Source organism: Dama dama, chromosome X, assembly GCF_033118175.1.
Source record: "Dama dama isolate Ldn47 chromosome X, ASM3311817v1, whole genome shotgun sequence".
NCBI lineage: Eukaryota > Metazoa > Chordata > Mammalia > Artiodactyla > Cervidae > Dama > Dama dama.
In genome coordinates, this window is record NC_083714.1 from 86,318,935 (window position 1) to 86,559,629 (window position 240,695).

The window sequence follows — 240,695 nt, forward strand, 5'->3', positions numbered from 1 at the left end:
CAACCCACTCCAGTATTCTTTCCTGGAGAATCCCATGGACAGATGAACCTTGCAGACTACAGTCCATGGGGTTGCAAGAGTTGGACATGACTTAGTGACTAAAGAGAGACAGCAGGCCCTACACACTAGAGCAAGACCCAGTTTCCCCACAGCCAGTTTCTCCCATAAGGAAGCTTGCACAAACCTCTTATCATCATCCATCAGAGGGCAGACAGACGAAGCAGGAACTTCAATCCCATGGCCCCAAGAATGAAAACCATAACCACAGAAAACTAACCAAAATAATCACATGGATCACAACTTTGTGTAACTCAATGAAAGTGTGAGCTATGCCATGCAGGACTACCCAAGACTTGACGGGTAATGGCGGAGAGTTCTGGCAAAACGTTGAGAAGGGAATGGCAGACCACTTCAGCATTCTTCCCTTGAGAACCCCATGAACAGCATGAAATGGCAAAAAGACATGAAGCTGAAAGATGAGCCTCACAGGTCAGTAGGTATCCAGTATGCTAACGAGGAAGACTGGAGAAATACATCCTGAAAGAATGAAGAGGCTGAGCCAAAGCAGACCATGACCAGTTGTGGATGTATCTGATAGTGAAAGTAAAGTCCAGTGCTGTAAAGAACAATATTGCATAGGAAACCATGAATCAAGGTAAACTGGCTGTGGTCAAACAGGAGATGGCAAAAGTGAACATTGACATTTTAGGAATCAGTGAACTAAAATAGACAAGAAAGTGTGGATTTAACTCAGATGATGACTATTATACCTACTACTGTGGGCAAGAATCCCTTAGAAGAAATGGAATAGCCCTCATAGTCAACAAAAGTCTGAAATGTAGTGCAATCTTGGGTGTAATCTCAAAAACGACAGAATGATCTCATTTGTTTCCAAGGTAAACTACTCAACATCATAGTAATCCAAGTCTAGGTCCCAACCAGCAATGCTGAAGAAGCTGAGGTTGAGCAGTTCTATGAAGACCTATAACACCTTCAAGAACTAACACCAAAAAAAAAAAAGGTCCTTTTCATCATAGGGGATTGGAAGTTAAAAGTAGGAAGTCAAGAGATACCTTGAAAAACAGGCAAGTTCGGCCTTAAGTACAAAATGAAGCAGGGCAAAGGCTAGCAGGGTTTTGCCAAGAGAATGCACTGGTCATAACAAACATCCTCTTCCAACAATGCAAGAGACGACTCTACAAATGGACATCACCAGATGGTCAATACCAAAATCCGACTGATTATATTCTTTGCAGTTGAAGATGGAGAAGTTCTACACAGTCAGTAAAAACAATGCTGGGAGCTGACTGTGGCTCAGATCAGGTCAGTCCAGTTCAGTCACTCAGTCGTGTCCGACTCTTTGCTACCCCATGAACCACAGCACACCAGGCCTCCCTGTCCATGACCAACTCCCGAAGTCCACCAAAACCCATGTCCATTGAGTTCATGATACCATCCAACCATCTCATTCTCTGTCGTCCCCTTCTCCTCGTGCCCTCAATCCCTCCCAGCATCAGGGTCTTTTCAAATGAGTCACCTCTTTGCATCAGGTGGCCAAAGTATTGGAGTTCAGCTTCAACATCAGTCCATCCAATGAACATCCAGGACTGATCTCCTTTAGGATGGACTGGGTGGATCTCCTTGCAGTCCAAGGGACTCTCAAGAGTCTTCTCCAACACCACATTTCAAAACCATCAGTTCTTCAGTGCTCAGCTTTCTTTATAGTCCAACTCTCACATCCATACATGACCACTGGAAAAACCACAGCCTTGACTAGACGGACCTTTGTTGGCAAAGTAATGTCTCTGCTTTTTAATATGCTGTCTAGGTTGGTCATAACTTTCCTTCCAAGGACTAAACGTCTTTTAATCTCATGGCTGCAATCACCATCTGCAGTGATTTTGGAGCCCAGAAAAATAAAGTCAGCCACTGTTACAACTGTTTCCCCATCTATTTGCCACGAAGGGATGGGACCGGATGCTATGATCTTAGTTTTCTGAATGTTGAGCTTTAAGCCAACATTTTCACTCTCCTCTTGCACTTTCATCAAGAGGCTCTTTAGTTCCTCTTCATTTTCTGCCATAAGGATGGTGTCATCTGCATATCTGAGGTTATTGATATTTCTCCCAGCAATCTTGATTCCAGCTTGTGCTTCCTACAGCCCAGCGTTTCTCATGATGTACTCTGCATATAAGTGAAATAAGCAGGGTGACAATTTACAACCTTGACGTGCTCCTTTTCCTATTTGAATCAGTCTGTTGTTCCATGCCCAGTTCTAACTGTTGCTTCCTGACCTGCATACAGATTTCTCAAGAGGCAGGTCAGGTGGTCTGGTATTCCCATCTCTTTCAGAAATTTCCACAGTTTATTGTGATCCACACAGTCGAAGGCTTTGGCATAGTCAATAAAGCAGAAATAGATGTTTTTCTGGAACTCTCTTGCTCTTTCAATGATTCAACAGATGTTGGCAATTTGATCTCTGGTTCCTCTGTCTTTTCTAAAACCAGCTTGAACATCTGGAAGTTCACGGTTCACGTATTGCTGAAGCCTGTCGTGGAGAATTTTAAGCATTACTACACTAGCATGTGAGATGAGCGCAATTTTGCAGTAGTTTGAGCATTCTTTGGCATTGCCTTTCTTTGGGATTGGAATGAAAACTGACCTTTTCCAGTCCTGTGGCCACTGCTGGGTTTTCCAAATTTGCTGACATATTGAGTGCAGCCCTTTCACAGCATCATCTTTTAGGATTTGAAATAGCTCAACTGAAATTCCATCACCTCCACTAGCTTTGGTCATAGTGATGCTTCCTAAGGCCCACTTGACTTCACATTCCAGGATGTCTGGCTGTAGGTGAATGATCACACCATCGTGATTATCTGGGTCATGAAGATCTTTTTAGTACAGTTCTTCTCTTGCCACCTCTTCTTAATATCTTCTGCTTCTGTTAGGTCCCTACCATTTCTGTCCTTTATTGAGCTCATCTTTGCATAAAATGTTCCCTTTGTGTCTCTAATTTTCGTGAAGACATCTCTAGTCTTTCCCATTCTGTTGTTTTCCTCTATTTCTTTGCATTGATTGCTGAGGAAGGCTTTCTTATCTCTCCTTGCTATTCTTTGGAACTCTGCATTCAAATGGGTATATCTTTCCTTTTCTCCTTTGATTTTCACTTCCCTTCTTTTCACAGCTATTTTTAAGGCCTCCTCCGACAGCCATTTTGCTTCTTTGCATTTCTTTTTCTTGGGGATGGTCTTGATTCCTGTCTCCTGTACAATGTCATGAACCTCTGTCCATAGTTCCTCAGGCACTCTATCAGATCTAGTCCCTTAAATCTATTTTTCAGTTCCACTATATAGTCATAAGAGATTTGATTTAAGTCATACCTGAATAGTCTAGTGGTTTTCTCCACTTTCTTCAATTTCAGTGTGAATTTGGCAATAAGGAGTTCATGATCTGAGTCACAGTCTGATCCCGGTCTTGTTTTTGCTGACTGTATAGAGCGTCTCCATCTTTGACTACAAGAATATAATCAATCTGATTTTGGTGTCGACAATCTGTTGATATCCATGTGTAGGATCTTCTCTTGTATTGTTGAAAGAGGGTGTTTGCTATGACCAGTGTGTTCTCTTAGCAGAACTCTATTAGCCTTTGCCCTGCTTCATTCTGTACTCCAAGGCCAAATTTGCCTGTTACTGCAGGTGTTTCTTGACTTCCTAATTTTACATTCCAGTCCCCTATAATGAAAAGGACACCTTTTTTGGGTGTTAGTTCTAAAAGGTCTTGTAGGTCTTCATAGAACTGTTCAACTTCAGCTTCTTCAGCATTACTGCTCGGGGCATAAACTTGGATTACCTTGATATCTAATGGTTTGCCTTGGAAACCCACAGAGATCATTTTGTCGTTTTTGAGATTGCACCCAAGATTGCACTACATTTCAGACTTTTGTTGACTGTGATGGCTACTCCATTTCTTCTATGGGATTCCTGCCCACAGTAGTGACCTCCTTATTGTAAAATTTAGACTTAAATGGAAGAAAGTAGGAAAACCACTAGGCCATTCAGGTATGACCTAAATCAAACCCCTTATGATTATACAGTGGAAGTGACAAATAGATCCAAGGGATTAGATCTGATAGACAGCATGCCTGAAGAACTACGGATGGAGCTTCATAACATTATACAGGAGGAGGTGACCAAAACCATCCTATGGAAAAAGAAATGCAAGAAGGCAAAATGGTTGTCTGAGGAGGGCTTAAAAATTGATGAGAAAAGAAGAAGTGAAAGGCAAAGGAGAAAGACTCAGATATACCCAACTGAATGCAGAGTTTCAAAGACTAACAAGGAGAGATAAGAAAGTCTTTGTAAGTGAACAATGCAAAGAAATAGAGGAAAACAAGAGAATAGGAAAGAATAGAGATGTCTCCAAAAAATTAGAGATACCAAGAGAATATTGCATGCAAAGATGGAAAAAAATAGAGGATGAAAACGTAAGGACCTAACAGAAGCAGAAGAGATTAACAAGTGGTGGCAAGAATACACAGAAGAACTATACAAAAAAAAAATAGTCTTAATGACCTGGATAAATGCAATGCTGTGATCACTCACCTAGAGCCAGACATCTTGGAGTGTGAAGTCAAGTGGGCCTTAGGAAGCATTGTCATGAACAGAGCTAGTGGAGGTGATGGAATTCCAGCTGAACCATTTCAAATCCTCAATGATGATGCTGTTAAAGTGCTGCAAAAGCAAGTGGATGCCAAAGAATGTTCAAGCTACCACTGAATTGCTGCCACTTCATATGCTAGCAAAGTAATGTTCAAAATACTTCAAGCTAGGCTTCAGCAGTACATGAATCAAGAACTTCCAGATGTACAAGCTGGATTTAGAAAAGGGACAGAAACCAGAGATCAAATTGTCAGCATCTGTTGGATCATTGAGAAAGCAAGGGAATTCCAGAAAAAAATCTACTTCTGTTTCATTGACTATGCTAAAGCCTTTGACTATGTGGGTCACAACAAACTGTGAAACATTCTTAAAGAGATGGGAATACCAGACCACCTTATCTGCCTCTTGAGAAACCTGAATGCAAATCAGGAAAAAAAGTGTTAAAACCAGACATGGAACAACGGATTGGTTCAATATTGGGAAAGGAGTATGTCAAGGCTGTATATCGTACCATGCTTATTTAACTTACATGCAGAGTACACCATACAAATTGCTGGGTTGGATATCAATAAGCTCAGATATGCAGGTGACACTACCCTTATGGCAGAAAGTGAAGATGAACTAAAGAACTTCTTGATGAAGGTGAAAGAGGAGAGTGAAAGAGCTGGCTTAAAATGCAACATTCAAAAAGCTAAAATCATGGCATCTAGACCCATCACTTCATGGCAAATAGATGGGTAAAAAAGGAAACAGTGACAGATTTTATGTTCTTGGGCTCCAAAATCTCTGCAGATGGTGACTGCAGTCATGAAATTAAAAGATGCTTCCTCCTTGGAAGAAATGCTATGAAAAACCTAGACAGAGACATCAATTTGCTGACAAAGGTCTGATTAGTCAAAGCTATTGTTTTTCCAGTAGTCATGAATGGATATGAGAGTTGGACCATAAAGAAGACTGAGGGCTGAAGAATTGATGCTTTTGAACTGTGGTGTTGGAGAGACTCTTGAGAGTCCCTTGGACAGAAAGATCAAACCATTCAATCCTAAAGGAAATCAACCCTGACTATTCATTGGAAGTACTGGTGCTGAAGCTGAAGCTCTAATACTTTGGCTACCTGATGCAAAGAGCTGACTCATCAGAAAAGACTCTCATACTGGGAAAGATTGAAGGCAGGAGGAGAAAGAGGTGACAGAGGATGAGATTGATAGATGGCATCACCAACTCAATGGACATGAGTTTGAAAAAATTCTGGCAGATGGTAAAGGACCAGGAAGCCTGGAGTGCTGCAGTTCATGGGGTCTCAGAGAGTCAAATATGACTGAACAACTGAACAGCAACATTAGACAAGGATATTGATTTTCCTGAAAATCAATTTGATGGCATCATTATTTTGAATTTTTATTTATTTCTTTATAGTCTGTGATTTCCATTTTGACTTCCTCTCAAACTCAAAATTTTAGAAGAGGTCAGTGTGCTTTTGTTGTCAATCTCTAATTAATTGAATTTTATTTATTGACTTATTTATTGGCTATCTTTTGTTGCCACTACATTTATAATTTCATTACCTTTTGTAATAAAATATCTTTTAATAGTCTTTCTAGCCTTAGTGTGGATAACTTTAGAACTATTCCATTGATATGGAATAAAAAGGCCATAAAAAGGAACACATTTGAGTCAGTGTTAATGAGATGATGAACCTAGAGCCAATTCACAGTGAAGAAGGTCAGAAAGAGAAAAACAAATATATGTTAACTCATATATATGGAATCTAGAAAGATGGCATTAGTGAATCTATTTGCAGGGCGGCCATGGAGATGCAGACATAGAGAACAGATTCATGGACTGGTGACCGGGGGAACGTGAGGTTGTGACAAATGGAGAGAGTAGCATGGTAAAACTTACACTACTATATGTAAAATAGGTAGAGAGCGGGAATTTGCTGTATGACTCAGGGAACTCAAACTGGGCTCTGTGACAACCTTGAGGGATGGGATGGGGTGGCAGGTGGGAGGGAGGCTCAAGAGGGACAGGACATATGTATATCTATGGCTAATTCATGTTGATAAATGGCAGAAACCAACACAATATTGAAAGCAATTATCTTTTAACTAAAAAGAAATAATTTTAATTAAAAAAACTATTCCATATGATTTTAAAACCAATTATATTTTCTCATTATTGAGTAAAATGAAATTAAATCAACTTAATGTATGGTTTCTCCATGTTCTCTGTAACTTTACATTTATTTGATGCATGTCAATGTATGGCAAAAACCACTACAATATTGTAAAAGTAATTAGCCTCCAACTAATAAAAATAAATGGAAAAAAAAGTAATTTATTGGTTTCTGAGACAGGATGGTCTTTTTCATTGCTTCTATTTCTAATTCCTTTTTCTATATACATTATACACGTGTCTATCTTCTTCTATCACTTATATTCCTCATATGTATTCTTATAAGTAAGCATAAATACTTACAATATATTGTAATTTTTACCTATAGAAATCATTATGTTTTTCAGTATGATATTTTTCACTTTGGATTCTATTTTGTCACATATGTCACCATTCTTTTTGTTAACATTTTCACAAAATATCAGTCATGTATTTTACTTTTTATCATTTTATTTTTCTTTTGCATATGTGTCTCATACAGAGAATATAACTGAATTTGATGGATTTATTTACTTAACACAAAAATCTTGAATTCATCAATTTTATCTTCTATCTTGTATACTACTCAGCAAACCTATTAAGTTTTTATTTCATCATTTATGTTTTTAATTATAAAGACTGACTATTCCTGTTGCAGGAATCCATTTTTGTTGATTTTTAAGAATGGGTTACTCTCTCAAATATTTACACAATAAATATTTATACCTCTTTTTATATTTCCTTTTGCTTTCTATGCTAAATCTGTTTCCTTTTAAATTTTTAATTAGCAGAAAATTACTTTACAATATTGTAATGATTTCTGCCATACATCAAATGAATCGGACATAGGTCCCCTCCCTACAATCCCACCCCTCTAGGTTATCACAAAGCACTGGCTTTGGGCTCCCTGTGTCATATAGAGAATTCCCACGGGCTATATATTTTACATATAGCAATGTGTACATTCCAATGCTACTTTCTCAAAGCATCCCACCCTCTCCTACACCACTGTGTCCAAAATTCTTTGTGTCTCCTTTGTTGCCCTACAAGTAGGATCATCAGTACTATCTTTTAAATCCCATATATATACCTTAATATATAAGGTATATAATATATAACCTTAATGAACCTTAATATATAATGTTCACTTTCTGACTTACTTCTGTCTAATAGGCTCTAGGTTCATCCACCTCATTAGAACTGACTTAAATGCATTCCTTTTAATGGCTGAGTAACATTTCATTGTGTATATGTACAACAACTTTATCTACTCATCTGTCAATGGACATCTAGGTTGCTTTCATGTGCTAGCTATTGTGAATAGTTCTGCAGTGAACATTGGGGTACATGTGTCTTTTTCAATTATGATTTTCTCAAGGTATATGCCCAGTAGTGGGATTGCTTAGTCAAATGATAGCTTTATTCCTAGTTTATTAAGGAATATCCATACTGTTCTCCATAGTGGCTGTATCAATTTGCATTCCCACCAACAGTGCAAGAGGTTTCCCTTTTCTCTACACCCTCTCCAGCATTTACTGTTTTGTTAACTTTTTGATGATGGCCATTCTGACCAGTGTTAGATGATACCTTATTCTGGTTTTGATTTGCAGTTCTCTAATAGTGAGGGTTGTTGAGTATTTTCTCATATGTTTATTATCCATCTGTATGTCTTCTTTGGAGAAGACCTTTGTCTTGAGGACATCCCCCTCTCCTTTTGCCCTTTATGGTCTGAACTTCCTGCTCTGAGAAGATATTTTGAGGAAGGATAAAGCTGGTTTTAGAAAAGGCAGAGGAACCAGAGATCAAATTGCCAACACCTGCTGGATCATCTAAAAAGTAAGAGAGATCCAGAAAAATATCTATTTCTACTTTATTGACTATTCCAAAGCCTTTGACTATGTGGATCACAATAAATTGTGGAAAATTCTGAAAGAGATGGGAATACCAGACCACCTGACCTGCCTCTTGAGAAACCTGTATGCAGTTCAGGAAGCAACAGTTAGAACTGGCCATGGAACAACAGACTGGTTCCAAATAGGAAAAGGAGTACGTCAAGGCTGGATATTGTCACCCTGCTTATTTACCTTATATGCAGAGTACATCATGAGAAACGCTGGGCTGGAGGAAGCACAAGCTGGATTGAAGCTTGCCGGAAGAAATATCAATAACCTCAGATATGCAAATGACACCACCTTTATGGCAGGAAGTGAAGAAGAACTAAAAAGCCTCTTGATGAAAGTGCAAGAGGAGAGTGAAAAAGTTAGCTTAAAGCTCAACATTCAGAAAACTAAGATCATGACATCCGGTCCCATCACTTCGTGGTAAATAGATGGGGAAACAGTGGTAACAGTGGCTGACTATTTTTCTGGGCTCCAAAAGCACTGCAGATGGTGATTGCAGCCATGAAGTTAAAAGACACTTACTCCTTGGAAGGAAAGTTATGACCAACCTAGATAGCATATTAAAAAGCAGAGACATTACTTTGCCAACAAAGGTCCGTCTAGTCAAGGCTGTGGTTTTTCCAGTGGTCATGTATGGATGTGAGAGTTGGACTATAAAGAAAGCTGAGTGCTGAAGAATTGATGGTTTTGAACTGTGGTGTTGGAGAAGACTCTTGAGAGTCCCTTGGACTGCAAGGAGATCCAACCGGTCCATCCTAAAGGAGATCAGTCCTGGGTGTTCATTGGAAGGACTGATGTTGAAGCTGAACTCCAATACCTTGGCCACCTGATGCGAAGAGGTGACTCATTTGAAAAGACCCTGATGCTGGGCAAGATTGAGGGCAGGAGGAGAAGGGGATGACAGAGGATGAGATGGTTGGATGGCATCACCGATTCGATGGACATGGGTTTGGGTGAACTCTCGGAGTTGGTGATGGACAGGGAAGCCTGGGGTGCTGCGGTCTCAAAGAGTCAGACACGACTGAGCGACTGAACTGAACTGAACTGAACTAAAAGGTAGTGTTTGGGATGTCATGACATCTCTGCCAGCACTTCCATAAGTCTCCCTCAGCCTATATTCTGAGATACCTTCACCTTATCTGTTTGGAGCACCTTATGCTTCCTTTTGGGGACGTTTTAGATTCCATTTGTAAGGACTTGGACTAAGGCCATGCATTGGCTTAGCAGGACTTGGATTCCAAGTTGAGCCTTGGGCTATTTAGGTTTTCTGTTTGTTTTGTTTGTTTGTGGATTTACATCAGGCTGGTGAGAATTTGGTTTGCCTTTGGTTTTGCCAGCAAATGCTTAATTTGACTCAACATTGGAGGCGCTTCTTCTTTAATTCCATCTGACAGACCTCTAGAGAAAATGTTGGCAGACTGGGAAACCTATAATTATAAACCTATAAATAAGGAAAATTTAGTTTAACATCACATGGTCACAATATTCTTTAGATTCTGGAGAAAACTGGTTGAGATGAAACTTTTGAAATTTCAAAACTGATTTATTTTGCATATGCAATTAGAGAAAGTACTTGATAAAATATGTTTTCAGAACACTGACCCTGAGAGAACAAAAATAGTCTTAGGAGAAAACCTGAAGTTAGTTCTTATCATGTCTTTGAAGTACAAACAGAGCCCACTTTGCCTGGGACTTCAGTCTTGGGTTAATTAGTAGAACTTCAAGCCAAGTGGGTAAAAGGAGGAAAGAAAAATAAGGCTTTTAAAATCAAATGTGCATATATTGAAGAATCTGCAAACACAATTCTGTAATTATCTGTCAACTAAAAAATAAATAAATTTAAAAAAATCAAATATGTACCTGCCTCAGCTCTGCCCCAGTGTGGGTATTATCACATGTGATGTCTCTAGCCTACATTAAGAAATACTTCAAGAATTTTAAAGTGTTTATGGAGTCCTTGAAGGGAAGTGGCTGGAAACAGTGCTCCCTTGAGACTATGAAGAAATAGGCATCCCTATACATTGATTGTAGGAAGGCAAATTGTTACAATTCTTCTAGTGATAAGTCTGAAAATTCTAACGAATCTATTGTATTTAACAGCATCCTTACTTTAAAGAAACAGTTACATACCATACATTTCATCCATTTAAAATGTACAATTCAATGTTTTTTATTAGAAAATCCAGAACATTTTTATCACGTCCAAAAGAAACTCCAACATATTAGCAGTCAATCATGTCTGTAATAAACTAAACGGGAAAAGAAGTTGAAAAAGAGTGGATATATGTATATGTATAACTGAATCACTTTAATATACATCAGAAACTAACACAACATTATTAATCAGCTATATTCCAATTAAAATAAAAAGTTTAAAAATTAACAGAAATAGATGCTTTTCTGGAACTCTCTTGCTTTTTCGATGATCCAGCAGGTGTTGGCAATTTGATCTCTGGTTCCTCTGCCTTTTCTAAAACCAGCTTGAATATCTGGAAGTTCACGGTTCATGTATTGCTAAAGTCTGGCTTGAAGAATTTTGAGCATTACTTTACTAGCGTGTGAGATGAGTGCAATTGTGCAGTAGTTTGAGCATTCTTTGGGATTGCCTTTCTTGGGGATTGGAATGAAAACTGACCTTTTCCAGTCCTGTGGCCACTGCTGGGTTTTCCAAATTTGCTGGCATATTGAGTGCAGCACTTTCACAACATCATCTTTCAGGATTTAGTCAACTCCTAAAACCATGCTGTAGACATTAATAGGCATTCTAGCAATCATCTCAGACCTTCCCCAATACCTCTTAAAACACACTTTCCTTCTGACATTTCTTCTGACTACCCCAACCATTTGCCCACCCAACTCACTGCTACTATTGATCCTAACTCACTTGCATTTGGTTTTGCTCTCATATTTTACTTTCCTCAGCTCTTGGTATTTGGCTCTGTGTCTCAGCTTCAAGTTCCTACCTGTAGCATTCTTTGACTTGTAATAGTTCCAGTAAATCCTCCCTACTTCTGAGCCCTCATCTTTCCAGATTATTTTCAGCTTAGCTTGTTGTCTGGTTTGGGCATCCCAAGATGCCTTGGCTGAAAACTCCCTTTTCTCATGTTGGGCCCCAGGATGAAACCCCCACCTTGGCCAGTCTCTACTTCCTTCTTTATAGAGGCTGGGTAAGATTTTGATCCTCTAGTTGATATCTGTAGTTGGTCTCGTGTTAGAATCTTATCTTTCTCTTAGACCATGAGATGGCAAACTTTCCCCAAAAAAAGCCAAATAGTATAAAATTGTCAGACTTTGAATGTCATATGATCTCTGTCACAACTACTCAACTGTACTGTTATAGTGGAAAAACAGCCATAAACTATAAGAAAACAAATGGACATGAATGTGTTTCAATAACACTTTATAAAACAAACAGCTTCTGTAACTCCTTCATATTGGTCTGGCTATGAGCTATTCCTATCATAAATTCCTGTCCCAGGCTATTTGATCAATGTCTAGACTACCACGTGAGAGAAGGACTTAGACAAATTCATCTTGTCTAAAAAGTAAAGTTATTATCTTCTCCCACCAAAGCCACTATTCTCATCACAGCCTCTATCATGATGACTTACATCACTGTTCATCTAGGCAATGAGGTTAAAATATGATTGTTAACTGTGACTTATTCCACATCTCACCTGACAATTGCTCAACAAGTTCTGTTGACTCTTTCTCCCAAACACTCTTACATTTGCCCTATCTTCTGCCTCCTTACTGTTCCTGTCTCCTCTTGATTAGACTATTATATCTTCCAGCAAGATCAGATTACTTGCAGTCCTCCAAATATGCTGAGATGTTTCACAAATGCACTACATATTTCTTTTTTCCTGGAATCTCCTTCCCTTTAACTCCTACTCTCACCTTTTATCTTGTTCTTAAACTCCTATTCACTACTCAAAACTCTGCTCAGACTTTCCCTTTCACATTTAATCTTTGCCTCTTCAAGGCTACTTTGTTTAAATAGTATATCCTTGACCTTTGCAAGTGATACATTCCAACAGCACAAAATTCATGAATAATGACAAATTTAGAGCAAGATGGTAGACTAGGAAGACTTCAGCATATATCCCTCCACAGCAACAATAATTTGGCAGCAGTCCACAAACAAAAGTGCCTTTGGGAGATGGTAAGAGATTAAAAAATCTCAGTAGAGTCCAACATCAAGGAGGGTAATTTTGAGAAACTAGGCATGCACCCCAATAATGGTGAGAGGTTGAACAAGTGTTATTGTGGCTACCAACACAAAGACAGATCTTGTCCCCTGAGTCAGTTATAGTCCCAGTTGGACTTGGTCCTGACATCAGCACCATCTGCCAAGAGAAACAAAGGAGACACACCCATCTATGCCTTGAGTGACATACTCACAAACTTTGGTCTGACTATAGATCCTGAAGTAGGATTTGCCTTGTGATTCAGCTCTAGCTCCTCTCAGCCATGGTCTGAGTGTGGTCCTGCTCATCTAGAGATCTGGCAGAATACATACATATTCATACCTAGATACCTATTCATTCTGGCAGAATACATATCTATATTCATCCCTCAGAGGCAGGCCTGAAGACCTCAAATGTTGCTATGGATGATGAAGCACCCTGTGACTTTGTTCCTATCCTTCTCAGATGCAGTCTGGAGCTACTCCTGGCTCACCCAGGGAACCATTTAGTGACCCAGTAGGAGTTACACTTGTCCATATACCTGATAATAGGCCCACCATCTGCAGACCCTGAAGTAAAATGTCCCAGTGTTAGTCCTACAACCAAGGTTTGGGACGCAGTGCCACCAGTGCAGTGACTACACGATCAACACCTGCTGAAGCCCCTGGTAACAAGTCTGACAACTGTGGACCCCACTGTGAACTCAGAAAGATCCATGTGACACACTCCAACTCAACTCACTTGATATTCCAAAAGCAATACTCAGCCCAGAGACCAAATAGGAGAAAATCTTTGCCCACCAAAACCAGTCTGTAGAGAGTGTAAAAGGTGTTTGCTCCTTTAAATGCAGAGATACCAACACAAGGCCACATGGATCATGACAAATCAGGCAAATATAACATAATAAAAGGAAACCAGAAAAGCTCCAGAAGTGAAGTGAAAGTCACTCAGTTGTGTCCAACTCTTTGCCACCCCATGGATTATACAGACTATGGAATTCTCCAGGCCAGAATACTGGAGTGGATAGCCTTTCCCTTCTCCAGGGGATCTTCCCAATCCAGAGATCAAACCTAGGTCTCCCACATTAGAGGCAGACTCTTTACCAGCTGAGGCACAAGGGAAGCCCAAGAATACTGGAGTGCATAGCCTAGCTCTTTTCCAGCGGATCTTTCCGACCCAGGAATCAAACCAGGGTCTCCTGCATTGCAGATGGGTTCTTTAGCAACTGGGCTATCAGAGAAGCCCAGAAACTGATCCCAAACAAATGCAGATCTATAAATTGCCTGGCAAAGAATCTAAAATAATCATCCTAAAGAAGTGAAAGGAGATGAAAGAGAACACAGACAATTAAAATCAGAAGAAAAAAAAATGTGTGACTAATAAAGACCTAGAAACCATAAAAATGAACCAAATAAGAGATCAAATGGCACAGTAGGAAGACATGGAGCTCATCTTGCCCCACAAACACATCAAAATGCTTCTACATTTGGAGCAATTCTCACTGAAAATGAATTGGAGACTGGCAGAAAGACACTTATACAATCAAGGATATAAGAAAGATCCACATGGAATTGGGCAGGAAGGTGGGGAAAAGTGATCAGGTTAAGCCCTGCATCCTTAGGAAGAAACACAGAGAAGGAGGGGGATTCCATGGACCCAGAGATCTTCCCTAGGGAGTGAGCCATTCAAACTATATATTGAGTTCTTCAGACCTGGGAGGATGAGTCCTCTTAATTGGAAAACCAGTGGCACTGATAGCAAGGCTGTGAGAAACCTGGATTGCACTCATGAAGCGTGCACACACACTTGCCAACTCTTAAAACAAGGTGGAGGAAGCAACTTGAAATTTCATGGGACTCTAACCGGCTTCCTATGACTGCCCCAGAGCACACCCCAACCCAAGGTGAGCAGCTGTACCAGCCCCTTTTGCTGTCCGGCACTGCTCAACACTAGAGTGAGGTCGGCTGTGGCTGAGGAAAGGGCACAGTTGTGGAAGACAGAGCGGGCTCAGACCCAGCATAGCATCCTAACAGAGCAAGGGCAGCCATTACTGGCATTCACGGGGGCAGCAGATCAGGAACAGTCTGGAACTCTGGTGTGCCAGAATCACAACAGTATGCCCCTAGCCTACACTGGATGCCCACTTAAGCCCCTCTTGCTCCAGTACTGCTCCTCTTTGCAATGGAGGTGCCAATGCTGGGAAGGCAGAAAACAAACACTGAAAAGGAACAGAACTAGCTCAGACGTGAACCTCAGGGCTTCTGCTCCAATAACTTGAGAACCATCCCACCCCTGATAGGGTGGTATTGACCACTGAGGAGACAAGCTCTGGCTCACACTTGACTCTGGCTCAAGCTACTCCATCTCCAGCTCCACCACCTACCAAGGTAACAGTAGCCAACACACCCTAGGGGAAGATGTGACTTCTGTCCCCTTCAGATACAGCTCTCCCAAAGACACCAGGCACATACAGACCATATAGGGATACTCCCATATAAGCACACCACTTTAAGACCAGGATAGGTAACAATTTCACTTAACTTCGCAGTGATAAAGAAAAAAAAAAAGTTAAGCCAAATGATAAGATAGAGGAATTTGGTTCAAATGAAAGAAAAAGGGAAAACATGAAAAAAAAAAAAAAACTTATGAAACAGATTTACCAGATAAAAAGTTCAAAGCATTAGTAATAAGAATGGTAACTGAATTAGCAAAAATATAGTGAGAATTTTATCAAGGAACTAAAAAATAAAAACAGCTAGAACTGAAAATACAACAATTGAAAAACATATCAGAAGGAATTAATAGCAGACTAGGTAACACAGAAGAATGCCTAAGTGATCTGGAAAATAGAATAACAGAAATAAAAACAGCAAAAACAAAAAAAATTAATTAGAACATAGTAAAGGACCTCTGAGACAATATCAAGTGTACCAACATTCATTATATAGGTTACACAGGGTGACCATTATATAAAGCAAATAGGGTACCAAGAAAAGATGAAGCCAAACAGACCCACACCAAGATACATCATAGTTAAAATGGCAAAAGTTTAAAGATAAGAGTATCCTAAAGGGAGCAAATAAAAAATGGAGTCACATACGGGGGAGGTCCATAAGGTTATCAGTGGAGTTTCCTGCAAAAATATTGCAGCCCAGAAGTGAGTGGCACGATATACTTTAAGTGCTGAAAGAGAAGAACCAAAAACCGAATATATTCTACCAAGCAAGACTATCATTCAGAATTAAAGAAGAGAAAAAGAACTTCTCAGACAAGTAAATACTAAAAGAGTTCACTGATACTAAACTGATCCTAAAAATAGTTAAAGAGTTTTCTCTAAGGTGAAAAGAAAAGGATACAAGAAGTAAGAACTTGTGGGAAAGTAAAAACTCCCTAGGAAAGGAAATATATAGTAAAGGCCTTCATTGAACCATTTAACAAACCAGTACAAAGATTAAAAGACAAAAAATTGTGAAATCAAAAGTAACCACAATAAACTATAAAGGGATACACATGAAGATGCAAAGTATGACATCAAGCACGCAAAGTGTGGGGGAAGGGAGTAAAAAGTGTAGTTCTTTTAGAATGGGTTTGTAGAGCCAACATTTTATAATAACTAAAATGGAAAGTAATCTTTAAAAACTATATAATAAATTAAATAATATTTTAAAAGAACAGAAAGAATAAAATTTACAAATTGTAGAACATGGGGAATATAGACAATATTTTGTAATGACTGTAAATGAAAACTCACCTTTAAAAGTAACCTTCAGTTCAGTTCAGTCTCTCAGTCGTGTCCCATGGACTGCAGCATGCCAGTCTTCCCTGACAATCACCAACTGCCAGAGCTTGCTCAAACTCATGTCAGTTGAGTCAGTGATGCCATCCAACCATCTCATCCTCTGTCTTCCACTTCTCCTCCTGCCTTCAATTGTTCCCAGCATCAGGGTCTTTCCCAGTGAGTCAGTTCTTTGCATCAGGTGGCCAAAGTACTGGAGCTTTAGCCTTAGCATCAGTCCTTCCAATGAATATTCAGGACTGATTTCCTTTAGGATGGACTGGTTGGATCTCCTTGCTGCCCAAGGGATTCTCAGGAGTCTTCTCCAACACCACAGTTCAAAGCTATCAATTCTTCGGCACTCAGCTTTCTTTATAGCTCAACTCTCACATCCATACATGACTACGGGAAAACCATAGCTTTGACTAGACAGATCTTTGTCAGCCAAGTAATGTCTCTGGATTTTAATACACTGTCTAGGTCTGTAACAGCTTTTCTTCCAAGGAGCAAGCGACTTTTAATTTCATGGCTGCAGTCACCATCTGCAGTGATTCTGGAGCCCAAGAAAAGGAAGTCTATCACTGTTTCCATTGTTTCCCCATCTATTTGCCATGAAGTGATGGGACCAGATACCATAATCTTCGTTTTGTGAATGTTGAGATTTAAGCCAGCTTTTGCACTCTCCTCTTTCACCTTTAAGAGGCTCTTTAGTTCCTCTTCAGCTTCTGCCATAAGGGTGGTGTCATCTGCATATCTGAGGATATTGATGTTTCTCCAGGCAGTCTTGACTCCAGCTTGTTCTTCATTCAGCCTGGCATTTCATACGATGCACTCTGCATATAACTTAAATAAGCAGGGAGACAGTATACAGCCTTGACGTTCTCGTTTCCTGATTGGAACCAGTCTGTTGTTCCATGCCCGGTTCTAACTGTTGCTTCTTGACCTGCATATAGATTTCTCAGAAGGCAGGTAAGGTGGGCTGGTATTCCCATCTCTTGAAGAATTTTCCACAGTTTGTTGTGCTCCACATAGTCAAAGGCTTTGAAATAGTCAATATAACAGAAGTAGATGTTTTTCTGGAACCCTCTTGCTTTTTCTATGATCCAATGGATGTTGGCAATTTGATTTTTGGTTCCTCTGTCCCATCACTTCATGGCAAATAGATGTGGAAACAGTGACTGACTTTATTTTTGGGCTCCAAAATCACTGCAGATGGTGACTGCAGCCATGAAATTAAAAGATGCTTACTCATTGGAAGGAAAGTTATGACCAACCTAGACAGCATATTAAAAAGCAGAGACATTACTTTGACAACAAAGGTCCATCTAGTCAAGGCTATGGTTTTTCCAGTAGTCATGTATGGATGTGAGAGTTGGACTAGAAAGAAAGCTGAGCGCAAAAGAACTGATGATTTTAAACTGTAGTGTTAGGGAAGGCTCTTGAGAGTCCCTTGGACTGCAAGGAGATCCAACCAGTCCATCCTAAAGGAGATCAGTCCTGGGTGTTCATTGGAAGGACTGATGCTGAAGCTGAAACTCAAATACTTTGGCCACCTGATGTGAAGAGCTGACTCATTTGAAAAGACCCTGATGTTGGGAAAGACTGAGGGCAGGAGGAGAAGGGGACGACAGATGATGAGACAGTTGGATGGCATCACCGACTCAATGGACATGAGTTTGGGTAAACTCCGGGAGTTGGTGATGGACAGGGAGGCCTGGCACACTGTAGTCCATGGGGTTTCAAAGAGTTGGACATGACTGAGCGATTGAACTGAACTGAACTGTCTTTTCTAAATCCAGCTTGAACATCTGGAAGTTCTCGGTTCACATACTATTGAAGCCTGACGGGGAATTTTGAGCACTACTTTTCTAGCATGTAAGATGGGTGCAATTATGTGGTAGTTTGAACATTCTTTGGCATTGCCTTTCTTTAGGATTGGAATGAAACCTGACTTTTTCAAGTCCTGTGGCCACTGCTAAGTTTTACAAATTTGCTAGCCTATTGAGTGCAGCACTGTAACAGTGTCATCTTTTAGGTTTTGAAATAGCTCAACTGGAATTCCATCACCTCCACTAGCTTTGTTCATAGTGATGCTTCTTAAGGCCCACTACTTCACATTCCAGGATGTCTGGCTCTAGCTGAGTGTTCACATCACTGTTGTTATCTGGGTCATGAAGATCTTTTTTGTACGGTTCTTCTGTGTATCCTTGCCACCTCTTCTTAATACCTTGTGCTTCTTTTAGTTTCATACCATTTCTGTCCTTTATTGTGCCCATTTTTGCATGAAATGTTCCCTTTGTATCTCTAATTTCCTTGAAGACATCTCTAGTTTTTCCCATTCTATTATTTTCCTCTATTTCTTTGCACTGATCACTGAGGAGGGCTTTCTTGTCTCTCCTTGCTATTCTTTGGAACTCTGCATTGAAATGGGTATAGCTTTCCTTTTCTCCTTTGCATTTAGCTTCTCTTCTTTTCTCAGCTATTTATAAGGCCTCCTCAGACAACCATTTTGCCTTTTTGCATTTCTTTTCTTTCCCAAGGAAAAAAATGCAAAAAGAGATGCAAAAATTAACCTTAAAAAGAAGAATAGAATATGTTTCAACCTAAATGGCGATCAATTTAAAACAAGTAGACATAGGTGAACGTTTATAAACCCTATAGTAACCACAAATCAAATCCCTAAAATAGATATACAAAATACTAGAAAGAACACAAGGATACCACTAAAGAAAATAAAAACCACAAGGTAAGAGAAAATCTGACTCCAGGATTCAATTCAGTACTGGTGGTATAGCAGCCAAATTTCAGCTACAAATTTAGGGGCTCATCCAGAATCTTACTCAGAAGCAAGTGTCCCTGCGGGGGTCTCCTGGTTTGATTGGATGTGCTGAGGTCTTCCTCCATGCCAGCCTCATTCAGGCAAGTGGAAGGTTGGAAGATTCCTTAGGAGAACACATTGTTTGGGACACCTGTTGAAAGGTCAGAGCTCTACTCATCACAGTTTGCCAATCCAGCATTCAGAACTCTGAGGCAGGAGTGGAGGACAGAAGAGGGGCCATCATAGCAGCTGCTGAGGTGACCTTTGCCTTAGGGACATACCTTTCATCCTCCTGTATACACCAAACTAAAATTATTTTAGGGAAGGAGAAAAGTAGTTACTGGGAGGTCATAACACCTCCATAAGCATCTGCTTCTGGAGGTCAGAAGCCTAAAATCAAGGTGTAAACTGGATTGTTTTCCTTCTGGAGTCTCTGGGTGAAGAAAGAAGACTTGTGTTGTCATACTTGGCAGTCTTCAACATGCATCAGGGCAGGAGGAGGAGACAAGATATTGGAGTAGAAGGATTTGATCTCACCTCTTCTCACAAAAATAACAAAATCACAACTAACTGCTGAACAACCATCATCAAAAAAGACTGGAGCTGACTAAAAAGATATTCTACATCCAAAGACAAAGAAGAAGCTACAACAAGATGGTAGGAGGGGTGCTTTTGCCATACAATCAAATCCCATACTCACCAGGTGGGCAACTCACAAACTAGAAAATAATTATATCACAGAGGTTCTCCCAAAGGAGTGAGACTTCTGAGCCCCATGTCAGGCCCCCTAACCTGGGTATCTGGCATCATGAGGAGGCTTCTTCAAAGTATTTAGCTTTGAAGTAGGGTTTGAGTGCAGAAACCCCACAGGATTGGCAGAAATAGAGACTCCACTCTTGGAGTGTGCACACAAGATTTCACATTTACTGGGACCCAGGGAAAAGCAGTAACTCCATAGAAGCCTAGGTCAGAACTATCTGTGGGTCTTGGGGGCTCTCCTATGGAGGCCATGGTCACCTGTGCCTCATTGTGGAGGCAAAGACACTGGTGGCAGAGGCCTCAAGGAATATTCATTGGCACGACTCTCCCAGAGGTTGCCACTTTGGCACTGAGAACTGGCCCCACATATCAGTCTGCAGGATCCAGTGCTGGGATGCCTCAGGCCAAACAACCAACAGGGTGGGATACAGCCTTGCCCATCAGCCAACAGGCTGCCTAAAGATGTCCTGAAACCACGGCCACCAGTAAACATGCATGTTGACACAGCTCTGCCCACAAGAGGGACAAGATCTAGGTCTACCCACCAGAGGGCAAGCACCAGTCTCTCCTAACAGGAAGCCTGCACAAGCTCCTGGGCAAACATCACTCACCAGAGGGCCAAGGGGCAAAGACTAGAAGCAAGAGGAACTATGATCCAGCAGCCTGCAGAATGCAGACTACAAATACAGAAAACTAAATAAAATGAGACAGCATAGAAATATGTTCCAGAAGAAGGAACAATGTAAAACCACAGAAGAACAACTAAGTGAACTGAAGTAAGCAATCTACCTGAAAAAGAATTGAGAGTAATGATAGTGAACATGATCCAATCTCAGGAAAATAATGAAGGCACAGATGGAGAAGATACAAGAAATCTTTAACAAAGACCTAGAAGATTTAAAGAAAAAGCAACAGAGATAAACAATACAATAACTAAAATGAAAAATACACTAGAAGGAATCAATAGCAAAATAAATGAGGCAGAAGAATAAGTGAGCTGGAAGACAGATTGGTAGAAATCACTGCCACAGAACAAAATATAGAAAGAAAGAATGAAAGGAAATGAGGACAATCTCATACATCATGGAAACAACATTAAATGCAGCAATACTGACATTATAGGAGTTCCAGAAGGCAAAGAGAGAGAGAAAGAGCTTGAGAAAATAATTGAAGAGATAAAACTGAAAACTTCCCTACAATGGGAAAGGAAACACTCATTCAAATCCATGAAGCACAGAGTCCCATATAGGATAAACCCTAGGAGGAACATGTCAAGACACATATTAATCAAACTGACAAAAATTAAAGACAAACTGTTAAAAGCAACAAGGGAAAAGCAACAAATAACATACAAAGGAATCCCTATAAGGTTATTAGCTGATTTTTCAGCAGAAATTCTGCAGGCTAGAAGGGAGTGTCACGATACATTTAAAGTGATGAAAGGGAAAAACCTACAACCAAGAATAACCTACCCAGTCAGGTTCTCATTCAGACTCAACAGAGAAATCAAAAGCTTTACAGACAAGCAAAATCTCTCAGCGTCACCAAAGCAGCTTTACAACAAATGCTGAAGGAACTTCTGTAGGCAGAAAAAAAACATCAAAACTAAAAACAAGAAAATTAGGAACAAAAAAGTCCATCATTAATGGCAGACACACAGAAACAATAGGAAATCATCTACTCACAAAGATGACATCAAAACCGGCAATAATGAGAAGAGGAGAGTATAAATGCAAACACTGCAAATGCATTTGAAATTAAGAGACTAGCAACTTAAAACAATCTTATATAGACAGACACTTCCATATCAAAACATCATGGAAACCACACATCAAAAATCTACAATACAAACACACAAAAATTGAAAAAGCAATCCAAACACAACACTAAAGATTCAGTTCAGTTGCTCAGTCGTGTTCGACTGTTTGCGACCCCATAAACCACAGGACACCAGACCTCCCTGCCCATCACCAACTCTGAGAGTCCACCCAAATCCATGTGCATTGTGTCGGACATGCCATCCAACCATCTCATCCTCTGTCGTCCCCTTCTCCTCCTGCCCTCAATCTTTCCCAGCATCAGGGTCTTTTCAAATAAGTCAGCTTTCTGCATCAGGTGGCCAAAGTATTGGAGTTTCAGCTTCAGCATCAGTCCTTCCAATGAACACCCAGGACTGATCTCCTTTAGGATGGACCAGTTGGATCTCCTTGCAGTCCAAGGGACTCTCAAGAGTCTTCTCCAACACCACAGTTCAAAACCATCAATGCTTCTGCGCTCAGCTTTCTTTATAGTCCAACTCTCACATCCCTACTTGACTACTGGAAAAACCATAGCCTTGACTAGATGGACCTTTGTTCACAAAGTAATGTCTCTGTTTTTTAATGTGCTGTCTAGGTTGGTCATAACTTTCCTTCCAAGGAGTAAGCGTCTTTTAATTTCATGCCTGCAATCACCAGCTGCAGTGATTTTGGGGCCCAGAAAAATAAAGTCAGCTACTGCTTCCACTGTTTCCCCATTTATTTCCCATGAAGTGATGGGACCGGATGCCAAGATCTTAGTTTTAAGCCAAGATCAAAGCTTTAAGCCAACTTTTTCACTCTCCTCTTTCACTTTCATTAAGAAGCTCTTTAGTTCCTCTTCACTTTCTGCCATAAGGGTGGTGTCATCTGCATACCTGAGGTTATTGGTATTTCTCCCGGCAATCTTCATTCCAGCTTGTGCTTCTTCCAGACCAGCGTTTCTCATGATGTACTCTGCATATAAGTGAAATAAGCAGGGTGACAATATACAGCCTTGACGTACTCCTTTTCCTATTTGGAACCAGTCTGTTGTTCCATGGTCAGTTCTAAGTGTTGCCTCTTGACCTGCATACAGGTTTCTCAAGAGGAAGGTCAGGTGGCCTGCTATTCCCATCTCTTTCAGAATTTTCCACAGTTTATTGTGAACCACACAGTCAAAGGCTTTGGCATAGTCAATAAAGCAGAAATAGATGTTTTTCTGGAACTCTTTGCTTTTTCGATGATCCAGAGGATGTTGGCAATTTGATCTCTGGTTCCTTTGCCTTTTCTAAAACCAGCTAGAACATCTGGAACTTCACAGTTCACGTATTGCTGAAGCCTGGCTTGGAGAATTTTGAGCATTAGTTTACTAGCGTGTGAGATGAGTGCAATTGTGTGGTAGTTTGAACATTCTTCAGCATTGACTTTCTTTGGTATTGGAATGAAAACTGACCTTTTCTAGTCCTGTGGCCACTGCTGAGTTCTCCAAATTTGCTGGCATATTGAGTGCAGCACTTTCACCACATCATCTGTTAGGATTTGAAATAGCTCAACTGCAATTCCAGCACCTCCACTAGCTTTGTTCGTAGTGATGCTTCCTAAGTCCCACCTGACTTCACATTCCAGTATGTCCAGCTCTAGGTGAGTGTGAGTCATCAGACCTTTGTGATTATCTGGGTCATGAAAATCTTTCTTGTACAGTTCTTCTGTGTATTCTTGCCACCTCTTCTTAATATCTTCTTCTGTTTGGTCCATACCATTTCTGTCCTTAATTGTGTCCATCTTTGCATGAAATGTTCCCTTGGTATCTCTAATTTTCTTGAAGAGATCTCTAGTCTTTCCCATTCTGTTGTTTTCCTCTATTTCTTTGCATTGATCTCTGAGGAAGGCTTTCTTATCTCTCCTTGCTATTCTTTGGAACTCTGCATTCAAATGGGAATGTCTTTCCTTTTCTACTTTGCTTTCTGCTTCTCTTGTTTTCACAGCTATTTGTAAGGCCTCCTCAGACAGCCATTTTGTTTTTTTGCATTTCATTTTCTTGGGGATGGTCATGCTCCCTGTCTCCTGTACAATGTCATGAACCTCCATCCATAGTTCATCAGGGACTCTGTCTATCAGATCTAGTCCCTTAAATCTATTTCTCACTTCCACTGTATAGTCATATGGGATTTGATTTAGGTCATATCTGAATTGTTGTGGTTTTCCCTACTTTCTTCAATTTAAGCCTGAATTTGGCAATAAGGAGTTCATGATCTGAGCCACAGTCTGCACCCGGTCTTGTTTTGCTGACTGTGTAGAGCTTGTCCATCTTTGGCTGCAAAAGATATATCAATATCAGATATATCAATCTGATTTTGGTGTTGACCATCTGGTGATGTCCATGTGTAGAGTCTTCTCTCGTGTTATTGGAAGAGGGTGTTTTCTATGACCAATGCGTTCTCTTGGCAGAACTCTGTTAGCCTTTGCCCTGCTTCATTCTGTACTCCAAGGCCAAATTTGCCTGTTACTCCAGGTGTTTCTTGACTTCCTACTTTTGCATCCCAGTTCCCTCTACTGAAAAGGACATCTTTTTTTTGGTGTTAGACTTGGGGAATAGACTTGGATTACCTTGGTATTGAATGGTTTGCCTTGGAAACGAACAGAGGTCATTCTGTCATTTTTGAGATTGCATCCAAGTACTGCATTGTGGACTCCTTCGCTGATGGCCACTCCATTTCTTCTAAGGAGTTCCTGCCCACAGTAGTAGATATAATGGTCATCTGAGTTAAATTGACCCATTCCAGTCCATCTTAGTTCGCTGATTCCTAGAATGTCAATGTTCACTCTTGCCATCTCCTATTTGACCACTTCCAATTTGGCTTGATTCATGGACCTAACATTCCAGGTTTCTATGTAAGATTTCTCTTTATAGCATCGAATCTTGCTTCTATCACCAGTCCCATTCACAACGGGGTGTTGTTTTTGCTTTGGCTCCATCCTTTCATTCTTTCTGGAGTTATTTCTCCACTGATCTCCAGTAGCATATTGGGCACCTACTGAAGATAGTCATCATCAAATCACAAAAGGAAAGAACAAAAGAGGAAAGGAAGAAAAAAAGACATACAAAAAAGTCCAAAACAATTAAAAAATGGCGATAGGAACATATATATCAATTATTACCTTAAATGTATATGTATTAAATGCTCCAACCAAAAGACGTAGACTGGCTGAATGGATATAAAAACAAGACCCAGATATATTCTGTCTACAAGAGACCCACTTCAGATCTAAGGACACATACAGGCTGAAAGATAGGGGATGGGAAGTTATTCCGCACAAATGGAGAACAAAAGAAAGCTGGAGTAGCAATACTCATATAAGACAAAATAGAATTTAAGATAAAGACTGTTAAAAGAAAAAAGTAGCACATTAAATAATAATAAAGGGATCAATCGAAGAAGAAAATATAATAATTATAAATATATATGCACCCAACGTAGGTGCACTTCAATATATAAGACAGATAGTAACAGCCACTAAAAGAAAAATGCACAGTAACACAATAATAGTGTTTAACTATTTGGGGACTTTAACATCCCAATTAAATCAATGGACAGGTTATCCAGATAGAAAATCAGTAACAAAACATAAGCCTTAAAGGACACATTAGAAAATATGGACTTGATATTTATACACAACTCCATTCAAAAGCAGCAGAATACACATTTTTCTCAAGTGCAAATGGGACAATCTCCAGGATAGATCACATGCTGGGCCATAAATCAAGCCTCATTAAATTTAAGAAAATTGAAATCATATCAAGCATCTTTCTGACCACAAAACTATGAGATTAAAAATAAACTACAAGAAAAAAAACAATAAAAACATACACACATAAAGGCTAAACAACATGCTACTGAATAATCAATGGATCACTGAGGAAATCAAATAGGAAATATGGGAAAACACAAATACCCCAAACCTATGGGACACAGCAAAAGCAATTCCAAGAAAGAAGTTTATACCAATACAGTCTCACATCAGGGAACAAGAAAAATCTTAAATAAGCAACCTAAACCTACACCAATGCTACTAGAAAAAGAACAAAACTAAAAATTAGTAGAAGGAAAGAAATCATAAAGATCAGAGCAGAAATAAATTAAATAGAGAAAAGAGTAGAAAATATCAATGAAACTGAACACTGCTTATTTGAAAAGATAAACAAAATTGGTAAAGATTTAGCCAGACTCAATTAAAAGGGGGAGGGGTGCTTCCCAGATGGTGCTAATGGTAAAGAATCCAACTGCCAATGCAGGAGACATAAAGATGTGGGTTCGATCCCTGGGTTGGGAACCTCCCCTGGAGGAGGGCATTACAATCCACTCCAGTATTCTTGCCTGGAAAACCCCATGGACAGAGGAGCCTGGTGGACTCTCTGACCTCTCCAAGCATCGGACACGACTGAAGTGACTTAGCATGTGATAAGAAAAAAAGAAGAAGGTTCAAATCAATAAAATTAGAAATGAAAAAGGAAATGTTACAAGGACACCACAGAAACAGAAAGGATAATAAGAGACTACTACAAGCAACTATATGCCAATAAAAATGGACAAATGTGGATAAACAGACAAATTCTTAGAAATGTATGATTTTCCAAGACTTAACCAAGAAGAAAGAACAAATATGAACACACCAATCACAAGTACTATAGTTGAAACTGTGATTTAAACTTCCAACAAACAAAAGTCCAGAAATACATGGCTTCAAAGGTGAACTCTATCAAACATTTAAGAAGCATTAACACCTATCCTTCTGAAACTATTCCAAAAAATGGCAGAGAGAGGGACATACCCAAATGCATTCTATGAGGCCACCATCACTCTGACATCAAAGCCAGACAAAGATATCACATCACTGATGAACATAGATGCAAAAATCCTCAACAAAATACTGCCAAACCAAATTCAACAACACATTAAAAGAATCATACACCATGATCAAGTGGGATTTATTCCATAGATGCAAGGAATTTTCATATTTGTAAATCAATCACTGTGAAACTCCACATCAACAAATAGAAGAATAGAAACCATATGATCATCTCAACAGATACAGAAAAATCTTGACCAACTTCAACACCAATTTATGATTTTAAAAACTCCAGAAATTGGGCATATAGAAAGCTAACTCAACATAATAAAGGGCATATATGACAAACCCACAGAAAATATCATTCTCAATGGTGAAAACATGATATCATTTCCTCTAAAATCAGGAACAAGACAAGGATGTCCATTGTTGCCACCTTTAAACAATATAGCATTGGAAGTCCCAGCTACAGCAATCCAAGAAGGAAAAGAAATAAAAGAAATCTAAATTGGAAAAGATGAAGTAAAACTGTCACTATTTACAGATAACATAATATAAATAGAAAATCCTAAATGTACCACCAGAGAAATACTAGAGCTCATTAATGAATTCAGTAAATTTGCAGGATACATAATTAATACATAGAAATCTGTTGCATTTCTATCTATACACCAACAGTGAAAGATCAGAAAGAGAAATTAAAGAAAAAGTTCAATTTACCATTTAAAATATATATCAAAATTTAAAATACATATCAAAAAGAATAAAATACTAGGAATAAGCCTACATAATCAGGCAAATACATGTACTCTGAAAACTATGACAGTGATGAAAGAAATTAATGATAACACAGAAGGAAAGATATACCATGTTCTTGGATTGTAAGAATCAATATTGTCAATGTGACCACATTACCCAACACAATCTGTGGATACAATGCAATCCCTATGAAGTTACCAATGTCATTTTTCACTGAACTGGAACAAAAATAATTTTTAATTTGCATGGAAACATAAAAGGCGCTGAATAGCCAAAGCAGTCCTGAGAAAGAAAAACAGAGATGGAGGAAACAGACCCCCTGACTTCAGACTATAGTACTGTATGGTGCTGGCACAAAAATGGAAATGTAGAACAATGGAATAGGAGAGAAAGCCCAGAAATAAATCCACATGCACATGGTTGATTAATCTATGACAAGGAAGGCAAGGATATACAATGAAGAAATGACATATTTTATAAGTGATGCTGCTGCAGAAACTGGACAGGTACATTTAAAAGAATGAAATTAGATCATTCCAACACCATATACACAAACTAAAAGTGGATTTTAGACCTAAATATAAGACCAGACACTACAAAACTGGAAGACTGGATACTATAAAACTCTTAGAAGAAAATATAGGCAGAACACTCTTTGACATAAATTGCTGCAATATCTTTCTGAATGCACCTTCTAGAGTAGGGGAACCAGGCCACACAGCAGGAGGTGAGCTGCAGGCCAGCAAGTGAAGCTTCACCTGTATTTACAGATGCTCTGCTTGCAGGAAAACAATCTCAGGGTTCACAATGAGTCTGAATTATGGTGAGTTGCATAATTATTTCATTATATATCACATTTTAATAACAATAGAAAAAAGTGCACAAGAAATGTAATGCGCTTGAATCATCCTGAAAGCGTTCCCACCCCCAACCCCTGGTCTGTGGAAAAATCATCTTCCACGAAGCCAGTCCTTGGTGCCAAAAATGTTGGGACCGATGTCCTAGAGTAATACAAATAAAAACAAAAACAAGCAAATGGGACCTAATTAAACTTGAAAAGCTTTTGCACAGCAAAGGAAACCATAAGCAAAACACAAAGACAACCCACACAGTGGGGTTTTCATGTGTTTATTTCATGCCTTCTGTATGTCTTCTTTGGAGAAATGTATGTTTGTATCTTCTTCCCATTTTCTGATTGAGCTATGTTTTTCTGATATTCAGCTGCATGAGCTGCTTGTATATTTTGGAAAATAATCCTTTGTCAGTTGCTTCATATACAATTATATTCTCCCCATTCTGAGGGTTGTCTTTTCACCTTGTTTATAGTTTCCTTTAGCTGTGCAAAAGCTTTCATTAGGTCTCATTTGTTTCTTTTTGTTTTTATTTTCATTACTCTACTAGGTGGGTCATAGAGGATCTTGCCCTGATTTATGTCAAGGTGTATACTGCCTATGTTTTCCTCTAAGAGCTTTATAGTTTCTGGCCTTACATTTAAGTCTTTAATACATTTAGAGTTTATTTTTGCATATGGTGTTAGGAAGTGTTCTAGTTTCACTCTTTTACATGTAGCTGTCCAGTTTTTCCAGCACCACTTGTTGAAGAGGCCGTCTAGGGTTGTTGTTTTTTCATATTGGTTTATGAGCTGTTTATTTATTTTGGATATTAACCCCTTACCAGAAATATCATTTGAAAACATTTTGTCCCACTCAGTAAGGTGTCTTTTTGATTTGCTGATGGATATCCTTGCTGTGCAAAAGCTTTTAAGTTTAGTTAGGTCACATTTGTTTATCATTGCCTTTATTTCCCTTGCTTTAGGAGACAGATCCAAAAATATTGCTATACTTTATGTTAAAGAGTATTCCACCTATGTTTTTTATTTAACATTTTTTTAAAAATTATGAATGTATGATAACAGCTTTACAGGAGAATTGGAAAATACAGAACAAGGTTACATACAGTTCTACTATATGTTTCAATTACTTTTTAAGTAGATAAATTTCTATAATGTTAGTTGGAGTTTCGATATTGAACTCTCAAAAATTAACAGAATGAATATAAAGAGAAGTAGAAGGAAGTAGAAGTAGCTTTTCAGTATACCTGAAAAGTTCTGTGAACCAATTCAACATAACGAAGATTTATACAACTTTCCCACAACAGCAGGATACAAATTATATTCAAGTTTTCATAGACTATAATAAACTAGGAGACACAGGAACATAACCAGGGACATAAAACCAAAGTGCAAGAATATCATAGTATAAATGTATTGAGATCATAGTCTGTTCTCTTATCACTGTGGAATTATGTTAGAAATCAATATCAAGATATTTGAAAATAACCCACATATTTTCAAGTGCAATATGCATTTACCAAGAGAGATCTTCAACTTAGGCATTTAAAGCCCCAATAATGTTAGTCTGAAAAAAAAACAGGGTGATTGCAGAGAAGAAAGCATTTACTTGAGAAATTAGTATAAAAATGAGAATTTTTTTTTATTTTTAATTTTTTTATTAGTTGGAGGCTAATTACTTACACACTGAGGAAACCAGATCTGAAAGAGACACGTGCAGCCTAATGTTCATCGCAGCACTGTTTATAATAGCCAGGACATGGAAGCAACCTAGATGCCCATCAGCAGATGAATGGATAAGGAAGCTGTGGTACATAAAAATGAAAATTTAATGTTAAAGATACTTTAAACAAAACCCCATTTATTTGGAAAATAAATGTCCACTTTTAATTGATGAGTGTATCTAAGAAGCCATAACATTGAAAATTAGAAAATATTTGTAATAGAATAAAAATGAAAAGAGAATTTACCGGAATCTGTTGCATGCAGCTGAAACTCCTCAGTGTAGTTGAATACAACGTAGAAGCTTGAATAAGGTATGAAAACAAATATGGACTCTAGCATAAAATTTTGTGAAATTTAAACAAAATCTCTAGTTAATAATACTGGATCACTTGTTAATTTCCTTTTTTTTTTTTTTTTAAACAACATAGTATTTCTGAGATCCTGGATCACCTTAACTATCATTATTCTGAATTCTTTTCCTGAAAGGTTGCCTAACTTAGTTATTTTTGTGGGGTTTTATCTTGTCCCTTCATCTAGGACATAACCCTCTGCTTTTTCATCCTGATTAACTTTCTATAATGTGGTTTTCCTGATTAACTTTCTATAATATGGTTTTCATTCTAGCCACTGTGGGAGTGTGGTTCTTCTCGCTTCTTCTGTCTGCACACTGGTGGATGAGACTAAGAGGCTTGTGAGGCTTCCTGATGGGAAGGACTGGTGGTTGGAAAAACTGGGTCTTGGCTCTTGTGGACAGGGCCTTGGTCAGTAAAGATATAATCCAATTATCTGCTGATGGGTGGGGTTGCCTGTTAGTTGTTTGGCCTGAGGCCACCCAGTCCTGGGGTCTATGGGCTCTATGGTAGGGTTAATGGTGACTCCAACAGGACTTTATGCCAAGGGGCCCCTTCCAGAACTGCTGCTGCCAGTGACCTATTCCCTGTGGCGAGGCACTGCTGATTTACACCTCCACAGAATACCCTCCAACACAAGCAGGTAGGTCTGGTTCAGTCTCCTGGGGGGTCACTGCTCCTTTTCCGTGAGTACTGATGCATGTAAGATTTTTTTTGTGCTCTCCATGGGTGGAGTCTCTGTTATCCCCAGTCCTGTGGAAGTCCTGTAATCAAATCCCACTGGCCTTCAAAGTGGGAGTGGCCAAAATCCCCAAAGTGGCCCTGGGGATTCTCAGTCCCTTTGCCAGATTCCCAGGCTGGGAAGCCTGACATGTGGCTCAGAACTTTCACAACAGTGAGAGAGCTTCTTTGGTATTACTATTCTTCAGTTTGTGGGTCACTTACCCAGTGGGTACGGAATTTGATTTCATCATGTTTGTGCCTCTTCTACCATCTTGTTGCAGCTTCTCCTTTGTCTTTGTGGGGTATCTTTTTTGGTAGATACCACCATCCTCTCATGATGGTTGTTCAATAGCTAGTTGCAATTTTGGTGCTCTTTCTGAAGAAGATGAGTGCACGTCCTTGTACTCCACCATCTTGAACCAGAACTCCACCTAAACTAAATCCACAAAACCAAACTCCACCTAAACCTTGTGTGGTATGCTCATTTTAACAATATCAATCCTTCCAATCCAAGAACACAGTATTCTTTCCATCTCTTTTTGCCATCTTTAATTTTTTCATCAGTGTCTTATAATTTTCTGAGTATGGACCTTTTACCTCCTTAGGTTGGTTTATTCCTAGGTATCTTATTATTTTTTATGTGATTGTAAAAGTATAACTACCATATCACCTGGAAATTCCACTACTTGGTACATATCTGAAAAAAACAAAAACACTAATCTCAGATATGTCCATAGCAACATTATTTACAATTACCAAGATATGTAAGCAACTTAAATGTTCATCCACAGATGAACTGATAAAGAAGATGTGGTATATATACAAAATGGAATATTACTCAGCCACAGAAAGAACAAAATAATGCCATTTGCAGAAACACGGATGTATATGGAGATTGTTATACTGAGTGAAGTTAAGCCAGATGTTGTTGTGCAGTCATTCAGTCATGTCCGACTCTTTGTGACCCCATGGACTGAAGCACACCAGGCTTCCCTGTCCTTCATCATCTCCCGGAGCTTGTTCAAACTCATGTCCACTGAGTCAGTGATGCTATTCAACCATTTCATCCTCGGTCATCCCCTTCTCCTCCTGCCTTTAATCTTTCCCAGCATCAGGGTCTTTTCCAATGAGTAAGCTCTTCGCATCAGATGGCGAAAATATTGGAGCTTCAGCTTCATCATCTGTCCTTCCAATGAATATTCAGGATTGATTTCCTTTAGGATTGACTGGTTTGATCTCCTTGCTGTCTAAGGGACTCTCAAGAGTCTTCTCCAGCATCGCAGTTTGAAGGCATCAATCCTTTGTTGCTCAGCCTTTTTTTTTTTTAATTGTCCAGCTCTAACATCTGTACATGGCTACCGGAAAAACCAGAGCTTTGATTATACAGACCTTTGTGGGCAAAGTGGTGGCTCAGATAGTAAAGACTCTGCCTGCAATGCACTAAACCTGGGTTCAATCCCTGGGTCAGGAAGATCACCTGAAGAAGGAAATGGCAGCCCACTGTAGTCTTCCTTCTGGGAGAATTCCACGGACAGAGGCACTTCACAGGCTACAGTCCATGGGGTCACAAAGAGGAAGACATGACTGAGCAACTAAGTCAGATAGAGAAAAACAAATATATGATATTGCTTATATGTGGAATGTAAAAAGGGTAGAAATGAACTTATCTACAAATCAGATATAGATTTACAGATACAGAAAACAAACGTATGGTTATCAGAGTGTCGGTGAGGGAGGAATAAATTAGGAGATTGGAACTGACATATACACATTACTATTAATATATATAAAATAGATAACTAATGAGGATCTGCTATACAGCACAGGGAACTCTACTCAGTACTCGGTATTGTCCTATATGGGAAAATATCTAAAAACAAGTAGATATACATATATGTATAACTGATTCACTTTTCTACACCCCTGAAACACATTATAAATCAACTGTACTCCAATAAAAATGCTTAAAAGAGAAACTGTGGTATGTATGTGCACACAATGGAATTCTACTCAGCCATGAAAAAATGAAACTTTGCCATTTGCAACAATATGGATAGACTTGGAGGGTAGAATGCTAAGTGAATAAGTCCGACAGAGACAAATACTATATGTTGTAACTTATATGTGTAACCTTAAAAATAAGTGAATAATTATAACCACAGAGAAGCAGACTTACAGGTATAGAGAACAAACTAGTGGTTATCAGAGGGCAATGGAAGAAGTGTGGCAGGATATAGGTAGGGGATTAAGAGGTACAAACTACTATGTATATGATAAATAAACTACAAGAATAGATTGTATGGCACAGGGAATATAGTCAATATTTTATTTAAAAAACAAATGAACCAAGCAGAAATCCTGATGCTGAGGAATGCAATGACAAAATCTGGAAAATTCAATACACAGCTTCAACAACAAGTTCAATTATGCAGAAGTAATAACCAGGAGGGGATTTCTAGGTGGCCCAGTGGTAATGGAACTGCCTGTATATATGTAATTTGGAAAGATGGTAACAATGATCCTATATGCAAAGCAGCAAAAGAGACACAGATGTAAAGAACAGACTATTGGACTATGCAGGAGAAGGCGAGGGTGGGATGATTTGAGAGAATAGCATTGAAACATGTATATTACCATATGAAAAATAGAAGACCAGTGCAAGTTCGATGCATGAAGAAGGTCACTCAAAGCCAGTGCTCTGAGACAACCCAGAGGGATGGGGTGGGGAGGGAAGTGGGAGTGGGGTTCAGCATGGGGGGACATACATGCACCCATGGCTGATTCATGTCAATATATGGCTAAAACCATCACAATATTATAAAGTAATTATCCTCCAATTAAAATAAACTAATTAATTAAAAATGTTACTGCCAATTTATATGCCATTTATGATAACATTATAGTCAGCATTCATACATATATTAAAAATGAGAAAGGTAGGCCTCATTTCTATCCCATTCTAGTGTCTGAAATGTAAGGCTACTTTCTAAATCTCAAATTTATACTATACCACTGTGCAGAAAAGGAAATGTTCATCAATTATTTATGTAAAGGCCAGATGTGGAGCTTTCCTGAATGCTTTAGACACAATATAAACATCCTTTTATAAAATAACTGAGAGTCAGTCTTGCTTGGCTTGAAAATTCTTTTTTAAAATGGTAAATCATAAACGGCATATAAAAAAGCAGTGATATTTTATTTTAAGCTAAATACAAAAGGCGATTTGACCATCATTTAATACAAGGCTTATTTGCTACTGTCTTTTTTTCTAAATTGTCATCTACACTACTTTTTCAAGGCACTGTGTACAATTTTTAGTTTCAGTTTTCTCTGTGAGCCATAGGTATGTAAAGTACTAGATATTACATCTCCAGCCATCCACATTCTGACTTTGGCCATAGCTCCATGGTTAATAGGAAAATGTTGTTGTTGTCTTTGTCATTCTTTACGAAACTACTTGCCTCATTCATCAGCTCCCAAGTGGACACATTTTTCTTTTTCATAAAAGCAATAAAAGTGAGCATTCAATGTAAAACAAAAGAAAGAAACTGCCTGACAGTGCAGGAGATGCTGGATATGCCAGTTTGATCCCTGGGTCAGGAATATTCCCTGCAGGAGGAAAAGGCAATCCATTCCATTATTCTTGCCTGAAACATCCCATGGACAAAGAGGAGCCTGGTGGACTTCAGGCCACCACTGAGCACACACCCATGCACACTAATCAGAAAACCTGAAGAGAAAAGAACTGAAATTAGGCAATTAGAGGAACAATGAAAAAGTGTAAAAAACACACAGGAGCTATGCAACAACATCAAGCATGCACATATATGCCTTATAGGCTTCAAAGAAGGAGAGAATGAGAAAGGGACAGATAACTCAGTCAAGGAAATAATGGCTGAATATTTCCCAAATTTTGGGATGGTTATGGACATCTAGACTCATGTGATCAAATATTCCCAAGCAACATCCAACTAAAGATTTCCCAAAGGCACATGTTCATAAAAATCTAAGACAAAGAGTATTTTGAAGCAGCAAGAGAAATACAATGTGTGACATACAAGGCAACCCCCATAAAACTATCAGTGGATTTCTCTGCAAAAATCTTGCAGGACAGGAAGAAGTCAAATGGTGTTTTCAAAATGCTAAAAGGAAAATATGCTAACTAGAAATACTATTCCATGAAAAGCTTTCATTCAAAAATGAAGTGAAGATAACTGCACTCCCATAAAAACTAGAGCTGAGGAAGACTTATTACTATTAGATTTCACTCATGAGAAATGCTGAAGGGAGTTCTTCAACTTGAAAGGAACCTAAGAAACAATATGAAAACATATGAAAATACAAAACAGTGGTAAAGGTAAATACATAGTCAGTTCAGAACACTCTAATATAATAATGGTGGTATATAAATCATTGAACTCTAGAATAAAATTTAAAAGGCAAAAGTAATAAAAATAACTGCAGCTATAATAATTTGTTAATGGATACACAATATAAGAAGTGAAAGGTCATATCAGTAGCATAAAATATGGGAGAAGTGTAAATATATCATATTTTTTCAAATGACTGACATTAAGTTCTTATTAGTTTAAAGCAGAAAGTTCAACTATGTTTTTTGTAAGCTTCACAGTAAAAAAATAAAAACCTCTACTGCATGCACAAATAATAAAGAAATCAATGCATACAATGGGAATAGTTAATGAATAAAAATGGAAGATAATAAGTGAGGAAAAAAGAACAAACTAAAAAACATTCAGACAATAATAAACAAATTGGCAATAATAAATACTTACCTGTCAATAATTACTTTAAATGCAATGTATTAAGTTCTTCAATCAGAAGTCATAGAAGGGCTGAATGGATTAAAAAAAACAAACAAACAAAATCAAACCACATCCGTTGGATCATTGAAAAAGCAAGAGAGTTCAAAAAGACATCTACTTCTGCTTTATTGAGTACGCCAAAGCCTTTGACTGTGTAGATCACAACAAACTGGAAAATTTTTCAAGAGATGGGGATACCAGACCACCTGACCTGCCTCCTCGGAAAACTGAATGCAGGTCAAGAAGCAACAGCTAGAACTGGACATGGAACAGTAGACTGATTACAAATCAGGAAAGGAGTACGTCAAGGATGTATATTGTTACCCTGCTTATTTAACTTATATGCAGAGTACATCATGTGAAATGCCAGGCTGGATAAAGCACAAACTGGAGTCGATTGCCAATCAATAACCTCAGATAGGCAGATGACACCACCCTTATGGCAGAAAGTGAAGAGGAACTAAAAAGCCTCTTGATGAAAGTGAAAGAGGAGAGTGAAAAAGTTGGCTTAAAACTCATCATTCAAAAAAAAAAAAAAAAAACTCATCATTCAGAAAACTAAGATCATGGCCTCTGGTCCCATCAGTTCAGTTCAGTTCAGTTCAGTCGCTCAGTCGTGTCCGACTCTTTGCGACCCCATTAATCGCAGCGTGCCAGACCTCCCTGTCCATCACAAACTCCTGGAGTTTACTCAAACTCATGCCCATCGAGGCAGTGATGCCATCCAGCCATCTCATCCTCTGTCGTCTCCTTCTCCTCCTGCCCCTAATCCCTCCCAGCATCAGGGTCTTTACCAATGAGTCAGGTCTTCGCATCAGGTGGCCAAAGTATTGGAGTTTCAGCTTCAGCATCAGTCCTTCCAATGAACACCCAGGACTGATCTCTGCCATTATTTCCCCATCTATTTGCCATGAAGTGATGAACTAAAAAGCCTCTTGATGAAAGTGAAAGAAGAGAGTGAAAAAGTTGGCTTAAAGTTCAACATTCAGAAAACTAAGATCATGGGTCCCATCACTTCATTGGAAATATATGGGGAGACAGTGGAAACAGTGTCAGACTTTATTTTTGGGGGCTCCAAAATCACTGCAGATGGTGACTGCAGCCATGAAATTAAAAGACACTTGCTTCTTGGAAGAAAACCTATGACCAACCCAGACAGTATATTAAAAAGCAGAGACATTACTTTGCCAACAAAGGTCTGTGTAGTCAAAGCTATGGTTTTTCCAGTAGTCAGGTATGGATGTGAGAGTTGGACTATAAAGAAAGCTGAGTGCCGAAGAATTGATGCTTTTGAACTGTGGTGTTGGAGAAGACTCTTGAGAGTCCCTTAGACTGCAAGGATATCAAGCCTGTCAATCCTAAAGGAAATCAGTCCTGAATATTCATTGGAAGTACTGATAATGAAGCTTAAACTCAAATACTTTGGCCACTTGATGCAAAGAACTGATTCACTGGAAAAGACCTTGATGCTGGGAAAGATTGAAAGCATGAGGAGAAGGGGATGACAGAGGATGAGATGGTTTGATGGCATCACCGACTCAATGGACATGAGTTTGAGCAAGCTCTGGGAGTTGGTGATGGACAGGGAAGCCTGGTGTGCTGCAGTCCATAGGGTTGCAAAGAGTTGGACACAATTGAGTGACTGAACTGAACTGAACAGAATTGAACAATATAGAGCCTATAAAAAGTTCACATAAGATTTAAGGGCACCCACTGACTGCAAGTGAAGGGATAGAAAAAGATATTTTGTGTAAATAGTAACCAAAAGGGAGTAGTAATGGCTATCCTTACAAGAGAGAAAATAGACTTTCATTCAACATCTGTCATAATAGACAAAGAAGGTCACTATATAATGATAATGTAGTCCATTCATCAAGAGGATATAGCAATTGTAAATATAAATACAGTCAACATTTGAGCACTTAATATATATAGGAATTATTAACCAAACTGGATGAGAAATAGAAAATAATATAATAACGGCAAAGACTTCAATAATCCACCTCAGGAAATTTGAACAAACTAAGACCACAATTAGCAAAAGGAAGAAATTAATGAAAATTAGAACAGAAATAGAGGCATCCCTGATGGCTCAGTGGTAAAGAAATCTGCCTGCAATGCAGGAGACACAGGGGATGTGGGTTTGATCCCTGGGTGAGGAAGATCCCCTAGAGGAGGAAATGGCAATCCACTTCAGTATTCTTCCCTGAAAAACCCCACAGAGGAGCCTGGTGGGCTACAGTCTAAAGAGTTGCAAAGAGTTGGACATGACTGAGCTAGCCTGTAATGCCAATGCAGAACAGAAATAGAGACCCAGAACACAAAAATCACAATTAGCTCTTGACTAACCATGAGCATAGGATGCTGGAACCCATCAAAAAAAAAAAAAAAAAGGATACCCTATGTCCAAAGACAAAGAAGATGCTGCAATGAGATGGTAGGAGGCCCATTATCAATAAAATCAATAAAATCAAATTTCATACCCACTGGGTGGGCAACCCACAAATTGGAGAACAATAATACCAAAGGAGTTCTCCCATTGTTGTGAAGGTTTTGAGCCGCATGTCAGGCTTCACAGCCTGGGGATCTGCCAAAAGGACTGGGACTCCCGAGGGAATCTGACTTTGAAGGCCAGTGGTATTTAATAACAGGACTTCCACAGGACTGGGGAAACAGAGACTATACCTGTGGAGGGCACAAACAAAATCTTGTATGTGCCAAGCCCAGGGGAAAGGAGCAGTGACCCCATAGGAGACTGAATGAGACCTACCTGCTAGTGTTGGAGGGTCTCCAATGGAGGTGTGGGTCAGTAGAGGCTCGACATGGGAAAGGGGGCACTGGCAGTAGCAGTCCTGGAAGGTGCTCCTTGGCTTAAGTCCTGTTGGGGTCGCCATTAACTCTACCATAGAGCCCGTAGACCACAGGACTGGGTGGCCTCAGGTCAAACAACTATCAGGGAGGGAGTGCAACCCCAACCATCAGCAGATAATTGAATTATATCTTTACTTACCAAGGCCCTGTCCATAAGAGCAAGACCCAGTTTTTCCCACCACCAGTCCTTCCTATCAGGAAGCTTACACAAGCCTCTTAGTCTCATCCACCAGTGTGCAGACAGAAGAAGCAAGAAAAACCAGAATTTCACAGTGGCTAAAAGAAAACCACATTATAGAAAGTTAATCAGGATGAAAAAGAGAGGGTTATGTCCTAGATGAAGGGACAAGATAAAACCCCAAGAAAACAACTAAATGAAGTAGAGATACGCACCCTTCCAGAAAAAGAATTCAGAATAATTAGTGAAGATGATCCAGGATCTGGGAAACAGAATGAAGATGCAAGAGATGTTTACCAAAGATGTAGAGGAATTAAAGAATAAACAGAGATGAACAGTACACTAGAAGGATTCAATAGCAGGATAACTGAGGGAGAACACATAAATGACCTGGAGGACAGAACAGTGGGAAACACTGCTGCAGAAAAGAATATAGAAAGAAGAATGAAAAAAGTGAAGACAGCCTAAGAGACTTCTGGGAAAATATTAAACACACCAACATTCACATTACAGGGGTCCCAGAAGGAGAAGAGAAAGAGAAAGGACCCAAGAAAATATTTGAAGAGATAATAGCTGAAACTTCCCTAACATGGGAAAGGAAATAGTCAACCAAGTTCAGGAAGTGCAGAGAGTCCCCAGCAGATGAACCCAAGGAGGAACACACTGAGACATATAGTAATCAAAATGATGAAAATTAAAAACAAAGATGAAATATTAAAAGCAACAAGAGAAAAATGACAAATAACATACAAGGGAACTCCCATCAGGTTATCAACTGATTTCTCAAACAGAAGTTCTACAAGTCAGAAGGGAATGCACCATATATTTAAAGTGATGAAAGGGAAGAAACTACAACCAGGAATACTCTACCCAGCAAGATTCTCATTCAGATTTGATGGAGAAATCAAAAGCTTTCTAGACAAGCAAAAGTTAAGAGAATTCATCATCACCAAACCAGTTTTACAACAAATGCTAACAGAACTTTTCTAGGCAGGAAACAGAAGACAAGGAAAAGACCTACACAAAATAAACCCAAAACAATTAGAAAATGGTTAATAGGATCATACATATTGCTAAGTACCTTAAATGTAAATGAATCGAGAGCATCAACCAAAAGACAGACTGGCTGGGCAGATGAAAACTTGTGCATGTATGCACTTCCAGTTACCATATCACTCTATTTAACCCCTTCAGATTGTATGCAATTCTTTTATATTGTTAGATTAATCATGCTTCCGTTTACTTTTTGTCTGGCTATTGACTGTGAAAACTGATAAATATATTTTATTACTGTGATTATGTAACTATTTCTCACTTAATACCATTGCCTCATGATTGGTCAACAGAAAAGTAATAGAATTCTGTATTGCCAAAACATTTAAGAGAAAAACCTATAATTATTTTTTATAATCCAGATGCATATCAGAATTATCATTGAATATTTTGAAAAATACAAACACCCAGGTATTGCTTTTTTTCTCCAAAGCTCCAGATGTATTTATAATGAACAGTGATGTATAAAAACAGCTGGACTATATGATGATCACTTATTTATATCTAGTTTATTTCACATTTACTGTTTCATATTCAGTGCTCCCATTTCATTTAATGGTTTCCAATTTCTCTCTTTTTCTTCTGATGTTCTTTCTCAAACTTTTATCAAGTGTCAGTCAGTTCAGTTCAGTTGCTCAGTCGTGTCTGACTCTTTGCGACCCCATGAACCGCAGTACACCAGGCCTCCCTGTCCATCACCAACTCCCGGAGTCCACCCAAACCCATGTCCATTGTGTCGGTGATGCCATCCAACCATCTCATCCTCTGTTGTCCCCTTCTCCTCCTGCCCTCAATCTTTCCCAGCATCAGGGTCTTTTCCAGTGAGTCATCTCTTCACATTAGGTGGCCAAAGTATTGGAGTTTCAGCTTCAGCATTAGTCCCTCTGATGAACACCCAGGACTGATCCCCTTTAGGATGGACTGGTTGGATCTCCTTGAGAGAGGGACTCTCAAGAGTCCTCTCGAACACCACAGCTCAAAAGCATCAATTTTTTGGCACTCAGCTTTCTTTATAGTCCAACTCTCACATCCACACATGACTATTGGAAAAACTACAGCCTTGACTAGACGGACCTTTGTTGGCAAAGTAATGTCTCTGCTTTTTAAAGTGTTGTCTAGGTTGGTCATAACTTTCCTTCCAAGGAGCAAGCGTCTTTTAATTTCATGGCTGCAGTCACCGTCTGCAGTGATTTTGGAGCCCAGAAAAATGAAGTCAGCCACTGCTTCCACTGTTTCCCCATCTATTTCCCATGAAGTGATGGGACCGGATGCCATATTCTTAGTTTTCTGAATGTTGAGCTTTAAGCCAACTTTTTCACTCTCCTCTTTCACTTTCATCAAGAGGCTCTTTAGTTCTTCTTCACTTTCTGCCATAAGGGTGGTGTCATCTGCGTATCTGAGGTGTTGATATTTCTCCCAGAAATCTGGATTCCAGCTTGTGCTTCCTCCAACCCAGTGTTTCTCATGATGTACTCTGCATATAAGTTAAATAAGCAGGGTGACAATATACAGCCTCGACGTACTCCTTTTCCTATTTGGAACCAGTCTGTTGTTCCATGGCCAGTTCTAACTGTTGCTTCCTGACCTGTAGACAGGTTTCTCAAGAGGCAGGTCAGGCGGTCTGGTGGTTCCCATCTCTGTCAGAATTTTCCACTGTGTAGCAGAAAACTTTTGTATATGTATATAGAGTGTATATAAAATAGCATATATTTTAGAAAACTTATGACTTCTTGCCTAGCTAAAAAGTTTATGACATTTTGAATCCATTTGTTTGACTTAGTATGAATAGAATGCTAGATTTCTAATTTATATTCACTCAAAATTTTGATACAGTTCCATGCATTTTGGCATCTAGTATTACTGTTGAGAGTCTAGAAAGTTTATTAAATCAGTGTTTTAAAAAATTTTGAATGAGACTTAAAAACTTCTAATCCAATTCTAAGACTTAAAAACTTCTAATCCAACTCTAATCCTATAAATACTATGCTTTTTTAAAAAAATCAAGAAATTAACACATGATACAATATTATTAAAAATGACAGAATGATTTCGGTTGGTTTCCACGGCAAGCCACACAATATCACAGTAATCCAAGTCTATGCTGCAACCAGTGATGCCAAACAAGCTAAAAATTACTGGTTCTATGAAGACCTACAAGACATTCTAGAACTAACACCAAAAACGTTGTGTTTTTCATCAAAGAGGATTGGGATGCAAAAGTAGGAAATCAAGAGATATTTGGAGTAACAAGTTTGGCCTTGGAGAAAAAACGAAGCAGAGTAAAAGCTAACAGTTTTGTCAAGAGAACACACTGCTCATAGCAAACACCCTCTTCCAACAACCCAAGAGACAACTCTACATATGGACATCACCAGATGGTCAATACCAAAATCAGACTGATTATAATCTTTGCAGCCGCATAGGGAGAGTCAGCAAAAACAAGATCTGGAGCTGACTGTGGCTCACATCATGAGCTCCTTATTTCAAAATTCTGACTTAAATTGTAGAAAGAAGGGAAAACCATTTAAGTATGACCTAAATCAAATCCCTTTTGATTATACAGTGGAGGTAATGAATGTTAAAAGATTCAAGGGATAGATCTGGTAGACAGAGAGCATGGAGAACTATGGGTGGAAGTTCATAACATTGTATAGGAGGCAGTGAACAAAATCATCCCAAAGAAAAATAAATGCAAGAAGGCAATGTAGTTTTCTGAAGAGGTTTTACAAACAGCTGAGGAAAGAAGATAAGTGAAAAGCAAGGGAGAAAGGGAAAGATATATCCAACTGAATGCAGAGTTCCAGAGAATAGCAAGGAGAGATAAGAAGGCCTTGTTAAATGAACAATGTAAAGAAACAGAGGAAAACAACAAATGGGAAAGACAGGAGATCTCTTCAAGAAAACTGGAGAGATCAAGGGACCATGTCATGCAAAGATGGGCATGATAAAGTACAAAAATTGTAAGGACCTAACAAAAGCAGAAAAGGTTAACAAGAGGTGGCAAGAATACACAGAAGAAGTATACAAAAAGGTCTTAATGATCCGAACAACCATGATGGTGTGGTCAATCACCTAGAGCCAGACATCCTGGAGTCTGAAGTCAAGTGGGCCTTAGGAAGCATTACTATGAACAAAGCTAGTGAAAGTGATCAGATTCTAGCTGAGCTATTTCAAAGCCTAAAAGATGATGCTGTTAAAGTGCTGCACTCAGTATGTCAGAAAATTTGGAAAATTCAGCACTGGTCACAGGACTGGAAAAGGTCAGTTTTCATTCCAATCTCAAAGAAGGGCAATGCCAAAGAATGTTCAAACTACTATTAAATTGCACTCATTTCATATACTATTTATAGTAAGGTTATGCTCAAAATTCTTCAAGCTAGGCTTCAGACAGTATACGAGGCTGTATACTGTCACCCTGCTTATTTAATTTATATGCAGAGTGTATCATGTAAAATGCCTGACTGGATGAAGCACAAGCAGGAATCAAAATTTCTGGAAGAAAAATCAACAACCTCAGATATGCAGATAATACTACTCTAATGGCAGAAAGTGAAGAGGAACGAAAGAGCCTCTTGATGAGTGCAAAGAGGAAAATGAAAAGGCTGATTTGAAACTCAACATTCAAAAAACTAAGGTCATGGCATCTGGTCCCACAAATTCATGGCAAACAGAATGGGAGAAAAGTAGAAGTGACAGATTTTATTTTCTTAGGCTCCAAAATCACTGCAGATGGTGACTGTAGTCCTGAAATTAAATGACACTTGCTCCTTGGAAGGAAAGCAATGACAAACCTAGACAGCATACTAAAAAACAGAGACATCACTTTACTGTCAAAGGTCCGTATAGTCAAAGCTACTGTTTTTCCCATAGTCGTGTTCAGATGTGACAGTTGGACTATAAAGAAAGTTGAGCATTGAAGAAATGATGCTTTCAAATTGCGGTGCTGGAGAAGACTCTTGAGAGTCCCTTGGATTGCAAGGAGATCATACCAGTCATTCCTAAAGGAAATCAACCCCAAATATTCATTGGAAGGACTGATGCTGAAGATGAAGCTCCAACACTTTGGCCACATGATGGGAAGAGCCAACTCATTGGAAAAAACCCTGATTTTGGAAAGATTGAGGGCAGGAGGTGAAAGGGGTGACAGAGAATGAGATGGCTGGATGGCATCACCGACTCAGTGGACATGAATTTGAAAACTCTGGGGGATGGTGCAGGACAGGGAAGCCTAACATGCTGCAGTCCATGGATTGCAGAGTCGGACATGACTTAGCAGCTGAACAACAGTATTATTAACTAAAATACAGGTTTCATTCAAATTTAACAACATTTCATGCTAGTGTCCATTATTTGTTTTCATACCTTATTCAAGACTCCACATTGTATTTAATTTAATTGCACTGAGCAGCTTCAGCTACATGCAAGAAATTCTGGTAAATTCTCTTTTCATTTTTCTTCTGTTACAAATATTTTCTAATGTTCTTTGTTGTGGCTTCTTTGATAAATCCATCATTTAAAAATGGACATTTAATTTCCACATACATAGGATTTTTAAAGTAAAAGAAAAGTCACAGCCCAAATCAGTGTTTTAAAGAAAAGAAATAAATAGAGACTGGAAAGACAATAGAAAAGATCAAGGAAACTAAGTGTTGTGTTTTTGAAATGACAAAGAAAATTGAAAACCTTAGCTATACTGACTATGAAATAAATACAAATAAAATTTTAAATAGAAGACATTTCAACTGAATTGTTGTTCAGTTACTAAGTTGTGTCTGACTCTTTGTGATACCAAGAAATAAAAAGTTCATAAGATACTTTAATAAACAATGAAATGCCAACAAATTGAATTATCTAGAAAAATAGACAAATTCCTAGAAATATATAACTGACTCAGACTGAATCATGAAGAAATAGACAATCTGACCTGACCAATAATGAGTTAGAATTTTGAATCAGTAATCAAAAATCTCCCAATAGATAAAAGTCCAGGGCCAGGTGGTTTCACTAGTGAATTCCAACAGACATTTTAAAAAGAATTACTTCTAATCCTTCTCAAACTGTTTCAAAAAGTTGAACAGAAGGAAACACCTCCAACCCATTTTACAAAACCAACATTACTCTGAAACCAAAGCCAAACAAGGACACTTAAATAAGGAAAACAACATGATGAACAAAAGTCCTTAACAGATTACTAGCAAACCAAATTCAATAGCACATGAAAAAGATCTTATACCATGATCAAATGAAATTTATCCCTGGGATGCAAGAATGGTTCAACATATGCAGTTAATAAATGTTACACATCATATTAACAGAATGAAGAATACAAATCAAAAAAAAAGAATAAAAAGAATAAAAATCATATGACCATCTCAATATAAACAGAAAAAGTATTTGACAAAATTCACCATACTTTCATTATTAAAAACTCAACAAATTAGGTATAGAAAAATGTCCCTCAACTTAATAAAGGTCATCATATATGACAAGCCCACATCTAACATCATATTCAATGGTGAAAATCTGAAAGCATTTTCTTTAAGATAAGAAACAAGACAATCATGCCCACTCTCACCACTTCTACTCAACATAGACCAAAGTCCTATCTAGAGAGAGTAAAATAAATAAAGAATAAATGAATAAATAAAAGCATCCAAACCAGAAAGTAAGAAATAAAGTTGTCTGTTGGCAGATGACAAGTTGATCTTATATTTAGAAAACCCTAAAGACTCCACCAAAAACCTGCCAGATCTAATAAATGATTTTGGTGAAACTTCAGGAAGCAAACTTATAAAAAATCAGTTCTATCTTTATATTCATATAGCAAACTACCTGAGAGGGAATCTAAGAAAACAACCCCTTTTACATCAGCATGAAAAAAAATACCTAGGAATTAATTTAACTGAAGAGATGAAAAAAAAAGTCTGCATACAAAACTATAGGACATTGGTGAAAGAAACTAAAGAAGATACAAATAAATAGAAAGATATCCTATGGTCATGGATTGGAAAAATTAATATTGTTAAAATGTGCATACTACCCAATGTGATCAACAGAGTCAATGCAATCTCTGTCAAAATATGAGTGATATTTTTCATAAAAATAGAAAAAACTACTGCAAAATATATGCTGGTGGTGGTGGTTTAGTCACATCCAACTCTTTGCAACCCCATGGACTATAGCTGCCAGGCTCCTCTGTCCATGGGATTTCCCAGGCAAGAATACTGGAGGGGATTGCCATTTCCTTCTCCAGGGGATCTTGGCGACCCAGGAATTGAACCTGAGTCTCCTGATTGGCAGGCAGACTTTTTACCACTGAATCACCTGGGAAGCCCTGCAAAATGTATACAGAACCACAAAGGACTGAATAGCCAAAGCAATCCTGAGCAAGAAGAACAAAGCTGGAGGCATCATGTTTCCTGATTTTATTTATTTATTTTTTTTAATTTATTTTTATTATTATTATTTTTTTTTTCCAGTGGGTTTTGTCATACATTAACATGAATCAGCCATGGATTTACACGCATTCCCAATCCCGATCCCCCCTCCCACCTCCCTCCCCACCCGATTCCTCTGGTTCTTCCCAGTGCACCAGGCCGGAGCACTTGTCTCGTGCATCCCACCTGGGCTGGTGATCTGTTTCACCATAGACAGTATACATGCTGTTCTTTTGAAATATCCCACCCTCACATTCTCCCACAAAGTTCAAAAGTCTGTTCTGTATTTCTGTGTCTCCTCTTCTGTTCTGCATATAGGGTCAAAACTATTGTAGTCAAAACAGTGTGGTACTGGCATAAGAACAGACACATAGTCCAATGGAACTGATGAGAGTCTAGAAATAAAGCCACATATAAGCAGTCTATTAATTTTTGACAAAAGTGAATACACAATGGGAAAATGATAGTCTCTTTAATCAATAGTTCTGGAAAATTTGGACATCCACATGCAAAAGAAAGAAACTGGACAATTATCTTACATCATACACAAAAATCAACTCAAAATGCATTGAAGACTTAAACCCAAAACTGTAAAACTCCTAGAAGAAAACAGAGGGAAAACACTCCTTGACATTATTCTTTGCAATTATTTTCTGGATATAACACCAAAAGCAAATACAACAAAAGCAAAAATAAATGTGTGGAATTATATCAGACTAAAAAGCTTTTGCATAGCACACAACCCACAGAACGAAACAGCAACCCACAGAATGGGGAAATATTTGCAAATCATATTTCTGATAAGAAATTCTCCATAATATATAAGGAACTTATACAGTTAATTAAATAGCATAAAATAAACAATTTGATATGAAAATGGACAAAGCACTACCTGAATAGTCATTTTTCTGAGGATGACATACAGATTGCCAACAGGTATGTGAAAGGTGCTCAATATAACTAATTATCGGGGAAATACAAATCAAAACCACAACGACATGTCACCTGTGAAATGATTACCATCAAAGAGATAAGAGGTAACAACTGTTTGTGAAGTTGTGGAGAGAAATGGAATCTTGTGCACTGTTGGTGGAACTGTAAACTGGTTCAGCCACTATGGAGAACCCTATGGATGTTCCTCAAAAAATTAAACATAGAACAACCACATGTTCCAGCAATCCCACTTCTGGGTGTATATCCACAGGAAATGAAAAAGGTTACTGAGAAAACATATATTCTCCCATGTTTATTTCAGCATTATTCACAATTGCTAGTATACATATAAAATATTACTGAGTCATGAGAAAAAAGGAAATTCTGCCATTTGCAAAAAATATGGATGCACTTTGAGGACATTATGCTAAATGAGATGTCAGAAAGAGAAAGACATATACTGTATGTATGATATCTCTTACATGTGAAATTTAAAAAAAAAACATATTGTTACCAGGAGCTGCTGGGGTTGGGGTGGGAAAATGAGACAGAGGTTGTTTAAATGTACATATTTGCATTATGTGATGTGTACATAATATACAGATGTTAGCTTAGGGTACAATAGCAATAGTACTGACAATCAACATGATGTACACCTTAAATTACACAATGTTTAATTGTGTATGTAATTGTTTAATTGAGTATGTCAAATATACTCAATAAAAAATAATTGCCAAAAATTGTAACTGTGTGAGGTGATAGATGTGTTAATTAGCTTGATTATGGCAATCATTTCACAATGTATATGTATATCAAATCATCAAGTATATATATATATATATGTGCAGTCAACATATGCAATCTTAGTTCCCCAACCAGGATCAAACCTGCAGTGGAAGCACCGTGTCTTAAACACTGGACCACCAGGGAAGTTCCTATACTTTTATTTGTCAGTTATATCTCAAAAAGATGGAAAAATATTTTAAAATCTATGTCAGAACCTTAGGGCACAAGTCTAATCAGGCTCTTAAAAAATAAATAGTGTAATTGAAATGAGCTGCATTTCATTACATCATTTATTTAGTAGTATCAACCATGAATGTAACAATCTAAAAAGAAACAACAAAGTTCTTATCAGTTCAGGAAATTTACTGCATATGTAACTATGAATAAGAATAGAGAGCAACATGAGTCTTAGCAAAATCACAAATTTCTTCATGTCACAGATCTTCATAAATCTTTGAACCTGCCAGGGTGCTCAGTTGTGTCCAACTTTGCGAGCCCACGGACTGCAGTCCACCAGGTTCCTCTGTTCATGGGATTTTTTAGGCAAGAAAACTGGATTGGGTTGCCATTTCTTCCTCTAGGGGATCTTCCCAACCCAGGGATGGAACCGGGGTCTCCTATGTCTCCTGCATTGGCAGGTGGGTTCTATACCATTGAGTTACTTGGGAATCTTTGAACAGCAGGTATTTATCGAATCTATAAATGTACAAAAGCTTGCTATACTTATATTATTGTACTTATGTCATTGAACACCTATTGCTCTGATGAGAACATGAGCTTCTTGGAGACAGGCCCCCTTTTGTCATTCTTTTTATACCAAAGTTAACCTAACACAAAGCAACCACTCTGGAAACACTTGTTGAAATAATTGCCTTCTAATTGATGTCTATTTCTAGACTATTCCCCTCTATAAAATCCTGCCAGTTCTTTTACAAAAATACAGTTCTGATAATGTCATTTTCATTGTCCCCAAACCTTTAATGATTGTTCATTTCATTGTCCTAAGACCTTTAATGGTTGTTCATAATCTGCTTTACAGGATTATGTCCACATACCCTGGCAGGGTGTACTCTACTCACAACTTGTATTCCCAGTCTCATTCCTGGCCTCTCCTCTTCACATACTCTTTCCTCAAGCTGTGCTGACTGTTCCTTGAACACTTTTGTATTTTCATTGCTCTCCAGTGTCCAGTGTCTAGTGTTAATCGCTCAGTCCTGTTCAACTCTTTGTGACCCCAGGGACTGTGGCCTCCCAAGGCTTCTCTGTCCATGGAATTCTCCAGGCAAGAATACTGGATTGGGTTGCCATTTTTTTCTCCAGGTGATCTTCCCCACCCAGGGATCGAACCCGTGTCTCCTGCATTGCAGGCAGAGGCTTTAAGATCTGAGCTACCAGAGAAGCCTGGTACTCTCTGCCTTTGCAAATGCTGTTTCCTCTGTCTGAAAAGTCCTTACCCTCCCTTTTGTCAGGCAAACTCTTATTTATTACTGAAGCTCAGCTTAAATATCACTACCTTGTAGTTTTCTCTCACCTCTCACAGAATTGATATCTCTCCCATTTTTTTTCTGTACCAATATGTTTATTTATTCTTAAAATAAATGGACTAAGTTGACTCAGGGGGAAGGGAACTAGAGAAAGAAGGAGGGAGCTTCCTGTCAATGGACTTACCCAAGCAGCAACTGCGGCGCTACGTGTTAAGCATATTGTTCAAGCAGCAGTGGGAGTATGGGGCTGGATGATCTTTAAGTCATTAGATGCTACCGTTCGTATCTTTACCACTGCGTGTCTTTGTGCTCGTGTGTGTCAGACAATTGTGTGTGTGTGTGTGTGTGTGTGGCGTTGGGAGGGAGGAGACAAAGAAACAGAAAGAGATCAGAGCGGAGATGAGGGGGACGCAGTGCAGTAAGAGCAGATGGGCGGACCTAAATTTCTTCTGCTTAAGAGTTTTGCAGAGGTCTAGCCCTGCATCAAGTGCTGTGGCAAGGGGTGGGAGAGGAGGAAAGAGGAGGGATTGCACTCTCCACTCCCTCTGAGCGTGCCCAGCCTCGCCAGCCTGACGGATCATCTTCCGCTCCAACACCGCCTGTTCCTCCTCGCCGTGACTCATGCCTATTGTGTGTGGTGCACTCTGGCCTGCAGCCCCACAGGTGGTATCGACTAGGGGAGACTGTTCCCGCCAGGCTAGGCAGTGGAGCGCCGCACAGCGCGTCTTCCCGCCTCTCAGCCGCTGCCCAGCAATTCCGACCCAGCGCCAGCAGGCCTGCTCGGTCGATCTTCGAGCCTAAGATGCGGCGGGGCTGGAAGATGGCTCTGTCCGGGGGGCTACGGTGCTGCCGCCGTGTACTTTCCTGGGTGCCAGTGCTCGTTATCGTCCTCGTCGTGCTCTGGTCCTACTATGCCTACGTCTTTGAACTCTGCCTGGGTAAGTCGAGCTGGCACCTAAGGTGGGGAAATTATGCTCCAGCATAACCGTCTGCCCTACCCTTCACACTGGTGTCCCCTGTGTTCTTAGCCCTCACACTGCGGTTTTCCTTAAGCTCCCTGGAGATCTCTTGATCTCCAACCTATGGCTTCCCATAGTATTTCTTGCACCCTCCCACGAGTGTCCCACCATGTCGCTATCGTCTCCTAGCCAGGTTTCTTATATTACTTCCTGGCCCTACCCACAAGAATTTCCTTTTCTTTCCCCCACTGGGATCCCCTTTTCTCAAACAGGACAACCACTTGTGCCTTGTGCTCTGGTTCTGGGGGCTGTCATCCTACCGAGTTGAGTAAACAACGTACCCTGTATACTTAAACTGGCCACTTACACCATGAATCCCGCCAATTCACCCAACTAAAAGCCCCACATTTTCCAATTTCTTCCTACTAGAACCCCTAAATATTTCCTGTACTCTCTTGCTAGCTCTCCCTTATCTAACACTGGGATTCCTCCTTTTCCAGTGATCCTCTCAAGCCAGCTGAAGTGCATTTTCTGCCACTTGGGACCCCACGGTACACCTTGTTCTATCCCACTGTAGTCTCCCCTTTTCACAAAGTAATGTGCCTTCCATTCCTCTTTCCCTGTGGGACTAAACTAAAAGTTCAGTTAGTTTCCCTTCCATTCCCCATTTTCTCATCTTCTCTAATGGAATGGGAATCCTACAATACATCCCATACTGTCTGCTCATACAGGGAGCCCTGATTTTGTCACACTGGAGCCCCCCTTAGTCTCCTGCCTGCCTGCTTTGAGATGCATTCACTCCTTCCCATTCATGGCCCCACATAAATTTCTGACACCTCATACTAGTCACCCTGATTTTTTTTTATCACATTATGGTACTGCTTTGTCCACTGTCTTCTCACACTAGGGTATCCTGTTTACCCTCCCACAAGGGCTTCCCTGGTGGCTCAGATGGTAAAGAATATGCCTGCAATGCAGGAGACTAGGGTTCGATCCCTGGGTGGGAAAGATCCCCTAGAGAAGGGAATAGCTACTCACTCCAGTATATTTGCCTGGAGGATCCTATGTACAGAGGAGCCTGGTGGGCTACAGTCCATGGGGTTGCAAAAAGTCAGACACAACTGAGCGACTAACATTTTCACTTTCAAGGGTTCCCACAATACCCCCTATACACCTTCCAAAGGCCATTAGTTTTCTAATGATGATCTCCCCTTGCTATCTTTTCTGAAATATACTCCCCACCTCCTGCAGTCCTCTTCCACTGTTAGCTCCACATTTTGTCATCCTCTTCCTCTAGGGTTTCTTATTATTTTCACTTACTTCCCTCTAGGATTGCACTTGTCCCTTGTCTTCTCAAACTAGGGAAACACCATACTTTCCTTCAGGGGTTTCTAATATTTCCTCTCCTTACAATTGGAGGCTCATTTCTTGTCCCCTCTCATTAGACCATACTTTTATAAATCTAGGGTCTCCTCTTGTACCCAGTCCTATAATACCAGGGAGCATTTCAGCCCCTCCAATCTATAAAATGGTTCCCACAGTATATCTCATGCTCTCAAACTCAGAATTTCACAGTATTTACAGATGCAAATCCCAAGATTCTATCCCACTTAGATTACCCCCAGTCCCCTATAGTGTTATCAATTCACAATGGAGTCTCCATAGTATATCCTGTCTCCTCACAAAAGAACCTCTGCTTTTCTCATAGTGAGATCTCCCTTTGCCTCTCATATTGAAGAATCCCCATCTCTTCTCAAAGGAAGTTCCACTAATCTTGTCACTTCAGTATAGAATCCCACTTCTAACATTCTTAAAATTTTGTCCTATAATGTTCCCTATTCATTCAATGTGAGGTCCCAGTATATTTCCAGTCCCCTCACATTAGGACTCCTATTTGTCTATTTGGACATCCCCTCACTTTCAAATCCTTCCAAGACTCCTATATTTCTTTATATCAGATTCTCTTCCTCTTAAAAATTATGGTTGAGGTCCTGCTTTTTCTAACCCTAGGACCTGACTCCACTTATAATTTCTGTTTCTTACGTATTTGACAAAGCAATAGTCTACTCCAGGTAGACTGGGATTAACTAGGGAGACAGAAGATAGCCATCTTTTCTAATACAGAACTTTCTTATAGATTCTGTGCATCAGAGTTTGAATTTTCCGGGTCCATTTCTTAGATTTACTAAGGAAAATACAGAAAGGTTATTACAAATTCAATTAGTTGCCTTCATAGATACAAATTTAGGCTGTATTTCTTTTTTTATCACATTCTGATGTGCAGTTGCATGGGGATGTACAATGACTGGGAAGTTTTTCTATTCCCAGAGCTCACCACTTTGCTCTTTTGAATGATTGATTGAAGGGTTAAAAGTTCAGCTCTGTTATTGTTGCTCTTAGGATCAATGCCATATTGTAAATATATCAGACATATTTTGGAGTTTTTCAGTACTGACCTACATGAGCTTTGCCAAGCAATTATTTTAAAAATTAATAATGGCTAACACTTATATAGTGCTTGATCTGTGCCAGACAATGTTCTAAGTACTGTAGATATATGAACATTTTAATATATTAACTTATTTAATACTAACACTAACCATACAAAATAGATATCATTATTATCCCCATTGTGCAGATGTGCAAAAAGATGTAAAGACCAAATTAATGTAAATAATTAGCTTTCTACAAGTTCTTATTAAGTTATATAATATTAAAAGCTGAAAAGAAGCTTATTTATTTTGTTTATTTAACATATTTGCAGGGCATTTACTACATTCTAGGCACTGTTTTAAGTGACTACATACACACAAACATACACAGACACACAAACTTAATCCTTATAACAACCTTATGAGGCACACATTATCATTATAACCATTTTGAAGATAAGAAAATTGAGGCACAGACACATTGTGAAACTTGTCTAAGGTCATGGAGCTAGTAAATGTCCAAGCTTGGATGGCAACCCAGGTAGTATAGCTCCTCAGTCCATGCTTTAACCTCCACAGTATCTTACTTAACTCCATCTACTTTCAACCAATACAGAGGTCTAAACTTGTGACTCATAGGCCACATGTAGCCTACAGATGTGTTTCATTTGGCCTGCACAGTGTTTTCTTAACATTTTGCATCAGATACCATTATTTAAAAACTAGGAGGGTAAGATAGCTTTTATTTCCAATTCTGGCTCCACCAATCCATCCTGTCATCTCCCCCACCCCGTTTAATAAGTCTTTTATTTTTTTTATTTAATTTTTAATTGGAGGAAAATTGCTTTATAAGGTTGTGATGGTTTCTGCTGTGCAAAAATGCAAATCATCCATAATTATACATATATCATCTCCCTCTTGAGTCTCCCTTCCTTACCCCATCCTACCTGTCTAGATTACTACAGAGCACCAGGCTGGGCTCCCTGTGTTATGTAGAAACTTCCTACTTGCTGTCTATTTTACACATTATAGTGTGTGTATATCAGTGCTACTTTCTCCATTCTTCCCACTCTCTCCTTCCCCCACTGTGTCCACAAGTTCATTCTCTATGTCTGTGTCTCCGTTCCTTCCCTGCAAGTAGGTTCATCAATACCATTTTTCTAGATTGCATATATATGCTTTAATATATGATACTTATTTTTCTCTTTCTGACTTCACTCTGTATAACAGGCTCTAGTTTCATCCACCTCACTAGGACTGACTCAAATCCATTCTTATTTATGGCTGAGTAACATTCCACATCCTCACCAAAACTTATTTACCTTTTTAAATTATAGCCATCAGAGTAGCTATGAAGTAGTATCTTATTGTGATTTTGATTCGCATATCCCTGATTACTAGTGAAATAGATTTATCTTTTTGTACATTTGTTGGCCATTTGTATATCTTCTTTAAAGAAATATCTATTTAAGTTCTTTGCACATTTTTAACTGGGTTATTTATCTTTTTGTTTTTGAATTGTAAAATTTCCTTATGTATTTTGAATATTCAACCCTTATCAGATAAATGATTTGCAGATACTTTCTCCCATTCTGTGTGTTATCTTTTCACTTCTTTGATAGTATAATTTGATATCTGCTTGGTTGCTCAGTTGTATCTGACTCTGCGACCTCACGGACTGTAGCCCACCAGGCTCCTCTGTCCATGGCGTTGTCCCAGCAAGAATACTGGGGTGGGTTGCCATTTCCTCCTCCAGGGGGTCTTCCCGACCCAGGGATCAAACCCGCGTCTTCAGCATCTCCTACATTGGGAGGTGGACTCTTTACCACTGAGCTACCTGGGAAGCCTGTCATTTGATGCATAAAATCTTTAATTTTGATAAAGTTCAACTTACCTATATTTTTACTTGTTGCCTGCTCTTTGGTATCATATCTAAGCATCCATTGCTAAATGCAAGGCCATAAAGATTTAGCCCTGTATTTTCTTCTAAAAGATTTTTATAGTTTTTACTTTTTATTAAATATGATTAGATCTTTGATCCATTTTGAGTGAATTTTTATACATGGATTGAGGGAGGAATCCAGATTCATTCTTTTGCATGTGGCTATGAAGTTTTCCCAACATCATTTATAGAAGAGACTATTCTTATGCCATAGAATAGCCTTGACATGATTGTCAAAAACCAATTAACCATAGAGGTATGAATTTATTTCTGTACTCTTAATTCTGCCCCACTGATTTGTTTGTCTGTTCTTCTGCCAGTACCACACTTGCTTTGATGACCATATCTTTGTTTTAAATTTTGATGTCAAGAGTGTGAGTCCTCCAAATTTATTTTTCTTTGTTTTTTTTTTTGCATTTTATTTTTTTTTAATTTATTTCTTTTAATTGGAGGCTAATTACTTTACAGTATTGTAGTGATTCTGCCATACATTGACATGAATTAGCCATGGGTGTACATGTGTTCCCCATCCTGAACCTCCCTCCCCATCCCATCCCTCTGGGTCATCACAGTGCACCAGCCCAGTGCACCTTGTCTCATCCATCGAACATGGACTGGCGATATGTTTCACATATGATAATATACATGTTTCAGTGCTATTTTCTCAAATCATCCCACACTCGCCTTCTCTCACAGAGTCCAAAAGACTGTTCTATATATCTGTGTCTCTTTTGCTGTGTCACATACAGGGTTATCATTATCATCTTTCTAAATTCCATATATATGCATTAGTATACTGTACTGGTGTTTTTCTTTCTGGCACATTGTGGTTTTGATTTGCATTTCTCTGATAATGAGTGATGTTGAGCATCTTTTCATGTGTTTGTTAGCCATCTGTATGTCTTCTTTGGAGAAATGTCTATTTAGTTCTTTGGCCCATTTTTTGATTGGGTCGTCTATTTTTCTGGAATTGAGCTATAGGAGTTGCTTGTATATTTTTGAGAATAATTCTTTGTCAGTTGCTTCATTTGCTATTGGTTTCTCCCATTCTGAAGGCTGTCCTTTCACCTTGCTTATAGTTTCCTTCATTGTGCAAAAGCTTTTAAATTTAATTAGGTCCCATTTGTTTATTTTTGCTTTTATTTCCATTACTCTAGGAGGTGGGTCATAGAGGATCCTGCTGTGATTTATGTCAGAGAGTGTTTTGCCTATGTTTTCTTCTACGAGTTCTATAGTTTCTGGTCTTATGTTTTGATCTTTAATCCATTTTGAGTTTATTTTGTGTATGGTGTTAGAAAGTGTTCTAGTTTCATTCTTTTACAAGTGGTTGACCAGTTTTCCCAGCACTACTTGTTAAAGAGATTGTCTTTTCTCCATTGTATATTCTTGCCTCTTTTGTCAAAGATAAGGTGTCCTGAACAATACACTTCTGAATAACCAACAAATCACAGAAGAAATAAAAAAATAAATCAAAATATGCATAGAAATGAATGAAAATGAAAACACAACAACCCAAAACCTGTGGGACAATTGTAAAAGCAGTGTGAAGGGGAAGGTTCATAGCAATAGAGGCTTACCTCAAGAAACAAGAAAAAAGTCAAATAAATAACCTAACTCTACACCTAAAGCAACTAGAAAAGGAAGAAATGAAGAACCCCTGGGTTAGTAGAAGGAAAGAAATCTTAAAAATTAGGGCAGAAATAAATGCTAAAACCAACAAAAGAGACCATAGCAAAAATCAACAAAGCTAAAAGCTGGTTCTTTGAGAAGATAAATAAAATTGACAAACCATTAGCCAGACTCATCAAGAAACAAAGGGAGAAGAATCAAATCAACAAAATTAGAAATGAAAATTGAGAGATCACAACAGACAACACATAAATACAAAGGATCATAAAGACTACTATCAGCAATTATATGCCAATAAAATGAACAACTTGGAAGAAATGGGCAAATTCTTAGAAAAGTGTAACTTTCTAAGAAATTTATTTTTCTAAGACTGTTTCAGTTAGGGTCTCTTGGAATTCCATGTGAGTTGTAGGATGAACTTTTCCACCACTGCAAAATGACCATTGGAATTTTGATAATGATCATACTGAATCTGTATATTGTTATGAGAAGAGTGCCATCTTAAAATCAAATTTTCCAATCCATCATGTGGGATATCTTTTCATTTATTGAGGCCTTCAGTTACTTTCAGCAATATTTTGAAATTTTCACTGTGTGAGTCCTGAGCTTTCTTGGTTATATTTATTCCTAAGTATTTTTTTTTTCTTTTTGATGCTTTTATAAATGAAATAACTTTCTTAAATTGCTTCCCTGATTGTTTACTGCTGGTGTATGTATTTTTAAAATCTTTTTTAAAATTTTCATTGGAGTATAGTTGCTTTGCAGTGTTGTGTTACTTTTTGCTGTACAGCAAAGTGAATCAGTTATACACACACACACACACACACACACACACACATATGCCCTCTTTAGATTTCCTTATCAATTTAGTCATTACAGAGCACTGAGTAGAGTTCCCTGTGCTGTATATTAGATCCTCATTAACTACCTATTTTATACATAGTAGTGTATATATGTCAATCCCAATCTCCCAATTCATCTGATCTGCTCTTTCTCTCTTTGTATCTATAAGGTTGTTCTCTATATCTGTGTTTCTGTTTTTGCTTTGCAAACAAGTTCATCTGTGCCATTTTTCTAGATTCCATATATAAGCACTAATATATATTTTTTCTCTTTCTGACTTAGTTGACTCTGTATGACAGTCTCTAGGTCCATCTACATCTCTCGAAATGACACGATTTTGTTTTTTTTATAGCTGAGTAATATTCCTTTATACATATGTACCATATCTTCTTTATCCATTCATCTGTTGATGGACATGTAGATTGCTTTCATAACCTGGCTATTGTAAATAGTGCTGTAATGAATATTAGGATGCATGTATCATTTTGAATTCTGGTTTTCTTCTGGTATATGCCCAGGAGTGAGATTACCAAGTCATATGATAGTTATATTTTTAGTTTTTTGAGGAACCTCCAAGACTGTTCTCCATAGTGGCTATACCAATTTACATTCATACCAACAAAATGGGAGGGTTCCCCTTTCTCCACATCATCTCCAGCATTTACTATTTGTAGACTTTTTGATGATGGCCATCCTTACCTGTGTGAGGTGATACTTCATTGTAGTTTTAATTTGCATTTCTCTAATAGTGATGTTGACCATCTTTTCATGTGCCTCTTGACCATCTGTATGTCAAAATGTCTGTTTAGGTCTTCTGCCCATTTTTATTGGGTTGTTTGGTATTTTCTTGACAAAATAATGGCTCTGCTTTTCAATATGCTGTCTAGGTTGGTCATAACGTTCCTTCCAAAGAGTAAGTGTCTTTTAATTTCATGGCTGCACTCATCATCTGCAGTGATTTTGGAGCCAAGAAAAATAAAGTCAGCCACTGTTTCCACTATTTGCCCATCTATTTGTCATGAAATGATGGGACCAGAGTCCATGATATTAGTTTTCTGAATGTTGAGCTTTAAGCCAACTTTTTCACTCTCCTCTTTCACTTTCATCAAGAGGCTCTTTAGTTCCTCTTCACTTTCTGCCATAAGGGTGGTGTCATCTGCATATCTGAGGTTATTGTTATTTTTCCTGGCAATCTTCATTCCAGCTTGTGCTTCCTCCAGTCCAGCGTTTCTCATGATGTACCCTGCATATAAGTTAAATAAGCAGGGTGACAATATACAGCCTTGACATACTCATTTTCCTATTTGGAACCAGTCTGTTGTTCAATGGCCAGTTCTAACTGTTGCTTCCTGACCTGCATACAGGTTTCTCAAGAGGCAGGTCAGGTGGTCTTGTATGCCCATTTCTTTCAGAATTTTCCACAGTTTATTGTGATCCACACAGTCAAAATCTTTGGCATAGTCAATAAAGCAGAAATAGATGTTTTTCTGGAACTTTCTTGCTTTTTTGATGATCCAGAGGATGTTGGCAATTTGATCTCTGGTTCCTCTGCCTTTTCTAAAACCATCTCGAACATCTGGAAGTTCACAGTTCACATATTGCTGAAGCCTGGCTTGGAGAATTTTAAGCATTATTTTACTTGCATAAAGTGCAATTGTGTGGTAGTTTGAGAATTCTTCGGCATTGCCTTTCTTTGAGATTGGAATGGAAACTGACCTTTTCCAGTCCTGTGGCCAATACTAAGTTTTCCAAATTTGCTGACATATTGAGTGCAGCACTTTCACAACATCATCTTTCAAGATTTGAAATAGCTCAACTGTAATTCCATCACCTCCACTAGCTTTGTTTGTAGTGATGCTTCCTAAGGCCCACTTGACTTCACATTCCAGGATGTCTGGCTCTAGGTGAGTGATCACACCATCATGATTATCTGGGTCATGAAGATCTTTTTTGTACAGTTCTTCTATATATTCTTTCCACCACTTCTTAATATCTTCTGCTTCTGTTGAGTCCATACCATTTTTGTCCTTTATCAAGCCCATCTTTGCATGAAATGTTCCCTTGGTATCTCTAATTTTCTTGACGAGATCTCTAGTCTTTCCCATTCTGTTGTTTTCCTCTATTTCTTTGCATTGATCACTGAGGAAGGCTTTCTTATCTCTCCTTGCTATTCTTTGGAACTCTGCACTGAATTGAGTGTATCTTTCCTTTTCTCCTTCTCTTTTCACTTCTCTTCTATTCACAGCTATCTATAAGGCCTCTTCAGACAGCCATTTTGCTTTTTTGCATTTCTTTTTCTTAGGGATGATCTTGATTCCTTTTTCCTGTACAATGTCACAAACCTCCATCCATAGTTCATCAGGGACTCTGTCTATCAGATCTAGTCCATTAAATCTATTTCTCACTTCCACTGTATAGTCATAAGGGATTGATTTAGATCATACCTGAATGGTCTAATGGTTTTCTCCACTTTGTTCAATTTCAGTTTGAATTTGGCAATGAGGAGTTCATGATCTGAGCCACAGTCTGCTCCCGGTCTTGTTTTTGCTGACTGTATAGAGCTTTCCCATCTTTGGCTGCAGTGAATATAATCAGTCTGATTTTGGTGTCAACCACCTGATGATGTCCATGTGTCTTCTCTTGTGTTGTTGGAAGAGGGTGTTTGCTATGACCAGTGCATTCTCTTGGCAGAACTCTATTAGCCTTTGCCCTTCTTCATGCTGTACTCCAAGGCCAAATTTGCCTGCAAATCAGAGACATTACTTTGTCAACAAAGGTCCATCTTGTCAAGGTTATGGTTTTTCTCCAGTATTCATGTATGGATGTGAGAGTTGGACTATAAAGAAAGCTGAGCACTGAAGACTTGATGCTTTTGAACTGTGGTGTTGGAGAAGACTCTTGAGAGTCCCTTGGACTGCAAGGAGATCCAACCAGTCCATCTTAAAGGAGATCAGTCCTGGGTGTTCATTGGATGGACTGATGTTGAAGCTGAAACTCCAGTACTTTGGCCACCTGATGCGAAGAGCTGACTCATTGGAAAAGACCTTGATGCTGGGAAAGATTGAGGGCAGAAGGAGAAGGGCATGACAGAGGATGAGATGGTTGGATGGCATCACCAACTCAATGGGCATAGGTTTGGGTGAACTCTGGGGATTGGTGATGGACAGGGAGGCCTGGCATGCTGTGGTTCATGGGGTCACAAAGAGTCAGACAGGACTGAGTGACTGAACTGACTGACTGACTTGGTATTTTGATATTGGACTACATGAGCTCTTTCTATATTTTAGAGATTAAGCCCTTATTGGTTGCTTCATTTGCAAATATTTTCTTACATTCTGAGGGTTGCCTTTTTGTCTTGATTATGATTTCCTTTACTATGCAATAGCTTTTAACTTTAATTAACTCTCATTTGTTTATTTTTGTCTTTATTTTCATTACTCGAGGAGTTGGCCAAAAAAGATCTTGCTGCAATTAAAGTCTGCCTGTTTTGCTTTAAGAGATTTTATAGAATCCACCCTTACATTTAAGTCTTTAATCCATTTTGATTTTATTTTTGTGTATGGTTTTAAGGAGCGTTATGCTTTCATTCTTTTACATTTAGCTGTCTAGTTTTCCCAGCACCACTTAGTGAAAGGACTGGCTTTCTTGATTGAATATTCTTACCTCCTTTGTCATACGTTAGGTTACCATCCATGCTTGGGTTTCTCTCTGGGAGTTCTATCCTGCTCCATTGATCTATGTTTCTGTTTTGGTGCCAGTACCATATTGTCTTGATGACTATAGCTTTGTAGTGTAGTCTGAAGTCAGGGAGCTTGATTCCTCCAACTGTTTTTCTTTCTAAGGATTGCTTTCACTACTCAGGATCTTTTGTGTTTCGATACAAATTGTAAATCTTTTTGTTGTAATTCTGTGAAGAATGCCATTGTAATTTGATATGGATTGCATTGAATCTGTAGATTGCCTTGGGTAGTGCAGTCTTTTTCACATTGATTCTTCCAATCCAAGAACATGGTATGGCTCTTCACCTGTTTGTGTCATCTTTTATTTCTTTCATCACTATCTTACAGTTTTATGGGTACAGGTCTTTTTCCTCCTTAGGTAGGTTTATTCCTATGTATTTTATTTTGCTCATTGTGATGGTAAATGGGATTTTTTCCTTAATTTCTCTTTCTAATCTTTTGTTGTTAGTGTATGGGAATGCAAGAGATTTCTGTGTATTTTGTATCCTGCAAGTTTACCAAACTCATTGATAAACTCTAGTAGTTTTCTGGTGGACTCTTTAGGATTTTGTGTGTATAGTATCATGTCATCGGCAGTGACAGTTTTACTTCTTTTTCATTTTGGATTCCTGTTTTTCTATTCTCTTATTGCCATGGCTAGGCTTCCAAAAATATGTTGAATACAAGTGTTGAGAGTGGACATCTTTGTCTTTTTCCTGATCTTAGAGGAAATGCTTTCAGTTTTTCACCATTGAGAATGATGTTTGCTGTGGGTTTGTTATGTATAGGCTTTATTTTGTTGAGATAGGTTTTCTCTTTGCACAGTTTCTGGAGAGTTTTTATTATAAATGGTTGTTGAATTTTGTCAGAAGTTTTTTTACATCTATTGTGATGATCATATGGTTTTTATTTTTCAGTTTGTTAATATAGTGTATAACATTGACTGATTTGTCTATATTGAAGAATTCTTGCATCCCTGGGATAAATACCACTTGATCATGGTGTATGATTTTTTTAATGTTTTGTTGGATTCTATTTTCTAGTATTTTGTTGAGGATTTTTGCAACTATGTTAATCAGTGATATTTGCCTATAATTTTCTTTTTTATGGTATCTTTGTCTGGTTTTGGTATCAAGGCAATGGTTGGCTTCATAGCATGAGCTTTGGAGTGTTCCTTTGTCTGAAATTTTTGGGAAAAGTTTGAGAAGAATGGGTGTTAGTTCTTCTCTAAATGCTTGATAGAATTTGCCTTTGAAGCCATCTGGTCCTGGACTTTTGTTTCTTGGAAGGTTTTTAATCACATTTCAATTTCATTATTTGTGATTGGTCTGTTCATATTTTGTATTTCTTCCTGGTTCAGTCCTGGAAGTTTATACTTTTCTCAGAATTTGTCCATTTCTTCCAGGCTGTCCATTTTATTGGCATATAGTTGCTCATAGTAGTCTCTTATGACCCTTTGTATTTCCGTGTTGTCTATTGTAACTTCTCCTTTTTCCTTTTTAATTTTATTGATCTGAGCCCTCTCCCTTTTCTCCTGCTATATTTTGTATATCTTCTCAAAGAACCAGCTTTTAGTTTATTGATGTTTCCTATTGTTAGTTTTCATTTGTATTTCATTCGGTTTTGCTCTGATAGTCATAATTTCTTTCCTTCTTCTAACTTTGGTTTTTGTTTGTTCTTCTTTCTCTAGTTGCCTTAGGTGTAGGGTCAGGTTGTTTATTTGATTTTTTCTTGTTTTGTAAGGTGGAATTGTATTGCTATAAACTCCCTCTTAGGACTGTTTTTTGCTGCATCCCACACATTTTGGGTCATCATGTTTTGGTTGTCATTTGTTTCTAGTATTTTTAACTTTTCTCTTTGATTTCTTCAGTGATCTTCTGAAGATCTTCTGATCTTCTGAAAAATGATTTCTTCATTTCTTCAGTGGTTATTTAGTAGCATATTGTTTAACCTCCATGTCTTTATGTTTTTTACAATTTTTTCCCTGAAATTGATTTCTAATGTCATATTGGGTCATTATGGTTAGAAAAGATGCTTAATGTGATTTCAGTTTTCTTAAATTTACTGAGGTTTGACTTGGGACCAAGATATGATCTTTCCTGGAGAATGTTCCATATGCACTTGAGAAGAAAGTACATTCTGCTGCTTTCAGATGGAATGTCCTATAAATGTCAATTAAGTCTACTATTCTAGTATTTCATTTAATGCTTGTGTTTCCTTATTAATTTTCAGTCTGAATGATCTGTCTTTTGGTGTAACTGGGATATTAACATCCCCTGCTATTGTTGTGTTACTGTCAATTTCCCCTTTTATGGCTGTTAGCATTTGCCCTACATATTGAGGTGCTCATACATTGGGTGCATATATATTTACAATTGTTATGTCTTCTTCTTGGATTGATTCCTTGATCATTGTGTAGTGTCCTTCCTTGTCTCTTGTAACAGCCTTTGTTTTAAAGTCAAATTTTGTATGATATGAGTATTGCTATTCCAGCTTTCTTTTGATTTCCATTAGCTTGGAATATATTTTTCCATCCCCTCACTTTCAGTCTGTATGTGTCCCTAGGTCTGAAGTGATTCTCTTGTAGACAGCATATATATATCTTGTTTCTATATTCCTTCAGCCAGTCAGTGTCTTTTAGTTGGAGTATTTAATCCATCTACATTTAATGAAATTATTGATATGTATGTTCCTATTGCCATTTTCTTAACTGTTTTGGGTTTGTTTTTGTAGGTCTTTCTTCTTCCCTTCCTCTTTTATTCTTTTCTCTTGTGTTTTTGCTTAGAGAAGTTCCATTAGCAAGTGTTCTAAATCTGGTTTGTGGGTCCTGAATTCTCTTAGCTTTTGCTTGTCTGTAAATCTTTTGATTTTTTCCATCAAATCTGAATAAGAGCCTTGCTGGGTAGAGTATTCTTGGTTATAGGTTTTTCCCATTCATCACTTTAAATGTATCCTGCCAATCCCTTCTGGCCTGCAGAATTTCTGCTGAAAAATCAGCTGATGATAACCTTACAAGGTTTCCCTTGTATGTTCTTTGTTGCTTTTCCCTTAATGCTTTTAATATTTTTTCTTTGTATTTAAGTTTTGTTAGTTTGATTAGTATGTGTCTTTGCACGTTTCTCCTTGAGTTTATCCTATATGGGACTCTGTGCTTCCTGAACTTGGGTGACTATTTCTTTTCCCATGTTAAGGATGTTTTTGACTATGATCTCTTAAAAATATTTTCTCAGGCCCTTTCCCTTTTTCTTCTTCTTCTGCAACTCCTAAAGTGCCAATCAACATTACTATTTGTTTTTCCAGAGGTCTCTGACACTCTTCTCATTTCTTTTCATTCTTTTTACTTTCTTCTGTTCTGCAGCAGAGATTTCCACCATTTTATCTTCCAGGTTTCAGTTCCATTCTTCTGCCTCAGTTATTCTGCTTTTGATTCCTTCTAATATATTTTTTATTTGAGTTATTGTATCATTCATCTCTGTTTGCTTGTTCTTTAGTTCTTCTAGGTCTTTTTTATGCTTTTCTTGTATCTTCTCGATCAATGCCTTCATTTTGTTTCCAAGATCTTGGATCATCTTTACTATCGTTACTCTGAATTCTTTTTCAGATAGACTGCTTATCTCCTCTTCATTTAGTTGTTCTTGTAGGTTTTTATCTTGCTTCTTCATCTGTGTCATATTTCTTTGTCATCTCATTTCATCAAATTTATTCTGTTTGTGATGTCCTTTCCATTGGCTACATGATTGCCTATTACTTCTGGTTGGTGAGATTGGTTCAGAGGCTTGTGCCATTATCCCCTTTATAGTGGGCTTGATTGGTGTTGTGTTCATCAGAGCTTGCCCTAGATATTGGTGGGGCCTCCCCTTTGCTCTAGTTATGGCTGCCTTGTCAGGGGTGGGGTCTGTTTCTTGGTTGTTGGATTAGAGGCCCCCAGATCTATTTATTAGCTATGATTTTTTATCTGTGGTGTGAGGTAGGCAGGATTGGAGCACTTCCACTGGGAGAGTAGCCACTGAGTTTTCCTCCACTGGAGCTGTTCACCTGTGATTATGCTCCACTGTGTCCCCTTTCACCTGTTGTGTGGACTCACAAAGTATACTCTTGTTGGAACTGCTCTTGGTCCAGCCTTAACTGTGGATATGCCAATAATTGAATCTGGTTACTCTCAGGCATTGTTATCACCCAGCCATTGACACAGGTCCACTGAGGTTAGGTCCCAGTAATGCAGTAATCATGTACCTAGAACTGCTGTGGGAGCTGTGTAGGCAGCTCAAACTCTGTTCTTGTCCTACCTCCACATGAATGTGCCCACAGAGTCCACAGCTACTAAAGCCAGGCCCATAATAGGAGGTTTGATTGGTGTTTTGGTGACCAGAGCCTGCCCTAGATATTGAATAGGGCCTCCCCTTTGCTCTGTGATTGTCACTACCCTGTCAGAGGTGGGGTCTGTTTGCTAGTTGTTGGAGTAGAGGCCCCTTGACCTGTTATCTGTTTCTTAGCTGTGTTTCAAATCTGTGATGAGAGGTAGGTGGGGTTAGAGCAGTCCTCCTGGGACAGAAGCTACTGAGTATTCCTCTTCTTGATCTGTTCACCTGTGAGTGTACTCTGTTGTGTCACCTTTCACCTTTTGTGCAAGCTCTCAGATTACCTTGATGTTGGCACTGCTCTTTCCACCCCTGCCCCTTAACTATGAGCATGCTGGCAATTGGCCCTTGTTTTTCAGATGTTGCTTTCAGCAGGCCGCAAGAGTAGATCCAGTGAAGTCAGGTCCTAGGATTGCAGTAATCATGGATCTGGATCTTTTGTGGGTATTATTGAGGCAGCATAGACTTTAGCCTGGCCCAACCCCTGTATGATGGGCTCATAAAGTCTACAGCTGCTAAAGATATGTCCATCTTGGCTGTGAGAGCACTCATCCATTCAGATGTTTTATAGGCATTGAATTTTTACCAAGCTGGTTATGGGGATATCAATTCACAGTTTGCATAGCTGTGAGGAGAGATTTCAGCTTTTCTTTCTTAACAGCACAGTCCCTAAGTCTCAGCTGTGGTTTTAGCTCCACCTCTGCATGTGGGCCACCCACAGAGATCTGCTTCCAAGACTGCCCTGGAACATTTGGGTCTGCATCAGTGAGGACGAGGCATGGAGGTGGCATACATGCTGGGGTCGCAGGAGTCCTGGTGGCAACAGGTGCACAGAGGAGTCAGCAGTCAAAAGAAATCCAGCCCCACTGGTGTCAATGCTTGGAGTGAAGCCAGTGGCAATGGGTGCGGGAGATTCAACCCCAACAGGGACCTTTGCTAGTACCCAGCAGCAAGTGCACGTGGGCCAGCCCCATGGGAGCCTTTCCTAGTGTTTGCCTGAAGCCCTGGCAGGGGCTTTCCTTGTATCTGGTAGCAGTCACAGGAGGGTCAGCCCCAGTGGGGGCCTTTCCTAACACCTGCGAGTGGAGGCAGGGGCCTATGACAGTTCATGTTTCCTCCACAAGCATTCTCAGTTGTGAATTTCCTCATTCTAGTCCCCTCAGGCTGTCTCCTCACAGCCAACAGCAGTCCTCTCCCTGGGGTTTCTCTCCAATCTTCACATTATAGCACTCAGCTCCTGTGCATACCAGCGGACATGCATCCTCAGCCAGGGCTGTGCAGGGCTGTGGCACAGACCACCTGTGTAGGAAACACTCTATTCTGCTTCCTTTTGTTTTTCTTTTGTTGGGAGATTTTGATTATTGATTCAATCTTTTACTTGTTAAAAATCTGCTTAGATTTTCTCTTTCTTCTTTGGTCAGTTTTGGTGGTTTCTGTGTTTCTAGGAATTTATCCATTTCATCTAGGTTATCTAATTTGTTAACATAAAATTTTCCCAGTATTCTATTGTAATCCTTTCCACTTATGAAAGTTCTCTATTAATATCTCCACTTTCATTTATTATATTAATAATTTGAATCTTTCTTTTTTCTTGTCCAGTCTAGTTAAAGGTTTGTAAATTTTGATTCTTTTCAGGGTCCCAACTTTCGGTTTCCAGAGTTTTGCAAAAGTTGATTCTGACAGTTTTTGCCACTTCATTGATGGCTTTTGGAGAATGACAAAGTCTTGGAATTTTCTACTTTGCTATTTTTGGTGATTAACAGTATCAATTTTGAGATTAAAATTAAAAGGTCTGGGAAGTAATTCTACTGAGAAGCTAGAAATTCTTCAAAGAGAGTCAAAAGAAATGAAAACTGATAAGGCAAAAAACCAGAAGGCACAGTATCTGGAACCAAATTTCTATACAAGTAAAAGCTATCCATTCAAGCCTATATGAATCATGATATTCTCATATCTAAAATAGTTTTATAATTTATCCATGTATGAAATAGTCAAATGCATCACACTTGAGTAGTAAAATACCATATGAAACATCCAAAATAATTCCAATGATTCTTAAACCTGACTGATAATCATAATCACCTGCTGAGTTTTTATAATACAAAGTCCTACACCTCCACCCAGAGATGTGTTATACAAAGGGGACCCTAGAATCTATATTTTTATCAGTTTCCTAGGTGGGTATTAAAATCATCTAGATTTGGGGATGGTTGCCAAAAAGTAAATGAATGGCTAGTATGAGTAACTTTTTTAGAGGAGTAAATGAACACTGGCATGATTAGTTTGCTTTCAACAAGCAGAACGTAACGAGAAATGTATCTAGGTTCTCCATTTCAAATTCTATTCTTTCTCCTAACCTAAAGTCTGAAACATCTATTGGAAAAAGTGAGTATCAAATATATTCATTTTGACATTGAATATGTTATTTTAAAACCATCCTATATTCCCTGGTGGCTCAGATGGTAAAGAATCTGCCTGCAATGCAGGAGACCCAGCTTCTATTCCTGGGTCAGGAAGATCCCCTGGAGTAAGGGAATGGCTACCCACTCCAGTAGGTCTCTTGCCTGGAGAATTCCATGGACAGTGGAGCCTGGTGAGCTATAGTCCAGGGGGTTGCAGATTCAGACACGACTGAGCATCTAATACTTTCATGTTCTTTTAAAACCATCCTATATAACTTTGGGATCAATATAATAATTTTTAAGGACTTGTTTTGTTCCAATCTATTGTAAAACATAATCTTACAGAGCAGTTCAACTTTCTAAGAAAAATAATAAATACGTAATAATAAAGTGCGTATTATGTACTAGGCACCCAAGTACTTTACATATATTTTATAATTTAATTCCTATAGCAACTTTATAACAAATTAATTTATCCTCATTTTACAGATGGAAAAACTGAGGCACAAAGACATTAAATAATCACAGAACAAGTAAGTGACAGAGCCAGGATATGAATACATATCAAATTACATGCTAAACATTACTACTATAAACTGCCTCCCCAATGAGTCATTAATTAAAAGAGAACTTCATGCTGTAATTGAGCACTAATCTTACTGGACTCATGTTTTCAGTCTCCCCACTCTTTCCAAAAGTCCTTTTGAGCTTCACTGTCTAATTTGCTAGCTACTAGCCACATGTGACTATTAAACATGTGAAAGGTAGCATCTGAGTTGAGACATGCTGGAAAACCTAAAATATGCACCAGATTTCAAAATTTTAATTAAAAAAGAAGTATGAAAAATATATAGTTAATTAATTATGTAGATAACATGTTGAAATTATTTTTTGATATATCAGATTAAATTATTAAATATCATTAAAGTTAGCTTCACTTGGTATATTTTTAACTTTTAAAAATGTTCCTACTTAAAAAAAATGTTCCTACTAGAACATTTAAATTACACAGTTCACATTTATTTTCTTATAGACAGCACTGTTGTAGAGCCATCCACATAAGTCCCAAATCAGGCTTATTCAACCAATACCCTTCTGCGAATCCTAAAATGTGTCTACTTAAAGGAAGTCATAAGATATGCTTTGGTTTGAACTACTTGTCTATGATGAAAAGCTATTCCATATACTCTACCCTTCCATACCTCTTCTCCATACTTTGTTGCAAAAAATCAGAAATAGGTAAGAGAAAAGAGGAGAGAGAAAAAAGAGCTGTTTGATGATAACCCCAGCCCCTTGGTGAGCTATTTGCTGGTAATGAGCTGATATTTGAAGGCACAGAGGAAATGTGTAATTACACATATGTGTAATCACACATCACTCCATGATCAGGCATGACAATTTACTATGGTATAGCTAAGTGTACACTTATCTAAGAGATTCATGAAAAAGGATTCATTTTGGAAAGTTTCAGATCAGTTCAGTCGCTCAGTCATGTCCGACTCTGTGACCCCATGAATCGGAGCACACCAGGCCTGCCTGTCCATCACCAACTCCTGGAATTTACTCAAACTCATGTCCATCGAGTTGCTGATGCCATCCAACCATCTTATCCTCTGCTGTCGTCTTCTCCTCCTGCCTCCAATCCTTCCCAGCATCAGGGTCTTTTCCAGTGAGTCAGCTTTTCTCATGAGGTGGCCAAAGTATTGGAGTTTCAGCCTCAGCATCAGTCCTTCCAATGAACATCCAGGACTGATCTCCTTCAGGACGGACTGGTTGGATCTCCTTGCAGTCCAAGGGACTCTCAAGAGTCTTCCCCAACACCACAACTCAAAAACATCAGTTCTTCAGTGCTCAGCTTTCTTTATAGTCCAACTCTCACATCCATGCATGACCACTGGAAAAACCAAAGACTTGACTAGATGGACCTTTGTTGGCAAAGTAATGTCTCTGTTTTTTAATATGCTATCTAGGTTGGTCATAACTTCCCTTCCAAGGAGGAAGTGTCTTTCAATTTCATGGCTGCAATCACCATCTGCAGTGATTTTGAAGCACCCAAAAATAAAGTCTGACACTGTTTCCACTGTTTCCCCATCTATTTCCCATGAAGTGATGGGACCAGATGCCATGATCTTAGTTTTCTGAATGTTGAGCTTTAAGCCAACTTTTTCACTCTCCTCTTTCACTTTCATCAAGAGGCTTTTTAGTTCCTCTTCACATTCTGCCATAAAGGTGGTGTCATCTGCATATCTGAAGTTATTGATATTTCTCCCAGCAATCTTCATTCCAGCTTGTGCTTCCTCCAGCCCAGCGTTTCTCAAGATGTACTATGCATATAAGGTAAATAAGCAGGGTGACAATACACAGCCTTGACGTACTCCTTTTCCTATTTGGAGCCAGTCTGTTGTCTCATGGCCAGTTCTAACTGTTGCTTCCTGACCTGCATACAGGTTTCTCAAGAGGCAGGTCAGGTGGTTTGGTATGCCCATCACTTTCAGAATTTTCCACAGTTTCTTGTGATCCACACAGTCAAAGGCTTTGGCATAGTCAATAAAGCAGAAGTAGATGTTTTACTGGAACTCTCTTGCTGTTTCAATGATCCAGCGGATGTTGGCAATTTGATCTCTGTTCCTCTGCCTTTTCTAAAACCATCTCGAACATCTGGAAGTTCTCGGTTCACGTACTGCTGAAGCCTGACTTGGAGAATTTTTTAATTATTATTATTTTTTTTTCCAGTGGGTTTTGTCATACATTGATATGAATCAGCCATGGATTTACATGTATTCCCAATCCCAATCCCCCCTCCCACCTCCCTCTCCACCCGATTCCTCTGGGTCTTCCCAGTGCACCAGGCCGGAGCACTTGTCTCGTGCATCCCACCTGGGCTGGTGATCTGTTTCACCATAGATAGTATACATGCTGTTCTTTTGAAATATCCCACCCTCACATTCTCCCACAAAGTTCAAAAGTCTGTTCTGTATTTCTGTGTCTCTTTTTCTGTTCTGCATATAGGGTTATCGTTATCACCTTTGGAGAATTTTGAGCATTACTTTACTAGCGTGTGAGATGAGTGCTATTGCGCGGTAGTTTGAGCATTCTTTGGGATTGCCTTTCTTTGGGATTGGAATGAAAGCTGACCTTTTCCAATCCTGTGGCCAATGCTGAGTTTTCCAAATTTGCTAGCATATTGAATGCAGTACTTTCACAGCATCGTCTTTCAGGATTTGAAATAGCTCAACTGGAATTCCATCACCTCCACTAGCTTTGCTTATAGTGATGCTTTCTAAGGCCCACTTAACTTCACATTCCAGGATGTCTGGCTCTAGGTGAGTGATCACACCATCGTGATTATCTGGGTCATGAAGATATTTTTTGTACAGTTCTTCTATATATTCTTGCCACCTCTTCTTAATATCTTCTGCTTCTGTTGGATCCATACCATTTCTGTCCTCTATCGAGCCCATCTTTGCATGAAATGTTCCCTTGGTATCTAATTTTCTTGAAAAGATCTCTAGTTTTTCTGATACTGTTGTTTTCCCCTATTTCTTTGCATTGATTGCTGAGGAAAGCTTTCTTATCTCTCCTTGGTATTCTTTGGAACTCTGCATTCAAATGGGAATATCTTTCCTTTTCTCCTTTGCTTTTCACTTCTCTTCTTTTTACAGCTATTTGTAAGGCCTCCTCAGACAGCCATTTTGCTTTTCCTGCAATTCTTTTCCATGGGGATGGTCTTGATCCCTGTCTCCTGTACAGTGTCATGAACCTCCATCCATAGTTCATCAGGCACTCTGTCTATCCGATCTAGTTCCTTAAATCTATTTCTCACTTCCACTGTATAATCATAAGGGATTTGATTTTGGTTATACATGAATTGTCTAGTGGTTTTCCCCACTTTCTTCAATTTCAGTCTGAATTTGGCAATAAGGAGTTCAGGATCTGAGCCACAGTCTGCTCCTGGTCTTGTTTTTGCTGACTGTATAGAGCTTCTCCATCTTTGGCTGCAAAGAATATAATCAATCTGATTTCGGTGTCAACCATCTGGTGATGTCCATGTGTAGAGTCTTCTCATGTTGTTGGAAGAGGGTGTTTGCTATGACTAGTGTGTTCTCTTGGCAAAACTCTATTAGCCTTTGCCCTGCTTCATTCCATACTCCAAGGCCAAATTTGCCTGTTACTACAGGTGTTTATTGACTTCCTACTTTTGCATTCTAATCCCCTATAATGAAAAGGACATCTTTTTGGGGTGTTAGTTCTAAAAGGTCTTGTAGGTCGTCATAGAAGCATTCAACTTCAGTTTCTTCCCAGCGTTACTGGTTGGGACATAGCCTTGGATTACTGTGATATTGAATGGTTTGCCTTGGAAATGAACAGAGATCATTCTGTCGTTTCTGATATTGCATCCAAGTAATGCATTCCAGACTCTTTTGTTGACCATGATGGCTACTCCATTTCTTCTAAGGGATTCCTGCCCACAGTAGTAGATATAATTGTCATCTGAGTTAAATTCACCCATTCCAGTCCATTTTAGTTCACTGATTCCTAGAATGTCGACATTCACTCTTGCCATTTCTTGTTTGACCATTTTCACTTTGCCTTGATTCATGGACCTAACATTCCAGGTTCCTATGCAATATTGCTCTTACAGCATCGGACCTTGCTTCTATCACCAGTCCCATCCACAACTGGGTATTGTTTTTGCTTTGGCTCCATCCCTTCATTCTTTCTGGAGTTATTTCTCCACTGATCTCCAGTAGCATATTGGGCACCTACCAACCTGGGGAGTTCCTCTTTCAGTATCCTATCACTTTTCCTTTTCATACTGTTCATGGGGGTTCTCAAGGCAAGAATACTGAAGTGGTTTGCCATTCCCTTCTCCAGTGGACCACATTCGGTCTGACCTCTCCACCATAACTCGTCCGTCTTGGGTGGCCCCACATGGCATGGCTTAGTTTCATTGAGTTAGACAAGGCTATCTGGCTGCGACAGACTGCGCAGAAGCGTGGCGGCTTGGAAAGTTGAGTCATTTTAATTTTAAATGTGACTGAAGTATGTTAGTCTCTTCCTTTAATAATGCAATATTAGAAAAATAAAAGAAAGGCAGAACTGCCAAGATAAGTGCCACAGTGTTTTAGAATAAAGACCACCCTTTTTTTTTCCCTCAGAAATATGTAATTTCTTTTTTTTTTAAATTTATTTATTTATTTATTTTTTCAGTGGGTTTTGTCATACATTGACATGAATCAGCAATAGATTTACACGTATTCCCCATCCCGATCCCCCCTCCCACCTCCCTCTCCACCCGATTCCTCTGGGTCTTCCCAGTGCACCAGGCTCGAGCACTTGTCTCATGCATCCCACCTGGGCTGGTGACCTGTTTCACCATAGATAATATACATGCTGTTCTTTCGCAACATCCCACCCTCACCTTCTCCCACAGAGTTCAAAAGTCTGTTCTGTACTTCTGTGTCTCTTTTTCTGTTTTGCATATAGGGTTGTCGTTACCATCTTTCTAAATTCCATATATATGTGTTAGTATGCTGTAGTATTCTTTATCTTTCTGGCTTACTTCACTCTGTATAATGGGCTCCAGTTTCATCCATCTCATTAGAACTGATTCAAATGAATTCTTTTTAATGGCTGAGTAATATTCCATGGTGTATATGTACCACAGCTTCCTTATCCATTCATCTGCTGATGGGCATCTAGGTTGCTTCCATGTCCTGGCTATTATAAACAGTGCTGCGATGAACATTGGGGTGCACGTGTCTCTTTCAGATCTGGTTTCCTCAGTGTGTATGCCCAGAAGTGGTATTGCTGGGTCATATGGCAGAAAAGTATGTAATTTCTAACAGGGAATATTATAAGAAAATATTTTTTCCCTTAGACTTATTGACTCCATACAGATTTTAGGAGTGAAAGTACTTTAAAAGTCAAGTCTATTATCTAACTAATGTCTGAATGTCCTATAGGACATTTGCAAGTGTTTATTATGGAAAACTTACTCCTTCCCAGTGCTGCCAATCTGGCTGCTCATTGTTCTCATCATCATTATCATCACTATTTTCTTCTTTATTGAACTGCAATGTGTTAACCTGCAGCTTTTCGTCATTGATTCTATTTCTGCCCTCTCTTCTTGGATCATATAAACCAATCCCACTTGCACATGATGGTTCTAAAATTACTTAGATTTATCCCCCACTTGGAGACTTCACTGGTTCCCACTCATTTTTCTGTATATACATTGTCTCATTCCAATATGTATGAAGCACTGGGTGATCTCCTTCCCTCACCCACAAATGCTGTAGCAAGTAGCCAAGCAAATGGGAGTTAGGACCTCCACTTTTTATTTAGCAGTAATTGCTCAGCTATAGAGGTAGAAAGAGATATACCAAACAGCAATTTGTCAGCTACTCTTTATTAATATTAGCCTCCAAGAAACTGTGCTCTCTCTGATTCCATTGTAAAGAGATGTTATTAACCCAATTCAGGGCCTAGTGGAACTGATGTAGTCATATACCATCTATGTACAAAATCATGAAGTCCCAGGTTGAACCATCATGACTTCTTATTTCCACTTTCATTTGTCAAAGAAGAGGATGTGCTTCTTTCAATCATTTCTAACCAGGATTCTTTAACAGGGAAGAAATAAAAGAAGTTAGGATCAATCTCCAGGCCAGTGTATAAGAAAAAAGAGGAAATTATTTGGTAAGACTTTTAGCAAAGACAAAATGGAACAGTTTTAACAAAGTCCATTCAGATGATCATTACAAGGGGCATTTTTTAAGACTCAGCAGAACTAGACCCACAACTAAAGAGAAGTTATGACTAATGACACACCTGAGAAAATAAGCCTTAAAATATAATCTCATTCTGTTTGGGTTTTTTCCCTTTTCTGAGCCTTAATAGTTTGCCATTGTGTATGAAAACCACTTTAATAGCTTCTCAAGATTGAGAGCCATGCTTTATAATTTCACTTTACCCTAGCAACTAGTGCATATGCACACAGATGTTGGTGGTGAGTAAAGACAGGTAGGCCCCACTTTGTATAAGTGACATTCTGAACAGAAGTTACATATATATCACAGTAAGCCAGCAAGGAATGATTGAAGAGTACACATAGTACATTGGAAAAGCCCTGGAGACTGAAATATAGTCCAGCTCTACCACTAACCTGGTCTATGACCTTGATTGTAGTATCATTTGATATTACTTTGGTCCATTTTTCCCACCTGTAAAATGAGACAGATATACCAGATAATTGCTAAATTCCCTTCTAGTTTTAATGTTCTATGAAATCTTTATTCAAATAAAATAGTAATTAGTATTCATTAAGTACTTGTACTAGATACTATCCTAGACAGCATTTACATACATTAAGTCATCCAATTCTCAAGTAACCTTGTGAGGCAGATAATGTTATGGAAGTTAAGGAACTTGCCCAGGGTCACAAAAGAATGCAACTGAGCTTCTAACCCAGAAAATCTGACTCCAGAGCTGGTACAACCTCTACACCTTATTACCTCTAAATATTCAAGAGAAACTTGATTTTTAAAGATATTCTATAGTGAATACTTTAGGAAAATGAATAAGCATCTCCTAATTTATCATTTTTTAAGTTCTTCCTACCATATTATATAGATTGTTTCCCATTTGTTGACTTTTTTAAAGTCAAATTATACTTTTATTTGCTAAATGAATATATATTGTTGTTGCTGCTGTTGTCTAGTTGTTGCCCTGTCTGACTCAAGTTTATTATTTTTAATTGGAAGATAATGACTTTACAATATTGTGATGATTTCTGCCATACATCAAGATGAATCAGCAATAGGAATACATATGCCCTCTCCCTCTAAAACCTCCCTCCCACCTCTCTCCCCATCCCACCCTCTCTAGGATGTCACAAAGGACCAGCTTTGGGTTCCCTGTGTCATACAGCAAATTCCCACTGGCTATCTACTTTATGTATGGTAATGTATATGTTTCAATGCTGCTCTCTCAAATAAACCCACCTTCTCTCTCCTCTACTGTGTCCAAAAGTCTATGGCTGTGTTTCCATTGCTGCCCTGTCCATCTTTCTAGATTCCATATATATATTTTAATGTATGACATTTGTCTTTCTCTCTCTGACTTACTTCACTTTGTATAATAGCCTCTAGGTTCGTCCGCCTCATTAGAACTGACTTAAATGCATTCCTATTTATGGCTGAGTAATATTCCATTATATGTATGCACCACAACTTCCTTATCCATTCATCTGTCAATGGACATCTAGGTTGTTTCCATGCTCTAGATACTGTAAATAGTGATTCAGTGAACACTGGGATACATGTGTCTTTTTCAATTTTGGTTTCCTCAGGGTGTATGCCTAGGAGTGGGATTGCTGGGTCATATGGTGGTTTGATTCCTAGTTTTTTTTAAGGAATCTCCATACCGTCTTCCATAGTGGCTGTATCAATTTATATTCCCACCAACAGTGCCAGGAGATTCCCTTTTCTCCACACCCTCTCCAGCATTTATTGTTTTTAGACTTTTTGATGATGGCCACTCTGACCAGTGTGAGTTGATATCTCATTGTAGTTTTGATTTGCATTTCTCTAATAATGAAAAATAATGAGCATCTTTTCATGTGTTTATTAGCCATCTGTATGTCTTCTTTAGAGAAGTGTCTGTTTAGGTCTTTTCCCCACTTTTTAATTAGGCTGTTTGTTTTTCTGGTACTGACTTATATGAGCTGTTTGTATATTTTGGAAATTATTCATTTGTCAGTTGTTTCATTTGCTATTATTTTCTCCCATTCTGAGGGTTGTCTTTTCATGTTGTTTATAGTTTCCTTTCCTGTGCAAAAGTTTTTAAGTTTAATTAGGTCCCACTTCTTTATTTTTGTTTTTATTTCCATTATCCTAGGAGGTGGATCATAGAGGATCTTGCTGTGATTTATGTCAAAGAGTGTTCAGCCTGTTTTCTTCTAAGAGTTTTATAGTTTCTGGTCTTACATTTAGGTATTTAATCCATTTTGAGTTTATCTTTGTGTATGGTATTAGGAAGTGTTCTTTTTGAAAAATTAATTTATTTTAATCAGAGGATAATTACTTTACAATATTGTGGTGGTTTTAATTCTTTTACATGTAGCTGTCCAGTTTTCCCCGCACCACTTATTGAAGAGCCTGCCTTTGCCCCATTGTATATTCTAACCTCCTTTGTAAAAAATAAGGTATCCATAGGTGCATGGGTTTATCTCTGGGCTCTCTATCTTGTTCCATTGGTCTATATTTCTGTTTTTGTGCCAGTACCATACTATCTTGATGACTGTAGCTTTGTAGTATAATCTGAAGTCAGGAAGCTGGATTCCTCCATTTCCATTCTTCTTCTCAAGGCTGCTTTGGCTATTCGAGATCTTTGAGTTTCCATACAAATTGTGAAATTTTAGTTCTAGTTCTGTGAAAAATGCCATTGTCAATTTGATAGGGATTGCATTAAATCTGTAAATTGCATTTGGCATTATAGTCATTTTCACATTATTGATTCTTCCAACCCAGGAACATGAAATATCTCTCCATCTGTTTATGTTGTCTTTGATTTCTTTCATCAGTGTCTCATAATTTTCTGCATACAGATCTTTTGTCTCTTTAGGTAGATTTATTCCTAGATATTTTATCATTTTTGTTGCACTGGTGTATGGGATTGGTTCCTTTATTTCTCTTTCTGATTTTTCACTGTTCATATATAGGAATGCAAATGATTTCTGTGTATTGATTTTGTATCTCATGACTTTGCTAAATTCACTCATTATCTCTAGTAATTTTCTTATAGTATCTTTAAGATTTTCTGGGTATAGTATCATGTCATCTGTAAACAGTGAGAGCTATACTTCTTTTCTGTTCTAGATTCCTTTTATTTCTCTCATTGCTGTAGCTAGGACTTTCAAAATCATGTTGAATAATAGTGGTGAAAGTGGACACACTTGTCTTTCTTGTCCCTGATCTTAGAGGAATGCTTTCAGTTTTTAACCATTGAGAAGAATGTTTGCTGTGGGCTTATCATATATGGACTTAACACTATGTTAAAAAGGTTCCTTCTATGCCCATTTTTTGAAGAATTTTAATCATGAATGGATGCTGAATTTTGTCAAAAGCTTTTTCTGCATCTATTGAGATTATCATATGGTTTTTACCTTTCAGTTTTTTAATATGGTATATCACATCGATTGATTTGCAAATATTGAAGAATCCTTGCATCCCTGGAATAAACCCAACTTGATCATGGTGTACGAGCTTTTTGATGTGTTGCTGGATTCTGTTTGCTAGAATTTTGTTGAGGATTTTTGCATCTATGTTCATCAGTGATTTTGGCCTGTATCAGGGTGATGGTGGCCTCGTAGAATGAGTTTGGAAGTGTTCCTTCCTCTGCTGCTTTGTGAAAGTTTTAGAAGGATAGGCATTACTTCTTCTCTAAATATTTGATAGAATTCTCCTATGAAGCCATCTGGTCCTGGGCTTTTGTTTTTGGGGAAACTTTTTATCATAGCTTCAATTTCAGTGCTTGTAATTGGGTCGTTTATAATTTCTATTTCTTCCTGGTTCAGTCTTGGAAGATTGACCTTTCCTAACAATCTGTCCATTTCTTCCAGGTTATCCATTTTATTGCCATAAAGTTGTTCATAATAGTCTCTTATAATCCTTTGTATTTCTGCATTGTTTGTTGTAACATCTCCTTTTTCATTTCTAATTTTGGTGACTTGATTCTTCTCTTTTTTCTTGATGAGTCTGGCTAAAGGCTTGTCAATTTTGTTTATCTTCTCAAAGAACCAGCTTTTAGTTTTATTAATCTTTACTATTGTTTCTTTCATTTCTTTTTCATTTATTTCTGCTTGAATCTTTATTATTTCTTTCCTTCTACTAATTTTTTTTTTGGCTCTTCTTTTTCCAGTTGTTTTAGGAGTAAAGTTAGTTGTCTATTTGGTGTTTTTCTTGTTTCTTGAGGTAGGATTGTATTACTATATACTTCCCTCTTAGAACTACTTTTGCTGCATCCCATAGGTTTTGAATTGTTGTGTTTTCATTGTCATTTGTTTCTAGAAATTTTTTGATTTCCCTTTTGATTTCTTCAGTAAGCTGTTGGTTGTTTAAAAATGTGTTGTAGAATCTCCATGTGTTTGTGTTTTTTACAGTTTGTTTCTTGTAATTGATATCTAACCTCATAATGTTGTGGTTTGAGAAGATGCTTGATATGATTTCAATTTTCTTAAATTTACTGAGGTTTGATTTGTGACCCAAGATGTGGTCTATCCTGGAAGATGTTCCATGTGCACTTGAGAAGGTGTATTCTTCTGCATTTGGATGGAGTGTCCTAAAGCTATCAATGAGAGCCATCTCATCTAACGTATCATTTAAGACTTGTGTTTCCTTATTAATTTTCTGTTTTGATGATCTGTCCATTGGTGTGAGTGGGATGTTAAAGTCTCCTACTTTTATTGTGTTACTGTCAATTTCTCCTTTTATGTTTGTTAGTGTTTTTCTTATGTATTGAGGTGCTCCTATGTTGGATGCATAGATATTTACAATTGTTATGTCTTCCTCTTGGATTGATCCCTTGATCATTATGTAGCATCCTTCCTTATCTCATGTTTTCTTTATTTTAAGGTCTGTTTTGTCTGATATGAGGATTCCTACTTCAGCTCTCTTTTGATTTCCGTTTGCCTGGAATATATTTTTCCATACTCTCATTTTCATTCTTTATGTGTCTTTAGGTCTGAAGTGGATTTCTTGTAGACAGCATAGATATGGGCCTTGTTTCTGTATCTATTCAGCCAGTCTGTGTCTTTTAGTTGGAGCATTTAATCCCTTTCCATTTAAAGTAATTATATATATATTATATATATATTATATATATATAATTATATATATATATTATATATTATATATTATATTATATATATTATATATATTATATATATTATATATATATTATATATTATATATATATAATTATATAATTATATAATTATATATATATATATATATATATATTCCTGTTGCAATTTTCTTAATTGTTTGGGGTTTGTTTTTGTAGATCTTTTTCTTCTCTTGTATTTCCTGACTATATAAGTCCCTTTAACATTTGTTGTAAAGCTAGCTTGGTGGTACTAAATTTCTCTTAACTTTTGCTGTCTGTAAAGCTTTTGATTTCTTCGTCAGTTTTGAATGAGATCCTTGGCAGGTAGAGTAGTCCTGGTTGTAGATTTTTTTTTTCCCTTTCAGTACTTTAATTATATTCTGCCATTCCCCTCTGGCCTGCAGAATTTCTGCTGAAAGATAAGCTGGTAAACGCATGGGGTTTCCCTTTTATGTTACTTGTTGCTTTTCCCTTGCTACTTTTAACATTCTTTCTTTGTGTTTCGTCTGTTAGCTTGATTAGTATGTTTCTTGGAGTGTTTCTCCTTGGATTTATGCTGCATGGGTCTCTTTGTGCCTCTTGGACTTGATTGACTATTTCCTTTTTCATGTTGGGGAAATTTTCAACTATAAGTTCTTCAAAAATTTTCTCATACCCTTTCTTTTTCTCTTCTTCTTCTGGGACTGCTATAATTTGAATGTTGGTGTGCATTTAATATTGTCTGAGAAGTCTCTGAAACTATCCTCAGTTCTTTTCATTCTTTTTACTTTATTCTGCTCTTCAGCAGTTACTTCCAACATTCTATCTTCCAGCTCACTGATCCATCCTCCTACTTCAGATATTCTGCTAGTGATTTCTACTAGAGTGTTTTTAATTTCAATAATTGTGTTGTCTCTCTATGTTTATTCTTTAATTCTTTTAGGTCTTTTTCAGTTGATTCTTGCATTTTCTCCATTCTGTTTTCAAGGTTTTGGATCATCTTTACTATCATTATTCTGAATTCTTTTTCAGGTAGTTTGCCTATTTGATCTTCATTTATTTGGACTTGTCTATTTCTGAATTGTTCCTTCATTTATGCAGTATTTCTCTGCCTTTTCATGATTTTTTTTAGTTCATTATCTTTGATGTTTCCTTTTACTAGGCCTCAAGATTGAATTCTTTCTTCCTTTTGCTTTCTGCCCTAGTAAGGTTGGTTCAGTGGTTTTTGCAATTTTCATGTAATGTGTGACTTGTGCTTGTGTTCTGGTGGGAGGAGGTGGGTTTTTTTCTTCTGATGGGCAGGGTTGAGTGAGGTGATAATCTTGTCTGCTGCTGACTGGGTTTGTATTTTTGTCTTGTTTCTTTTTTGGATGAGGTGTCCTGCACAGTACTACTGGCAGTTGGGTGATGCCGGGTCTTGTATACAAGTGGTTGCCTTTGTGGGAGTTCTCACTATTTGATACTCCCTAGGGTTATGAGCCCTCTGGTAGATGTTGTTTGGCATGTCAGGCACTTAATGGGGCACCCTGGCTGGAGTTCTACTCTTGTTCCTTGCCTCAGGTGCTTGAAGGGCCAGCCTCTCTATTGTTCAGCTGCTGGTGCTGGTGTGTGGGGAAAGAGAGGCTATGGTGATGGCTCCACCCCCTGTGCATGACTCAGCAGTATCAGCGTGCTTCCAGGGCTGCCTGATTTTCCTCCAGGCATTTTCCACCATAGTCTCTTCCCTCACGTCCCTTAGGGCTCTCTCCCTTTGGTCAACAGCAGACCTCACCGTGGGATTGCTTCACAATCCCTTTGCTTCAGCTCCCAGCCCCTGTGCCTTCTAGGGGACCCATGTCCCTGTCCGGGGTATGTACCACTGCTGCAAGGATTGTCTGTGTGATTCTCGTTTCATTTAGGCTGTCACAGATCAGATGTTTTACTCTCAGCCTCAAATGTTTCTCCTCTGACCCAAACAGTTGCTCTGATGTGGGGGTCAGACCCCTGCTTCAGTTCCCCCACCTGCCAAGGGCAGGTCCAGTCCTACTAACTCTCCTGTTTTTCCCCCTAGTTCCTTTGTCAAACCAAGTTTTGTGTGGTTCTATATATTCTTTTCTGGTGGTCAGGTACTCCTGCCCACTATCAGCTGTTGTTCTGCAAGCACTTTTGTGTCTTAAGGTATATTCCTGATGTATCCATGGAGAGAGATGTAGTCCATGTCCACCTACTCCTCTGCCATCTTGTTCTCATATTCCTAGTTTTTAAATGAATCTCCATACTGTTCTCCACAGTGGCTGTATCAGTTTGCATTCCCACCAACAGTGCAACCCTTTTCTCTACACCCTCTCCAGCATTTATTGTTCTAGATTTTTAATGATGGCCATTCTGACTGGAAAGATTGAAGGCAGGAGGAGAAGGGGACGACGGAGGATGAGATGGTTGGATGGCATCATCGACTCGATGGACATGAGTTTGAGCAAGCTCCAGGAATTGGTGATGGACAGGGGAACCTGGTGTGCTTCAGTCCATGGGGTCACAAAGAGTTGGACACGACTGAGTGACTGAAGTGATTCTGACTGGTGTGAGGTGATATCTCATTGTGATTTTGACTTGCATTTCTCTAATAATGAGCATGGTGAAGCATCTTTTGGTGCGTTTATTAGTCATCTGTATGTCATATTTGGAGAAATGTCTGTTTAGGTCTTTTTCCCACTTTTTGATTGGCTTGTTTCTTTTTCTGGTATTGAGTTTCATAAGCTGTTTGTATATTTTGAAGATTAGTTCTTTGTCAGTTGCTTCATTTGCTATTATTCTTGCCATTCTGAGGGTTGTCTCTTTACCTTGTTTATCATTTCCTTCGTTGTGTAAAAGATTTTAAAATTAATTAACTCTCATTTGTTTTTGTTTTTATATCCATTACTTAAAGAGATGTGTCATAGAGGATCTTGCTGTGATTTATGTCATGGAGTGTTCTGCTTATGTTTTCCTCTAAGTGATTTATAGTTTCTGGTCTCACCTTTAGGTCTTTAGTCCATTTTGAGTTTATTTTTGTGTATGGTATTAGGAAGTGTTCTTTTTTTTAAAATATAAATTTGTTTATTTTAATTGGAGGCTGACTACTTCACAATCGGAGAAGGCAATGGCACCCCACTCCAGTACTCTTGCCTGGAAAATCCCATGGACGGAGGAGCCTGTTAGACTGCAGTCCATGGGGTCGCGAAGAGTCAGACATGACTGAGCGACTTCACTTTCACTTTTCACTTTTATGCATTGGAGAAGGAAATGGCAACCCACTCCAATGTTCTTGCCTGGAGAATCCCAGGGATGGGGTCGCACAGAGTCAGACATGACTGAAGTGACTTAGCAGCAGCAGTACTTCACAATATTGTAGTGGTTTTGCCATACATTGACATGAATACACCACGGGTGTACATATGTTCCCCATCCTGAACCCCCCTCCCACCTTCCTCCCCATCCCATCCCTCAGGGTCATCCCAGTGCACCAGCCCTGAGCACCCTGTCTCATGCATCAAACCTGGACTGGCAATTCGTTTCACATATGATAATATACATGTTTCAATGCCATTCTCCTAAATCATCCCACCTTTGCCCTCTCCCACAGAGTCCAAAATACTGTTCTATACATCTGTGTCTCTTTTGCTGCCTCACATATAGGGTTATCGTTACCATCTTTCTAAATTCCATATATATGCGTTAGTATCCTGTATTGATTTTTCTTTCTGGCTTCCTTTACTCAGTATAATAGGCTCCAGTTTCATCCACCTCATTAGAACTGATTCAAATGCATTCTTTTTAATGGCTGAGTAATATTCCATTGTGTATATGTACCACAGCTTTCTTATCCATTCGTCTGCTGATGGACATCTAGGTTGCTTCCATATCCTGGCTATTATAAACAGTGCTGCGATGAACATTGGGGTACACGTGTCTCTTTCAGATCTGGTTTCCTCAGTGTATATGCCCAGTAATGGGATTCCTGGGTCATATGGTGGTTCTATTTTAATTCTTTTACACATAGTTGACAAAACACTAATTGAAAAGACTGTCTTCTCCGTTGTATATTTTTGCCTCCTTTGTCAAAGATAAGGTGTCCATAGGTGTGTGAATTTATTTCCAGGATTTCTATCTTATTCCATTGGTCTATATTTCTTTTTTCTGCCCATATCATACTGTCTTTTCTTATTTTAAATTTATTTTTTAATTGAAGGATAATCACTGTACAGAATTGTGTTGGTTTCTGCCAAACATCAACATGAATCAGCCATAGGTATACATATGTCCCCTCCATCTCGAACTTGCCTCCCATCTCCCTCCCCATCCCACCCCTAGGCTGTTACAGAGCCCTGGTTTGAGTTTCCTGAGTCATACAGCAAATTCCCATTTGCTATCTATTTTACATATGGTAATGTAAGTTTCCATGTTACTCTCTCCATACATCCCACCCTCTTCTTCCTCCCCCCGCCCCCACCATGCCCATAAGTCTGTTGTCTATGTCTGGTTCTCCATTGATGCCCTGTAAATAATTTCATCAGTATCTTCTTTCTAGATTCCATATATATGCGTTAGTATACGACATTTGTTTTTCTCTATCTGACGTACTTCACTCTGTGTAATAGGCTCTAGGTTAATCCACCTCAAGAACTGACTCAAATATGTTCCTTCTTATGGCTGAATAACATTCCATTGTATATAAGTACCTGAACTTCTTTATCCATTCATCTGTCAATGGGCATCTAGGTTGCTTCCATGTTCTAGCTATTGTAAATAGTGCTGCAAGGAACATTGGGGTACATGTGTCTATTTCCATTTTGATTTCCTCAGGGTATATGCCTAGTAGTGGGACTGCTGGGTCTTATGGTGGTTTTATTCCTAGTTTTTTAAGGAGTCTCCATACTGTCTTCCATAGTGGCTGTATCAATTTACATTCCCACCAACAGTGCAAGAGGGTTCCCTTTTCTCCACATCCTCTCCAGCATTTATTGATTGTAGACTTTTTGATGATGGTCATTTTGACCAATGTGAGGTGATATTTCATTGTATTTTTGATTTGCATTTCTCTAATAATGAACAATATTGAGTATCTTTTCATGTGTTTGTTAGCCACCTGTACATCTTCTTTACAGAAGTGTCTGTTTAGGTCTTTTACCCACTTTTTGATTAAGTGGTTTGTTTTTCTTGAATTGACTTGTATAGCTGCTTGTATATTTTGGAAATTAATCCTTTGTCAGTTGTTTCATTTGCTATTATTTTCTTTGATTGTGAAGGTTGTCTTTTCATGTTGTTTATAGTTTTTTTTTTTCCCCTGTGCAAAAGCTTTTAAGTGTAATTAGGTCCTACTTGCTTATTTTTGTTTTTATTTCCATTACTCTAGGGGGTGAATCATAGAGGATCTTGCTGTGATTTATGTCTTATTTTGTTCTGTCTATGTTTTCCTCTAAGAGTTTTATAGTTTCTGGTCTTACATTTAGGTCTTTAATCCATTTTGAGTTTATCATTGTGTGTGGTGTTAGGAAGTGTTCTAATTTTCATCTTTTACATGTAGCTGTCCAGTTTTGCCAACACCACTTATTAAATAGACTATTTTTGCCCCATTGTATATTCTAACCTCCTTTGTCAAAAATAAGGTACCCATAAGTACATGGGTTTATCTTTGGTCTCTCTACCTTGTTCCATTGGTCTATATTTCTGTTTTGTATTAGTACCATAATGTCTTGATGACTGTAGCTTTGTAGTATAGTCTGAAGTCAGGAAGGGTGATTTCTCCATTTCCATTCTTCTTTCTCAAAATTGCTTTTGCTATTCAAATTTTTTTGTGTTTCCATACAAATTTTGAAATTATTTATTCTAGATATGTGAAGAACACCATTGGTAGTTTGATAGGAAATGCATTGAGTCTATATATTGCTTTGAGTAGTATAATCATTTTCATAATATTGATTCTTCCAATCAATTCCATCTATTGGTGTTGTCCTTAATTTCTTTCATCAATATCTTACAGTTTTGTGCATAGAGGTCTTTTGTCTATTTCGGTAAAATTATTCCTGAGTATTTTCTTGTTTTTGTTGCAATGGTGAATGGGATTGTTTCTTTAATTTCTCTTTCTGATTTTTCTTTTTTAGTGTATATGAATGCAAAGGATTTCTGTATATTAATTTTATATCCTGTGACTTTACTATATTCATTGATTAGCACTAGTAATTTTCTGGTGGCATCTTTAGGGGTTTCTATGTAAAGAATCATGTAATCTGCAAAGAGTGAGAGTTTTATTTCTTCTTTTGCAATGTGGATTCCTTTTATTTCCTTTTCTTTTCTGGTTGTCGTGGCTAGGACTTCCAAAACTATGGTCAATAATAGTGGTGAGAGTGGGCTCCCTTATTTTGTTCCTGATTTTTAGAGGAAATGCTTTTTTTTTTTCCACCATTATGAATAATGTTTACTGTGGGTTTATCGTATATGGCCTTTATTATGTTGAGGTATGTTCCTTCTATGCTTACTTTCTGGAGAGGTTTTTTTTTTTTTTTTTTAATCATAAATGGGTGTTGAATTTTGTCAAAAGCTTCCTCTGCATCTATTGAGTTGATCATATCTTTCAGTTTGTTAATCTGGTATATCACATTGATTATTTGTGTATAATGAAGAATGCTTGCATCCCTGGGATAAAACCCATTTGATCATGATGTATGATCTTTTTAATGTGTTACTAGATTGTATTTGCTAAGATTTTGTTGAGGATTTTTATGTCTGTGTTCATTAGTGATTGTCTTTGCTCAGTCATGTCCGACTCTTTGTGACCCCATGGGCTGCAGCATGCCAGGCATCCCTGGCCTTCAGTGTCTTGCAGGGCTTGCTCAAACTCATGTCCATTGAGATGGTGATGCCATCCAACCATCGCATCCTCTGTCATCCCCTTCTCCTGCCTTCAATCTCTCCCAGCATCCGGGTCTTTTCCAATGAGTCAGGTCTTTGCATCAGGAGGCCAGGTCCTGGAGCTTCAGCTTTAGCATCAGTCCTTGCAATGAATATTCAGAACTGATTTCCTTTAGGACTGACTGGTTTGATCTTGAAGTCCAGGAACTCTCAAGAGTCTTCTCTAACACCACACTTCAAAAGCATCAGTTCTTCAGCACTCAGCCTTCTTTATGGTCCAAATCTCAGATCCATACATGACTAATGAAAAAACCATAGCTTTGAATATGTGGACCTTTGTTAACCAAGTAATGTCTCTTTTTAAATATGCTATCTATGTTTGTCATACTTTTCCATGGAGCAAGTGTCTTTTAATTTCATGGCTGCTGTCAACATCTGCACTGATTTTGGAGCCCAAGAAAACAAAGTCTATAACTGTTTCCATTGTTTCCCCTCTATTTGCCATGAAGTGATGGGATTGGATGCCATGATCTTCATTTTTTTGCATGTTGAGTTTTAAGCCAGCTTTTTTACTCTCCTCTTTCACTTTCATCAAGAGGCTCTTTAGTTCCTCTTCAGTTTCTGCCATAAAGGTGGTGTCCTCCTTATATCTGTTGTTGTTTATATTTCGCCTAGCAATCTTGATTCCAGCTTGTGCTTCATCCAGCCTGGCATTTCACATGATGTACTCTGCATATAAGTTAAATAAGCAGGGTGACAATATACAGCCTTGATGTACTCCTTTTCAAATTTGGAACCAGTCCTTTGTTCTATGTTCGGTTTTGACTGTTGCTTCTTGACTTGCATACGGGTTTTTCAGGAGGTAGGTAAGATGCTCTGGTATTCCCATCTCTTTAAGATTTTTCCACAGTTTATTTTTATCCACACGGTCAGAGTCTGTCAACGAAGCAGAAGTAGGTGTTTTGTTCTGGAATTCTCTTGCTTTTTCTGTGATCCAACGGATATTGGCAATTTGATCTCTGGTTCCTCTGCCTTTTCTAAATCCAGCTTGAACATTTGGAAGTTCTTGGTTCACATACTATTGAAGCCTAACTGAGAATTTTGAGCATTACTTTGTTAGCGTGTGAAATGAGTGCAACTGTGTCGTAGTTTGAACATTCTTTGGCATTGGTTTTCTTTGAGATTGGAATGAAAACTGATCTTTTCCAGTTCTGTACCACTGCTGAGTTTTCCAAGTTTGCTGGCACATTGAGTGCAGCACTTTAACAGCATCATTTTTAAGAATTTGAAATAGGAATTCCATCACCTCCACTAGCTTTCGTCATAATGATACTTCCTAAAGTCCACTTGACTTCACACTCTAGGATGTCTGGCTGTTGATGAATGATCATACCATCATTTTATATGGGTCATTAACATCTTTTTTTTATATAGTTCTTCTTTTTATTCTTTGGGCTTCCCTTGTGGGTCAGCCAGTAAAGAATCCACCTGCAATGCTGGAGACCTGGGTTTGATTCCTGGGTTGGGAAGATACCGTGGAGAAGGGGAAGGCTACCCACTAGAGTTTCTGGCCTGGAGAATTCCATGGACTGTCTAGTTCATGGGATTGCAAAGAGTCAGACACAACTGAGTGACTTTCACTTTTTTCTTTGTATTCTTGCCACATCTTCTTAATATCTTTTGCTTCTGTTAGGTCCATACCATTTGTATCCTTTATTGTGCCCATCTTTGCATGAAATGTTCCCTTGGTGTCTCTAATTTTCTTGAAGTGATCTCTAGTCTTTCCCATTCTATTGTTTTCCTATATTTCTTTGCATTTTTCACTTAGGAAGGCCTTCTCATCTCTCCCTGCCGTTCTTTGGTACTCTCCATTCAGATGGGCATATCTTTCCTTATCTCCTTTGCCTTTCACTTCTTTTCTCAGCTATTTGTAAGGCCTCCTCAGACAACCATTTTGCCTTTTTGCATTTCTTTTTCTTGGAAATGGTTTTGATCACTGTCTCCTGTACAGTGTTTGAACCTCTATCCATATTTCTTCAGAAGCTCTATCAGTTCTAGTCCCTTGAATCTAGCTGTCCCTTTATTGTATGTGTGTGTGTGTGTGTGTGTGTGTGTGTGTGTTAGTCACTTATTTGTGTCTGACTCTTTGCGACCCCATGGACTGTAGCCTTCTAGCCTCCTCTGTCCATGGGATTCTCCAGGCAATAATACTGGAGTGGGTTGCCATTTCCTTCTCCAGGTGATCTTCCTGACTCAGGGAACAAACCCAGATCTCCTGAATTGCAGGCAGATTCTTTACCATCTGAGCTATAGGGAAGTCCCCTTTACTGTATATCATAAGGAATTTGATTTAGGTGATATCTGAATGGCCTAGTGGTTTTCCCTATTTTTTTTCAATTCAAGTCTGAATTTTGCAATAAGAAGTTCATGATCTGAGCCATAGTCAGCTCTCAATCTTGCTTTTGCTGACTGTATCGAACTACTCTGTCTCTTGCTGCAAAGAATATAATCAGTCTGATTTTGGTATTGACCATCTGATGATGCCCATGTGTAGAGTCTTTTCTTGTGTTGTTGGAAGAGGGTGTTTGCTATGACCAGTGCATTCTTTTGGCAAAACTCTACTAGCCTTTTCCTTCCTTCACTTTGTACTCAAAGGCCAAAGTTGCCTGTTGCTCCAGTTATTTCTTGACTTCCCACTTTTGCATTCCAGTTCCCTATGATGAAAATGACAGTCTTTTGGGTGTTAATTCTAGAAGGTCTTGTAGGTCTTCATAGAACCGTTCAACTTCAGCTTCTTTGGCATTAGTGGTTGGGGCATAGACTTGGATTACTGTGATATTGAATGGTTTGCCTTGGAAACAAACTGAGATCATTCTGCTGTTTTTGAGATTGCACCCAGGTTGTGCATTTTGGACTCCTGTTGACTATGAGAGCTACTCCATTTCTTCTAAGGCATTCTTTCCCCACAGTAGTAGGTAAAATGGTCATGAATTAAGTTTGCTCATTCCAGTCCATTTTAGTTCACTGATTCTTAAAATGTCGATGTTCACTCTTGCCATCTGTTTGACCACTCTCAATTTACTTTGATTCATGGACCTAACATTCCAGATTTCTATGCAGTATTGTTCTTACAGCATCAGATGTTACTTTCACCACCAGACACATCCACACCTGGGCATTGTTACCACTTTGGCTTAGCCTCTTCATTCCTTTTCATTTATTTTTTTCTCAGATTTTTATGATTTCTTTCCATTTACTGACTTTGGGATGATTTTTTCTTCTTTTTGTAGTTGCTTTAGGTGTAAAGTTAGGGTTTTGTTTTTGGTTTTTTTTTTTTTTTTTTTTGATGCCTCTTGTTTCTTGAGGTAGGCTTACATAGCTATAAGCGTCCATCTTAGCATTGATTTACTACATTCCATTGGTCTTGAGTTGTCATGTTTTCATTGTCATTTGTTTCTAGGGATATTTTCTTCAGTGATCTGTTGGTTATTCAGAAGCTTGTTGTTTAGCCTCCATGTGTTTGTGTTTCTATAGTTATTTTCTCAGTGGTTGATGTCTAATCTTACAGTACTGTGGTCAGAGAAGATACTTGAAGTGATTTCAATTTTTAAAAATTTAACAAGGCTTGGTTTTTGGCCCAAGATATAATATATCCTGGAGAATATTCCATATCCACTTGAGAAAAAAGTGAAGTCCACTGTTTTCAGATGAAATGCCATGTAGGTATCAATTAGGTCCAACTGGTCCAATGTATCATTTAAAGTCCATGTTTCCTTATTAATTAGTTGTCTGGATGATCTGTCCATTGGTGTGAGTGAAGTATTAAAGTCCTGCAATATTATTGTGTTACTGTAGTATCCCCTTTAATAGATATTAGTATTTGCCTTATGTATTGAGGTGCTCCTATTTGGGGTTTTTATTCAGTCGCTCAGTTGTGTCCGACTCTTTGCGACACCGTGGACTGTGGCAAATTTGCCATGAAGTGATAGGACTGGATGCCATGATCTTAGTTTTCTGAATGTTGAGTTTTAAGCCAGCTTTTTTACTCTCCTCTTTCACCTTCATCAAGAGGCTCTTTAGTTCCTCTTCACTTTCTGCCATAAGGGTAGTGTCATCTGCATATCTGGAGTTACTGATATTTCTCCTGGCAGTCTTGATTCCAGCTTATGCCTCATCCAGCCTGGCGTTTCACTTGATGTACCTTCCATATAAGTTAAATAAGCAGGGTGAGAATATACAGCCTTGATGTACTCCTTTCCCAATTTGGAACCAGTCGTTGTTCCATGTCCAGTTTGGAATGTTGCTTCTTGACCTGCATATAGGTTTCACAGGAGGCAATACAAGTATTTATAGTTGTTATATCTTCTTGAACTGATCCTTTGATCATTATGCAGTGTCCTTCTTTGTGTCTTACAACTATCTTTATTTTAAGTCTATATTATTTAAGATGAGTACTGCTATTCCTGCTTTCTTTTGATTTCTACTTGTAGCAATTTCTTTTTCCAGGCTCTCACTTTTGGTCTGCATTTTTTTTTTTTCATTTTCAAAACCCTTTATTTAAAGAAAAGTTCTTTTTTTTCCCCTTTTTTAAAAATTTTTTATTTTTTTTTCTTTTTTCATTTATTTTTATTAGTTGAAAGCTAATTACTTTACATTATTGTAGTGGTTTTTGCCATACATTGACATGAATCAGCCATGGATTTACATGTGCTCCCCATCCCAATCCCCCCTCCCGCCTGCCTCCCCATCCCATCCCTCTGGGTCTTCCCAGTGCACCAGCCCTGAGCACTGTCTCATGCATCCAACCTGGGCTGGTGATCTGTTTCACCCTTGATAGTATACTTGTTTCAATGCTATTCTCTCAGAACAGCCCACCCTCGCCTTCTCCCACAGAGTCCCAAAGTCTGTTCTGTACATCTGTGTCTCTTTTTTTGTTTTGCATATAGGGTTATCATTACCATCTTTTTAAATTCTATATATATGCATTAGTATACTGTATTGGTCTTTATCTTTCTGGCTTACTTCACTCTGTATAATGGGCTCCAGTTTCATCCATCTCATTAGAACTGATTCAAATGAATTCTTTTTAATGGCTGAGTAATATTCCATTGTGTATATGTACCACAGCTTCCTTATCCATTCATCAGCTGATGGGCATCTAGGTTGCTTCCATGTCCTGGCAATTATAAACAGTGCTGTGATGAACATTAGGGTGCGCATGTCTCTTTCAGATCTAGTTTCCTCAGTGTGTATGCTCAGGAGTGGGATTGCTGGGTCATATGGCAGTTCTATTTCCAGTCAAAGCCACAGTCATCAAGACAGTATGGTACTGGCACAAAGACAGAAATATAGATCAATGGAACAGTATAGAAAGCCCAGAGATAAATCCACAAACCTATGGACACCTTATCTTTGCCAAAGGAGGCAAAGATATACAATGGAAAAAAGACAACCTCTTTAACAAGTGGTGCTGGAAAACTGGTCAACCACTTGTAAAAGAATGAAACTAGAACACCTTCTAACACCATACACAAAAATAAAATAAAAATGGATTAAAAATCTAAATGTAAGACCAGAAACTATAAAACTCCTAGAGGAGAATATAGGCAAAACACTCTCTGACATAAATCACAGCAAGATCTTCTATGACCCACCTCCCAGAATATTGGAAATAAAAGCAAAAATTAAAAAATGGGTCCTAATTAAACTTAAAAGCTTTTGCACAACAAAGGAAACTATAAGCAAGGTGAAAAGACAGCCCTCAGAATGGGAGTAAATAATAGCAAACGAAGCAACAGACAAAGGATTAATCTCAAAAGTATACAAGCAACTCACCTCCCAGAATATTGGAAATAAAAGCAAAAATAAAAAAATGGGACCTAATGAAACTTAAAAGCTTTTGCACAACAAAGGAAACTATAAGCAAGGTGAAAAGACAGCCCTCAGAATAGGAGTAAATAATAGCAAATGAAGCAACAGACAAAGGATTAATCTCAAAAATATACAAGCAACTCCTGCAGCTCAATTCCAGAAAAGTAAATGACCCAATCAAAAAATGGGCCAAGTATTTTATTCTTTTTGTTGCAATGGTGAATGGTATTGTTTCCTTAATTTCTCTGTCTGTTTTTTCATTGTTAGTATATAGGAATGCAAGGGATTTCTGTGTGTTAATTTTATATCCTGCAACTTTACTATATTCATTGATTAGCTCTAGTAATTTTCTGGTCTACCTAAAGAAACAAAGGACCTATACATAGAAAACTATAAAATACTGATGAAAGAAATCAAAGAGGACACAAACAGATGGAGAAACATACCGTGTTCATGGATTGGAAGAATTAATATTGTCAAAATGGCTATTCTACCCAAAGCAGTCTATAGATTCAATGCAATCCCTATCAAGCTACCAACGGTATTTTTCACAGAACTCGACCAAAGAATTTCACAATTTGTATGGAAATACAAAAAACCTCGAATAGCCAAAGTAATCTTGAGAAAGAAGAATGGAGCTGGAGGAATCAACCTGCCTGACTTCAGACTCTACTACAAAGCCACAGTCATCAAGACAGTATGGTACTGGCACAAAGACAGAAATATAGATCAATGGAACAGAATAGAAAGCCCAGAGATAAATCCACGAACCTATGGACACCTTATCTTTGACAAAGGAGGCAAGGATATACAATGGAAAAAAGACAACCTCTTTAACAAGTGGTGCTGGGAAAAGTGGTCAACCACTTGCAAAAGAATGAAACTAGAACACTTTCTAACACCATACACAAAAATAAACTCAAAATGGATTAAAGATCTAAATGTAAGACCAGAAACTATAAAACTCCTAGAGGAGAACATAGGCAAAACACTCTCCGACATAAATCAAAGCAAGATCCTCTATGACCCACCTCCCAGAATATTGGAAATAAAAGCAAAAATAAACAAATGGGACCTAATGAAACTTAAAAGCTTTTGCACTACAAAGGAAACTATAAGTAAGGTGAAAAGACAGCCCTCAGATTGGGAGAAAATAATAGCAAATGAAGAAACAGACAAAGGATTAATCTCAAAAATATACAAGCAACTCCTGCAGCTCAATTCCAGAAAAATAAATGACCCAATCAAAAAATGGGCCAAAGAACTAAACAGACATTTCTCCAAAGAAGACATACAGATGGCTAACAAACACATGAAAAGATGCTCAACATCACTCATTATTAGAGAAATGCAAATCAAAACCACAATGAGGTACCATTACACGCCAGTCAGGATGGCTGCTATCCAAAAGTCTACAAGCAATAAATGCTGGAGAGGGTGTGGAGAAAAGGGAACCCTCTTACACTGTTGGTGGGAATGCAAACTAGTACAGCCGCTATGGAAAACAGTGTGGAGATTTCTTAAAAAACTGGAAATAGAACTGCCATATGACCCAGCAATCCCACTTCTGGGCATACACACTCAGGAAACCAGATCTGAAAGAGACACGTGCACCCCAATGTTCATCGCAGCACTGTTTATAATAGCCAGGACATGGAAGCAACCTAGATGCCCATCAGCAGATGAATGGATAAGGAAGCTGTGGTACATATACACCATGGACTATTACTCAGCCATTAAAAAGAATTCATTTGAACCAGTCCTAATGAGATGGATGAAGCTGGAGCCCCTTATACAGAGTGAAGTAAGCCAGAAAGATAAAGAACATTACAGCATACTGACACATGTATATGGAATTTAGAAAGGTGATAACAATAACCCTATATGCAGAACAGAAAAAGAGACACAGAAATACAGAACAGACTTTTGAACTTTGTGGGAGAATGTGAGGGTGGGATATTTCAAAAGAACAGCATGTATACTATCTATGGTGAAACAGGTCACCAGCCCAGGTGGGATGCACGAGACAAGTGCTCCAGCCTGGTGCACTGGGAAGACCCAGAGGAATCGGGTGGAGAGGGAGGTGGGAGGGGGGATCGGGATTGGGAATACATGTAAATCCATGGCTGATTCATATCAATGTATGACAAAACCCACTGGAAAAAAAAAGATAATAAAAAAAAAAATGGGCCAAAGATCTAAACAGACATTTCTCCAAAGAAGACATACAGATGACTAACAAACACATGAAAAGATGCTCGACATCACTCATTATCAGAGAAATGCAAATCAAAACCACAACGAGGTACCATTACATGCCAGTCAGGATGGCTGCCATCTAAAAGTCTACAAGCAATAAATGCTGGAGAGGGTGTGGAGAACAGGGAACCCTCTTACACTGCTGTTGGGAATGCAAGTTGGTCTGCATTTATCCCTAGGTCTGAGGTGGGTTTCTTGTAGACAGTATGTATGGGGGGGTGTCTTCTTTTTGTATCCATCCATTCAATCTGTGTCTTTTGGTTGGAGCATTTATTCCATTTATGTTTAAGATCCTGTTACCATTTACTTTACTGTTTTGGGTTTGTTTTGTAGGCCTTTTCTTTTTGTTTCCTGTCTAGAGAAGTTCCTTTAGCATTTGTTGAGGAGCTGGTTTGGTGGTGCTGAATTCAGTTAACTTTTGCTTGTCTGTAAAACTTTTAATTTCTCCTTCAAATCTGAATGAAATCCCTGTTGGATAGAGTAATCTTGGTTGTAGCTTTTCCTTTTCATTACTTTAAGTATGTCCTACCATTCCCTTCTGGCCTGTAGGGTTTCTGTTGAAAGATTTGCTATTTGCCTTATGGATATCTCCTTGTATGTTATTTGTTGCTTTTACTTTGTTACTTTTAATGTTTGTTCTTTCTGTTTGATTTTTGTTGGTTTGATTAATATGTGTTGTATTTCTCTGTGAGTTTTTCCTTTTGGGGAGGCTCTGGGCTTCCTTGACTTGGGTGGCTATTTCTTTTCCCATTTTAGGGAAATTTTCAACTATAATCTCCTCAAATATTTTCTCATGGACTTTATTTTGTCTTCTTCTAGGAACCCTATGATTTGAATGTAATATTTAATGTTGTCCCATAGGTCTTTGAGACTGTCCTCATTACTTTTTATTCTTTTTTCATTATTCAAATTTTCACATTCATGTTCTGTTACAGTTATTTCAGTCATTCTCTCTTCCAGCTCATTTATCTGTTTTTCTGCCTCAGTTACTCTGCTGTTGGTTCCTTCCAGTGTACTTAGTTATTGCACTGTTCGTTGTTGATTGTTTATTCTTTAATTCTTCAATGTCTTTGATAAACATTTCTTACATCTTCCCAATCCATGCCTATAGTCTATTTATCCATACCTCCTTTTTGTTTTCAAGATTTTGAATCATCTTTATTATCAGTACTCTGAATTCTTTTTCAGGTAGATTGCCTATTTCATCTTCATTTGTTCCATCTTGTAGGTTTTTACCATGTTCCTTCTGCTGGATATTTCTCTGTCTTTTCATTTTTTGTAAATTTACTGGGTTTAGAATCTCCTTTCTTCAAGCTAGAAGGTTGTAGCTCCTCTTAATTGTGGATTCTGACTCCTCTGGGTGGGGATGGACCAGTGCCTTGTGACGGTTTCCTGGTTGGGGGGATTTGTGCCTGTTTTCTGCTGGATGGAGCCAGACCTTGTCCCTCTGAAGGGCAGTGCCAGGTCAAGTAGTGAGTTTTGGGGTGTCTATGTGTTTGGTGATGGACAGGGAGGCCTGGTGTGCTGCAATTCATGGGGTCGCAAAGAGTCGGGCACAACTGAACGACTTAACTGAACTGATGTGTTTGGTATGGCTTTGGTCAGCCTATCTACTAATGTGCTGGTTGTGCATCTATGTAGCTGAAGGACTGGCATGTGGCATTTGGCACTGGATCTTGCTGACTTTTTGGTGGGGCTTGGCCTTAGTGTTGAGATGGAGGCCTTTGGGAGGGCTCTCACCTATTAATCTTCTATGGAGTTAGTAGTTTCTGGTGGTCCACAGTTTTGAATTTGAGTCTCCTGCCTCTGGGGTTCAGGCCTGAACCCTGACTGTAGCATCAAGATTTCACAGGCCACACAGCACAGAAGACAAAAAACCCCTAGAATAATGGTGAAATAACTCTCAAAAGCCAAGATCACCCAGAGAGTTTCACACAGTTATATAGAGAAGGAAAGAAAAATAAAGGAAAAAGAAAAGTTAAAAAGAAGAGTCAAAAAAGAGAACAATCAAGCCAATAATCAAACCCCAAATGAAAATAGATATTAAAAATTATTAACAGACTTTCAAAGACACAAAATCAAAAACAAAAGATAAAAAAACTAAAAATCAAAAGCATGGGAAAAATTAGACTCTCAAAAAATACAATATCAAACAGAAATATCTAAAACAAAAATTGGAAATTTGGAATTTGTTTTAAAAATAAGATATTTTAATAAAAATAAAAAGTAGGTTATAAGCAATAAAAATTAAAGGAGTAATAAAGAACCACATTAGGACAGTATGAGAAAAGAAGAGAAAAGAAAAAACAAGTAAAAGGGGAAAAGAGGAGGGGAAATATAGAGAGAGTTGTAGTCATGGAAAATAAAATAGGGGGCGGGAGTGGAAACAATGAAAGGTTTTGTTTTCTTGGCTCCAAAACCACTGCAGGCGATTACTGCAGCCATGAAATTAAAAGACTCTTGCTCCTTGAAAGAAAAGCTATACAAACCTACACAGCATATTTAAAAAAGAAAGACATCACTTTGCCGACAAAGTTGCATCTAGTCAAAGCTATGGTTTTTCCAGTGGTTATATACAGATGTGAGAGTTGGACCATAAAGAAGGCTGAGTGCCAAATAATTGTGGTGCTGGAGTAGACTCTTCAGAATCCCTTGGACTACAAGATCAAACCAGTCAATGCTAAAGGAAATCAACCCTGAATATCCATTGGAAGGACTGATGCTGAAGCTGAAGCTCCAATACTTTGACCACCTGATACGAGGAACCTTTTCAGTGGCAAAGACCCTGATACTGGAAAAGATTGAAGGCAAAAGGGGAAGAGATCGGCAGAGGATGAGATGATTAGATAGCATCAGTGACTCAGTGGACATGAATTTGATCAAACTCCAGGAGACGATGAAGGACTGGGGAACCTGGTGTGCTGCAGTCCACAGGGTGGCGGAGAATCGGACACGACTTAGCGACAGAATGACAACAAAAGTGAGGGGAATGTCCAAGTAGTTTCTCCATTTTCCAGCTCCAGTTGATTTGCCTACTCAGAAAGTTCTCCAGTATATCAAGGAAGTATCTCTCTGGACATGTTGTGGGCAGTGCAGGGTCTGCTCAGACTCAGGTCTTATCTTGCTCCAGTTTGTACTTACTCTCAAAGCAGACAATTGACCCTAAAGTCCAGTCTCAGGCTAAATGCTGGAATTTAAACTGCTGCAGCTGTAACTTCTGAAATGGTTTCGCCTTCTTTCCTTTGCTCATGGAGCCCCTGATGTTCTGCTTTGGTTTTGGTCCCACCTTTGTTTTTAAGTCTTTCTCCCATGTTTGTTCACTTCCCAGATGTGAGGGTGTGAAAGTAGCTCCTTATTCAGGGTCACTTGCTCAATTGTGCTGGGGAGAGGGGTGTGTGGGGAGTGCTCATTGTGGCTGAGCAATGTGGAGGGTTGAGATAGTCTGAGGTGGGCCATGCTTTTCCCCAAGGGAGTTAGTCCAGGTCTGTGGGACACTTGGCAGAGCTGAGTCACTCAGGCTTCCAGGAAGACATGGGTGGCAACCTGCAGCTGCTCATTGCTTGGCGGTAGTTGTGCTCTCTTGGACTGAGATTATAGCGGTCCCTTGCCTTCCACCTCTGGCACCATGCCTGCCTCTCTGCCTCTGGGGCCACAGACCACAGCTGGATCACACCTCTTCAGAATTCACTTTCATGGGGTCCCTTGTTCTGTGAGCACGTGGAATCACAGGGCGGTGTTAGAGTCTTCCTGTGGAATGATCCTTTTTTTCTCTGGCAGACCCCAAGTTTTTCTGGTCTATCTCTATTGTGTTGCCTCAGCCCCCTCAGAGTATCTTCCTGGCAGTCAGCCCTGGCCCTCTCTCTGAGGCCTCATCCCCAAAGCCTAGGCCTCTGCACCTAGCCCCCACTCACAGCAAGTGGACACAAGTGTGTGAGACACTTCTCAGTTGGGAAATGCTGTTGGGCTTAATCTCTGTGGTGAATTTTCTCTGTTTTCGCCTCAGAGCACCTGTCTTCCTGTGCTGCACTCTCCTCTGAGTTCTGAAGCTTCCCCTTGACCCCACATGTGAGGGGATTTCCTAGTGCGTGGAAACCTCCCCTCCTCTAGGACTCTCCCGGGATGCAGGTCCCTGTCCTGACATCGTCTGTCTCTCTTTTAGTCTCTATCTTTTGCCCTACCTCACTCCAGTGAGATGTGTTTGCCTTTCTGGATGTCTGGGATCCTCTGCCAGCATTCAGAAGATGTTCTGTGGGAGTTGTTCTACATGCAAGTGATTTTTTTATGTATTTGTGGGAGAGAAGGTGTTCTCCCTGTCCTATTCCTCTGCCATCTTGAAGGTCCCCTCTGTGTCTGACTCTTTTGTGACCCCATGGACTCTAGCCCACCATGCTCCTCTGTCCATGGGATTTTCCAGGCAAGAATACTGGAGTGGATTGCCATTTCCTTCTCCAGGGGATCTTCCTAACCCAAAGATTGAACCCATGTCTCCTGCATTGGCAGGCAGATTCTTTAACCCTGAGTCACCAGGGAAGCCCATAGAAATTCTCACTCAAGGTTTAAGATGAAGGAAGATAGCAAAGGATAGAATTTAATCACCCTTGCCTTCCTTTATTTTAGCAGGCTGATGGTTTCCTAAAGTATCATTGACTAAATTACTAAAATTGATGCTATGGAAAAACAGATAAGAAAGATAATGTTTCTAAATATCACTAATCTTGATCTTTCTCTCTCTTTTCACAGTGACTATTTTGAGCCCAGCAGAAAAAGGTAAGTGGGTATTATAAGTTGTTTTTGTCAGGACTATATCCCTTTTTCTGTCTAAAAGTGAATTACATTAAGCCTATAAATTGAGCAACTTTCCCAGGAATACACTGAAGTTAGTGGAAAGTTTAAGATGATATCTTTTAGGAAGATTACCCAGAGATAAAGCAGAACATATTTTCAGTAGCTCCTCTGGAAAAAAAATATGGAGCTTGTTTAAATAAGGTTCTTTTTTAGAAAGGTAATAATATACTATAAAAATAAAAGTTAAAAGAGTAATAAAGGACTAAATTTTTTTTAATTTAAAAATAATAATAATAAAAATATGTCTAGGTATTTCTCTGGAGCTTTTGTGTACAGTGTTGGTGGGGTCAGTTCACTGTCAGATAGTCCTCTGTTTCAACTTATACTTGCTCTTGAAGTCTACAGTTGCCCCTCAAATGCACAGTCTCAGCTTAACTGCAGAGTTTTAATTGTTGCACCTGTTACTTCTGGGGCAGTTTCCCCTTCTTTCCTTTGCTTCATTTGGTCTCCTCTGTTTGCAAGTCTCTTCAGTGTCTAATTTCCACCCTGACATGAGGAGGCGGAAGTGGCCACTTATTCGAGTTCGCTTGCTCAGCTGTGCTGTGGAGAGGGAAGGACACTGCAAAAAAATACTGCTGGCATGTGTGGGGAGTGCTCACAGTGGATAGATCACACTGGGTTGCCACAGCCCAAGGTGGCATGTACTTCCCAACTCCAAGCCTCTCAGGCTCTCAGGTGTGCCGTGAGGACACAGTCCCAGGTGAGCCGTGCGTCTCATGCACTTCCCAGATCCAAGCCTCTCAGGCTCCAGGTGCACCACGAGGGCACAGTCTCAGGTATGCCGTGTGTCTTGTGCACCTCCCAGGTCCAAGCAGCTCAGGCTCTTGGGTATGCTGTGAGCACACAGTCACAGGTGGGCCATGCATCTCATCAGGGGAGCTAGTTCCAAGCTCTAACATTTCTAGCCAATATGAACCATCCAGGATTCCAGGAAGATGTGATTAGTGACTGGCAGCCAACTCACAGCTTGGTGGAAGATGCAGTCTCTGGGGCCGAGATTGCAGCAGCCCATTGCCTTCTGCCTCTCTGCCTTCAAGGAGAGAGGGCATAAATGGCAGCCAACTTGCTCACTAGAGCATGATCCTTTGTTCTGTGAGCACGCCAGGGGTCACAGTGCTGTGTTACAGCCTTCCCATGGGAAAAGGTCCTTTTTTTTTTTTTCTTTGTTTCTCTGGCATTCCCATGGTTTAGGTTGCTATGTCACATTAGTCTCCTCAGAGTGTTCTCAGGGCATTCACCCCAGTCTTTACCCTAAGGGCTGACAATGTAGCTCATGCCTCCGCACCAGCCCCCACTGACTTTGGTCAAAGGCAAGCATGTGAGCCACTTCTTGGCTAATAATTGCTGTTCATTGTGAATTCTGTAGTGATTTTCTTTTCAGTTATGCTGCCCTCTAAGATTCCAAAGCTCCCCACTGACCCCACCTCTGAGAGGGTTTTATATTGTGTGGAAACTTCTTCTCCTTCATGACTCCCTCCCCAGGATGGGTCTCCATCCCTAAATCTTTCGTGTCTCTCTTTTCATCTTTATCTTTTGTCCTACCTCATTTTGAAGAGATTATTTTGTCTTTCTGGGGTATCTGCGTTCAGAAGTTGTTTTGTGGAAGTTGCTCCACAGGCAGATGATCTTTTGATGTATTTGTGGGGAAGAGAGTGGTCTCCCCATCCTATTCCTCCGCCATCTTGGGACTACCCATGAATGGTTCTTAAGGTCAAAGATTTTCTATATACATGTATGAAATATTTATAAATAAATGTCATTTTCCACAATAGCCTTTCAAGAGAAGTGGATGGGGGCTTAGTTGATGCTCCACCGTAATAGTAATAATGACAGTAATATTGTTATTATAATTGGAAACTACAATTTATTGTGCAGGGTACCTCACTAAGTATTGTATGTGTGTATAATCTTTCAATATTTACATCAACACAATGATGTAGACATTCTTATGACATTTTATTGAGAAGAAGTTTAAAGAAGTTAAGCAACTTATCCCAGGTCATCTAGCTAGTAAGTGGTAAGACTCAAACCCAAAACTGCCTGACATTAAAGTCCATGCTATTAAGCAAATGTATACCTGTTCTTTTACTTCTCAATCTACAACTTTCTGATTTGCTTAGTTGACCTCCTTACTCAGAAACTTGATGCTCAAATGCTCATTTTTCTAGTGTCCAAAGTAGTATATTTTCATTTTTTGTATGTTATCAATGAACTCAACTACACATGTGTAGAGTCATTTGTAAGCCCAATTCAGTTCAAAACCTTTCTGGTATCATCAATCCAGTTGCCAGAATTTTTTTGTATGTTATCAATGAACTCAACTACACATGTGTAGAGCCATTTGTAAGCCCAATTCAGTTCAAAACCTTTCTGGTATCATCAATCCAGTTGCCAGAATTTGAATTCTTTAGGAAACTGTTACCACAATTTATGATTGTTAATGTCCATTTTACTCTAGAATTCTGTAATTCTCAAGCACTTCTCCCCTGGTAGCTCTTATATTCATCAATACACCGAAGAATAACATTAGATTTTGCTTCTTTGTTCTGCAGTGGGGCATAATGGGACAAAGAACAGGATTTAGGGAAAAATGATCTGGGTTGAAGTTCCAGTTCTATCATTTACTAGCTCTATGACTTTCTAAGTAACTCAACTTCTCTGACCACAATTTCTTTAAAATAAGTCTAGTTTAATAACATCTTACAGATTTATTATTTTAAGCTAGCAAGAGTAAAAGTATACAGGCATAAAATATGAAGCATTAAACTGCTTTGTAAATGTGAAGTTTTAATAATTTGAGTTGTAACATTTTTTATATGTCAGGATTCTCAAGACAGTAGAATCCATAAACTAAAATTAGATTCAATTGTAACCAGAAGTTTGAAAGTTAGACTTGAAGATAACTTTCTGAACACTAGGGCAGTTTACTAGGAGATGCCATAAAACCTATTCAGAAAGTATTAGACACCCGACTGTCTGGCATGAATCAGTGAACCTTCTCTAGAAGCAAACCAATAGGTCTAATAACTATCTGAGGTTATTTCTAACCCTGTAACTCTGTGACTTGTTTAGTGCAAAAATAGAGGGGAACAATAGAGTCGGAAAGACTAGAGATCTCTTCAAGAAAATTAGAGATACCAAGGGAACATTTCATTCAAAGATGGGCTCAATAAAGGACAGATAGCATATGGACATAACAGAAGCAGAAGATATTAAGAAGAAGTGGCAAGAATACACAGAAGAACTATGCAAAAAGTATCTTCATGACCCAGATAATCATGATGGTGTGATCATTCACCTAGAGCCAGACATCCTGGAATGTGAAGTCAAGTGGGCCTCAGGAAGTATCACTACGAACAAAGCTAGTGGAGGTGATGGAATTACAGTTGAGCTATTTCAAATCCTAAATGATGATGCTGTGAAAGTGCTACACTCAATATGCCAGGAAACTTGGAAAACTCAGCAGTGGTCACAGGACTGGAAAAGGTCAGTTTTCATTTCAATCTCAAAGAAAGGCAATGCCAAAGAATGCTCACACTACCGCACAATTGCACTCATCTCACGTGCTAGTAAAGTAATGCTTAAAATTCTCCAAGTCAGGCTTCAACAGTTCGTGAACTGTGAATTTTCAGATGTTCAAGCTGGATTTAGAAAAGGCAGAGGAACCATAGATCAAATTGCCAATATTTGCTGGATCATCAAAAAGGCAAGAGAGTTCCCAGAAAAACATCTATTTCTGCTTTATTGACTATGCCAAAGCCTTTGACTGTGTGGATCACAAGAAACTGAGGAAAATTCTTCAAGAGATGGGAATAGCAGACCACCTGACCTGCTTCTTGAGAAACCTGTATGCAGGTCAGGAAGCAACAGTTAGAACTGGCCATGGAACAACAGACTGGTTCCAAATAGGAAAAGGAGTACGTCAAGGCTGTACATTGTCACCCTGCTTATTTAACTTATGTGCAGAGTACATCATGAGAAATGCAAGGCTGGAGGAAGCACAAGCTGGAATCAAGATCACTGGGAGAAATATAAATAACCTCAGATATGCAGATGACACCACCCTTATGGCAGAAAGTGAAGAAGAACTAAAGAGCCTCTTGATGAAAGTGAAAGAGGAGAGTGAAAAAGTTGGCTTAAAGCTCAACATTCAGAAAACTAAGATCGTGGCATCCAATCCTATCACTTCATGGGAAATAGATGCGGAAACAGTGGAAACAGTGTCAGACTTTATTGTGGGGGGCTCCAAAGTCACTGCAGATGGTGACTACAGCCATGAAATTAAAAGACACTTACTCCTTGGAAGGAAATCTATGACCAACCTAGACAGCATGTTAAAAGCAGAGACATTACTTTGCTGACAAAGGTCCATCTAGTCAAGGCTATGGTTTTTCCAGTAGTCATGTATGGATGTAAGAGTTGGACTATAAAGAAAGCTGAGTGCCAAAGAATTGATGCTTTTGAACCGTGGTGTTGGAGGACTCTTGAGAGTCCCTTGGGCTGCAAGGAGATCTAACCAGTCCATCCTAAAGGAAATCAGTCCTGAATATTCATTGGAAGGACTGATATTGAAGCTGAAACTTCAATACTTTGGCCACCTGATGCGAAGAAGTGACTCATTTGAAAAGACCCTGATGCTGGGAAAGTTTGAAGGCGGGAGGAGAAGGGGATGTCAGAAGATGAGATGGTTGGATGGTATCAATGGACATGAGTTTGAGTAGACTCCAGGAGTTGGTGATGGACAGGGAGGCCTGGCGTGCTGCATTCCATGGGGTCTCAAAGAGTCAGACACGATTGACTGACTAAACTGAACTGATTAAATTAGAATACAGAATAGCATACGACTGTCTGTAGGAACATTATTTGGCATAAACAAAACATATATAAGCAGCAAAGATATGAAAGCCTCAAATCACATAACCTTTTATTCATTATTCAGAGCTTAAGAAAACCTAGTCAGACATAGTACAAGTTTTTCTATTTCTTATCTGCTTAATGGTGCCCCTACTGGGTGAAGAGTGTCCCTCCAGCATTCATGTCCACCCAAAGCCTGTGAATGTGAATTTATTTAAAAATAGTGTCTTTGCAGGTGAATTCAAGATGAGGTCACACTGGATTAGCATGGACCCTATGGCTGGTGTCTTTATAAGAAGAGAAAATTTTGAATACACAGACACGGAAGGAAGATGGCCATGTGAAAACAGAAGCAGAGATTAGAGTTGTGTCACCACAAAGGAACACCAAGGACTGCCAGGAGTGGCCAGAAGCTGGGAAGAGGCAAGGAAGGATCCTCCCCAGGAGCCTTCAGAGGGAACTGGACCTTAATGTCAGACTTCTTGTCTCCAGAACTATTAGAAAATAAATTTATGTTTTTTTCAGGTCACCCAGTTTGTGATAATTTGTTGTGATAGCCCTAGGAAACTAATATAGTTTCTGATAAAATTTCAATCTCTAACGCACTATTAAGTAGCAAATTAGCAGACTTTGGTGTCACATGTACCAGGGATCAAATCTTGACTTTGCCACTTACTATATATATGACCTTGGGGAACTTAACCTAAGTTTCACTTTCTTCTTCCATAAAACAAGAATAACAATACCTACCTTTCATGGTTATTTGGAGCACTAAATGAGATGTTGTATATAAGTCTCTTGGCATAGAGCATGGCATATGTTAAGTACAAAATAAGTAACAGTAGATACTATTGTTATTAACATTGGAAAAGACTTAAAAGATCTTTGTTCTGAGAAAGATAATATATTTCAATACTATTATTCCTATTACTGCCCTTATAAGTATTTTGTCAAATGATTCTATTGCACAGAAAGGACTAAAGTTCAGATCATCTGAACCACAGTCCAGATACTATAGATTATGTCATCCTTGATTATACAAAACTCCAAAATTCTTTTAAGACATGATTCCATATGCTCTTTCATAGATGATGTACTAGAAAGCAGAATAATAATGTATTTTGCTTTCATAAGAGTATTTTGCATGGATAATCTCATTCAGCATCATGCTATCTATATTTTGAAAATCTAGAGTAGAAAGTCTTGCTCCTCTATCTCTGAAGTGAGGCTATGGGATAAGCTACAGGCTAAAAATTTGGTAGACTCCAAGGATTAGTGAGGCTAAGGGATGAATTTAGGAATGAGATTAGGCACAATCTATCAGGCAATCCACATGTAATCAAGAGTAATGTATTGACCACAGTGGTGCATATCCAAAAAGGGCCATCAATCATTTTAAGCAAACATATAACTCATTATGTAAGAATTAATTTGTATTTTGAATGGTTTGCATGCTAAATTCTCTAGTTTCTCATTTAAAGTTAAAAATGATTATAATTATTTACCTTTTTAGAAATAGATGTAATTCTAAATAATAGAACTGTTATGGGCTTAATTGTGTTCCTTCAAAATTCATATGCTGAAATCCTAACTCCGAGTAACTTAGAATGTGACTATATTTGGAGATAGAATCTTTAAAGAAGTAATTAAGTAAAAATGAGGTAGCTAGGGTGGGTTTTAACCAATATGACTGGTGTCCTTATAAAAACAAAGGAAATTAGGAGAAAGACACATACAACGGGAAGACCATGTGAAGAGACAGGAAGATCACCATTTACTAACCAGGAGAAGAGGCCTCAGAAGAAACCAACCTTGTTTCCTTTTTTTAAAAAAAATTACATTGTAGTTGATTTATAATATTATATTAGTATCAGGTACAACAGTGATTCAAAATTTTTATAAATTATACTCAATCTCTGTCTTATACAATATATCCTTATTGCTTATTTATTTCATACATAGTAGTTTGTACCTCTTTATCCCCTACCCCTCCTTTCTCCTCCCCACTTCTCTCTCCCACTGGTAATCACTAGACTGTTCTCTACACCTGTGAGTTTGTTTCTTTTTTTACTATAATCACTAGTTTGTTTTGTTTCCTAGATTCTATGTATAAGTGGTAACATACAGTATTTGTCTTCCTCTGTCTGACTTACTTCACTAAGCATGATACCCTCCAAGCCCATCCCTGTCATTGCAAAAGGCAAAATTTCATTCTTTTTATGGCTGAGTAGTATTCCATTGTGTGTGTGTGTGTGTATGTATGTGTATATATATATATATATATATATATATGTATATGTATATTGTGTATATATATATATGTATATATGTATACCATATCTATATCTGTTCTTCTGTTGATGGATACTTAGGTTGCTCCCATATGAACATTGGAGTGCATGTATCTTTTCAAATTAGTGATTTTGTTTTCTATGAATATATACCCAGGAAGTAAAATTGCTAGATCATATGAGGTGATGGGACCAGATGCCATGGTCTTAGTTTTCTGAATGTTGAGGTTTAAGCCAACTTTTTCACTCTCCTCTTTCACTTTCATCAAGAGGCTTTTTAGTTCCTCTTCACTTTCTGCCATAAGGGTAGTGTCATCTGCATATCTGAGGTTATTTATATTTCTCCCGGCAATCTTAATTCCAGCTTGTGCTTCTTCCAGCCCAGCGTTTCTCATGATGTACTCTGCACATAAGTTAAATAAGCAGGGTGACAATATACAGCCTTGACATACTCCTTTTCCTATTTGGAACCAGCCTGTTGTTCCATGGCCAGTTCTAACTGTTGCTTCCTGACCTGCATACAGGTTTCTCAAGAGGCAGGTCATGGGAAATAGATGGGGAGACAGTGGAAACAGTGTCAGACTTTATTTTTGAGGGGCTCCAAAATCACTGCAGATGGTGACTACAGCCATGAAGTTAAAAGGCGCTTACTCCTTGGAAGGAAAGTTATGACCAACCTAGATAGCATATTAAAAAGCAGAGACATTACTTTACCAACAAAGGTCCGTCTGGTCAAGGCTATGGTTTTTCCAGTGGTCATGTATGGATGTGAGAGTTGGATTGTGAAGAAAGCTGAGCGCCGAAAAATTGATGCTTTTGAACTGTGGTGTTGGAGAAGACTCTTGAGAGTCCCTTGGACTGCAAGGTGATCCAACCGGTCCATCCTGAAGGAGAAAAGTCCTGGGTGTTCATTGGAAGGACTGATGCTGAATCTGAAACTCCAATACTTTGGCCACCTGATGCGAAGAGTTGACTCTTTGGAAAAGACCCTGATGCTGGGAGGGATTGGGGGCAGGAGGAGAAGGGGACGACAGAGGATGAGATGGCTGGATGGCACCACCTACTCGATGGGCATGAGTTTGAGTAAACTCCGGGAGTTTGTGATGGACAGGGAGGCCTGGCGTGCTGCGATTCATGCGGTCGCAAAGAGTTGGACACGACTGAGTGACTGAACTGACTGACTGATGATAAAAGTTTTAGTTTCTTTGAGAAACCTCCATTCTGTTTTCCACAGTAGATGCACCAATTCACATTCCTACAAACAGTGTATGAAGGTTCCCTTTTTTCCACATCCTTGCCAACATTTATTATTTGTGTTCGTTTTGATGATAGCCATTCTGGTAGTTGTGAGGTGACATCTCATTGTGGTTTTGATTTTCATTTCTCTAATGATTAGCAATGTTGAACAGCTTTTCATGTACCTATTGACCACCTGTATGTCTTCTTTGGAAAAATGAATATTGAAGTCTTCTGCCCATTTTTTTAGTTGGCTGTTTTTTCTGTATGTTGAATTGTATTAGCTATTTACATATTTTGAATATTAACCCTTTATCATTTGCAAATATGTTCTCCCATTTGGTAGGTTGTTTTTTCATTTAGTTAGTGATTCATTTGCTCTGCAGAAGCTTATAATTTAAATTAGTTCCCATTTGTTTGTTTTTGCTTTTGTTTTCTTTGCCTTAGGAGACAGATCTAAAAAATATTACTATGATTTATGTCAGAGTGTTCTGTCTACATTCTCTTCTAGGATTTTTATGGTTTCTATTCTTACATTTAGTTCTTTAATCCATTTTGAGTTTATTTTTGTATATGATGTGAGAAAATGTTTTAATTTCATTATTTTACATGTTTTTGCCTCCTTTGTTGTAAACTGATTGATTGTAACTGCATGGGTATAGCACACTGTTTTATATTTATTATTGTAAAATTACTTTATAAGGAGGATTTGAGGACCAGACCAAAGCTCTCTTTATACACTAACCCACTTCTAAAAGAATATTATGTTGATTTTAATATTAATGTAATTATTATAATTACATATAATAATGACACACTGACTTACATTAATATAGTTTTGTTACAAAAATAATGTTTATTGAAAATTCAAGCTATAAAAAATATATAAGAAAAAAGTCTTCCTCACATTGACTCCACCCCTATCAATGTCTATTCACAGTTAACTAGTATATTTGGTTGGATTTATATCTTCTAGATCTTTCTCTGTGTATTTACATACAAACAAATGATTATGGATTTCTATAATTTATATAGGATTGGTTTTTTTTTTTAATCTGGATTATACTGTGCATATTGTCCTATGATTTAGTTTTTTTCACTTAATATATCAGGTGTCCTTCAATATTAGTATATACAAACATATTTAATTTTTTTGTTATCCATAAAAGGCAAAAGTATCTTTATTACTTTCTTGACTTTTTGTTTAAATTGGTGTATAGTGTTTTAAAATACTGTGTTGGTTTCTGCTGTCTAATGAAGTCAATCACTTATATATATTTCATATATCCCCTCCCTCTAGGATCTTCCTACCTCCCTGCTCTATTCCACCCATCTAAGTTACCACAGAGCACAGAGCTGAGCTCCCTGCCCTATACTGCAGGTTCGCAGTAGCTATTTTACATATGGGAGTGGGTATATGTCAGTCCCAATCTCCCAAGTCTTTTCATCCTCCCTCCCTCCTGTCCCATGTCTACATGTCTGTTCTCTGCTTCTGTGTCTCTATTCCTACTGTTACTTATTTGCTGGGTTTTTTTTTTTTTTTTTTTTTTTTTTGCTGTTTTTGTTGTTCAGTCCCTAGGTCATGTCAACTCTTTGTGACCCCCTGTCCTTCACAATCTCCCAGAGGTTGCTCAAATTCATGTCCGTTGAGTCAGTGATTCCATCCAACCATCTCATCCTCTGCCTCTCTCTTCTTTTGCCTTCAACCTTTCCAAGAATCAAGATCTTTTCCAATGAGTCAGTTCTTTGCATCAGCTGGCCAAAGTATTAGAGCTTCAGCTACAGCATCATTCCTTCCAGTGAATATTCAGGACTGATTTCCTTTAGGATGGACTGGTTGGATCTCCTTGCAGCCCAAGGGACTCTCAAGAGTCCTCCAACACCATGGTTCAAAAGCATCAATTCTGTGGTGCTCAGCTTTCTTTATAGTTCAACTCTCACATCCATACATGACTACTGGAAAATTTTTAATTTAATTCCTACTGGAAATATTTAATTTTTTAATGACCTCAAGGTATTCCATGGTGTTGATATGCTATAATTCATTTAATAATTTCTCAAGGATGAACTTAACAAAACTTTATCTTCTCAATTATAAAAGTAATAGAACCTCATAAAATGAAAACAGTGTAGAAGGGGATAAAGAAGAAAGTAGAAGTCTTTTAGTCACTGCAGAGGTTAAGGATGAAACAAGATCTGATAAATTTTTTTAATTAACTTGTTTTTTATTGAAGGATAATTGCTTTATAGAATTTTGTTGTTTTCTATCAAACATCAACATGAATCAGCCATAGGTATACATATAGCCCCTCCCTTCTGAACCTCCCTCCCATCTCCCTCCCCATTCCACCCCTCCAAGCTGACACAGAGCCACTGTTTCAGTTTCCTGAGCCATACAGCACATTCTCGTTGGCTATCTATTTTACGTATGGTAATGTAAGTTTCCATGTTACTCTTTCCATACATTTCACCCTCTCCTCATGCCCATAAGTCTATTCTCTATGTGTATTTCTCCATTGTTTTCCTGTAAATAAATTCTTCAGTACCATTTTTCTAGATTCCATATATATGCATTAGAATACGATATTTATCTTTGTCTTTCTGACTCACTTCACTCTGTATAACAGGTTCTAGGTTCACCCACCTCATTAGAACTGGCTCAACTGTGTTCCTTTTTATGGCTGAGTAATATTCCATTGTGTATATGTACCACAACTTCTTTATCCATTCATCTGTCAATGGACATCTAGGTTGCTTCCATCTTCTAGCTACTGTAAATAGTGCTGCAGTGAACAATGGGATACATGTGTGTTTTTCAATTTTGGTTTCCTCAGGGTATATGCCTAGGAGTGGGATTCTTGGGTCATATGGTGGTTTTTCTTCCGAGTTTTTTATGGAATCTCCATACCATCTTCCATAGTGGCTGTATCAATTTACATTCCCACCAACAGTGCAAGAGTGTTCCCTTTTCTCCACACTCCCTCCAGCATTTATTGTTTGTAGACTTTTTGATGATGGCCATTCTGACTGGTGTGAGGTGATATCTCATTGTAGCTTTGATTTGCATTTCTTGAATAATGAGTGATGTTGAGCATCTTTTCATGTGTTTGTTAGCCATATGTTTGTTTTCTTTGGACAAATGTCTGTTTAGGTCTTTTCCCCATGTTTTGATTAGGTTGTCTGTTTTTCTGGTATTGAGTTGTATGAGCTCCTTGTATATTTTGGAAATTAATCCTTTGTCAGTTGTTTCATTTGCTATCATTTTCTCGCATTCTGAGGGTTGTCTTTTCACCTTGCTTATATTTTCCTTTGCTGTGCAAAAGCTTTTAAGTTTAATCAGGTCCCAGTTGTTAACTTTTGTTTTTATTTCCATTACTCTAGGAGGTGGGTCATAGAGGATCTTGCTTTGATTTATGTTATAGAGTATTCTGCCTATGTTTTCCTCCAAGAGTTTTATAGTTTCTTGTCTTACATTTAGATCTTTAATCCATTTTGAGTTTATCTCTGTGTTTGGTGATAGGAAATCTTCTAATTTCGTTCTCTTACATGTAGCTGTCCAGTTTTCCCAGCACTATTTATTGAAGAGACTGTCTTTGCCCCATTGTATAGTCTTGCCTCCTTTGTCAAAACTAAGGTACCCATAGGTGCATGGGTTTATTTCTTGGTTTTCTATCTTATTCCATTGGTCTATATTTCTGTTTTTGTGCCCGTACCATACTGTCTTGATGGCCATAGCTTTGCAGTATAATCTGAAGTCAGGAATGTTGATTCCTCCAGCTCCATTCTTCTTTATCAAGACTGCTTTGGCTATTCAGGGTCTTTTGTGTTTCCATATGAGTTGTGAAAGTTTTTGTTCTAGTTCTGTGAAAAATGCCATTGGTAATTTGATGGGGATCACATTGAATCTGTAGATTGCATTTGGTAGTATAGTTATTTTTACAATATTAATTCTTCCTACCCAGGAACATGGAATATCTCTCCATGTGTTTATGACATCCTTGATTTCTTTCATTAGTGTCTTGTACTTTTCTGTGTACAGTTCTTCTGTCCCTTAGGTAGGACCCTTGTCTTTTCCCTGATCTTAGGAGGAATGCTTTCAGTTTTTCACCATTGAGAATAATGTTTGCTGTAGACTTATCATATATGACATTTACTATGTTAAGGTAGGTTCCTTCCTTGCACATTTTCTCAAGAGTTTTCATCATGAATGGGTGCTGAATTTTGTCAAAGGATTTTTCAGCATCTGTTGAGATTATCATATGGTATTTATCTTTCAGTTTGTTGATGCAGTGTATCACATTGATTGATTTTCATATATGGAAGAATCTTTGCATCCCTGGAATAAATCCAACTTGATCATGGTGTATGAGCTTTTTGATGTGTTGCTGGATTCTGTTTGCTAAAATTTTGTTGAGGATTTTTTGCATCTGTGTTCATCAGTGATATTGACCTGTAGTTTTCTTTTTTGTGTTGTCTTTGTCTGGTTTTGGTATCAGGGTGATGGTGGCCTCGTAGAATGAGTTTGGAAATGTTCCTTCCTCTGCAATTTTTTGAAAGAGTTTTAGAAGAATAGGCATTAGCTCTTCTCTAAATGCTTGATAGAATTCTCCTTTGAAGCCATTTGGTCCTGGGCTTTTGGTTTTTGGAAGATTTTTTATCACAGCTTCAATTTCAGTGCTTGTAATTGGGTCATTCATAATTTCTATTTCTTCCTGTTTCAGTCTTGAAAGATTGAACTTTTCTAAGAATCTGTCCATTTTATTGCCATATAGGTGTTCATAATAGTCTCATAATCCTTTGTAGTTCTGCATTGTCTGTAGTAACTTATCATTTCTAATTTTGTTGATTTGATTTTTCTCTCTTTTCTTGATGAGTCTGGCTAAAGGCTTGTCAATTTTGTTTATCTTCTCAAAGAACCAGTTTTAGTTTTATTAATCTTTACTATTGTTTCTTTCATTTCTTTTTCATTTATTTCTACTTGGATCTTTATGATTTCTTTCCGTCTACTAATTTTTGTGGGTTTTTTGTTCTTCTTTTTCCAGTTGTTTTAGGAGTAAAGTTAGGTTGTCTATTCAGTGTTTTTTGTTTTTTTTGTTTCTTGAGGTAGGATTGTATTGCTATAAACTTCCCTCTTAGAACTGCTTTCGTTGCATCCCATGGGTTTTGAGTTGTTGCGTTTTCATTGTCATTTGTTCCTAGAATTTTTTTGATTTTCGTTTTGCTTTCTTCAGTAACCTGTTGGTTCTTTACAAATGTGTCGTATAATCTCCATATGTTTGTGTTTCTTACAGTTTTTTTCTTGCAATTGATATCTAGTCTCATAGCATTGTTGTCAGAGAAGATGCTTGATACAATTTCAATTTTCTTCTATTTACTGAGGTTTGATTTGTGACCCAAGATGTGGTCTATCCTGGAGAATGTTCCATGTGCACTTGAGGAGAAAGTGTATTCTTCTGCATTTGGATGGAATGTCCTGAAGATATCAATGAGATCCATTTCATCTAATGTACCATTTAAGACTTGTGATTCCTTATTAATTTTCTGTTTTGATAATCTGTCCTTTGATGTGAGCAGGGTGTTAAAGTCTCCTAGTATTATTGTGTTACTGTCAGTTTCTCCTTTTATGTCTGTTAGTGTTTGTCTTATGTATTAAGTTGCTCCTATATAGGGTGCATAGATATTTACAATTGTTATGTTTTCCTCTTGGATTGAACCCTTGATCATTATGTAGTGTCCTTCCTTATCTCTTATAATCTTCTTTATTTTAAGGTCTATTTTGTCTGATATGAGGATTGCTATTCCAGCTTTCTTTTGCTTCCCATTTGAATGGAATATATTTACATCCTCACTTTCAGTCTATATGTGTCTTTAGGTCTGAAGTGTGTTTCTTATAAACAGCATATTTATGGGTCTTGTTTTTGTATCCATTCAGCCAATTTGTGTCTTTTGGTTGGAGCATTTAATCCATTTCCATTTAAAGTAGTTATTGATATATATGTTCCTATTGCCATTTTCTTAATTGTTTGGGGTTGATTTTGTAGATCTTTTTTTTCCCCTTTGTATTTCTGGACTATAAAAGTCCCTTTAACATTTGTTGTAAAGCTGGTTTGGTGGTTCTGAGCCCTCTTAACTTTTGCTTGTCTGAAAAGCTTTTTATTTCTCCATCAATGTTGAATGAAATCCTTGCCAGGTACAATAATCTTGGTTGTAGATTTTTTCCCTTTCAGTACTTTAAATATACCCTGCCATTCCCCTATGGCCTACAGAGTTTCTGCTGAAAGATCAGCTGTTAAACATATCGGGTTTCCCTTGTATGTCATTTGTTTCTCCCTTGCTGCTTTTAATATTCTTTCTTTGTGTTTAGTCTTTCGTCATTTGATTAGTATGTGTCTTGTCATGTTTCTCTTTGGATTTATCCTGTATGGGGCTCTTTGTGCCTCTTGGACTTGATTATTTCCTTTTCCATGTTGGGGAAATTATCAAGATTATACAAAATTATCAAAAATTTTCTCATACCCTTTCTTTTTCTCTTCTTTTTCTGGGACCCCTTTTATTCAAATGTTGGTGCGTTTGATATTGTCCCAGAGGTCTCTGAGACTGTCCTCAATTATTTTCATTCTTTTTACTTTCTTCTGCTCTTCAGTAGTTATTTCCACCATTTTTTCTTCCAGCTCACTGATTCTTTCTTTTGCTTTAGGTATTCTGCTATTGATTCCTTCTAGAGTATTTTTAATTTCAGTAATTGTGTTGTTTGTCTCTGAATGTTTATTCTTTAATTCTTCTAGGTCTTTGTTAATCAATTCTTGCATTTTTTCCATTTCGTTTTCAAGATTTTTTTATCATCTTTGCTATCATTATTCTGAATTGTTTTTCAGGGAGTTTGCCTATTTCCCCTTCATTTATTTGGACTTCTATGTTTCTAGTTTGTTCCTTCATCTGTGTAGTGTTTCTCCTTTAATTTTTTTTTAGCATATTGTGTTTGAGGTCTCCTTTTCCCAGGTTTCAAGGTTGAATTCTTTCTTTCTTTTGGTTTCTGCCCTCCTAAGTTTGGTCCAGTGGTTTGTGTAAGCTTCAATTAGGGTGAGATTTGTGCTGAGCTTTTGTTTGTTTGTTTTTCCTCTGATGGGCAAACTGAGTGAGGTGGTTATCCTGTCTGCTGATGATTGCATTTGTTTTTTTTGTTTGTTTGTTTGTTTTGTTTGTTGTTTAGATGAGGCGTCCTGCACAGGGTGCTACTGGTGGTTGGGTGATGCCAGGTCTTGTATTCAGTGGTTTCTTTTGTGTGAGTTCTCACTATTTGACATTCCCTAGGGTTAGTTCATGGGGTCACAAAGAGTCGGACATGACTGAGCGATTAAACTGAACTGAACTGAACTGAGGGTTAGTTCTCTGGTTGTCTATAGTCTAGGAGTCAGTGCTCCCACTCCAAAGACTCAGGGCTTGATCTCTCTCCAAAGACCAGCCTAGGTCCAATCTACCAGGAGGAATTTTACCAGAAATGAAAGATCCTTAACTTGAGTTTCAAATGCCAGTGCACAAGAACACAATGGAAGTCTCTGACTCAGTGGAAACTGTTTCTTGAGGGATTCCCTCCTTTTCTGTTTGGTGGCTTTTCTTTGCAAAGAGGTGTCTTTCAGGGAGGTTCTGATAAATCTTAATCCATGCCATTTTTTAAAAGGAAAATAAGGAAGCTCACTCTCTCCAAGTTGTACTAAGTGGAATGCTCTCCAACTCAAAGCAAGTGAAATAGAAGTAGGATGCAAAACAATGCTATTTGTTTGAAAAAACCCATTGTTTTGGTGCCTTTATGTGCATAAAACCTGATAGGATGCAGAATAAAGTCATGATAGTATGACATCTGTTGCTTCCAGGGAGGGAATCTGGATGTCTGAAGGACAAGGATAGAAGGGAGACTTCACTGTGTACTATTTTCAACCTTTTCAATGTATTACCTTTCAAAATACAATGAAAAAAAATTATTATAACAAAAATTACATATGTGTATTGTGTTTGTACATTGATATTTATATAGACATATGAAAATAGAGGATCTGGAAAGATACATATCAAACACAAAATAAGTATTTTGCTTTAGAAGGGAGAGGGAGGAGGTTGTATATGTGTGTGTGGTGGACATTTGCTTTCTATTGCTTGAATTTGAAATGAGATTTCACAATTACACAAAACAAGCCATTAAAAAGATCTTGTACCATAGGACTGAGAGCACTGTGCCAGCTTTTTTCCATTCTATTATAAATATGTGAGAGAATCGGCCCTATTACCTTGCATTCCCTTGAGTCTTCCTCATAGACTGAAGTAATAAAACTTTATCATACAAGGATTCACAATGAAACAGTAAAATGACATTTAGTCTCAAAATGGCTCTGGAGAATACTGAACTTTCCTGTATCAGAAGAGCTATCTAGGAGGCAAAGAGTATAAAAAGAGATGGGGAGCCACAAATGTCTCAAAAGTACATCTAACATTTCAAAAATGTGTAGTCGCTGGGGCAACTGAAAAGAAAAACTTGTGATTTAGAGTCAGAAGCCCTGTGTTTAAGACCTGGCTACTCTGTATAGTGGAGGCTTCCCAGGTGGCACTCCTGGTAAGAATCCACCTGCCAATCCAAGAGATGTAAGAGACGCTGGTTCAATCCCTGGATCTGGAAGATCCCCTGGAGGAAGGCATGGGAACCCACTCCAGTATTATTGCCTGGAGAATCCCATGGACAGAGGAGCCTGGAGGGCTACAGTCCATAGGGTCGCAAAGAGTCAGACATGACAAATGACTTAGCACACACGCACATTGTATAGTAGCTGTGTGACTTCGGATAATCAACTACCCTGATAGTTGATCAACCATCCTTATTGCTTATCTATTACTTATTACTTATCTCACAAATGTGTTGAAAAAATAAAATTAGATAACATTATGAAAGCACATTGTAAACTCTATAGCACTGTGCAAATACTATCATTATCTTTCAGTATGCATAGTGGCAGAGAGAATGACAATTGGCAACAGGAGCTCCCCCTCACATTATCATAAGGGACATTTCCCCTTTACTCCCAGGATCATGTGGCAACTTTTAAAATATACAACTCCCAGAAAGTCTCTGATTCCAAATTTGGCATTATAAATTGTTTCTGTCACTGTATAGGGAAAAGGTAAAAATTAACCTTTCCTAATAATACTAGAAAATACTTGGTAATAGGAAAACAAAATAGAGATTTTTTGTTGAGCTTTACATCTTTCTGAACTCTTAGAAATGGGTGAAAATATAACATATATGCTGATTTTTTCCCTTAAATTTCAGTTATCTACCTCATATTCTACCATGCCATCTTTGTGTTCTTTACCTGGACCTACTGGAAGTCTATTTTTACACTCCCACAACAGCCAAACCAGAAGGTAAGAATACTGGTTACTTCATAAAGACTAAAGACAGAGGAAAGTAGAAATGCCAATAAGGCAAGAAGAGGGCAAAAAGAGGAGCAAATAACCTTCCATTACAAAAGAGAGATTCAAGGTAATCTTTAAAAAGGACTTGGAGTGATAAATGTAAATTAAAATTAACATAGTCTATTGAAGGAGTTTGTGAAATCACCAGCTATTGATATCTTTAAGACTAGGAAACTACTACCTGCATTGTTGAGATAATGAGCGAAACAAGGAATCACTTGGATTCTGAGGACTCATCTAGTAGAATTCTATGAAACTGTAATAATTTAGAACTCAGTGAGACAATGAGAAAAATTACAATAGTTAAATTGATCATTTTCAAATTGTATTCCCTTGAATGAAAGTGTTTCATGCAATATTTGGGAGGGTACATGAAAAATTTCTAATCATATCAGGTACTTATAACATGTGATTACTGTAACACAGATTAGTTTCTAAAGTAGGAAATAAAACAATGGAAGAAATTTCAACAGCCTCCCAAAATTAGGAAAAGTACTGATTTTAGTTTTCCCACTTATGGAATAAAAATTGTACACATACAAAATAAAATTAAACACAGAGAAAGACAAATATCATATGATATCTCATATGTGGAATCTAAGTTTTTTAAATGATGCCAAAGAACTTATTTACAAAACAGAAGCAAGCTTACAGATATCAAAAACAAACTTATGGTTGCCAAAGGGGAAACATTGTGGGGATGGATAAATCAGGAGCTTGGGATGAACATACACACATGACTACATACAAGGTAGATAACCAGCAAGGACCTACTGTATAGCACAGGGAACTGTATTCAATATTCTATGATAACCTGTATGCCTGTATAAGAAAAGAATCTAAAAAAGAGTATATATATACATATATATATATATATGTATATATATATATACATAACTGAATCACATTGCTGTATGCCAGAAATTAATACAACATTGTAGATGAATTCCGTTCCAATAAATTTTTATAAAACACAAAGTAAGGTAGCAATGCAAGAATTGAGAAACATGAGAAATTACATGTATAGAAAGTAGAAAATGGCAAAAAGTTCTTATGAGTAATGATTTGAAATATTTAATTAAAAGGCAGATATTTGCATAATAGATAAACATTATTATCTATCTTTATGCTGTCTATAAGTGGCTCACTTTAGAACCAAAGATGTAAATAGGTTGAAAGTGAAAGGAAGAAAAAAGGAGAAAGATTTGACTGAGTGATGTCAGAAAGATGGCAGAGTAGAAGATACCAGCCTCTATCCACCCCCCACAAAAAACAACTGACAGCTATACATAAATGAAAATATCCCTTGGAGGGCTCGTGTCTAATTTAAGAACCTGAAGCAACACAGTGGAACAAAAATGGAGAATAACCACACAGAAAAGATTGCTGGGGAAATCAGCATGGATGATGATAATCAGCATGAATTGAGCTAATCACTGCAAATGTCTAACATTTAAGGCCACATGTTCATCATTTTTAATTGGTAAAAAGAAAAAGTGAATATTTTGGCATATGTTTAGCTCAGGTAGATAATGCCAAGGTTTCCCAAAGTGGTTGCATAAATCTACACTCCCATATAAAAAAGGTGAATCATTTGGGCCTATTTGATAGCCATAATATTAATTTCTCTAAAACCAAATACGTCCTGATTTATCACCAATTGTCCTACTTAAAACACATTTTCTGGCTCACTGCATTCTAATCATTAAAAACACTTGGTTAGTGCCAGAAATAGGACATCCAGGCATGACATCTTACTCCAAACCAAAGCCCACTTGTATAACCACAAGGTTTCATCACATACAAGCTGTAACAATATTGTCTCTGCTTTTCAAGCTGGAACAGTATAAGACAACAAAGTCACAGTCCCAGGAACATCCCTGAACTTAAAGAGCTTCCCCAAGGTGCTACTTTTAATTATCCACATTAGCAAGAATTGTTTAAAACTTTATACTTTTAAATCAACTATACTTCAATAAAAAGGTAAAAATAACTTAAAAAATAAAGCTTTACACTTTCCAATTATATTTTTCTTATAAGAAAACAATTGCCACTTGTTTTTATATTAAATTTGCATTATTTAGTTAACATTTTATAATATTGATCTATAGACTTCTGGCTGCAAAATTTCTTAGTGTGTGTGTCTGTACAGTTTATCACAGAATCCTTGGCTACCTGGGCCTCCACCTGTTAAATGCCTATAGTGCACTATATTTATTGTGATAGCCAAAAATTCCCCTACACATTTCCACATACTTGTAGGCAGTCAGTCTACTTTAGAATAACATGATACCATAAGGATGCACCACAGGTATGGTTCTTAAAATGGTGTTTGACTTTATACATTTCTAGTTTTTAAAGTTAGATACATTAAATTATCTTAAATATTTTATTAATTTATTTGTTTTACTATTTCATTGATGTATAAATACATACTCGTTTCCAAGAACTAAGCTGTAAAGTGTATGATTTCATAAATTTTACCTATAATTACACCCATATAATCACTATCCATGTTAAGATTTTGAATATTTCTAACACCTCAGAAATCTCCTTCATACCCTTTCCAAATCAATTTCCTCTCAGAGGTAACCACCATGGATTAATTTTGCCTATTCTTGAACCTCACACAAAAAAAGAATCATAGTATATACTGTTGTGTGTAAGCCTTTCACTCAGTGTAATGTTTTCCAGATTCATTCATACTGATGCATGTTTCAGTTGTTCATTCCCTTTTACTGCTATTAGTTAATCTCTTTTATCACAATTGATTTATCAATTCACCAATTAAGGGACACTTGTTACCATTTTTTCTGTTATGAATAAAGTTGCTATGAATAATCTTATACCTGTCTTTTGGAATACACACAAACATGTAAACACACACACACACTCATTTCTCTTAGGTATATAACTGGGAATGGAATTGCTGAGTTATAGAGCTGGCATATATTTAGCCTACATAGATAATGTTAAACAGTTTTCCAAAGTGGTTGCATAACTCTACAGTCCCACCAAGATTTTCTGTTCCTCAAAATGCACCATAAAGGAAGTAAAGGGGAAAGCCACAGACTTTTAGAAAATATTCAACAAAGGACTAGGATCCAAAATATATAAATTACTCAAATCATTACAATACAAATCAATAATTAAAAAAGACACGTAACCCAATTGCTTTTAATGGACAAAAGGTTTGAATAGGCATTTCACAGGTAGATACCCAAATGGGCAATAAATTCAAAACGGTGCTGAATGTCATTAGTAGTCAAAAGAGTGCAGAATAAGATCACAGTAACATAACTACTACATGCTATCTAGAATAGTTAAAAGTTTAGATATTGGCAATATCAAATATTTGAATAATTTAAGAAATTTTACTTGTAAAAGAGACATTTAGTTACTTGTTATTTATTACCTAGCACTCTTACACCATTCATGTGAAGTATTATTTCATCTATTTTACAGATGAAGAAACTTAGGTTGAGAGTGTCTGATTTTCCAAAGTGATTTTTGAACTATTAAATGGCAGAGATGAAGTTGAAACCCAGAAAATCTGATTACAGGTCTTTTTCTTTTTCACCTCTGCTATCGTTTGGCCCAAACAGAAGAAAACTTACGGGTCTGTATTACTTTGGAAAATCATTGCCCCCTGCTTTTTTGGCAAGATTAGCAAAGTGTGGCACAAACGTGGCAACAAGCTCCATACCAGACTAAAAACTTCTGAAATAGTGAAAATATCCGATTATCTATTCATTTGCAAAATTAGAATACACAAAGTTGCAAGTAGTCTCATCCAACTTCTCCAAGAGGACACCTATGAAGAATACTCACAACTTAATAAAAAGCATAGCTTATCATCAACAGGATCCTGGCAGCAAGGTATCACTTATTAACATGCAGCATCATATTATGGTATAGTGGAGTGGAAATGGCATAAGTCTTGGTGAATTGGTTTGGGTCTTAGTTTTGCTGCTTTTACTAGTTGAGTTGAGTATAACCATAGACAAGGTACTTAGATTTTATTTTCTTAGGTTATAAAACAATATTACCTATCACATAGAGTTATGAATATTGAGATAAAAGCCAGATAAGATAAATGAGATAATTACCCAGAGAAAGTTATAAGCCAAATTGGTACCTGAATATCAAAGGGTAGGTAACAATTATTTTCATCTAAATAGATGTTGTTGTTGTCTTTAATCTTTTCTGTGAACCTTGGAAAGTAAAGTCTTGCCTCTCACTTTTCCTTGCAGTTCCACTTGTCCTATACAGACAAGGAGCGCTATGAAAATGAAGAGAGACCTGAGGTCCAGAAGCAGATGCTTGTTGATATGGCCAAGAAGCTACCAGTTTACACAAGAACTGGGAGTGGAGGTCAGTTCATCCAAAGTCATTTAGGGAGGCAGATCTACAAGGATCTCAGAAAGACTGAGTCATAAATATCCTCAGTCTAGCCCACTTTTCCCTCCTTTCTTCTGAGAAACACCATGGAGTTTTTTCTCAACGTAGTATAAAAAATGTCAAACATTTATGGAATAATTACCTTATAAACATCTGTATACCCACCACTTGAGTCCACCACTAACATTTAACTATATTGCTTTATCATGAATCTGTCTACAAATCCATTCCTCTATCCATCATCCATCAGGCCGTCTTTTTAATTTTTTTTTTATTGAAGTATAGTTGATTTACAATTTTGTGTTAGTTTCTGATGTATAGCAAAGTGATTCAGTTAAACATACATAAATGTATATATATTCTTTTTCATATTCTTTTCCATTACAGTTTATTACAGGATACTAAATACAGTTCCCTGTGCTATACAGTAGGTCCTTATTGTTTATTTTATATATAGTAGTTTGTATCTGCTAATCCCAAACCCCTAATTTATCTATCCCCCACAACCTTTCCCTTTGGTAGTCATAAATTTGTTTCCTATGACTGTGAGTCTGTTTCTGTTTTGTAAATAAATTCATTTGTATTGTATTGCAGATTCTACACGTGTGATATCATATGATATTTGTCTTTGTCTGACTTCATTTAGTATGATCATCTCTAGGTCCATCCATGTTGCTGCAAATGGCATTATTTCATTCCTTTTTATGTCTGAGTAGTATTCCATTGTGTGCCACAAGTTCTTTGTTCATTCGTCTATTGATGGACATTTAGGTTGCTTCCATGTCTTGGCTATTGTAAATAGTACTGCAATGAACGTTGGGGTATATGTATCGTTTTGAGGTACGATTTTCTCCAGATATGTGCCCAGGAGTGGGATTGATGGGTCATATGGTAGTTCTATTTTTAGTTTCTTAAGAAACCTCCATACTGCTCTCCATAGTGGCCATACCAATTTACATTCTCACCAACAGAGTAGGTGGGCTCCCTTTTCTTCATATGCATCCTCTCCAGCATTTGTTATTTGTAGACTTTTAAATGATGGCAAGCCATCTTATTTTTTTAATATTTACTTATGGCTATTCTGGGTCTTCATTCCTGCATGCAGGCTTTCTCTAGTTGCAGTGAGTGGGAGCCCCTCTTTCTTGCAATGCATGGGCTTCTTATTGCAGTGCCTTCTCTTGTTGAGGAGTGCAAGCTTCAGTAGTAGTGGCGCATGGGCTTAGTTGCTCTTCATCATGTGGGATCTTCCTGGACCAAACCCATGTCCCCTGCATTGGCAGGTGTATTCTTAACCACTGGACCACCACAAAAGTCCCATCTTATTTTTTGATGCATTCCAAAGTACCCAAGATCCACCTAAATATTTTATTATTCTTTTTTGGATGAAATTTACATACAACAAACATGCACAGATCTTAAGTGTACCATTTAGTGTTTTGACAAATGTATACACCTGTGTAACCAAAACCTCTGTAAACATTACCACACCACAGAAAGTTCTCTCATGCTCCTTCCCAATCAGTCCCACCACCACCACCAAAGACAACCACTATTCTAAGAGTTTTCTACCATTGATTAGTTCTACCTTCTCTAGAATTTCGTATAAATGGAATTATACAGTATGTACTGTTGTATCTGGCTTCTTTTATTCAGCATAATGTTCTTGAGATTCATTCACATTCTTGTGTATTTCATTCCTTTTATTGCTGAGTAGTATTTCATTGTATGAATATCATAATTTGTTTATCCATTTACCAGTTGATGCTTTTTTGGATTGTTTCCAGTACTCAGCTATTATGAGTAAATCTGCTATGAAAATTCTTGTACAAGTGTTTGTGCAGAGATATGTCTTCATTTTTCCTTGGTGATATTCACTATGGAGTCTTATTGTTAGTTTTCTTCTGCATGAGTGGAACAATACTAGCTGAATAATTCACCTTTTAAAATTTGAAAACTAAGGCTTTTTGCTCTATGTCTGTATTGCTATTTCTGCTTTACAAATAAGATCATCTATACTATTTTTCAAGATTCCAAATATATAAAATAGCTAGTGAGAACATTAAAAAGTCTTACTTATTTCTCCCTATGTGACATTCAGCAATTGACCTTTCTGAGTCCCCAGTTTCTTCCCCTATTAAATGAGGTTAATACTTCCTGTATCCAAAAGTTACTTTGATGATTAAATGACAAGAATAAATAAATAAATAAAGGTCCTAAAAAGGGAAAAGAAAACCAAGGTGTTTTTTTGGCAAGTAATTCTAATGTTTTAGAATTAATAAGGAAGATCATGTTTCAGGATTTGAGAAGTATACTGTTAGATGTTTATGTTCATCTATTTATCATTTACTTGTTCAACAAATATTTATTAAGATCCCATATGACAATTGGGGATGTTTCAATATAATCTAGATATTAGATGATATTAAAGATTTATTGTTTATTTTGTTAGAGGATTAGTGCATGCTGGTTTTTAAAAAGTCTTCATGCATACTGAAATATGGTGAAAAGGAAACAGCCAGGAAATTATCTATATAATTCCAAACAGTAGTAAGCAGAATGGTGTAGTAGAGAATAGATTAAAAACTAGAGTTACATGGGATGAATTGGACCCAGAGATGTCTTCTTTCTGATCTCATATGTCTTTTAAAACTTTGTATTTTTTACTAATTTTTAACAATTTGAATATTTCTTCATGAAAATCCACATTTCTGACTTCTTTTGAAAACTCAGACACTGGCAACATTCGATCTGTATTTCCCAATGGCAAAAATTAGCTAGAGCCAAGTGGTAGTGCCTCTTTAGACAAGGCATGAATTCTCAGGTTCTTCACTAATCACTGTTCCCTCAACTGTTGAAGCATTTGTTCACATCCCTGATACACAGTAATAGAGAGGGCTTCTCTTAGGCAATGTCATATGATCTGGGACTCAAATAAGAAAAAATTACTTGCAGAAATTCCCTGGTGGTCCAGAGTTAGGACTCAGTGCTTTTACTTGCTGGGGCCAGGCTGAGTCCCTGGTTTGGGAACTAAGAGCCTGCAAGCCACACAGTGTGGCCAAAAAACAGGGGGACTTGCCATGCTAAGAGTGTTGGAAATCCACTGAAGGTTTTTAGTGGTGAGTGATAAGATCTGATTTAGATTTTGACAAATCATGTGGCTATTCTGTAAAGAATGTATTGTGAAGGGGCAAGAATGAAAGCAAAGTGAATAATTAGGAATTATTTCAGTCTTCTAAATTAGAAGTGATAGTGGCTTAAACTGGATAGTGGCATTTGACCATATTTTTTAAAACATGCTGAAGGACCTAAACATGCATGTCCCTTGTAGAATGAACACAGAAACTCTACTGAATTAATAGTCCATTATGTTGAATCAGTTATGTGTGCTTAAGGTACACTTTAGATGGAATTTTTATATTAGCTCAAATTATTCATAATTTTGTTAAACTTAATAGTCATATTAAACAGGCATACTCTATCAATGAACACAGAGAAAGTTAGAAGGAAAGGAAAATGTCTTTTATCTAAGGAAATAAAGAAAAGAAGGAAGAAGGTAGAGAGGGAAGGAGAAATATTATTTATATCATATTTACAAAGTGAAGAGAATCCTGAACTAAAGGGTCATAAAAACTCTACAAGTCATAGCCCTGCCATTGCTACTTGCTTACTATGTGACTTTGTGTAAGTCACTTGATATGGCTCAGGTCTTTATTTTCTTTATCTGCAGAATGGTCAATTGAACTAACTGTTCTAGAATGTCTCTTCTATTATTCAAATTCTTATTCTAAGAACCACCCTCTTTACTATACCTTAGGAGTTTTATCCTCCTCATACAGTGCAACCTCTGGAGACAGGAGATAAATGATGAATTCTGTTTTCAGATAGGAAACTTGGAGTAAACAGAGGGTAAATGATTTCCCCAAAATAACTCAAGTAATTGACAGTATAGTTTGTTTCATAATACAGGATTTTATGATCAGATATCCAGATATGAAAACTTTTCCCCTTACACTCATCCTCCAAAAGGTGCTTTTACGATTTATCCAACAGGGAAAAAATACATACCACAATTCTCTTATGTGATCTTTTGCTTGTTTACTTGAAGTGAGGTGAGTTTGGGTACCTGTAATCAGTGTATAACAAGTCATCTAGATAGGTTAGTAAGATATTCGGTGTCTTATTGATCCCTAACCAATGCTAACTACCTTATTTTTCCTATAGCTGTAAGATTCTGTGACCGGTGCCATTTGATCAAGCCAGATCGCTGCCACCACTGTTCTGTCTGTGCCATGTAAGTGACAGCCATAATTCCCCTGGGCTGAGCTTGGCCACTGATGGTTGCCTTGACAACCAAGTGACTTATTCGAATGTGTTGATCCTAAAGAGCATTTCCTTTCAATCATGATGAGTACATGCCAAATACCCTAATAGAGATGATGATGATTCAAACTATTCTAAAGATAAGAAAGAGAACTCAAACCACATTTTTATTTTTAATTTTTTTAATTTTTTTATTAGTTGGAGGCTAATTACTTCACAACATTTCAGTGGGTTTTGTCATACATTGATATAAAAATAAACATTTTATTTGAGAACAGTTTTAGATTTATAGAATTATTGTAAACATAGTTTTCATATATCCTGCACCATTTTCCCTATTATTATCTTGTGTTAATATGGTACATTTGTGAAAATTAATGAACCAACATTAGTTTTTTTTAATTTTTAACCAAAGTCCATACACTATTTAGATTTACTCAGTTTTTCTCTAACATCCTTCTTCTGTTCTAGGATACCATTTAATTGTCATGTCTTCATAGGCTCCTCTTAGCTGTGACAGTTTCTCAGACTTTACTTATTTTTGATAACCTTGACAGTTTTTAGAATTGTCAGATATTTTGTAGAATACTCTAAGGATTTGTCTGATATTTTTCTCATGATTAGATTTGAGTAATGTCTTTTGGGAAAGGAAGACGAGAGGTTAAGAGTTATTTTCATTGAATCATATCAAGGGTAAATACTATAGACATAACTTATCACTGCAGTGCTAATCATCTGACTGAAGAATGTTTGTCAGATTTCTCCACTGTAAAGCTACTCTTCCTCCACCCTGTCTTCCATACTGTACTCTGTAGAAGGAAGTTTTGGTGTGCAGCCAACACTAAAGGAATGTTATTGTCCCCCCACTCCCCGCCCTGAAGGCCCAATATCTACAAAAATTATTTGGAATTCCTCTACATGGGAGATTTGTCTCTTCTCCCTCATTTATTTATTCAATCATTTACTTATATGTGAAAGTTCCTGAGTCGTGTTCAACTCTTTGTGACCCCATGGACTGTACAATTCATGGAATTCTCCAGGCCAGAATACTGGAGTGGGTAGCCTTTCCCTTCTCCAGGGGATCTTCCCAACCCAGGGATCGAAGCCAGGTCTCCCGCATTGCAGGCAGATTTTTTACCAGTTGAGCTACAAGGGAAGCCAAGAATATTGGAGTGGGTAGCCTATCCTTTCTCCAGCAGATCTTCCCAACCCAGAAATCGAATCGGGGTCTCCTGCATTGCAGGTGGATTCTTTACCATCTGAGCCATCAGGGAAGCCCATGTGGACATGGATAATAATTTTATCTTTGGGGTTATAAGTCAATGCTACTTAATTTTATTACTCAAATTCCTCCAGCTTTGTAAAATCCCAGTTTTATGCTGATAAATATAATCTTCATGTCCTTCTTAAGTGCTTGTTTCATCCATGTTTCTCTTAACCTTGATTCAAGCATAGGCTGTGGTCATGTTTTATTTTTTACTTTTATTCAACTAAGTAAGTAAAGTGAGGGGAGATATTTTGGACCTATTCTTTGTGTCAATATCCTAGAGTTCCCAATGGCTTTTAAAGGTTGAATTGTAGGCATGTAACTTGCTGCCAACAAGATCCTAAATTTTAGTGATTGGCTTATCCTAGGAACAACTGAGGACACAATAGTTTTGGAGAAGCTATAGTGTAAATCTAGGAATGAGTGTACTGGTACCATGTAAAAATACTGCTGGATAACTTGAATTCAATTCTGAAATTTATCACACTGTATTTTGTTCCTTTTGTAGGTGTGTTTTAAAAATGGACCATCATTGCCCATGGTATGTCCTTTTGATTCATTTCTCTCATCTAATAGGGTCAAAGTTGCTCAATATGCCTACTTTCCTAAGCATAGTTGTAAAATGCCTGTTTCTGCTACCATAATTCATTGGGCTTTGTATTTATGTAGGTAACAGGGAAGGCATAACATTTTAAAGCAAGAATAAATATACCACCAATGGTGTGACAATGAATTCCTGATGTCACAGAACTAATGGTCTCTTGTCCATTAGCTATAATAATGAAAGAGAGCACAAATAGTTCTCTTTGACATTACACAGTTCAGTTCTGTTTTTAGCATTTTGATGTTTGAAATACTCTAGATTGTTAATGTAAGCAATTCTTTTCTAAATTTTGTATGTCTGACCCAAAGAACCAGTATGAAACCATGATAAAGAGAATATACCATACTATAATAAGTATAGTTGCTGAGATTCTAATAGGTTTTCAGAATCCAAGATCAAGGTTTGCTTGGATGTGTCAGAAACCTATTATATAGGCCAGGTGTTTCTGTGTCTATAAATAAAAGGAAAAACAAGTGAGACATGAACTTATTTTTCCAATCTGTTCCTATTAAGGGACTTCAATTCCTGTTTTTGTACAGCAGAAAATGAAGCAGCAGGGGTAACATATTTCACTGTCTCTCAGTGTGTTCTAAATCAGTGGATCCTGATTTCAAATGTTTTTCTTTTTTTCCCTTTTTTTAGGGTTAATAACTGCATTGGATTTTCCAACTATAAATTCTTCCTTCAATTCTTAGCTTATTCTGTGCTCTATTGCCTGTACATTGCTACAACGGTCTTCAGCTATTTCATCAAATACTGGAGAGTAAGTTAAATAATCCAGAAGGGTCCCCCTTTCTGGTCCCCCCCCCCCATCCCTTGTTCAAATTACTTTTTTTTTTTACATTTTTAGTAGTTAATACTGAATTAATCAGAAAGGAAGAAACAGTAAACGAGTCTCCCATGTTAAATATTCTGAGATTTAGGAGGCTATTATTTAGATGTCAGTTAAACAGTTTACTATTACATATGAGAACCTTGTTGGGCCTCCAGGAACCTAATCTCTTTACTCTTACTGAGTCTTTACAATGTATTTATCTAATCAAGTTTTAAAAATCCACTTCTTACAATTTTAGGTTTGAAAAATGTTGAAACTAATTCTAAATCCCTAGTTTCCTGAGACAAAGGCTGACGAAGTACTCCCTCATTGCCAGAAAATACTTTCTAATTCCCTGTTCAAAGAAGATTTAATTCCTGTTGGATTCCTACTCCTATTGGAAAGATTCATTAACTCATCTTCACAAAAGACCAAATGAAAAGGAAGAAACACATGAGACATGAACTTGTTTTTCCAGTCTCTCCTTATTAAGTAACTTATTTGAACGTTGACAAACTCTGGGTTGGCTTTTAGAATAACTGAGTCCTCATACTGGCTCTGCTACCTGCTTCACTGGCTCTTTGCCAAGATCAAATGAAACAGATGTTGAAAGTACTTTACCTTTCAAAACATGATTCCAATAATTATAATGAAATATTTTTTTAAAAAATCCTTTCACGTTTCTTCTGCTTGAAGATATCAGTTATATTCTACCTATTCCCAAAAGAATTGAAGGCAGATTTTCAGTTTGTATATGTTTACAGGATCTGGCAGCAGTATAGTAAAATATATATATTTTAAATTTCATGCCAAAGAACTCCAGAATATGTCTTTCCCACAACTACAATTATTAAGACATAACCTTACATGATGAGGGCTTTCCAAAGTGAACTGGTATAGCAAAAAACAGTTGTGGGCAGAGCTACTAGTTATTACTTTAGGAATTGAACAAGAGCCTGTATAACAGGAATATCTCACCTCAAGGGGAGAGGTAAAGCAAGTGACTAGAATCTAGGTTATAAAAAAACTGGAGGAAAAGGGAGAAAGACAAGGCAGTAGGAACCTAAATAGCTGAGAATATATAAATTATTAATTAGTACTTTCTTCTGTACTAGTGTAGAAAATTACAGAGGTATGGACTTTCCATTCTCACCTCAACTTGCTTAATCAACTCCCATATCTAATAACTTTAAGAATCAGTCATTATATAATGCATATCAAAATCTTCAACTCAGGGATATAAAAGTATAAGCAGAAGTGAAGTTTTCTCACAAATTTTCCCCAAATACAAAATGCTTCATCATCCTTATGTCTCTTTGGCTGCTTTCCACATCACAGGATCTCTTATCTATTGCCCAGGTTTCCATTGCCTGTTTGGCATTCTCTTCACATACTGAACTACCACCTTGACCATAAAGAAAATCTCTTGCATTCAATTCAGCAGGGAAAGTATCAGCCTTGGTCTTCACTACAGACTTTACTTGGTCCTTGATACAGTAAGCTACTGTTAAAGAACTAGTTGTATTTCATACATTTGCCTTGGGTCCTCCTACCAAGCAAGTAATCAAATACCATAATGCTAGCCCAGTGCAGTATGCTTCTTTTACTCTTAAAAGATAATATCTGGATATGAATTAATCTCCAGAAATGTGCCAGTATTCACAAGCCCTATCAGAGGTAAACATAGCCTTCTCCTTTTCCTATTCCTTCATTTTTTCTCTCTGCAATAGACTAGCTCATACCTGACAGATGAGAGGCAAGAGGAAACATGCCCTGGCTTGCCCTCATCATGAAAAGGGCATTGACAGTTCAGAGAAATGCTTCTTTGCAGCCTCTCTAGCCAGAGAGCACTTTGGTGTGGTTTAAAGATGGCTTTCTCAGTTTAAATTGAGTCTTCCCCTAAAATGAAAAGTAAACGGTGCCATGTATTTTAAAAGCCATGTATCAAGGAGATTAGCTGTGTTCCTAAGAACAGCAACCTCCATTTGTATGGTACTTTACCATTTTCAAAGCACTTTCATATCTATTATCTCATCTTATCCTCACCACAACCTTGTGAACTAGGTAGAGAAGGAAGTATTAGTCTCATTTAAATATTATAAACTGAGGGTCATAGTAGCTAAGTGACTTGTTCAGGATCACCCAGCTTCTAAGTTTCAAAGAGAGAACTTGAACTGACTCTCAGCCCAGTAATCTTAAACACTGTACCATGTCTTATTGCCCATTGTGGTCCTGCTATAAAGTTCTACCTCCTTTGGAATACATAATTCAGAAGACCATCAGATTGTGGTTCTCCTCTCAATGTTAACTTAAAAAATAGCTCCTTTGATAGCAAATTGATATTTGCTTTATGAAAAAGTAATAATACACACCTCTCACAAGGGGCCAAGAATCTCCTCATAGAGACTAAGAATTCTTTTAGAACTGAGATGATAGTATTATTCTACCTGTATTCCCCTGAACTGCTTCTGGTGGTTATTGCTTTGAGTAATTTAGCTTGGTTATCTCCTGAGAAGGTAATTTTGAACATAGGGTCACTTTCTTCTAACAAAAAAGCTAAATATCTAAGGAGTTTATCAAAGGACAACACAGTAGATATGCTTTGGCAGACAGAAGAGATTTCTGTAGGAGCAATTCAGGGAGGAAAGACTTTCAGCTCGGCTACTCAGAGTGTAAACTGACTTTATATCAGTCCCTGCTACCCAGCCATTTGCTATTGTCCATTTAAACATGAAAGATAAGTAAAATAAATGTGAGCTTTAAAACATAAAAAAGTAGACATTTTGAAAACAAAAGTCCAGCTAGTCAAAAACCACCACAAATTCTTTCCTACAAATTCGAAATGAATGAAAGAAAAATCGATTAAATTCAATTTGAATGGTTAAGCCAAGATTTTGTAGAGGGATCATTTCAAAAGGGAGCTTCACATAAAAGTTCCTGAAGGTCAAAGTTCTTGCTGTTGCAATATCCTGGACTACTCTTCCCCCAGGCAAATTTCACCTAGACCACCCCTCAGCTGTAAGCATCTGCCTAGTTTACTTCCTTTTATCTTCATCCTTCAAACACATACTCTCTAGAAGACTCCTAATATTTCCTTAAACCAAAATAAATATATATATATATCTCTTCAAAGAGAAGAAAAAAACTGTACTATCTGAATTTACCAACTGCTTCTAAGTCTTAATTTTCTCTTTCCAAACTGTAGTAGAACTAGATCCTAATATCAAGGTCCACTTTAACCACCTTTATTACTTAAGAGCATTTGGAAATATTTCAAAGCAATCCATCATACCAAAACAATGATCAGCACAGGAAAGGGGGAAATAAAGAAAAGTCATTCTCCCAACTGCTTACTCCAAAATTGAAAATGTTTTCTAAGAGTCTCTTCAGAAGACAAAATGTTACATTCTTTGCATGCTATAGAACTTTAGAACATTCATTCTAATAGGGCTACATTAAAAAAAAAAAAAACTGTTGCCATATGGAAAATAAGATGTCTCAACTAACTATGAAAATCTTTAGCTACCTACTTCTACAATTGCCTGTCAAATCTTGCTTGATTTTACTATCTAAACAGCTGTTTCATAGGATGTAACATACCAGCACATTCAGCTATTTAAAAAACACATAAAATTTGCAGTAGTTTTAAGATCAGTTCATGACTTACAGGTAAAACATTTAAAAATACTACCTATGTATTTTAACTTCATACATATATCACTGTGACATTGTCAACATACATACATCCAAAGAAACATGACATATAAAGTATTCCAGAGTAAGCCACCTTGAGGGAAGAGGATGAACCATATGATATGACCTCAAGATCACCTCTAGCTAATCACTCATAATTTACAAACTAAATGGAGTACAAGCTTTAAGAAATTGCATACTAATTATGTCCTGAGCATACTCTTTTAACATTACTCTTTTCTAACTGACACATTATATACTCTATTTTACACTGAACTGTGCTTAAGCAAAGATCCATTTAGGCTGTGTAGGACAAAAGCATATCCATAATGTGGAATGGTCAACCACAGAAAGAACTGTTTTGTAAAAATTATACAAAATCTATTTTTAATTATAGCAGTCATTTTATATATATGAAAAAAGTACTAACCAATACAGAAAAACTACCCAAACCTTACAACTTTAATCCTTTGTTTCTGTTTGTTTATTATTTCTTTTCTAGGGGGAATTGCCTGGTGTTCGCTCTAAGTTCCATGTCCTTTTTCTCCTCTTTGTGGCCTGCATGTTTTTTGTCAGCCTTGTGATTCTCTTTGGTTACCATTGTTGGCTTGTCAGCAGAAACAAAACTACCTTAGGTAAGATTGGATATTAAGACTAGGGAAAAAAACATATGAATATATATCCCTGTGACTAGTGGATTGTTCCCAAGGAAGAGAAAAACTTCGAATGAAGCATTTCAGCTGCAATGACATTTCTTTGCCTCCAAACAGGGACAGATGTAAACACGTTTTACCAAACTGGAAAGCCATAGTAAATGAAACTTACAGACTAAAAAGAACATTAGTGAATAAAACCTCACATAAAAAGCGACCATTGCTTTTTATAGTTCATACTGGGTAATAGCTGGAGAAGGAAATGGCAACCTACTCCAGTATTCTTGCGCTGAGAATCCTATGAACAGAGGAACCTGGTGGGCTACAGTCCATGGGGTCACAAAGGGTCAGACATGACTGAGCGACTAACACACACACACTGGCTAATAAAGTATAGTCACTCAGTCCTGTCGGACTCTTTGCGACCCCATGGACTGTAGCCTACCAGGCTCCTCTGTCCATGGGATTTTCCAGGCAAGAGTACTGGAGTAAGTTGCCATTTCCTTCTCCAGGTAGCTCCCTAGATTTGCAGCTTAAAAATTTCTGAAAGGTGTTCACATAAGGGAGTGCAGGAAAGAATCAGCACAGAAAAGAACATCAGAAGGCAGAGGTCAAGGTCAACAAAGGTAGAAAAATCTCATTGAGCACTTCTAAAAACGTTCTGAGAGAGAATCCAAACCAACAAATCATTGAATATCTACAGTTATCAAGGAGCTGTGTAGGAACTGTGGGAATGAGATAAACACGTTGAACAAGTGAGTCTATAGAAAATGAGCACAAGAAATGAAAAATTTTCCATTACTCTATACTCTGGGCTGTTATTTGTAGAACTATATTTCTGATGGATCCGATACAACAGTTGTTTTCATGGTGAAACAAATATTTATACCGTATACAAATCAATGCATGAGGGTTAAGGAGAAAGTGTCTAAATGTTGAATGTTTAGCTAAGGTAAATTTGAGGAAAGTATAGTGTGAAAGCCACTATGTTTTTGGAATTTATTTGCTAATAATGACGACAGCTAAAAAGTATTTGCACTTATTTTCTAAACCAAATATATATATAGCACTTAGTTGCTAGGGTGGTAGATTAGCACATTTGGTTTGAAGATTAGCCACAATATAGAAAAGTACTAAAAGCTTCGTGATAACAGAATCTGAAAAAAGAACAAAAGGGAAATGTCTAGGTGCAGCCAGAGTCCAACAATGAAAATGTTTGCTTAATGGGATAAATGTGTATCTAAAAATAATGTGCACTAACATGGTCCAATTTCTATAGTCATTGAGGTGATTATAGTTCACTCATTGACATTTTTTCTGGAGTAAAACTCAGTTTCTTACATTGCAGGCTTCAGTGTGAACATCTTCATTTCTGAAATGTTTCACAACCAAATCAATGCCATTACTATCTCTTTATGTGTCATTATTTTGGCACCAGCTCTAAATATAGAGACCATTTGGCTGTTATTACAATTTAGATTCAAATAAAGCACTCAGATTTGGTTTTTCAGTCCTTACATGCAATACAAAATACATACTATTCCATTACTATTCATTGATTTCTTTCATCCTGTGTTTCTTCTGCCTTAAAAAAAGAGTGCCAATTCTCTGCACTTGATAAAAACTTGCTTTGTAGTAAAGTGATTATGCTAGTTTTTACTAAATAATTTAGCAAAAACTAAGAATGAGGGGCCTACGGTCCCACAGCAGAAAGACACCATAGAAACAAGTCACATTCATGGAGAACTGTAAAATTATAATAGTCCTGATTATTGCTCTCTTCTTTTCTTCAATTTCCCTGCCCTTCCCTAGAGGCCTTCTGTACTCCAGTGTTTATGAGTGGCCCAGAGAAAAATGGGTTCAACCTTGGCTTCATCAAAAATATCCAGCAAGTGTTTGGCGATAACAAGAAGTTCTGGTTAATACCTATTGGGTCTAGGTAGGTAATTATTACCAGTGAAAGAAGTTGATGTGGGACCATGACTTGAAGTGGCAATCTAATTTTGACTGTATTATGCAGCAGATATCTGTTCAATGTAAAACTCTATTTCCTGAGTTTTTCATTACTAGGTTAGTGAAAGTGAAAGTTGCTCAGTCATGTCTGACTCTTTGCGAGAGTCAATCCATGGAATTCTCCAGGCCAGAATACTGGAGTGGGTAGCCGTTCCCTTCTCCAGGGGATCTTCCCAACCCAGGAATCGAACCCAGGTCTCCCACATTGCAGGTAGATTCTTTACCAGCTGAGCCACCAGAGAAGATAAATCAGGAGGTGAGGGTGTGATGAAGTAAGCATTCTTATTCTTTGTTTGTGTGCAGTGTAAACTGGTACAAGTCATTTATAAGTGAATTTGGTAAACAACCGATTTTTTCTATATGTATTTGTATGTATTTTTAATCACAGTATACATACTATTTTGAATTTTATATTTTTCACTTAAAATACAGTGAACATTTCTCCTTATTGTGACATAGTCTTTATAACCATTACCTTTGACTATGTCATATTCCATCCAGTGGGAAAACTATATATGTGTATATAAATATATATATATATATATATATATATATATATATATATATATATCCCATGGACAGAGGAGCCTGGTGGGCTGCAGTCAATGGGGTCGCAAAAAGTTGGACATGACTGAGTGACTAAAGACACCAAACAACATATATATATATATATGTGTGTGTGTGTGTGTATATATATAAAAGGGATATATATATATATATATATATCCCATATTGTTAGATGTTTAGGTTGTGACCTAATTATTGGCTGGAAGTAATAGCATAATGGACATTTTTGTGTCTATCTCTAGCTTTAGCAAAATTCCCAGAAATGGAATTAGTAGAACAATAGACATGGAAATTCTTATGTTTTTTGATATATACAAATATAAAGAGAAAGGAAACAACAGAGGGAAAATATACCCCCAAATGCTTTTAGTGCTATGTGTAATATAGTCTTAGAAATTATTTCTCTTTTCTTCACTTTTCATAGTTTTGGATTAAAGTTTTTAATTTAAGTAAGAACAAACAAAGATTGATTTAGAGACTGTAGGTAATTCTTATAATTTCAGCAAGGATGAAGGGAAACCAATAAAGGAGAGGTGAGCTTGTGTCCTCTGAGTGACTTCAAGTACCAGATTAAACTACCATCAACAAACTAGCTCTGGCGCAAAGCTTATAGCCTTCTTTCAGTCCTCCTTTAGATCCATTCTTCAGACATCCATTTGTTCACTTATTTGAGGAAACTTTGCTGGTGATTGAGAAAAAATTCTCATGAAGAGAATTGTCCTAATAGTTCCACTGTACCAGTTAATATTTTACAGGTTCATTTATTTAAAAGCTGTGGTATATCCTACTGCCCTGGCTATAAATCACAAGATAAAAGTGTGTTAGTGCATTATGTTGATTGATAACTATTACCAGCAGTTATTTACACCCCACTCACACACATACATACACAAACACACACACAATCACTCCACCAAAGGGAAGTTTCAATGAGTCTTCTTTGAAATAAGGAACAAGAGCAAAAATCAAAGCCCACTCACTTATAATCAGTGTAGTTATATCCTCTGTCAAGAACTATCAATTCTGAGGTAGGATAATAGCCCCCCAGAATCTGCACTCTAAGAAATGCCTCACTCTGCTGCTTTCCCCCCAGCCCTTAATAACTTTTCTGTCATACAAGCCAAATAACAGGGCATTCAGGCATCATTATTATTTATCACCAATTAACAGCAGCTTATCTCCAGTGAATTCAGTGACTCTGAATCTGCTAATTTTTCTTGCAAATTTAGAGCCAAAGCAATAATATAATGGGGTATAAATTGGAATCATCATTAAATTATATTTATGAAACTTGCTATATGTGCATTTTGCTATACTGGGCATTGTGGGAAGCAAGTTAAACAGCTGCTTAAAAACAAAAAACAGTCAACACTGATTCAGACAAACGAGATATAGAAATTGAGAGCAATAGAGTAACTATATGATGCTATTATAAGAGCCCATTCCAGTTTGACTTTAGCCAATAAGCTAAAGGGTTTAAATATTTCTAAGAACCTTCCTCCTGCATCTAATAGGGTTATTACCTTCATAAAAAGTCTAGGCTGCAAGATCTCACTGCCTTCATTTTCCCACCAGCCCTGGTGATGGACACTCCTTCCCTATGAGGTCTATGAATGAATCACAGAACCCATTGCTAGCAAATGAAGAGCCCTGGGAAGAAAATGAGGATGACAACCGAGGTAAGTAGGTTGAGAAGGAAGTCTTTTCTCCACTCAGCAGACTAATAAAGACTATGTTAACACAACTAATGTAGTGTAGAGGGAAAATAGTGTACAGAAAGATTATGCAAGCATGTCAACCTCATAAGTGCCATTTGGATGGAGAAAGGCAAGTATAGCCAGATTTGTTTAGCAAATATAGGTGGTTTAGGTAGGATTAGATGACAGCTTGAAAGGTTTCTTGCCAGTTTGTGATATTATAACTTATAACCAATCAGATAGATCAGGAAACATAATAAACAGTGTTAAACATGTTTGTGAACAGTTCTGCCAGTGTAACTTGTAGTGCTTTTCTTGAACTGATGCAATCATTGGGCAACAACTCTACCCTGGTTCATGCACATTGGTTAAATTTTCTTTAAAATCTCATTCCCATTCTGCTTTAGAATTGTCTAATGCGTGAAAAAATAAATGATAGTATATATGAGCAAGGCTACACATCCATGTAGTATACTCTTCTAAAAGGCAGCCCTCAAAGGAAAAATAAACAGAACTTTACCCTCCACGTTTCTTCCATCAGATTATTGAGTCATCTTGAGATATTTTGGTGAAGAGCTAAAAGTTAAGTTCTCATGTCATGTATTCCGTTGCCACCTATTCTTTGTCTCTATGTGATATTATGCTTACTTCTGTGCCTCAACATTTCTTTTTGTTGTTAGTACCAGGCTGGTCCCAATAATGCAGTAACTGACAGAGATTTTGAGTGGGAACTTGTAGTAGTTATCACAAACTGTACCTGGAATGAATACAGCTGAATAAGGACCTGGAAAGGCATTGAGGTGGGGAGAAGAGGTGGGAAATAAGCCTTTCTAAATGTTTCCCCAGTTAGATATCTAGTTGTTTCTCTACCAGGAAGTCCAGTTTTAGAATAAGGCATTGTCACTAGGACAAAGTAAGACAAACGGTGCCAAATCTATAGATATAAAAGGAAGGAGCTCTTACCCAATTCAAAGAACTTATTAACACAAGCAACTCCTTTTACCTCCCCCTGCTGACTCTGATTCTTTTCCCTTGTAGGTTATTACAAAATACTGAGTATAGTACCCTGTGCTATACAGTAGGTAGATGCCAGCCTTATTTTAGTACAGAAGCATATGAGGTAAAGAAACACCTTTATGAAGTCAAGAGATTAAAGAGATTTCTCTGATGAGATTAATGTATATACTTGCATAGAAAAAAATCTGCAAATGAAAAGTGACAGATTGATGTATTGTTCTGAGAAGATTTTCTGTGGTGCTTATGACTTTTTATTAATTTTAACAATATAAATAATTCATGAACATATGAATGATTGAAGTAATAAAACATATATAGAATAAATCCCATTTGACTACTGCAGAAAATTCTGACTACTTCATCACTTATGACCCTAATTTTTCATCTTTTTTTAATTTAATTTTTATTTTATATTGGAGTATAGCTAATTTATGACTTCCCTCATAGCTCAGTCGGTAAAGAATCTGCCTGCAATGCGGGAGACCCGGGTTCGATTCCTGGGTCAGGAAGATCCCCTGGAGAAGGAAATGGCAACCCACTCCAGTATTCTTGCCTGGAAAATCCCATAGACAGAGGAGCCTGGTGGGCTACAGTCCATGGGGTTGCAAGAGTCAGACATGACTTAGCAACTAAACCACCACCACCATAGCTAATTTGCAGTGTTGTGTTACTTTCAGGTAACAGCAAAGTGATTCAGTTATACAAATAACATATATCAATTCTTTTTCAGATACTTTTCCCATATGGGTTATTACAGAATATTGAGTAGAGTTCCCTGTGCTATATAGTAGTTCCTCACTACTTATCTATTTTATATATGGTAGTTCAGTTCAGTTCAGTTCAGTCGCTCAGTCGTGTCCTACTCTTTGCAACCCCATGGACTGCAGCATGCCAGGCCTCGCTGTCCATCACCAACTCCCAGAGTTTACTCAAGCTCACGTCCATTGGGTTGGTGATCCCATCCAACCATCTCATCCTCTGTCATCACCTTCTCCTCCTGCCTTCAATCTTTCCCAGCATCAGGGTCTTTTCAAATGAGTCAGCTCTTGGCATCAGGAGGCCAAAGTATTGGAGTTTCAGCTTCAGCATCAGTTCTTCCAGTGAACATTCAGGACTGATTTCCTTTAGGATGGACTGGTTGGATCTCCTTGCAGTCCAAGGAACTCTCAAGAGTCTTCTCTAACACCACAGTAGTATGTGTATGTTAATCCCAAACTCCTAATTTAAACCTCCCTTCACCTTTCCCCTTTGGTAACCATCAGCTTGTTTTTTAAGTCTGTGAGTCTGTTGTGTAAATAAGTTGATTTTTATTATTTTTTAGATTGCACAAATAAATGATATCACTTGGTATTTGTCATTGTCTGACCTACTGCACTTAATATGATCATCTCTAGGTGCCATCTACGTCTCTGCAAATGGCATTATTTCATTCCTTTTATGTCTGAGTAATATTCCATTATATATATATCCCCTTATATATATATATATATATATATATATATATACACACACCACATCTTCTCTATTCATTCCTCTGTTAATGAATATTTAGGTTGCTTCCATGTCCTGGCTATTCTAAATATTAACAGTGCTGCTATGAACTTTGGGGTGGATGTATCTTTTCAAATTGTGATTTTCTCCAGATATATGCCCAGGAGTGGAATCGCTAGATCTTATGGTAACTCTACTTTTAGTTTATTTTTTTTTTAATTAGTTGGAGGCTAATTACTTTACAATATTGTAGTGGTTTTTGTCATACATTGACATGAATCATCCATGGATTTACATGTATTCCCCATCCCGATCCCCCCTCCCACCTCCCTCTCTACCCGATCCCTCTGGGTCTTCCCAGTGCACCAGGCCCGAGCACTTGTCTCATGCATCCAACCTGGGCTGGTGATCTGTTTCACCCTAGATAATATACATGTTTCGATGCTGTTCTCTCAAAACATCCCGTACTGTTCTCCACAGTGGCTGCACCAATTTACATTCCCACCAACAGTGTAGTTCCCTTTTCTTCACATCCTCTCTCCAGCATTTATTGTTTGTTGACTTTTTGATGATGACCATTCTGACTAGCGTGAGATGATACCTTATTGTAGTTTTGATCTACATTTGCCTAATAATTAGCAAGATTGAGCATTTTTTTCATGTACTTTTTGGCCATTTGTATGTCTTATTGGGAGAAATGTATATTTAGATCTTCTGACTATTTTCTGATTGGATTGTTTGTTTGTTTGGTATTGAGCTACACATGGTGTTTTTATACTTTTTAGATTAATCTGTTGTTGGTCGCTTCATATGCAAATATTTTCTCCTATTCTGTAGGTTGTCTTTTCATTTTCTTTATGGTTTCCTTTGCTGTGCAAAAGCTTTTAAGTTTAGTTAGGTCCAATTTGCTTATTTTTTGCTTTTATTTTTTTATTTTATTAATTTTTATTCAAGTATAGTATTGAACATTGCTTTACAATGTTGTGTTAGTTTCTACTGTACAACAAAGTGGATTTCCTTCCCATTTAGATCACCACACAGCACTGAGTAGAGTTCCCTGAGGTATATAGTATGTTCTCATTAGTTCTCTATTTTATACATAGTATCAATAGTGTCTATATGTCAATCTCAATTTCCCAATTCATCCCATCCCATCTCCCTCTTGGTGTCCATACCTTTATTCTCTACAACTGTGTCTCTACTTTTTGCAAATAAGGTCATCTGTACCATTTTTCTAGATTCCACATAATGCATTAATATATGATAAAGATGTGGTATGTATATACAATTAAATATTACTTGGCCATTTGTTTATTTTTGTTTTAATTTGAATATTCTAGGAGGTATATACAAAAAGATATTACTGAGATTTATGTCAAAGGGTGTTCTGCCTATGTTTTCTTCTGAGAATTTTATTGTATCTAGTCTTACATTTAGGTCTTTAATCCATTTTTAGTTTATTTTTGTGAATGGTGTTAGAGAATGCTTTAACTTCATTCTTTTATATGTAGCTGTTCAGTTTTTCCAGCACCACTTATTGACAAGAATTTCATTTCTCCATTGTATATTCTTTCCTCTTTGTCAGAGATTAATTGACTATAGGTGTGTGGGTTTATTTCTAGGCTTTCTATCCTGTTCCATTGATCTATATTACTATTTTCATGTCAGTATCATACTGTTTTGGTGACTGTAGCTTTATAATATAGTTTGAAATCAGGGAGCATGACTCTTCCAGTTCTGCTTTCCTTTTTCAAAATTTCTTTGTCTATTTGGGGTTTTTTGTGTTTCCATACAAATTGTGAACATTTTTGTTCTAGTTCTGTGAAAAATGCCATTGTTAATTTGATAGGGATTGCATTGAATCTGTAGATGGCTGGGGTATTGTAGTCATTTTGCCAATATTGATTCTTTCAGTCCAAGAACATGGTAAATCTTTCCATCTGTTTGTGTCTTCTTTTATTTATTTCATTAGTATCTTATAGTTTTCTAAATACAGGTCTTTTCCTTCCTTAGGTAAGTTTATTCCTAGGTATTTTATTCTTCTTGATGTGATGGTAAATGGGATTGTTTCCCTAATTTTTCTTTGTGATCTTTCCTTCTCAGTGTATAGAAATGCAGCATATTTCTGCCTATTAATTTTGTATCCTGCAAACTTTACAGAACTCATTGATGAGTTCTAGTAGTTTTCTGGTGGTGCATTTAGGATGTTATATTCATATTATCATGTCGTCTGCAAACAGTGGCAGTTTTACTTCTTCCTTTCTAATTTGGATTCCTTTTCTTTCTTTTCTTCTCTGATTGTTGTGGCTGGAACTTCCAAAATTATGTTGAATAAAAGTGGCAAGAATGAGTATCTTTTCTTATTTCTCATCTTTAGAGGAAATGCTTTCAGCTTTTCACCACTGAGTATGTAAGCTGTGGTTTTGTCATATATGACCTTTATTAGACTGAGGTAGGTACCCTCTAGAGTTTTTGTCATAACTGGGTGTTCACTTTTGTCAGAAGCTTTTTCTGCATCTATTGAGATGATCATATCGTTTTTATTCTTCAATTTGTTCATGTAGTATATCACACCGATTTACAAATGTTGAAAAATCCTTGCACCCCTGGGACAAGTCCCTTTTGATCATGGTGTATGATCATTATATTTTATTGTTGGATTCAGTTTGCCAGTGTTTTGTTGAGAATTTTTGCCTCTATATTCATCAGTGATTTTGGCCTATAATTTTTGTGTGTGATATCTTTATCTAGTTTTAGTGTCAGAGTGATGGTGGCCTCATAGAGTGTGTTTGGGACTGTTCCTTCTGCTGTTGTTTTTTGAAATAGTTTCAGAAGGATAGGTAGTAACTCTTCTGACTGTTTGATAGTATGTGTCTGTGAAGCCATCTGGTCCTGGGTTCTTGTTTATTGGAAGTTTTTTAATCAGTTTCAATTTCAGTACTTGTGATTGGTCTGTTCATATTTTCTGTTTTTTTCCCCTGATTCAGTCTTGAGGGGTTGTACATTTCTAAGAATTTGTCCCTCTCTTATAGGTTGTCCATTTTATTGGCATATAGTTGCTTGTAATAGTCTCCTATGATCCGTTCTATTTCTCTGGCACTGGATGTAACTTCTTTTTCATTTCTCATTTTATTGATTTGTGTCCTCTTCCTTTTTTCTTTTAATTGTTTAGCTAAAGGTTTATCAATTTTGTTTATCTTTCCAAAGAACCAGCTTTTTGTTTCATTCACATTTGCTATTTTTTCCATTAGTATTTTGTTTATTTTTGACCTTTATCATGTCTTTCCTTCTACTAATTTTGGGGTTTTTTGTTCTTCTTTTCTCTCATTGCTTTATGTATAAGTTTAGGTTGCTTATTTGAGATTTCTTTTTTCCCGAGGTAAGATTATATTGCTATAAGCTTTCCTCTTAGAACTGCTTTTGCTGTGTCCCATAGGTTTTGGGTTTTTTGTCCGTTTATTCATTTCTTGACTGTGTCATGTGGCATGCAGGATCTTAGTTTCCCATCCAGGGATCAAACCTATGCCCTCTGCAATGTAAATATGGAGTCTTAACCACTAGACTACCAGGGAAGTCCCTGTGTCCCATAGGTTTTGGACCATCATGTTTATGTTTTGATTTGTCTCTAGATATTTTTTGATGTCCTCTTTGATTTCTTCAGTGATCAATTGACTGTTTAGTAACATATTGTTTAGCCTCCACATGTTTGTGTTTTTTACATTTTTTTCTTGTAGTTTATTTCTAATCTCAGAGTGTTATTCTCAGAAAAGATATTTGATGTGATTTCAGTTTTATCAAATTTACCACTGCTTGCTTTGTGCGCCAGCACATGATCTATCCTGGAGAATATTCCATGTGCACTTGAGAAGAATGTGTATTCTGCTGCTTTGAATGAATTTGATATTTAAAGAACATTTCATTCAAAGCAGCAGAATGAAACCATCCAGTTTAACATGTCATTTAAGGCACATTAAATGACCTCTGTTTCCTTATTGATTTTCTGTCTGGATGATCTGTCTATTGATGTAAACGGGGTATTAAAGTCCCCCACTATTATTGTCTTACTGTAGATTTCTCCTTTTATGGCTGTTAGCATTTGCCTTATATATTGAGGTGTTCCTGTGTGGAGTACATATATATTTACAATTGCTATACCTTCTTCATGGATTGAACCCTTGATCATTATGTAGTGTCCTTCTTTGTCTCACATAACAGTGTATTTTAAAGTCTATTTTGTCTGATATGAGTATTACTACTCCAGCTTTCTTCTGATTTTCATTTGCATGGAGTACCTTTTTCTATCCCCTTACTTTCAGTCTGTATGTGTCCCTGGATCTGAAGTGGGTCTCTTGTAGATACAGCATATATGTGGGTCTTGCTTTTGTATCCATTTAGTCAGTCTATGTCCTTTGGTTGAAGCATTTAATCCATTTACATTTAAGGTAATGATCTATATTTTCATTCTTATTGCCATTTTCTTAATTATTTTGGATTTGTCTTATATGTATTTTTCTTCCTGTCCTCTTTTGTTCTCTTCTCTTGTGATTTGATGACTATCCATCAACTATTTCATTAACTATCCATGAGTATCCATCAACCTGGTTTGAAAATTCAGTAGGTCAGGATCAAGACTTAGGGTACATAATAATTATGTACAACTGATTCCAGTTATTCTATATCAATGTATTGGCTGTGACAAGAATGACATTTTAAAAGAATCCAGCAGAAAAGAACCAAGCTTTCCTTAACTCACCAAAATTGCTTTCTAAGTCCAGCTAAAGAGAGTGAAAATCATCTCTTTAATTTTTATAATTTAATATTCTAGGTGTGATATTTTTATCAAGTAAAAATCTTCATATGAAAAACAAAATTTGCTTGAATTTGCTAATACAGCTTTCCAGTGGTAATGATAACCAGAGCTCAGAAGTATTATATTCCTTGTCAAATGCTGGACACAGGAAAATATTGACTTCATACTCTAGCATATTATATATAGCCTTATTTCCAACTCCTTTGAGTAAAAATTTTTGTATGAGATCATTAGTTACTGCTCAAGTTAGAAGAAGTTTCTGATTTATTTTCAGTCTGGTAGTTTATGCTGCTGTGATAAAAACACATTTGTGAAAAGAGCAGAATAAATAAGCTAGTATTATTTGAGAGCATATTAAGTGTGAGACATTGAACCCTTAAGGGTGATAATGCATTTTTGTCTCTGAACTCAATCGTCTTGAATTTATTTGGGGGAGATGAGATACATACAATGGAGAAGCTGTCCGAGTCACAAAAACAAGACCTGTTTTTGTCACAGTCAGCAAAAACAAGACCTGGAGCTGACTGTGGCTCAGATTATCAACTTCTCATAGCAAAATTCAGGATTAAACTAAAGAAAACCAGGAAGAACACTAGGCCAGCCAGGTATGACCTAAATCAAATCCCATATGAATTTGCAGTAGAGGTAACAAATAGATTCAAGGGACTATATCTAGTTAACAGTGTGCCTGAAGAACTAGGGACAGAGGTCCGTACTACTGTACAGAAGGCAGCAAACAAAATCATCCCAAAGGGAAAGGAAAGCAAGAAGGTAAAATGGTTATCTGAGGAGGCTTTACAAATAGCTGAATGAAGAGAAGTGAAAAGCAAGGGAGAGAGGGAAGATACATCCAGTTAAATGCAGAGTTTCAAAGAATAGCTGGAAGAGACAAGAAGGTCTTCTTCAATGAACAGGATAAAAGGATAACAGGTTTAAAGAATAAAAATAGTAGAGACCTAGTAGAGAAGAGATCAAGATGAGATGAAAAGAATACATGAAAGAACTGTATAAAAAACTATCTTAATGAACCGGATTACTATGGTGGTGTGGTTAGTCACACAGAGCCAGACATTGTGGAGTGCAAAGTGAAGAGGGTCTTAAGAAGGCCTGCAGTTAATAAAGCTACTGGATGCAATGAAGTTCCAGCAGAACTATTCAAATCCCTAAAGGAGGATGCCATCAAGATTTGCATTCATTGTGTCAGCAAATCTAGAAGACCCATCAGTGGCTACAGGACTGGAAAGGGTCAATCCTCATCCCAATTCCCAAGAAGGGTAGTACCAAAGAATATGCCAACCATTGGACAACCATACTCATCTCCCATGCTACTGAGATCATGCTTAAAATCTTTCATGCTAAGCTTCAGCATTATGCAAGCTAAGAACTTCCAGATGTCCAAGCTGGGTTTAGAAAAGGAAGAGGACCTAGAGATCAACTTGCCAACATTCACTGGATTATAGAGAAAGCAAGGGAATTTCAGAAAAAAACATCTATCTCTGTTTCATCAACTATGCTAAAATCTTTGACTATGTGGATCATGACAAATTGTGGAAAGCTCTTAGAGAGATGGAAATACCAGACCATCTTACCTGTCTCCTGAGAAACCTGTATGTGGGTCAAGGAGCAACAGTTAGAACCCTGTATTGAACAACTGACTGGTTCAAGATTGAGAAAGGAGTACGACAGGGCTGTCTGCTATCACCCTGTTTGTTTAACCTATACACTGAGCACATCATGAGAAATGCTGGGCTGGATGAGTTACAAGTTGGAATCAAGACAGGCAGGAGAAACATCAACAACCTCAGATATGCAGATGATACCACTCTAATGGGGGAAAGTGAAGAGGAACTAAAAGAGCCTCTTTATGAGGGTGAAGGAGGAGAGTGAAAGAGCTGACTTAAGACTAAATATTAAAAAAAAATCACGACATCCAGCCCCATTACTACATGGCAAATAGAAGGGGAAAAGGTGGAAGCAGTGACAGATTTCCTCTTCTTGGGCTCCAAAATCACTGTGGATGGTGGCTGCAGCCCTGAAATCAGATGATTGCTTCTTGGCAGGAAAGCAATGACAAACCTAGACAGTGTGTTGAAAAGCAGAAACATTACACTGCCGACAAAGGTTCATATAGTCAAAGCTATGGTGTTCCCAGTGGTCACATACAGTTATGAGAGCTGGACCATAAAGAAGGCAGAACACCAAAGAATTGATGCCTTCAAACTGTGGTGCTGGAGAAGATTCCCGAAAGTCCCTTGGACAGCAAGAACAAACCAGTCAATCTTAAGGAAGATCAACCCTGAATATTCACTGGAAGGAAGTATGCTGAAGTGTGAGAACTTCTTTGATATAATTGTTCTCCAGTTTGTGGGTCGTCTGCTCCGTGGTTCTATGGTCGGACTAAGGGTGACCTCCTCCAAGAGGATTTATGCCACACACAGTGCCTCCCAGGTCTGGTGTGGCCAGAGCCCGTGCCTTGCAGAAGGCCACTGCTGACCCATGCCTCCAGAGGAGACACTCAAACATTCAAAGGCAGGTCCAGCTCAGTTTCTTGTGGGGTCTCTGGGTCATGATGTGCACAAGGTTTTGAGCCCGCCGAGCATCTCTGGCAGAGATGGGGCTTGATTCTAAATGTGATTTTGCCCCTCCTAGTGTCTTGTTGGAGCTTCTCCTTTGCTCTTGGATGTGGAGTATCTCTTTTTGGTGGGGTCCAACATTCTCCTGTTGATGGTTGTTCAGCAGCGAGTTGCAGTTTTGGAGTTCTCACAGGAGAAGATAAGCGCACATCCTACTCTGCCATCTTTTTGAGCCATGCCAGGTAGAGCCACCCAAGATGGACAGGTCATTGTGGAGAGTTCTAACTTAACGTGGTCCACTGGAGAAGGGAATGGCAAACCACTTCAGTATTCTTGCCTTGAGAACACCATGAACAGTATAAAAAGACAAAATGATATGACACTGAAAAACGAACTCCCCAGATTGGTAGGTTCCCAATAAGTTACTGGAAAACCGGGAAGAAATAGCTCCAAAAAGGATGAAGAGGCAGAGCCAAAGCAAAAAACAGCGCCCAGATGTCGAGGGGACTGCTGATGGAAGTAAATTCCGATGCTGTATAGAATAATATTTCATAGGAACCTGAAATGATAGGTCCACGAATCAAGGTAAATTGGAAGTGGTCAAACAGGAGATGGCAAGAGTGAATATTGACATTTTAAAATCAGTGAACTGAAATGGAACAGAATGGGTGAATGTTTTTATAAATATATTTATTTTTTAATTGAAGGATAATTGCTTTACACAATTTTGTTATTTTCTGTCAAACATCAACATGTATCAGCCATAGGTATACATATGTCCCTTCCCTCCTGAACCTCCCTCCCATCTCCCTCGCCATCCAACCCTTCTAGGTTGATACAGAGCCCCTGTTTAATTCCCTGAGTTCAGTTCAGTTCAGTTCAGTCACTCAGTTGTGTCTAACTCTTTGTGACCCCATCGACCGCAGCATGCTAAGTTTACTTGTCCATCACCAACTCCTGGAGTTTACCCAAATTCATGTCAATCGAGTCGGTGATGCCATCCAACCATCTCATCCTCTGTCGTCCCCTTCTCCTCCCACCTTCAATCTTTCCCAGCATCAGGGTCTTTTCAAAATGAGTCACTTCTTTGCATTAGGTGGCCAAAGTATTGCAGTTTACCTTCAGCATCAGTCCTTCCAATGAATATCCAGGACTTATTTCCTTTAGAATGGGCTGGTTGGATCTCCTTGCAGTCCAAGGGACTCCCAAGAGTCCTCCAACACCGCAGTTCAAAAGCAGCAATTCTTTGACACTCAGCTTTCTTTATAGTCGAACTCTCACATCCATACATGACCACTGGAAAAACCATAACCTTGACTAGATGGAGCTTTGTTGGCAAAGTAATGTCTCTGATTTTTAATATGCTATCTAGGTTGGTCATAACTTTCCTTCCAATGAGTAAGTGTCTTTTAATTTCATGGCTGCAGTCACCATCTTCAGTGATTTTGGAGCCTCGCCAAACATAAAGTCTACCACTCTTTCCACTGTTTCCCCATCTATCTGCCATGAAGTGATGGGACCAGATGCCATGATCTTAGTTTTCAGAGTGTTGAGCTTTAAGCCAACTTTTCAACTCTCCTCTTTCACCTTCATCAAGAGGCTCTTCAGTTCCTCTTCACTTTCTGCCATAAAGGGTGGTGTCATCTGCATATCTGAGGTTATTGATATGTCTCCCAGCAATCTTGATTCCAGCTTGTGCTTCCTCCAGTCCAGCATTTCTCATGATGTACTCTGCATAGAAGTTAAATAAGCAGGGTGACAGTATACAGCTTTGATGTACTCCTTTCCCAATTTGGAACCAGTCTGTTGTTCCATGTCCAGTTCTAACTGTTGCTTCCTGACCTGCATACAGGCTTCTCAAGAGGCAGGTCAGGTGATCTGGTATGCCCATTTCTTTCAGAATGTTCCACAGTTTCTTGTGATCCACACAGTCAAAGGCTTTGGCATAGTCAATAAAGCAGAAATAGATGTTTTTCTGGAACTCTCTTGCTTTTTCAATGATCCATCAGATGTTGGCAATTTGATCTCTGGTTCCTATGCCTTTTCTAACACCAGCTTGAACATTTGGAAGTTCACGGTTCACATATTGCTGAAGCCTGGCATATTGAGTGCAGCACTTTCACAGCGTCAACTTTCAGGATTTGAAATAGCTCAACTGGAATTCCATCACCTCCACTAGAAAATTTGGAAAACTCAGCAGTGGCCATAGGAGTGGAAAAGGTCCATTTTCATTCCAATCCCAAAGAAAGGCAATCTCAAAGAATGCTCAAACTACCACACAATTGCACTCATCTCACAGGCTAGTAAAGTAATGCTTAAAATTCTCCAAGCCAGGCTTCAGCAATACGTGAACCGAGAACTTCCAGATGTTCAAGCTGGTTTTAGAAAAGGCAGAGGAACCAGAGATCAAATTGCCAATATCCGCTGGATCATCAAAAAAGCAAGAGAGTTCCAGAGAAACATCTATTTCTGCTTTACTGACCATGCCAAAGCCTTCGACTGTATGGATCACAATAAACTGTGGAAAATTCTGAAAGAGATGGGAATAGCAGACCACCTGACCTGCCTCTTGAGAAACCTGTATGCAGGTCAGGAAGCAACAGTTAGAACTGGACATTGAACAACAGACTAGTTCCAAATAGGAAAAGGAGTATGTCAAGGCTGTATATTGTCACCCTGCTTATTTAACTTCTATGCAGAGTACATCATGAGAAACTCTGGGCTGGAAGAAGCACAAGCTGGAATTAAGATTCCTGGGAGACATATCAATAACCTCAGATATGCAGATGACACCACCCTTATGGCAGAAAGTGAAGAGGAGCTAAAAAGCTTCTTGATGAAAGTGAAAGAGGAGAGTGAAAAAGTTGGCTTAAAGCTCAACATGCAGAAAATTAAGATCATGGCATCTGGTCCCAGCACCTCATGTGAAATAGATGGGGAGACAGTGGAAACAGTGTTGGACTTTATTTTTGCGGGCTCCAAAATCACTGCAGATGGTGATTTCAGCCATGAAATTAAAAGATGCTTGCTCCTTGGAAGGAAAGTTATGACCAACCTAGATAGCATATTAAAAATCAGAGACATTACTTTGCCAACAAAGGTCCGTCTGGTCAAGGCTATGGTTTTTCCAGTGGTCATGTATGGATGTGAGAGTTCGACTGTGAAGAAAGCTGAGTGCTGAAAAATTGATGGTTTTGAACTGTAGTGTTGGAGAAGAATCTTGAGAGTCCCTTGGACTGCAAGGAAATCCAACCAGTCCATCCTGATGGAGATAAGTCCTGGGTGTTCATTGGAAGGACTGATGCTGAATCTGAAACTCCAATACTTTGGCCACCTGATGATGCAAAGAGCTGACTCATTGGAAAAGACCCTGATGCTGGGAGGGATTGGGGGCAGGAGGAGAAGGGGACAACAGAGGATGAGATGGCTGGATGACATCACCGACTCAATGGGCATGAGTTTGAGTAAACTCCAGGAGTTGGTGATGGACAAGGAGACCTGGCGTGCTGCGATTCATGGGGTCGCAGAGATTCAGACATGACTGAGCGACTGAGCTGAACTGAACTAAAGGTGGCACTTGGAGAAGGGAATGGCAACCCAATCCAGTACTCTTGCCTGGAAAATCCCACGGACGGAGGAGCCTGGTAAGCTGCTGTGCATGGGGTTGCTAAGAGTCAGACATGACTGAGCGGCTTCACTTTCACTTTTCACTTTCATGCATTGGAGAAGGAAATGGCAACCCACTCCAGTGTTATTGCCTGGAAAATTCCAGGGATGGGGGAGCCTTGTGGGCTGCCGTCTATGGGGTCGCACAGAGTCGGACACAACTGAAGCGACTTAACAGCAGTAGCAGCAAGGTGGCACTAGAGGTAAAGAACACACCTACCAATGCAGGAGACATAAGAGACATGGGTTTGATCCCTAGCTTGGGAAGATTCCCTGGAGGAGGGCATGGAAACCCACTCCAGTATTCTTGCCTTGGGAATTCCATGGACAGAAGAGCCTGGTGGTCTACAGTCCATAGAGTCACACAGAGTTGGACATGACTGAAGCAACTAAACACGCACACAAACGCAACATTCAAATGAATTCAGGTGGACAAGGAAATGAATGGAAAAGAGATATTCAGAGGGTAAATAATAAAACCTTTGAGGACACTCATAATTCAGAGAAGAACCTTACAAAAATACAGTGAATGAGAGAGTATTGCCCTATTTTACAGATGAAAAAGTTGAAGCTAGGGAGGTAAAGTCACTTATGTAAGGCAATTAAGCGGTCATAACTCAACCTATGTTCTTGGAGACGCCACATTATGTTCATTTCCCTACTCTGCCCAATCTCTCAAAATCAATGGGTATGAAAAAGAATACATATTCTCTTGTGGTCACTTCCCATAGTAACAAAGGTTTATGTGGGAACATAGGGTTTTAAAGGAAGGGAGGAGATCTAGGATGAGGCAGGAAGAGAAACAGCTGGGCCAGCATACACTAAGACAAAAATGACATCATTCTTGGTTCAAGTAAACATTTATTGAATAACGGTAAAATCACTACAGCATAGGCAGCAAGAGCAGGTAGGGGTAGTAAAAGCAGTATATGTGTAGATGGGAGAAGAAGAAAGTAAATTCTTTTCCTACATTCTGCATTTGTCTTCTATTATGCAGAGCCTGATTTTTTGAAGTATCTGCATTCTTTCAATTTAGTCCTCACCTGGCAATGACCCTTTGCAGCCTTAACTTAATCTCCTATGGGAATGAAACTATGGAGGAAGATGATATTTGAGTTTCCTAGCTCAAGTTTCAATGTCTGCAAGCCTGATTTTAATTCAAATGATTGTAGGAAGGAATTGCTCTGGCCAAATCAAGTGTGGATTGCAATGGTAAATAGTAAAAGAAACACATCTAGCAGAATACTAAAAGCCAGTGTCTGAAAAGGTACACTGCCAATTGATACCTAAAAAGTTCTGAGACAGTCAACCATCAGAAAGAAACCTCAAGGCAAATAGTGCATTGAAGTTCCAGAATTGCCTTTTACATTGATCAATTGCTTTCTTGATAGAACTGTATAGGTAAGATGAGATGTATGCTCAAGCACTTGCTGCCTCTTTTTCTCTTTGGAGCTGTTTGACAAACATGAGTAATTCTCTGTATATCCTTCACTGAAGAGGTGGGTCAATACAACTGCTTTCTGTTCAGACTTACAGGCAAGAATACCCTAGGTCTGGGATTCCAAATAAGACAGAATGCTGTGCCCACCATAGACACATGATTCCAAAGACAGACATTAGCAGAGCCACTTTTTATTGTTCCACTCTTCCTGGAAGAAAGCAGATTTGTCTTTGGAATCTGCCTGGTTAATTTAGTGGAATGAGAAGTTGCCATCCTACTGTTCAGTAGGATGTCCTCTATTTTCTGGGACCCAGACCTTACACTTATGAGAGCACTATGAAGGCACATTAAGTTCATAAAAGAGAGCTGTAAGGGAATGTAAGGGACAACCACTGTCAACTTTTTTTTAATCTCAAAGTGCCAAGTACATTATTATGTAGGGAATGTAAAGAAAGTGATTATCTGTACATTAAGCAAGCTGATTCAGAGTATACTTTGCTCCTTAAATGATCAAACAGATGTTGGCAATTTGATCTCTGGTTATTCTGCCTTTTCTAAACCCAGCTTGAACATCTGGAAGTTCTCAGTACACATACTATTTAAGCCTGGCTTGGAGAATTTTGAGCATTACTTTGCTAGAGTGTGAGATGAGTGCAATTGTGCAGTAGTTGGAACATTCCTTAACATTGCATTTCTTTGGGATTGGAGTGAAAACTGATCTTTCCCAGTCCTGTGGTCACTGCAGAGTTTTCCAAATTTGCTGGCATATTGAGTGCAGCACTGTAACACCATCATCTTTTAGGATTTGAAATAACTCAACTGGAATTCCATCACCTCCACTAGCTTTGTTCTTAGTGATGCTTCCTAAGGCCCACTACTTCGCATTCCAGGATATCTGGCTCTAGGTGAGTGATCACACCATCATGGTTATCTGGATCACGAAGATCTTTTTTATACAGTTCTTCTGTGTATTTTTCCCACTTCTTCTTAATATCTTCTGCTTCTGTTAGGTCCATACCATTTCTGTCCTTTATTGAGCCCACCTTTGCATGAAATGTTCCCTTGGTATCTCTAATTTTCTAGAAGAGATCTCTAGTCTTTACCATTCTATTGTTTTCCTCTATTTCTTTGCATTAATCACTTAGGAAGGTTTTCTTATCTCTCCTTGCTATTCTTTAGAATTCTGCATTCAAATGGGTATATCTTTCCTTTTCTGCTTTGCCTTTCACTTCTCTTCTTTTCTCAGCTATTTGTAAGACCTTCTCAGACAACCATTTTGCCTCTTATTGTTTCTTTTTCCTGAGGATGGTCTTGATCACTGCCTCCTATACAATGTCATGAATCTCTGTCCAAAGTTCTTCAGGCATTCTGTCTATCAGATCAAATCCCTTGAATCTATTTGTCACTTCCACTGTATAATCATAAGGGACTTTATTTAGGTCATAACTGAATGGTCTAGTGGTTTTCCCTACTTTCTTTGATTTAAGTCTGAATTTTGCAATAAGGACTTCATGATCTGAGCCACAGTCAGCTCCCAGTCTTGTTTTTGCTGACTGTATAGAACTTTTCCATCTTTGCCTGCAAAGAATGAAATCAATATGATTTTGCTATTGACCATCTGATGATGGCCATGTGTAGAGTCTTCTCTTGTGTTGTTGGAAGAGGGTGTTTGCTATGACCAGTGCATTCTCTTGGCAAAACTCTGTTAAATTTTGCTCTGCTTCATTTTGTACTCCAAGGCCAAACTTGCCTGTTACTCCAAGTATCTCTTTACTCCATATTTTTGCATTCCAGTCCCCTTTGATGAAAAGGACATCTTCTTTGGTGTTAATTCTAGAAGGTGTTGTAGGTCTTCATAGAACTGTTCAACTTCAGCTTTTTCAGCATTAGTGGTTGGGGCATAGACTTGGATTACCATGATGTTGAATGGTTTGCCTTGGAAATAAACACAGATCATTCAGTCATTTTTGAGACTGCATCCAAGTATTGCATTTCAGACTCTTTTGTTGACTATGAGGTTTACTCCATTACTTCTAAGGGATTCTTGCCCACAGTAGTAGATATAATGGTCATCTGAATTAAACTCACTCATTCCAGTACATTTTAGTTCACTGATTCCTAAAATTTCGATGTTCACTCTTGCCATCTGCCATTTGACCACTTCCAATTTACCTTGATTCATAGACCTAACATTTCAGGTTCCTATGCAATATTTCTTTTTACAGCATCAAACTTTACTTCCATCACCAGTCACACCCACAGCTGGGCATTGTTTTCACTTTGGCTCTGTCTCTTCATTATTTCTGGAGTTATTTCTCTACTCTTCTCCAGTAGCATATTGGGCATCTACTGACCTGGGGAGTTCATCTTTCAGTGTCATGTCTTTTTGCCTTTTCATACTGTTCATGGGCTTCTCAAGGCAAGAATACCGAAGTGGCTTGCCATTCTCTTCTCCAGTGGGCCACATTTTGTCAGAACTCTCCACTATGACCCATCCATCTTGAGTAGCCCTACACGGCATGGCTCATAGTTTCTTTGAGTTAGACAAGGCTGTGGTGCATGTGATCAGTTTGATTAGTTTTCTGTGATTGTGATTTTCATCCTGTCTTCCGTCTGATAAGGATAAGAGTCTCATGGAAGCTTCCTGTTGAGAGAGACTGACAGTGGGGGAAACTGGGGTTTGTTCATGGGTGGATCCATTCTCAGTAAATCTTTAATCAAATTTTCTGTTGAAGGGTGGGACTGTCTTCCCTCCCTGTTGTTTGACCTGAGACAAAACTATTAGGGGTAATGAAGATAATGGCAACCTCCTTTAAAAGGTCTTGTTCATGCACTGTTTTAGTCAGTGCCCCTGACCCTGCATCAGGCCACTGTCGACCCACATGTCTACAGAGACTCCTGGACACTCACAGGCAAGTCTGGGCCAGTCTCTTGTGGGACCATTGCTCCTTTCTCCTGGGTCCTGATATGCACAAGGTTTTGTTTATGCCCTCCAAGAGTCTATTTCCCCAGTCCTGTGTAAGTTCTGTAATCAAATCCCACTGGCCTACAAAGTCAAATTCCTGGGGGTTCTCAGTCCCTTTGCCAGATCCCCAGGTTGGGAAATCTGTTGTGGATCCTAGAACTTTCTTAACAATATGAGAATTTCTTTATTGTTCTGCAGTTTGTGGGTTGTCTGCTCAGTGTCTCTATGGCGGGGTTAATGGCGACCTCCTCCAAGAGAGCTTATGCCACATGCTGTGTGACCCAGGTCTATTGCACCCAGAGCCCATGCTGCTGCAGCAGGTCACTGCTGACCCATGCCTCCACAGGAGACAGTCAAACACTCAAAAGCAGGTCTGGCTCAGTCTCTGTGGGGTCTCTGGGTCCTGGTGCACACAAGGTTTTGTTTGAGCCCTCTGAGCATCTCTGGCAGGTATTGAGTTTGATTCTAAACACGATTTCACCCCTCCTACAGTCTTGCTTGGGTTTCTCCTTTGCCCTTGGACATGGGGTATCATTTTTTGGTGAGATCCAACATTCTCCTGTCAATGGTTGTTCAGCAGCGAGTTGAAACATTGGAATTCTCACAGGAGAAGATGAGTGCATGTCCTTCTGCTCCACCATCTTGCTCCACAAGTTGGCTCCAGAGATCAAATTGCCAACATCATTTGGATCATAGAAAAAGTAAGAGAGTTCCAGAAAAACGTCTACGTCTGCTTTATTGACTATGCCAAAGCCTTTGACTGTGTGTATCACAATGAACTGTGTACAATTCTTAAAGAGATGGTGATACCAGACCACCTTACCTGCCTCCTGAGACATCTGTATGAAGGTCAAGAAGCAACAGTTAGAACTGGACGTGGAACAACAGACTGGTTCCAAATTGGGAAAGGAGTACATCAGGGCTGTATATCGTCACCCTGCTTATTTAACTTATATGCAGAGTGTATCATGCGAAATGCTGGGCTGGATGAAGCACAAGTTAGAATCAAGATTGCCAGGAGAAATATCAGTAACCTCTGATATGCAGATGATACCACCCATATGGCAGAGAGCAAAGAGGAACTAAAGAGATCTTGATGAAAATGAAAGAGGAGAGTGAAAAAGTTGACTTAAAATTCAACATTCAGAAAACTAAGATCATGGCATCTGGTCCCATCACTTCATGTCAAATAGATGGGGAAACAATGGAAACACTTACAGACTTTATTTTCTTGGGTTCCAAAATCACAGCAGATGGTGACTCCAGCCATGAAATTTAAAGATGCTTGCTCCTCTGAAGTAAAGCTATGACCAATCTAGATAGCATATTAAAAAGCAGAGACATTACTTTGCTGACAAAGGTCCGTTTATCAAAGCTATAGTTTTCTCAGTAGTCATGTATGGATGTGAGAGTTGGACTATAAAGAAAGCTGAGTGCTGAAGAATCGCTGCTTTTGAACTGTGGTGTTGGAGAAGACTCTTGAGAGTCCCTTGGACTGCAAGGAAATCCAACCAGTCAATCCTAAAGGAAATCAGTCCTGAATATTCATTGGAAGTATTGATGCTGAAGCGAAGCTCCAATACTTTGGCCACCTGACGCAAAGAACTGACTCACTGGAAAAGACCCTGATGCTGGGGAAGATTGAGGGCAGGAGGAGAAGGGGACGACAGAGGATGAAATGGTTGGATGGCATCACCAACTCGATAGACATGAGTTTGAGCAAGCTCCGGGAGTTGGTGATGGACAGGGAGGCCTGGCGTCCATGGGGTGGCAAAGAGTTGGACACAACTGAGTGACTGAACTGAACTTGCTCCTCAATAGGCTGGGGATTGGAAACAAGACATCTCTACTGTAAATGATGTTGTTTATTGATTCCAAAGTCTCTTATTTTCTAGATATATCACTCCTTTTTAAAAACACACCAACACCTAAAGTGCTGTAACAGCTATCTCAATTTATGTCCAGTGGAATAACAAAACAGAGTAATTTTGTTAGTAGCAAGACTGAAATATTCCCTTAAAGCCTAATTATGTTTAGCTGTCATCACAGCTAGTTAAGTCAAATACTAGCCACTATTATAGATCAGATAATGCTGACAAATAAAATAATCTTAGTGCATAGTACAGCAGGCTGACTACTCTTTAAATGTGGATGCTTGGACTGGTTGCAAGTGCTTCAGTAGATAGCACATCAGTCTTTAGATATTTGCAGATGTCTGCTGCCTCCAGAGATTGCCTGAGAAGGAAGTATGCCAATGAATGAATACCCAGCCATACAAGAGAAAGGACATTTGTTTACCTTCACTTTTCAACCTTACAGATTATCCAGAAGGATCATCATCTCTTGCCGTGGAAACAGAAACATAGCAGCTTTTACATCTCCTGCATCTCTCAAACAGGTCAGTGTTCTGAGGGAGGCACACAGAGAAATACCTGGACTGCTAAGAAGCAGTCTGGGGAGCTGAACTAGAAAAGGAGTAAGTTCTTACCAGGTAAACAAGATGTTAAATTCTTTTGTCTTTTATTATGCACATAAGCAGAAGTTCTATACATATTTTCCCTGTGTAGTGTACTGAAAAAGATGCTCTTAACTCCCTGCAAACTCACACTATTCACTTTGCCTAGAAGACCCCAAGGTATTCAGAAACAGTCAAACATCTCGTTTGGATTTTTTCCTTCTTGTCCTGCTGCATTTCAGGTCTCTGAAATGAAAAAGATTACAAATAGGTTTTTTTTTTTTTTGCCTGACTCCATTATGTCAGTTAACAACCTACTCTTACCCATAAACAAGCAAAAAGCACAATCCCTACACTCCCACTCTCCCAAAATGCTATTAATTTGTTCATCAGTGGTAGGCAGCCTTACACATGGGATTCTCTTTGACCTAATGAAAAGCTAAACAGCCTTCCCTTTGCAACATTCACAGGTAAATAAACTCAGTGCAATTTAGTATCAAAAGAAAATTTTTAGTAAAAAAATACCGTGGAGCTTGAAACTGATCTGATAACCCTCTAATTCTATTCCCATGAAAAATCTGGCAATTATTCAGAGGCCATCAATCTGTTGGCTCTCAGGTCTTCACTTCTTTACCTTAAAGAACCCTGCTGTGAACCAGTATAGGTGCTATATAAGATTTTCTATATGCCAGTCACTTTGCTATGTACCTGACATATGTTATCTCATTTAATGCTCACATCAACTCTTTGAGGTGAATGTTATTATCCCCATTTTAATGAGAAACCTGAAGTCCAAAGAAGTTAAACCACCTATCTAGCTACTATGTAAATAACCTAACATTGCAACTGAGGTCTGTTTGACTTCAGATTATGCCCTTTCTACTATAGTACTAAATTTAAACACCTGATTTGCTATATTTACTGTGCACCCTCACTTATAATTAAAGGTTTAAAAGAGGAAAGAATTAAATCTATTTTCTTATCCAAAGTCCTAATGAAATGTTTGACACTTGTATGATACTAGTACTTAGATTTCAGTTATCCATGGTGTTTATCTCCCTCATTTTCTTATTTTAGCTTTTTACTATGGGTATTCTTTGACATACTAATAGATGTTAACAGGAAAAAGTTATTTGGTGAAATAAATTTAGGAAACCATTCATCCATATTAGAGAGTTATCTTTACCATAGGACTTATGCAAATAAGTTTTGTCACTCTCCAAGAGGGGATTGTAGTAGCCCCCTGAAGTTACTTGACTGAACTTTATTTTCTTATATGCACATCATGGAACTATGTCTTTAGTGCAGTACTTGTCAAGACTAATAATATGCTAAGGAATTTTGTGAATCCCCAAAAGTGGAATGAGTTTTTTCAAAATTTATATGACCATGCCCTTTTTTTTGTAATATCTCGGGTAAATATGAAGCCATAAAATACATTTTTGATATGATTCTCTAGGTAAGCAATGCTTTTCCCATTGCACCCTGTTCAAATAAATTAACTGCTCAATTTTGTGGGAACAACAGAGTCATGTTCTAATAATAATAGAAAAGTGTTTGGGAACACGAGAAGGCAGAATGGTACAATCATTTCAAAGTTTATCAAGATATTAAGAATTACACATAATCACTACAGTGATGTTTGTGAAAGCTCCAAATGGAAAACAACTTGAATGTCTATCAATAGGAGAATGGTTGAATAAGTTATGTATTTCTAAATTATTAGATATTTTATACGTTTTTCTTGTTTTTCTTTTGAAAAGTTTTAAAAATTAAAGTATAAAGGTTAAAGTGAGTACCTCTCTATTTACAACTTATGATTAACAAATGCTAGCATATTTTTTCATTTTTCTCAAATTTTTATACATAAAAAAGAAATTATTGCCATAATTTTTTACACACAAAAACACTGATTCTCAGTGATATTTTCTTTGAAATGAAAAGTCAAATTTGGAGAAACATTTGCAAAATATGTAACACAGAAATTTTTTTGTAACACACACAATTTATCATCCTCAATTTACAAAGATCTTACAAATCAGTAAGAGAAGGAACAACACAACAGTTAGAAATTCTGCAAAGGTTGAAAACAATCAACAAAATAAAAGTTAAAAAAACATGAAAATTACTCAACTTGAGTAGAAAGAAATGCAAATTAAAATAGCCCTAGATATTAATTTTTGTCTACTAAAGAAGCCAATTTTTTTTTAAGAAGCCTATTTTTTATAATGTTGGTAAGAATAGGTGCTGATGATGTAAGTTTAAATTCACAGATAATTTTTTGAGGGCAAAATATATAGCATATGTAAGAACCTTAAATATTTCATGTAATTTTATCTGATAACTACATTTTAGAAATGTATTTTAATTTTAATGAAGTCGTCAGAGATATGCATGTCTATTCATCATCAATTTATTATAATACCAGAAAATTGAAAACAAAATTAAATATCTAACAATAGAGGAATGGTGAAATAAATTACCAAATCATTATGGTGAACTATTATGTACTGTTAAAAGTAATTATTTTGAAGAATAATTCATAAGATTATGTGGAAAAGCTGTATGAGTGCAGTTTAATTCTGAAAAGTTTACTGAGATATAGTTCACATACCATGTAATTTGACCACATACAGTGTACAATTCAGTGGTTTTTTGGATATTCATAGTCATATAACCATCTCCACAATCAATTTTAGAACATTTTCATTGCCTACAAAAGAAACCCCATACTCATTACCAGTGATTCCCCATGCCTCCACTCCCACTTCTAGGAAACCACTAATCTATTTTCTATCTCTATAGATTTGCCTACTCTGGACATTCCATATAGTCCATGATTCCATGGAATCATACAATATGTGATCTTTTGGAAGAAAACGTGTAAATCAAATATTTGATAGGAGATTTGTGTGCAGAATACATCAATATAAAGAGCTCTTACAATTCTATGGTAAAAAGATGATACATATTTTAATGAGCAAGGGATTTGAATAGACATTTCTCCACATACAAGTGACCAATAAGCACATGAAAAGATGCTTAACATCATTAAGGAATTATTCCTATTAAGGAATGCAAGTCAAAACAACAGGATACCATTTAATAGTCACTAGAATGGCTATTGTCATTGTTGTTCAGTCGCTAAGTCATATCTGACGCTTTTGCAACTCCATGGACCGTACCCCACCAGGCTTCTCCATCCATGGGATTTCCTGGTAGTAAAGAATCCACTTGCCAATGCATTAGATACAGGTTCAACTTCTGGGTCAGGAAGCTCACCTGGAGAAGGAAATGGCAACCTAGTCCAGTATTCTTGCCTCGGCAATCCCATGGACAGAGAAGCCTGGTAGGCCACAGTCCATGGGGTTGCAAAAGACTTAGTGACTAAACAACAACAGAGGATGGCTATAATCCAGAAGACAGATAATAGCAAGTGTTGGTGAGGATTCGGAGAAACTGGAACCTTCATACACTTCTGGTGGCAGTACAGAATGATACAGTCACTTTGGAAAACAGCTTGGAAGTCCTTTAGTATGTTAAGCATAAAATTGCCATTATTGTTGTTCAGTTTCCAAATCATGTCCAACTCTTTGTGACCCCATGGACCACAGCACACCAGGCCTTTCTGTCCCTCACCATCTCCCAGAGTTTGCCCAAGTTCATGTCCATTGTTCCTGTCTAAAATTACCATATGCCCTAGCAATTCCACTTCTTTGTATATAACCAACAAAAGTGAAAATCATATGTCCAAAAAAAACTCCTGCATGAATGCTCACAGCAGCACTATTCATAATACCCCAAAAATGGAAACAACACTAATATCCATCTACTGATGAATAGATAAACAAGATGCAGCATATCTGTACAATGGAATGCCATTTGGCAACCAAAGAAATGCATGCTACAACATGGGATGGACCTTGAAAATATTATAGAATAGTATTTTTAATTTAAAATTTTTAAGTATTAAAATATATCTATATATATAGGGAAACACTGAAAGGAATTATACCAAAATATAAGTAAAAACAAACTTTTTACATGGGTTACTTCCTTCTCTGTCAAGTCTTAACACTTCAACCTCTCTCTCGGCAATATTCTTTTCACCCTAACATCATTGCTTTAGCCAGCAAAAATCTAAACTCCAGATCCAATCCAGCCATCTGCCTTCTCCATTTCTATATTCAGGCTGCTGAGAACTACTACAAAAATAATACAACTGGTTATAAATACTCACTGCAACTGATTAGAAATGACACAACTGAGACTACACATTTGTGACCTTCAACCTAAACTGATATGGTAAATTTTCACTGTTTACCAGTAGTTCTTTCCTTTGTTAACCACAACTTCATATAGTCTCTCTTATCACTGTCATTCCACATCATAGGAAAGTCCCAACACATGAAATAGGGCTAAGAAAGGAAATAAAAGTCACTCTAATTGGAAAAGAAGAAGTAAAATTATCTCTATTTGCAGATGTCATGATTATGTACATAAAGAATCTACAGAAACTCCTAGAACTAATGAGTAAGTTTATCAAGTTCACAGCACACAAGATTAATGGACAAACATCTATTATATTCCTATATACTAGCATTGCACAATTGGGAAACCAAAATCAAAAGCACAATACCATTCACAATAACTCCAAAAAAAGTAAATAACTAGATATATATCTAACAAATCATACATAATATCTATATGCTGAAACTTATAAAACATTGATGAAGAAGCCATGGAAGACCTAAATAAATAGAGACACATACTATGCTTATGGGTCAGAAGATTCAGCATAATTAAGATGTCAATACCCCTAAAACTGATAGACATTTAATATAATCCTAATTAAGATTTTAATTTTAATTAAAGTTTTTTGTATAGATAGACAAGCTAACATTAAAATTTATATGTAAAGTAAGGGAACTAGAATAGCCAAAACAATTCGGAAAAAAGTACAAAATTGAAAGACTCAAACTTCCAATTTTAAGACATACTATGATGCTATAGTAGTCAAGACAGTGTGATATTAACCAAAGGAACAGACCTATGAACCAATGGAATAGAATAAAAAACAAACTACATAGACAGACACATAAAGATGCTCAACTGATTTTTACACAAAGAAGCAATGGTGATTCAGTGGAGAACATACAGTCTTCAACAAACAGTGATAGACTAATTGGACATACCTACACCTACAGCTCACAACATGTACAAAATTTAATTCAAAATGATCATAGACCTAAATGCAAAACTGTAAAAATCTCAGAAGAAAATGTAGGAGAAAATATTTATTACTTTGAGTTAAGCAAATAGTTCTTAGATATGACATCAAAAGTACTATACATGAAAGAAAAAAATTACAAGTTGGACTTCAACAAAATTAAAAATGTATTCTCTGAGAAAATCATTGTTAAGAGAATAAAAAGACAGGCCACTGACTGAGAGAAAATATTGCAAAACACATGTCTGATAAAGGATTTGTATCTAGATTACATTAAATGATCTAAAATCTCAAAAGTAAGAAAACAAACACAATAAAATAATGAGAAAAAGGTTTGAATGGATATTTAACCAAAAGTAGAAATAAGCATAAGAAAAAATGCTTAAAGGGGTAGCAAAAATGACAGAGTAGGAACACCCTGATCTCATCTCTGATGGACACAGCAAAATTACAACTACTTATAGAGCAGCTATCTCTGAGAATGAGCTGAAGATTAATAGAAAAGTTTTCCCACAGCTAAAGACATAAAGAAGGAACCACAATGAGACGGGTGGGAGGGGCAGAGGCAGTATAGTCAGGACCTACACCTTCAGGTGAGTGACCCACAAAGGGGAGGAATATAACAATCATAGAAATTTGCCCCAAGGAGCAAGGGATCTGATTCCCAAGTCAGTCTCCCCAGCCTGGGGATGCTATACTGGCAAGATGAGCTCACAGAACATCTAACATTGAAAACTACGAGGACTTAAGGTGAAAGAGCTGGAAAGCTATAGGAAATAGACCTTGCTCTTAAAAGGCACACAAAAAATCCCACATACCCAAAGTCCCAGGATAGAAGCAGTAGTTTGAAAGGAGCCTGGGTCAGACCCACTTGCTGATCTTGGAGAGACTCCTGGAGAGACAGAGGGCAACTGCTACTCACCCTGGGGAATGGAGACAGTGGTGGCAGCAATTTGGAATACCTCATTCTGATAACACCAGCACTGGGAAGCATTATTTTGGAACTCTTCTACCAGCCTGTTTGCACGGGGGACTCAGCCTCACCCAACAACAGGTTGGCACCAGCACCAAGTACCCTCAAGTCACACAAACAATCACAGGGATATCTAACTTCACCTACCAGTAGGCTAGCAGCAGCTCCAACCCCCCCCCCCCGGGCCACAGAGCCAACTATGTGGGGAGCCTACCCCACATTTCAGTATGCCCACAGCCACTACACAAGGCATGGCCTCATAGCTAACCATACCAGGATCAAGACCTACCCATGAGCATACCCACAGTATTTAGCCCTGACACAAGAGAAGGGCACATGCAGCCCACATAGGAGGCACCCCTAGAACATAAAGCACTGGTGACCTAAGGGGAGCACGCTGCTGGGCTCCATAGGACGTCTCCTATATAAGGTCACTTCTCCAAGATTAAGAAACATAACCAGCCTACCAAATACATAGAAATAAAAACAGCAAATTAGGCAAAATGAAGTGACAGAAGGATTTGTTCCAAAGGAACAAGATAAAACCCAAGAAGAAGAGCTAAATGAAATGAAGATAAGCAAACTACCTGATAAAGAGTTCAAAGTAATCATCATAAAGATGTTCCACAAATTCATGAGATGAATGGGTTAACACAGTGAAAATTTCAACAAAGGGTTAGAAAATATAAAGGAGAATCCAATACATTCGAAGAATATAATAACTTGAATTAAAAAAAAAAAAACACTAGAAGGAGCCAATGATATATTAGATGACACAGTGGAATGGATCAGCAATCTGGATGACACATAGTAGAAATCACACAAGCTGAAGGGGAAAAAGAAAAAAGAACTTTAAAAAAGGAGAGAAATTGTTTAAGAGACTTCTGAGACAACATCAACATACTACATTTTCATTATGTGGGTCACAGAAAGAAGAGATAAAGGGTTAGAGAACATATGTGAAGAAATAATTCTTGAAAACTTCCCTAACTTGGGAAAGGAAACAGACAACCAGATCCAGAAAGCACAGAGCATCCCAAATGAAATGAATACAAAGAGGTTCATACCAAGACACATTATATTTAAAGGGAAAAATTAAAACAAGAATCTTAAAAGCAGCAAGGGAAAAGCAATGTGCTATAATACAAGGGAACTCACATAAAGCTATCGTCTGACTTTTCAGAAGAAACTCTGCAGGCCAAAAGGGATTGGCACAATATATTCAAAGTGATGAAAGGAAAAAAGCTACAACCAAGACTGCTCTACCCTTCAGAGTTCTCATTCAGATTTAAACAAGTGATAATTTTGCAGACAAGCAGAAGTAGAAAGAGTTCAGCACCACCAAACCAGGTTAGGAAGAAATGTTAAAGGCATTCCTCTAAGCAAAAAAAGGAGTGAGGGGACACATGCATGTCTATAACCAATTCATGTTGATGTATGGTAAAAACGATCACAATATTCCACAATATGTAAGGCAAATGCTAACAAGTATGAAAGGGGAAATTAACACTAACACAATAATAGTGGGAGACTTTAATACCCCACTCACACCTATGGATAGATCAACTAAACAGAAAATTAGCAAGGAAACACAAACTTTAAAAGATACAGTGGACCAGTTACACCTGATTGATATCTATATGACTTTCACCCCAAAACAATGAATTTCACCTTTTTCTCAAGAGCACACGGAAGCTTCTCCAGAATAGATCACACCCTGGGCCATAAATCTCGCCTTGGTAAATTAAAAAAAAAAAAATGAAATAATTCCAAGCATCTTTTCTGATCACAATGTGGTAAGATTAGATGTCAACTACAGGGAAAAAAACTGTTAAAAATACAAACATATAGAGGCTAAACAATATGCTTCTGAGTAGTCAACAATTCACAGAAGAAATCAAAAAAGAAATCAAAATATGCATAGAAACAAATGAAAATGAGAGCACAACAACCCAAAACCTATGGAATCAGTAAAAGCAGTGCTAAGGGGAAGGTTCATAGCAATACAAGCTTACCTCAAGAAACAAGAGAAAAATCAAATAAATAACCTAACTCTACACCTAAAGCAACTAGGAAAAAAAGAAATGAAGCACCCCAGGGTTAGTAGAAGGAAAGAAATCTTAAAAATTAGGGCAGAAATAAATGCAAAAGAAACAAAGGAGACCATAGCAAAAATCAACAAAGCTAAAGGCTGCTTTTTGAGAAGATAAATAAAATAGACAAACCATTAGCCAGACTCAACAAGAAAAAAAGGAGTAGAATCAAATCAAAAAATTAGAAATGAAAATGGAGAAATCACAACAGACAACACACAAATACAAAGGATCATAAGAGAATACTATCAGCAACTATATGCTATTAAAATGGACAACTTGGAAGAAATAGACAAATTCTTAGAAAAGTATAACTTTCCAAAACTGAACCAGGAAGAAATAGAAAATCTTAACAGATGCAGCACAAGCACAGAAATAGAAACTGTAATCAGAAATATTACAACAAACAAAAGCCCAGGACCAGACGGCTTCACAGCTGAATTCTACCAAAAATTTAGAGAAGAGCTAACACCTATCCTACTCAAACTCTTCCAGAAAATTGCAGAGAAAGGTGAACTTCCAAACTCATTCTATGAGGCCACCATCACCATAATACCAAAACCAGAAAGATGCCACAAAAAAAGGGAACTACAGGCCAATATCACTGATGAACATAGATGCAAAAATCCTTAACAAAATTCTAGCAAACAGAATCCAACCACATATTAAAAAGATCATACATCATGACCAAGTGGGCTTTATCCCAGGGATGCAAGGATTCTTCAATATTCACAAATCAATCAATGTGATACACCACATTAACAAACTGAAAGATAAAAACCATATGATTATCTCAATGCTGCTGCTGCTGCTAAGTCACTTCAGTCATGTCCGACTCATGTGTGACCCCATACACGGCAGCCCACCAGGCTCCTCTGCCCCTGGAATTCTCCAGGCAAGAACACTGGAGTGGGTTGCCATTTCCTTCTCCAATGCATGATTGCATGCTGAGTTGCTTCAGTCGTGTCCAACTCTGTGCCACACTGTGGACAGCAGCCCACCAGGCTCCTCTGTCCACAGGACTCTCCAGGCAAGAATACTGGAGTTGGTTGCCATTTCCTTCTCCAGATTATCTCAATAGATTCAGAGAATGCCTTTGACAAAATTCAACATCCATTTATGATAAAAACCCCCAGAAAGGAGGAATAAAGGGAACATGCCTCAACATAATAAAAGCCAGATATGATAAACCCACAGGAGACATCATCCTCAGTGGTGAAAAATTGAAAGCATTTCCCCTAAAGTCAGCAACAAGACAAGGGTGCCCACTCTCACCACTACTATTTAACATAGTTTTGGAAGTTTTAGCCACAGCAATCAGAGAAGAAAAAGAAATAAAAGGAATCCAGATAGGAAAAGAAGAGGTAAAACTCTCACTGTTTGCAGATGACATGATCCTCTACATAGAAAACCCTAAAGACGCCACCAGAAAATTACTAGAGCTAATCAGTGAATATAGTAAACTTGCAGGATATAAAATCAACACACAGAAATCCCTTGCATTCCTATACACTAACAATGAGAAAACAGAAAGAGAAATTAAGGAAACAATTCCATTCACCATTGCAATGAAAAGAATAAAATACTTAGAAATAATTCTACCTAAAGAAACAAAAGACCTATATATAGAAAACTATAAAACACTGATGAAAGAAATCAACGATGACACAAATAGATGGAGAAATATACCATGTTCATGGATTGGAAGAATCAACATTGTAAAAATGAGTATACTACCCCAAAGGAATCTATAGATTTAATGCAAGCCCTATCAAGCTACCAACGGTATTCTTCACAGAACTAGAACAAATAATTTCACAATTTGTATGGAAATACAAAAAAACTTGAATAGCCAAAACAATATTGAGAAAGAAGAAGGGAACTGGAGGAATCAACCTGCCTGACTTCAGGCTCTACTAAAAGCCACAGTCATCAAAACAGTATGGTACTGGCACAAAGACAGAAACACAGATCAATGGAACAAAATAGAAAGCCCAGAGATAAATCCATGCACCTATGGACACCTTATCTTTGACAAAGGAGGCAAGAATATACAGTGGAAAAAAGACAACCTCTTTAACAAGTGGTGCTGGGAAAAGTGGTCAACCACTTGTAAAAGAATGAAACAAGAACACTTTCTAACACCATACACAAAAATAAACTCAAAATGAATTAAAGATCTAAATGTAAGACCAGAAACTATAAAACTCCTAGAGGAGAACATAGGCAAAACACACTCCGACATAAATCACAGCAAGATCCTCTATGACCCACCTCCCAGAATAATGGAAATAAAAGCAAAAATAAACAAATGGGACCTAATGAAACTTAAAAGCTTTTGCACAACAAGGGAAACTATAAGCAAGGTGAAAAGATAGCCTTCAGAATGGGAGAAAATAATAGCAAATGAAGAAACAGACAAAGGATTAATCTCAAAAATATACAAGCAACTCCTGCAGCTCAATTCCAGAAAATTAAATGACCCAATCAAAAAATGGGCCAAAGAACTAAACAGACATTTCTCCAAAGAGAACATACAGATGGCTAACAAACACATGAAAAGATGCTCAACATCACTCAGTATCAGAGAAATGCAAATCAAAACCATAATGAGGTACTATATCATGACCGTCAGGATGGCTGCTATCCAAAAGTCTACAGACAATAAATGCTGGAGAGGGTGTGGAGCAAAGGGAACCCTCTTACACTGTTGGTGGGAACGCAAACTAGTACAGCCACTATGGAGAACAGTGTGGAGATTCCTTAAACAACTGGAAATAGAACTGCCATATGACCCAGCAATCCCTCTGCTGGGCATACATACCAAGGAAACCAGAATTGAAAGAGACGTGTACCCCAATGTTCATCGCAGCACTGTTTATAATAGCCAGGACATGGAAGCAACCTAGATGTCCATCAGCAGATGAATGGATAAAAAAGCAGTGGTACATATACACAATGGAATATTACTCAGCCATTAAAAAGAATGCATTTGAATCAGTTCTAATGAGGTGGATGAAACTGGAGCCTATTATATAGTGTGAAGTAAGCCAGAAAGAAAAACACCAATACAGTATACTAATGCATATATATGGAATTTGGAAAGATGGTAACAATGACCCTATATACGAGACTGCAAAAGAGACACAGATGTAAAGAACAGACTTTTGGACTCTATGGGAGAAGGCGAGGGTGGGATGGTCTGAGAGAAGAGTATCGAAACATGTATATTATCAAGTGTGATACAGATCGCCAGTCCAGGTTGGATGCAAGAGACAAATTCTCGGGGCTGGTGCACTGGGATGACCCAGAGGAATGGGATGGGGAGGGAGGTGGGGAGGCGGTTCAGGATGGGGAACACATGTAAATCCATGGCTGATTCATGTCAATGTATGGCAAAAACCACTACAATATTGTAAAGTAATTAGCCTCCAGCTAATAAAAATAAATGGGAAAAAAATAAAAAGAGGAAGAACAACAACAACAAAAAAGATTGCTGGGAGAAATATCAACAACCTCAGATATGCAGATGACACCACTCTAATGGCAGAAAGTAAAGAGGCACTAAAGAGCCCCTTGATGAGGATAAAAGAGGAGAGTGAAAAGACTGGCTTAAAACTCAACATTTAAAAAACTAAGATCATGGCATTTGGTCCCATCATTTAATGGTAAATAGATGGGGGGAAAGTGGAAACAGTGACAGATTTTATTTTCTTGGGCTCCAAGATCACTATGGATGGTGACTGCAGCTATTAAATAAAAAGATGCTTGCTCCTTGGAAGAAGAGCTATGACAAACCTAGACAGCATATTAAAAAGCAGAGACATCAATTTGCCAACAAAGGTCCTAATAGCCAAAGCTATGGTTTTCCCAGTAGTTACATACAGATGAGAGAGTTGAACCATAAAGAAGGCTGAGCACTGAAGAATTGATGCTTTTGAACTGTGGTGCTGGAGAAGACGCTTGAGAGTCCCTTGGACTGCAAGGAGATCCAACCAGTCCATCCTGAAGGAGATCAGTCCTGGGTGTTCATTGGAAGGACTGATGCTGAAGCTGAAACTCCAGTACTTTGGCCACCTTATGTAAAGAGTCAACTCATTGGAAAGACCCTGATGCTGGGGAAGATTGAAGGCGGGTGGAGAACGAGGTGGCAGAGGATGAGATAGTTAGATAGCATCACCAAATCAATGGACATGAATATGGGCAAACTCCAGGAGATAACGAAGGAAAGGCAAGCCTGGTATGCTGCAGTCCATGGAGTTGCAGAGGGCCGGACAGGACTTAGCAACTGAACAACAACAGAAATAATGCTATTACTGTTTAGTTGCTAAGTCGTGTCCAACTCTTTGTGACTCAATGGATTGTTGCCAGCCAGGCCCCTCTGTTTATGGGATTTTCCAAGCAAGAATACTGGAGAGGGTTGCCATTTCCTTCTCCAGGAGATCTTCCTGACCTAAGGACCAAACCTGTGTCTCCTGCTTGGCTGGCAGATTCTTTACCTATCAAACTCATGTCTCCTGCTTAGTAGGAGGATTCTTTACCTCTGAGCCACCATTTATGAACCTAAAAATGCATTATTCTAAGGGGAAAACCCCAGTTCATAGCACAGGGAATGTAGTCAATAATATTGTAGTATCCTTTGTATCATGTATAACCTATAAAAATTTCAAATTGCTATGTTGTATACCTGAAACTAAGAAGTCAACTATGCTTCAATTTTAAAAACAAAAATATTTCTGAAGTCTATGTGTTGTATGAGTCCATTTGTATGAAATTTTGGAAAAGGCAAAAAATACATAGAAAACAGATTAGTGGTTCCCAGGTTTAAGCATCAGAGGAAGTTCTGCATTCTATCTGAGATTGTGGTTACAAGATTCTACACATGTATAAAAGTTCACAGAACTGTAAACCCACAAAAGTTAATTTGACTCTATTTAAATTTAAAAGTTAAAAACAATCCTTCTTTCATGCTCCTCCACATCTTTCTACACCCTTCCCCCCATCCATACCATCAGACATCTTCTTAAGATGATGTCTTCCCAAACTTTGCTAGGTTATCTCCCGTGCATCACATAAATCTACTCATTCCTTAGGGAATCTGTCCATTTCTTGGCTAAATAACTACTGCATATGTATCTCCAGCCTAGAACTCTTTCCTGAGTTCCAGACCTGAATAACAAAGTGCCTTTCAACTTCACCCACCTCAAAACTCATTTCCTGTTTTGTTCCCTCTCTTTCATCTGTCATTCACATCTAATTATCCACTTAAGTATATTAAGTTTACTTCTTAAAGTAAAGCTCTGGAAGCTATATATTTTTTCTAGTTAGATTACCATGACTCCAGACCATGTGTTTGTCACCTGTATTACTGCAATAGCTTTTTAACTGATTTTCCTACTTCCAGTTTTGCCCTTTCCAGTCCATTCTCCACATTGCAACTAGAATGATGAAAAGCTTAAGTCTGTATAATGGCTGTTTCATTGGCTTCAGCAGAGTCTGAAATCCTTAACATGATTTAAAGCCCTTTTATGACCCGGCCCCTGCTCATCTCTCCAGATTCTCAACTCTGAAGCTTCCTCTCCACTAGTTTTATCCCCAACTCTGCACTTGAACCACATCTCAACTTCCTTCAGCCCTTCAAACATGTCTCTGCTGCTTCTCATGATTGGGATACTTCTATAGCAAGCTCCACCTCCTCCGTTCCAGTCTACTTCAGCTGGATATACAGTACTTATTCTCTAGATTTCAGCTTCCACATCATATATATGGGTTTATCACTGACTAATGTCCCTTTTAGGAGAATTCCACGGACAGAGGAGCCTGTCAGGCTACAGTTCATGGGGTCACAAAGAGTTGAACGTGACTGAGTAACTAAAGAGAGAGAGATGATGACTTTATGAGAGCCCTTTTATCCCATTCTATAATAGCCTACTTACGTTTTTGTCTCTCAAACTAAATTATAAGTTCCTTGAGGGCAGTCACAATGTCTTGTTCACATTTTAGTGCACAATGCCTGGCACATGGTAAGTCTTCAATAAATATGTGTCAAATGAGTGAAGGAGAAGGACGGGGTGTAGAAAACAGTTTCTGAAATTATAGGTCATTTTTTTTCTTTTCTTTTTCTTATTTTTATTTATATATTTATTTATTATTTATTTTATTATTTTATTATTTATTTATTATTTATTTTATTATTTTATTATTTATTTATTATTTCTTTATTTATTTTCTTATTTTTTTCATTTATTTTTATTAGTTGGAGGCTAATTACTTTACAATATTGTAGTGGTTTTTGCCATACATTGACATGAATCAGCCATGGATTTACATGTGTTCCCCATCCTGAACTGCCTCCCCACCTCCCTCCCCATCCCATTCCTCTGGGTCATCCCAGTGCACCAGCCCCGAGAATTTGTCTCTTGCATCCAACCTGGACTGGCGATCTGTATCACACTTGATAATATACATGTTTCGATACTCTTCTCTCAGACCATCCCACCCTCGCCTTTTCCCATAGAGTCCAAGAGTCTGTTCTATACATCTGTGTCTCTCTTTCTGTCTTACATATAGGCTTATCATTACCATGTTTCTAAATTCCATATATATGCATTAGTATACTGTATTGGTGTTTATCTTTCTGGCTTACTTCATTCTGTATAATGAGCTCCAGTTTCATCTATCTCATTAGAACTGATTCAAATATATTCTTTTTAATGGCTGAGTAATATTCCATTGTGTATATGTGCCACAGCTTTCTTATACATTTGTCTGCTGATGGGCATCTAGGTTGCTTCCATGCCCTGGCTATTATAAACAGTGCTGTGATGAACATTGGGGTACACGTGTCTCTTTCAGATCTGGTTTCCTCGGTGTGTATGCCCAGGAGTGGGATTGCTGGGTCATATGGCAGTTCTATTTCCAGTTGCTAAGGAATCTCCACACTGTTCTCCATAGTGGCTGTACTAGTTTGCATTCCCACCAACAGTGTAAGAGGGTTCCCCTTTCTCCACACCCTCTCCAGCATTTATTGCTTGTAGACTTTTGGATAGCAGCCATTCTGACTGGCGTCTAATGGTACCTTATTGTGGTTTTGATTTGAATTTCTCTGACAATGAGTAATGTTGAGCATCTTTTCATGTGTTTGTTAGCCATCTGTATGTTCTCTTTGGAGAAAGGTCTGTTTAGTTCTTTGGCCCATTTTTTGTTTTGTTTTTTTTTTTCATTTTCTTTTTTTTTTTTTATTAGTTGGAAGCTAATTACTTCACAACATTTCAGTGGGTTTTGTCATACATTGATATGAATCATCCATGGATTTACACGTATTCCCCATCCCGATCCTCGCTCCCACCTCCCTCTCCACCCGATTCCTCTGGGTCTTCCCAGTGCACCAGCCCTGAGCACTTGTCTCATGCATCCCACCTGGGCTGGTGATCTGTTTCACCATAGATAGTATACATGCTGTTCTTTTGAAATACCCCACCCTCACCTTCTCCCACAGAGTTCAAAAGTCTGTTCTGTATTTCTGTGTCTCTTTTTCTATTTTGCATATAGGGTTATCGTTACCACCTTTCTAAATTCCATATATATGTGTTAGTATGCTGTAATGTTCTTTATCTTTCTGGCTTACTTCACTCTGTATAAGGGGCTCCAGCTTCATCCATCTCATTAGGACTGGTTCAAATGAATTCTTTTTAACGGCTGAGTAATATTCCATGGTGTATATGTACCACAGCTTCCTTATCCATTCATCTGCTGATGGGCATCTAGGTTGCTTCCATGTCCTGGCTATTATAAACAGTGCTGCGATGAACATTGGGGTGCACGTGTCTCTTTCAGATCTGGTTTCCTCAGTGTGTATGCCCAGAAGTGGGATTGCTGGGTCATATGGCAGTTCTATTTCCAGTTTTTTAAGAAATCTCCACACTGTTTTCCATAGCGGCTGTACTAGTTTGCATTCCCACCAACAGTGTAAGAGGGTTCCCTTTTCTCCACACCCTCTCCAGCATTTATTGTCTGTAGACTTTTGGATAGCAGCCATCCTGACTGGCGTGTAATGGTACCTCATTGTGGTTTTGATTTGCATTTCTCTAATAATGAGTGATGTTGAGCAGCTTTTCATGTGTTTGTTAGCCATCTGTATGTCTTCTTTGGAGAAATGTCTGTTTAGTTCTTTGGCCCATTTTTTGATTGGGTCATTTAATTTTCTGGAATTGAGCTGCAGGAGTTGCTTGTATATTTTTGAGATTAATCCTTTGTCTGTTTCTTCATTTGCTATTATTTTCTCCCATTCTGAAGGCTGTCTTTTCACCTTGCTTATAGTTTCCCTTGTTGTGCAAAAGCTTTTAAGTTTCATTAGGTCCCATTTGTTCATTTTTGCTTTTATTTCCATTATTCTGGGAGGTGGGTCATAGAGGATCTTGCTGTGATTTATGTCGGAGTGTGTTTTGCCTATGTTCTCCTCTAGGAGTTTTATAGTTTTTGGTCTTACATTTAGATCTTTAATTCATTTTGAGTTTATTTTTGTGTATGGTGTTAGAAAGTGTTCTTGTTTCATTCTTTTACAAGTGGTTGACCACTTTTCCCAGCACCACTTGTTAAAGAGGTTGTCTTTTTTCCACTGTATATTCTTGCCTCCTTTGTCAAAGATAAGGTGTCCATAGGTGCATGGATTTATCTCTGGGCTTTCTATTTTGTTCCATTGATCTGTGTTTCTGTCTTTGTGCCAGTACCATACTGTTTTGATGACTGTGGCTTTTAGTAGAGCCTGAAGTCAGGCAGGTTGATTCTTCCAGTTCCATTCTTCTTTCTCAAGATTGTTTTGGCTATTCAAGTTTTTTTGTATTTCCATACAAATTGTGAAATTATTTGTTCTAGTTCTGTGAAGAATACCGTTGGTAGCTTGATAGGGCTTGCATTAAATCTATAGATTCCTTTGGGTAGTATACTCATTTTTACAATGTTGATTCTTCCAATCCATGAACATGGTATATTTCTCCATCTGTTTGTGTCATCCTTGATTTCTTTTATCAGTGTTTTATAGTTTTCTATGTATAGGTCTTTTAAGTAGATATACATCTAAGTATTTTATTCTTTTCATTGCAATGGTGAATGGAATTGTTTCCTTAATTTCTCTTTCTGTTTTCTCATTGTTAGTGTATAGGAATGCAAGGGATTTCTGTGTGTTAATTTTATATCCTGCAACTTTACTATATCACTGATTAGCTCTAGTAATTTTCTGGTAGAGTCTTTAGGGTTTTCTATGTAGAAGATCGTGTCATCTGCAAAACAGTGAGAGTTTCACTTCTTCTTTTCCTATCTGGATTCCTTTTATTTCTTTTTCTGCTCTGATTGTTGTGGCCAAAACTTCCAAAACTATGTTGAATAATAGTGGTGAGAGTGGGCACCCTTGTCTTGTTGCTGACTTTAGGGTAAATGCTTTCAATATTTCACCATTGAGGGTAATGCTTGCTGTGGGTTTGTCATATATAGCTTTTATTATGTTGAGGTATGTTCCTTCTATTCCTGCTTTCTGGAGAGTTTTTATCATAACTGGATGTTGAATTTTGTCAAAGGCTTTTTCTGCATCTATTGAGATAATCATATGGATTTTATCTTTTGATTTATTAATGTGGTGTATTACATTGATTGATTTGCGGATATTAAAGAATCCTTGCATTCCTGGGATAAAGCCCACTTGGTCATGGTGTATGATCTTTTTAATATGTTGTTGGATTCTGTTTGCTAGAATTTTGTTAAGGATTTTTGCATCTATGTTCATCAGTGATATTGGCCTGTAGTTTTCTTTTTTTGTGGCATCTCTTTCTGGTTTTGGTATTATGGTGATGGTGGCCTCATAGAATGAGTTTGGAAGTTTGCCTTCTTCTGCAATTTTCTGGAAGAGTTTGAGTAAGATAGGTGTTAGCTCTTCTCTAAATTTTTGGTAGAATTCAGCTGTGAAGCCATCTGGTCCTGGGCTTTTGTTTGCTGGAAGATTTCTGATTACAGTTTCGATTTCTGTGCTTGTGATGGGTCTGTTAAGATTTTCTATTTCTTCCTGGTTCAGTTTTGGAAAGTTATACTTTTCTAAGAATTTGTCCATTTCTTCCAAGTTGTCCATTTTATTGGCATAGAGCTGCTGGTGTTTGTCTCTTATGATCCTTTGTATTTCAGTGTTGTCTGTTGTGATCTCTCCATTTTCATTTCTAATTTTGTTGATTTGGTTTTTCTCCCTTTGTTTCTTAATGAGTCTTGCTAACGGTTTGTCAATTTTGTTTATCTTCTCAAAAAACCAGCTTTTAGCTTTGCTGATTTTTGCTATGGTCTCTTTTGTTTATTTGCATTTATTTCTGCCCTAATTTTTAGGATTTCTTTCCTTCTACTAACCTTGAGGTTCTTCATTTCTTCCTTCTCTAGTTGCTTTAGGTGTAGAGTTAGGTTATTTATTTGACTTTTTTCTTGTTTCTTGAGGTAAGCCTGTATTGCTATGAACCTTCCCCTTAGCACTGCTTTTATAGTGTCCCATAGGTTTTGGGTTGTTGTGTTTTTATTTTCATTTGTTTCTATGCATATTTTGATTTCTTATTTTTTAATTTCTTCTATGATTTGTTGGTTATTCACAAGCGTGTTATTTAGCCTCCATATGTTTGGATTTTTAATAGTTTTTTTTCCCTGTAATTGAGATATAATCTTACTGCATTGTGGTCAGAAAAGATGACTGCAATGACTTAAATTTTTTTGAATTTACCAAGGCTAGATTTATGGCCCAGGATGTGATCTATTCTGGAGAAGGTTCCATGTGCATCTGAGAAAAAGGCGAAATTGATTGTTTTGGGGTGAAATGTCCTATAGATATCAGTTAGGTCTAGCAGGTCCATTGTGTCATTTAAAGTTTGTGTTTCCTTGTTAATTTTCTGTTTAGTTGATCTATCCATAGGTGTGAGTGGGGTATTAAAGTCTCCCACTATTATTGTGTTATTGTTAATTTCCCCTTTCATACTCGTTACCATTTGCCTTGCATATTGCAGTGCTCCTATGTTGGGTGCATATATATTTATAATTGTTATATTTTCTTCTTGGATTAATCCTTTGATCATTATATAATGTCCTTGTTTGTCTCTTTTCACACCCTTTATTTTAAAGTCTATTTTATCTGATATGAACATTGCGACTCCTGCTTTCTTTCGGTCTCCGTTTGTGTGAAATATTTTTTCCAACCCTTCATTTTCAGTCTGTATGTGTCCCTTGCTTTGAGGTGGGTCTCTTGTAGACAGCATATATAGGGGTCTTGTTTTTTTTATCCAATCAGCCAGTCTTTGTCTTTTGGTTGTGGCATTCAACCCATTTACATTTAAGGTAATTATTGATAGGTATGGTCCCGTTGCCATTTACTTTATTGTTTTGGATTCGTGTTTGTATAACCTTTCTGTGTTTCCTGTCTAGAGAAGATCCTTTAGCATTTGTTGAAGAGCTGGTTTGGTGGTGCTGAATTCTCTCAGCTTTTGCTTGTCTGTAAAGCTTTTAAATTCTCCTTCATATCTGAATGAGATCCTTGCTGGGTACAGTAATCTGGGTTGTAGGTTGTTCTCTTTCATTACTCTAAGTATGTTCTGCCATTCCCTTCTGACCTGAAGAGTGTCTATTAATAGATCAGCTGTTATCCTTATGGGATTCCCTTTGTGTGTTATTTGTTGTTTCTCCCTTGCTGCTTTTAATATTTGTTCTTTGTGTTTGATCTTTGTTAATTTGATTAATATGTGTCTTGGGGTGTTTGGCCTTGGGTTTATCCTGTTTGGGACTCTCAGTTTCTTGGACCTGTGTGACTATTTCCTTCCCCATTTTAGGGAAGTTTTCAGCTATTATCTCCTCGAGTATTATCTCATGGCCTTCCTTTTTGTCTTCTTCTTCTGGGACTCCTTTGATTCGAATGTTGGGACGTTTCACATTGTCCCAGAGGTCCTTGAGGTTGTCCTCATTTCTTTTGATTCTTTTTTCTTTTTTCCTCTCTGCTTCATTTATTTCCACCATTTTATCTTCTACCTCACTTATCCTATCTTCTGCCTCCGTTATTCTACTGTTGGTTCCCTCCAGAGTGTTTTTGATCTCATTTATTGCATTATTCATTTTTAATTGACTCTTTTTTATTTCTTCTAGGTCCTTGTTAAACAATTCTTGCATCTTCTCAATCCTTGTCTCCAGGCTATTTATCTGTAACTCCATTTTGTTTTCAAGATTTTGGATCATTTTTGTTATCATTATTCTAAATTCTTTTCCAGGTAGATTCCCTATCTCCTCCTCTTTTGTTTGGCTTGGTGAGCATTTTTCGTGTTCCTTTACCTGCTGGATATTTCTCTGCCTTTTCATCTTGTTTAGATTGCTGTGTTTTGGTGGCCTTTCTGTATTCTGGCGGTCTGTGGTTCCTTTTTATTGTGGAGGTTTCTCCCAGTGGGTGGGGTTGGACGAATGGCTTGTCAAGGTTTCCTGGTTAGGGAAGCTTGTGTTGATGTTCCAGTGTATCGAGCTGGATTTCTTCTCTCTGGCATGCAGTGGAGTGTCTAGTAGTGAGTTTTGAGATGGGTCTATGTGTTTCGTGTGACTTTGGGCAGCCTGTATGTTGACGCTCACGGCTATGTTCCTGCGTTGTTGGAGAATTTGTGTGGTATGTCTTGCTCTGGAACTTATTGGCTCTTGGATGGTGGTTGATTTCAGTGTAGGTATGGAGGCTTTTGAATGATCTCTTATTACTTAATGTTCCCTGTAGTCAGGAGTTCTCTGGTGTTCTCAGGTTTTGAGCTTAAGTCTCCTGCCTCTGGATTTCAGTCTTATTTTCCAGTAGCCTCGAGACTTCTCCAACTATACAGTGCTGCTAATAAAACTTCTAGGTTAATGGTGAAAAGATTCTCCACAGTGAGGGACAGCCAGAGAGGTTCACAGAGTTACATGAGGAAGAGGAGAGGGAGGAAGGAGATAGAGATGAGCAGAAGGAGAAAAAGGGGGACTCAAGAGGAGAGAGACAGATCTACACAGTACTCTGTTCCCTAAGTGTTCTCCATAGCCCAGAACATCCACAGAGATTCACAGAATTGGATTGAGAAGAGAGGGGGGAGGGAGGAAATATAGGTGATTTGGGGGAGAAAAAAGGAGAGTCAAAAGGGGGAAGGAGTAAACATCACACTCCTGAGTAAAAATGCATACTGAATATTGGATTCTTATATGTCCAAAATTGATATCAAATACTGAAAAACAAAGAATAAAAATCTAGAATAGAGGTTAGACTCCTAAAAATACAATATTAAAAACAAAAACACAAAAAATATAAGAAATATATATGAAGTTCACTTTAAAAATAGGGTCTTTTTTTTTGCAAGGTTATAGTGTGTTATGAAAATGAATATTAAGGAGTAATAGAGGACTTTAAAAAAAATAAAAGAAAAAAAATTTTAATTAAAAAAAATTTTAATAAAAAAATAGTAAAAATATATATCTAGGAATTTCTCTGGAGCTGTTGTGGGCAGTGTGGGTTCGGTTCAGTTTCAGATAGCTCCTTGTTCCAGCTTACACTGGAAGTTTTGAATTCTCCTTTTTTCACTAATGCTGCAAGTAATTTTCCATTATATCAAGGTACTTTTGTTTATTTAACCAATTCTCTGCTGTCCAACCTTAAGATTTTATTCAAATTTTCACTATTATGAGTAAGGTTGCCAATAATATCTTTGAACATAAATCTTTTCCTTCATTTATAATCATTTTCTTTTTGCATGTTGGTTATACATTTTTATATTTTAAATTAAGTTCTTTATTTTAATTGAAGGCTAATTACTTTACAGTATTGTGGTGGTATGATAGGATCCTAGAAGCAAAACTACTGGTGTGAACTTTTTAAAAGACTGTTAATATATGTGACCAGATTGTTTTCCAGAGGGCTTATACTAATAATAGCTGCTTGAGTATGCCAGACATTGTTTTGGTAGATTTTGTTATGCTTGTTTTACAGATGAAGAAATTAATTTGTCCAGAATTATAGAGATAGTAAATGGCAAAGTTAAAATTCAAATATCAGATTGTGCAATTTCAAAGCTTATGTTATTTCTTGAGAATTTCAAAAATAAATATTTTTACATTATCAAATTATGTATATGTACTAGAGAAAATGTGGAAAATATTAGAGAAAATGAAAATAAATTACTCATGAATTCACCACTTTCAATAGCTTTTAGTGTATTTCATCTGTCTTTTGTTCCAGATAAAAATTCTGGATTAAAATAGCATTGTATATATAATTTTACATCCTGCTTTTTTCACTTAACATTTTTCAATGCTGACTCATACTCTTCAACAACATAATTTTAACGGTTGTATATTATTGTCAATGGATGTTACCATGTGAATATTTACACTAGTTCAGCTCACTTGTGAACTTTTTTTTTTTTTTCATTCCCAGGACCTTCCATCTCCAATGAAGTTTACAGAGTTCAGTGTTGGAAACCATTCTGATCTTCAAAATAAGTCACCACGGCAGATTGAAACTTCTCAATTTGAAAGCATCCCATCAAATACTTGCTGTACAGATAGATGTTTCAGAACTTATAAGTTATTTAATTTAGTAGCTGAACTCATCAATCTGGTAGCAATTAATTCAAGACAGTCTTCCTCTACTTCTTCCTGCATTTCCTCTCCTCCCCTCAGTGAAAGCCTAAATGTATGTATTTATCTTTCCAGAGGCTCTTTTCATTCCTCTTGTCAGGTAAAGGGGAACTCAAAAGACTCCCTTGGAGTCTTTAACTCTCCTAGAAAGACCGCTAATCATATCTATAGGTCTTTGTTTTGTTGAGGGGAATCAGACAAGTTTGATGCTTGTGCACATATGCATTTATAAGCATACATGTGCAACAATTTATACAAAATTCTGCTGCTGTGTTGTGAAAATTGAGGTTTAAAATAATCTGAAGCTTTTCATTCAATCATATCTTTTTCCTAAATAGCAATCTAAATATTTGCTGACCTGTGAACACCTTTTCCTATATCAAGTACCTAAAATTTAAGAGGGTGATTCAACACTGTGATCAAGGTCTGTGAATTGGGAATTGAACAATGTAAAACCTGATCTCTGTCATAGATGTGTGGTGTTCCTGAAAGCGCCACAGCTAATAGAGATCAGATCAGATTTCCATGTTATTTAACATAATGATTAGAGTTTTAAAGACTTTTAATGCCAGAGTGTGGGAAAATTCTCCAATAACTTTTATTCTTTTCTTTGCTACCTAGCTTTATTTTAACCTTCACGAATTACTCTTATGATGAAAGAAAAACTATAAGCTCAAGTTATGGACCATTGGTTTTGTTAAGGGGTTTAAGGATGATTTTCAGGTTTAATTACAATACTGTTAACAAGGGCAAAATTTCATATTTGAAATTAGCTTAAGGATTAGCACTGAAGATTTTCTTTTTCACAACAGGAATTAGTGCACAAATAGAGAAAAATCCACTAGTAATATATCCTTTCTCTTTTTTCTTTCCTTCTTTTTTTTTGTTTAGTTTCAATAGTAGTGCAGCCATTAAGATAGTTTACAGCCATTTCCCAGTTTATTTATAACAAGCCTTTCTTTTAGTTCTAGTTCCTGAATCAATAAGTATGGACAGTAACGCTGCTTCTCTATCATAATAATAATATCTAAGAGTATTGACGGTTTTCATTTCTCAGTCAGTGCCATAGTGCACAGCTGCTAACAATAGAAGTTCCAACTCTTACAGAGATCAGTAAGTTAGAAGCACAGTACTGATAACAAGTTGTTGAAATCCTAGAGGGGTTAGGTTTGCTAAAGTATTCTCTGAAACCTTTTTGAGTAAAAAAGAGTTGCCTGCCACAAACAATTCAGTGTTCAGGCTCCAGTGGAGCTGTGAATGTGCACAGTCCAGCTACTTAAAGCAATGAAAAACCCATTCATTTGAATTCTCTAGGTAATTCTGGTCAAAAGACTTTCAGCATTAATTAAATGGATTGTGGCCATCATTTCACCTGAGAGAATACTATACATGACTAAATCTATTAGTGACAGGGACTGTTATTCAAACTCCAATGGCAAGAACCAGCCTAGAAGACTCTACACACTGAGTTTCATGATAAAATCATATATGTTCAGATGAGATTTTCCCCCTTCCTCTTTCCCTTCAAAACACTCTCTTGTTTGGGTGTATCTTGAAAACTTATTGATCATCCACATGATATTGTGTTTGACAAGCCTTGCCTTATATTCATGTAGAAATGCACCTTTCCTAAAAGTAGGACTGTTGCTTACTCCAAAGCCAGTAGGCCTCAAAGCAATCTATCCAGTCCATCATCTTCTGCCAAGAGTTTAGGCAGAACAGCTGCTAACTGATTCAAAGCCAGGAAGGAATCAATAACTTATTTAATGAATAGAGTGTATCAGCACTCATAGAAATCAGGTCATAAAAGACAATGTCAGGGAACTATGAGAAAGCACTGGAAGGGTAAAGCTCAGGAAAACTGTAATGCAAAGATGATTGTTTAATGTCTTACAGACTTACACTGTCTTCGAAAGGCCAAATAAAGCAGGGTTTTACCTGGGGACTTAGGGAAATAAAGAAACCCTATTCCTATCTCTGAACCTTTGTTCCATTAGTTTATAGACTCTGATACTGTCTTCATTATAGGTCATTGTGTATTGATTTCTGTACCTAAACACCCCCCCCACAGTTGGTTGATTATTTATAAAGAAAACAGAGGGGTTTGTTTGATAATTAGCATACCCTGATCTGGCTCCTTTGCTTGCCTTTCCTTGGGGCAATTTCCAATAACCTCTGTGGGAATCTCATCCCCCAGTCTTTAGTAGCCATCTTCCCCATTTTCAAAACAAAGATGCTCATTGTTAGGCATACAGGTGAAAGGTGCTATGTAATTCCCCAGTGCTCTTATATATCTTTCATTGCAGGGGTAGAATTAAATGTTTAACCAGAACAGTATTTCTAAACAAATCAGTGTGCTTGATTCTTTCTTCCTTACTCTCATTGATGATTTGTTCTTGCAGAGCTTAGAGTACTTTATTAATGTTATTCTATTCATTCTAACAATGTCCTTGGAAAGAGGCAGAATAGAAATTATTTTCCTCGTGGTACAAACCTGAAAAATTAAGGGCAAAAGAAATGAAGCACCCTCCAAAACACATAGCTGTCTGGGACAGAACTCACAGTTGCCATGTCCAGTGCACTGTTAAAGTGACTTGGCTTCCCAGTACTGGAATAAACATGGAGCAGCTTAGAACATTGAGAGCAACTAGGGCAGGACCACATTTCTGAAGAGTCTTTTCCCAAAATCTAAAAGTATGCAGTTTGTACAATTCTTATTTTCTATATGATATAAATGTATTTTGTGCCTCTTTCCCCTTCTGGCACCATATGACACATTTATTTCACACTATGTGGCATCAGCCCAGGTCATTTTGCCCTCTTGCACCCATAGAGCCAATTTTCAGGCCCGTCTTTTCCAGAGAGAAGAAAGTGCTATGTGCTTCCTCATGTTTATGCCAAATTACACAAAGTGTAGATATTGAGATTAATGAAGATTTAAGCATAATCCAAGTAAGTATAAGAATATTGACTATACATTATTTAAATGTGCATCTGGAATTTAATGTGGCCCAAATTCATAAGAATTAATAAGTCATGCAAAGCCTATCCCTTTCACATATCATCATATACATATATATCTATACATATTTACACACTCGCAGTGCCCCCAAAGCAGGCTGCCTGGTCATTAGGAGCAGATTCTTTAAAGGAATGAGTCTCTGTCCTCTTCCTTTACAAAAAAGTCCAATAGTCACAGCAAGTGAAGAATATTCCATTCATACATTCTAGAACTTCTGCTCCTGGAGTAATTAAGGTACTCAGTTGGCACCAAAGACCTGTTCTTTGCCTCTATAAATCACCAAAGGCACATGACAAGATTGTTAGACCTTTCCACAAGTCTCATGTTCTTAGAAAATTCATGAGTTCCATCCAATCAGTAGAAAATTGTTTATGAGGTATAGTACATCTGCATTTTTTTAACCAAAGCTGTAATGTACCATATTAAATTGTAGTCTTTTGCATGCAGGTATTATGTAATATAATAATGAACGGATGGCTCCTAATAGCATGCAACCCATGACTGTTTACTTCCCTAGAAGGGCTAGGGCTGTGTACCACACAGTGTCCAAAACTATTAAATGCATTCTTTGTAACAGCCTGATATACGAGCCATCAGCAGATTGAGTTAGACATGAATGTAATGTATTAGGAAATAGATTCTTAGTAGGGTATGGTGTTAAAGGGAAAAAAAAACAGTAAGATAAGATGCATTTAAGAAATAATGACTGTCATCCTGCTGGCTAAACCAACAAAGGGACACAACAGGAAAGCTGGTCCTGGGTATTGGTGATATATGAAATGGATTGGACAGCCAGAAAAAGAAAAGCACTGGAGACTTCAGCAGTTAAGCTCAAGTTGCCAATTTGCTACAAATCCTTTTTTCCACCAATCTGCTCTAAGTAATTATATATAATCTTTAAACTATGTGTCTTGCTATAGAAATACCCACAAATACTGACCAGCTTTATCTTCCTAAGTCCTTTATTAAAAGCATATACATAAAATTATCACTTCTTTTGTATATTATGGTGTTGTTAAAGTGGCGGTAAAACTGAAAATTTCAGACCACTTTGATGTACTTCTCATTTCATGAATGTAATAGTAGAGTTTATTCACTCCCAAGTTGATTGGTATGTGTGTGTCAACTTAAAAAAATGCACAATGTGAGAGTCATGAGTTAAGTTTTATTTGGGGTAAAATGAGGATTGCATCCCAGGAGACAGTACCTCAGATAGCTCTGAGAAACTGCCCCAGAGGCAGCAGGGAGGTCAGTATGTGTGTGATTTTGGTAATGGGGGAATATATGCAATCAAGCACATATTTTTCCAAAAGGTTTCTGCTAGTCTGGTGAAGTTTTCTACTAGTCACGAGAAACAGTCATCATCATGCAGGATTTTAGTGCTTTTCTAGATATGAGGAAATAAAAGAAATGGGCTCATAAAATTGGCTCCTGAAAATATCTATCTGAAGACCTGTCTATCCAGTTTTCCCAAAGCACAGAGTAGCTCATTTCTGTGATCCATCATGTACTCCTTTTAGGGTGTGTTGAAGGTCAGCAGCTGAAACAACACATGATTTAATCCTTGTAGAGAAAGTGCCCATGGCAAGTACCAATTTGAAGTTGACAGGGCCCCCTCATGGTAATAAATTTGATACTTTGGGAGGCATTTCATGATCATTTCACACCCATTGTACTAGTCAGTCTCATTCCTAGGTATGGTGAAGGTTTTGCTGATAGGCCAGTAAATGTGCTGTTACTAGACTAGGTCTATCCAAGTAATCAAAGAGCTCCGGACCAGCTGTCTAACTCAATCTATTATGGTCCAGAAAAACTTCCCTCTTGTATCTTCCCATAGCTAGATTTACACTACTACAATCATTGATCGCATGCAGGTCTATATATTTGATCAACTGCTTCGAGTCATCTAGTCATCATTATTTTCATCAGAGGTTCAGTCACACATTTGGTAATGCAAGAAACAATAATCTTGTAAAATAGGCAAAGTCTAAATAACATAGCTAGCAGTATTATCAAAGTCATGAATAAGAATTAGCCCAAGAAATTCCATTAGGTATAGCCCTGTATATTCTCAGGTCACTTGAAAGTCTGTCCTGTAAGAATATTTATCTTTCTGGGAAATTATATATTGCCAATTTATCCATGCAAAGATTGGCACAATAATGAACAGAAAAGGTATGGGCCTAACAGGAGCAGAAGATACTAAGAAGAGGTGGCAGGATTACACAAAAGAACTATACAAAAGAGATCTTAATGACCCAGATAACCACTATGGTGTGATCACTCACCTGCAGTGAGACATCCTGGAGTACAAAGTCAAGTGGGCCTTAGGAAGCACTACGACAAACAAAGCTAGTGGAGGTGATGGAATTCCAGTTGAGCTGTTTCAAATCCTAAAAGATAATGCTGTTACAGTGCTGCACTCAATATACCAGCAAATTTGAAAAACTCGGCAGTGGCCATAGGACTGGAAAAGGTCAGTTTTCATTCCAATCCCAAAGAAAGGCAATGCCAAAGAGTGTTCAAATGACTGCACAATTGCACCCATTTCACATGCTAGCAAGGTAATGCTCAAAATCCTACAAGCTAGGCTTCAACAGTACATGAGCCAAGAAATTCCAGATGTACAAGCTGGATTTAGAAAAGGCAGAGGAACCAGAGATCAAATTGTCAACATCCACTGGATCATAGAAAAAGCAAGAGAATTCAAGAAAAACATCTACTGCTTCATTGACTATACTAAAGCCTTTGACTATGTGGATCACAACAAACTGTGGAAAACTCTTAAAGAGATGGGAATACCAGACCACCTTACCTGTTTCCTGAGAAACCTGTATGCAAGTCAAGAAGAAATGTTAGAACCAGACATGGAACAATGGACTAGTTCCAAATTGGGAAAGGAGTATGTCAAGGCCGTATATTGTCACTCTGCTTATTTAACTTATATACAAGTACACCATGCAAAATATTGAGCTGGATGAAGCACAAGCTGGAATCAAGATTGCCAGGAGAAATATCAGTAACCTCAGATATGCAGATGACACTACCCTTATGGCAGAAAGTTAAGAGGAACTAAAGAACCTCTTGATGAAAGTGAAAGAAGAGAGTGAAAAAGCTGGCTTAAAACTCAACATTCAAAAAACGAAGATCATGGTATCTGATCCCATCACTTCATGGCAAATAGATGGAGAAACAACATAAACAATGACAGACTTTATTTCCTGGGGCTCCAAAATCACTGTGGACAGTGACTGCAGCCATGAAATTAAAGACGCTTGCTCCTATGACAAACCTAGACAGTGTATTAAAAAATCAGAGACATTACTTGGCCAACAAAGGCCCATCCAGTCAAAGCTATGATTTTTCCAGTAGTCATGTATGAATGTGAGAGTTGGACCATAAAGAAGGCTGAGTGCCAAAGAATTGATACTTCTGAACTGTGGTGTTGGAGAAGACTGTTAAGAGTCCCTTAGACAGCTAGGAGATCCAACCAGTCAATCCTAAAGGAAATCAGTCCTGAATATTCATTGGAAGGACTGATGCTGAAGCTCAAGCTCCAGTACTTTGGCCACCATATGTGAAAAGCCAACTCATTGGAAAAGACACTGATGATGGAAAAGATTGAAGGCAGGAGGAGAAGGGGACAATAGAGGGTGAGATGGTTGGATAGCATCACCAACTCAGCAGCATGAGTTTGAGCAAGCCTTGGGAGATGGTGAAGGACAGGGAAGCCTGGTGTGCTGCAATCCATTGGGTTACAAAGAGTAGGACACGACTGAGTGACTGAACAACTGTCCATAAGGCTCCCAGTCCAACTTCCTAGGGTTACTACACTGGCTATCCTTAGTATGATTTCATTGTTCCCAAGATAAAACAGGTGCTTAAAACTTAAGTGACCACAGCCTGGTGTTAAGCATGTAAATCCCTCCCATAACTGTGGGAAGTTTTATTATTTGGTTGAATGTTTGTGTGTTTCTCTGTCTTAGCTTTGAGTAACTTTAAAGGAAAATTCATATTTATGGCTAGGGTCAGATCAAGTGTTATTAATTGGCCAGGTGTGATGATCCTACCTGGTAATATCAAGAGTAGCTTGACTAGGATTGAATTTTTTTCTTTAAAATAAATTTTCTAAAGGTCATCCAATTAGAGCCTTGTAGTGGAGAAATTCACCAAGGTAATCTAGAAGTACAAGACACCTGGCATAGGATCATGTCCATGAAAGAAAACTTTTGATTTATATTCAAAGGTCCAAGAATTCAAGAAACATTATAAATGATATGCAAATCAGGTCCAACATCATGGGTAAGTTGTCTACTTCTCATCCTTGTCATGTCTTCTTTTCATCTCGTCCTCGTCTAAGTGTAGTTTTTCCTATTGCAGTGTCATTTTAAGGTGAGTTTGAGGTCAGCAGTCCTCTCTATAGACCAACCTGGGGCTTTTGGAAGTTGAAATTAATCCAAGAGTCAATTTCCCTTCAGTTTCATTGTACATGAGCTAGTTAAGAATACCTGATAAAGGTTCTTCCATCTAGGTTGGACACAGTCCTTTAAATTGTATCTTTTCCAGTATACATAATCCTCTGGTTGCAGGTCATGGGGCATCTGATCTTCATCTAAAGATTGCTGAGATAAGCTTCGGAAACAAAACTTAAAATGTCTTTTAATAATCCAATAAACTTTACATTAATATAGCATAACAGCAAGGAACTCTCTGGGAAGTGAGTCAGTATATGCCGAATTCCATTAACAAAACTGAAATTTAACACTCATTGAAAAATATCTTTCCCTCTAAAATTACCCTCATTTCTACCAAATATATCCAAGTGGACTAATTTGTTTTCAAAATAAGTCTGATCTCAAAGAACTTGAGATCCTAAGTGATCAGGGCAAAGAAATAGAGGAAAACGATAGAATGGGAAAAGCTAGAGAGCTCTTCAAGAAAATTACAGATACCAAGGGAACATTTCATGCAAAGATGGGCACAATAAAGGATAGAAAATGGTATGGACCTAACAGAAGCAGAAGATGTTAAGAAGAGGTGACAAGAATGCACAGAAGAACTATACAAAACATCTTAATGACCCAGATAATCATGATGGTGTGATCGCTCACCTAGAGCCAGACATCCTGGAATGCAAAGTCAAGTGGGCCTTAGGAAGCATCTCTACGAACAAAGCTAGTGGAGGTGATGGAACTCCAGCTGAGCTATTTCAAGTCCTAAAAAATGATGCTGTGAAAGTGCTACAATCAATATGCCAGCAAATCTGGAAAACTCAGCAGTGGCCACAGGACTGGAAAAAGTCAGTTTTCATTCCAATCCCAAAGAAAGACAATACCAAAGAATGCCCAAACTACCACACAATTGCACTCATCTTACACACTAGCAAACTAACGCTCAAAATTCTCCAAACCAGGCATCAACAGTACGTGAACTGTGAACTTCGAGATGTTCAAGCTGGATTTAGAAAAGGCAAAGGAACCAGAAATCAAATTGCCAACATCCACTGGATCATCGAAAAAGCAAGAGAGTTCCAGAAGAACATCTAATTCCACTTTATTGACCATGCCAAAGCCTTTGACTGTGTGGATCAAAACAATTTATGGAACATTCTTAAAGAGATGGGACTACCGGACCACCTGACCTGCCTCCTGAGAAATCTGTATGCAGGTCAAGAAGCATCAGTTAGAACTGGACATCGAACGAGAGACTGGTTCCAAATCGGGAAAGGATTTGGATTTACAGTCAAGGTTGTGTATTTTCACCCTGCTTATTTAGCTTATATGCAGAGTACATAATGAGAAATGCTAGGCTGGATGAAGCACAAGCTGGAATCAAGATTGCCGGGAGAAATATCAATAACCTCAGATATGCAGATGATACCACCCTTATGGCAGAAAGTGAAGAGGAACTAAAGAGCCTCTTGATGAAACTGAAAGAGGAGAGTGAAAAAGTTGGCTTAAAACTCAACGTTCAGAAAGCTAAGATCATGGCATCTGGTCCCATCACTTCATGGCAAATAGATGGGGAAATAATGGGAACAGTGAGAGACTTTATTTTTTTGGTCTCAAAAATTACTGCAGATGGTAATAGCAGCCATGAAATTAAAAGACACTTGCTCCTTGGCAGAAAAGTTATGACCAACCTAGATAGCATATTAAAAAGCAGAGACATTACTTTACCAACAAAGGTCCATCTAGTCAAAGCTATGATTTTTCCAGTAGTCATGTATGGTTAGAGTTGGACTGTAAAGATACTTTTGAACTGTGGTGTTGGAGAAGACTCTTGAGAGTCCCTTGGACAACTAGGAGATCAAAGCAGTCAGTCTTAAAGGAAATCAGTCCTGAATATTCATTGGAAGGACTGATGCTAAAGCTGAAACTCCAATACTTTGGCCACCTGATGATGTGAAGAGCGGACTCATTGGAAAAGACCTTGATGCTGGGAAAGATTGAGGGCGGGAGGAGAAGGGGACGACAGAGGATGAGATGGTTGGATGGCATCACCAACTCAATGGACATGGGTTTGAGTAAACTCTGGGAGTTGGTGATGGACAGGGAGGCCTGGAGTGCTGAAGTCCATGGGGTCACAAAGAGTCAGACACGACTGAGCGACTGAACTGAACTGAAGTACACCATCGGTGAACTCAAGCCTGGCTTCCCTGGCTTGGGTCGTTCTCTGTTGCTCTGCATGTCAGGTGCCATATCAAGCGCCATGTCAAGGGCCAACCTCTCTGGGGTCTTTCTGTGTTGTTCAGCTGCTGGTGCTGGCATGTGGGGAGAAAGTGGTTACAGTGATTACTCAGCAGTATCCCCTTTCCTCCATGGCTGCCTGGTTTTCCTCCACAGGCGTTTCGCACCATGATTTCCTCCCTCACATCCCTTCAGGCTGCCTCCCCACAGTCAAGAGTAGACTTTGCCCTGGGGTTGATCTCAAATCCCTGTGCTTCACCTCCCAGCTGCTGCACTTTCTAGGGAATTTGTGTCCCTGTCTGGAGTTTGTAGGGCTGAGGCAAGGATTGTTTCTGTGATTCTCATTCCATTCAGACTGTCACACATCAGCTGTTTCACTCCCCAACAGCCTCAAATGCTTCTCTGTCCCAAACAATTGCCCTGTTGTGGGGATCTGACCCCTGCTTCAGTTTCCCCACCCTCTGGGTGCAAGTTCAGTCCTCCTCACTCGCCTCTTTATTCCACTTCTTGCTTCATCCTACTGAGTTTTGTGGGGGTCTGTATGTTCTTTTCCAGTGGTCATGTATTCCTGCCCACTGTTAGCTGATGTTCTGCAAGACCTTCTGTGTCTGAAGGTATCTGTGGAGAGAGATGTACTCCATGTCTATGTACTCTTCCACCATCTTCAGCCCAAAACATTGGTTTATTTTTGAATATTAAAATGTTCATTCTTGGGGGAGGAGCCAAGATGGCGGAGGAGTAGGACGGGGAGACCACTTTCTCTCCTACAAATTCATCAAAAGAATAACTGAATGCAGAACAAACTTCACAAAACAACTTCTGATCGCTAGCTGAGGTCATCAGGCGCCCAGAAAAGCAGCCCATTGTCTTCGAAAGGAGGTAGGACAAAGTATAAAGATAAAAAGTGAGACAAAAGAGCTAAGGACGGAGATCCGTCCCGGGAAGGGAGTCTTAGGCGGCATTGCTTGGGGTAGGGTCCGGGCCTGAGTGCCCTGAGGACAATCGGAGGGAGCTTCTGTGAGTTGCCAACTTGAACTGTGGGAGACCAAAAGAGAGAGAGAAAATTAACCGGCCGGAACACACTGCCGGCCGTTCGCAGAACAAAGGGACCAAGAAAGTCCAGAGAAGAGCTCGCAGGCTACGGACCGACCCAGCCCCGCCGGAGGCAGGAGGCAGGGGGGAGGGGAAGGTCGCGGCGAGACACAGAGCGCAGGCACCCGACCGCCGCGGGCGGGGACTGGGGCTGGGGACGCGGAGGGCAGAGGGCGCAGGCACCCGACTGGCGCCAGCGGAAACTGAAACTGGGTCCGCGGAAGGGAGTGGGTGTGCCACACCTGGGGATAGCGCGCCCATCAAGCCCCTCGCTGCCTGCACCGCTCTGACGGGGAAGGCACAGAGAGCAGGCGCAGCTTTTCCTTCCGTGCTTTTGTGGAACACCCGAGGGCTGGAACCTCTCGCAGCGTGGGGCGCGCTCCATATAGAACAGCCGGGAGCCTGAGCAGCGCAGACGGAGAAAGCAGCGTCAGCCCCTCCTGGCAGCCCCAGCCTGTCCCCGCGGCGCAAGCCCGTCCCCACAGCGTCAGCCCCTCCCCGCAGCGCCAGCCCCGCCCCGCAGTGCCAGCCCCTCCCCGCAGAGCGACGGAACTAGCTACCTAAATAAGAGTCCACCTCCGCCCGCCTGTGTCAGGGCGGAAATGAGGCTCTGAAGAGACCGGCAAACAGAAGCCAAATAAACAAAGGGAACCGCTTCAGAAGGGACTGGCGCAACAGATTAAAATCCCCGTAGAAAACACGGACTACACCGGAAGGGCCCTATAGATATCGAGAAATGTAAGCTGGAACGAGGAGCTATCTGAAACTGAGCCGAACCCACACTGATCGCAACAGCTCCAGAGAAATTCCTAGATATATTTTTACTTTATTTTTTTTTTCTAAGTAAGGAAGGAAAAAAAAATTTTTTTTTCTTTTTTTATTTTTTTTTATTTTTTCTCTTTTATTTTCCTTTAAAATTCCCTATTACTCCCCCATTACTCCTTCACTTTCATTTTCATAGATTTTTATGATTTTTTTAATTAGGGAAAAAAAATTTTTTTTTCTCTTACTTTTTTTTTTCTTTTTTCTTCTTTTTTTCTTTCCTTTTTCTCTTCTTTTTTCTATTTTTCTTTTTCTCTTATTTCTTTTAAAGTCCTCTAGTACTCCTCTACTACTCCTTAATTTTCATTTTCAATACACTATAACCTTACAAAAAAAAAAAAAAAAGGAAGAGAAGCCCTATCTTTAAACCGAAGATTATTCTCTCCCAATCTTGACTCTCTGTTTTCTACCTCAGGACACCTCTATTTCCTCCTTTCCCCTTCTCTTCCCAATCCAATTCTGTGAATCTTTGTAGGTGTCTGAGATACAGAGAACACTCTGGGAACAGACAGCTGCGTAGATCTGTCTCTCTCCTCTTGAGTCCCCCTTTTTCTCCTCCTGCTCATCTCTATCTCCCTCCTCCCTTTTCTCCTCTTCATGTAACTCTGTGAACCTCTCTGGGTGTCCCTAATGGGGGAGAATCTTTTCGCCATTAACCTAGAAGTTTTATTATCAGTGCTGTATAGTTGGAGAAGTCCTGAGACTACAGGAAGAACAAAACTGAAATCCAGAGGCAGGAAACTTAAGCCCAAACCCTAAGAACACCAGAAAACTCCTGACTACATGGAACTTTAAGTAATAAGTGACCGTCCAAAAGCCTCCATACCTACACGGAAACCAACCACCACCCAAGAGCCAATAAGTTTTAGAGCAAGACATACCACGCAAATTCTCCAGCAACGCAGGAACATAGCCCTGAACGTCAACATACAGGCTGCCCAAGGTGACACCTAACACATAGACCCATCTCAAAACTCATTACTGGTCACTCCATTGCTCTCCAAAGAGAAGAAATCAAGTTCCACGCACCAGAACACTGAGGCAAGCTTCCCTAACCAGGAAACCTTGACAAGCCAATCGTCTAACCCCACCCACTGGATAAATCCTCCACAATAAAAAGGAACCACAGATCTCCAGAATACAGAAAGCCCACTCCAGACACAGCAATCTAAACAAGATGAAAAGGCAAAGAAATATCCAACAGGTAAAGGAACATGAAAAATGCCCACCAAGTCAAACAAAAGAGGAGGAGATAGAGAATCTACCTGAAAAAGAATTTAGAATAATGATAATAAAAATGATCCAAAATCTTGAAAACAAAATGGAGTTACAGATAAATAGCCTGAAGACAAAGATTGAAAAGATACAAGAAATGTTTAATAAAGACCTAGAAGAAATAAAAAAGAGTCAATTAAAAATGAACAATGCAATGAATGAGATCAAAAACACTTTGGAGGGAACCAAGAGTAGAATAAAGGAGGCAGAAGATAGGGTAAGTGAGGTAGAAGATAAAATAGTGGAAATAAATGAAGCAGAGAGGAAAAAAGAAAAAAGGATCAAAAGAAATGAGGACAACCTCAGGGACCTCTGGGACACTGTGAAACACCCCAACATTCGAATCATAGGAGTCCCAGAAGAAGAAGACCAAAAGAAAGGCCATGAGAAAATACTCAAGGAGATAATAGCTGAAAACTTCCCTAAAATGGGGAAGGAAATAGCCACCCAAGTCCAAGAAACCCAGAGAGTCCCAAACAGGATAAACCCAAGGCGAAACACCCCAAGACAAATATTAATCAAATTAACAAAGATCAAACACAAAGAACAAATCTTAAAAGCAGCAAGGGAGAAACAACAAATAACACACAAAGGGATTCCCATAAGGATAACAGCTGATCTATCAATAGAAACCCTCCAGGCCAGAAGGGAATGGCAGGACGTTCTGAAAGTAATGAAAGAGAATAACCTACAACCTAGATTACTGTATCCAGCAAGGATCTCATTCAGATATGAAGGAGAATTCAAAAACTTTACAGATAAGCAAAAGCTGAGAGAATTCAGCACCACCAAACCAGCTCTTCAACAAATGCTAAAGGATCTTCTCTAGACAGGAAATGCAGAAAGGTTGTATAAACGTGAACCCAAAACAACAAAGTAAATGGCAACAGGACCACACCTATCAATAATTACCTTAAATGTAAATGGGTTGAATGCCCCAACCAAAAGACAAAGATTGGCTGAATGGATACAAAAACAAGACCCCTATATGTGCTGTCTACAAGAGACCCACCTCAAAACAAGAGACACATACAGACTAAAAGTGAAGGGCTGGAAAAAAAATATTTCATGCAAATGGAGACCAAAAGAAAGCAGGAGTCGCAATACTCATATCAGATAAAATAGACTTTCAAATAAAGGCTGTGAAAAGAGACAAAGAAGGACACTACATAATGATCAAAGGATCAATCCAAGAAGAAGATATAACAATTATAAATATATATGCACCCAACATAGGAGCACCACAATATATACGGCAAACACTAACGAGTATGAAAGAGGAAATTAATAGCAACACAATAATAGTGGAAGACTTTAAGACCCCACTCACAACTATGGATAGATCAACTAAACAGAAAATTAACAAGGAAACACAAACCTTAAATGACACAATGGACCAGCTAGACCTAATTGATATCTATAGGACATTTCACCCCAAAACAATCAACTTCACCTTTTTCTCAAGTGCACACGGAACCTTCTCCAGAATAGATCACATCCTGGGCCATAAATCTAGTCTTGGAAAATTCAAAAAAATTGAAATCATTCCAGTCATCTTTTCTGACCACAGTGCAGTAAGATTAGATCGCAATTACAGGAAAAAAATTGTTAAAAATTCAAACACATGGAGGCTAAATAACACACTTCTGAATAACCAACAAATCATAGAAGAAATCAAAATATGTATAGAAATGAATGAAAATGAAAATGCAACAACCCAAAACCTATGGGACACTGTAAAAGCAGTGCTAAGGGGAAGGTTCATGGCATTACAGGCTTACATCAAGAAACAAGAAAAAAACCAAATAAATAACCTAACTCTACACCTAAAGCAATTAGAGAAGGAAGACATGAAGAACCCCAGGGTTAGCAGAAGGAAAGAAATCTTAAAAATTAAGGCAGAAATAAATGCAATAGAAACTAAAGAGACCATAGCAAAAATCAACAAAGCTAAAAGCTGGTTTTTTGAAAAAATAAACAAAATTGACAAACCATTAGCAAGACTCATTAAGAAACAAAGAGAGAAGAACCAAATTAGCAAAATTAGAAATGAAAATGGAGAGATCACAACAGACAACACTGAAATACAAAGGATCATAAGAGACTACTACCAGCATCTCTATGCCAATAAAATGGACAACTTGGATGAAATGGACAAATTCTTAGAAAAGTATAACTTTCCAAAACTGAACCAGGAAGAAATAGAAGATCTTAACAGACCCATCACAAGCAAGGAAATCGAAACTGTAATCAAAAATCTTCCAGCAAACAAAAGCCCAGGACCAGATGGCTTCACAGCTGAATTCTACCAAAAATTTAGAGAAGAGCTAACACCTACCTTACTCAAACTCTACCAGAAAATTGCAGAAGAAGGTAAACTTCCAAACTCATTCTATGAGGCCACCATCACCCTAATTCCAAAACCAGACAAAGATGCCACAAAAAAAGAAAACTACAGGCCAATATCACTGATGAACATAGATGCAAAAATCCTTAACAAAATTCTAGCAAACAGAATCCAACAACATGTTAAAAAAATCATACACCACGACCAAGTGGGCTTTATCCCAGGAATGCAAGGATTCTTCAATATCCGCAAATCAATCAATGTAATACACCACATTAACAAATTGAAAGATAAAAACCATATGATTATCTCAATAGATGCAGAGAAAGCCTTTGACAAAATTCAACACGCATTTATGATTAAAACTCTCCAAAAAGCAGGAATAGAAGGAACATACCTCAACATAATAAAAGCTATATATGACAAACCCACAGCAAGCATCACCCTCAATGGTGAAAAATTGAAAGCATTTCCCCTGAAATCAGGAACAAGACAAGGATGCCCAATCTCACCACTACTATTCAACATAGTGTTGGAAGTTTTGGCCACAGCAATCAGAGCAGAAAAAGAAGTAAAAGGAATCCAGATAGGAAAAGAAGAAGTGAAACTCTCACTGTTTGCAGATGACATGATCCTCTACATAGAAAACCCTAAAGACTCTACCAGAAAATTACTAGAGCTAATCAATGAATATAGTAAAGTTGCAGGATATAAAATTAACACACAGAACTCCCTTGCATTCCTATATACTAACAATGAAAAAACAGAAAGAGAAATTAAGGAAACAATACCATTCACCATTGCAACAAAAAGAATAAAATACTTAGGAGTATATCTACCTAAAGAAACAAAAGACCTATACATAGAAAACTATAAAACACTGATGAAAGAAATCAAAGAGGACACAAACAGATGGAGAAACATACCGTGTTCATGGATTGGAAGAATCAATATTGTCAAAATGGCTATTCTACCCAAAGCAGTCTATAGATTCAATGCAATCCCTATCAAGCTACCAATGGTATTTTTCACAGAACTAGACCAAAGAATTTCACAATTTGTATGGAAATACATAAAACCTCGAATAGCCAAAGTAATCTTGAGAAAGAAGAATGGAACTGGAGGAATCAACCTGCCTGACTTCAGACTCTACTACAAAGCCACAGTCATCAAGACAGTATGGTACTGGCACAAAGACAGAAATATAGATCAATGGAACAGAATAGAAAGCCCAGAGATAAATCCACGAACCTATGGACACCTTATCTTCGACAAAGGAGGTAAGGATATACAATGGAAAAAAGACAACCTCTTTAACAAGTGGTGCTGGGAAAACTGGTCAACCACTTGTAAAGAATGAAACTAGAACACTTTCAAACACCATACACAAAAGTAAACTCAAAAAGAATTAAAGATCTAAATGTAAGACCAGAAACTATAAAACTCCTAGAGGAGAACATAGGCAAAACACTCTCCGACATAAATCACAGCAAGATCCTCTATGACCCACCTCCCAGAATATTGGAAATAAAAGCAAAAATAAACAAATGGGACCTAATGAAACTTAAAAGCTTTTGCACTACAAAGGAAACTATAAGTAAGGTGAAAAGACAGCCCTCAGATTGGGAGAAAATAATAGCAAATGAAGCAACAGACAAAGGATTAATCTCAAAAATATACAAGCAACTCCTGCAGCTCAATTCCGGAAAAATAAATGACCCAATCAAAAAATGGGCCAAAGAACTAAACAGACATTTCTCCAAAGAAGACATACAGATGGCTAACAAACACATGAAAAGATGCTCAACATCACTCTTTATTAGAGAAATGCAAATCAAAACCACAATGAGGTACCATAACACGCCAGTCAGGATGGCTGCTATCCAAAAGTCTACAAGCAATAAATGCTGGAGAGGGTGTGGAGAAAAGGGAACCCTCTTACACTGTTGGTGGGAATGCAAACTAGTACAGCCGCTATGGAAAACAGTGTGGAGATTTCTTAAAAAACTGCAAATAGAACTGCCATATGACCCAGCAATCCCACTTCTGGGCATACACACTGAGGAAAGCAGATCTGAAAGAGACACATGCACCCCAATGTTCATCGCAGCACTGTTTATAATAGCCAGGACATGGAAGCAACCTAGATGCCCATCAGCAGATGAATGGATAAGGAAGCTGTGGTACATATACACCATGGAATATTACTCAGCCATTAAAAAGAATTCATTTGAACCAGTCCTAATGAGATGGATGAAGCTGGAGCCCCTTATACAGAGTGAAGTAAGCCAGAAAGATAAAGAACATTACAGCATACTAACACACATATATGGAATTTAGAAAGATGGTAATGATAACCCTATATGCAAAACAGAAAAAGAGACACAGAAATACAGAACAGACTTTTGAACTCTGTGGGAGAAGGCGAGGGTGGGATGTTTCGAGAGGAATCGGGTGGAGAGGGAGGTGGGGGCAGGGATTGGGATGGGGAAGACATGTAAATCCATGGCTGATTCATATCAATGTATGACAAAACCCACTGAAATGTTGTGAAGTAATTAGCCTCCAACTAATAAAAAAAATTGAAAAAAAAACAATTAAAAAAAAATAAAATGTTCATTCTCACACAGTAGCATAATTTTTAAGAAAGAAGGGTTCCTTTTCTTTCTTTTTTTAAATTTTATTTTTAATTGGAGGATAATTGCTTTACATGTTGTGTCGGTTTCTGCCATACAACATGAATCAGCCATAAGTATACATATATCCTCTCCCTCTTAAGCCTACCTAGAATAATGGTTCAGTGTTTAGACTTCCAAATCTACAGGGGTGAAAATTTTATGATAGTAAAAAGGACATTTTAAACAAACTTTTTTTTTTTTTTTTGCTATACTGGGTCTTTGCTCTTGTGTACGGACTTTCTCTAGTTGCAGTGAATGGGGTTACTCTTCATTGTGGTGTGTGGGTGTTTCATTGTGGTGGCTTCTCTTGTTGCAGAGCATGGGTTCTAGAGTGTATGGGCTTCAATAGCTGTAGCATGTGGGCTCAAGGGTCCTAGAGCACAGGCTCAGTAGCTGCCTAGTTGCCACATGGCATATGGAATTTTCCCCAACTAGGGATTGAATTTGTGTTCCCTGCATTGGAAGGGGGATTCTAACCACTTGACCCCAGGGAATTCTGTAATCAAACTTTTATTGAATGTATACGAATATGTTAGTGGTTTTAAAAGAAATTTTCCTCATAAAACTTAATTGAAGTATTTATATCAATTTTTCAAATTAGCACAATAGACCCACATCCTGATGGTGTTGAGCAAAAAAATAAAAGCACAATGTGAGAGTGATTAGTTCAGTTTTATTTGGGGTTATGGACTGTAGCCCCTTCATGGATCACAGCCTTGTTATGGCGAAGAGGCTTCTGTAACTCAGTGAAACTATGAGCCATGCTGTGCAAGGCCATTCAAGATGGATGGGCCATAGAGTTCTGACATAACATGGTCCTCTGGAAGAGGGAACGGCTAACCACACCAGTATTCTTGCTGCAAGAACTCCATGAACAGTATGAAAGACAAAAAGATATGACACTGAAAGACAAGCCCCTGTAGGTTGGAAGGTTTCCAATATTCTACTGGGGAAGAGTGGAAGGCAATTACTAATAACTCCAAAAGAATGAAATGGCTGGGCCAAAGTAGAAATGATGCTCAATTGTTGATATGTGTGGTGGTGAAAGTAAAGTCTGATGTTTGCAAAGAACAATATTGCATAGGAACCTGGAATGTTAAGTCAACTAATCACAGTAAATTGGATGTGGTCAAGCATGAGATAGCAAGAGTGAACATTGACATCTTAGGAATCAGTGAACTAAAATGGATGGGAATGGGCAAATTTAAGACCATTATATCTACTCCCTTAGAAGAAATGGAGTAGCCCTCATAGTCAACAACAGAGTCTAAAATGCAGTACCTGGGTACAATCTTAAAAACAACAAAATGATCTTGGTTCATATTTAAGGCAAACCATTCAACACCAGAAAGATCCAAGACAATGCTCCAATCACTGATGCCAAAGAAGCTGAAGCTGACCCTTTCTGTGAAGACCTACAGCACCTACTAGAACCAACACCAAAGAAGATGTCCTTTTCATCATAGAGTACTAGAGTGCAAAAGTTGGAAGTCAAAGATACCTGGAGTAACAGGAAAGTTTGGCCTTGGAGTACAAAATGAAGTAGGGCAAAGTCTAACAGAGTTTTTTCAAAAGAACACATTGGTCACAACAAACAACTTTTTCCAACGACACAAGAGATGATTTTACATATGAACATCACCAAATGGTCAATACTGAAATCAGATTGCTTATATTCTTTGCAGCTGAAGATGGAGAAGCTCTTATCAGTCACCAAAATCAAGACCAGGAGTTGACTGTGGCTTTGACCACCAACCCCTTATTGAAAAATTCAGAGAAATACAAAATAAATAAGGTAGGGAAAAACCACTAGACCATTCTGGTATGACCTAAATCAAATCCCTTCTGATTATACAGTAGGCGTGATGAATAGATTCATGGGATTAGATATGGTAGACAGAGTGACTGAAGAACTATGGACCAGGGTTTATAACACTGTACAGGAGGCAGTGACCAAAACCATCTGCAAGAAAAGAAATTCAAGAAGGCAAAGTGGCAAAGTTGTCTGAGGAGGCTTTACACATAGCTTAGGAAAGAAGAGTAGCAAAAAGCAAGAGGAAAAGGGAAAGATACATCTAACTAAGTGCAGAGTCCCAGAGAATAGCAAGGATAAGAAGGCCCTTTTCAATGAAAAAAAAAAAAAAAAAAACAAAGAAATAAAGGAGAACAATAGAATGGGAGACTAAGATCTCTTCAAGAAAATTGGAGATAGCAAGGGAATATTTCATGCATGGATGGGCATGATAAAGGACAAAAATGTTAAAGACCTAACAGAGATTAAAAAGAGGTGGCAAGAATAGAAAGAAGAACCATACAAAAAAGGTCTTACTGATCAGAATAACCAAGATGGTGTGGTTACTCACCTAGAGCCAGACATCCTGGAGTGTGAAGTCAAGTGGGCCTTAGAAAGCGTTATTACAAACAAAGCTGGTGGAGATGATGGAATGCCTGCTGAGCCATTTCAAAGCCTAAAAGATGATGCTGTTAAAGTGCTGCACTCAATATGTCAGCAAATTTGGAAAACTCAGAAGTGGCCACAGGACAAGAAAATATCGGTTTTCATTCCAAGCCCAAAGAAGGGCAGTGTCAAAGAATGTTCAGACTACTGTACAATTGCATTCATTTCGCATGCTGGTAAAGTTATGCCGAAAATCCCTCAAGCTAACCTTCAACAATACCTGGACCAAGAACTTCCAGATAGATGTACAAGTTGGATTTAGAAAAGGCAGAAGAAACAGAAATCAAATTGTCGACATTCATTGGATCATAGAGAAAGCAAGGGATGTACAGAAAAACATCTACTTCTGCTTCATTGATTATGTGAAAGCTTTTGACTGTGTAGATCACAACAAATGTGGAAAATCCTTTTTATTTATTTTTTTTATTGAAGGATAATTGCTTTACAGATTTTTGCTGTTTTCTGTCAAACCTCAACATGAATAAGCCATAGGTAAACATATATCCTCTCCCTTTTGAACATCCCTCCCATCTCCTTCCCCATCCCACCCTTCCAGGCTGACACAGAGCAACTGTTTCAGTTTCCTGAGCCATACAGCAAATTTCCGTTGGCTATCTGTTTTACATATCATATTGTAAGTCTCCATGTTACTCTCTCCATACATCTCACCCTCTCCTCCCCTCTCCCCATGTCTATAAGTCTATTCTCTATGTCTGTTTCTCCATTGTTGCCCTGTAAGTAAATTCTTCAGTACCAATATTCTAGATTCTGTATATATTCATTAGAATAAGGTATTTATCTATCTCTTTCTGACTCACTTCACTCTGTATAATAGGCTCTAATTTCATCCACCTCATTAGAACTGACTCAAATTCACTCCTTTTAATGGCTGAGTAATATTCCATTGTGTAGATGCACCACAACTTATACATCCACTCATCTGTCGATGGACATCTAGGCTGCTTCCATGTTCTAGCTATTGTAAACAGGACTGCAATGAACAAAGGGATACATGCGTCTCTTTCAATTTTGGTTTCCTCAGGGTATATGCCTAGGAGTGGGATTGCTGGGTCACATGGTGGTCCTATTTCTAGTTTTTTAAGGAGTCTCCATAACATCCTCCATAGTGGCTGCATCAATTTACATTCCCACCAACAGTGCAAGAATGTTCCCTTCTCTCCACACACCCTCCAGCATTCACCGTCTGTAGACCCTTTGGATGAGGGCGACTCTGACCAGTGTGAGGTGATGTCTCACTGTAGTTTTGATTTGCATTTCTCCAATAATGAATGATGTCGAGCATCCTTTCATGTGCCCGTTAGCCATCTGCATGTCTTCTCTGGAGAAATGTCCATCTAGATTTTTTTCCCACTTCTTGATTGGGTTGCCCATTTTTCTGGTATTGAGTTGTATGAGCTGCTTGTATATTTTGGAAATTAATCCTTTGTCAGTTGTTTCATTTGCTATTATTTTCTCCCATTCTGAGTGTTGTCTTTTCACCTTGCTTATAGTTTCCTTTGCTATCCAAAAGCTTTAAAGTTTACTCAGGTCCCAGTTGTTTACTTTTGTTTTTATTTCCATTACTCTAGGAGGTGGGTCATAGAGGATCTTGCCGTGATTTATGTCAGAGAGTGTTCTGCTATGCTTTCCTCTAAGAGTTTTATAGCTTCTGGTCTTACATTTAGGTCTTCATTCCATTTTGAGTTTATCTTTGTGTATGGTATTAGGAAGTTGTCTAATTTTATTCTTTTACATGTAGCTGTCCAGTTTTCCCAGCACCGTTTATTGAAGAGGCTATTTTTGCCCCCATTGTATATTCTTGCCTCCTTTGTGAAAAATAAGGTACCCACACGTGCATGGATTTATTTCTGGGCTTTTTATCTTGTTCCATTGGTCTGTATTTCTGTTTTTGTGCCAGTACCATACTGTCTTGATGACTGTAGCTTTGTAGTATACTCTGAACTCAGGAAGGTTGATTCCTCCAGCTCCATTCTTCTTTCTCAAGACTGCTTTGGCTATTCGGGGTCTTTTGTGTTTCCATATGAATTGTGAAATTTTTTGTTCTAGTTCTGTGAAAAATGCCATTGATAATTTGATGGGGATCACATTAAATCTGTATATTGCATTTGGTAGTATAGTCATTTTCACAATATTGATTCTTCCTACCCAGGAACATGGAATATCTTTCCATCTGTTTATGTCCTCCTTGATTTCTTTCATTAGTCTCTTATAATTTTCTGTGAACAGTACTTTTGTCTCCTTAGGTAAGTTTATTCATAGATATTTAATTCTTTTTGTTGCAATGGTGAATGGGATTGATTCCTTAATTTCTCTTTCTGATTTTTCATTGTTAGTATATAGAAATACAAGTGATTTCTGTGTATTGATTTTGTATCCTGCAATTTTGCTAAATTCACTGATTAGTTCTAGTAATTCTCTCATGCTATCTTTAGGGTTTTCTACGTACAGTATCATGTCATCTGCAAACAGTGAGAGCTTAACTTCTTCTTTTTCAATCTGGATTCCTTTGTGTTCTTTTTCTTTTCTGATTGCTGTAAGTAGGATGTCCAGAACTATGTTGAATAATAGAGGCAAAAGTGGACACCCTCGTTTTTTTTCCTGATCTCACGAGGAATGCTTTCAGTTTTTCACCATTGAGAATAAAGTTTGCTGTAGGCTTATCATTTATGGCCTTTACTATGTTGAGGTAAGTTCCTTCCATGCCCATTTTTTGAAGAGTTTTAATCATAAATGGGTGCTGAATTTTGTCAAAGGCTTTTTCTGAATCTATTGAGATGGCCATATGGTTTTTATCTTTCAATTTGTTAATATGGTATATCACATTGATTGATTTCCATATACTGAAGAATCCTTGCATCCCTGGAATAAGCCCAGGGATGATGGTTTGATCATGGTGTATGAGCTTTTTGGTGTGTTGCTGAATTCTGTTTGATAAAATTTTGTTGAGGATTTTTGCATCTATGTTCATCAGTGATATTGGCCTATAGTTTTCTTTTTGTGTGGTTTCTTTGTCTGGTTTTGGTATCAGGGTGATGGTGGCCTTGTAGAATGACTTTGAAAGTGTACCTTCCTTTGCAATTTTTTGAAAAAGTTTTAGGATAGGCATTAGCTCTTCTCTAAATGTTTGATAGAATTCTCCTGTGAAGCCATCTGGTCCTGGGCTTTTGTTTTTTTGGGAGATTTTTGATCACAGCTTCAGTTTCAGTGCTTGTAATTGGGTTCTTCATAATTTCTATTTCTTCCTGGTTCAGTCTTGGAAGATTGAAATTTTCTAAGAATCCGTCCATTTATTCCAGTTTATCCATTTTATTGCTATAAAGTTGTTCATAATAGTCTCTTATAATCTTCTGTGTTTCTGTATTGTCTGTTATAACCTCTCCTTTTTAATTTCTAATTTTGGTGATTTGATTCTTCTCTCTTTTTTTCTTGATGAGTCTGGCTAGAGGCTTGTCAATTTTGTTTATCTTCTCAAAGAAGCAGTTTTTAGTTTTATCAATATTTACTATTGTTTCTTTCATTTCTTTTTCATTTATTTCTGCTTGGATCTTTATGATTTCCTTCCTTCTATGAATTTTGGGGGTTTTTTTGTTCTTTTTTTCAGTTCTTTTAGGTGTAATGTTAGGCGGTCTATTCGATGTTTTTCTTGTTTCTTGAGGTAGGATTCTATTGCTATAAACTTCCCTCTTAGGACTGCTTTTGCTGCATCCCATAGATTTTGAGTTGTTGCGTTTTCATTGTCATGTGTTTCTATAAACGTTTTTATTTCTCTTTTGATTTCTTCAGTAACCTGTTGGTTATTTAGAAATGTGTGGTTTAATATCCACGTGTTTGTATTTCTTACAGTTCTTTTTTTCCTTTTAATTGATATCTAGTCTCATTGTGTTGTAGTTGGAGAAGATGTTTGATATGATTTCAATTTTCTTAAATTTACTGAGGTTTGATTTGTGACCCAAGATGTGGTCTATCCTGGAGAATGTTCCATGTGCACTTGAGAAGAAGGTGTATTCTTCTGCATTTGGATGGAATGTCCTGAAGATATCAGTGAGATCCGTCTCATCTAATGTATCATTTAAGACTTGTGTTTCCTTATTAATTTTCTGTTTTGATGATCTGTACTTTGGTGTGAGTGGGGTGTTAAAGTCTCCTAGTATTGTGTTACTGTCAATTTCTCCTTTTAAGTCTGTTAGTGTTTGTCTTGTGTGCTGAGGTGCTCCTATGTTGAGTGCATAGATATTTACAATTGTTATGTCTTCCTCTTGGATTGATCCCTTGATCATTATGTAGTACCCTTCCTTATCACTTGTAATCTTTGTTTTAAGATCTATTTTGTCTGACATGAGGATTGCTACTCCAACTTTCTTTTGCTTCCTATTTGCATGGAATATATTTTTCCATCCTCTCATTTTCAGCCTATATGTGTCTTGAGGTCTGAGGTGGGTTTCTTATAGACACCATATGTATGGGTCTTGTTTTTGTATCCATTCAGCCAGTCTGTGTCTTTTGGTTGGAACGTTTAATCCATTTCCATTTAAAGTAATTATTGATATATATGTTCCTATTGCCATTTCCTAATTGTTTAGGTTTGATTTTGTAGATCTCTTTTTCTTCTGTTGTATTTCTTGACTATAGCAGTCTGTTTAACATTTATTGTGAAGCTTGTTTGGTGGTACCGAATTGTCTTAACTTTTGCTTGTATGAAAAGCTTTTAATTTCTCCATCAATTTTGAATGAGATCCTTGCTGGGTACAGTAATCTTGTTTGTACATTTTTCCCTTTCCATACTTTAAAAATATCCTGCCATTCCCTTCTGCCCTGCAGAGTTTTTGCTGAAAGATCAGCTGTTAAGCATATGGGGTTTCCCTTGTATGTTACTTGTTGCTTTTCCCTTGATTCTTTTAATGTTCTTTCTTTGGGTTTAGTTTTGGTAGTTTGATTAGTATGTGTTTTTGCGTGTTTCTCCTTGGATTTATCCTGTATGGGACTCTTTGTGCCTCTTGGACTTGATTGACTGTTTCCTTTTCCATGTTGGGGAAATTTTCAACTATAATCTCTTCAAAAATTTTCTCATACCTTTTTTGTTTCTCTTCTTCTTCTGAGACCCCTATAATTCGAATGTTGATGTGTTTGACATGGTCCCAGAGGTCTCTGAGACTGTCCTCAGCTCTTCCTTATTTTTAGTTTATTCTGCTCTTTAGAAGTTATTTCCACCCTTTTATCTTCCAGCTCATTGATTCGTTCTTCTGCTTCAGATATTCTGCTATTGAGTCCTTCTAGATTTTTTAATTTCAGTAATTGTGTTGTTTGTCTCTGAATGTTTATTCTTTAATTCTTCTAGGTCTTTGTAAATTGATTCTTGCATTTTCTCCATTTTGTTTTCAAGGATCCTGATCATGTTTACTATCATTATTCTGAATTCTTTTTCAGATAATCTTCCCATTTCCTTTTTTTATTTGGACTTCTGTGTTTCTAGTTTTTTCCCTTCATTTGTGTAGTATTTCTCTGCCTTTTCTTTTTTTTAAAGCTATTGTGTCTGAGGTCTCCTTTTCCCAGACTTCAAGGAAACTTGAATTATTTCCTTGGAGAAGGCTTAATTCTTTCTTCCTTTTAATTTCTTCCCTCCTAAGGTTGGTCCAGTGGTTTCTGCAAGCTTCACATAGAGTGAGATTTGTGCTGAGTTTTTGTTTTTTTCCTCTGATGGGCAGGCTGAGTGAGGTGCTAATCCTGTCTTCTGATGACTGGGTTTGTATTTTTGTTTTGTTTGTTGTTTAGATGAGGCATCCTGCACAGGGAGCTACTGGTGGTTGGTTGATACTGGGTCTTGTATTCAAGTGGTTTCCTTTGTGTGAGTTCTCACTATTTCATATTCACTAGGGTTAGTTCTGGATGGCAGTTACAAAATCAGGCAAATAATAATTAAAATAATGGAATATACACATATACATATACACCCATGAACAAAGTGAAAACAGTCCAGCAAAAATAAAGTACAGTAGATTGATCCGGCGAACGAAGGAAATAAAAAATTATATTTACCAATTAAGAACAAAACTAACTTAAGCATAAACTGGAAGACAAAACTAACACAAGGTGCCAAGTGGGGAATGAAGCAATGAAAACAAAACTAACAAATATGTTGAGAGGAAAGGAAAGAAAGGAAGAATAGATATGCAAAGTTACATAGAGGTAGATGAAGAAGGTTTATATATATTAAAGATTAACTGCAAGGGGGAAAAAGAACAGTAGGAAAGGTGAATAAAGGAATAAATGTAGAAAAATATAGGTTTAAAAAATTTTAAATGTAAAAAAGAGAAAAAAAAAAAGGAATGAAAAAGGGAGGGGGAAAGTAAAACTCTACAGAGTTGCAAAAGCCCAATGTATAGGCAGAGGTTTAAAACAACAATACAAAATGTGACTGAATATACAGATATTCATATACAACCATAAGCAAAATCAAAATGGTTCAACAAAAATAAAGTACAATAGATTGACCCAGTGAACAAAGGAAATCAAGAAATATATCTAACAGAGCAAAACTAATTAAAGCACAAACTGGAAAACAAAACTAGAGCAAGGTGCCAATTGGGGAATAAAGCAATGAAAATAAAACTAACAAATATGTTGAGAGGAAAGGAGAGAAAGAAAAGAAAGAATAGATATTCAAAGTTAAATAGAGGCAGATAACAAAGATTTATATACATTAAAGATTAACTGCAAGGGGAAAAGAACAGTAGAAAAAGCAAACAAAGTAATAAATGTAGAAAAATAATAATAGGTTTAAAAAATTGTTAAAAATGAGGAAAACTTCACAGAACTGCAAAGGCCCAGTGTAGGGGCAGAGGTTTATGACAACAATAAAAAATGTGACTGAGGGGGGAAAAAAAAATCTCAAAAGCTTAACTGGGTTTCTTAGTACTAATAAAATCAACAACAGACAGGGTGGGGGGAGGGGGAAAAATCCAAAAGAATCTACAGAACAAGTCAAAACATAAAAATAATCAATGTTTTTCTTTAGTCACAGCTGTCAGAGTCCTTTCCTGTGCTGGGAATCACAGTCCACCTTACCTCCCTAGGATGTCCTACAGCACTGTGCTGATCTCTGGACTGTCTGTGGGGGCTGCTCAGATTCTAATCTGGCCCTACTCCTGTGTGTTCTTGCCTCCAGTGTCCACAGCTATCAGATCTAGTGCATTTTCTTTTGTGGGCACTCTCAATGCCTTTTATATATTCCATAGACACAGAGTCTGCTTAGTTGATCATGTGGATTTAATCTGCATCTTGTACAGCTCGTGGGAAGATTTTGGATCTTCTTCCTTAGCCACACTGCCCCTGGGTTTCAATTGTGGCTTTATTTCCATCTCTACATGTGGGTCATCCACTGGGGTTTAGCTGCTGAGGCTGCCCTGGAGGGCTTGGGATTCCCCCTGTGAGGGCCAGATGTGGAGGTGGTGCAGCTGCTTGGGTCATAGGGGTTCTGGCAGAACCAGGTACTCAGGGGGGTTGGCGGCTAAGGTAGTTGGAAGTATAGTGCTCTAGAAGGGTATAGCAACCAGTCTTGGCCAATACGCTCCAATATTCTGGCTTGGAGAAGCCCTTCTCTGACCAAGAAGCCTGGCAGGCCACAGGGTCGCAAAGAGTCAGACATGACTAAAGTGACTCTGCACGCACAAATGCAAGACTTTTTTTTTGCCTGTGGCAGCTCTGCCCCAGTGACAGTTGAGTGTGAAGGTGGTACAGCTGCTTGGCTTGCAGGGACCCTGGCGGTGCCAAGTGTGCAGGGGCACGGACTGCCTCTGCCATAGTCCCTATCGGAGTCTTTTTTCAAGCCTCTTGTAACTGGTGATCAAAAGGCCTCTTTGGCCAGTCTTTCTCCGTAGCTCCGCCCATTCCTAACCTGTGGAAAATTCTCAAGGAGATGGGAATACCAGACCACCTTACCTGTCTCCTGAGAAACCTGTATGCAGGTCAAAAAGCAACAGTCAGAACCGGACAAGGAACAATGGACTGGTTCAAAATTGGGAAGGAAGTACATCAAGGCTGTATATTGTCACTATTTATTTAACTTATATGCAGAGTACATCATATGAAATGCCAGGCTGGATGAATCACAAGCTGGAATCAAGACTGCTGGGAGAAATATCAATAACCTCAGATATGCAGATGACACCACCCTTACGGCAGAAAATGAAGAGGAACTAAAGAGCCTCTTGATGAAGGTGAAAGAGGAGATTGAAAAAGCTGGCTTAAAATTCAACATTCAAAAAACTAAGATCATAGCATCCAGTCCCATCACTTCATGGCAAATACAAGGGGAAAAAGTGGGAGCAGTGATAAATTTTATTTTCTTGGTGTACAAAGTCACTGCGGACAGTGACTGCAGTCATGAAATTAAAAGATGCTTGCTCCTTGGAAGGAAAGCTATGACAAACCTTGATAGCACATTAAAAAGCAAAGACATCACTCTATTGCTCTTTCCACTAGCCGTGTATGAATGTGAGAGTTGGACCATCAAGAATGTTGAGCACAAAATAATTGAATATTTCAAATTGTGGAGCTGGAGAAGATGCTTGAGAGTCCCTTGGACTGCAAAGAGATCAAACCAGTCAGTTCTAAAGGAAATCAACCCTGAATATTCATTGGAAGGACTGATGAAGCTCCAATACTATGGCCACCTGATGGGGAGAGCAAACTCACTGGAAGAGACCCTGAGGGCTGGGAAAGATTGAAGGCAAAAGAAGAAGGGGGGCAACAGAGGATGAGATGGTTGGATGGCATCATTGACTCACTGGACATGAATTTGAGCAATCTCTGGAAGATAGTGAAGGACGGGGATACTGGCATGCTGCAGTCCATGGGGTTGCAAAGAATGAGACATGACTTAGCAGCTGCACAACAATAAGCACTATAGCCCATGAGATTGCCTCTCAGATAGCTTGGAGGAACTGCTCTACAGAGGTGATGGGGGAGGTCAGAATATATGTGATTTTGGTGAGGGAAGTATGTGCAATTAAGCATACATCTCAGTGCAAGTTTATTGCTAGTCATGAGGAGCATATGTCTCTATTATTGATTTTAGTGCCTTTCTAGGTATGATAAGATGCATGAATTAGGGTTCATAAAACTTCCTACTGAAGATATCTATCTGAAGGTCTGTTCTGCCAGCTTTCCCCAGAGCACAGAGTGCCTCATTCCTGATTCTCCACTCTGAACTCCTTCCTGGGTGTGTTAAAGGTCAGTGACTGCAGTTTCCAGTGGCTTAATCCTTGTAGATTTGGATAGCATCAACATTCTCCAGTTGGAAATAAATCTGGCTGTAAAGCATATAAGTGCTTCAAGAAAAATAAAGTGCAATTCATTGTACAAGGAAAGCAAAAGTTTTGCTATTGGAACATTAAAGAATGCAGGCTACCAATTAGCTAAAAATAGTTTTTAAGTTAAATTTACCAATCCGTTTTCATACTATACATAAATCGCCCTGGACAATTAGAAAGCAATTATTATAGTAATATGGTTCAGAGGGAACCAATACAAATGCAAATCTGAAGTGGATTCTGAATTGTAAGTGTGTGTGTGGCAGGGCTACTGAGAGTTAAGTATGCTGAGAGTTAAGATGTAAAAAATTAAGGAGGAATACTGGGAGAAATAAGCCAAGATGAGAAATATTATCATTTAACCCATTTTTCCACTTGATTATCATTTCCCCTAAACTTTGAAGCCTTCTATTTTCTACCTACATATTTTCAATCTATTAAAATTTCAATTTTGTTAAAGGTAAAATTTACTTACCTCTTCTATGTCTATCCTACTAGCTGACTGATCCAGAGAACCTCAGATCTGCACTTCCATCACTGCCTCTGTCTGATTATTGTAATAGAACAGATCTTGGGTGGCCTTGGCTTGCAACAGCTTGGAGCGATGCTTGGATTCCCAACCAGAGACTTAGGCCAGGTCACGGTGGTGAGAGCACCAGATCCTAGCCACTAGCCCAGGGATTAGTGACAAGGGCCCTGGCCTTTTGGCTTTGCAGAAAAGAGTTCCTACAAAGACAAAAAGTAGTGAAACAAGTAAAGTATTTATGAAGAGAGGGACAAAAGGACAGTGTGTGTGGATAAACACACGGGTGGATTTGGAGAGAGTGGCTGGGCCACACCATTATGGCAGTTTGAATTACTTTTATGGACCATTTCTTTTGACCAATCTTTTTGGCATCCTTGTACAATGAATTGCATCTATTTTTCTTGAAATGTTTATATTATACAACCAGATTTATTTTAGAGTTTGCCAATGGCAGCTAAAGAATGTCGCTTGCCATCCAGGTTTCCTTTGGTTAATTATTTTGATTTGCCTGGTTCACAGTCTATAGTTGGTATATCTCAGGATCCTCCCATATGTGTTCACGCATCTCTTAGCCAAGATGGATTTTACTGAAAAGACATGTGTAGCCTGGCATTAATTAGCATCACTTCCCTTTGGTCTCCAAGGAGCTTTTCTGGACAAGTGTGGTCAGGGAGGTCTCCTGACTTCGAGAAGGAGAAATACATGGTTGGGGCAAGGCCTAGCCTCCTCCCTTAATTGTCCTTCTATTCTCATCTTGGAGTTTCAGTCTATAGGGATGAATCTCCAATCAATATACCATGGGGTGGGGGGCATCTACCTCCTGCCCCAGAAACACCTAGAGTATATAATTATAAACATTATTTTTAAATATTTTCATTGATCCTGAACTTAGGAAGTTATGGGAGACCTAGGTTTGACCCCTGGGTTCAGAAGATCCCCTGGAGAAGGGAATAGCTACCCACTCCAGTATTCTTGGGGCTTCCCTGGTGGTTCAGGTGGTAAAGAATCTGCCTGCAGTGCAGGAGACCTGGGTTCAGTCCCTGGGTCAGGAAGATCCCCTGAAGAAGAGAATGGATACCCACTTCAATATTCTGGACTGGAGAATTCCATGGACAGAGGAGCCTGGCAGGCTACAGTTCCTGGGATCGCAAAGAGTCAGACACAACTGAGAGACTAACATTTTCACTTTTCCCTTAGGAAGTTTTCTACTTTTCATGCACCTGAAAGGTTTTGACAAATTCAGTTCAACCATAGGAATCAGAAACAACTTTGCCTTATATGACTGTTCTCAAAGGGTATAGACACTACAATCTTAGTTGACAAATAAAACAGTGTACTTTTTAATGCAATCTTTCTAGTGCTATCAAATCTAGCTCTAAATCTGCTTCTTTATATCAACTCTCACTGTTGTGAGCTATTAACTTTGTGAACACTATTGTCAAGAAAGAAAAGATGAGTAGTAAAAAGAGAAGGAGAAAGAAATTGAACTCTTTTGAGGTTGCGTTAAAGCAGGGACCCTAAACCTTATTTTGGTCATGCACTCCTTTGAGAATCTAAAGAAAGCTATGGACACTCTCCACATAAAAGTCCATGCACACACACAGAGAATTTTATAATTTCAGAGGGCTTCCAGTGTCTCTGAAATGTGTTCATATATGCTAGCTATGAACTACCGCACAATTGCACTCATCTCACACACTGGCAAAGTAATGCTCAAAATTCTCCAAGACAGGTTTCAACAGTACACAAACCGAGAACTTGCAGATGTTCAAGCTGGATTTAGAAAGGGCAGAGAAACCAGAGATCAAACTGTGAACATCCAATGGATCATCAAAAAAGCAAGAGAGTTCCAGAAATACATCTACTTCTGCTTTATTGCCTACAACAAAGACTTTGACTGGGTGGATCACAATAAACTGTGGAAAATTCTTAAAGAGATGGGAATACCAGACCACCTGACCTGCCTCCTGAGACGTCTGTATGCAGGTCAAGAAGCAACAGTTAGAACTGAACGTGGAACAATGGACTGGTGCCAAATTGGGAAAGGAATACATCAAGGCTGTATATTGTTACCCTGCTTATTTAACTTATATGCAGAGTACATCATGTGAAATGCTAGGCTGGATGAAACACAAGATGGAATCAAGATTTCTGGGAGAAATATCAGTAACCTCAGATATGCAGATAACACCACCCTTATGGCAGAAACTGAAGAAGAAGTAAAGAGCCTCTTGATGAAAGTGAAAGAGGAGAGTGAAAAAGCTGGCTTAAAACTCAACTTTCAAAACATGAAGATCATGGCATCCGGTCCCATCACTCCATGAAAAATAGATGGGGAAACAATAGAAACAGTGACAGATTTTATATTGGGGGGGCTCCAAAATCACTGTGGACAGTGAATGCAGCCATGAAATTAAAAGACGCTTGCTCCTTGGAAGAAAAGCTATGACAAACCTAGACAGCATATTAAAAAGCAAAGACACTATTTTGCCAACAACGTTCCGTCTAGTCAAGGCTATAGTTTTTCTAGTAGTCGTGTATGGATGTGAGAGTTGGACTATAAAGAAAGCTGAGCACCGAAGAACTGATACTTTTGAACTGTGGTGTTGGAGAAGACTCTTGAGAGTCCCTTGGACTTCAAGGAGATCCAACCAGCCCATCCTAAAGGAAATCAGTCCTGAATATTTCATTGTAAGGACTGATGCTGAAGCTGAAACTCCAATACTTTGGCCACCTGATGCGAAGAACTGACTCATTGGAAAAGACCCTGATGCTGGGAAAGAATGAAGGCAGGAGGAGAAGGGGACAACAGAGGATGAGATGGTTGAATGGCATCACCAACTTGATGGACTTGAGATTGTGCAAGCTCCAGGTGTTGGAGATGGACAGGGAAGCCTGGTGTTTTGCAGTCCGTGGTGTCATAAAGAGTCAGACATGACTGAGTGACTGAACTGAATGCTAGATAAGAATTCCTACCTTAAATTGTGTTGCATCTTCAGAAAATCATCAAATCAAATAAGTGAACCTGTATGTGGTACTGTGCTACATTATCAAATGGAGCTACAGTTTACCAATTAAGGCAAAGTCTATGACTGAATTTATTATATTTTCAGAATTTGCTATTTCTACAATCCCCCACCCCATTACCCAAAACTTTGGAGCAATTGGATGAGCAGCAAAATGACTGTTGCTAAGGATATCAGAGAGATGGGCTGTGTACACAGCAGGTACTATATAAAGTCTTCTCTTCAAACAACAGGGAACCAAATGTTTCTCATCAAATTCAAGGAGCTTTAATTAAGATGACAGCTGTTGGAATATTTAGCTCATGTCAGTGTTATTTTTAGTGAGACACTGGTTTTTAAATGTCAGAAATGGACTTTTAAGGAAACTTTTCTATTATAAGCGTTATGTTTTTTTTTTTTATTTTACTGTCAATCCCCCTGTCATTTATTGGATCTTGCAAATTTCATGCCTAAAGTTTAAATAACTCTTTTAATGCTATGTGACTTTATGCTACATGGCCATGGTTCTCAAAATGGAGACCGTCAAGAACCATCCAAAAAGAATGTGGGATACAGTCTCTGGATCTCTGGGCCAGAAACAGCTCATTTTGCCTTCAGCCAGAGTAGAAAAAACTGGTAACTCGTGGACCAAGATCTCTAGTGCTCATAAGGGTATAATGTAGTGAGTAATAGGGAAAATTATGCCTTGACTAAAGGGTCCTCTGGACCAACTGAGAAAAGCTTAAAAACAAGCACTATGAAGATTGAATTGTTCATAAGTAACTTCCCTGTGTCCCAGAACAAGACTCAAGAATATTAATGGTAATGAAAATATCTAGCACCCAACACAATGAAATTCACCGTATTTGGCATTCAGTACATAATTACCAGCCATTCAATGAGCAGTAAAATAAAACCAATAAAGGAAAGAAAAAATAATGGTAAAAGCAGACCAAGGAGTGACTGAAATAATAGAATTAGTGGAAAACAAATGCTAAAACAGTTACTATATTCCATATGCTCAAAAAGATAGAAGAAAACATAAGCATGTTAAGAAGAAACATGAAGAATATGAAAATTGAATTTCTATAATTAAAAGAATGACAGATGAAAATGTGCTATATGGTATTAACAGATCATTAGAAACCAAAGAAAAATGACTAGTGAATTTGATTATGTAGCAAATTGTTTAGAAACTATCTAAAATTAAATAGAAGAAAAAAGACTAAAACAAAAAGAACAATCATTGAGATGTGAGACAACTCCAAGCTGCTTAATATAAATGTAATTGTCCTAAGAGGAGGATGCAGAAAAACACTTTTAAGAAATAATGACCAAAGGAGATAAATTTCACAACAGTGGTATGAAAAGGGCTTTGCTGATGGTTTAGATGGTAAAGAATCCACCTGCAATGCAGGAGACCTGGGTTCAATCTTTGGGTTTGGAAAATTCCCTGGAGAAGGGAACAGCTACCCACTCCAGTATTCTTGTCTGGAGAATTCCATGTATAGAGGAGTCTGGCTGGTTACAGTCCATGGGATTGCAAAGAGTCGGACATGACTGAATGACTTTCAACTCCACAGACAATTTTCCCATCAAAAATTATTTTTAAAACAGGCATTTTAAGTCTCTGGGAATCCTTCTAAGAACATATAGCAAATGAAGAAACAATGATGTAAGAAAATCTACTAAAAGTCACTACTAATGGCAAGTTTATGGCATTTGAAATACAACCTGCTCCCTGTATTTGCACCCCTCACCAGCTCAGCATTTTTTAAGCTCTACCCCAAGTAGGTGCAGCCCAAATCTGCCCCCCAATTTACCAGTGAAATCTACAGTATTTGCTCTGTAGTGGCAGACCACCCTCATCCCACCCTCCAGTTCCATGTGGCAGAAGCTCTCTCCTAGGCAAGAGTGATTTAGAACTTTAGGACTCTTCATCCACCAGCCCACAACTGTGGGACAGAAGTTCCCTCCCAGGCAAGGCAGGCTGAGAAGTCCAGTGGCTGATCATCATTACACAGGCTTGCTCAGGCAGCAGGGAGAGGCTGCCAAGGAGAGAGCTCCAGGAAAGGTAAGCCAAGAAGACGAGAGGTTGCTACCTTCAATTAGCACCTTGCTCATAAATCAGAAGTTTTAGTCTGAAAAAATTAGGCCACTTTTCCTGCCAACTGTTCTGGGGCAGTGGTGTGGAGATTTTGCTCAAGGATGAGAGGCAGGAAATAAGAACAGGTAGGTTAATGCTTTCCCTCAAGAAAACAATTTATTTAGAATACAATGTAGTGTAATTTAAGCCTAAGGGTGCTCTTAAAAGCAATGGAGATTTTAGTAGTAAGCAACGAAGGGGATCCTATATAGCTCAGCAGTCCCCAATCTTCGTGGCACCACGGATCAGTTTCATGGAAGACAATTTTTCCATGGAGAGAGGTGAGGGTGGGGTGGGGAATGAGGATGGGGGTGGGAATGGTTCAGGTGGTAATTCGAGTGATGGTTCAAGAGGTAATGCCAGGTGATGACTCAGGCAGTAATGCAAACAATGGGGGGTGATGGGGAGCAGTAGGCAGTGATGGGGAGGGCCAAATGAAGCTTTGCTCACTCACCCTCCTCTCACCTCCTACTGTGCAGCCAGGTTCCTAACAGGCCACAGACTGGTAATTGTCCATAGCCCAGGGGTTGGGGACCTCTGCTGTAACTCCACTAGAGACATAAACTAAGCTATAGACCAGCTAGATGTTTAACAGAGAGAATCATGGAAAGAAACAACTGAAGGAGAGCAGATTTTGCCACCCCAAAATATGGGGCATATTGACTATTTTAAGCTGATTATTAAAAAAAAAAACAAAACAGCAGACATGAGAGAAGCTCTGAACACTTAATAGACTTTACCAGGTTGTAAGGCACATTTACATTTATAAGGGAACTCTCCATTTGTAAGCAAATCTCCCTTTTTGCACCAGAAAGAGGATGACTCTAAATCTCTAAAAACTCTTACCAATGGAGAAGGCAATGGCTTCAACCTGTTTAACTTTATCTTTGTTTACTGTGTTTTCCTATTAACCTCCCATAACTTATTTCCCACCCTCAATATCTTTTGTCTTTAGCTGAAGATAGTATTTAAGGTGATAGCTTCATCCATTTCAGAGAGTCACTTAGCTTTCCTGGGTATCTATCATGTATACAGGAAGTATGCAAGTTATTAAACTTCTGTTTTTTTCTTATTAATCTGTCTTATATCAATTTAATTATTAGACCAGCCAAATAACTTAGAAGTGGGAATGGAAAAAAATTTCCACCCCCACACAGCAAACAAGAGCTCTCCTGTAATAGAAACACATCTTGAAAACTGGTTTCAGATACTACTGCTGAAAAAACTGCCCAAATTTAATTGGACTAGATAGTACAGCAATTTATGACCCACGTCACTGTTTTAATAAATAGGACAATCACCCAGCAATTTGTAGAGGCAAATGGCTGAATAAATATACTAACAGAGGCAGACAACAGATATAAGGGAAAGAGACAATAATAAAGGGAAAGAGACAATAATAAAGAGACCTGCTAAAATTATGTCATCACATGGGGGCTGTATGCATGCCCAAGGCTGCATGCTCTGAAGAGTGAAATCAGATACTTCACATTGCAGCAGAAATAGACTTCAATATAAAATGGTACATCCGAGTCTCTGAACTAAAAACAAGCAAAAAAAATGAGCCCTAGAGGCAAAGTGATCAGTATGCCAGAGTTACTACAATAATTACCAATTCCAAACAATAAATTATGGAACATGCAAAGAAAGATCAAAGTATGATCAATACACAGGGGAAAATCAGGTAACACAGCAGCCTTTGAGACAGCCCACATTGGATCGGGCTTGGATTTAGCAGGAAAACATTTCCAAGCAGCTCTAATAGATATGCTCAAAGGAAACCATGATCAAAGCAATAAAAGTATGATGAATCTTTTTTTCCAAATAGAATCAATAGACAAAAATTTACCAAGAACCCAACAATAGGAAATTCTGGAGTTGAAAACTAAAATAATTTAAATGAAAATTTTACTAAGGTGCTCAGCAGTAGGGTTGAGTTAGAATATGAAAGAATCAGCAAACTTGAAGATACATGATGGAAATTATTGCAATCCAAAGAACAGAGAGGAAAAAGAAAAAAAAAGTAAGGTTAAATGAAGGGCACCTTTATTAAATAAACCACCATACATGTAATGAAAGTACTACAAGGAGAAAAGAGAGAGAAAGGAACACAAAATTTATCCAAGGAAATAATGGCTGAAAAATTCTCAAATTTAATGAAAACATTGGGTTATATATCCAAGAGTTCAATAAACTCCAATAGGATAAATGCAAAGAGATCTACACTCAGACACCTTAAAAATTTTTTTTGAAATTCAAAGACAAATAGAAAATCTAGAAAACAGCAAGAGAAATATGACTCATGATGTACAAGACAGTCTCAATAAGAGCAACAGTTTATTTCTTACCAGAAACAATGTATGCCAGAAGATAGAAAAGAGATATATTCAAAAGGAAGAATTTTATATCCAACAAAACCATCTTTCAAAATTAAAAGACTTACATCAACAAAATGGCTAAGCAGGCCAATCTAAGTTCCTATTCTCTGATATATATGTGTGTGTGTGTGTGTGTGTGTGTGTGTGTGTGTGTGTGTGTGTGTGTGTGTGTGTGTGTGTGTGTGTGTGTGTGTGTGTTTATGTATATTGGCCACATCAGGTAGCATGTAGGATCCCAGTTTCCAAACCAGGGATTGAACCTGTACCCCTTACAATGGAAGCACAGAGTCTTAACCACTGGACTGCCAAGGAAATCCTTCACAAAAATATTTTAAAAATTAAAAAAAAAAAAAAAAACAGTAGAAACAGAATAAACTTTGTCAGAAATCTGGAAAACAGTCAGCTGTTTATAGCAACCAAGTGAACACTGAATTAAGAAAAAGAAAATGTGAAATCATAGGAAAACTTTCTGGCATTTTTATTTACCATTGTCATACCCACTCCTTGATGCAGCAGCAGTCTTGAAGTGATGGCAGACCATGTTTCCCCTGAGGGATTTTGCTCTCTACTTCTAGTTGGAGCAGAGCAGAACTTACTCTGAACTGACTTGTGTATGTCTGTTCAACCTGTCTGGGGAAAAACCTGAAGGACTGATGTAAGACAGTCTTTAGCTTCCAAACTTGGAACTCAGAATGGAAAAGTTGTGGGCATTGTTGGAAAATACCACAAGGAAAAATAAACCCTACAGATGCCTGGAGCAGCAGATATGACTAAGACAATAAACCACTTAAAGTCTGAGAGGAAAATCTGAGGGAGGTCTTTTGAAAAATTAGGATATCCAAATGCACTCATGGATACAGGTGAGTTTAAATACCCATGCCCATGTCCAGGGCAAGAGAGAAATTCTAAGCTTTTACTTTGGGCTTATCCTTGGGTTCAGTGCAAAACTCTTGTCATTCAAGAAAAATTTGTCAAAGCATTAGCTGAACATGAGCAAAAGGAACAGAGACTTCAGTGACTACAAACAAACAGGAACACATTGTATATAAAAATAGTTTGTAAAAGTTAATAAAAATATAGTGTAAAATATTTAAAAGTTAGAATATTACAGCGTTGGGACTTCCTTGGTGGTCCAGGGGTTGAGACACAGCACATCCACTGTAGGGAGCACATGCTTGATCGCTGAATGGAGAATTAACATCCCACAGGCAACATGGTACAGCCAAAAAGTAGAAAAAAATTACAGTGCAAAATATCCCCTTAAATATAATGAGGAAATTCCCTGACAGTCCATTGGTTAGAACTCCATGCTTTCACGGCAGGGGACATGGGTTTGATCCCTGGTTGACGAACTAAGATCTCGCAAACCATATAGTATGGCCAAAAGGAAAAATCAGCAAAGGCGAAATAAAGGAAGGAAAAAGAACAAGACACACGGAAAATAAAAAGTAAAATGGCATTAAAAACACAACTATAACTATTTTTAAAAGGTCACTAAACAAACAGACGACAACAGTTTTCCAAAATAAAAAATAAAACCAGCAAACCCTGGTGTTATGAATTGAATTATGTCCCCTCAAAATTAATAAGTTCAGTTTAGTTCAGTCACTCAGTCGTGTCTGACTCTTTGCAACCCCATGGACTACAGCACACCAGGCCTCCCTGCCCATCACCAACTCCCGGAGTCTACTCAAATCCATGTCCATTGAGTTGGTCCAACCATCCTCTGTTGCCCCCTTCTCTTCCTGCTTTCAATTTTTCCCAGCATCAGGGTCTTTTCCAATGAGTCAGCTCTTCACATCAGGTTGCCAAAATATTGGAGTTTCAGCTTCAGTCCTTCCAGTAAATATTCAGGACTGATTTCCTTTAGGATGGACTGGTTGGATCTGCTTGTAGACTAAGAGACTCTCAAGACTCTTCTCCAACACCAAAGTTCAAAAGCATCAATTCTTCGGCGCTCAGCTTTCTTCACAGTCCAACTCTCACATCCATACATGACCACTGGAAAAACCATAGCCTTGACTAGATGGACCTTTGTTGGCAAAGTAATGTCCCTGCTTTTTAATATGCTGTCTAGGTTGGTCATAACTTTCCTTCCAAGGAGCAAGCGTCTTTTAATTTCATGGCTGCAATCACCATCTGCAGTGATTTGGGAGCCCCCAAAAATAAAGTCAACTATTGTTTCCACTGTTTCCCCATCTGTTTGCCATGAAGTGATGGGACCAGATGCCATGATCTTAGTTTTCTGAATGTTGAGCTTTAAGCCAACTTTTTCACTCTCCTGTTTCACTTTCATCAAGAGACACTTTAGTTCGTCTTCAATTTCTGCCATAAGGATGGTATCATCTGCATATCTGAGGTTATTGATATCTCTCCCGACAATCTTGATTCCAGCTTGTGCTTCCTCCTGTCCGGCGTTTCTCATGATGTACCCTGCATATAAGTTAAATAAGCAAGGTGACAATATACAGCCTTGACTTAGTCTTTTTCCTACTTGGAACCTGTCTGTTGTTCCATGTCCAGTTCTAACTGTTGCTTCCTGACCTGCATACAGATTTCTCAAGAGACAGTTCAGGTTGTCTGGTATTCCCATCTCTTTCAGAATTTTCCACAGTTTATTGTGATGACTGTGTGGATCACAACAAATTGTGGAAAATTCTTAAAGAAATGAAAATACCAGGCCACCTTACTTGCCTCCTGAGAAATCTGTATGCAGGTCAAGAAGCAACAAACAGTTAGAACCGGACATGGAACAATGGACTGGTTCCAAATTGGGAAAGGAGTACATCAAGGCTATCTATTGTCACCCTGCTTATTTATCTTATATGCAGAGTATATCATACAAAGTGCCAGGCTAGATGACGCACAAGCTGGAATCAAGATTGCCGGGAGAAATATCAATAACCTCAGACATGCAAATGATGCCACCCTAATGTGAGAAAGCAAAGAGGAACTAAAGAGCCTCTTGATGAAGGTGAAAGAGGAGCGTGAAAAAGCAGGTTTAAAACTCAACATTCATAAAACGTAGATTATGGCATCCGGTCCCATCACTTCATGGCAAATAGATGGGGAAACAATGGAAACAGTAACAGACTTTATTTTCTTTGGCTCCAAAATCACTGCAGACAGTGACTTCAGCCATAAAATTAAATGAAGTTTGCTTCTTGCAAGAAAAGCTATGAAAAACCTAGACAGCATATTAAAAAGCAGAGATGTCACTTTGCTGGCAAAGGTTCATATATTCAAAGTTATGGTTTCCCAGTAGTCATGTACAGATGAGATAGTTGGACCCAAAGAATTCTGAGCACCGAAGAATTGATGCTTTCAAACCATGGTGCTGGTGAAGGCTCTTGAGAGTCCCTTGGACAGCAAGGAGATCAAGCCAGTCAATCCTAAAGGAAATCAACCCTGAATATTCATTGGAAGGTCTGATCTTTAAACTGAAACTCCAATATTATGGCCACCTGATATGAAGAGCTGACTCATTGGAAAAGACCCTGATGCTGAGAAAAATTGAGAAGAGAAGGATAAGGGGGTAACAGAGGATGAGATGGTTGCATGGCATCACCGACTCAATGGACATGAGTTTGAGCAAACTACAGGAGATAGTGAAGGACAGGGAAGCCTGACACACTGCAGTCTATGGGGTTACAAAGAGTTGGTTGGACATGACTGAGCAACTGAACAACAACAAATATTCAAATACTCAATATCTTAAAAAGAGTATTTAAAAAACAGGTAATTATGGCACAAAAGAAGAAATATATTGACGGGAACAGACCTGGTACAAACCTGAAGAAGGCCAGATATTGAATATACTAGGTAAAGTTTTTAAAAAAACTGTTATAAATATGATAAAAGCCATAAGGAAACCATGGTCAGAGAAGAAAAGGAAATTTTAAAGCAGGTTTAAAAATGAAGATATCCCCAACCTGGGGATCAAACCTGGGTCTCCTGCATTGCAGGCATATTCTTTACTGTCTGAGCCACTGTGAAAGGGAAGCCCTGTGAAAGTGTTAGTCACTCAGTTGTATCCAACTCTTTGTGACCCCGTGGACTATAGCCCATCAGGCTCCTCTGTCCATGAAATTCTACAGGCAAAAATACTGGAGTGGGTAGCCATTCCCTTCTCCAGGGGATCCCCCTGATCCAGGGATTGAACCCAGGTCTCCTACCTCATCACATATATATATATATATATATAAAACAAATATATATATATATATATAAAACAATTATAAACATATGTGACCCAAACAACAGAAGCCCAAAATACATAAAGCATATGTGTGTGTGTGTGTATTCAGTATGTATAATATATTCTATAAAACATAAACATATATTTATATATTATATAGAAAAATGCTTCATTGAACAGAAGGATATGTATTCTTCTCAAGAGCACATGGAACATTCTCCAGGATAAAGCATATATTAGGCCATAATAAAGTCTCATTAATTTAAAAGATGGAATCAACAAAGCATCCTCTCAGACTATGTTATGGGTTGAATTGTGTCTCTCCTGAAATATATATATATATATTAAAAGCACAATCCCTAATGAAATGATGTTTGGAGATAGGGTCTTTAAGGAGGTAATTAAAGTTAAATTAAGTCATATGGGTGAGACCTTAATCTAATAGGATTGGTGTCCTTATAAAAATAGTGAGTGATATCAGAAATCCCTGGTTCTTCATATGCAAACAGAGGAAAAGCCATGTGAGGACACAGCAAAAACACAGCTGTCTGCAATCAAAAAAATAGGACTCACAGAAACCTACCATGTTGACACCTTGATTTTGAACATCCAACCTCCAGGATCCTGGGAAAATAAATATCTATTGTTTAAGCTACCTAGTCTGGTATTCTGTTATGGCAGCCCAAGCCAACTAACACATCTAACAGATCATAAGGAAATGAAGCTAGAAATTTAAAACAGAAGGAAAATGGAAAATTCATAAGTGAAAACAAAACAACATATTCCCAAACAACCAATGGGTCAAAGAAGAAATAATGACAGAAATTAGATAATACTTATAGACAAAAATAAAACACAGGCCAAAATTTATGGGATGCAGCAAAGGCAGTGGTTAGAAGGGAATTTATAGCTATACATGTTTACATTAGGAAAGATCTCAAAGCAATAAGTAAATTTTATACCTGGAAGAACTAAAAAATAAAAGAGCAAACTAAACACAAAATTAGGTGAAAATGATAGAAACTGGAGAAGAGAAACACAATAGATGAAATCATAGATAACTAAAATTGAGATTTTGAAGACAACAATATTGCTAAAACTAGCTAGAATGAGAGAGAAAAAAGGGAAGACACTAACAACTAAAACAATAAATTAAGAGTGACATCACCAAGATGGTGACATAGATCATTCCTTACTTCACTCTCTCTCACAAGAAGAACACCTAACAACTATTCATGAACATGACACCACTGAGATAATCTTAGAAAACAGAGGTGAGGCTGAAAGAGCTCCCTGCACCACAAAGATCAAGACAGATTGCATTAGAAGGGTAAGGGAAGCAACTATACACAGACAACATCGCCCGTACCACAAGCCAGTGCAGCACCAAACAGATGTCTCCCTTGAGCCCCAGTTCCTCCAGTGACAAAATAGCCCAGGGAGGACAACTAACACTTCCAGCTTTGTGGGTCACTTATTTCGTGGAAGCCCCTATTCTGGTCTTGCCACATGGGGACTGCAGGGAAGTATGCAAGTCTCAACCACTGGGAATCTGACTGTGACAAAGAAGAGGGAGAGGCTAATAACACCACCAGCACACAGACATTGGCAGACCAAGTCCATACCAGCAGTGCTCAAGTAATAATCTCAACCAGTGTCTTTGTTTATCTGTAGAACCAAGCTCATAGTTCACTCGGACCAAGGAACTCATTGTGGTACAGATATGTCTGATTCAGGTCCTCAAATGTGGAATTTTGCCGACCCTAGAGACTGGTTTGCCACCTCAATGTAAGGAGCTGAGTCATAGCCCCACCAGCTGGGGACAGTGTCTTCCAGCCCCATCTGACCACAGGAGCTAGTGAGAGCACCTGGAAGCTGAGTTACCCAGAGATGGGCAGGCAGAGCTTATTTCTACCCCTCTCCAAATAAAAGCCAGTACTGGGCATGGCAGTTTCCCCTGGGGAATTAATTCTTAGCCAAGGTTGAAGGTAGCTCCCAGCCCCTCCTGATAGGAATACCAGTTTGGGAAAAATTGGGAGAAGCCTGGATTGGCTCCCAGGGAGAGGAACTGAGATATGACTCCACCCACTGTAGAGAGTGTCTCCCAGCTCCACATGAACAGAAGGAATGGTGAGAACACCTGGAATCTTTGTAAGCCAGCCATACTCAAGCCACAGATGGGCAGGCAGGACCAATAATCTTCAGGGCATGCCAGTGGACTTGTTCAGCGAGGGAACTTGGGACATGGGTTAGCTTAAAGAAAACCAGATTTAGAGCTGCTTCTCCCACTGTGTCTGGACAGGGAAACTAATTCATAGCCCTAATCAGTGCAGAATACAGCTTCTCTCTGCCTGAACAGGGAACCTAGCCAGAGAGCATGGGAAGCTGCATAATCCATTCAAATAGCCCTGCCTACAGTGGCATTCAAATAAAGAGCACATCCCTGGTTTTCCCTGAATGCAGAGCAACACCAGTGATTATACCTAACCAGGGAATGCAGTGTACATTATTACCTGATTTGGGTTCCCAATGAGCCATATAGGTCCTCAGTCTCATAGTGCTGCACTGCTAGGAGAGTGAATGTAATTCATACCCCATCTACTATTGAATATAGAACCCGGTCCTGATCATCTGGTAAGCCTGACCAGAGAATCCAGGCAACTGAGGGCCCCATCCTCACTGGGCTAGGGAAATAAGTCAGAAGTCCTATCCAACTGTTGTTAGCCAGTAGCACACCCCCCTACACTTCCCTGACTACAGGGGAAAAAATCCACATTGGGCTTCCAAGCCCAGGGGTCCTGTGCTGGGAAGATGAGCCCTTGGAACATTTGGATTTGAAGGTCAGCATGGCTTTCTTTGGGGAGATTGGGAGGGCTGTGGGAAACAGGACTCCACGCTTAAAAGGCACACAAAAACCTCACACGCTCATACCCAAGGCACAAACAGTAATTTGGAAGTAACCTGGGTCAGACCCACCTGATTATCTTAGAGAGAATTCCAGAGAGGCAAGAAACAACTAATAACAACAACTAACTAATATTAGCATTCTGGGGTCCCAGAAGAAGACAGAGAAGAGGCAGAGAACATAATTGAAAACATAATAGTGAAAATTTCCCTAGCCCCCAAAATTAAACAGATATTAAGGCCCCCCAAACACATTAATGTCTCAAACAGGATCAACCCAAAGATGACCACACAGATATCCCTTGAAGTTAAAATGGTAAAAATGTAAAATAAAGATAAAATATTAAAATCAGCAAGGGAAAAGCAAAAAATTGGATACAAGAAAATTTCCATAAGGCTAACAGTTGACTTTTCAGTAGACAGGCATGACACAATATATTTAAAGTAATAAAAGGGGAAAACCTACAACCAAGAATACTTTACCTGGCAGGGCTTTCATTCAGGCTTAATTAAGAGATCAAATGTTTTACAGACAAGCAAAAGCTAAAAGAGTTTAGTACCACAAAATCAGCTTTACAAAAAATGATAATGGGAATTCTCTAAGTAAATAAGAAAAGGCCACAAGGAGAAACATCAAAATGACAAGAGAACAAGCATATTAGTAAAATCACATATGTAGTAAAGGCAATACATCACACAATTAAAATGGACAACCTAGAAGAAATGAACAAATAACTAGAAATGTATAATCTCCTAAGACTGAAAGTGTTAGTTGCTCAGTCATGTCTGACTCTTTGCGACCCTGTGGACTATAGCCCAGGATCCTTTGTCCATGGAATTCTCCAGGCAAGAATATTAGAGTGGGTAGTCATTCCCTTCTCCAGGAGATCTTTCCAATCCAGGGACCGAGCCTGGGTCTTCTGTATTGCAGATGGATTCTTTACCATTTGAGCCACCAGGGAAGAATTGGACAAATAACTAGAAATGTATAATCTCCCAAGACTAAACCAGGAAGAAATAGAAAATATGATCATATTGATGACCACAAATAAAATTACCATCAGTAATTTTAAAAACTCCCAACAAACAAATGTCCAGGACCCAATGAGTTTACAAATGAGTTCTATCAAACATTTAGAGAAGAGTTAAGACTTACTATTCTCAAACTATTTTCCAAAAAATTTCAGAGGAAGAAACCATTCTGAACTCATTGTATGAGACTAGGATTATTCTTATATTCTAACCAGACAAAGATATGACAATAAAAGAAAAGCACAGGCTAATATCATTGAAGAATATAGGTGCAAAAATCCTCCACAAAATATAAGGAAACTGATGCTAAAAGTACAATAAAAGGCTTTTACAACATGATCAAGTGGGATATATCACATAGATACAGGGTGGATCAATATCCACAAATCAATGTGATATAATACATTAAGAAATTAAAGAATGAAAATAATATGATCATCTTCATAGATGCACAAAAAGTTTTTGGAAATATTCAAATTCCATTTATGATTTTAAAAAAATCTCTCTCCAAATTAGATATAGAGGGGACATATCTCAAATTTAATACGCATCATATAACAAACCCATAGCTAAAATCATACTCAATGATGAAAAACTGAGAGCATTTCCTCTAAGATAAGGAAGAAGACAATGAAGTCCACCCTCACTATTTTTATTCAATATAGTTTTGGAAGTCTTAGCCACAGTAATCAGACAAGAAAAAGAAGTAAAAGGAATTTAAATTGTAAAGAAAGAAGTAAAACTGTCACTGTTTGCAGATGACATGATACTATACATAGAAAATCTTTAAAAAGCTACCGGAGGGGGGCAGTCCTAAGATGGCAGAGGAATAGGATGGGGAGACCACTTTCTCCCCCACAAATTCATCGAAAAATCATTTGAATGCTGAGTAAATACCACAAAACAACTTCTGAACGCTGGAAGAGAACATCAGGCACCCAGAAAGGCAGCCCATTGCCTTCAAAAGGAGGTAAGACAAAATGTAAAAGATAAAAAGAGAGGCAAAAGAGTTAGAGATGGAGACCCGGCCTGGGGAGGGAGTCATAAAAGAGAAGTTTCCAAACACCAGGAAACCCTCTCACCAGCGGGTCTGTGGGGAGTTTTGGAATCTCAGAGTGCAACATAACCGGGAGGAAAAAAATAAATAAATAAAATCCACAGATTACGTGCCTAGCCACAACCCCCAGCAGAGAAGTAGCCCAGATGCTCGAGTCAGCCACTAGCAAGTGGGGGCTAAACAGGGAGGTGCGGGCTGCATTGCTTAGGGTAAGCAACGGGCCTGAATGCCCTGAGGGCAATCTGAGGGAGCTAACCTGAGATAGCAACCCAAACTGTGGGATAGCCAGAGAGAAGGGAAAAAAAAAAAAAAAAGAGGAGAGAGAGAGAACTTTCCCGGGAAAAGCTCTAACCTAAGGCACTGCCGGGCTGCTCACAGAACAAAGGACTGAGTGAATACCAGAGGAGAGTTAGCCAGCAGTGGACCAGTCCATCCCCTGCCAGAGGCAGGGAGGCAGGCTGGTGACAGCCAGAGCCAGAAGGCAAGGGACATCCTCTACCAAACTGCAAGCAGGCTCCCAGCTGCTAACCAAGACTTCCTGGGATCCTGGACAGTTGACATCCAGCAGGAGGGTTGCAGCCAGAGATCAGCTCCCTAGAGACACACGGCACACCTGAGATGGTGCTCTCAATGCACGCACCTGGGAAATCAAGCGGCCTGGACTGGGGAGGTGATAAGATGCACCACCCCACCTGGGGAGAGCACTCGCCAAGCACCTGGTTGCCTGAGCTGCTCAGACCTGGGAAAGGCACAAAACGAAGGCCCAGCCGAGTCTGTGCCTTTGTGGAGTACCCGAGAACCTGAACCTGAGTGGCTTAGACCTGGGAAGTGCACACAACCCAGGGCCCACCTTAGACAGTTTCCCTGTAGAGCAACCTGGAGCCAGCACTGTAGACTGGGAAAGCACACACATGGTGAGCGGAGGCAAACCCAGTGTGGCCCAGACTCTGAGCACTCCCCACACATGCCAGTGATATTTGTTTGCAGTGTCCCTGCCTCCCCACAGCACAACTGAACAAGTGAGCTTAAATAAATGACCACGTCCCCCGCCCTGTGTCAGGGTGGAAGTTAGATACTGAAGAGACTTGCAAACAGAGGAAGCCAAAATGAACAAAGAAGAGGGAACCGCTTTGGAAGTGACATGTGCAACAGATTAAAATCCTGTAGTTAACGTTGACTACATTGTAAGGGACCTATAGATCTTGAGAAGAAGTATTAGCTGAAACTAGGAACTATCTGAAACTGAACGGACCCCACACTGCCCCCAACAGCTCCAGAGTAAGTCCTAGATATATTTTTACTATTATATTTTTTTTAATTTTAAAAATTTTTTAAGTTCTTTATTATTCCTTTAATTTTCATTTTTAAAACCTACCTTTTAAAAACCTTTAAAAAACGACCCTATTTTTAAAGCAAGTTTCATATTTTTTTTATAACTTTTTCAATTTTGTTTTGGTTTTTTAATATTGTAATTTTGAGAGTCTAAACTCTATTCTAGATTTTTAATCTTAGCTTTTTGGTATTTGTTATCAATTTTGTACCTTTAAAAATCCAATCTTCAGTACTCATTTATACTTAGGAATGTGATTACTGGCATGATTGCTCTCTCCCCTTTTGACTCTCCTTTTTCTCACCCAGGTCATCTCTATCTCCTCCCACCCCTTCTCTTCTCTACTTAACCCTGTGAATCTCTTTGGGTATTAAAGGCTGTGGAGAACACTTAGGAAACTGATCACTGGCTAGATTGGTCTCTCTCCTTTTGACTCCCCTCCTCACCTCCTGGCCACCTCTATCTCCTTCCTCCCTCTTCTCTTCTCTATGGAACTCTGTGAACCTCTCTGAGTGTTCCAGACTGTGGAGAGGAAAATAAGGAATTGATTACTGGCTAGATTGCTTTCTCCCCTTTTGATTCCCCCTCTTCTCCTCCTGGACACCTCTATCTCTATCCTCCCTCTTCTCTTTTCCATGTAACTCTAGGAACCTCTCTGGGTATCCCTCACTGTAGAGAATCTTTTCACCATTAACCTAGATGATTTATCATTGGTACTGAATGGATGGAGAAGTATTGAGGCTACTGTAAGAAGAAGACTGAAAGCCAGGGGCAGGAGGCTTAAATCCAAAACTTGAGAACACCAGAAAACTCCTGACTCCAGGGAATATTAATCAACAAGAGCTCCTCCAAAAGCCTCCATACCTACACTGAAGCTCCACCCAAGAGCCAACAAGTTTCAGAGCAAGACATACCAAGCTAATTCTCCTGCAATGCAGAAACATAACCCTGAACACAAAAATACAGGTGGCCAAAAGTCACACAAAACCCATAGGCACCTCAAAACTCACTACTGTACACTTCATTGCACTCCAGAGAGAAGGGATCCAGATCCACCTACCAGAACACAGACACAAACTTCCCTAACCAGGAAACCCTGACAAGCAACTTGTCCAATCCCACACACAGGGAGGAACCTCCACAATAAAGAGGAAACAAAAACTTCCAGCATACAGAAAGGCCACCCCAAACACAGTAACCTAAACAAGATGAAAAGGCAGAGAAATATTCAGCAGGTAAAGGAACATGATAAAAGCCCACCAAATCAAACAGAAGAGGAGGAGATAGGGAGTCTACCTGAAAAAGAATTCAGAATAATGATAGTAAAAATGCCCCCAAATCTTGAAAACAAAATGGAGTTAAGATAAATAGTCTGGAGACAAGGATTGAGAAGATGCAAGAAAAGTTTAACAAGGACCTAGAAGAAATAAAAAGGAGTTAATCAATAATGAATAATGCAATAACTGAGATCAAAAGAACCTGGAGAGAGTCAAAGGTAGAATAACTGAGGCAGAAGATAGGATAAGTGAGGTGGAAGATAGAATGGTGGAAATAAGGAGAGAGGAAAAAAGAGAAAATAATTAAAAGAAATGAGGACAAGTTCAGGGACCTCTGGGACAATGTTAAACACGACAACATTTGAATCATACGGGTCTCAGAAGAAGAAGACAAAAAGAAAGGCCACCAGAAAATACTTGAGGAGATACTAGTTGAAAACTTCCCTAAAATGGGGAAGGAAATAGCCACCCAAGTCCAAGAAATCCAGAGAGTCCTAAACAGGATAAACCCAAGGCGAAACACCCAAGACACATATTAATCAAATTAACGAAGATCAAACACAAAGAAAAATATTAAAAACAACAAGGGAAAAACAACAAATAGCACACAAGGGGATTCCCATAAGGATAATAGCTGATCTTTCAACAGAAACTCTTCAGATCAGAAGGGAATGGCAGGACATACTTAAAGTGATAAAAGAGAAAAACCAACAACCCAGATTACTGTAACCAGCAAGGATCTCATTCAAATACGAAGGAGAAATCAAAAGCTTTGCAGACAAGCAAAAACTGAGAGAATTCAGCACCACCAAACCAGCTCTCCAACAAATGCTAAAGGATCTTTTCAATATAGGAAACACAGAAAAGGTTTATAAACGTGAACCCTAAACAACAAAGTAAATGGCAATGGGATCATACTTATCAATAATTACCTTAAATGTAAATGGGTTGAATGCCACAACCAAAAGACACAGACTGGCTGAATGGATACCAAAACAAGACCCCTATACATGTTGTCTACAAGAGACCCACCTCAAACCTAGGGACACATACAGACTGAAAGTGAATGGCTGGAAAAAGATATTTCATGCAAATGGAGACCAAAAGAAAGCAGGAGTCGCAATACTCATAAACAGACAAAGTAGACTTTGAAATAAAGGCCGTGAAAAGAGACAAAGAAGGACACTACATAATTATCAAAGGATCAATCCAAGAAGAAGATATAACAATTATAAATATATATGCACCCAACATAGGAGCACTGAAGTATGTAAGGCAAATGGTAACAAGCATGAAAGGGGAAATTAACAGTAACACAATAATAGTTGGAGATTTTAATACCCCACTCACACCTATGTACAGATCAACTAAACAGAAAATTATCAAGGAAACATAAACTTTAAATGATACAATGGACCAGTTAGACCTAACTGATATCTATAGGTAATTTCACCGTAAAACAATGAATTTCAACTTTTCCTCAAGTGCATATGGAACCTTCTCCAGAATAGATCACATCCTGGACCATAAAATTAGCCTTGGTAAATTCAAAAAAATTGAAATCATTCCAAGCATCTTTTCTGATCAAAATGTGGTAAGATTAGATGTCAACTAGAGGGGAAAAATTATTAAAAATACAAACATATGGAGGTTAAACAACACGCTTCTGAATAACCAACAAATCACAGAAGAAATCACAATATGCATAGAAACAAATGAAAATGAAAACACAACAACCCAAAACCTATGGGATTCAGTAGAAGCAGTGCTAAGAGGAAGGTTCACAGCAATACAAGCTTACCTCAAGAAACAAGAGAAAAATCAAATAAATAACCTAACTCTACACCTAAAGCAACTAGAAAAGAAAGAAATGAAGCACCCCAGGGTTAGTAGAAGGAAAGTAATCATAAAACTTAGGGCAGAAATAAATGCCAAAGAAACAAAGGAGACCATAGCCAAAATCAACAAAGCCAAAAGCTGGTTCTTTGAGAGGGTAAATAAAATAGACAAGGCATTAGCCAGACTCAACAAGGAAAAAAGGAAAAGAATCAAATCAACAAAATTAGAAATGAAAATGGAGAAATCACAACAGACAACACATAAATACAAAGGATCATAAGAGACTACTATCAGCAACTATATGCCAATAAAATGGACAACTTGGAAGATATGGACAAATTCTTAGCAAAGTATAGCTTTTCAAAACTTAACCAGGAAGAAATACATCTTAACAGACCTATCACAAGCACAGAAATCAAAACTGTAATCAGAAATCTTCCAACAAACAAAAGCCCAGAACCAGATGGCTTCACGGCTGAATTCTACCAAAAATTGAGAGAAGAGCTAATACCTATCCTACTCAAACTCTTCCAGAAAATTGCAGAGGAAGGTGGACTTCCAAACTCATTCTATGAGGCCACCATCATCCTAATACCAAAACCAGACAAAGATGCCACCAAAAAGAAAACTACAGGCCAATATCACTGATAAACATAGATGCAAAAATCCTTAACAAAATTCTAGCAAACAGAATCCAACCACATATTAAAAAAATCATACATCATGAACAAGTGGGCCTTATCCCAGGGATGCAAGGATTCTTCAATATTTACAAGTCAATCAATGTTTTATACCAGATTAACAAATTGAAAGATAAAAAGCATATGATTATCTCAACAGATACAGAGAAAGCCTTTGACAAAATTCAACATCCATTTATGATAAAAAAAAAAAAACCCTCCAGAAGGCAGGCATAGAAGGAACATACCTCAACATAATAAAAGCCATATATGATAAACCCACAACAAACATTATCCTCAATGGTGAAAAACTGAAAGCATTTCCCCTAAAGTCAGTAACAAGACAAGGATGCACACTCTCACCAATACTATTCAACATAGCTTTGGAAGTTTTAGACATAGCAATCAGAGAAGAAAAAGAAATAAAAGGAATCCAGGTTGGAAAAGAAGAAGTAAAACTCTCAGTTTGAAGATGACATGATCTTCTACATAGAACACCCTAAAGACTCTACCAGAAAATTACTAGAGCTAATCAATTAATACAGTCAAGTTGCAGGATATAAAATTAACACACAGAAATCCCTTGCATTCCTATACACTAACAATGAGAGAACAGAAAGAGAAATTAAGGAAACAATTCCATTCAATATAGCAACAAAAGGAATAAACTACTTAGGAGTATAACTACCTAAAGAAACAAAAGACTTATATATATAGAAAACTATAAAACACTGATGAAAGAAATCAAAGATAACACAAATAAAGGGGAAATATACCATGATCATGAATTGGAAGAATCAATATAGTGAAAATGAGTATACTACCCAAAGGAATCTATAGATTCAATGCAATCTCCATCAAGCTACCAATGGTATTTTTCACTGAACTAGAACAAATAATTTCACAATTTGTATGGAAATACAAAAAACCTCGAATAGTCAAAGCGATTTTGAGAAAGAAGAATGGAACTGGAGGAATCAACCTGCCTGACTTCAGGCTCTACTACAAAGCCACAGTCATCAAGACTGTATGGTACTGGCACAAATACAGAACTATAGATGAATAGAACAAAATAGAAAGCCCAGAGATAAATCCACGCACCTGTGGACACCTTATCTTTGACAAAGGAGACAAGTATATACAATTGAGAAAAGAAAATCTCATTAACAAGTGGTTCTGGGAACCACTTGTAAAAGAATGAAACCAGAACATTTTCTAACACCATACACAAAAATAAACTCAAAATGGACTAAAGATCTAAATATAAGGCCAGAAACTATAAAACTCCTAGAGGAAAACATAGAGAAAACACTCTGACATAAATCATAGCAGGATCCTCTATGATCCACCTCCCAGAGTAATGGGAATAAAAGTGAAAATAAACAAATGGGACCTAAGTAAACTTAAAAGCTTTTGCACAACGAAGGAAACTACAAGCAAGGTGAAAAGACAGCCTTCAGAATGGGAGAAAATAATAGCAAATGAAGGAACTGACAAAGAATTAATATCAAAAATATAAAAGCAACTCATTCAACTCTATTCCAGAAAAATAAGCGACCCAATCAAAAAATGGGCCAAAGATCTAAACAGACATTTCTCCAAAGAAGACATACAGATGGCTAACAAACACATGAAAAGATGTTCAACATCACTCATTATCAGAGAAATGAAAATGAAAACCACAATGAGGTACCATCTCACGCCGGTCAGAATGGCTGCTATCAAAAAGTCTACAAACAATAAATGCTGGAGAGGGTGCAGAGAAAAAGGAACCCCTTACACTGTTGGTGGGAATGTAAACTAGTACATCCACTATGGAGAACTGTGTGGTGATTCCTTGAAAAACTGAAAATAGAACTGCCATATGCCAGCAATCCCACTGCTGGGCATACATACCAAGGAAACTAGAATTGAAAGAGACATGTGTACCCCAATGTTCATCACAGCACTGTTAACATTAACCAGAACATGGAAGTACCCTAGATGTCCACTGGCAGAGAAATGGATAAGATAAGAAAGCTGTGGTACATGTACACAATGGAATATTACTCAGCTACTAAAAAGAATTCATTTGAATCAGTTCTAATGAGATGGATGAAACTGGAGCCCATTATACAGAGTGAAGTAAGCCAGAAAGATAAACACCAATACAGTATACTAACGCATATATATGGAATTTTAAAAGATGGTAACAATAACCCTATATGCAAAACAGAAAAAGAGACACAGATGTACAAAACAGACTTTTAGACTCTGTGGGAGAAGGCGAGGGTGGGATGTTCTGAGAGAACAGCTTTGAAACAAGTATATTATCAACGGTGAAACAGATCACCAGCCCAGGTTGGATGCATGAGACAAGTGCTCAGGGCTGGTGCACTGGGAAGACCCAGAGGAATGGGATGGAGAGGAAGGCGGGAGGGGAGATTGGGATGGGGAACACATGTAAATCCATGGCTGATTCATGTCAATGTATGGCAAAAACCACTACAATACTGTAAAGTAATGAGCCCCCAAGTAATAAAAATATTTGAAAAAAAGAGAGAGACAAAGAAGTAAACTACATAATGACCAAGGGTTCAATCTAAGCAGATAGTACAATTATAAATATATATGCACCCAATATAGGATCACCTCAATATGTAAGGGAAATACTAACACACATAAAGAAAGAATCAATCCAGTAATACAATAATAGTGGGGAAATTTAATACCCCACTTTTGTCAATGGACAGATCATCCAGATAGAAAAGTAATAAGGAAACACAGGCCTTAAATGACACTTTAGATGAGTTGGACTATACATTCTTCTCAAGTGCACACAAAACATTCTCCAGGATTGGCCACATGCTGGACCACAAGGCAAGACTTGGTAAATTTAAGAAAATTAAAATTATATAAAGCATCTTTTCTGATGACAATGCTATGCAATTAGAAATAAACAACAAGAAAAAAAACTCTAAAAAACACAAACATGTGGTGGCTAAACAATATGCTACTCTACAACCAATGGATAACTGAAGAAATAAAAAAGGAAATTAAAAATACCTAGAGAAAACCAAGACACAATGGTCCAAAACTTATGGGATGAAGCAAAAGCAATTATAAGAGGAAATTTTATAGTAATACAATCTTACCTCAAGAAACAAGAAAAAATTTCAAATAAACAAGCCAATCTTGCATCTGAAGCAATGAAAGAACAAGCAAAACTGAAAGTTAGTACAAGGAAGGAAATCATAAAGATCAGACCAGAAATAAATGAAATAGAGACAAAGAAAGCAATTCCAAAGATCAATGATACTAAAAGCTGGATCTTTGAAAAGATAAACAAAATTGATAAACCTTTAATCAGACTCACAGAGAAGAAAAGTGAGAGTACTCAAATCAATAAAATTAGAAATGCAAAAGGAGAAGTTACAACTGACTCCACAGTAATACCAAGAATCAGAGACTACGACAAATAACTGTATGCCAATAAAATGGCTACTCTGAAAAAAATGGACAAATTCTTAGAAAGATAGTCTCCCTAGAGTGAACCAGGAAGAAACAGAAAATATGAACAGACCAATCACAAGCACTGAAATTCAAATTGTGATTAAAAACATCCCAACAAATTAATGGGGGTATAGCTCAGTGGCACAGCACATGCTTAGCATGTAGGAAGCCCTGGGTTCTGTCCCCAGTACTTCCATCTTTATGAGCTTCCTTTATGGCTCAGATGGTAAAGAATCTTCCTGCAATATAAGAGACCTGGGTTTGATCCCCTGGAGATGGGAATGGCTACCCGCTCCAGTATTCTTGCCTGGAGAAGACTATGGACAGATGAGGCTGGTGGGCTACAGTCTGTGGAGTCACAAAGAATCGGACATGACTGACTGACTAACACAACAAAAGTCCAGGACCTCACAGCATCACAGGTCAAATTTTATCAAATATTTAAAGAATAGTTATATCCTTCTGAAATAGTTCCAAAAAAGTGAAGAGGAAGGAAAACTTCCAAATTCATTTTATGAGGCCACCATCACCCCAGTGCAAAGCACTGACTCATTGGAAAAGACCCTGATGCTGGGAAAGACTGAAAGAAGGAGGAGAAGGGAATGACAGAGGATGAGATGGTTGGATCACATCACCGACTCGATGAATATGAATTTGAGCAAGCTCTGGGAGTTGGTAATGGACAAGGAAGCCTGATGTGCTGCAGTTCATGGGGTCACCAAGAGTCAGAGATGATTGAGTGACTGAACTGAACTTGAGAAGATAAACAAAATTGATAAACCATTATCCAGACTCATCAACTAAAAATGGGGAAGACTCAAATCAGTAAAACTGGAAATGAATATTGAGAAGCTACAACATACCACATGGAAATACAAAGGATAGTAAGAGACTACTATAAGCAACTATATGCCAATAAAATGGACAACCTGGAAGAAATGGACAAATTCTTAGAAAAGTACAAGCTTCCATGACTGAAATAGACAGAAATAGAAAATATGAACAGACCAAACATTAATGCTGGCATCAAAACTGTGATAAAAAATCGTCCAACAAACAAAAGCCCAAGGCCAGATGGTTTCACAGGTTAATTTTACTAAATGTTTAGAGAAGAGCTAATGCCTATCCTGCTCAAACTCTTCCAGAAAATTGTAGAGAAAGGAAAACTCCTAAATTCATTTTACTAGATCTCTATCACCCTGATACCAAAATGAGACAGAGATATCATACAAAAAAAGAAAATTACAGGAATATCACTGATGAACATAAATATAAAAATCTTCAACAAAATTCTAGCAAGTAGACTCCAATAACACATTAAAATGATCAGACACCATGATCAAACTGGTTTTATCCCAGGGATCAAGGATTCTTCAATATATGCAAATAAATCAATGTGATACACCATATTAACAAATTGGAACATAAAAACCATATGATCATCTCAATAGATGCAGAGAAAGCTTTCAACAAAATTCAATACCCATTTATGATTAAAAAAAAAAAACAACTCTCCAAAAGTAGGCGTAGAAGGAACCTATTTCAACATATTAAAGGCCATGTACAACAACAAACTGATAGCAAACATTATTCTCAGTGGTGAAAAACTTAAAGCATTTCCTCTAAGATCCACAATAAGAAAAGAGTGCCCAGTCACCACCGTTATTCCACATAGTTTTGGAAGTAGTAGCCATGGGAATCAGAGGGGGGAAAAAAAAAGAAATAAAAGCAGTCCAGATTGGAAAAGAAGTAAAATCTATTTGCAGATGACATGATCCTCTACATAGAAAACCCTCAAGATGCCCACAAGAAAATTACTAAAGCTAATCAATGAATATAGTAAAATAACAAGATATAAAATTAATACACAGAAATCCTTTGCATTCCTATACACTAACAATAAAAAATCAGAAGGAGAAATTAACAATCCTATTCACCATTGCAACAAAAAGTATAAAATCCCTAGGAGTAAATACACCTAAAGAGACAAAAGATCTGTATGCAAAAAAGTATAAGATACTGATGAAAGAAATCAAAGATGACACAAACAGATGGAGAGAAAGACCATGATCTTGGAGAAAATCAATATTGGGAGAATCAATATTGTGAAATTACTATACTACCCCAAGCAATCTACATTTTCAATGCAACCCCTATCAAACTAGGGGTTTTCACAGAACTAAAACAAAAAGTTTCACAATTTTCATGGAAACACAAAAGACCCCAAAGAGCGAAAGCAATCTTGAGAAAGAAAAATGGAGCTGGAGGAATCAACCTTTCTGACTTCAGACTATACTGAAAGGCTATATTTATCAAGATAGTATGGTACTGGCAGAATATCAGAAATATAGACCAATGGAACAAGATACAAAGCCCATAGATAAACTCAAACCCACAGGGGCACATTTTATTTGACAAAGGAAGCAAACATATACAATGGAGAAAACACAGTCTCCTCAACGAGTGGAGCTAGGAAAACTGGACAGCTATATGTAAAACAATGAAACTAGAATACTTCCAAACACCAAACACAAAAAATAAATTCAAGATGGATTAAAGACTTATATGTAATACCAGAAACTATAAAGCTTTTAGAGGAAAACGTAGGCAATACACTTTGACATAAATCACAGCAAGATCTTTTTTGACCACCTCCTAGAGTAATGGAAATAAAAACAAATTTTTTTTTAAAGTGGGACCTAAATAAACTTAAAAACTTCTGCAAAGGAAACAATAAACAAGATTGAAAGACAACCCTCAGAACTGGAGAAAATAATTGTAAATAAAACAACTGAAAAGGATTAATCTCCAAAATGTACAGAGGTCATACAGCTCAAAATCAGAAAAACAAAGAGTCCAATCAAAAAATGGCAGAAGACCTAAACAGACATTTCTCCAAAGAAGGCGTACAGATGACCAACAAACACATGAAGATGATCAACCATCACCAATTATTAGAGAAATGCAAATCAAAAGTACAATGACATATCACCTCACACAATTCAGAATGGCCATCATCAAAAAAATCTACAAATAAATGCTGGAGAGGATGTTGAGAAAAAGAACCTTCTTACACTGCTGATGGGAATATAAACTGATGCACGCATTATGGAGAACAATATGGAGATTCTGTAAAAAAAAAAAAATGAGGAATAAATCTACTATATGACCCAGCAATACCACTACTAGGCATATACCCTGAGAAAATCACAATCCTAAAAAACAAATGTACCCCAATGTTCATACAGTACTATTTACAATAGCCAGGACATAGAGGCTACCTAGATTGTCCAAAGAAAGGCAATGCCAAAGAAGGCTCAAACTACTACACAATAGCACTCATTTCACATGCTAGTAAAGTAATGCTCAAAATTCTCCAAGCCAGGCTTCAACAGTATGTGAACCGTGAACTTCCAGATGTTCAAGTTGGATTTGGAAAAGGCAGAGGAACCAGAGATCAAATTGACAACATCCGTTGGATCATCAAGAAAGCAAGAGAGTTCCAGAAAAACAACTACTTCTGCTTTATTGACTATGCCAAAGCCTTGACTGTGTGGACAACAACAAACTCTGGAAAATTCTTAAAGAGATGGGAATACCAGACCACCTGACCAGCCTCTTGATATATCTGTATGTAGGTCAAGAAGCAAAAGTTAATACTGGACATGGAACTACACACTGGTTCCAAATCGGGAAAGGAGTACGTCAAGGCTGAATATCATCACCCTCTTATTTAACTTATATGTAGAGTACATCATGAGAAATGCTGGGCTGGAAGAAGCACAAGCTGGAATCAAGATTGCCGGGAGAAATATCAATAATCTCAGATATGCAGATTACACCACCATTATGGAAAAAGCAAAGAAGAACTAAACAGCCTCTTGATGAAAGCAAAAAAGGAGAGTGAAAAAGTTGGCTTAAAGCTCAACATTCAGAAAACTAAGATCATGGCATCTGGTCCCAGCACCTCATGTGAAATAGATGGGGAGACAGTGGAAACAGTGACAGACTTTAATTTTATGGGCTCCAAAATCACTGCAGATGGT

The 240,695-nt window shown here is 38.1% G+C and overlaps 1 protein-coding gene across 2 annotated transcripts; it reads left to right on the forward strand.

Moving 5' to 3' along the window:
• The first annotated feature begins 50,254 nt into the window (after window positions 1–50,254).
• Window positions 50,255–185,327, forward strand: ZDHHC15 (zinc finger DHHC-type palmitoyltransferase 15). Of its 2 annotated transcripts, XM_061136367.1 has the most exons (13): window positions 50,685–50,791; window positions 68,627–68,670; window positions 99,743–99,769; window positions 117,545–117,639; window positions 121,944–122,064; window positions 126,313–126,382; window positions 128,187–128,219; window positions 128,925–129,045; window positions 133,292–133,424; window positions 135,255–135,381; window positions 137,598–137,701; window positions 158,002–158,080; window positions 180,871–185,327. In XM_061136367.1, coding segments are annotated over exons 2-12 (879 nt in total). In that variant the 5' UTR covers window positions 50,685–50,791; window positions 68,627–68,669; the 3' UTR covers window positions 158,049–158,080; window positions 180,871–185,327. The 2 variants fall into 2 exon arrangements, with proteins under 2 accessions (XP_060992349.1, XP_060992350.1); XM_061136366.1 differs by lacking the exon at window positions 68,627–68,670 and having other exon boundaries at window positions 50,255–50,791; window positions 180,871–185,326.
• Window positions 185,328–240,695: the final 55,368 nt, after the last annotated feature.

What these genes read in the sequence shown, in the direction of transcription:
- ZDHHC15 (XM_061136366.1), top strand. Translation starts at nt 50,656, where the DNA reads ATGCGGCGGGGCTGGAAGATGGCTCTGTCCGGGGGGCTACGGTGCTGC. An exon ending in TTTGAGCCCAGCAGAAAAAG is followed by an intron (nt 99,770 to 117,544) that starts GTAAGTGGGTAT and finishes CTTAAATTTCAG; the next exon opens with TTATCTACCTCATATTCTAC. An exon ending in ATTTCATCAAATACTGGAGA is followed by an intron (nt 129,046 to 133,291) that starts GTAAGTTAAATA and finishes TTTCTTTTCTAG; the next exon opens with GGGGAATTGCCTGGTGTTCG.